The sequence below is a fragment of the Taudactylus pleione genome, unplaced genomic scaffold, assembly GCF_031769625.1.
Source record: "Taudactylus pleione unplaced genomic scaffold, aTauple2 ptg001222l, whole genome shotgun sequence".
Classification (NCBI taxonomy): domain Eukaryota; kingdom Metazoa; phylum Chordata; class Amphibia; order Anura; family Myobatrachidae; genus Taudactylus; species Taudactylus pleione.
In genome coordinates, this window is record NW_028285622.1 from 61,440 (window position 1) to 348,314 (window position 286,875).

Here is a 286,875-nt window from a genome sequence, read left to right on the forward strand (position 1 = left end):
TGATCCCATACCTACCATTCTGCGTCAGATCACTTACCTATCATTGTGTGTCTGATCACTTACCTACCATTCTGCGTCAGATCACTTACCTATCATTGTGTGTCTGATCACTTACCTAGACTTGTGTATCTGATCACTTACCTATCATTGTGCGTCTCTTTACTTACCTATCATTGTGCGTCTCTTTACTTACCTATCATTGTGCGTCTGATCACTTACCTATCATTGTGCTTCTGATCACTTACCTATCATTGTGTATCTGATCACTTACCTATCATTGTGTCTCTGATCACTTACCTATCATTGTGTGTCTGATCACTTACCTAGACTTGTGCGTCTGATCACTTACCTATCATTGTGCGTCTGATCACTTACCTATCATTGTGCGTCTGATCACTTACCTATCATTGTGCGTCTGATCACTTACCTATCATTGTGCGTCTGATCACTTACCTATCATTGTGCGTCTGATCACTTATCTACCATTGTGTGTCTGATCACTTACCTATCATTGTGTGTCTGATCCCTTACCTATCATTGTGTATCTGATCCCTTACCTATCATTGTGTATCTGATCCCTTACCTATCATTGTGTCTCTGATCCCTTACCTATCATTGTGTGTCTGATCACTTACCTATCATTGTGTGTCTGATCACTTACCTATCATTGTGTATCTGATCACTTACCTATCATTCTGTATCCGATCACTTACCTATCATTTTGTATAGCATTGTGTATCTGATCACTTACCTATCATTGTGTATATCCTTGTGTGTCTCATCACTTACCTATCATTGTGTCTCTGATCCCTTACCTACCATTGTGTATCTGATCCTTACCTATCATTGTGTATCTGATCCCTTACCTATCATTGTGCCTCTGATCACTTATCTATCATTGTGCCTCTGATCACTTACCTATCATTGTGCGTCTGATCTCTTACCTATCATTGTGCGTCTGATCACTTACCTACCATTGTGCGTCTGATCACTTACCTATCATTCTGCGTCTGATCACTTATCTATCATTGTGTATCTGATCCCTTACCTAGACTTGTGTATCTGATCACTTACCTATCATTGTGCGTCTGATCACTTACCTATCATTGTGTGTCTGATCCATAACCTATCATTCTGCGTCTGATCACTTACCTATCATTGTGTGTCTGATCACTTACCTATCATTGTGTATATCATTGTGTATCTGATCCCTTACTTAGACTTGAGTATCTGATCACTTACCTATCATTGTGTGTCTGATCACTTACCTATCATTGTGCGTCTGATCACTTACCTATCATTGTGCGTCTGATCACTTACCTATCATTGTGCCTCTGATCACTTATCTATCATTGTGTGTCTGATCTCTTATCTATCATTGTGCGCCTCATCACTTACCTATCATTTTGTCTGATCACATACCTATCATTGTGTCTGATCACTTACCTATCATTGTGTATCTGATCACTTACCTATCATTGTGCCTGTGATCCCTTACCTATCCTTGTGTATCTGATCACTTACCTATCATTGTGTATCTGATCACTTACCTATCATTGTGCGTCTGATCACTTACCTACCATTGTGCATCTGATCACTTACCTATCATTGTGTCTCTGATCCCATACCAATCATTGTGTTTCTGATCCCTTACCTATCATTGTGTCTCTGATCACATACCTATCATTGTGCGTCTGATCACTTACCAATCATTGTGCATCTGATCACTTACCTATCATTGTGTCTCTGATCCCTTACCTATCATTGTGCGTCTGATCACTTACCTATCATTCTGCGTCTGATCACTTACCTATCATTGTGCGTCTGATCACTTACCTATCATTCTGCGTCTGATCACTTACCTATCATTGTGCGTCTGATCACTTACCTATCATTGTGCGTCTGATCACTTACCTATCATTCTGCGTCTGATCACTTACCTACCATTGTGCGTCTGATCACTTACCTATCATTGTGCGTCTGATCCCTTACCTATCATTCTGCGTCTGATCACTTACCTATCATTGTGTGTCTGATCACTTACCTATCATTGTGTGTCTGATCACTTACCTAGACTTGTGTATCTGATCACTTACCTATCATTGTGCGTCTCATCACTTAAATATCATTGTGCGTCTGATCACTTACCTATCAATGTGCTTCTGATCACTTACCTATCATTGTGTATCTGATCACTTACCTATCATTGTGCGTCTGATCACTTACCTATCCTTGTGCGTCTGATCACTTACCTATCATTGTGCGTCTGATCACTTATTTATCCTTGTGTCTCTGATCACTTACCTATCATTGTGTATCTGATCACTTACCTATCATTGTGCGTCTGATCACTTACCTATCATTGTGCGTCTGATCACTTACCTATCATTCTGCGTCTGATCACTTACCTATCATTGTGTGTCTGATCACTTACCTATCATTGTGTGTCTGAGCCCTTACCTATCATTCTGCGTCTGATCACTTACCTATCATTGTGTGTCTGATCACTTACCTATCATTGTGTGTCTGATCACTTACCTAGACTTGTGTATCTGATCACTTACCTATCATTGTGCATCTGATCACTTACCTATCATTGTGCTTCTGATCACTTACCTATCATTGTGTCTGATCACTTACTTAGACTTGTGTATCTGATTACTTACCTATCATTGTGCGTCTCATCACTTACCTATCATTGTGCGTCTGATCACTTACCCATCAATGTGCTTCTGATCACTTACCTATCATTGTGTATCTGATCACTTACCTATCCTTGTGCGTCTGATCACTTACCTATCCTTGTGTCTCTGATCACTTACCTATCATTGTGTATCTGATCACTTACCTCGACTTGCGTATCTGATCACTTACCTCGACTTGCGTATCTGATCACTTACCTCGACTTGCGTGTCTGATCACTTACATCGACTTGCGTGTCTGATCACTTACCTATCCTTGTGTATATCATTGTGTGTCTGATCACTTACCTATCCTTGTGCGTCTGATCACTTACCTATCATTGTGTATCTGATCACTTACCTATCCTTGTGTATATCATTGTGTGTCTGATCACTTACCTATCCTTGTGTAAATCATTGTGTGTCTGATCCCTTACCTATCATTGTGTGTCTGATCCCTTACCTATCATTGTGTATCTGATCACATACCTATCATTGTGCATCTGATCACTTACCTATCATTGTGGATCTGATCCCTTACCTATCATTGTGTGTCTGATCACTTACCTATCATTGTGTGTCTGATCACTTACCTATCATTGTGCGTCTGATCACTTACCTATCATTGTGTCTCTGATCACTTACCTCGAATTGTGTATCTGATCCCTTACCTATCATTGTGCGTCTGATCCCTTACCTATCATTCTGTGTCTGATCACTTACCTATCATTGTGAATCTGATCACTTACCTCGAATTGTGTATCTGATCCCTTACCTATCATTGTGCGTCTGATCACTTACCTATCATTGTGATTCTGATCCCTTACCTACCATTGTGCGTCTGATCCCTTACCTATCATTGTGTGTCTGATCACTTACCTATCATTGTGTGTCTGATCCCTCACCTATCATTCTGCTTCTGATCGCTTACCTATCCTTGTGTCTCTGATCACTTACCTATCATTGTGTCTCTGATCACTTACCTATCATTGTGTATCTGATCACTTACCTATCATTGTGCATCTGATCACTTACCTCGAATTGTGTATCTGATCCCTTACCTATCATTGTGGGTCTGATCCCTTACCTATCATTGTGTGTCTGATCACTTACCTATCATTGTGTGTCTGATCACTTACCTATCATTGTGCGTCTGATCACTTACCTATCATTGTGTCTCTGATCACTTACCTCGAATTGTGTATCTGATCCCTTACCTATCATTCTGTGTCTGATCACTTACCTATCATTGTGTATCTGATCACTTACCTCGAATTGTGTATCTGATCCCTTACCTATCATTGTGCGTCTGATCCCTTACCTACCATTGTGCGTCTGATCCCTTACCTATCATTGTGTGTCTGATCACTTACCTATCATTGTGTGTCTGATCACTTACCTATCCTTGTGTATATCATTGTGTGTCTGATTCCTTACCTATCATTGTGTATCTGATCACTTACCTATCATTGTGCGTCTGATCACTTACCTATCATTGTGTGTCTGATCCCTTACCTATCATTGTGTATCTGATCACTTACCTATCATTGTGCGTCTGATCACTTACCTATCATTGTGTATCTGATCACTTACCTATCATTGTGCGTCTGATCACTTACCTATCATTGTGCGTCTGATCACTTATTTATCCTTGTGTCTCTGATCACTTACCTATCATTGTGTATCTGATCACTTACCTATCATTGTGCGTCTGATCACTTACCTATCATTGTGCGTCTGATCACTTACCTATCATTCTGCGTCTGATCACTTACCTATCATTGTGTGTCTGATCACTTACCTATCATTGTATGTCTGAGCCCTTACCTATCATTCTGCGTCTGATTACTTACCTATCATTGTGTGTCTGATCACTTACCTAGACTTGTGTATCTGATCACTTACCTATCATTGTGCATCTGATCACTTACCTATCATTGTGCTTCTGATCACTTACCTATCATTGTGTCTGATCACTTACTTAGACTTGTGTATCTGATTACTTACCTATCATTGTGCGTCTCATCACTTACCTATCATTGTGCGTCTGATCACTTACCCATCAATGTGCTTCTGATCACTTACCTATCATTGTGTATCTGATCACTTACCTATCCTTGTGCGTCTGATCACTTACCTATCCTTGTGTCTCTGATCACTTACCTATCATTGTGTATCTGATCACTTACCTCGACTTGCGTATCTGATCACATACCTCGACTTGCGTATCTGATCACTTACCTCGACTTGCGTGTCTGATCACTTACCTCGACTTGCGTATCTGATCACTTACCTATCATTGTGCGTCTGATCACTTACCTAGCCTTGTGTCTCTGATCACTTACCTATCCTTGTGTATATCATTGTGTGTCTGATCACTTACCTATCCTTGTGCGTCTGATCACTTACCTATCATTGTGTATCTGATCACTTACCTATCCTTGTGTATATCATTGTGTGTCTGATCACTTACCTATCCTTGTGTAAATCATTGTGTGTCTGATCCCTTACCTATCATTGTGTGTCTGATCCCTTACCTATCATTGTGTATCTGATCACTTACCTATCATTGTGCATCTGATCACTTACCTATCATTGTGGATCTGATCCCTTACCTATCATTGTGTGTCTGATCACTTACCTATCATTGTGTGTCTGATCACTTACCTATCATTGTGCGTCTGATCACTTACCTATCATTGTGTCTCTGATCACTTACCTCGAATTGTGTATCTGATCCCTTACCTATCATTGTGCGTCTGATCCCTTACCTATCATTCTGTGTCTGATCACTTACCTATCATTGTGAATCTGATCACTTACCTCGAATTGTGTATCTGATCCCTTACCTATCCTTGTGTCTCTGATCACTTACCTATCATTGTGTCTCTGATCACTTACCTATCATTGTGTATCTGATCACTTACCTATCATTGTGCATCTGATCACTTACCTCGAATTGTGTATCTGATCCCTTACCTATCATTGTGGGTCTGATCCCTTACCTATCATTGTGTGTCTGATCACTTACCTATCATTGTGTGTCTGATCACTTACCTATCATTGTGCGTCTGATCACTTACCTATCATTGTGTCTCTGATCACTTACCTCGAATTGTGTATCTGATCCCTTACCTATCATTCTGTGTCTGATCACTTACCTATCATTGTGTATCTGATCACTTACCTCGAATTGTGTATCTGATCCCTTACCTATCATTGTGCGTCTGATCCCTTACCTACCATTGTGCGTCTGATCCCTTACCTATCATTGTGTGTCTGATCACTTACCTATCATTGTGTGTCTGATCACTTACCTATCCTTGTGTATATCATTGTGTGTCTGATCCCTTACCTATCATTGTGTATCTGATCACTTACCTATCATTGTGCGTCTGATCACTTACCTTTCATTGTGTATCTGATCACTTACCTATGATTGTGTCTCTGATCACTTACCTCGACTTATGTATCTGATCACTTTCCTCGACTTGCGTATCTGAGCACTTACCTCGATTTGCGTATTGATCACTTACCTCGACTTGCGTATCTGATCACTTACCTATCATTGTGTGTCTGATCCCTTACCTATCATTCTTTGTCTGATCACTTACCTATCCTTTTGTCTCTGATCACTTACCTATCATTGTGTGTCTGATCCCTTACCTATCTTTCTTTGTCTGATCGCTTACCTATCCTTGTGTCTCTGATCACTTACCTATCATTGTGTCTCTGATCACTTACCTATCATTCTGCGTCTGATCACTTACCTATCATTCTGCGTCTGATCACTTACCTATCATTGTGTGTCTGATCACTTACCTATCATTGTGTGTCTGATCACTTATCTACCATTGTGTGTCTGATCCCTTACCTATCATTGTGTCTCTGATCCCTTACCTATCATTGTGTGTCTGATCACTTACCTATCATTGTGTGTCTGATCACTTACCTATCATTGTGTGTCTGATCACTTACCTATCATTCTGTATCCGATCACTTACCTATCATTTTGTATATCATTGTGTATCTGATCACTTACCTATCATTTTTTATATCCTTGTGCGTCTCATCACTTACCTATCATTGTGTCTCTGATCCCTTACCTATCAGTGTGTATCTGATCACTTACCTATCATTGTGTCTCTGATCACTTACCTATCATTGTGAGTCTGATCCCTTACCTATCATTGTGTATCTGATCACTTACCTACCATTGTGTGTCTGATCCCTTACCTATCATTGTGAGTCTGATCCCTTACCTATCATTGTGTATCTGATCCCTTACCTATCATTGTGTCTCTGATCCCTTACCTATCATTGTGTGTCTGATCACTTACCTATCATTGTGTGTCTGATCACTTACCTATAATTGTGTGTCTGATCACTTACCTATCATTCTGTATCCGATCACTTACCTATCATTTTGTATATCATTGTGTATCTGATCACTTACCTATCATTGTTTATATCCTTGTGCGTCTCATCACTTACCTATCATTGTGTCTCTGATCCCTTACCTATCAGTGTGTATCTGATAACTTACCTATCATTGTGTCTCTGATCACTTATCTATCATTGTGTATCTGATCCCTTACCTAGACTTGTGTATCTGATCACTTACCTATCATTGTGTATCTGATCACTTACCTATCATTGTGTATCTGAACCCTTACCTAGACTTGTGTATGTGATCACTTACCTATCATTGTGTATCTGATCACTTACCTATCATTGTGCGTCTGATCACTTACCTATCATTGTGCGTCTGATCACTTACCTATCATTGTGTATATCATTGTGTATCTGATCCCTTACCTAGACTTGTGTATCTGATCTCTTACCTATCATTGTGCATCTGATCACTTACCTATCATTGTGCGTCTGATCACTTACCTATCATTATGTGTCTGATCACTTACCTATCATTGTGTGTCTGATCCATTACCTACCATTCTGCGTCTGATCACTTACCTATCATTGTGTATCTGATCCCTTACCTATCATTGTGTATCTGATCCCTTACCTATCATTGTGTATCTGATCCCTTACGTATCATTGTGTATCTGATCCCTTACCTATCATTGTGCCTCTGATCACTTACCTATCATTGTGCGTCTGATCACTTATCTATCATTGTGTCTCTGATCACTTACCTACCATTGTGTCTCTGATCCCTTACCTATCATTGTGTGTCTGATCACTTACCTATCATTGTGTGTCTGATCACTTACCTATCATTGTGTGTCTGATCACTTACCTATCATTCTGTATCCGATCACTTACCTATCATTTTGTATATCATTGTGTATCTGATCACTTACCTATCATTGTTTATATCCTTGTGCGTCTCATCACTTACCTATCATTGTGTCTGATCACTTACCTATCATTGTGTATCTGATCACTTACCTATCATTGTGCCTGTGATCCCTTACCTATCCTTGTGTATCTGATCACTTACCTACCATTGTGCGTATGATCCCTTACCTGTCATTGTGTGTCTGATCACTTACCTATCATTGTGTATATCATTGTGTATCTGATCACTTACCTATCATTGTGTGTCTGATCACTTACCTACCATTGTGTGTCGGATTACTTACTGATCATTGTGTCTCTGATCACTTACCTATCATTGTGTCTCTGATCACTTACCTATCATTGTGTCTCTGATCACTTACCTATCATTGTGTCTCTGATCACTTACCTATCATTGTGTCTCTGATCACTTACCTATCATTGTGCGCCTGATCACTTAACTATCATTGTGCGTCTGATCACTTACCTTTCATTGTGTCTCTCATCACTTACCTATCATTGTGTGTCTGATCACTTACCTATCATTGTGCATCTGATCCCTTACCTAGACTTGTGTATCTGATCACTTACCTATCATTGTGTATCTGATCACTTACCTATCATTGTGCGTCTGATCACTTACCTATCATTGTGCGTCTGATCACTTACCTATCATTGTGTGTCTGATCCATTACCTACCATTCTGCGTCTGATCACTTACCTATCATTGTGTATCTGATCCCTTACCTATCATTGTGTATCTGATCCCTTACCTATCATTGTGTATCTGATCCCTTACCTATCATTGTGCGCCTCATCACTTACCTATCATTGTGTCTCTGATCACTTATCTATCATTGTGTCTCTGATCACTTATCTATCATTGTGCGCCTCATCACTTATCTATCATTGTGCGCCTCATCACTTACCTATCATTGTGTCTGATCACTTACCTTTCATTGTGTATCTGATCACTTACCTATCATTGTGCCTGTGATCCCTTACCTATCCTTGTGTATCTGATCACTTACCTATCATTGTGCGTATGATCCCTTACCTGTCATTGTGTGTCTGATCACTTACCTATCATTGTGTATATCATTGTGTATCTGATCACTTACCTATCATTGTGTGTCTGATCACTTACCTACCATTGTGTGTCTGATTACTTACTGATCATTGTGTGTCTGATCACTTACCTGTCATTGTGCATCTGATCACTTACCTATCATTGTGCATTTGATCACTTACCTGTCATTGTGTCTGATCACTTACCTATCATTGTGTATCTGATCATTTACCTATCATTGTGTATCTGATCACTTACCTATCATTGTGTCACTGATCACTTACCTATCATTGTGTCTCTGATCACTTATCTATCATTGTGTATCTGATCACTTATCTATCATTGTGTATCTGATCACTTACCTATCATTGTGTGTCTGACCACTTACCTATCATTGTGCGTCTGATCACTTACCTATCATTGTGCGTCTGATCACTTACCTATCATTGTGCGTCTGATCACTTACCTATCATTGTGTCTCTGATCACTTACCTATTATTGTGCGTCTGATCACTTACCTATCATTGTGCGTCTGATCACTTACCTATCATTGTGCGTCTGATCATTTACCTATCATTGTGTCTCTGATCACTTACCTATCATTGTGTCTCTGATCCCATACCTATCATTGTGTATCTGATCATTTACCTATCATTGTGTCTCTGATCACTTACCTATCATTGTGTCTCTGATCCCTTACCTATCATTGTGTCGATGATCACTTACCTATCATTGTTTCTCTGATCACTTACCTATCATTGGGTCTCTGATCACTTACCTACCATAGTGTCTCTGATCACTTACCTACCATAGTGTCTCTGATCACTTACCTACCATTGTGCGTCTGATCACTTACCTATCATTGTGCGTCTGATCACTTACTTATCATTTTGCGTCTGATCACTTACCTATCATTGTGCGTCTGATCACTTACCTATCATTGTGCGTCTGATCACTTACCTATCATTGTGTCTCTGATCACTTACCTCAACTTATGTATCTGATCACTTACCTCGACTTGCGTATCTGATCACTTACCTCGATTTGCGTATTGATCACTTACCTCGAATTGTGTGTCTGATCACTTACCTATCCTTGTGTCTCTGATCACTTACCTATCATTGTGTCTCTGATCCCTTACCTATCAGTCTGCGTCTGATCACTTACCTATCATTGTGCGTCTGATCCCTTACCTACCATTCTGCGTCTGATCACTTACCTATCATTGTGCGTCTGATCACTTACCTACCATTCTGCGTCTGATCACTTACCTATCATTGTGCGTCTGATCACTTACCTACCATTCTGCGTCTGATCACTTACCTATCATTGTGTGTCTGATCATTTACCTATCATTGTGTATATCATTGCGTATCTGATCACTTACCTATCATTGTGTCTCTGATCACTTACCTATCATTGTGTCTCTGATCACTTACCTATCATTGTGTCTCTGATCACTTACCTATCATTATGCGTCTGATCATTTACCTATCATTGAGTATCTGATTACTTACCTATCATTCTGTATCCGATCACTTACCTATCATTTTGTATATCCTTGTGCGTCTCATCACTTACCTATCATTGTGTCTCTTATCACTTATCTATCATTGTGTCTCTGATACTTATCTATCATTGTGTCTCTGATCACTTATCTATCATTGTGTCTCTGAACCCTTACCTATCATTGTGCGTCTGATGACTTACCTCTCATTGTGTCTCTGATGACTTACCTCTCATTGTGTCTCTGATCACTTACCTATCATTGTGTCTGATCACTTACCTATCATTGTGTATCTGATCACTTACCTCGAATTGTGTATCTGATCCCTTACCTATCATTCTGCGTCTGATCCCTTACCTATCATTGTGTATCTGATCACTTACCTATCATTGTGTCTCTGATCACTTACCTACCATTGTGTGTCTGATCACTTACCTATCATTGTGCATCTGATCACTTACCTATTATTCTGCGTCTGATCACTTACCTATCATTGTGTCTCTGATCACTTACCTACCATTGTGCGTCTGATCACTTATCTACCATTGTGCGTCTGATCACTTACGTATCATTGTGTCTCTGATCACTTACCTGTCATTGTGCGTCTGATCACTTACCTGTCATTGTGCGTCTGATCACATACCTGTCATTGTGCGTCTGATCACTTACCTCTCATTGTGTCTCTGATCACTTACCTATCATTGTGTCTGATCACTTACCTATCATTGTGTCTGATCACTTACCTATCATTGTGCCTCTGATCTCTTACCTATCATTGGGTCTCTGATCACTTACCTATCATTGTGTGTCTGATCACTTATCTATCATTGTGTGTCTGATCACTTACCTATCTTTGTGCGTCTGATCACTTACCTATTATTCTGCGTCTGATCACTTACCTATCATTGTGTGTCTGAACACTTATCTATCATTGTGCGTCTGATCACTTACGTATCATTGTGTCTCTGATCACTTACCTAGACTTGTGTATCTGATTACTTACCTATCATTGTGTATCTGATCACTTACCTATCATTGTGCGTCTGATCACTTACCTATCATTGTGCGTCTGATCACTTACCTACCATTGTGCGTCTGATCACTTACCTATCATTGTGTCTCTGATCCCATACCTATCATTGTGGCTCTGATCCCTTTCCTATCATTGTGGCTCTGATCACTTACCTATCATTGTGCGTCTGATCACTTACCTATCATTGTGCATCTGATCACTTACCTATCATTGTGTCTCTGATCCCATACCTATCATTGTGCGTCTGATCACTTGCCTATCATTGTGATTCTGATCACTTACCTATCTTTGTGCGTCTGATCACTTACCTATCATTGTGTATCTGATCACTTACCTATCATTCTCCGTCTGATAACTTACCTATCATTGTGCATCTGATCACTTACCTATCATTCTGCGTCTGATTACTTACCTATCATTGTGTGTCTCATCACTTACCTATCATTGTATGTCTGATCACTTACCTAGACTTGTGCATCTGATCACTTACCTATCATTGTGCGTCTGATCACTTACCTATCATTGTGCTTCTGATCACTTACCTATCATTGTGTGTCTGATCCCTTACCTAGACTTGTGTATCTGATCCCTTACCTATCATTGTGTCTCTGATCAATTACCTATCATTGTGTGTCTGATCACTTACCTATCATTGTGTCTGATCCCTTACCTATCATTGTGTATCTGATCACTTACCTATCATTGTGCATATAATTGTGTATCTGATCACTTACCTATCATTGTGTCTCTGATCACTTACCTATCATTGTGTATATAATTGTGTATCTGATCAATTACCTATCATTGTGTCTCTGATCACTTACCTATCATTGTGTATATCACTGTGTATCTGATCACTTACCTGTCATTGTGTATCTGATCACTTACCTATCATTGTGTATATCATTGTGTGTCTGATCCCTTACCTATCATTGTGTATCTGATAACTTATCTACCATTGTGCGTCTGATCACTTACGTATCATTGTGTCTCTGATCACTTACCTACCATTGTGCGTCTGATCACTTATCTACCATTGTGCATCTGATCACTTATCTACCATTGTGCGTCTGATCACTTACCTGTCATTGTGCGTCTGATCACTTACCTGTCATTGTGCGTCTGATCACATACCTGTCATTGTGCGTCTGATCACTTACCTCTCATTGTGTCTCTGATCACTTACCTATCATTGTGTCTGATCACTTACCTATCATTGTGTCTGATCACTTACCTATCATTGTGCCTCTGATCTCTTACCTATCATTGGGTCTCTGATCACTTACCTATCATTGTGTATCTGATAACTTATCTACCATTGTGCGTCTGATCACTTACCTATCATTGTCCATCTGATCACTTACCTATCATTCTGCGTCTGATCACTTACCTATCATTGTGTCTCTGATCACTTACCTATCATTGTGTCTCTGATCACTTACCTACCATTGTGCGTCTGATCACATATCTACCATTGTGCGTCTGATCACTTACGTATCATTGTGTCTCTGATCACTTACCGACCATTGTGCGTCTGATCACTTACCTACCATTGTGCGTCTGATAACTTATCTACCATTGTGCGTCTGATCACTTACCTATCATTGTCCATCTGATCACTTACCTATCATTCTGCGTCTGATCACTTACCTATCATTGTGTCTCTGATCACTTACCTATCATTGTGTCTCTGATCACTTACCTACCATTGTGCGTCTGATCACTTATCTACCATTGTGCGTCTGATCACTTACCTGTCATTGTGCGTCTCATCACATACCTATCATTGTGCGTCTGATCCCTTACCTATCATTGTGTCTCTGATCCCTTACCTATCATTGTGTCTCTGATCCCATACCTATCATTGTGTCTCTGATCCCTTACCTATCATTGTGTCTCTGATCACTTACCTGTCATTGTGCGTCTGATCTCATACCTGTCATTGTGTGTCTGATCACTTACCTCTCATTGTGTCTCTGATCACTTACCTATCATTGTGTCTGATCACTTACCTATCATTGTGTGTCTGATCACTTATCTATCATTGTGTGTCTGATCACTTACCTATCTTTGTGCGTCTGATAACTTACCTATCATTGTGCATCTGATCACTTGCCTATCATTGTGATTCTGATCACTTACCTATCATTGTGCGTCTGATCATTTACCTATCATTGTGTCGATGATCACTTACCTATCATTGTGTCTCTGATCCCTTACCTATCATTGTGCGTCTGATCCCTTACCTATCATTGTGCGTCTAATCACTTACCTATCATTGTGTGTCTGATCACTTACCTATCATTGTGTCTCTGATCACTTACCTATCATTGTGTATCTGATCACTTACCTATCATTGTGTGTCTCATCACTTACCTATCATTGTGTATATCATTGTGTATCTGATCACTTACCTATCATTGTGTGTCTGATCACTTACCTATCATTGTGTCTGATCACTTACCTATCTCTGTGTGTCTGATCCCTTACCTATCATTGTGTATCTGATCACTTACCTATCATTGTGCATATAATTGTGTATCTGATCACTTACCTATCATAGTGTCTCTGATCACTTACCTATCATTGTGTATATAATTGTGTATCTGATCACTTACCTATCATTGTGTCTCTGATCACTTACCTATCATTGTGTATATCATTGTGTATCTGATCACTTACCTATCATTGTGTATCTGATCACTTACCTATCATTGTGTATATCATTGTGTATCTGATCACTTACCTATCATTGTGTCTCTGATCACTTACCTATCATTGTGTATATCATTGTGTATCTGATCACTTACCTATCATTGTGCGTCTGATCACTGACCTATCATTGTGCGTCTGATCTCATACCTGTCATTGTGTGTCTGATCACTTACCTCTCATTGTGTCTCTGATCACTTACCTATCATTGTGTCTGATCACTTACCTATCATTGTGTGTCTGATCACTTATCTATCATTGTGTGTCTGATCACTTACCTATCATTGTGCGTCTGATCACTGACCTATCATTGTGCGTCTGATCACTTACCTATCATTGTGGGTCTGATCACTTACCTATCATTGTGCATCTGATCACTTACCTATCATTGTGTCTCTGATCACTTACCTATCATTGTGTCTCTGATCACTTACCTCGACTTATGTATCTGATCACTTACCTCGACTTGCGTATCTGATCACTTACCTCGATTTGCGTATTGATCAATTACCTCGACTTGTGTGTCTGATCACTTACCTATCCTTGTGTGTCTGATCACTTACCTATCATTGTGTATCTGATCACTTACCTATCATTGTGTATCTGATCACTTACCTATCATTGTGTATCTGATCACTTACCTATCATTGTGTGTCTCATCACCTACCTATCATTGTGTGTCTCATCACTTACCTATCATTGTGTGTCTGATCACTTACCTAGACTTGTGTATCTGATCACTTACCTATCATTCTGTGTCTGATCACTTACCTATCATTGTGCGTCTGATCACTTACCTATCATTGTGCGTCTGATCACTTACCTATCATTGTGCGTCTGATCCCTTACCTACCATTCTTCGTCTGATCACTTACCTATCATTGTGTGTCTGATCCCTTACCTACCATTCTGCGTCTGATCACTTACCTATCATTGTGTATCTGATCACTTACCTCGACTTGCGTGTCTGATCACTTACCTCGACTTGCGTGTCTGATCACTTACCTCGACTTGCGTGTCTGATCACTTACCTCGACTTGCGTATCTGATCACTTACCTATCCTTGTGTCTCTGATCACTTACCTATCATTGTGTGTCTGATCACTTACCTATCATTGTGTATCTGATCACTTACCTCGAATTGTGTATCTGATCCCTTACCTATCATTCTGCGTCTGATCACTTACCTATCATTGTGTATCTGATCACTTACCTTGAATTGTGTATCTGATCCCTTACCTATCATTGTGCGTCTGATCCCTTACCTATCATTCTGCGTCTGATCAATTACCTATCATTGTGTGTCTGATCACTTACCTATCATTGTGCGTCTGGTCCCTTACCTACCATTCTGCGTCTGATCACTTACCTTTCATTGTGTGTCTGATCACTTACCTATCATTGTGTGTCTGATCACTTACCTATCCTTGTGTATATCATTGTGTGTCTGATCCCTTACCTATCATTGTGTGTCTGATCCCTTACCTATCATTGTGTATCTGATCACTTACCTATCATTGTGCGTCTGATCACTTACCTATCATTGTGTATCTGATCACTTACCTCGAATTGTGTATCTGATCCCTTACCTATCATTGTGCGTGTGATCACTTACCTATCATTCTGCGTCTTATCACTTACCTATCATTGTGCGTCTGATCCCTTACCTACCATTCTGCATCTGATCCCTTACCTACCATTCTGCGTCAGCTCACTTACCTATCATTGTGTGTCTGATCACTTACCTAGACTTGTGTATCTGATCACTTACCTATCATTGTGCGTCTCATCACTTACCTATCATTGTGCGTCTGCTCACTTACCTATCATTTTGTCTGATCATTTACCTATCATTGTGTATCTGATCACTTACCTACCATTGTGTGTCTGATCACTTATCTATCATTGTGCGTCTGATCACTTACGTATCATTGTGTCTCTGATCACTTACCTAGACTTGTGTATCTGATTACTTACCTATCATTGTGTATCTGATCACTTACCTATCATTGTGTCTCTGATCACTTACCTACCATTGTGTGTCTGATCACTTATCTATCATTGTGCGTCTGATCACTTACGTATCATTGTGTCTCTGATCACTTACCTAGACTTGTGTATCTGATTACTTACCTATCATTGTGTATCTGATCACTTACCTATCATTGTGTGTCTGATTACTTACCTAGACATGTGTATCTGATCACTTACCTATCATTCTGTGTCTGATCACTTACCTATCATTGTGCGTCTGATCACTTACTTATCATTGTGCGTCTGATCACTTACCTATCATTGTGCGTCTGATCACTTACCTATCATTGTGTGTCTGATCATTTACCTATCATTGTGTATCTGATCACTTACCTATCATTGTGTCTCTGATCACTTACCTATCATTGTGTATCTGATCACTTACCTATCATTGTGTCTCTGATCACTTACCTATCATTGTGTCTCTGATCACTTACCTATCATTCTGTATCCGTTCACTTACCTATCATTTTGTATATTATTGTGTATCTGATCACTTACCTATCATTGTGTAAATCCTTGTGCGTCTCATCACTTACCTATCATTGTGTATCTGATCACTTACCTATCATTGTGTCTGATCATTTACCTATCATTGTGTGTCTGATCACTTACCTATCATTGTGTCTGATCACTTACCTATCATCCTGTGTCTGATCACTTACCTATCATTCTGTGTCTGATCACTTACCTATCATTGTGCTTCTGATCACTTAACTATCATTGTGCGTCTGATCACTTACCTATCATTGTGCGTCTGATCACTTACCTATCATTGTGTCTGATCACTTACCTATCATTGTGTCTGATCACTTACCTATCATTGTGCATCTGATCACTTACCTATCATTGTGTATCTGATCACTTACCTATCATTGTGTCTCTGATCACTTACCTCGACTTATGTATCTGATCACTTACCTCGACTTGCGTATCTGATCACTTACCTCGATTTGCGTATTGATCACTTACCTCGACTTGTGTGTCTGATCACTTACCTCTACTTGTGTGTCTGATCACTTACCTATCATTGTGTCTCTGATCACTTACCTATCATTGTGCGTCTGATCCCTTTCCTACCATTCTTCGTCTGATCACTTACCTATCATTGTGCGTCTGATCACTTACCTACCATTCTGCATCTGATCACTTACCTATCATTGTGTGTCTGATCATTTACCTATCATTGTGTATCTGATCACTTACCTATCATTGTGTCTCTGATCACTTACCTATCATTGTGTATCTGATCACTTACCTCGACTTGCGTGTCTGATCACTTACCTTGACTTGCGTGTCTGATCACTTACCTCGACTTGCGTGTCTGATCACTTACCTCGACTTGCGTATTTGATCACTTACCTATCCTTGTGTCTCTGATCACTTACCTATCATTGTGTGTCTGATCACTTACCTCGACTTGCGTGTCTGATCACTTTCCTATCATTGTGTATCTGATCACTTACCTCGACTTGCGTATCTGATCACTTACCTCGACTTGCGTATCTGATCACTTAACTATCATTGTGCGTCTGATCCCTTACCTATCATTCTGCGTCTGATCACTTACCTATCATTGTGCGTCTGATCACTTACCTAGACTTGTGCGTCTGATCACTTACCTATCATTGTGGGTCTGATCCCTTACCTATCATTGTGTGTCTGATCACTTACCTATCATTCTGTGTCTGATCACTTACCTATCATTGTGTGTCTGATCACTTACCTATCCTTGTGTATATCATTGTGTGTCTGATCACTTACCTATAATTGTGTGTCTGATCCCTTACCTATCATTGTGCATCTGATCACTTACCTAGACTTGTGTATCTGATCACTTACCTATCATTGTGCGTCTGATCCCTTACCTATCATTCTGCGTCTGATCACTTACCTATCATTCTGCGTCTGATCCCTTACCTATCATTGTGTGTCTGATCACTTACCTATCATTGTGCGTCAGGTCCCTTACCTACCATTCTGCGTCTGATCACTTACCTATCATTGTGTGTCTGATCACTTACCTATCATTGTGTGTCTGATCACTTACCTATCATTGTGTGTCTGATCACTTACCTATCCTTGTGTATATCATTGTGTGTCTGATCCCTTACCTATCATTGTGTATCTGATCACTTACCTATCATTGTGCATCTGATCACTTACCTATCATTGTGTATCTGATCACTTACCTCGAATTGTGTATCTGATCCCTTACCTATCATTGTGCGTCTGATCACTTACCTATCATTGTGCGTCTGATCCCTTACCTATCATTCTGCATCTGATCACTTACCTACCATTCTGCGTCTGATCACTTACCTACCATTCTGCGTCTGATCACTTACCTATCATTGTGTATCTGATCACTAACCTCGACTTGCGTGTCTGATCACTTACCTCGACTTGCGTGTCTGATCACTTACCTCGACTTGCGTGTCTGATCACTTACCTCGACTTGCATATCTGATCACTTACCTGTCCTTGTGTGTCTGCTCACTTACCGATCATTGTGTGTCTGATCACTTACCTCGACTTGCGTGTCTGATCACTTACCTTGACTTGCGTATCTGATCACTTACCTATCATTGTGTATCTGATCACTTACCTCGACTTGCGTATCTGATCACTTACCTCGACTTGCGTATCTGATCACTTACCTATCATTGTGCGTCTGATCCCTTACCTATCATTCTGCGTCTGATCACTTACCTATCATTCTGCGTCTGATCACTTACCTATCATTGTGTGTCTGATTACTTACCTATCATTGTGTATCTGATCACTTACCTCGAATTGTGTATCTGATCCCTTACCTATCATTCTGCGTCTGATCACTTACCTATCATTGTGTGTCTGATTACTTACCTAGACTTGTGTATCTGATCACTTACCTATCATTGTGTGTCTCATCACTTACCTCTCATTGTGTGTCTCATCACTTACCTATCATTGTGTGTCTCATCACTTACCTATCATTGTGTGTCTGATCACTTACCTAGACTTGTGTATCTGATCACTTACCTATCATTCTGTGTCTGATCACTTACCTATCATTGTGCGTCTGATCACTTACCTATCATTGTGCATCTGATCACTTACCTATCATTGTGCATCTGATCACTTACCTATCATTGTGTGTCTGATCACTTACCTAGACTTGTGTATCTGATCACTTACCTATCATTGTGCGTCTGCTCACTTACCTATCATTTTGTCTGATCATTTACCTATCATTGTGTATCTGATCACTTACCTATCATTGTGTCTCTGATCACTTACCTACCATTGTGTATCTGATTACCTACCTATCATTTTGTCTGATCATTTACCTATCATTGTGCGTCTGATCACTTACGTATCATTGTGTCTCTGATCACTTACCTAGACTTGTGTATCTGATTACTTACCTATCATTGTGTACCTGATCACTTACCTATCATTGTGTATCTGATCACTTACCTATCATTGTGTATCTGATCACTTACCTATCATTGTGTGTCTGATTACTTACCTAGACTTGTGTATCTGATCACTTACCTATCATTGTGTGTCTCATCACTTACCTATCATTGTGTGTCTGATCACTTACCTAGACTTGTGTATCTGATCACTTACCTATCATTCTGTGTCTGATCACTTACCTATCATTGTGCGTCTGATCACTTACCTATCATTGTGCATCTGATCACTTACCTATCATTGTGCATCTGATCACTTACCTATCATTGTGTGTCTGATCACTTACCTAGACTTGTGTATCTGATCACTTACCTATCATTGTGCGTCTGCTCACTTACCTATCATTTTGTCTGATCATTTACCTATCATTGTGTATCTGATCACTTACCTATCATTGTGTCTCTGATCACTTACCTACCATTGTGTATCTGATTACCTACCTATCATTTTGTCTGATCATTTACCTATCATTGTGCGTCTGATCACTTACGTATCATTGTGTCTCTGATCACTTACCTAGACTTGTGTATCTGATTACTTACCTATCATTGTGTACCTGATCACTTACCTATCATTGTGTATCTGATCACTTACCTATCATTGTGTATCTGATCACTTACCTATCATTGTGTGTCTGATTACTTACCTAGACTTGTGTATCTGATCACTTACCTATCATTGTGTGTCTCATCACTTACCTATCATTGTGCGTCTGATCACTTACCTATCATTGTGCGTCTGATCCCTTACCTATCATTGTGCGTCTGATCCCTTACCTACCATTCTTCGTCTGATCACTTACCTATCATTGTGTGTCTGATCCCTTACCTACCATTCTGCGTCTGATCACTTACCTACCATTCTGCGTCTGATCACTTACCTATCATTGTGTATCTGATCACTAACCTCGACTTGCGTGTCTGATCACTTACCTCGACTTGCGTGTCTGATCACTTACCTCGACTTGCGTGTCTGATCACTTACCTCGACTTGCATATCTGATCACTTACCTGTCCTTGTGTGTCTGATCACTTACCGATCATTGTGTGTCTGATCACTTACCTCGACTTGCGTGTCTGATCACTTACCTTGACTTGCGTATCTGATCACTTACCTATCATTGTGTATCTGATCACTTACCTCGACTTGCGTATCTGATCACTTACCTCGACTTGCGTATCTGATCACTTACCTATCATTGTGCGTCTGATCCCTTACCTATCATTCTGCATCTGATCACTTACCTATCATTCTGCGTCTGATCACTTACCTATCATTGTGTGTCTGATTACTTACCTATCATTGTGTATCTGATCACTTACCTCGAATTGTGTATCTGATCCCTTACCTATCATTCTGCGTCTGATCACTTACCTATCATTGTGTGTCTGATTACTTACCTAGACTTGTGTATCTGATCACTTACCTATCATTGTGTGTCTCATCACTTACCTCTCATTGTGTGTCTCATCACTTACCTATCATTGTGTGTCTCATCACTTACCTATCATTGTGTGTCTGATCACTTACCTAGACTTGTGTATCTGATCACTTACCTATCATTCTGTGTCTGATCACTTACCTCTCATTGTGTGTCTGAACACTTATCTATCATTGTGCGTCTGATCACTTACGTATCATTGTGTCTCTGATCACTTACCTAGACTTGTGTATCTGATTACTTACCTATCATTGTGTATCTGATCACTTACCTATCATTGTGCATCTGATCACTTACCTATCATTGTGCGTCTGATCACTTACCTACCATTGTGCGTCTGATCACTTACCTATCATTGTGTCTCTGATCCCATACCTATCATTGTGTCTCTGATCCCTTTCCTATCATTGTGGCTCTGATCACTTACCTATCATTGTGCGTCTGATCACTTACCTATCATTGTGCATCTGATCACTTACCTATCATTGTGTCTCTGATCACTTACCTGTCATTGTGCGTCTGATCTCATACCGGTCATTGTGCGTCTGATCACTTACCTCTCATTGTGTCTCTGATCACTTACCTATCATTGTGTCTGATCACTTACCTATCATTGTGTCTGATCACTTACCTATCATTGTGTCTCTGATCACTTACCTATCATTGTGTCTTTGATCCCATACCTATCATTGTGCGTCTGATCACTTGCCTATCATTGTGATTCTGATCACTTACCTATCATTGTGCGTCTGATCACTTACCTATCATTGTGTATCTGATCACTTACCTATCATTCTCCGTCTGATAACTTACCTATCATTGTGCATCTGATCACTTACCTATCATTCTGCGTCTGATTACTTACCTATCATTGTGTGTCTCATCACTTACCTATCATTGTATGTCTGATCACTTACCTAGACTTGTGCATCTGATCACTTACCTATCATTGTGCGTCTGATCACTTACCTATCATTGTGCTTCTGATCACTTACCTATCATTGTGTCTGATCCCTTACCTAGACTTGTGTATCTGATCCCTTACCTGTCATTGTGTCTCTGATCAATTACCTATCATTGTGTCTGATCCCTTACCTATCATTGTGTATCTGATCACTTACCTATCATTGTGCATATAATTGTGTATCTGATCACTTACCTATCATTGTGTCTCTGATCACTTACCTATCATTGTGTATATAATTGTGTATCTGATCAATTACCTATCATTGTGTCTCTGATCACTTACCTATCATTGTGTATATCATTGTGTATCTGATCACTTACCTATCATTGTGTATCTGATCACTTACCTATCATTGTGTATATCATTGTGTGTCTGATCCCTTACCTATCATTGTGTATCTGATCACTTACCTATCATTGTGTATCTGATCACTTACCTGTCATTGTGCGTCTCATCACATACCTATCATTGTGCGTCTGATCCCTTACCTATCATTGTGTCTCTGATCCCTTACCTATCATTGTGTCTCTGATCCCATACCTCTCATTGTGTCTCTGATCACTTACCTATCATTGTGTCTGATCACTTACCTATCATTGTGTCTGATCACTTACCTATCATTGTGTCTCTGATCACTTACCTATCATTGTGTCTCTGATCCCTTACCTATCATTGTGCGTCTGATCCCTTACCTATCATTGTGCGTCTAATCACTTACCTATCATTGTGTGTCTGATCACTTACCTATCATTGTGTCTCTGATCACTTACCTATCATTGTGTATCTGATCACTTACCTATCATTGTGTGTCTCATCACTTACCTATCATTGTGTATATCATTGTGTATCTGATCACTTACCTATCATTGTGTGTCTGATCACTTACCTATCATTGTGTCTGATCACTTACCTATCTCTGTGTGTCTGATCCCTTACCTATCATTGTGTATCTGATCACTTACCTATCATTGTGCATATAATTGTGTATCTGATCACTTACCTATCATAGTGTCTCTGATCACTTACCTATCATTGTGTATATAATTGTGTATCTGATCACTTACCTATCATTGTGTCTCTGATCACTTACCTATCATTGTGTATATCATTGTGTATCTGATCACTTACCTATCATTGTGTATCTGATCACTTACCTATCATTGTGTATATCATTGTGTATCTGATCACTTACCTATCATTCTGTATCTGATCACTTACCTATCATTGTGCGTCTGATCACTGACCTATCATTGTGCGTCTGATCACTTACCTATCATTGTGCGTCTGATCACTTACCTATCATTGTGTCTGATCACTTACCTGTCATTGTGCGTCTCATCACTTACCTGTCATTGTGCGTCTCATCACTTACCTATCATTGTGCGTCTGATCCATTACCTATCATTGTGTCTCTGATCCCTTACCTATCATTGTGCGTCTGATCCCATACCTATCATTGTGCGTCTGATCACTTACCTATCATTGTGCGTCTGATCACTTACCTATCATTGTGTCGATGATCACTTACCTATCATTGTGTCTCTGATCACTTACCTATCATTGTGTCTCTGATCACTTACCTACCATTCTGCGTCTGATCACTTACCTATCATTGTGTATCTGATCACTAACCTCGACTTGCGTGTCTGATCACTTACCTCGACTTGCGTGTCTGATCACTTACCTCGACTTGCGTGTCTGATCACTTACCTCGACTTGCATATCTGATCACTTACCTGTCCTTGTGTGTCTGATCACTTACCGATCATTGTGTGTCTGATCACTTACCTCGACTTGCGTGTCTGATCACTTACCTTGACTTGCGTATCTGATCACTTACCTATCATTGTGTATCTGATCACTTACCTCGACTTGCGTATCTGATCACTTACCTCGACTTGCGTATCTGATCACTTACCTATCATTGTGCGTCTGATCCCTTACCTATCATTCTGCATCTGATCACTTACCTATCATTCTGCGTCTGATCACTTACCTATCATTGTGTGTCTGATTACTTACCTATCATTGTGTATCTGATCACTTACCTCGAATTGTGTATCTGATCCCTTACCTATCATTCTGCGTCTGATCACTTACCTATCATTGTGTGTCTGATTACTTACCTAGACTTGTGTATCTGATCACTTACCTATCATTGTGTGTCTCATCACTTACCTCTCATTGTGTGTCTCATCACTTACCTATCATTGTGTGTCTCATCACTTACCTATCATTGTGTGTCTGATCACTTACCTAGACTTGTGTATCTGATCACTTACCTATCATTCTGTGTCTGATCACTTACCTCTCATTGTGTGTCTGAACACTTATCTATCATTGTGCGTCTGATCACTTACGTATCATTGTGTCTCTGATCACTTACCTAGACTTGTGTATCTGATTACTTACCTATCATTGTGTATCTGATCACTTACCTATCATTGTGCATCTGATCACTTACCTATCATTGTGCGTCTGATCACTTACCTACCATTGTGCGTCTGATCACTTACCTATCATTGTGTCTCTGATCCCATACCTATCATTGTGTCTCTGATCCCTTTCCTATCATTGTGGCTCTGATCACTTACCTATCATTGTGCGTCTGATCACTTACCTATCATTGTGCATCTGATCACTTACCTATCATTGTGTCTCTGATCAATTACCTGTCATTGTGCGTCTGATCTCATACCTGTCATTGTGCGTCTGATCACTTACCTCTCATTGTGTCTCTGATCACTTACCTATCATTGTGTCTGATCACTTACCTATCATTGTGTCTGATCACTTACCTATCATTGTGTCTCTGATCACTTACCTATCATTGTGTCTTTGATCCCATACCTATCATTGTGCGTCTGATCACTTGCCTATCATTGTGATTCTGATCACTTACCTATCATTGTGCGTCTGATCACTTACCTATCATTGTGTATCTGATCACTTACCTATCATTCTCCGTCTGATAACTTACCTATCATTGTGCATCTGATCACTTACCTATCATTCTGCGTCTGATTACTTACCTATCATTGTGTGTCTCATCACTTACCTATCATTGTATGTCTGATCACTTACCTAGACTTGTGCATCTGATCACTTACCTATCATTGTGCGTCTGATCACTTACCTATCATTGTGCTTCTGATCACTTACCTATCATTGTGTCTGATCCCTTACCTAGACTTGTGTATCTGATCCCTTACCTGTCATTGTGTCTCTGATCAATTACCTATCATTGTGTCTGATCCCTTACCTATCATTGTGTATCTGATCACTTACCTATCATTGTGCATATAATTGTGTATCTGATCACTTACCTATCATTGTGTCTCTGATCACTTACCTATCATTGTGTATATAATTGTGTATCTGATCAATTACCTATCATTGTGTCTCTGATCACTTACCTATCATTGTGTATATCATTGTGTATCTGATCACTTACCTATCATTGTGTATCTGATCACTTACCTATCATTGTGTATATCATTGTGTGTCTGATCCCTTACCTATCATTGTGTATCTGATCACTTACCTATCATTGTGTATCTGATCACTTACCTGTCATTGTGCGTCTCATCACATACCTATCATTGTGCGTCTGATCCCTTACCTATCATTGTGTCTCTGATCCCTTACCTATCATTGTGTCTCTGATCCCATACCTCTCATTGTGTCTCTGATCACTTACCTATCATTGTGTCTGATCACTTACCTATCATTGTGTCTGATCACTTACCTATCATTGTGTCTCTGATCACTTACCTATCATTGTGTCTCTGATCCCTTACCTATCATTGTGCGTCTGATCCCTTACCTATCATTGTGCGTCTAATCACTTACCTATCATTGTGTGTCTGATCACTTACCTATCATTGTGTCTCTGATCACTTACCTATCATTGTGTATCTGATCACTTACCTATCATTGTGTGTCTCATCACTTACCTATCATTGTGTATATCATTGTGTATCTGATCACTTACCTATCATTGTGTGTCTGATCACTTACCTATCATTGTGTCTGATCACTTACCTATCTCTGTGTGTCTGATCCCTTACCTATCATTGTGTATCTGATCACTTACCTATCATTGTGCATATAATTGTGTATCTGATCACTTACCTATCATAGTGTCTCTGATCACTTACCTATCATTGTGTATATAATTGTGTATCTGATCACTTACCTATCATTGTGTATCTGATCACTTACCTATCATTGTGTATATCATTGTGTATCTGATCACTTACCTATCATTCTGTATCTGATCACTTACCTATCATTGTGCGTCTGATCACTGACCTATCATTGTGCGTCTGATCACTTACCTATCATTGTGCGTCTGATCACTTACCTATCATTGTGTCTGATCACTTACCTGTCATTGTGCGTCTCATCACTTACCTGTCATTGTGCGTCTCATCACTTACCTATCATTGTGCGTCTGATCCATTACCTATCATTGTGTCTCTGATCCCTTACCTATCATTGTGCGTCTGATCCCATACCTATCATTGTGCGTCTGATCACTTACCTATCATTGTGCGTCTGATCACTTACCTATCATTGTGTCGATGATCACTTACCTATCATTGTGTCTCTGATCACTTACCTATCATTGTGTCTCTGATCACTTACCTATCATTGTGTCTCTGATCCCTTACCTATCATTGTGTCTCTGATCCCTTACCTATCATTGTGCGTCTGATCCCTTACCTATCATTGTGCGTCTGATCCCTTACCTATCATTGTGTCTCTGATCACTTACCTATCATTGTGCGTCTGATCACTTACCTATCATTGTGGGTCTTATCACTTACCTATCATTGTGCATCTGATCACTTACCTATCATTGTGCATCTGATAACTTACCTATCATTGTGTCTCTGATCACTTACCTATCATTGTGTCTCTGATCACTTACCTCGACTTATGTATCTGATCACTTACCTCGACTTGCGTATCTGATCACTTACCTATCATTGTGTATCTGATCACTTACCTATCATTGTGTATCTGATCACTTACCTATCATTGTGTGTCTCATCACCTACCTATCATTGTGTGTCTCATCACTTACCTATCATTGTGTGTCTGATCACTTACCTAGACTTGTGTATCTGATCACTTACCTATCATTCTGTGTCTGATCACTTACCTATCATTGTGCATCTGATCACTTACCTATCATTGTGCGTCTGATCACTTACCTCTCATTGTGCGTCTGATCCCTTACCTACCATTCTTCGTCTGATCACTTACCTATCATTGTGTGTCTGATCCCTTACCTACCATTCTGCGTCTGATCACTTACCTATCATTGTGTATCTGATCACTTACCTCGACTTGCGTGTCTGATCTCTTACCTCGACTTGCGTGTCTGATCACTTACCTCGACTTGCGTGTCTGATCACTTACCTCGACTTGCGTATCTGATCACTTACCTATCCTTGTGTCTCTGATCACTTACCTATCATTGTGTGTCTGATCACTTACCTCGACTTGTGCGTCTGATCACTTACCTATCATTGTGGGTCTGATCCCTTACCTATCATTGTGTGTCTGATCACTTACCTATCATTCTGTGTCTGATCACTTACATATCCTTGTTTATATCATTGTGTGTCTGATCACTTACCTATCATTGTGTGTCTGATCCCTTACCTATCATTGTGTATCTGATCACTTACCTATCATTGTGTGTCTCATCACCTACCTATCATTGTGTGTCTCATCACTTACCTATCATTGTGTGTCTGATCACTTACCTAGACTTGTGTATCTGATCACTTACCTATCATTGTGTGTCTCATCACTTACCTCGAATTGTGTATCTGATCCCTTACCTATCATTCTGCGTCTGATCACTTACCTATCATTGTGTATCTGATCACTTACCTCGAATTGTGTATCTGATCCCTTACCTATCATTCTGCGTCTGATCCCTTACCTATCATTCTGCGTCTGATCACTTACCTATCATTGTGTGTCTGATCACTTACCTATCATTGTGCGTCTGGTCCCTTACCTACCATTCTGCGTCTGATCACTTACCTTTCATTGTGTGTCTGATCACTTACCTATCATTGTGTGTCTGATCACTTACCTATCATTGTGTGTCTGATCACTTACCTATCCTTGTGTATATCATTGTGTGTCTGATCCCTTACCTATCATTGTGTGTCTGATCCCTTACCTATCATTGTGTATCTGATCACTTACCTATCATTGTGCGTCTGATCACTTACCTATCATTGTGTATCTGATCACTTACCTCGAATTGTGTATCTGATCCCTTACCTATCATTGTGCGTGTGATCACTTACCTATCATTCTGCGTCTTATCACTTACCTATCATTGTGCGTCTGATCCCTTACCTACCATTCTGCGTCAGCTCACTTACCTATCATTGTGCGTCTGATCACTTACCTAGACTTGTGTATCTGATCACTTACCTATCATTGTGCGTCTCATCACTTACCTATCATTGTGCGTCTGCTCACTTACCTATCATTTTGTCTGATCATTTACCTATCATTGTGTATCTGATCACTTACCTATCATTGTGTCTCTGATCACTTACCTACCATTGTGTATCTGATCACTTACCTATCATTGTGTATCTGATCACTTACGTATCATTGTGTGTCTGAATACTTACCTAGACATGTGTATCTGATCACTTACCTATCATTGTGTGTCTGATCACTTACATATCCTTGTTTATATCATTGTGTGTCTGATCACTTACCTATCATTGTGTGTCTGATCCCTTACCTATCATTGTGTATCTGATCACTTACCTATCATTGTGTGTCTCATCACCTACCTATCATTGTGTGTCTCATCACTTACCTATCATTGTGTGTCTGATCACTTACCTAGACTTGTGTATCTGATCACTTACCTATCATTGTGTGTCTCATCACTTACCTCGAATTGTGTATCTGATCCCTTACCTATCATTCTGCGTCTGATCACTTACCTATCATTGTGTATCTGATCACTTACCTCGAATTGTGTATCTGATCCCTTACCTATCATTCTGCGTCTGATCCCTTACCTATCATTCTGCGTCTGATCACTTACCTATCATTGTGTGTCTGATCACTTACCTATCATTGTGCGTCTGGTCCCTTACCTACCATTCTGCGTCTGATCACTTACCTTTCATTGTGTGTCTGATCACTTACCTATCATTGTGTGTCTGATCACTTACCTATCATTGTGTGTCTGATCACTTACCTATCCTTGTGTATATCATTGTGTGTCTGATCCCTTACCTATCATTGTGTGTCTGATCCCTTACCTATCATTGTGTATCTGATCACTTACCTATCATTGTGCGTCTGATCACTTACCTATCATTGTGTATCTGATCACTTACCTCGAATTGTGTATCTGATCCCTTACCTATCATTGTGCGTGTGATCACTTACCTATCATTCTGCGTCTTATCACTTACCTATCATTGTGTGTCTGATCCCTTACCTACCATTCTGCGTCAGCTCACTTACCTATCATTGTGCGTCTGATCACTTACCTAGACTTGTGTATCTGATCACTTACCTATCATTGTGCGTCTCATCACTTACCTATCATTGTGCGTCTGCTCACTTACCTATCATTTTGTCTGATCATTTACCTATCATTGTGTATCTGATCACTTACCTATCATTGTGTCTCTGATCACTTACCTACCATTGTGTATCTGATCACTTACCTATCATTGTGTATCTGATCACTTACCTATCATTGTGTGTCTGAATACTTACCTAGACATGTGTATCTGATCACTTACCTATCATTGTGTGTCTCATCACTTACCTATCATTGTGTGTCTCATCACTTACCTATCATTGTGTGTCTGATCACTTACCTAGACTTGTGTATCTGATCACTTACCTATCATTCTGTGTCTGATCACTTACCTATCATTGTGCGTCTGATCACTTACCTATCATTGTGCGTCTGATCACTTACCTATCATTGTGCGTCTGATCACTTACCTATCATTGTGTGTCTGATCATTTACCTATCATTGTGTATCTGATCACTTACCTATCATTGTGTCTCTGATCACTTACCTATCATTGTGTATCTGATCACTTACCTATCATTGTGTCTCTGATCACTTACCTATCATTCTGTGTCTGATCACTTACATATCCTTGTTTATATCATTGTGTGTCTGATCACTTACCTATCATTGTGTGTCTGATCCCTTACCTATCATTGTGTATCTGATCACTTACCTATCATTGTGTGTCTCATCACCTACCTATCATTGTGTGTCTCATCACTTACCTATCATTGTGTGTCTGATCACTTACCTAGACTTGTGTATCTGATCACTTACCTATCATTGTGTGTCTCATCACTTACCTCGAATTGTGTATCTGATCCCTTACCTATCATTCTGCGTCTGATCACTTACCTATCATTGTGTATCTGATCACTTACCTCGAATTGTGTATCTGATCCCTTACCTATCATTCTGCGTCTGATCCCTTACCTATCATTGTGCGTCTGATCACTTACCTATCATTGTGTGTCTGATCACTTACCTATCATTGTGCGTCTGGTCCCTTACCTACCATTCTGCGTCTGATCACTTACCTTTCATTGTGTGTCTGATCACTTACCTATCATTGTGTGTCTGATCACTTACCTATCATTGTGTGTCTGATCACTTACCTATCCTTGTGTATATCATTGTGTGTCTGATCCCTTACCTATCATTGTGTGTCTGATCCCTTACCTATCATTGTGTATCTGATCACTTACCTATCATTGTGCGTCTGATCACTTACCTATCATTGTGTATCTGATCACTTACCTCGAATTGTGTATCTGATCCCTTACCTATCATTGTGCGTGTGATCACTTACCTATCATTCTGCGTCTTATCACTTACCTATCATTGTGCGTCTGATCCCTTACCTACCATTCTGCGTCAGCTCACTTACCTATCATTGTGCGTCTGATCACTTACCTAGACTTGTGTATCTGATCACTTACCTATCATTGTGCGTCTCATCACTTACCTATCATTGTGCGTCTGCTCACTTACCTATCATTTTGTCTGATCATTTACCTATCATTGTGTATCTGATCACTTACCTATCATTGTGTCTCTGATCACTTACCTACCATTGTGTATCTGATCACTTACCTATCATTGTGTATCTGATCACTTACCTATCATTGTGTGTCTGAATACTTACCTAGACATGTGTATCTGATCACTTACCTATCATTGTGTGTCTCATCACTTACCTATCATTGTGTGTCTCATCACTTACCTATCATTGTGTGTCTGATCACTTACCTAGACTTGTGTATCTGATCACTTACCTATCATTCTGTGTCTGATCACTTACCTATCATTGTGCGTCTGATCACTTACCTATCATTGTGCGTCTGATCACTTACCTATCATTGTGCGTCTGATCACTTACCTATCATTGTGTGTCTGATCATTTACCTATCATTGTGTATCTGATCACTTACCTATCATTGTGTCTCTGATCACTTACCTATCATTGTGTCTCTGATCACTTACCTATCATTGTGTCTCTGATCACTTACCTATCATTGTGTCTCTGATCACTTACCTATCATTCTGTATCCGTTCACTTACCTATCATTTTGTATATTATTGTGTATCTGATCACTTACCTATCATTGTGTAAATCCTTGTGCGTCTCATCACTTACCTATCATTGTGTATCTGATCACTTACCTATCGTGTCTCTGATCACTTATCTATCATTGTGTCTCTGATACTTATCTATCATTGTGTCTCTGATCACTTACCTATCACTGTGTGTCTGATCCCTTACCTATCATTGTGTATCTGATCACTTACCTATCATTGTGTATATAATTGTGTATCTGATCACTTACCTATCATTGTGTATATCATTGTGCATCTGATCACTTACCTATCATTGTGTATCTGATCACTTACCTATCATTGTGTCTGATCATTTACCTATCATTGTGTGTCTGATAACTTACCTATCATTGTGTCTGATCACTTACCTATCATCCTGTGTCTGATCACTTACCTATCATTCTGTGTCTGATCACTTACCTATCATTGTGCTTCTGATCACTTAACTATCATTGTGCGTCTGATCACTTACCTATCATTGTGCGTCTGATCACTTACCTATCATTGTGTCTGATCACTTACCTATCATTGTGTCTGATCACTTACCTATCATTGTGCATCTGATCACTTACCTATCATTGTGTATCTGATCATTTACCTATCATTGTGTCTCTGATCACTTACCTCGACTTATGTATCTGATCCCTTACCTCGACTTGCGTATCTGATCACTTTCCTCGATTTGCGTAGTGATCACTTACCTCGACTTGTGTGTCTGATCACTTACCTCTACTTGTGTGTCTGATCACTTACCTATCATTGTGTCTCTGATCACTTACCTATCGTTGTGCGTCTGATCACTTTCCTACCATTCTTCGTCTGATCACTTACCTATCATTGTGCGTCTGATCACTTACCTACCATTCTGCGTCTGATCACTTACCTATCATTGTGTGTCTGATCATTTACCTATCATTGTGTATCTGATCACTTACCTATCATTGTGTCTCTGATCACTTACCTATCATTGTGTATCTGATCACTTACCTCGACTTGCGTGTCTGGTCACTTACCTCGACTTGCGTGTCTGATCACTTACCTCGACTTGCGTGTCTGATCACTTACCTCGACTTGCGTATCTGATCACTTACCTATCCTTGTGTCTCTGATCACTTACCTATCATTGTGTGTCTGATCACTTACCTCGACTTGCGTGTCTGATCACTTTCCTATCATTGTGTATCTGATCACTTACCTCGACTTGCGTATCTGATCACTTACCTCGACTTGCGTATCTGATCACTTAACTATCATTGTGCGTCTGATCCCTTACCTATCATTCTGCGTCTGATCAATTACCTATCATTGTGCGTCTGATCACTTACCTAGACTTGTGCGTCTGATCACTTACCTATCATTGTGGGTCTGATCCCTTACCTATCATTGTGTGTCTGATCACTTACCTATCATTCTGTGTCTGATCACTTACCTATCATTGTGTGTCTGATCACTTACCTATCCTTGTGTATATCATTGTGTGTCTGATCACTTACCTATAATTGTGTGTCTGATCCCTTACCTATCATTCTGCGTCTGATCACTTACCTATCATTGTGTATCTGATCACTTACCTCGAATTGTGTATCTGATCCGTTACCTATCATTGTGCGTCTGATCCCTTACCTATCATTCTGCGTCTGATCCCTTACCTATCATTGTGTGTCTGATCACTTACCTATCCTTGTGTATATCATTGTGTGTCTGATCCCTTACCTATCATTGTGTATCTGATCACTTACCTATCATTGTGCATCTGATCCCTTACCTACCATTCTGCGTCAGATCACTTACCTATCATTGTGTGTCTGATCACTTACCTAGACTTGTGTATCTGATCACTTACCTATCATTGTGCGTCTGCTCACTTACCTATCATTTTGTCTGATCATTTACCTATCATTGTGTATCTGATCACTTACCTATCATTGTGTCTCTGATCACTTACCTACCATTGTGTATCTGATTACCTACCTATCATTTTGTCTGATCATTTACCTATCATTGTGCGTCTGATCACTTACGTATCATTGTGTCTCTGATCACTTACCTAGACTTGTGTATCTGATTACTTACCTATCATTGTGTACCTGATCACTTACCTATCATTGTGTATCTGATCACTTACCTATCATTGTGTGTCTGATTACTTACCTAGACTTGTGTATCTGATCACTTACCTATCATTGTGTGTCTCATCACTTACCTATCATTGTGTGTCTCATCACTTACCTATCATTGTGCGTCTGATCCCTTACCTATCATTGTGCGTCTGATCCCTTACCTACCATTCTTCGTCTGATCACTTACCTATCATTGTGTGTCTGATCCCTTACCTACCATTCTGCGTCTGATCAGTTACCTACCATTCTGCGTCTGATCACTTACCTATCATTGTGTATCTGATCACTAACCTCGACTTGCGTGTCTGATCACTTACCTCGACTTGCGTGTCTGATCACTTACCTCGACTTGCGTGTCTGATCACTTACCTCGACTTGCATATCTGATCACTTACCTGTCCTTGTGTGTCTGATCACTTACCGATCATTGTGTGTCTGATCACTTACCTCGACTTGCGTGTCTGATCACTTACCTTGACTTGCGTATCTGATCACTTACCTATCATTGTGTATCTGATCACTTACCTCGACTTGCGTATCTGATCACTTACCTCGACTTGCGTATCTGATCACTTGCCTATCATTGTGAGTCTGATCCCTTACCTATCATTCTGCGTCTGATCACTTACCTATCATTCTGCGTCTGATCACTTACCTATCATTGTGTGTCTGATTACTTACCTATCATTGTGTATCTGATCACTTACCTCGAATTGTGTATCTGATCCCTTACCTATCATTCTGCGTCTGATCACTTACCTATCATTGTGTGTCTGATTACTTACCTAGACTTGTGTATCTGATCACTTACCTATCATTGTGTGTCTCATCACTTACCTCTCATTGTGTGTCTCATCACTTACCTATCATTGTGTGTCTCATCACTTACCTATCATTGTGTGTCTGATCACTTACCTAGACTTGTGTATCTGATCACTTACCTATCATTCTGTGTCTGATCACTTACCTATCATTGTGCGTCTGATCACTTACCTATCATTGTGCGTCTGATCACTTACGTATCATTGTGTCTCTGATCACTTACCTAGACTTGTGTATCTGATTACTTACCTATCATTGTGTATCTGATCACTTACCTATCATTGTGCGTCTGATCACTTACCTATCATTGTGCGTCTGATCACTTACCTACCATTGTGCGTCTGATCACTTACCTATCATTGTGTCTCTGATCCCATACCTATCATTGTGTCTCTGATCCCTTTCCTATCATTGTGGCTCTGATCACTTACCTATCATTGTGCGTCTGATCACTTACCTATCATTGTGCATCTGATCACTTACCTATCATTGTGTCTCTGATCCCATACCTATCATTGTGCGTCTGATCACTTGCCTATCATTGTGATTCTGATCACTTACCTATCATTGTGCGTCTGATCACTTACCTATCATTGTGTATCTGATCACTTACCTATCATTCTGCGTCTGATTACTTACCTATCATTGTGTGTCTCATCACTTACCTATCATTGTATGTCTGATCACTTACCTAGACTTGTGCATCTGATCACTTACCTATCATTGTGCGTCTGATCACTTACCTATCATTGTGCTTCTGATCACTTACCTATCATTGTGTGTCTGATCCCTTACCTAGACTTGTGTATCTGATCCCTTACCTATCATTGTGTCTCTGATCAATTACCTATCATTGTGTGTCAGATCACTTACCTATCATTGTGTCTGATCCCTTACCTATCATTGTGTATCTGATCACTTACCTATCATTGTGCATATAATTGTGTATCTGATCACTTACCTATCATTGTGTCTCTGATCACTTACCTATCATTGTGTATATCATTGTGTATCTGATCACTTACCTATCATTGTGTATCTGATCACTTACCTATCATTGTGTATATCATTGTGTGTCTGATCCCTTACCTATCATTGTGTATCTGATCACTTACCTATCATTGTGTATCTGATCACTTACCTGTCATTGTGCGTCTCATCACATACCTATCATTGTGCGTCTGATCCCTTACCTATCATTGTGTCTCTGATCCCTTACCTATCATTGTGTCTCTGATCCCATACCTATCATTGTGTCTCTGATCCCTTACCTATCATTGTGTCTCTGATCACTTACCTGTCATTGTGCGTCTGATCTCATACCTGTCATTGTGCGTCTGATCACTTACCTCTCATTGTGTCTCTGATCACTTACCTATCATTGTGTCTGATCACTTACCTATCATTGTGTCTGATCACTTACCTATCATTGTGTCTCTGATCACTTACCTATCATTGTGTCTCTGATCCCTTACCTATCATTGTGCGTCTGATCCCTTACCTATCATTGTGCGTCTAATCACTTACCTATCATTGTGTGTCTGATCACTTACCTATCATTGTGTCTCTGATCACTTACCTATCATTGTGTATCTGATCACTTACCTATCATTGTGTGTCTCATCACTTACCTATCATTGTGTATATCATTGTGTATCTGATCACTTACCTATCTCTGTGTGTCTGATCCCTTACCTATCATTGTGTATCTGATCACTTACCTATCATTGTGTATCTGATCACTTACCTATCATTGTGTGTCTCATCACTTACCTATCATTGTGTATATCATTGTGTATCTGATCACTTACCTATCTCTGTGTGTCTGATCCCTTACCTATCATTGTGTATCTGATCACTTACCTATCATTGTGCATATAATTGTGTATCTGATCACTTACCTATCATTGTGTCTCTGATCACTTACCTATCATTGTGTATCTGATCACTTACCTATCATTGTGTATCTGATCACTTACCTATCATTGTGTATATCATTGTGTATCTGATCACTTACCTATCATTCTGTATCTGATCCATTACCTATCATTGTGTCTCTGATCCCTTACCTATCATTGTGTCTCTGATCCCATACCTATCATTGTGCGTCTGATCCCATACCTATCATTGTGCGTCTGATCACTTACCTATCATTGTGCGTCTGATCACTTACCTATCATTGTGTGTCTGATCACTTACCTGTCATTGTGCGTCTCATCACTTACCTATCATTGTGCGTCTGATCCCTTACCTATCATTGTGTCTCTGATCCCTTACCTATCATTGTGTCTCTGATCCCATACCTATCATTGTGCGTCTGATCCCATACCTATCATTGTGCGTCTGATCACTTACCTATCATTGTGCGTCTGATCATTTACCTATCATTGTGTCGATGATCACTTACCTATCATTGTGTCTCTGATCACTTACCTATCATTGTGTCTCTGATCACTTACCTATCATTGTGTCTCTGATCCCTTACCTATCATTGTGTCTCTGATCCCTTACCTATCATTGTGCGTCTGATCCCTTACCTATCATTGTGTCTCTGATCACTTACCTATCATTGTGCGTCTGATCACTTACCTATCATTGTGGGTCTGATCACTTACCTATCATTGTGCATCTGATCACTTACCTATCATTGTGCATCTGATAACTTACCTATCATTGTGTCTCTGATCACTTACCTATCATTGTGTCTCTGATCACTTACCTCGACTTATGTATCTGATCACTTACCTCGACTTGCGTATCTGATCACTTACCTCGATTTGCGTATTGATCAATTACCTCGACTTGTGTGTCTGATCACTTACCTATCCTTGTGTCTCTGATCACTTACCTATCATTGTGTATCTGATCACTTACCTATCATTGTGTATCTGATCACTTACCTATCATTGTGTATCTGATCACTTACCTATCATTGTGTGTCTCATCACCTACCTATCATTGTGTGTCTCATCACTTACCTAGACTTGTGTATCTGATCACTTACCTATCATTCTGTGTCTGATCACTTACCTATCATTGTGCATCTGATCACTTACCTATCATTGTGCGTCTGATCACTTACCTCTCATTGTGCGTCTGATCCCTTACCTACCATTCTTCGTCTGATCACTTACCTATCATTGTGTGTCTGATCCCTTACCTACCATTCTGCGTCTGATCACTTACCTATCATTGTGTATCTGATCACTTACCTCGACTTGCGTGTCTGATCACTTACCTCGACTTGCGTGTCTGATCACTTACCTCGACTTGCGTGTCTGATCACTTACCTCGACTTGCGTATCTGATCACTTACCTATCCTTGTGTCTCTGATCACTTACCTATCATTGTGTGTCTGATCACTTACCTCGACTTGTGCGTCTGATCCCTTACCTATCATTGTGTGTCTGATCACTTACCTATCATTCTGTGTCTGATCACTTACATATCCTTGTTTATATCATTGTGTGTCTGATCACTTACCTATCATTGTGTGTCTGATCCCTTACCTATCATTGTGTATCTGATCACTTACCTATCATTGTGTGTCTCATCACCTACCTATCATTGTGTGTCTCATCACTTACCTATCATTGTGTGTCTGATCACTTACCTAGACTTGTGTATCTGATCACTTACCTATCATTGTGTGTCTCATCACTTACCTCGAATTGTGTATCTGATCCCTTACCTATCATTCTGCGTCTGATCACTTACCTATCATTGTGTATCTGATCACTTACCTCGAATTGTGTATCTGATCCCTTACCTATCATTCTGCGTCTGATCACTTACCTATCATTGTGTATCTGATCACTTACCTTGAATTGTGTATCTGATCCCTTACCTATCATTGTGCGTCTGATCCCTTACCTATCATTCTGCGTCTGATCACTTACCTATCATTGTGCGTCTGGTCCCTTACCTACCATTCTGCGTCTGATCACTTACCTTTCATTGTGTGTCTGATCACTTACCTATCATTGTGCGTCTGATCACTTACCTACCATTCTGCGTCTGATCACTTACCTATCATTGTGCGTCTGATCACTTACCTATCATTGTGCGTCTGATCACTTACCTATCATTGTGTGTCTGATCACTTACCTATCCTTGTGTATATCATTGTGTGTCTGATCCCTTACCTATCATTGTGTGTCTGATCCCTTACCTATCATTGTGTATCTGATCACTTACCTATCATTGTGCGTCTGATCACTTACCTATCATTGTGTATCTGATCACTTACCTCGAATTGTGTATCTGATCCCTTACCTATCATTGTGCGTGTGATCACTTACCTATCATTCTGCGTCTTATCACTTACCTATCATTGTGCGTCTGATCCCTTACCTACCATTCTGCGTCTGATCCCTTACCTACCATTCTGCGTCAGCTCACTTACCTATCATTGTGTGTCTGATCACTTACCTAGACTTGTGTATCTGATCACTTACCTATCATTGTGCGTCTCATCACTTACCTATCATTGTGCGTCTGCTCACTTACCTATCATTTTGTCTGATCATTTACCTATCATTGTGTATCTGATCACTTACCTATCATTGTGTCTCTGATCACTTACCTACCATTGTGTGTCTGATCACTTATCTATCATTGTGCGTCTGATCACTTACGTATCATTGTGTCTCTGATCACTTACCTAGACTTGTGTATCTGATTACTTACCTATCATTGTGTATCTGATCACTTACCTATCATTGTGTATCTGATCACTTACCTATCATTGTGTGTCTGATTACTTACCTAGACATGTGTATCTGATCACTTACCTATCATTGTGTGTCTCATCACTTACCTATCATTGTGCGTCTGATCACTTACCTATCATTGTGCGTCTGATCACTTACCTATCATTGTGCGTCTGATCACTTACCTATCATTGTGTGTCTGATCATTTACCTATCATTGTGTATCTGATCACTTACCTATCATTGTGTCTCTGATCACTTACCTATCATTGTGTATCTGATCACTTACCTATCATTGTGTCTCTGATCACTTACCTATCATTGTGTCTCTGACCACTTACCTATCATTCTGTATCCGTTCACTTACCTATCATTTTGTATATTATTGTGTATCTGATCACTTACCTATCATTGTGTAAATCCTTGTGCGTCTCATCACTTACCTATCATTGTGTATCTGATCACTTACCTATCATTGTGTCTCTGATCACTTATCTATCATTGTGTCTCTGATACTTATCTATCATTGTGTCTCTGATCACTTACCTATCACTGTGTGTCTGATCCCTTACCTATCATTGTGTATCTGATCACTTACCTATCATTGTGTATATAATTGTGTATCTGATCACTTACCTATCATTGTGTATCTGATCACTTACCTATCATTGTGTCTGATCATTTACCTATCATTGTGTGTCTGATCACTTACCTATCATTGTGTCTGATCACTTACCTATCATCCTGTGTCTGATCACTTACCTATCATTCTGTGTCTGATCACTTACCTATCATTGTGCTTCTGATCACTTAACTATCATTGTGCGTCTGATCACTTACCTATCATTGTGCGTCTGATCACTTACCTATCATTGTGTCTGATCACTTACGTATCATTGTGTCTGATCACTTACCTATCATTGTGCATCTGATCACTTACCTATCATTGTGTATCTGATCACTTACCTATCATTGTGTCTCTGATCACTTACCTCGACTTATGTATCTGATCACTTACCTCGACTTGCGTATCTGATCACTTACCTCGATTTGCGTATTGATCACTTACCTCGACTTGTGTGTCTGATCACTTACCTCTACTTGTGTGTCTGATCACTTACCTATCATTGTGTCTCTGATCACTTACCTATCATTGTGCGTCTGATCCCTTTCCTACCATTCTTCGTCTGATCACTTACCTATCATTGTGCGTCTGATCACTTACCTACCATTCTGCGTCTGATCACTTACCTATCATTGTGTGTCTGATCATTTACCTATCATTGTGTATCTGATCACTTACCTATCATTGTGTCTCTGATCACTTACCTATCATTGTGTATCTGATCACTTACCTCGACTTGCGTGTCTGATCACTTACCTCGACTTGCGTGTCTGATCACTTACCTCGACTTGCGTATCTGATCACTTACCTATCCTTGTGTCTCTGATCACTTACCTATCATTGTGTGTCTGATCACTTACCTCGACTTGCGTGTCTGATCACTTTCCTATCATTGTGTATCTGATCACTTACCTCGACTTGCGTATCTGATCACTTACCTCGACTTGCGTATCTGATCACTTAACTATCATTGTGCGTCTGATCCCTTACCTATCATTCTGCGTCTGATCACTTACCTATCATTGTGCGTCTGATCACTTACCTAGACTTGTGCGTCTGATCACTTACCTATCATTGTGGGTCTGATCCCTTACCTATCATTGTGTGTCTGATCACTTACCTATCATTCTGTGTCTGATCACTTACCTATCATTGTGTGTCTGATCACTTACCTATCATTGTGCATCTGATCACTTACCTAGACTTGTGTATCTGATCACTTACCTCGAATTGTGTATCTGATACCTTACCTATCATTCTGCGTCTGATCACTTACCTATCATTGTGTATCTGATCACTTACCTCGAATTGTGTATCTGATCCCTTACCTATCATTGTGCGTCTGATCCCTTACCTATCATTCTGCGTCTGATCCCTTACCTACCATTCTGCGTCTGATCACTTACCTATCATTGTGTGTCTGATCACTTACCTATAATTGTGTGTCTGATCCCTTACCTATCATTGTGCATCTGATCACTTACCTAGACTTGTGTATCTGATCACTTACCTATCATTGTGTGTCTCATCACTTACCTCGAATTGTGTATCTGATACCTTACCTATCATTCTGCGTCTGATCACTTACCTATCATTGTGTATCTGATCACTTACCTCGAATTGTGTATCTGATCCCTTACCTATCATTGTGCGTCTGATCCCTTACCTATCATTCTGCGTCTGATCCCTTACCTATCATTGTGTGTCTGATCACTTACCTATCATTGTGCGTCAGGTCCCTTACCTACCATTCTGCGTCTGATCACTTACCTATCATTGTGTGTCTGATCACTTACCTATCATTGTGTGTCTGATCACTTACCTATCATTGTGTGTCTGATCACTTACCTATCCTTGTGTATATCATTGTGTGTCTGATCCCTTACCTATCATTGTGTATCTGATCACTTACCTATCATTGTGCATCTGATCACTTACCTATCATTGTGTATCTGATCACTTACCTCGAATTGTGTATCTGATCCCTTACCTATCATTGTGCGTCTGATCACTTACCTATCATTGTGCGTCTGATCCCTTACCTATCATTCTGCATCTGATCACTTACCTATCATTGTGCATCTGATCCCTTACCTACCATTCTGCGTCAGATCACTTACCTATCATTGTGTGTCTGATCACTTACCTAGACTTGTGTATCTGATCACTTACCTATCATTGTGCGTCTGCTCACTTACCTATCATTTTGTCTGATCATTTACCTATCATTGTGTATCTGATCACTTACCTATCATTGTGTCTCTGATCACTTACCTACCATTGTGTATCTGATTACCTACCTATCATTTTGTCTGATCATTTACCTATCATTGTGCGTCTGATCACTTACGTATCATTGTGTCTCTGATCACTTACCTAGACTTGTGTATCTGATTACTTACCTATCATTGTGTACCTGATCACTTACCTATCATTGTGTATCTGATCACTTACCTATCATTGTGTGTCTGATTACTTACCTAGACCTGTGTATCTGATCACTTACCTATCATTGTGCGTCTGATCACTTACCTATCATTGTGCGTCTGATCCCTTACCTATCATTGTGCGTCTGATCCCTTACCTACCATTCTTCGTCTGATCACTTACCTATCATTGTGTGTCTGATCCCTTACCTACCATTCTGCGTCTGATCACTTACCTACCATTCTGCGTCTGATCACTTACCTATCATTGTGTATCTGATCACTAACCTCGACTTGCGTGTCTGATCACTTACCTCGACTTGCGTGACTGATCACTTACCTCGACTTGCGTGTCTGATCACTTACCTCGACTTGCATATCTGATCACTTACCTGTCCTTGTGTGTCTGATCACTTACCGATCATTGTGTGTCTGATCACTTACCTCGACTTGCGTGTCTGATCACTTACCTTGACTTGCGTATCTGATCACTTACCTATCATTGTGTATCTGATCACTTACCTCGACTTGCGTATCTGATCACTTACCTCGACTTGCGTATCTGATCCCTTACCTATCATTCTGCGTCTGATCACTTACCTATCATTCTGCGTCTGATCACTTACCTATCATTGTGTGTCTGATTACTTACCTATCATTGTGTATCTGATCACTTACCTCGAATTGTGTATCTGATCCCTTACCTATCATTCTGCGTCTGATCACTTACCTATCATTGTGTGTCTGATTACTTACCTAGACTTGTGTATCTGATCACTTACCTCTCATTGTGTGTCTCATCACTTACCTATCATTGTGTGTCTCATCACTTACCTATCATTGTGTGTCTGATCACTTACCTAGACTTGTGTATCTGATCACTTACCTATCATTCTGTGTCTGATCACTTACCTATCATTGTGCATCTGATCACTTACCTATCATTGTGCATCTGATCACTTACCTATCATTGTGTATCTGATCACTTACCTATCATTGTGTGTCTGAACACTTATCTATCATTGTGCGTCTGATCACTTACCTACCATTGTGCGTCTGATCACTTACCTATCATTGTGTCTCTGATCCCATACCTATCATTGTGTCTCTGATCCCTTTCCTATCATTGTGGCTCTGATCACTTACCTATCATTGTGCGTCTGATCACTTACCTATCATTGTGCATCTGATCACTTACCTATCATTGTGTCTCTGATCCCATACCTATCATTGTGCGTCTGATCACTTGCCTATCATTGTGATTCTGATCACTTACCTATCATTGTGTATCTGATCACTTACCTATCATTCTGCGTCTGATCACTTACCTATCATTGTGTCTCTGATCACTTACCTATCATTGTGTCTCTGATCACTTACCTACCATTGTGCGTCTGATCACTTATCTACCATTGTGCGTCTGATCACTTACGTATCATTGTGTCTCTGATCACTTACCTCCCATTGTGCGTCTGATCACTTACCTCCCATTGTGCGTCTGATAACTTATCTACCATTGTGCGTCTGATCACTTACCTATCATTGTCCATCTGATCACTTACCTATCATTCTGCGTCTGATCACTTACCTATCATTGTGTCTCTGATCACTTACCTATCATTGTGTCTCTGATCACTTACCTACCATTGTGCGTCTGATCACTTATCTACCATTGTGCGTCTGATCACTTACGTATCATTGTGTCTCTGATCACTTACCTGTCATTGTGCGTCTGATCACTTACCTGTCATTGTGCGTCTGATCACTTACCTGTCATTGTGCGTCTGATCACTTACCTATCATTGTGCGTCTGATCACTTACCTATCATTGTGTATCTGATCACTTACCTGTCATTGTGCGTCTCATCACTTACCTATCATTGTGCGTCTGATCCCTTACCTATCATTGTGTCTCTGATCCCATACCTATCATTGTGTCTCTGATCCCTTACCTATCATTGTGTCTCTGATCACTTACCTGTCATTGTGCGTCTGATCTCATACCTGTCATTGTGCGTCTGATCACTTACCTCTCATTGTGTCTCTGATCACTTACCTATCATTGTGTCTGATCACTTACCTATCATTGTGTCTCTGATCACTTACCTATCATTGTGTGTCTGATCACTTATCTATCATTGTGCGTCTGATCACTTACCTATCTTTGTGCGTCTGATCACTTACCTATCATTGTGCATCTGATCACTTACCTACCATTGTGTCTCTGATCCCTTACCTATCATTGTGCGTCTGATCACTTGCCTATCATTGTGATTCTGATCACTTACCTATCATTGTGTCTCTGATCCCTTACCTATCATTGTGCGTCTGATCCCTTACCTATCCTTCTGCGTCTGATCACTTACCTATCATTGTGTGTCTGATCACTTACCTATCATTCTGTGTCTGATCACTTACCTATCATTCTGTGTCTGATCACTTACCTATCCTTGTTTATATCATTGTGTGTCTGATCACTTACCTATCATTGTGTGTCTGATCCCTTACCTATCATTGTGCATCTGATCACTTACCTATCATTCTGCGTCTGATCCCTTACCTATCATTGTGTGTCTGATCACTTACCTATCATTGTGCGTCAGGTCCCTTACCTACCATTCTGCGTCTGATCACTTACCTATCATTGTGTGTCTGATCACTTACCTATCATTGTGTGTCTGATCACTTACCTATCCTTGTGTATATCATTGTGTGTCTGATCCCTTACCTATCATTGTGTATCTGATCACTTACCTATCATTGTGCGTCTGATCACTTACCTAGACTTGTGCGTCTGATCACTTACCTATCATTGTGGGTCTGATCCCTTACCTATCCTTGTGTCTCTGATCACTTACCTATCATTGTGTCTCTGATCACTTACCTATCATTCTGTATCCGTTCACTTACCTATCATTGTGTATATAATTGTGTATCTGATCAATTACCTATCATTGTGTATATCATTGTGTATCTGATCACTTACCTATCATTGTGTATCTGATCACTTACCTATCATTCTGCGTCTGATCACTTACCTATCATTGTGTATCTGATCACTTACCTTGAATTGTGTATCTGATCACTTACCTATCATTGTGCGTATGATCACTTACCTATCCTTCTGCGCCTGATCACTTACCTATCATTCTGCGTCTGATCACTTACCTATCATTGTGTGTCTGATCACTTACCTATCATTGTGTGTCTGATCACTTACCTATCATTGTGTGTCTGATCACTTACCTATCATTGTGTTTCTGATCACTTACCTATCATTGTGCGTATGATCACTTACCTATCCTTCTGCGTCTGATCACTTACCTATCCTTCTGCGTCTGATCACTTACCTATCATTGTGTGTCTGATCACTTACCTATCCTTGTGTCTCTGATCACTTACCTATCATTGTGTCTCTGATCCCTTACCTATCCTTGTGTCTCTGATCACTTACCTATCATTGTGCGTCTGATCACTTACCTATCATTGTGTCTCTAATCCCTAACCTATCATTCTGCGTCTGATCACTTACCTATCATTGTGTCTGATCACTTACCTATCATTGTGCGTCTGATCCCTTACCTACCATTCTGCGTCTGATCACTTACCTATCCTTGTGTATCTGATCACTTACCTATCATTGTGTATCTGATCACTTACCTCGACTTGCGTATCTGATCACTTACCTCGACTTGCGTGTCTGATCACTTACCTCGACTTGCGTATCTGATCACTTACCTATCATTGTGCGTCTGATCCCTTACCTATCATTGTGCGTCTGATCCCTTACCTATCATTCTGCGTCTGATCACTTACCTATCATTGTGCGTTTGATCACTTACCTACCATTCTGCGTCTGATCCCTTACCTATCATTCTGCGTCTGATCACTTACCTATCATTGTGTGTCTGATCACTTACCTATCCTTGTGTATATCATTGTGTGTCTGATCACTTACCTATCCTTGTGTTTATCATTGTGTGTCTGATCACTTACCTATCATTGTGGGTCTGATCCCTTACCTATCCTTGTGTATCTGATCACTTACCTATCATTGTGTATCTGATCACTTACCTCGACTTGCGTATCTGATCACTTACCTCGACTTGCGTGTCTGATCACTTACCTCGACTTGCGTATCTGATCACTTACCTATCATTGTGCGTCTGATCCCTTACCTATCATTGTACGTCTGATCACTTACCTATCATTGTGCATCTGATCACTTACCTATCATTGTGTGTCTGATCACTTACCTATCATTGTGTGTCTGATCACTTACCTATCATTGTGTGTCTAATCACTTACCTATCCTTGTGTATATCATTGTGTGTCTGATCCCTTACCTATCATTGTGCATCTGATCACTTACCTATCATTGTGGGTCTGATCCCTTACCTATCATTGTGTGTCTGATCACTTACCTAGACTTGTGTATCTGATCACTTACCTATCATTTTGCGTCTGATCACTTACCTATCATTGTGCTTCTGATCACTTACCTATCATTGTGCTTCTGATCACTTACCTATCTTTGTGTGTCTGATCATATACCTAGACTTGTGTATCTGATCACTTACCTATCATTGTGCGTCTGATCACTTACCTATCATTGTGTATCTGATCACTTACCTATCATTGTGTGTCTGATCACTGACCTAGACTTGTGTATCTGATCACTTACCTATCATTGTGCGTCTGATCACTTACCTATCACTGTGCTTCTGATCACTTACCTATCATTGTGTATCTGATCACTTACCTATCATTGTGTGTCTGATCACTTACCTAGACTGGTGTATCTGATCACTTACCTGTCATTCTGTGTCTGATCACTTACCTATCATTGGGTGTCTGATCACTTACCTATCATTGTGTATCTGGTCCCTTAACTATCATTGTGTATATCATTGTGTATCTGATCACTTACCTATCACTGTGTGTCTGATCACTTACCTATCATTGTGCTTCTGATCACTTACCTATCATTGTGTATCTGATCACTTACCTATCATTGTGCGTATGATCACTTACCTATCCTTCTGCGCCTGATCACTTACCTATCATTCTGCGTCTGATCACTTTCCTATCATTGTGTCTCTGATCACTTACCTATCATTCTGCGTCTGATCACTTACCTATCATTGTGTCTCTAATCACTTACCTATCATTCTGCGTCTGATCACTTACCTACCATTGTGCGTCTGATCCCTTACCTATCATTGTGCGTCTGATCTCTTACCTATCATTGTGCGTCTGATCACTTACCTATCATTCTGCGTCTGATCACTTACCTATCATTGTGTGTCTGATCACTTACCTATCATTGTGTGTCTGATCACTTACCTATCATTGTATGTCTGATCACTTACCTATCATTGTGTTTCTGATCACTTACCTATCATTGTGCGTATGATCACTTACCTATCCTTCTGCGTCTGATCACTTACCTATCCTTCTGCGTCTGATCACTTACCTATCATTGTGTGTCTGATCACTTACCTATCCTTGTGTCTCTGATCACTTACCTATCATTGTGTCTCTGATCCCTTACCTATCCTTGTGTCTCTGATCACTTACCTATCATTGTGCGTCTGATCACTTACCTATCATTGTGTCTCTAATCCCTTACCTATCATTCTGCGTCTGATCACTTACCTATCATTGTGTCTGATCACTTACCTATCATTGTGCGTCTGATCCCTTACCTACCATTCTGCGTCTGATCACTTACCTATCCTTGTGTATCTGATCACTTACCTATCATTGTGTATCTGATCACTTACCTCGACTTGCGTATCTGATCACTTACCTCGACTTGCGTGTCTGATCACTTACCTCGACTTGCGTATCTGATCACTTACCTATCATTGTGCGTCTTATCCCTTACCTATCATTGTGCGTCTGATCACTTACCTATCATTGTGCGTTTGATCACTTACCTGCCATTCTGCGTCTGATCCCTTACCTATCATTCTGCGTCTGATCACTTACCTATCATTGTGTGTCTGATCACTTACCTATCCTTGTGTATATCATTGTGTGTCTGATCACTTACCTATCCTTGTGTATATCATTGTGTGTCTGATCACTTACCTATCATTGTGGGTCTGATCCCTTACCTATCCTTGTGTATCTGATCACTTACCTCGACTTGCGTATCTGATCACTTACCTCGACTTGCGTATCTGATCACTTACCTATCATTGTGCGTCTGATCCCTTACCTATCATTGTACGTCTGATCACTTACCTATCATTGTGTGTCTGATCACTTACCTATCATTGTGTGTCTGATCACTTACCTATCATTGTGTGTCTAATCACTTACCTATCCTTGTGTATATCATTGTGTGTCTGATCCTTTACCTATCATTGTGCATCTGATCACTTACCTATCATTGTGGGTCTGATCCCTTACCTATCATTGTGTGTCTGATCACTTACCTATCATTGTGTGTCTGATCACTTACCTATCCTTGTGTATATCATTGTGTGTCTGATCACTTAACTATCCTTGTGTATATCATTGTGTGTCTGATCCCTTACCTATCATTGTGCGTCTGATCACTTACCTATCATTGTGGGTCTGATCCCTTACCTATCATTGTGTGTCTGATCACTTACCTATCATTGTGTGTCTGATCACTTACCTATCATTGTGTGTCTGATCACTTACCTATCATTGTGTGTCTGATCACTTACCTATCCTTGTGTCTCTGATCACTTACCTATCATTGTGTCTCTGATCCCTTACCTATCCTTGTGTCTCTGATCATTTACCTATCATTGTGCGTCTGATCACTTACCTATCATTGTGTCTCTGAACCCTTACCTATCATTCTGCGTCTGATCACTTACCTATCATTGTGTCTGATCACTTACCTATCATTGTGCGTCTGATCCCTTACCTATCCTTGTGTATATCGTTGTGTGTCTGATCCCTTACCTATCATTGTGCGTCTGATCACTTACCTATCCTTGTGTATCTGATCACTTACCTATCATTGTGTATCTGATCACTTACCTCGACTTGCGTATCTGATCACTTAGCTCGACTTGCGTGTCTGATCACTTACCTCGACTTGCGTATCTGATCACTTACCTATCATTGTGCGTCTGATCCCTTACCTATCATTGTGCGTCTGATCCCTTACCTATCATTCTGCGTCTGATCACTTACCTATCATTGTGTCTGATCACTTACCTATCATTGTGCGTCTGATCCCTTACCTATCATTCTGCGTCTGATCACTTACCTATCATTGTGCGTTTGATCACTTACCTACCATTCTGAGTCTGATCCCTTACCTATCATTCTGCGTCTGATCACTTACCTATCATTGTGTATCTGATCACTTACCTATCCTTGTGTATCTGATCACTTACCTCGACTTGCGTATCATATCACTTACCTCGACTTGCGTGTCTGATTACTTACCTCGACTTGCGTATCTGATAACTTACCTATCATTGTGCGTCTGATCCCTTACCTATCATTGTACGTCTGATCACTTACCTATCATTGTGCGTCTGATCCCTTAAATATCATTCTGCGTCTGATCACTTACCTATCATTGTGCGTTTGATCACTTACCTACCATTCTGCATCTGATCCCTTACCTATCATTCTGCGTTTGATCACTTACCTATCATTGTGCGTTTGATCACTTACCTACCATTCTGCATCTGATCCCTTACCTATCATTCAGCGTTTGATCACATACCTATCATTGTGTGTCTGATCACTTACCTATCATTGTGTGTCTGATCACTTACCTATCCTAGTGTATATCATTGTGTGTCTGATCACTTACCTATCCTTGTGTATATCATTGTGTGTCTGATCCCTTACCTATCATTATGCGTCTCATCACTTACCTATCCTTGTGTATCTGATCACTTACCTATCATTGTGTATCTGATCACTTACCTATCCTAGTGTATATCATTGTGTGTCTGATCACTTACCTATCCTTGTGTATATCATTGTGTGTCTGATCCCTTACCTATCATTGTGCGTCTGATCCCTTACCTATCCTTGTGTATCTGATCACTTACCTATCATTGTGTATCTGATCACTTACCTATCATTGTGTATATCATTGTGTATCTGATCACTTACCTATCATTGTGTGTCTGATCCCTTACCTATCATTGTGTATCTGATCACTTACCTATCATTGTGCGTCTGATCACTTACCTACCATTGTGCGTCTGATCCCTTACCTATAATTGTGTGTCTGATCACTTACCTATCATTGTGTATATCATTGTGTGTCTGATCCCTTACCTATCATTGTGCGTCTCATCACTTACCTATCCTTGTGTATCTGATCACTTACCTATCATTGTGTATCTGATCACTTACCTATCTTTGTGTATATCATTGTGTGTCTGATCACTTACCTATCATTGTGTATATCATTGTGTATCTGATCACTTACCTATCATTGTGTGTCTGATCACCTACCTACCATTTTGTGTCTGATTACTTACCGATCATTGTGTGTCTGATCACTTACCGATCATTGTGTGTCTGATCACTTACCTATCATTGTGTGTCTGATCACTTACCTATCATTGTGTGTCTGATCACTTACCTATCATTGTGTGTCTGATCACTTACCTACCATTGTGCGTCTGATCACTTACCTATAATTGTGTATCTGATCCCTTACCTATCATTGTGTATCTGATCCCTTACCTGTCATTGTGTGTCTGGTCACTTACCTATCATTGTGTATATCATTGTGTATCTGATCACTTACCTATCATTGTGTGTCTGATCACTTACCTATCATTGTATGTCTGATCACTTATCTACCATTGTGTGTCTGATCACTTACCTACCATTGTGTGTCTGATCCCTTACCTATCATTGTGTGTCTGATCACTTACCTATCATTGTGTATCTGATCCCTTACCTATCATTGTGTATCTGATCCCTTACCTGTCATTGTGTGTCTGGTCACTTACCTATCATTGTGTATATCATTGTGTATCTGATCACTTACCTATCATTGTGTGTCTGATCACTTACCTATCGATGTGTGTCTGATCACGTACCTATCATTGTGCGTCTGATCGCTTACCTATCATTGTGCGTCTGATCGCTTACCTATCATTGTGCGTCTGATCGCTTACCTATCATTGTGTGTCTGATCACTTACCTATCATTGTGTGTCTGATCCATTACCTACCATTCTGCGTCTGATCACTTACCAATCATTGTGTATCTGATCCCTTACCTATCATTGTGTATCTGATCCCTTACCTATCATTGTGTATCTGATCCCTTACCTATCATTGTGTATCTGATCCCTTACCTATCATTGTGCCTCTGATCACTTATCTATCATTGTGTCTCTGATCACTTACCTATCCTTGTGTATATCATTGTGTGTCTGATCCCTTACCTATCATTGTGTGTCTGATCCCTTACCTATCATTGTGTGTCTGATCACTTACCTATACTTGTGTATCTGATCACTTACCTATCATTGTGTGTCTGATCACTTACCTATCATTGTGTGTCTGATCCCTTACCTATCATTGTGTATCTGATCACTTACCTATCATTTTGTGTCTGATCCCTTACCTATCATTGTGTGTCTGATCCCTTACCTATCATTGTGTATCTGATCACTTAGCTATCATTGTGCGTCTGATCACTTACCTATCATTGTGTATCTGATCACTTACCTCGAATTGTGTATCTGATCCCTTACCTATCATTGTGCGTCTGATCACTTACCTATCATTGTGCGTCTGATCCCTTACCTATCATTCTGCATCTGATCATTTACCTTTCATTGTGTGTCTGATCACTTACCTATCATTGTGTGTCTGATCACTTACCTACCATTCTGTGTCTGATCACTTACCTATCATTGTGCGTCTGATCACTTACCTAGACTTGTGTGTCTGATCACCTACCTATCATTGTGTATATCATTGTGTGTCTGATCACTTACCTATCCTTCTGTCTCTGATCACTTACCTCGACTTGCGTATCTGATCACTTACCTCGATTTGCATATCTGATCACTTACCTCGACTTGCGTGTCTCATCACTTACCTCGACTTGCGTGTCTCATCACTTACCTATCATTGTGTATCTGATCACTTACCTCGACTTGCGTATCTGATCACTTACCTCGACTTGCGTGTCTGATCACTTACCTCGACCTGCGTATCTGATCACTTACCTATCATTCTACGTCTGATCACTTCCCTAGACTAGTGCGTCTGATCACTTACCTATCATTGTGGGTCTGATCCCTTACCTATCCTTGTGTATCTGATCACTTACCTATCATTGTGCGTCTGATCACTTACCTATCCTTGTGTATATCATTGTGTGTCTGATCACTTACCTATCCTTGTGTATATCATTGTGTTTCTGATCCCTTACCTATCATTGTGTATCTGATTACTTACCTATCATTGTGTGTCTGATCACTTACCTATCATTGTGTATCTGATCACTTACCTATCACTGTGTATATCATTGTGTATCTGATCACTTACCTATCATTGTGTGTCTGATCCCTCACCTATCATTGTGTGTCTGATTACTTACCGATCATTGTGTGTCTGATCACTTACCTATCATTGTGTGTCTGATCACTTACCTATCATTGTGTGTCTGATCACTTACCTACCATTGTGCATCTGATCACTTACCTATATTTGTGTATCTGATCCCTTACCTATCATTGTGTATCTGATCCCTTACCTGTCATTGTGTGTCTGGTCACTTACCTATCATTGTGTATATCATTGTGTATCTGATCACTTACCTATCATTGTGTCTCTTATCACTTACCTATCCTTGTGTATATCATTGTGTGTCTGATCCCTTACCTATCATTGTGTGTCTGATCCCTTACCTATCATTGTGTGTCTGATCACTTACCTATCATTGTGTATCTGATCACTTACCTATCATTGTGCGTCTGATCACTTACCTAGACTTGTGTGTCTGTTCACTTACCTATCATTGTGTGTCTCATCACTTACCTATCATTGTGTTTATCATTGTGCGTCTGACCACTTACCTATCATTGTGTCTCTAATCCATTACCTATCCTTGTGTCTCTGATCACTTACCTATCATTGTGTGTCTGATCCCTTACCTATCATTGTGTGTCTGATCCCTTACCTATCATTGTGTGTCTGATCCCTTACCTATCATTGTGTGTCTGATCACTTACCTATCATTGTGTGTCTGATCACTTACCTATCATTGTGTATCTGATCACTTACCTATCATTGTGTGTCTGATCCCTTACCTATCATTGTGTGTCTGATCCCTTACCTATCATTGTGTATCTGATCACTTAGCTATCATTGTGCGTCTGATCACTTACCTATCCTTGTGTGTCTGATCACTTACCTATACTTGTGTGTCTGATCACTTACCTATCATTGTGTCTCTGATCCCATACCTATCATTGTGTGTCTGATCCCTTACCTATCATTGTGTATCTGATCACTTACCTATCATTGTGTGTCTGATCCCTTACCTATCATTGTGTGTCTGATCCCTTACCTATCATTGGTGCGTCTGATCACTTACCTATCATTGTGTATCTGATCACTTACCTCAAATTGTGTATCTGATCATTTACCTATCATTGTGCGTCTGATCACTTACCTATCATTGTGCGTCTGATCACTTACCTATCATTGTGCGTCTGATCACTTACCTAGACTTGTGTGTCTGATCACTTACCTATCATTGTGTGTCTCATCACTTACCTATCATTCTGTTTATCATTGTGCGTCTGAAGACTTACCTATCATTGTGTCTCTAATCCATTACCTATCCTTGTGTCTCTGATCACTTACCTATCATTGTGTGTCTGATCCCTTACCTATCATTGTGTGCCTGATCCCTTACCTATCATTCTGTGTCTGATCACTTACCTATCATTGTGTGTCTGATCACTTACCTATCATTGTGTGTCTGATCACTTACCTATCATTGTGTGTCTGATCACTTACCTATCATTGTGGGTTTGATCCCTTACCTATCATTGTGTCTCTGATCACTTACCTATCATTTTGGGTTTGATCCCTTACCTACCATTGTGTGTCTGATCACTTACCTATCCTTCTGTCTCTGATCACTTACCTCGACTTGCGTATCTGATCACTTACCTCGATTTGCATATCTCATCACTTACCTATCATTGTGTATCTGATCACTTACCTAGACTTGTGTATCTGATCACTTACCTATCATTGTGCGTCTCATCACTTACCTATCATTGTGCTTCTGATCACTTACCTATCATTGTGTATCTGATCACTTACTTATCATTGTGTCTCTGATCACTTACCTATCATTGGGTGTCTGATCACTTACCTAGACTTGTGTATCTGATCACTTACCTACCATTCTGCGTCTGATCAGTTACCTATCATTGTGCGTCTGATCACTTACCTAGACTTGTGCGTCTGATCACTTACCTATCATTGTGTGTCTGATCCCTTACCTATCATTGTGTGTCTGATCCCTTACCTATCATTGGTGCGTCTGATCACTTACCTATCATTGTGTATCTGATCACTTACCTCAAATTGTGTATCTGATCATTTACCTATCATTGTGTGTCTGATCACTTACCTATCCTTGTGTATATCATTGTGCGTCTGATCACTTACCTATCATTGTGTCTCTAATCCATTACCTATCATAGTGTATCTGATCTCTTACCTATCATTGTGCGTCTGATCACTTACCTATCATTGTGCGTCTGATCCCTTACCTATCATTCTGCGTCTGATCACTTACCTAGACTTGTGTGTCTGATCACTTACCTAGACTTGTGTGTCTGATCACTTACCTAGACTTGTGCGTCTGATCCCTTACCTACCATTGTGGGTCTGATCACTTACCTATCATTGTGTGTCTGATCACTTACCTATCCTAGTGTCTCTGATCACTTAGCTATCATTGTGCGTCTGATCCCTTACCTATCATTCTGCGTCTGATCACTTACCTATCATTGTGTGTCTGATCACTTACCTATCATTGTGTCTCTGATCACATACCTATCATTGTGCGTCTGATCCCTTACCCATCATTGTGCGTTTGATCACTTACCTATCATTGTGTCTCTGATCACTTACCTATCATTGTGGGTTTGATCCCTTACCTACCATTGTGTCTCTGATCACTTATCTCGACTTGCGTATCTGATCACTTACCTCGATTTGCATATCTGACCACTTACCTCGACTTGCGTGTCTGATCACTTACCTCGACTTGCGTGTCTGATCACTTACCTATCATTGTGCGTCTGATCACTTACCTATCATTGTGCGTCTGATCACTTACCTAGACTTGTGCGTCTAATCACTTACCTATCATTGTGGGTTTGATCCCTTACCTACCATTGTGTGTCTGATCACTTACCTATCCTTGTGTATCTGATCACTTACCTCGACTTGCGTATCTGATCACTTACCTAGACTTGTGCGTCTAATCACTTACCTATCATTGTGGGTTTGATCCCTTACCTATCATTATGTATCTGATCACTTACCTCGACTTGCGTATCTGATCACTTACCTCGACTTGCGTATCTGATCACTTACCTATCATTGTGCGTCTGATCCCTTACCTACCATTCTGCGTCTGATCACTTACCTATCATTGTGCGTCTGATCACTTTCCTAGACTAGTCCGTCTGATCACTTACCTATCATTGTGTGTCTGATCACTTACCTATCATTCTGTATCTGATCCCTTACCTATCATTGTGTATCTGATCACTTACCTATCATTGTGTATCTGATCACTTACCTATCCTTGTGCATCTGATCCCTTACCTATCATTGTGCGTATGATCCCTTACCTATCCTTCTGCGTCTGATCACTTACCTATCATTGTGTGTCTGATCACTTACCTATCATTGTGTGTCTGATCACTTACCTATCATTGTATTTCTGATCCATTACCTATCATTGTGTCTCTGATCACTTACCTATCATTGTGTGTCTGATCCCTTACCTATCATTCTGTGTCTGATCCCTTACCTATCATTCTGTGTCTGATCACATACCTATCATTGTGTGTCTGATCACATACCTACCATTGTGGGTCTGATCACTTACCTATCATTGTGTGTCTGATCACTTACCTCTCCTTGTGTCTCTCATCACTTACCTATCATTCTGCGTCTGATCACTTACCTATCATTGTGTCTCTGATCACTTACCTATCATTGTGTGTCTGATCACTTACCTATCGTGTGTCTGATCACTTACCTATCATTGTGCGTCTGATCACTTACCTATCATTGTGCGTCTGATCACTTACCTATCATTGTGCGTCTGATCACTTACCTATCCTTGTGTCTCTGATCACTTACCTTTCATTTTGTATCTGATCACTTACCTCGACTTACGTATCTATTCACTTACCTCGATTTGCATATCTGATCACTTACCTCGACTTGCGTGTCTGATCACTTACCTCGACTTGCGTATCTGATCACTTACCTATCATTGTGTATCAGATCACTTACCTCGACTTGGGTATCTGATCACTTACCTCGTCTTGCGTATCTGATCACTTACCTATCATTCTGCGTCCGATCACTTACCTAGACTAGTGCGTCTGATCACTTAACTATCATTGTGTGTCTGATTACTTACCTATCATTGTGTGTCTGATCACTTACCTATCCTTGTTTATATCATTGTGTGTCTGATCCCTTACCTATCATTGTGTGTCTGATCCCTTACCTATCATTGTGTATCTGATCACTTACCTATCATTGTGTATCTGATCACTTACCTCGATTTGCATATCTGATCACTTACCTCGACTTGCGTGTCTGATCACTTACCTCGACTTGCGTATCTCATCACTTACCTATCATTGTGCGTCTGATCACTTACCTATCATTGTGTGTCTGATCACTTACTTAGACTTCTGCGTCTGATCACTTACCTATCATTGTGGGTTTGATCCCTTACCTACCATTGTGTGTCTGATCACTTACCTATCCTTGTGTCTCTGATCACTTACCTCGACTTGCGTATCTGATAACTTACCTCGACTTGTGTATCTGATCACTTACCTATCATTGTGCGTCTGATCCCTTACCTATCATTCTGCGTCTGATCACTTACCTAGACTAGTGCGTCTGATCACTTACCTATCATTGTGTGTCTGATCACTTACCTATCATTCTGTATCTGATCCCTTACCTATCATTGTGTATCTGATCACTTACCTATCATTGTGTATCTGATTACTTACCTATCATTGTGTATCTGATCACTTACCTATCCTTGTGCATCTGATCCCTTACCTATCATTGTGCGTATTATCACTTACCTACCCTTCTGCGTCTGATCACTTACCTATCATTGTGTGTCTCATCACTTACCTATCATTGTGTGTCTGATTACTTACCTATCATTGTGTGTCTGATCACTTACCTATCATTGTGTGTCTGATCACTTACCTATCATTGTGTCTCTGATCATTTACCTATCATTGTGCGTCTGATCACTTACCTATCATTGTGCGTCTGATCACTTACCTAGCATTGTGGGTTTGATCCCTTACCTACCATTGTGTGTCTGATCACTTACCTATCCTTGTGTCTCTGATCACTTACCTATCATTATGTATCTGATCACTTACCTCGACTTGCGTATCTGATCACTTACCTCGACTTGCGTATCTGATCACTTACCTATCATTGTGCGTCTGATCCCTTACCTACCATTCTGCGTCTGATCACTTACCTATCATTGTGCGTCTGATCACTTACCGAGACTAGTGCGTCTGATCACTTACCTATCATTGTGTGTCTGATCACTTACCTATCATTCTGTATCTGATCCCTTACCTATCATTGTGTATCTGATCACTTACCTATCATTGTGCATCTGATCACTTACCTATCATTGTGTATCTGATCACTTACCTATCCTTGTGCATCTGATCCCTTACCTATCATTGTGCGTATGATCCCTTACCTATCATTGTGCGTATGATCCCTTACCTATCCTTCTGCGTCTGATCACTTACCTATCATTGTGTGTCTCATCACTTACCTATCATTGTGTGTCTGATCACTTACCTATCATTGTGTGTCTGATCACTTACCTATCATTGTGTCTCTGATCCATTACCTATCATTGTGTCTCTGATCACTTACCTATCATTGTGTGTCTGATCCCTTACCTATCATTGTGTCTCTGATCACTTACCTATCATTGTGTGTCTGATCACTTACCTATCATTGTGTGTCTGATCACTTACCTATCATTGTGCGTCTGATCACTTACCTATCATTGTGCGTCTGATCACTTACCTATCATTGTGTCTCTGATCACTTACCTTTCATTTTGTATCTGATCACTTACCTCGACTTACGTATCTGATCACTTACCTCGATTTGCATATCTGATCACTTACCTCGAATTGCGTGTCTGATCACTTACCTCGACTTGCGTATCTGATCACTTACCTATCATTGTGTATCAGATCACTTACCTCGACTTGGGTATCTGATCACTTACCTCGACTTGCGTGTCTGATCACTTACCTCGTCTTGCGTATCTGATCACTTACCTATCATTCTGCGTCCGATCACTTACCTAGACTAGTGCGTCTGATCACTTAACTATCATTGTGTGTCTGATTACTTACCTATCATTGTGTGTCTGATCACTTACCTATCCTTGTTTATATCATTGTGTGTCTGATCCCTTACCTATCATTGTGTGTCTGATCCCTTACCTATCATTGTGTATCTGATCACTTACCTATCATTGTGTATCTGATCACTTACCTCGATTTGCATATCTGATCACTTACCTCGACTTGCGTGTCTGATCACTTACCTCGACTTGCGTATCTCATCACTTACCTATCATTGTGCGTCTGATCACTTACCTATCATTGTGTGTCTGATCACTTACTTAGACTTCTGCGTCTGATCACTTACCTATCATTGTGGGTTTGATCCCTTACCTACCATTGTGTGTCTGATCACTTACCTATCCTTGTGTCTCTGATCACTTACCTCGACTTGCGTATCTGATAACTTACCTCGACTTGCGTATCTGATCACTTACCTATCATTCTGCGTCCGATCACTTACCTAGACTAGTGCGTCTGATCACTTAACTATCATTGTGTGTCTGATTACTTACCTATCATTGTGTGTCTGATCACTTACCTATCCTTGTTTATATCATTGTGTGTCTGATCCCTTACCTATCATTGTGTGTCTGATCCCTTACCTATCATTGTGTATCTGATCACTTACCTATCATTGTGTATCTGGTCACTTACCTCGATTTGCATATCTGATCACTTACCTCGACTTGCGTGTCTGAACACTTACCTATCATTGTGCGTCTGATCACTTACCTATCATTGTGTGTCTGATCACTTACTTAGACTTCTGCGTCTGATCACTTACCTATCATTGTGGGTTTGATCCCTTACCTACCATTGCGTGTCTGATCACTTACCTATCCTTGTGTCTCTGATCACTTACCTATCATTGTGTATCTGATCACTTACCTCGACTGGCGTATCTGATCACTTACCTCGACTTGCGTATCTGATTACTTACCTATCATTGAGTGTCTGATCACTTACCTATCCTTGTTTATATCATTGTGTGTCTGATCCCTTACCTATCATTGTGTGTCTGATCCCTTAACTATCATTGTGTATCTGATCACTTACCTATCATTGTGCGTCTGATCACTTACCTATCATTGTGTATCTGATCACTTGCCTATCATTGTGTATCTGATCACTTACCTATCATTGTGCGTCTGATCACTTACCTATCATTCTGCGTCTGATCACTTACCTATCATTGTGCGTCTGATCACTTACCTATCATTGTGGGTCTGATCACTTACCTCGAATTGTGTATCTGATCACTTACCTCGACTTGTGTATCTGATCACTTACCTCGAGATTCGTTTCTGATCACTTACCTCGACTTGCGTTTCTGATCACTTACCTCGACTTGTGTATCTGATCACTTACCTCGACTTGTGTATCTGATCACTTATCTATCATTGTGTGTCTGATCAATTACCTATCATTGTGTGTCTGATCCCTTACCTATCATTGTGTATCTGATCACTTAGCTATCATTGTGCGTCTGATCCCTTACCTATCATTGTGTATCTGATCACTTACCTCGAATTGTGTATCTGATCCCTTACCTATCATTGTGCGTCTGATCACTTACCTATCATTGAGCATCTGATCCCTTACCTATCATTCTGCGTCTGATCACTTACCTATCATTGTGTGTCTGATCACTTACCTATCATTGTGTGTCTGATCACTTACTTATCCTTGTGTCTCTGATCACTTACCTTTCATTGTGTATCTGATCACTTACCTCGACTTGCGTATCTGATCACTTACCTCGACTTGCGTGTCTGATCACTTACCTCGACTTGCGTATCTGATCACTTACCTCGAATTGCGTGTCTGATCACTTAACTATCATTGTGTCTCTGATCACTTACCTCGACTTGCGTATCTGATCACTTACCTCGACTTGCGTGTCTGATCACTTTCCTATCATTGTGCGTCTGATCCCTTACCTATCATTCTGCGTCTGATCACTTACATATCACTGTGCGTCTGATCACTTACCTAGACTTGTGCGTCTGATCACTTACCTATCATTGTGTGTCTGATCCCATACCTATCATTGTGTATCTGATCACTTACCTCGACTTGTGTATCTGATCTCTTACCTCGAGTTGCGTTTCTGATCACTTACCTCGACTTGCATTTCTGATCACTTACCTCGACTTGCGTATCTGATCACTTACCTATCATTGTGTGTCTGATCACTTACCTATCATTGTCCGTCTGATCACTTACCTATCATTGTCCGTCTGATAACTTAACTATCATTGTGCGTCTGATCACTTACCTATCATTGTGCGTCTGATCACTTACCTAGACTTGTGCGTCTGATCACTTACCTATCATTGTGTATCTGATCACTTACCTCGAATTGTGTATCTGATCACTTACCTATCATTGTGTATCTGATCACTTACCTCGAATTGTGTATCTGATCACTTACCTTGACTTGTGTATCTGATCACTTACCTCGAGTTTCGTTTCTGATCACTTACCTCGACTTGTGTATCTGATCACTTACCTATCATTGTGCATCTGATCACTTACCTATCATTGTGCGTCTGATCACTTACCTATCATTGTGTGTCTCATCACTTACCTATCCTTGTGTATATCATTGTGCGTCTGATCACTTACCTATCATTGTGTCTCTAATCCATTACCTATCATTGTGTCTCTGATCACTTACCTATCATTGTGTGTCTGATCCCTTACCTATCATTCTGTGTCTGATCACTTACCTATCATTCTGTGTCTGATCACTTACCTATCATTGTGTCTCTAATCCATTACCTATCATTGTGTCTCTGATCACTTACCTATCATTGTGTGTCTGATCCCTTACCTATCATTCTGTCTCTGATCACTTACCTATCATTGTGTGTCTGATCACTTACCTACCATTGTGGGTCTGATCACTTACCTATCATTGTGTGTCTGATCACTTACCTATCCTAGTGTCTCTGATCACTTAGCTATCATTGTGTCTCTGATCCCTTACCTATCATTCTGCGTCTGATCACTTACCTATCATTGTGTGTCTGATCACTTACCTTTCATTATGCCTCTGATCCCTTACCTATCATTGTGCGTCTGATCCCTTACCTATCATTGTGGGTTTGATCCCTTACCTACCATTGTGTGTCTGATCACTTACCTATCCTTCTGTCTCTGATCACTTACCTCGACTTGCGTATCTGATCACTTACATCGAGTTGCATATCTGATCACTTACCTCAACTTGCGTGTCTGATCACTTACCTCGACTTGCGTATCTCATCACTTACCTATCATTGTGCGTCTGATCACTTACCTATCATTGTGCGTCTGATCACTTGCCTAGACTTCTGCGTCTGATCACTTACCTATCATTGTGGGTTTGATCCCTTACCTACCATTGTGTGTCTGATCACTTACCTATCATTGTGTGTCTGATCACTTACCTATCATTTTGTCTCTGATCACTTACCTATCATTGTGCATCTGATCCCTTACCTACCATTCTGCGTCTCATCACTTACCTATCATTGTGTATCTGATCACTTACCTCGACTTGCGTATCTGATCACTTACCTCGACTTGCGTATCTGATCACTTACCTATCATTGTGCGTCTGATCCCTTACCTATCATTCTGCGTCTGATCACTTACCTATCATTGCGCGTCTGATCACTTACCTAGACTAGTGCGTCTGATCACTTACCTATCATTGTGCGTCTGATCACTTACCTATCATTGTGTGTCTGATCACTTACCTATCCTTGTGTGTCTGATCACTTACCTATCCTTGTGTCTCTGATCACTTACCTCGACTTGCGTATCTGAACACTTACCTCGATTTGCATATCTGATCACTTACCTCGACTTGCGTGTCTGATCACTTACCTCGACTTGCGTATCTGATCACTTACCTATCATTGTGTATCTGATCACTTACCTCGACTTGCGTATCTGATCACTTACCTCGACTTGCGTGTCTGATCACTTACCTCGACTTGCGTATCTGATCACTTACCTATCATTCTACGTCTGATCACTTACCTAGACTAGTGCGTCTGATCACTTACCTATCATTGTATGTCTGATCCCTTACCTATCCTTGTGTATCTGGTCACTTACCTATCATTGTGCATCTGATCACTTACCTATCCTTGTTTATATCATTGTGTGTCTGATCCCTTACCTATCATTGTGTGTCTGATCTCTTTCCTATCATTGTGTATCTGATCACTTACCTATCATTGTGTATATCATTGTGTATCTGATCACTTACCTATCATTGTGTGTCTGATCACTTACCTATCATTGTGTCTCTGATCACTTACCTATCATTGTGTGTCTGATCACTTACCTATCATTGTGTCTCTGATCACTTACATATCATTATGCCTCTGATCCCTTACCTATCATTGTGCGTCTGATCACTTACCTATCATTGTGGGTTTGATCTCTTACCTATCATTGTGTCTCTGATCACTTACCTATCATTGTGGGTTTGATCCCTTACCTACCATTGTGTGTCTGATCACTTACCTATCCTTCTGTCTCTGATCACTTACCTCGACTTGCGTATCTGATCACTTACCTCGATTTGCATATCTGATCACTTACCTCGACTTGCGTGTGTGATCACTTACCTCGACTTGCGTATCTCATCACTTACCTATCATTGTGCGTCTGATCACTTACCTAGACTTCTGCGTCTGATCACTTACCTATCATTGTGCGTCTGATCACTTACCTAGACTAGTGCGTCTGATCACTTACCTATCATTGTGTGTCTGATCACTTACCTATCATTCTGTATCTGATCCCTTACCTATCATTGGGTATCTGATCACTTACCTATCATTGTGTATCTGATCACTTACCTATCCTTGTGCATCTGATCCCTTACCTATCATTGTGCGTATGATCACTTACCTATTCTTCTGCGTCTGATCACTTACCTATCATTGTGTGTCTCATCACTTACCTATCATTGTGTGTCTGATCACTTACCTATCCTTGTTTATATCATTGTGTGTCTGATCCCTTACCTATCATTGTGTGTCTGATCCCTTACCTATCATTGTGTATCTGATCACTTACCTATCATTGTGTATCTGATCACTTACCTATCATTGTGCATCTGATCACTTACCTATCATTCTGCGTCTGATCACTTACCTATCATTGTGGGTCTGATCCCTTACCTACCATTGTGTGTCTAATCACTTTCTTATCCTTGTGTCTCTGATCACTTACCTCGACTTGCGTATCTGATCACTTACCTCGTCTTGCGTGTCTGATCACTTACCTCGACTTGCGTATCTGATCACTTACCTCGACTTGCGTGTCTGATCACTTACCTATCATTGTGTCTCTGATCACTTACCTCGACTTGCGTATCTGATCACTTACCTCGACTTGCGTGTCTGATCACTTACCTATCATTGTGCGTCTGATCCCTTACCTATCGTTCTGCGTCTGATCACTTACCTATCATTGTGCGTCTGATCACTTACCTAGACTTGTGCGTCTGATAACTTACCTATCATTGTGTGTCAGATCCCTTACCTATCATTGTGTATCTGATCACTTACCTCGACTTGTGTATCTGATCACTTATCTATCATTGTGTATCTGATCACTTACCTATCCTTGTGTCTCTGATCACTTACCTCCACTTGTGTATCTGATCACTTACCTCGAGTTGTGTTTCTGATCACTTACCTCGACTTGCATTTCTGATCACTTACCTCGACTTGCGTATCTGATCACTTACCTATCATTGTGTATCTGATCACTTATCTATCATTGTGTGTCTGATCAATTACCTATCATTGTGTGTCTGATCACTTACCTATCATTGTGTATCTGATCACTTACCTATCATTCTGCGTATCTAATCACTTACCTATCATTGTGCGTCTGATCACTTACCTATCATTGTGCGTCTGATCACTTACCTAGACTTGTGGGTCTGATCACTTACCTATCATTGTGGGTCTGATCACTTACCTATCATTGTGTATCTGATCACTTACCTCGAATTGTGTATCTGATCACTTATCTATCATTGTGTCTCTGATCACTTACCTCGACTTGTGTATCTGATCACTTACCTCGAGTTTCGTTTCTGATCACTTACCTCGACTTGTGTATCTGATCACTTACCTCGACTTGTGTATCTGATCACTTATCTATCATTGTGTGTCTGATCAATTACCTATCATTGTGTGTCTGATCACTTATCTATCATTGTGTTTCTGATCACTTACCTCGACTTGCGTTTCTGATCACTTACCCCGACTTGTGTATCTGATCACTTAACTCGACTTGTGCATCTGATCACTTACCTATCATTGTGCGTCTGATCACTTACCTATCATTCTGCGTCTGATCACTTACCTATCATTGTGGGTCTGATCCCTTACCTACCATTGTGTGTCTGATCACTTACCTATCAGTGTGTGTCTGATCACTTACCTAGACTAGTGTGTCTGATCACATCTATCATTGTGTATCTGATCACTTACCTATCATTCTGTATCTGATCACTTACCTATCATTGTGTGTCTGATCACTTACCTCGACTTGTGTCTCTGATCACTTACCTATCATTGTGTATCTGATCACTTACCTCGACTTGCGTATCTGATCACTTACCTCGATTTGCATATCTGATCACTTATCTATCATTGAGTGTCTGATCACTTATCTATCATTGTGTATCTGATAACTTACCTCGACTTGTATATCTGATCACTTACCTTGACTTGTGTATCTGATCACTTACCTATCATTCTGTATCTGATCACTTACCTATCATTGTGTGTCTGATCACTTACCTCGACTTGTGTATCTGATCACTTATCTATCATTCTGTATCTGATCACTTACCTATCATTCTGTATCTGATCACTTACCTATCATTGTGTGTCTGATCACTTACCTCGAATTGTGTATGTGATCACTTACCTCGACTTGTGTATCTGATCACTTATCTATCATTGTGTCTGATCACTTACCTATCATTGTCTCTGATCACTTACCTATCATTGTGTCTCTGATCACTTACCTCGACTTGTGTATCTGATCACTTACCTATCATTGTGTCTCTGATCACATACCTCGACTTGTGTATCTGATCACTTATCTATCATTCTGTGTCTGATCACTTACCTATCATTCTGTATCTGATCACTTTCCTCGACTTGTATATCTGAACACTTACCTCGACTTGCGTATCTGATCACTTACCTCGACTTGCGTATCTGATCACTTACCTCGACTTGTGTATCTGATCACTTATCTATCATTCTGTGTCTGATCACTTACCTATCATTCTGTATCTGATCACTTTCCTCGACTTGTATATCTGAACACTTACCTCGACTTGCGTATCTGATCACTTACCTCGACTTGGTATCTGATCAATTACCTATCATTGTGTATCTGATCACTTACCTATCATTGTGTATCTGATCACTTACCTATCATTGTGTATCTGATCACTTACCTATCATTCTGTATCTGATCACTTACCTCGACTTGTATATCTGAACACTTATCTATCATTCTGTGTCTGATCACTTACCCATCAGTGTGTGTCTGATCACTTACCTCGACTTGGTATCTGATCAATTACCTATCATTCTGTATCTGATCACTTACCTCGACTTGTGTATCTGATCACTTTTCTATCATTCTGTGTCTGATCACTTACCCATCAGTGTGCGTCTGATCACTTACCTCGACTTGGTATCTGATCAATTACCTATCATTGTGTATCTGATCACTTACCTATCATTGTGTATCTGATCACTTACCTCGACTTGCGTATCTGATCACTTACCTATCATTCTACGTCTGATCACTTACCTAGACTAGTGCGTCTGATCACTTACCTATCATTGTGGGTCTGATCCCTTACCTATCCTTGTGTATCTGGTCAAATACCTTTCATTGTGTGTCTGATCACTTACCTATCATTCTGTGTCTGATTACTTACCTATCATTGTGTGTCTGATCACTTACCTATCCTTGTTTATATCATTGTGTGTCTGATCCCTTACCTATCATTCTGCGTCTGATCACTTACCTATCATTCTGCGTCTGATCACTTACCTAGACTTGTGCGTCTGATCACTTACCTCGACTTGTGCGTCTGATCACTTACCTCGACTTGTGTATCTGATCACTTATCTATCATTGTGTCTCTGATCACTTATCTATCATTGTGTCTCTGATCACTTACCTATCCTTGTGTCTCTGATCACTTACCTCGAGTTTCGTTTCTGATCACTTACCTCGACTTGCGTTTCTGATCACTTACCTCGACTTGTGTATCTGATCACTTAACTCGACTTGTGTATCTGATCCCTTACCTATCATTCTGCGTCTGATCACTTACCTATCATTGTGTGTCTGATCACTTACCTAGACTTGTGTATCTGATCACTTACCTATCATTGTGCGTCTGATCACTTACCTACCATTCTGCGTCTGATCACTTACCTATCATTGTGCATCTGATCACTTACCTATCATTGTGCGTCTGATCACTTACCTAGACTTGTGCGTCTGATCACTTACCTATCATTGTGTGTCTCATCACTTACCTATCATTGTGTGTCTGATTACTTACCTATCATTGTGTGTCTGATCACTTACCTATCCTTGTGTATATCATTGTGCATCTGATCACTTACCTATCATTGTGTCTCTAATCCATTACCTATCATTGTGTCTCTGATAACTTACCTATCATTGTGTGTCTGATCACTTACCTATCCTAGTGTCTCTGATCACTTAGCTATCATTGTGTCTCTGATCCCTTACCTATCATTGTGTGTCTGATCACTTACCTATCCTTGTGTATATCATTGTGCGTCTGATCACTTACCTATCATTGTGTCTCTAATCCATTACCTATCATTGTGTCTCTGATAACTTACCTATCATTGTGTGTCTGATCACTTACCTATCATTGTGTGTCTGATCACTTACCTATCCTAGTGTCTCTGATCACTTAGCTATCATTGTGTCTCTGATCCCTTACCTATCATTCTGCGTCTGATCACTTACCTATCATTCTGCGTCTGATCCCTTACCTATCATTGTGGGTTTGATCCCTTACCTATCATTGTGCCTCTGATCACTTACCTATCATTGTGGGTTTGATCCCTTACCTACCATTGTGTGTTTGATCACTTACCTATCCTTCTGTCTCTGATCACTTACCTCGACTTGCGTATCTGACCACTTACCTATCATTGTGCGTCTGATCCCTTGCCTATCATTCTGCGTCTGATCACTTACCTATCATTGTGCGTCTGATCACTTACCTAGACTAGTGCGTCTGATCACTTACCTATCATTGTGTATCTGATCACTTACCTATCATTGTGTATCTGATCACTTACCTATCATTGTGTATCTGATCACTTACCTATCCTTGTGCATCTGATCCCTTACCTATCATTGTGCGTATGATCACTTACCTATCCTTCTGCGTCTGATCACTTACCTATCATTGTGTATCTCATCACTTACCTATCATTGTGTGTCTGATTACTTACCTATCATTGTGTGTCTGATCACTTACCTATCATTTTGTCTCTGATCCATTACCTATCATTGTGTCTCTGATCACTTACCTATCATTGTGTGTCTGATCCCTTACCTATCATTCTGTGTCTGATCACTTACCTACCATTGTGGGTCTGATCACTTACCTATCATTGTGTATCTGATCACTTACCTCGACTTGCGTATCTGATCACTTACCTCGACTTGCGTATCTGATCACTTACCTATCATTGTGCGTCTGATCCCTTGCCTATCATTCTGCGTCTGATCACTTACCTATCATTGTGCGTCTGATCACTTACCTAGACTAGTGCGTCTGATCACTTACCTATCATTGTGTGTCTGATCACTTACCTATCATTGTGTGTCTGATCACTTACCTATCATTGTGCGTCTGATCACTTACCTAGACTAGTGCGTCTGATCACTTACCTAGACTAGTGCGTCTGATCACTTACCTATCATTCTGTATCCGATCCCTTACCTATCATTGTGTATCTGATCACTTACCTATCATTGTGTATCTGATCACTTACCTATCCTTGTGCATCTGATCCCTTACCTATCATTGTGCGTATGATCACTTACCTATCCTTCTGCATCTGATCACTTACCTATCATTGTGTGTCTCATCACTTACCTATCATTGTGTGTCTGATTACTTACCTATCATTCTGCATCTGATCACTTACCTATCATTGTGTCTCTGATCACTTACCTATCATTGTGCGTCTGATCCCTTACCTACCATTCTGCGTCTCATCACTTACCTATCATTGTGCGTCTGATCACTTACCTATCATTGTGTGTCTGATCACTTACCTATCCTTGTGTCTCTGATCACTTACCTATCATTGTGTATCTGATCACTTACTTCGACTTGCGTATCCGATCACTTACCTCGATTTGCATATATGATCACTTACCTCGACTTGCATGTCTGATCACTTACCTCGACTTGCGTATCTGATCACTTACCTATCATTGTGTATCTGATCACTTACCTCGACTTACGTATCTGATCACTTACCTCGACTTGTGTGTCTGATCACTTACCTCGACTTGCGTGTCTGATCACTTACCTATCATTCTACGTCTGATCACTTACCTAGACTAGTGCGTCTGATCACTTACCTATCATTGTGGGTCTGATCCCTTACCTATCCTTGTGTATCTGGTCACTTACCTATCATTGTGTGTCTGATCACTTACCTATCATTGTGTGTCTGATTACTTACCTATCATTGTGTGTCTGATCACTTACCTATCCTTGTTTATATCATTGTGTATCTGATCACTTATGTATCATTCTGCGTCTGATCCCTTACCTATCATTGTGTCTCTGATCACTTACCTATCATTGTGTCTCTGATCACTTACCTATCATTGTGCGTCTGATCCCTTACCTACCATTCTGCGTCTCATCACTTACCTATCATTGTGCGTCTGATCACTTACCTATCCTTGTGTCTCTGATCACTTACCTATCATTGTGTATCTGATCACTTACCTCGACTTGCATATCTGATCATTTACCTCGACTTGCGTGTCTGATCACTTACCTATCATTGTGCGTCTGATCACTTACCTATCATTCTGCGTCTGATCACTTACCTATCATTGTGGGTCTGATCCCTTACCTACCATTGTGTGTCTGATCACTTACCTATCAGTGTGTGTCTGATCACTTACCTAGACTAGTGTGTCTGATCACATCTATCATTGTGTATCTGATCACTTACCTATCATTCTGTATCTGATCACTTACCTATCATTGTGTGTCTGATCACTTACCTATCATTGTGTATCTGATCACTTACCTATCATTGTGTATCTGATCACTTACCTATCCTTGTGTCTCTGATCACTTACCTCGACTTGTGTATCTGATCACTTACCTCGACTTGTGTATCTGATCTCTTAACTCGACTTGTGTATCTGATCACTTATCCATCATTGTGTGTCTGATCAATTACCTATCATTGTGTATCTGATCACTTACCTAGACTTGTGTATCTGATCACTTACCTCGACTTGTGTATCTGATCACTTACCTATCATTGTGTATCTGATCACTTACCTATCCTTGTGTCTCTGATCACTTACCTCGACTTGTGTATCTGATCACTTACCTCGACTTGTGTATCTGATCTCTTAACTCGACTTGTGTATCTGATCACTTATCTATCATTGTGTATCTGATCAATTACCTATCATTGTGTGTCTGATCCCTTACCTATCATTGTGTGTCTGATCCCTTACCTATCATTGAGCGTCTGATCCCTTAGCTATCATTCTGCTTCTGATCACTTACCTATCATTGTGCTTCTGATCACTTACCTAGACTTGTGCGTCTGATCACTTACCTATCATTGTGTGTCTGATCACTTACCTATCATTGTGTGTCTGATTACTTACCTATCATTGTGTGTCTGATCACTTACCTATCCTTGTGTATATCATTGTGCGTCTGATCACTTACCTATCATTGTGTCTCTAATCCATTACCTATCATTGTGTCTCTGATCACTTACCTATCATTGTGTGTCTGATCCCTTACCTATCATTCTGTGTCTGATCACTTACCTACCATTATGGGTCTGATCACTTACCTATCATTGTGTGTCTGATCACTTCCCTATCCTAGTGTCTCTGATCACTTAGCTATCCTAGTGTCTCTGATCCCTTACCTATCATTCTGCGTCTGATCACTTACCTATCATTGTGTGTCTGATCACTTACCTATCATTGTGTCTCTGATCACTTACCTATCATTATGCCTCTGATCCCTTACCTATCATTGTGCGTCTGATCACTTACCTATCATTGTGGGTTTGATCCTTTACCTATCATTGTGTCTCTGATCACTTACCTATCATTGTGGGTTTGATCCCTTACCTACCATTGTGTGTCTGATCACTTACCTATCCTTCTGTCTCTGATCACTTACCTCGACTTGCGTATCTGATCACTTACCTTTATTTGCATATCTGATAACTTACCTCGACTTGCGTGTCTGAACACTTACCTATCATTGTGCGTCTGATCACTTACCTATCATTGTGCGTCTGATCACTTACCTATCATTGTGGGTTTGATCCCTTACCTACCATTGCGTGTCTGATCACTTACCTATCATTGTGTGTATGATCACTTACCTATCATTGTGTCTCTGATCACTTACCTATCATTGTGTCTCTGATCCATTACCTATCATTGTGTCTCTGATCACTTACCTATCATTGTGTGTATGATCCCTTACCTATCATTCTGTGTCTGATCACTTACCTATCATTGTATGTCTGATCACTTACCTACCATTGTTGGTCTGATCACTTACCTATCATTGTGTGTCTGATCACTTACCTATCATTGTGTCTCTGATCCCTTACCTATCATTGTGCGTCTGATCACTTACCTATCATTGTGTGTCTGATCACTTACCTATCATTGTGCGTCTGATCCCTTACCTACCATTCTGCGTCTGATCCCTTACCTACCATTCTGCGTCTCATCACTTACCTATCATTGTGCGTCTGATCACTTACCTATCATTGTGTGTCTGATCACTTACCTATCCTTGTGTCTCTGATCACTTACATATCATTGTGTATCTGATCACTTACCTCGACTTGCGTATCTGATCACTTACCTCGATTTGCATATCTGATCACTTACCTCGACTTGCATGTCTGATCACTTACCTCGACTTGCGTATCTGATCACTTACCTATCATTGTGTATCTGATCACTTACCTCGACTTGCGTATCTGATCACTTACCTCGACTTGCGTGTCTGATCACTTACCTCGACTTGCGTATCTGATCACTTACCTATCATTCTACGTCTGATCACTTACCTAGACTAGTGCGTCTGATCACTTACCTATCATTGTGGGTCTGATCCCTTACCTATCCTTGTGTATCTGGTCACTTACCTATCATTGTGTGTCTGATCACTTACCTATCATTGTGTGTCTGATTACTTACCTATCATTGTGTGTCTGATCACTTACCTATCCTTGTTTATATCATTGTGTGTCTGATCCCTTACCTATCATTGTGTGTCTGATCCCTTACCTATCATTGTGTATCTGATCACTTACCTATCATTGTGTATCTGATCACTTACCTATCATTGTGCATCTGATCACTTACCTATCATTCTGCGTCTGATCACTTACCTATCATTCTGGGTCTGATCCCTTACCTACCATTGTGTGTCTAATCACTTTCTTATCCTTGTGTCTCTGATCACTTACCTCGACTTGCGTATCTGATCACTTACCTCGTCTTGCGTGTCTGATCACTTACCTCGACTTGCGTATCTGATCACTTACCTCGACTTGCGTGTCTGATCACTTACCTATCATTGTGTCTCTGATCACTTACCTCGACTTGCGTATCTGATCACTTACCTCGACTTGCGTGTCTGATCACTTACCTATCATTGTGCGTCTGATCCCTTACCTATCGTTCTGCGTCTGATCACTTACCTATCATTGTGCGTCTGATCACTTACCTAGACTTGTGCGTCTGATAACTTACCTATCATTGTGTGTCAGATCCCTTACCTATCATTGTGTATCTGATCACTTACCTCGACTTGTGTATCTGATCACTTATCTATCATTGTGTATCTGATCACTTACCTATCCTTGTGTCTCTGATCACTTACCTCCACTTGTGTATCTGATCACTTACCTCGAGTTGTGTTTCTGATCACTTACCTCGACTTGCATTTCTGATCACTTACCTCGACTTGCGTATCTGATCACTTACCTATCATTGTGTATCTGATCACTTATCTATCATTGTGTGTCTGATCAATTACCTATCATTGTGTGTCTGATCACTTACCTATCATTGTGTATCTGATCACTTACCTATCATTCTGCGTATCTAATCACTTACCTATCATTGTGCGTCTGATCACTTACCTATCATTGTGCGTCTGATCACTTACCTAGACTTGTGGGTCTGATCACTTACCTATCATTGTGGGTCTGATCACTTACCTATCATTGTGTATCTGATCACTTACCTCGACTTGCGTATCTGATCACTTACCTCGATTTGCATATCTGATCACTTACCTCGACTTGCATGTCTGATCACTTACCTCGACTTGCGTATCTGATCACTTACCTATCATTGTGTATCTGATCACTTACCTCGACTTGCGTATCTGATCACTTACCTCGACTTGCGTGTCTGATCACTTACCTCGACTTGCGTATCTGATCACTTACCTATCATTCTACGTCTGATCACTTACCTAGACTAGTGCGTCTGATCACTTACCTATCATTGTGGGTCTGATCCCTTACCTATCCTTGTGTATCTGGTCACTTACCTATCATTGTGTGTCTGATCACTTACCTATCATTGTGTGTCTGATTACTTACCTATCATTGTGTGTCTGATCACTTACCTATCCTTGTTTATATCATTGTGTGTCTGATCCCTTACCTATCATTGTGTGTCTGATCCCTTACCTATCATTGTGTATCTGATCACTTACCTATCATTGTGTATCTGATCACTTACCTATCATTGTGCATCTGATCACTTACCTATCATTCTGCGTCTGATCACTTACCTATCATTCTGGGTCTGATCCCTTACCTACCATTGTGTGTCTAATCACTTTCTTATCCTTGTGTCTCTGATCACTTACCTCGACTTGCGTATCTGATCACTTACCTCGTCTTGCGTGTCTGATCACTTACCTCGACTTGCGTATCTGATCACTTACCTCGACTTGCGTGTCTGATCACTTACCTATCATTGTGTCTCTGATCACTTACCTCGACTTGCGTATCTGATCACTTACCTCGACTTGCGTGTCTGATCACTTACCTATCATTGTGCGTCTGATCCCTTACCTATCGTTCTGCGTCTGATCACTTACCTATCATTGTGCGTCTGATCACTTACCTAGACTTGTGCGTCTGATAACTTACCTATCATTGTGTGTCAGATCCCTTACCTATCATTGTGTATCTGATCACTTACCTCGACTTGTGTATCTGATCACTTATCTATCATTGTGTATCTGATCACTTACCTATCCTTGTGTCTCTGATCACTTACCTCCACTTGTGTATCTGATCACTTACCTCGAGTTGTGTTTCTGATCACTTACCTCGACTTGCATTTCTGATCACTTACCTCGACTTGCGTATCTGATCACTTACCTATCATTGTGTATCTGATCACTTATCTATCATTGTGTGTCTGATCAATTACCTATCATTGTGTGTCTGATCACTTACCTATCATTGTGTATCTGATCACTTACCTATCATTCTGCGTATCTAATCACTTACCTATCATTGTGCGTCTGATCACTTACCTATCATTGTGCGTCTGATCACTTACCTAGACTTGTGGGTCTGATCACTTACCTATCATTGTGGGTCTGATCACTTACCTATCATTGTGTATCTGATCACTTACCTCGAATTGTGTATCTGATCACTTATCTATCATTGTGTCTCTGATCACTTACCTCGACTTGTGTATCTGATCACTTACCTCGAGTTTCGTTTCTGATCACTTACCTCGACTTGCGTTTCTGATCACTTACCTCGACTTGTGTATCTGATCACTTAACTCGACTTGTGTATCTGATCACTTATCTATCATTGTGTGTCTGATCAATTACCTATCATTGTGTGTCTGATCACTTATCTATCATTGTGTTTCTGATCACTTACCTCGACTTGCGTTTCTGATCACTTACCCCGACTTGTGTATCTGATCACTTAACTCGACTTGTGCATCTGATCACTTACCTATCATTGTGCGTCTGATCACTTACCTATCATTCTGCGTCTGATCACTTACCTATCATTGTGGGTCTGATCCCTTACCTACCATTGTGTGTCTGATCACTTACCTATCAGTGTGTGTCTGATCACTTACCTAGACTAGTGTGTCTGATCACATCTATCATTGTGTATCTGATCACTTACCTATCATTCTGTATCTGATCACTTACCTATCATTGTGTGTCTGATCACTTACCTCGACTTGTGTCTCTGATCACTTACCTATCATTGTGTATCTGATCACTTACCTCGACTTGCGTATCTGATCACTTACCTCGATTTGCATATCTGATCACTTATCTATCATTGAGTGTCTGATCACTTATCTATCATTGTGTATCTGATCACTTACCTCGACTTGTATATCTGATCACTTACCTTGACTTGTGTATCTGATCACTTACCTATCATTCTGTATCTGATCACTTACCTATCATTGTGTGTCTGATCACTTACCTCGACTTGTGTATCTGATCACTTATCTATCATTCTGTATCTGATCACTTACCTATCATTCTGTATCTGATCACTTACCTATCATTGTGTGTCTGATCACTTACCTCGAATTGTGTATGTGATCACTTACCTCGACTTGTGTATCTGATCACTTATCTATCATTGTGTCTGATCACTTACCTATCATTGTCTCTGATCACTTACCTATCATTGTGTCTCTGATCACTTACCTCGACTTGTGTATCTGATCACTTACCTATCATTGTGTCTGATCACTTACCTATCATTGTGTCTCTGATCACATACCTCGACTTGTGTATCTGATCACTTATCTATCATTCTGTGTCTGATCACTTACCTATCATTCTGTATCTGATCACTTTCCTCGACTTGTATATCTGAACACTTACCTCGACTTGCGTATCTGATCACTTACCTCGACTTGCGTATCTGATCACTTACCTCGACTTGTGTATCTGATCACTTATCTATCATTCTGTGTCTGATCACTTACCTCGACTTGGTATCTGATCAATTACCTATCATTGTGTATCTGATCACTTACCTATCATTGTGTATCTGATCACTTACCTATCATTGTGTATCTGATCACTTACCTATCATTCTGTATCTGATCACTTACCTCGACTTGTATATCTGAACACTTATCTATCATTCTGTGTCTGATCACTTACCCATCAGTGTGTGTCTGATCACTTACCTCGACTTGGTATCTGATCAATTACCTATCATTCTGTATCTGATCACTTACCTCGACTTGTGTATCTGATCACTTTTCTATCATTCTGTGTCTGATCACTTACCCATCAGTGTGCGTCTGATCACTTACCTCGACTTGGTATCTGATCAATTACCTATCATTGTGTATCTGATCACTTACCTATCATTGTGTATCTGATCACTTACCTATAAATGATACAGTTGTTGTTGGTACCTTTATACCATTTAGTATTTGGAAGATTAATACATAAGATCTTGCAGCTGGAAGTCAGATACTCTGATTCATAGATAACCCGATTGTTAGCACATAGCTCTCGAAGATGAGTGATCTGAGCATGCGCTACCCCACCTGCGCGGCAGACCATGTCCCGCGACCCACCTGTGTTCCTCCCCCAGCTTACCTGGGCGATTGGCGGGCTCTCTCCTCCGGTCACAGCTGGTCGCTGGGGCGCCTGGTCTGTGACCCCAGGCAGCTGTGCTGTAAACTGAGATGCTGGCCGGGGTCATGGTGCAGGAGCCCCGGTGACCAGCTGACCGGAGCCGAGAGCTCGCCGTTCGCCAGACCCCCGGCTGCAGGTAAATGTCTGAGGGCTTTTTTACAGTAATTAGCTTGTGCTCTATTTAGACCACACAGCTGATCACAGGGGGCCGGCTCCAGGGTCTCTGCTTTGCCTGTCAGAGCGGAGCAGGAGTCGGGGGCATTGGGGGGGAACCCTGGGAAGGCGATGGCCAGATGTCAATGTTATAGCGGCGCTCCCACCCATTATTTTCTCACCATTCCCCCTTAGTACATTTCAGGCAGATCGCATTTACCATTACAAGTATAGGAACTGCGATCAGCTTGCTGAAGAAATGAGAATTAAAGGGCTCACAGTCGTTCTTCACGAAAACTACTCCAACAGCCCTTAATACATCTCATTGAAACTAACATAATGTAAAAGCAAAAATTGCTAAATAGAGATGAATTAGCTTTTCAGTGGGACTAACCCCAGTATACATCAATGTTATTCACAGACTGTGATACTTTCTTGTTTAGTGTAACATGTATTTGTGCATAGATTTGTAATATTTACTGTATGTGAATTAATCCTAATGTATGTACAGTAACAGCTGACGGGTCTTTCAAGCAATGTGATTTATTGTAACTGTATTTTAAGCTCCATATCTTCATCCTGTAATATAAACACCGCAACAAATGGTGCATTTACTTATCTGCACATAACTGGAAATTACTAGTATACCTACTGTTCCAATCTACTAGTAATTGTGTTATTATGCACCTTTAGGGTTTATGGATACATTTTCCTGGTGGATATTAATAACACCCTTTATACATACCATGACATTTTAGTTGTTTTTCCCATGTAAGCCCATTATCACACAGATGCTTGGGTGGAGGCACTATAATATTGTCGCCCTTGGGTGGAGGCACTATAATATTGTCGCCCTTGGGTGGAGGCACTATAATATTGTCGCCCTTGGGTGGAGGCACTATAATATTGTCACCGTTGAGGGGAGGCACTATAATATTGTCGCCCTTGGAGGGAGGAACTATAATATTGTCACTGTTGGGTGGGGGCACTATAATATTGTCACCGTTGGGTGGAGGCACTATAATATTGTCACCGTTGGGTGGAGGCACTATAATATTGTCACCGTTGGGTGGAAGTACTATAATATTGTCACCGTTGGGGGGAGGCACTATAATATTGTCACCGTTGGGTGAAAGCGCTATAATATTGTCACCGTTTTGCAAAACTTTTCAGGATTGGGATAACTAGGATCCCTCTCCAGCAATGGCCGCTTGCACATGCGTGTGTTCATACATGCCTGGCCGGGTCCAGAACCAGGAAGTACAGTTGCATCAGCGATCACTTCACCTCTAACACATGGCAGGGAACAGCTCCTATCGGGGCCCCTATCCACGGAAGTGATTATTAATACATTCCGACATTACTATCTTATTGCTGCAATAATAAATGATAATTATTATACCTAATTCCCAATAATATATACTCCCCTCTGTGTCATTGTATCCATTATACATGTGCTGTGGTAATGCCCTGAATGACCGTGCCCACACGCTAGCGAGCGATGCATCAGCGAGATGGGCAGCATACTACATACACCTTGCACCAAGTGTGCCGTGAGAGGGGGATACGTATAGAAAACGCTCTGACGCAGATTTGTGTGTTAGTAGTAGGTGAACTATAAACATAAGGAACGTCGTTGGGTGCTGCCCTGAACCTCTGACACTTTATTGGGTGATTCACGTAAACTTCTATCTCATCCCGCACAGAACAAGCTCCTCTGACGCGTCAGCTTCCGATGTGCTGAGAACAACACAAAATAAAGGGCAGGACTATGGACTCTCTGCATCCAAAGGCGCAGCATCGGCCTAAACATGCTCAGAATGGCCATCAAACTCTTCTGCCAGGGCCAGGAAATCTGCTTCAGAAGACGCAGACCCTGACCTCTGCACGCCTGCAAAACGGGGGCGAGAGGCCGCAGCTGTGTGAATCAGGTTCACGGTCACTTGTTAATTGTAAACATGGGATTGGTAGTAAATAAGTATTGGTTATCCTGTAATATAATGCACGGGGGGTTCAGGATTGGTTATGATACTGATACGCCAGGGGCACAACCTAAGGAGGCGCCAACCAGCGGGGGCGCAGTCACAGGCCTCATACACTGTTCCACTAAGCAGTGGCGTCAAGAGGCGGGGTGCGGGGGGGGGTCAGGCCGCACCCGGGTGTCACCGTCAGAGGGGGTGACACCAAAAAGCCGGCTCTTCTGCAGTGACAAGAGCCGGGTGCCCCCCCAGAGTGAGGATGAGGTCACGCCCCCCTTATTAAGCCCACACCCCCTTTTCAGCTGGGCGCGCCTCCAGCGTGGGAATATACAGGGTGCGCACCGGGTGACCTGGTGACGCCTCTGCCACCAAGCTAGAGATCCGAAAACTCTACTGTTACCAACTGAACTCATAAGAAATACTTATTTCCTGCAGGGTTACGCAGGATTCTCAGCGTAGAAAGATGGCGTTCTCACTGGCGCTATAACTTCCAGGTCATGCTATTTACAGAGCATATTGGATTCAGTCTCATTTTCTGGACTTTCTTCTCATTGTGGGTCCAGGGATAAGAGGAGCGTAATTAGTAGAGATGAGCGGTTTCGGATCTAAGAGATCCGAACCCACCCGAACTAAGGGGATCAGAGTCGGATCCAAGCAGGCTCGGATGTTCCCGCCTTACTCGGATCTCTGACATCGAGGCAAAGCCATAGAGACGAAATCTCGCGGCTCACGAGTTTTCGTCTCTATATATAAGGGACGCGTCGGGCGTTGTTTCACAACGGCTATGGAGACTGAACAGGGAGGGTGGGTAGTGTAGGGCTGGGGAGAGGTGCTGTGCTGTGTCCTGTGCTGGTGCTGATCCATCTGGGCTGGTGCTGATCCATCTGGGCTGGTGCTGTGCTGTCTGCTGTGTCCCTCTAGGCTGTTGCTGATCCATATGGGCTGGTGCTGTGCTGTCTGCTGTGTCCTGGGCTGGTGCTGATCCATCTGGGCTGGTGCTGTGCTGTCTGCTGTGTCCCTATAGGCTGTTGCTGATCCATCTGGGCTGGTGCTGTGCTGTCTGCTGTGTCCTGGGCTGGTGCTGTCTGCTGTGTCCTGGGCTGTTGCTGATCCATCTGGGCTGGTGCTGGTGCTGTGTCCCTCTAGGCTGGTGCTGATCCATCTGGGCTGGTGCTGTGCTGTCTGCTGTGTCCTGGGCTGGTGCTGTGCTGTCTGTTGTGTTCCTCTGGGCTGTTGCTGATCCATCTGGGCTGGTGCTGTGCTGTCTGCTGTGTTCCTCTGGGCTGTTGCTGATCCATCTGGGCTGGTGCTGTGCTCTGCTGTGTCCTGGGCTGGTGCTGTGCTGTCTGCTGCGTCCATCTGGGCTGGTGCTGATCCATCTGGGCTGGTGCTGTGCTCTGCTGCGTCCATCTGGGCTGGTGCTGATCCATCTGGGCTGGTGCTGTGCTCTGCTGCGTCCATCTGGGCAGCGTGCTGTTCTGTCTGCTGTGTCCTGGGCTGGTGCTGATCCATCTGGTCTGGTGCTGTGCTGTCTGCTGTGTTGATCTGGGCCCAAGTTCTGGACCCCCCAAAAATATATATATTTATATATATTGTCAATTTATTTTCTGTGTGTGTGTTAGGCTTAGCCGCACAACATACAGCAAGTTGCAACCTTTTGCTGCCCAACTCCAGTCGCTATCAATCTGTGCTCTGGGCCCAAAGTTCTGGAGCTGAAATTTAAAAAAAAAAAACTAATTATTTTTGTTTAATAAATAATGTGTCTGTGCGTGTTAGGCTTAGCCGCACAAGATCTAGAAAGTCGGCAACGCAACCTAGTGCTGCCCGACTCCCGTCGTCATCAATCTGTGCTCTGGGCCCAAAATTCTGGAGCTGAAAAAAAATAAAAAAAACTTCTTTTTTTGTCTAATAACTGTCTGTGCGTCTGTGCATGTTAGGCTTAGCCGCACAAGATCTAGCAAGTCGGCAACGCAACTGCTTCAAGACCGCAGAAAATATGGAGGGCTGCACATGACAGGAGAGCAAAGCCAAGAACCACATGTTGTAGCTGCCGCCAGCAGTACAAGGCCATCAACTTCCTCATCCTCTATGAAGGCCCATGCCCCGGGGCTTAAGTCACGCCATCGATATGGTAAAGCTACTGTTACCGAAGTTGAGAAAAAAAAAATTAAAGGAAATTTGCCTTTAGATAAACAAAAAATTGACAATATGCCATTCACTACACGAAGTGGCAAGGAAATTATAAGGCCTTGGCCTTTCTTTAGGAAGACTGCTGGTTCGGATTCGGATAGCCCTTTGGAAAAACCAACTGTGTTCCCTGAGAAATCGAAATCACAAATCCCTGAGGAGAGTGCAAGTGTGTCCGTGGTTGCCATTGGTGAGCCCGACCTAAATACTAGTGTACTGGAGGATCCTCCAAGTTCCAACATTTGTGTGCCCTCCATAAATGTGGGGAAGGGCAGTCAACATCTTGCAGACATAGTCATCGAGGATGCTTCTGTGGAATTGCACATGGAGGAGGAGGATATTTTGGTAGTTGAAGGTGCTAAGGATGATGATGATGAGGATGTTGATGATGAAGATGTTGGTGATGAGGATGTTGATACTGAGGATGTCCTTTGTATAAGTAAGGCAACAGCTGTTGCCCATGGTTTGAACAAGCCAAAGCCCATTATTGTCATGCCGGGACAAAAGACAAAAAAATCTACTTCTCACGTGTGGAATTATTTCCACCCTGATCCGGACAACAGTTGCCAAGCAAGAGTGAGTAGAGGGAGGGACCTAAACCACCTAGGAACCTCCTCCTTGTTACGTCACTTGGAGCGCATTCATCAAATATCAAAGTGTATGTCGCCAAGTTCCAAAACTCAAAATGTAACAAGTCCAATATTACCTACCTGCTCCCTCTCTGTGAGATCCAAACGCCTTCGATCTCCAACACCAACACCTGCATCATCAACATCCTCATTCGTCATTGGGAGTAGTCCTGCTGCATCCAATGTTGGTATTCGAAGCATGATTGACTCCTCTCATAGCCGTGATTCCTCAGAAGGATCCTTGATGACTATGCCTTTTGTTGCTGTTGCTGTGAGTGGATCTTCATCCCAGAAGGGGACCAGGAGGAAGACTACTTGTAGCGTATCCTCCAAAAAACAATTAACTGTTAAACAATCGTTTGCAAGGGCAAACAAGTATGACAGCAATCACCCATTTGCACAGCAGATTACTGACGCCATAACAGCTATTCTGGTATTAGATGTGCGTCCAGTATCCGCCATTACTGCAGTGGGTTTTCAACAGTTAATTAAGGTCCTGTGTCCTCGCTACCAGATCCCTTCTAGATTCCACTTCGCTTTAACAGAAATTCCAAGTCTGTACAAGGACATTAAAAAAAACCTTATTAATGTCCTCATAAATGCCATTGTACCCACTGTCCATTTGACCACTGATATGTGGACAAGTGGGACAGGGCAAACTAAGGATTACATGACTGTGACAGCCCACTGGGTAGGTGTATTACCTATAACAGCAACAGCAGCAGCAACATCTACCAAAAGACAGCTGATACAGAGGCAGGCTACTCTTTGTATAACTGGTTTCACTAAGAGGCATACCGCAGAGAACCTCTTCGAAACACTCAGGGAAATCATTGCTAAATGGCTTACCCCACTTGGACTTTCCTCAGGATTTGTGATTTCAGACAATGTCACCAATATTGTGAGAGCATTACATGTGGGTGAATTCCAACACGTCCCATGATTTTGCTCACACAATTAATTTGGTGGTGCAACGTTTTTTAAAAACTGACACGAATGCTCTTGGTGGCCCGCAAAATATCAGGACATTTTAGACATTTGGCAACCGTTTGTCGAAGATTGCATGACCAGCAGGTACTGTTAAATTAGCCCTGCCATCAGCTGAAGCAAGAGATAGTAACTCGGTGGAATTCTACCCTCTATATGCTTCAGCAGATGGAGGAACAGCAAAAGGCCATCCAGGGCTATACAACGGCCTATGACATAGGCCGTGGAGGGGGAATGCACCTTACTCAAGCGCATTATAGAATAATTTCCGTGTTGTGCAAGGTTCTCAAACCCTTTGAACTTGCCACACGTGAAGTTAGTTCAGATGCTCCCAGCTTGAGTCAGGTCATTCCCTTCATCAGACTTATGCAAAAACAGCTGGAGAAACTGAAGGAAGTGTTGAAATGGAGCGATTGCACAAAGTATGTTGGACTGGTGGATCAAGCCCTTGATTCACTTCACCAGGATCCAAGAGTCATTAATCTATTGAAATCTGAAAAATATATTTTGGCCACCATTCTGGATCCTAGGTTTAAGTCCTACCTTGTGAGTTTTTTTCCAACAGACCGAAATCTAAAACTATGCAAAGAGCTGTTGATAAAAAAATTGTCCAGCTGCAGCCGCATGTGAAATACCATCATCTCCTCCTTCAGTTTCTGCAGCTGCCAGGAAAAAACAACATTTTCCTTACAGAATGCCTGCTGGTCATGCAGATCGTTCACCAAAAAAATCACATCTGGTCAGGCCTGAGAAAACTGCCGACTAGTGACATGTCTTCTACCGTGACTATGTGTGATGCGGTCTCCATTCACAGAATGGTGGAGGACTATTTCAGAGATGACATCCTAATAGGCATGTCAGACAGTCCCTTTCAGTACTGGCAGGAAAAAGAGGAAATTTGGAGTCCCATACACAAACTGGATTTGCATTACTTAAGTTGCCCACCCTCCAGTGTGTAGTCTGAAAGAGTTTTCAGTGCAGCTGGCAACCTTGTCAGTGATCGGCGTAGGAGGTTCCTTCCTCAAAATGTGGAAAAGATGATGTTCATTAAAATGAATTACAAATTCCACGAGGAAGACCTCTACCAACAATTACATGAAAAAATTACAGAGGCGCCTATGGTGGATTCCAGCGGGGACAAATTAATATTGTGTGAAGGAGAGGATGTACACACTGATGGGGATGACAAGGATGAGGATGACGACAACTTGTAATGTAAAGCCAGTTTGTGCATGGGATCATTTTCATTTCCATGTCCAATGCACATTGGCAGCTTGTTTTATGGGGGTCCAAACAAACCAATCATATCAGCCACAATTGGCAGTCCTTGTTGCTGAAATGATTGGTTTGCTAAACTGTCCTGTTTCGTATACAACATAATGGTGGGTGGGAGGGCCCAAGGACTATTCCATCTTGCACCTTTTTCCATTCCATTATGTGCGGGTTGGCGCATTGCTGCCTGACATTTTAAATTAATGTTATGGTTGGTTTAGAAGCCAATGATTTATTTTTAAATTAATTTATTATCAATTTTAAAGCCAGGGGCTGTACCAATGAATTTCTTTTTAATAATTATTCAGCCAGGGGCTGCACCTAATGAATTGTTTTTTAATTAATTTATTATCAATTTTACAGCCAGGGTCTGCACCCAAATGAATTGTTTTTTAATTAATTTATTTTCAATTTTACAGCCAGGGGCTGTACCAATGAATTTCTTTTTATTAATTATTCAGCCAGGGGCTGTACTCAATGAATTGTTTTTTAATTCATTTATTATCAATTTAACAGCCAGAGGCTGTACCAATGAATTGCTTTTTAATAATTATTCAGACAGGGGCTGCACCCAATGAATTGCTTTTTAATTAATTTATTATCAATTTAGCAGCCAGAGGCTGTACCAATGAATTGCTTTTTATTAATTATTCAGCCATGGGCTGCACCCAATGAATTGTTTTTTTTAGTGAATTTATTATAAATTTTACAGCCAGGGGCTGCACACAATGAATTGTTTTTAATTAATTTATTATCAATTTAACAGCCAGGGACTGCACCAATGAATTATTTTTATAAATTATTCAGCCAGGGGCTGCACCCAATAAATTGTTTTTTAATTAATTTATCAATTTTACAGCCAGGGGCTGCACAAATGAATTTCTTTTTATTAATTATTCAGCCATGGCCTGCACCCAATGAATTGTTTTTTAATTCATTTATTATCAATTTTACAGCCAGGGGCTGCACCAATGAATTGTTTTTTAATTCAATTTATTATCAATTTTACAGCCAGGGGCTGCACCAACTATCACTTCTTCAATCCTCAAGGGTATCCCAACCATCATCTTTGCACAATCCTTAACTCTATTAATAATTATATCAATCAGTACGGCATGGCAGCTGCGATGTCATTGGCCATCTGACAACACAACATCCCAAATTTATACTCGCTTGCACTTTTGCGCCACTTTTTGTGCTATGAGAATGGTCTCTTGTGTTAATCATGCAGCAGAGTACGGGAATTACATCACCAAATCAGCCAAACTTCCATGCAGTGAGTATTGTATTTAATCAATGATCACCATACAGGTACAATGCAGTACAGGTACAGGGCAGTACAGGTGCAGGTACAGTGCAGTACAGGTGCAGGGTAGTAGAGGTACAAGGCAGTACAGGTGCAGGACAGTACAGGTAATACAGCTGGACACCTTCTGCACACTATTCCGGCTTCCTCGCTGGGCAGATATTTCCCTCTATGGATAGCAAGTTCTCATACTGACAGCGCGTACATGGTATATACAGCATGCTGGATGCAGTCCTTGCAGGAGTCTTACTAATAACATAGTTATAGCTCTCTGTGCATCTAAACATACCAACTCTACATCTATCTGACACTAAGCACAGCAGTTATACCTCTATCTAACAGGTTCTCAAACTCGGTCCTCAGGACCCCAAACAGTGCATGTTTTCCAGGTCTCCTCACAGAATTGCAAATGAAATAATTAGCTCCACCTGTAGATCTTTTAAAATGTGTCAGTGAGTAATGAATACACCTGTGCACCTGCTGGGTGACCTGGAAAACGTGACCTGTTTGGGGTCCTGAGGACCAAGTTTGAGAACCACTGCTCTATCTGATACGAAGCACAGCAGTTATACGTCTATCTGACACTAAGTCCAGCAGTTATACCTCTATCTGAGACTAAGCCCAGCAGTTATACCTCTATCTGAGACTAAGCCCAGCAGTTATACCTCTATCTGCAACTAAGCCCAGCAGTTATACCTCTATCTGCTACTAAGCCCAGCAGCTTTACATCTATCTCACAAAAAGCCCAGCAGTTATACCTCTATCTGCTACTAAACCCAGCAGTTATACCTCTATCTGATACTAAGCCCAGCAGTTATACCTCTATGGTGCATACACACGATCAGATTTTTTCTTCAGATATGGACGATAACGATTTAAAAATCGTTCAGTCGTTCATATCTGATGGAAAATCGTTCATATCTGACATGCCTGAACGATGGACGATCAACGATGCGCGTTCCCGTTTGTCAGATAACGATATCTGACATCTGATGGGTTTGCAGTCAGACTTGGACGATTCCATTCATTTTAATGCTGTCAAAAATCGTTCAATCGTTCAAATCGTTCAAAACTTTGGTCAAATCGTCCAAATCGTTCAAATCGTTTAATCGTTCAGTCGTTCATCTGACAAATCTGACAAGTCTGACAAATCTGACCGTGTGTACGCTCCATATCTGATACTAAGCACAGCAGTTATACCTCTATCTGCTACTAAGCCCAGCAGTTATACCTCTAACTGATACTAAGCCCAGCAGTTATACCTCTATCTGCTACTAAACCAGCAGTTATACCTCTATCTGCTACTAAACCAGCAGTTATACCTCTATCTGCTACTAAGCCCAGCAGTTATACCTCTATCTGATACTGAGCCCAGCAGTTATACCGCTATCTGATACTGAGCCCAGCAGTTATACCTCTATCTGATACTGAGCCCAGCAGTTATACCTCTATCTGATACTGAGCACAGCAGTTATACCTCTATCTGATACTGAGCCCAGCAGTTATACCTCTATCTGATACTGAGCCCAGCAGTTATACCTCTATCTGATACTAAGCCCAGCAGTTATACCTCTATCTGATACCGAGCCCAGCAGTTATACCTCTATCTGATACTAAGCCCAGCAGTTATACCTCTATCTGATACCGAGCCCAGCAGTTATACGTCATTCTGACAGTAAGCACAGCAATTATACAATGGACACTAAGCACAAAAGTTATACATCTGATGCTAAGCACAGCAGTTATACGTCTATCTGATGCTGTCTCTGAGTACAGGGTGACATGTATGTCTGTGCGTTCATATTCATGGTGTTTACTCCTGGAATGAAGAACATATAGAATTATATAGATTATTCCGCACCACATAAATACTGCAGCCAGGCTGAGGGGCTCTGTGTGGCTGTTACCTGTGTGTCGCTCTGATGTATTCTCTTTCTTTCCATAGGTAGACCAGCGAACAAAGGTCCCTTACAGCCAGGGAGGAAATGCTTGCACCTCTCCTCGGTGTGGCGGCTGGTCCTGTGGTCCCCGATATCGCTCGTTGTTTCTGATACCTCCACCTGTGGCAATGACAGAATCCTATACTGTGTCTGTGTGAGGTAACAATGCAAGGAAAGTATACTGCAAATTTATACACATCTGAATCTAAGTACAGAAGCTATATATTTATCTGATTCTAAGCACTGAAGCTATCAGTCTATCTGACACTAAGCACAGCATCTATATGTTTATCTGAACTGATTACAGCAGACATATGTCTATCTCAGTCTAAGCACAGCAGTTATACGTCTATCTCAGTCTAAGCACAGCAGTTATACATCTATCTCAGTCTAAGCACAGCAGTTATACATCTATCTCAGTCTAAGCACAGCAGCTATACGTCTATCTCAGTCTAAGCACAGCAGCTGTATATCTATCTCAGTCTAAGCACAGCAGCTATACGTCTATCTCAGTCTAAGCACAGCAGCTGTACATCTATCTCAGTCTAAGCACAGCAGCTATACATCTATCTCAGTCTAAGCACAGCAGCTATACGTCTATCTCAGTCTAAGCACAGCAGCTATACGTCTATCTCAGTCTAAGCACAGCAGCTATACATCTATCTCAGTCTAAGCACAGCAGTTATACGTCTATCTCAGTCTAAGCACAGCAGCTATACGTCTCTCTCAGTCTAAGCACAGCAGTTATACGTCTCTCTCAGTCTAAGCACAGCAGCTATACGTCTATCTGGCACTAAGCACAGCAGTTATACGTCTCTCTCAGTCTAAGCACAGCAGTTATACGTCTCTCTCAGTCTAAGCACAGCAGCTATACGTCTATCTCAGTCTAAGCACAGCAGCTGTACATCTATCTCAGTCTAAGCACAGCAGCTATACGTCTATCTCAGTCTAAGCACAGCAGCTGTATATCTATCTCAGTCTAAGCACAGCAGCTGTACGTCTATCTCAGTCTAAGCACAGCAGCTGTACGTCTATCTCAGTCTAAGCACAGCAGTTATACATCTGTCTCAGTCTAAGCACAGCAGCTGTATATCTATCTCAGTCTAAGCACAGCAGCTGTACGTCTATCTCAGTCTAAGCACAGCAGCTGTACGTCTATCTCAGTCTAAGCACAGCAGTTATACGTCTATCTCAGTCTAAGCACAGCAGTTATACGTCTGTCTCAGTCTAAGCACAGCAGTTATACGTCTATCTCAGTCTAAGCACAGCAGTTATACGTCTATCTCAGTCTAAGCACAGCAGCTATACGTCTGTCTCAGTCTAAGCACAGCAGCTATACGTCCATCTGGCACTAAGCACAGCAGCTGTACGTCTATCTCAGTCTAAGCACAGCAGTTATACGTCTCTCTCAGTCTAAGCACAGCAGTTATACGTCTATCTCAGTCTAAGTACAGCAGTTATACGTCTATCTCAGTCTAAGCACAGCAGCTATACGTCTATCTGGCACTAAGTACAGCAGTTATACGTCTATCTCAGTCTAAGCACAGCAGTTATACGTCTATCTCAGTCTAAGCACAGCAGCTATACGTCTATCTGGCACTAAGCACAGCAGCTATACGTCTATCTCAGTCTAAGCACAGCAGCTATACGTCTATCTGGCACTAAGTACAGCAGTTATACGTCTATCTCAGTCTAAGCACAGCTGCTATACGTCTATCTGGCACTAAGTACAGCAGTTATAAGGGGTGGGTATCAGACCACTCTACGTTGCTATTGGGATTGGATTTAGGTGGATCGAGAAGTCAGAGATTCTGGAAACTACATCCCTCATGGCTGTCATAGATGGGGGCAGGGTCTGAGCTTGAAGCCTTATGGACGACTATTTTGGTGATAACCTCTGGGATTCATTTAATGCTTTTTTGAGAGGGACTTTGTTGATAAGGGTGGCTGAAATGAAAATATACTATAGAGACAAGGAGGTTGAGGTGAAATCCATTTGTAGAAACTCTGAACTCCAGTTTCTACAGGTCGGAATTGATGCCTCTCGTATTAAATTGTTAGCTGCTCAGGAGGCATGGACTGCCCACTTATTAGACAGGACTAATCGTCAGCTTCAATTTTGTGCTAATTCCCATTATGTACATGCTGATAGACCGGGTAGCTACCTAGCCAGATTGGTCCAATCTGCCCGTCCTACCAATACTATTTCGTAGATTGTTGGATGGGTTGTCTCTGTGGCCACAGCCATCTCTGATATAGCAGGTGTCTATCATTTTATAAAGATGTCTATAGGTCTCATTTGTCGAGTGACTTGGTGGGTAGACAGTACGTGCATATATTACATTATATCTCTTGGGTTGACACGCCTCTCTCCAGAGGCTAGAGCCTTTCATTATTAGATGTAGATGGGGCCATTAGTTCTTTTCCCAGGGGTAAAACGCCGGGTACGGACGGCATCCCAGTTGAGGTCTATAAAAAACATGCCAGTGTATTTGTCCCTAAATTATTTGAGCTTAATAATAATTTGTTTGAACTGAGCTCCCTCTCACCGTCCATGTCCGAAGCACTAATTATAGTTTTAGTAAAACCAGATAAAGACCCCAGGCTACCGGACTCTTATCATCCTACATCTCTAATACCTAAGGATGTGAATATTTTGGCAAAAGTCCGGTCTTTAAGATTAAATCAGGTTATTACCTCCGTGGTCCACTCGACAGGCTTTATGCCGGGTAAGTCTACTTCTATAAATGTGAGGCGTTTGTATACCCATGTTCAGGCCTCTCATGGGTAAGAGTCCTCATCAGTCATTGTGTCTCTGGACGCTGCTAAGGCTTGTGACTCTGTGGAGTGGCCGTTCCTGTCGGAGGTCATGAATTGTATGGGATTTGGTCCTGTTTATTTACGGAGGGTTTAGCTGGTACATTACAGGCCTTCTGTTAAAGAGTTTATTTCCTCACCATTTTTACTAGAGAGGGGCACAAGGCAGGGTTGCCCACTGTCCCCGGCATTCTTTGTGTGGCAATTGAGCCCCTTGCATGTATTTTGAGGTCACACCCTAAGATCGGGGGTTTTCTATTGGGCACCAGAACAGACACTGTGGCTTTATACGCCGATTTACTTTTTAGTGGCCATGCCTATAGCTCTTGAGGTTATTAATGAGTTTGGTGTTTACTCAGAGTTAAAAATTATCCCCCTTAGAGGACACGCTCCTGTATCTTCTCCCATATCTCTCCCCCTGAGATGGGTATCCCAGTTTAAATATTTGGGCATTTGCATTACCATCTCCCCACAGGCTTAATGTAGACCCCCCCACAGGCTTAAGCTTAACGTAGACCCCCTCTTTGTTTATTTAAAATACAAAATGAAAACCTGGAATAAACTGCCCCTTACGGTTACAGGCAGGATTAACCTGATTAAGATATATATATATATATTTCAGCAGTCCCCAGTGTTTATTCCTGCCTCATTATTTCGTAAATTGGACCGTACGCTATCTTCCCTGATATGGGTGAATAGATGTTCTCGTGTCAGACTAAAACATTGACGAGACCTAAGTCCACTGGTGGGTTGGCGCTCCCCAATTTTTGTCTATATTACTACGCGGCACAACTGGCACATGTGAGGTCTTGGCTCCAGGATGATTAACCTGATGCCTTGCACTCACTGTTGGGGTCCCAGTCTTCTCCTGGTCATACGCCCTTAGAGGCCTTGTTCAGTGATAGAATTAATAGACCCCTTCCCCAGATATAGATCCAGGCTGTTAAGATTTGGAGGGCAGCCTCCGTTATCACAAAATTTACTGGGCTGGATCCTAGGACTTGTAGACTTCAAGGGCACTGCCTGAATGGAGATCACTTCAAATTAGATAAGTGTGGGGCCCTAGGGGTATTCGCTCTCTAGGACATTTGTCTGACAATTCTACACGTAAAATCTTTTCTCTATTACAGGAGGAGTTTTCATTGGCCTCCACAGGAACAATACACACTACATTATCCTCCTCAGGTATAACACACACTACATTGTCCTCCTCAGGAATAACAACCACTACATTATCCTCCTCAGGAATAACACACACTACATTATCCTCCTCAGGAATAACACACACTACATTATCCTCTTCAGGAATAACACCCTGCATTATCCTCCTCAGGAATAACACACACTACATTATCCTCCTCAGGAATAACACACACTACATTATCCTCTTCAGGAATAACACACACTACATTATCCTCCTCAGGAATAACACACACTACATTATCCTCCTCAGGAATAACACACACTACATTATCCTCCTCAGGAATAACACACACTACATTATCCTCCTCAGGAATAACACACACTACATTATCCTCCTCAGGTATAGCACACACTACATTATCCTCCTAGGGAATAATACACACTACATTATCCTCCTCAGGAATAACACCCTACATTATCCTCCTCAGGAATAACACACACTACATTAACCTCCTCAGGAATAACACACACTACATTATCCTCCTCAGGAATAACACACACTACATTATCCTCCTCAGGAATAACATACACTACATTGTCCTCCTCAGGAATAAAACACACTACATTATCCTCCTCAGGAATAACACCCTGCATTATCCTCCTCAGTAATAACACACACTACATTATCCTCTTCAGAAATAACACACACTACATTATCCTCCTCAGGAATTACACACACTACATTATCCTCCTCAGGAATAACACACACTACATTATCCTCCTCAGGAATTACACACACTACATTATCCTCCTCAGGAATTACACACACTACATTATCCTCCTCAAGAAGAACACGCACTACATTATCCTCCTCAGGTATAACACACCCTACATTATCCTCCTCAGGAATAACACACACTACATTGTCCTCCTCAGGAATAACACACACTACATTATCCTCCTCAGGAATAACACACACTACATTATCCTCCTCAGGAATTACACACACTACATTATCCTCCTCAGGAATAACACACACTACATTATCCTCCTCAGGAATAACACACACTACATTATCCTCTTCAGGTATAACACACACTACATTATCCTCCTCAGGAATAACACACCCTACATTATCCTCCTCAGGAATAACACACACCACATTATCGTCCTCAGGTATAACACACACTACATTATCCTCCTCAGGAATAACACACACTACATTATCCTCCTCAGGAATAACACACACTACATTATCCTCCTCAGGAATAACACACACTACATTATCCTCCTCAGGTATAACACACACTACATTATCCTCCTCAGGAATAACACACACTACATTATCCTCCTCAGGAATAACACACACTACATTATCCTCCTCAGGAATAACACACACTACATTATCCTCTTCAGGTATAACACACACTACATTATCCTCCTCAGGAATAACACACACTACATTATCCTCCTCAGGTATAACACACACTACATTATCCTCCTCAGGTATAACACACACTACATTATCCTCCTCAGGTATAACACACACTACATTATCCTCCTCAGGAATAACACACACTACATTATCCTCCTAGGGAATAACACACACTACATTATCCTCCTCAGTAATAACACACACTACATTATCCTCCTCAGGAATAACACACACTACATTATCCTCCTCAGGAATAACACACACTACATTATCCTCCTCAGGAATAACACACACTACATTATCCTCCTCAGGAATAACACACACTACATTATCCTCCTCAGGAATAACACACACCACATTATCCTCCTCAGGAATAACACACACTACATTATCCTCCTCAGGAATAACACACACCACATTATCCTCCTCAGGAATAACACACGCTACATTATCCTCCTCAGGAATAACACACACTACATTATCCTCCTCAGGAATAACACACACTACAGTACTAGTGCGCTGAGCTGACTGCCGCCGCACACTTGACAACCACTCGCGGCACACTGGTGTGTCACTGCACAGTGGTTGAAAAATGCTGGTGTAATTGATGTCCTAATTGAATATACTTGTTAGTATACTGTTTTCTTAATACTGTACTGAACATAATTATCTCCACTCTATAGTATGTGGTGAATTTTGTTTAGCTGGGTCATTATCCAATAGCAGAACGTTAATACATGGTAAATGTGTGTTGCCTGTATGTGTACCACTTTCATTTTCTGTCCCTATACTCACCACGCTACTTTCTTTGTAGTTGTACTGCATTTTGTTTTTGTTTTTCTGTTGGTATTTAGAAATTTCAATAAATACAGCAGTTATACATCTATCTGAAGCTAAGCACTGTAGTTATACATTATCTGAAGCTAAGCACTGTAGTTATACATTATCTGAAGCTAAGCACTGTAGTTATACATTATCTGAAGCTAAGCACTGTAGTTATACATTATCTGAAGCTAAGCACTGTAGTTATACATCTTTCTGAAGTTAAGCACAGCACATATCTGTCTATCTGAAGCTAAGCACTGTAGTTATACATCTGAAGCTAAGCACAGCACATATCTGTCTATCTGAAGCTAAGCACTGTAGTTATACATCTGAAGCTAAGCACAGCACATATCTGTCTATCTGAAGCTAAGCACTGTAGTTATACATCTGAAGCTAAGCACAGCACATATCTGTCTATCTGAAGCTAAGCACTGTAGTTATACATCTGAAGCTAAGCACAGCACATATCTGTCTATCTGAAGCTAAGCACTGTAGTTATACATCTTTCTGAAGCTAAGCACTGTAGTTATACATCTATCTGAAGCTAAGCACTGTAGTTATACATCTATCTGAAGCTAAGCACTGTAGTTATACATTATCTGAAGCTAAGCACTGTAGTTATACATCTATCTGAAGCTAAGCACTGTAGTTATACATCTATCTGAAGCTAAGCACTGTAGTTATACATCTATCTGAAGCTAAGCACTGTAGTTATACATTATCTGAAGCTAAGCACTGTAGTTATACATCTATCTGAAGCTAAGCACTGTAGTTATACATCTATCTGAAGCTAAGCACTGTAGTTATACATCTATCTGAAGCTAAGCACAGCGCTTATCTGTCTATCTGAAGCTAAGCACTGTAGTTATACATTATCTGAAGCTAAGCACTAGACATCCTTCTGAAGCTGCGATATCACGGCATAGGATGACAGGTGTGTCTGTGCAGTTACGTCCCTGACGCCTCCTCCTGGCGGCGGTCAGCAGACTGATGAGCGCTCTGGGTTGTATATTTCGCCTGTTACCTCTGTGTCACTCTCCTGTGTTCTGTCTCTGTTTTCAGCCCTGTGTGAGCAAAGACGACTATACAATCCAGGGGAGGGCTTCCTACGGGGCTTGTCCTCTCTGCGATGGTGGCGACAGTGCCCTCTGCCATCCCCCAGTGTCTCCGAGTCCTCCACCTGTGTAATACACAAAATATATTTTTAGTATTATTTGGGATAAAATAAAACCACATTAAGGGGCATAATATTTAATTGCTGGCGAGAATAGTACAAATCCCGCCCCTGCCAGGAGTTTAGGTGCGTGTTTTTCTATTTCACCTTCTGCAGCGCTGTCTTCTGCATCCATCGTTGGGGGCCGGGTCCCCTGTAGCAGGGTGCGTGTGTCAGCGTGTGTCAGTGTTTGTAAGTGTGTATGAGTGTTGTGTGTGCTCACTCCCAGTGTCAGTGTGCCCCCCGTAATGGGCGCTGGGAGAACTACATCTCCCAGCAGCCCTTGGAGCCGCCTAGCAGCCCCCTCCCCAGTGTAGAAATGGAGGGGAGGCCACCGGGAGCTGCAAAGACCATCGGAGACCCCCCGGCAGGTAAGTGTAGATTTTATTTTTTATGCGGAGCGGGGTATTCAGAGCTGAAAACCACGCAACAACTTTTTTTTAGTGGATACCGAGGGTATGGGTGGCGCACATACCCGCAGTAATCCAAAATTGGGTGCAAGGGGCACAAGGCTTTTTCCTTGCTAAACCTCGTGCTCAATTGAATATGCCCCTAATTCCACGACATAGCCATGCTGGGCGCACACAGGCCTGGCTCAGAGATGGATAATGTCGCCACGGGCGCAGCAGCTCTCACAATAGCAGAAGGAAATATGCAAATGCTAATCTCAGCCTTCCCTTAGGCAGGATGGTGCAATGGAGGGTACGAGCGCTGAGACGCCCGCTGTCAGGCTGCCAGGTCTGGGCAAAGCGCACCAACATTGACGCATTAATCGCACCTTCAATATTTGCGGCAGCCTAAGGTTTACTCTATCTACTGTACTGAAATTCAACTAACCATGGCCTCTGAAGAGGTGTCTTTGCAGTAGGGAACGTTCCCAGACACTCCCATAACACGCCCAGGATACTCCCATTACACGCCCAGGACACTCCCATTACACGCCCAGGACACTCCCATTACACGCCCAGGACACTCCCATTACACGCCCAGGACACTCCCATTACACGCCCAGGACACTCCCATTACACGCCCAGGACACTCCCATTACACGCCCAGTACACTCCCATTACACGCCCAGTACACTCCCATTACACCCCCAGGACTCTCCCATAACAGGCCCAGGACACTCCCATAACACCCCCAGGACTCTCCCATAACACCCCCAGGACTCTCCCATAACACCCCCAGGACTCTCCCATAACACCCCCAGGACTCTCCCATAACACCCCCAGGACTCTCCCATAACACGCCCAGGACTCTCCCATAACAGGCCCAGGACTCTCCCATAACAGGCCCAGGACTCTCCCATAACAGGCCCAGGGCGCTCCCATAACAGGCCCAGGGCGCTCCCATAACACCCCCAGGGCGCTCCCATAACACCCCCAGGGCGCTCCCATAACACCCCCAGGGCGCTCCCATAACACCCCCAGGGCGCTCCCATAACACCCCCAGGGCGCTCCCATAACACCCCGCTCCCATAACAGGCCCAGGACGCTCCCATTACACGCCCAGGACGCTCCCATTACACGCCCATGCCTCTCTCATAACACACCCAGGACGCTCCCATAACACACCCAGGACTCTCCCATAACACACCCAGGACACTCCCATAACACGCCCAGTACACTCCCATTACACGCCCAGGTCTCTCCCATAACACCCCCAGGACTCTCCCATAACAGGCCCAGGACTCTCCCATAACAGGCCCAGGACTCTCCCATTACATGCCCAGGACACTCCCATAACACCCCCAGGACTCTCCCATAACACCCCCAGGACTCTCCCATAACAGGCCCAGGACTCTCCCATAACAGGCCCAGGACTCTCCCATAACAGGCCCAGGACTCTCCCATAACAGGCCCAGGACTCTCCCATAACAGGCCCAGGACTCTCCCATAACAGGCCCAGGACTCTCCCATAACAGGCCCAGGACTCTCCCATAACAGGCCCAGGACTCTCCCATAACAGGCCCAGGACTCTCCCATAACAGGCCCAGGAGTCTCCCATAACACCCCCAGGAGTCTCCCATAACACCCCCAGGGCGCTCCCATAACACCCCCAGGGCACTCCCATAACACCCCCAGGGCGCTCCCATAACACCCCCAGGGCGCTCCCATAACACCCCGCTCCCATAACAGGCCCAGGACGCTCCCATAACAGGCCCAGGACTCTCCCATAACAGGCCCAGGACGCTCCCATAACAGGCCCAGGACGCTCCCATAACAGGCCCAGGACTCTCCCATAACAGGCCCAGGACTCTCCCATAACAGGCCCAGGACTCTCCCATAACAGGCCCAGGACTCTCCCATAACAGGCCCAGGACTCTCCCATAACAGGCCCAGGACTCTCCCATAACAGGCCCAGGACTCTCCCATAACAGGCCCAGGACTCTCCCATAACAGGCCCAGGACACTCCCATAACAGGCCCAGGACACTCCCATAACACCCCCAGGGCACTCCCATAACACCCCCAGGGCGCTCCCATAACACCCCCAGGGCGCTCCCATAACACCCCCAGGGCACTCCCATACCAACAAAACCTAATCAGATCTGGTGGCACTGAACAAACGATGCACTTCACATATATTAATTAGAATCACACCCAGATTGCAGGAATTAAATAAGAGCTATCTGTAACCTCCAAACATGAACCATAAATATACTTAAAACTAAATTGCTCTATACCAAATAAGAATTAATGATCAAACCGAGAAGTCTGGTTTATACATAGACAAATTTAATCTAAAAATATTGACAGGTTACAAACACATAATATATACATACATACATACATACATACACACATACACACATACATACATACATACATACATACATACACATATATATACATACACACACTGGTGGCCAAAATTGCGGACACTTCTTGAAATTTGAATGTTTATAAAACCTGTTTCACGTCATGCAGTGCAATGATTCATATATCACATGAAAGGAAATTTAATGCGGAATTCAACACAATAAACAGAGATTAAATATTTGCATTACAAGGGAAGTTATGCTACTTTCAGTCAGACAAAGAAGCACAAATGCGTGAGATTCAAGAAACGGATTGTAGTAACAGCTACTACCAGCCAATCGGAATCGTCGTTCTGAGGACCAATCAGCTGTGGTTTATGAGCGGGTGCGAGGTCATGTACAGAGGTGGGAAAGGTCAGTCTGGCTGTTTCATGTTGCAGAATAAAGTTGGTTACTGAAGTGTAATTATGGTTGGATGTTTGTGTGTATTTAGTGCTAACGAAGGTGTAACAAATAAATACACTAATGTCGTCCAGGCAAAGTGGTGATTGGTCACCCAGGAAGAGATCCAGGATTGTGGCGTTACGTGAAAATGGTCTTTCATATGCAGCAATTGCGAGAGAAGTTGGTGGGAATGTAACAACATCAGGAATACGAAAGTTTTGTTTACGCCATCAGGAAACACAATCTATACACAACAAAGAAGGAAAAGGCCGGAAAAAGTGCATAACAGCTGTGGATGATAGAAGAATAAAACGAATTTGCGTCAGGGACAGATGGATGTCATCTGCGGCCATTAGCAGTGATCTGTGTGCACCTGGTGTTTTTGTCAGTGCAAGAACGGTACGGAGAAGACTAACGGAGGGTGGCCTAAAAGGTAGGATTCCCCGAAAAAAGCCATTGCTGAATAAAAAGCAGCGGCAGAAACGAATACAGTGGGCAAAAGAACACATTGTATGGACAGAAGGTCAGTGGAAACAAGTGATATGGAGTGACGAAACTAAGATATCCATATTTGGTAGTGATGAGAGAAAATATCGGAGACGTCGCATCGGGGAAGAGGTACATCCAGATTGCATTCCAAGCAACAACAAAGAATCCTACAAGTGTTATGATCTGGGCATGTATAACAGCAGATGCTGTAGGCCGCCTTTATGTCGTAGATGGCACACTGATACCATCCTACAAGTGTTATGATCTGGGCCTGTATGACAGCAGATGCTGTAGGCCGCCGTTATGTCATAGATGGCACACTGATACCATCCTACAAGTGTTATGATCTGGGCATGTATGACAGCAGATGCTGTAGGCCGCCGTTATGTCATAGATGGCACACTGACACCATCCTACTAGTGTTATGATCTGGGCATGTATGACAGCAGATGCTGTAGGCCGCCTTTATGTCATAGATGGCACACTGACACCATCCTACAAGTGTTATGATCTGGGCATGTATGACAGCAGATGCTGTAGGCCGCCTTTATGGCATAGATGGCACACTGATACCATCCTACAAGTGTTATGATCTGGGCATGTATGACAGCAGATGCTGTAGGCTGCCGTTATGTCATAGATGGCACACTGATACCATCCTACAAGTGTTATGCTCTGGGCATGTATGACAGCAGATGCTGTAGGCCGCCTTTATGTCATAGATGGGGCACTGATACCATCCTACAAGTGTTATGATCTGGGCATGTATGACAGCAGATGCTGTAGGCCGCCTTTATGTCATAGATGGCACACTGATACCATCCTACAAGTGTTATGATCTGGGCATGTATGACAGCAGATGCTGTAGGCCGCCTTTATGTCGTAGATGGCACACTGATACCATCCTACAAGTGTTATGATCTGGGCATGTATGACAGCAGATGCTGTAGGCTGCCTTTATGTCATAGATGGCACACTGATACCATCCTACAAGTGTTATGATCTGGGCATGTATGACAGCAGATGCCGTAGGCCGCCTTTATGTCATAGATGGCACACTGATACCATCCTACAAGTGTTATGATCTGGGCAAAACTTCTACCTTCTATCAGGGATCTATGTCCAGATAATGCCCCATTTTTTCCAGCTGGATTCAGCTCCCTGCCACACTGCATGGACATACAAACAGTGGTTCACGGAGAATGACATACAGGTGCTGGGATGGCCAGGAAACAGCCCAGACCTGAACCCCATAGAACATTAGTGGTTCTGTTTGAAAAAACTGGTACATCTGAGGCGTCCATCCAATAAAAGACAATTAATTGAGGCTATAATTGTCTCATGGCACCACATAATAAAGAAGGAAGAGCTCCAAACACTGGTTGGCTCAATGCCACATCGCTGTGCTGCTGTCTTGAAAAATAAAGGATACCCAACGAAATACTGATAGGACAGTAACATTATAAGTACACAGGGATTTTCACCCTAAGTGTTGTTTTCACTGCATAACTTCCCTTGTAATGCAAATATTTGACCTCTGTTTATTGTGTTGAATTCAGCATTAAATTTCATTTCATTTGATATATGAATTGTTGCACTGCGTGAAGTGTAACAGTTTTTATAAGCATTCAAAGTTGAAAAACATTCAAATTTCAAAAAGTGTCCGCAATTTTGGCCACCACTGTAAGACAGAAAAAGATTCTCTCTTCATCATACAAATATATAGATGGACTACGCTTTACTGCATTAGTCCCAGCATAACTGGTGATCCCTTATATGAAAAATCTCTCTGTGGGGAGAAGAAAGGAAACACTTGCTCTGCAGGGCCGCAACTAGGGGGGGGCTAGAGGTGCACGTGCACCGGGTGCCGGAATGCAGGGGGTGAATAAGGGATGACTCACGGTGGCTTGGGGGCTGCAGAGTCAGAAAACGGGTATCCAAAAATGGCCGCCGCCAAGGAGGAGACAGATGCTAGAGGGCCTTACTGGACCTCTAGTGTCTGTTTCCTCCTTGGCGGCGGCCATTTTTTGATGCTCATTTTCAGCAGATTCCATGCGGACTCTGCAGAAAACGGCCATCTAAAAATGGCCGCCGCCAAGGAGGAGACAGACACTAGAGGTCCTACTGGACCTCTAGTGTCTGTTAGGCCAGCGCAAGTGCCGGGAGAAGATGCTGAAAGCTGCATCTTCTCCCGTGAAACCCCCTGGCAATGAGCATGTAACCCCTGGCAATGAGCATAAACCCCATGGCAACGAGCATAAACCCCATGGCAACGAGCATGTAACCCCTGGCAACGAGCATAAACCCCATAGCATTGAGCATAAACCCCATAGCAACGAGCATGAATCCCCCTGGCAACGAGTATGAAACCCAGGTAATTAGAAGCCTTACTGTGGCGCATAAAATGGTGTCGGGTAAAAATGCAAGTGGCACTTTGGTAATAGGCATTACAGTGTGTGGCATAATGTGTAATGGGCATTATTGTGTGTGGAATAATGTAAGTCACTATACCAGGGACATTTGACTAGTGCACTCCCTTATGGAGGAGCAAGGACAAAATACAGGTACGGGAAGGGAGGGGGCGCAAAATTGCTACCTTGCACCAGGTGACAGATATCCTAGTTTCGGCCCTGTGCTCTGTTTATTTCCAGTGATTGCAGGATGCCTGCTAATGTATGTCCAATTTAGAACAATGTGTCAGATCCTCTCCTGTATGTTAAATTCATAACAGCCACATCAATACAACAGACGGATAATAGACACGCTGTTACGATTAGGGTGCTGTTTTAAGGGAGTATATTCCCTCCTCCTCACTCTGAGATTCCGGAGTCAGAGCCACTGGCTGTGCACAAGCCCAGCGCCATTCAAATACAGGTAAGTCAATCCCAAACTGGAAAAGCACCAAAGGTAATTACTGCAGGAGTTTACAGTAATAGGGGCTTGGGGGAGTAGATCTCAACCCTGGGTCTCTCAATCATAGCGTGCAGTATGACTTAGCGGATAGTGCTATAGTAAAGTGACAGGCAGGGAGTTAATCTTGAGTAGCTGAGTTTACCTTACACGCCCATAATAGGCCCGCGACATGCCCATAACAGGCCCGCGACTTCTGTTGGGCTAATGTGAGGATCCTGTAAGGCTAATGCGAGGATCCCATAGAGCTAATGTGAGGATCCATAGGGCTAATATGAGGATCCTGTAGGGCTAATGTGAGTATATGTAGGGCTAATGTGAGGATGACATAGGGCTAATGTGAGGATGTCATAGGGCTAATGTGAGGATGTCATAGGGTTAATGTCAGAATCCTTAGGGCTAAAATGAGGATCCCGTAGGGCTAATGTGAGGATACGTAGGGCTAATGTGAGTATATGTAGGGCTAATGTGAGGATATGTAGGGCTAATGTGAGAATATGTAGGGCTAATGTGAGAATATGTAGGGCTAATGTTAGGATCTGTAGGGCTAATGTGAGGATATGTAGAACTAATGTGAGTATATGTAGGGCTAATGTGAGGATATGTAGGGCTAATGTGAGTAAATATAGGGCTAATGTGTGTATATGTAGGGCTAATGTGAGGATATGTAGGGCTAATGTGTGTATATGTAGGGCTAATGTGAGTATATGTAGGGCTAATGTGTGTATATGTAGGGCTAATGTGAGTATATGTAGGGCTAATGTGAGTAAATATAGGGCTAATGTGTGTATATGTAGGGCTAATGTGAGTATATGTAGGGCTAATGTGAGTATATGTAGGGCTAATGTGAGTAAATATAGGGCTAATGTGTGTATATGTAGGGCTAATGTGAGTATATGTAGGGCTAATGTGTGTATATGTAGGGCTAATGTGAGTATATGTAGGGCTAATGTGAGTAAATATAGGGCTAATGTGTGTATATGTAGGGCTAATGTGAGTATATGTAGGGCTAATGTGAGTATATGTAGGGCTAATGTGAGTAAATATAGGGCTAATGTGAGTATATGTAGGGCTAATGTGAGTATATGTAGGGCTAATGTGTGTATATGTAGGGCTAATGTGAGTATATGTAGGGCTAATGTGAGTAAATATAAGGCTAATGTGTGTATATGTAGGGCTAATGTGAGTATATGTAGGGCTAATGTGTGTATATGTAGGGTTAATGTGAGGATCTATAGGGCTAATGTGAGTATATGTAGGGCTAATGTGTGTATACATAGGGCTAATGTGAGTACAGTATATGTAGGGCTAATGTGAGGATCTATAGGGCTAATGTGAGGATCTATAGGGCTAATGTGAGGATCTGTCGCATACTGTAATTTCATCAGCAGAAAAAAGTGGATTGTGTCTGCACACTACCAATAATGTTATGGTTCACTCGCAAATAAAGCCCCAATTTTTTATAGATTGATTACGTTTTAATCATGGGAGAGCTGCCCTTTAACAACCAAGAAGTACTGAGTTATAACAAGAGAAAGAGAACCAGGGGTTGTATTCTCAAGGGCGCACAAAAGTACAGTAAAATTTTACTTTTATTGTTATTAATATAAAATACTCCCAATATTTGGGAAATAGACAGTGAAATATATGGATAAAGCAATAAAAAATAATAAACAAATGTGTAAGTGTATAAAAAACAAAAAATAAGTGTGATTACAAAAAATGAATATAAGGTTAAAAAGCAAAATCCACTAATGAGTCTCTACTGATCTGAACAACTGTCAATTAATCAGAAAAAATATATATATGAAAGTGTCTGGGAAATGATAATCTCTTCTTATAATAGTGTCTGTTACTGGCTAATTACCACATCTCTTAATTCATCATAGAGTATATAGAAATCACTTATTGACACTAATCATCATTATACCATAACTCAGAAAAAATCCTCCAATATATGATTAGTGCCGGCACAAGCAACCATCAAATAGTGGAAAATTAATAATGAATTAAATCTTGTTATCAAAGTGATATATTCCAGATTTATAGACACATTTATGACATTTATCATTGAATAGTCATTTAGTCATAGGTGCTTTAAATTGTTCTAAAATTATTGGACTGCCTAAAATCCACTGCAGTGATAGTTAAATACATTTGATATTTATTGATTAAATGGAGTGCTTTCCCCTATATTTAATAATAATAGTATGTTAATAGCTGTAGATAGTACTTAATTCACCATAGGTATTTGCACTATGATAGTGTGTAATTGATGGCAATGTTTGTATCACCACACTGTAACATTCATTTTAGGCAGTTGGACAGTAACATAAATTGTTACATCGTATCAGATTATATAAGTCCTTGCCTGAATGATTACAGCGGTCTTAATGAGGTGCCAGGATATCAGATATAATATACTCCCACTTTCACTTACTGAGAGCCAAATATCACTTAACTATTCTTTAACATAACCTCATAACAGCTATGCTGTGTATAAAATTCTGCAAGAAATAATTGTTTTGTAGTTATTTAATCACTGCCCCAATCTAGTATTCACACAATAAACCTGTTCACTATACGTTAATGTTGTTATCCCCATACTAGACTTCCATAGTAAGTATACACACTGTAAACTAATCACTGCAGGTAATGTGGAACTTATACATTAACATTTCATATGTAACTCTCAATTGAGCATGTTCGTAATGGGCCATATTCCCGCACCAACTAAATTCATCATAGACAGTTAACTTGTTCATTATAACGGACATTTGTTAGTGGACATGCTGAACGCCGACGTGCGCGTTTCACTGCATGACCAGCTTTTTCAAGGCCTTGAAAAAGCTGGTCATGCAGTGAAACGCGCACGTTTAATGAACAAGTTAACTGTCTATGATGAATTTAGTTGGTGCGGGAATATGGCCCATTACGAACATGCTCAATTGAGAGTTACATATGAAATGTTAATGTATAAGTTCCACATTACCTGCAGTGATTAGTTTACAGTGTGTATACTTACTATGGAAGTCTAGTATGGGGATAACAACATTAACGTATAGTGAACAGGTTTATTGTGTGAATACTAGATTGGGGCAGTGACTAAATAACTACAAAACAATTATTTCTTGCAGAATTTTATACACAGCATAGCTGTTATGAGGTTATGTTAAAGAATAGTTAAGTGATATTTGGCTCTCAGTAAGTGAAAGTGGGAGTATATTATATCTGATATCCTGGCACCTCATTAAGACCGCTGTAATCATTCAGGCAAGGACTTATATAATCTGATACGATGTAACAATTTATGTTACTGTCCAACTGCCTAAAATGAATGTTACAGTGTGGTGATACAAACATTGCCATCAATTACACACTATCATAGTGCAAATACCTATGGTGAATTAAGTACTATCTACAGCTATTAACATACTATTATTATTAAATATAGGGGAAAGCACTCCATTTAATCAATAAATATCAAATGTATTTAACTATCACTGCAGTGGATTTTAGGCAGTCCAATAATTTTAGAACAATTTAAAGCACCTATGACTAAATGACTATTCAATGATAAATGTCATAAATGTGTCTATAAATCTGGAATATATCACTTTGATAACAAGATTTAATTCATTATTAATTTTCCACTATTTGATGGTTGCTTGTGCCGGCACTAATCATATATTGGAGGATTTTTTCTGAGTTATGGTATAATGATGATTAGTGTCAATAAGTGATTTCTATATACTCTATGATGAATTAAGAGATGTGGTAATTAGCCAGTAACAGACACTATTATAAGAAGAGATTATCATTTCCCAGACACTTTCATATATATATTTTTTCTGATTAATTGACAGTTGTTCAGATCAGTAGAGACTCATTAGTGGATTTTGCTTTTTAACCTTATATTCATTTTTTGTAATCACACTTATTTTTTGTTTTTTATACACTTACACATTTGTTTATTATTTTTTATTGCTTTATCCATATATTTCACTGTCTATTTCCCAAATATTGGGAGTATTTTATAGTAATACCAATAAAAGTAAAATTTTACTGTACTTTTGTGCGCCCTTGAGCATACTGTAATTTGCCTGGGGTTCCGTAAATGTACAAATACACTTGTGCACATGTGCAGATATTTGCGGCATATTTCAAGCTGTGTCTGACCAATATTCAGGCCCTATAAGTTTATCTGAATCTACCATATAGCAGTAAACACCTGTCCAGAACACTGCATGGACACATCTCTGTGAAGCTAATCAATGACACCATACATTGATCTGAAAATAAGCACTGCTTTTTTACGTCTATCTGAAGTTAAGCATTGCAGTTATATGGTTTTCTCAAGGTAAGCACTGAAGCTATACATTTATCTGAAGCTAAACACAGCAGTTATACGTCTATCTGAAGCTAAACACAGCAGTTATACGTCTATCAGAAGCTAAGCACAGCAGTTATACGTCTATCAGAAGCTAAGCACAGCAGTTATACGTCATTCTGAAGCTAAGCACAGCAGTTATACGTCTATCTGAAGCTAAACACAGCAGTTATACGTCTATCTGAAGCTAAACACAGCAGTTATACGTCTATCAGAAGCTAAGCACAGCAGTTATACGTCATTCTGAAGCTAAGCACAGCAGTTATACGTCTATCTGAAGCTAAACACAGAAGTAATATGTCTATCAGAAGCTAAGCACAGCAGTTATACGTCTATCAGAAGCTAAGCACAGCAGTTATACGTCATTCTGAAGCTAAGCACAGCAGTTATACGTCTATCTGAAGCTAAACACAGCAGTTATACGTCTATCTGAAGCTAAACACAGCAGTTATACGTCTATCAGAAGCTAAGCACAGCAGTTATACGTCATTCTGAAGCTAAGCACAGCAGTTATACGTCTATCTGAAGCTAAACACAGCAGTTATACGTCTATCTGAAGCTAAACACAGCAGTTATACGTCTATCAGAAGCTAAACACAGCAGTTATACATCATTCTGAAGCTAAGCACAGCAGTTATACGTCTATCTGTAGATAAGCACAGTAGTTAAACATCTATCTGTAGTTAAGCACAGCAGTTATACGTCTATCTGAAGCTAAACACAGCAGTTATACGTCTATCTGAAGCTAAACACAGCAGTTATACGTCTATCAGAAGCTAAGCACAGCAGTTATACGTCTATCTGAAGCTAAACACAGCAGTTATACGTCTATCAGAAGCTAAGCACAGCAGCCATATCACGGCATAGGGCGACAGCTATGTGAGCAAAGTTACGTCTATGATGTCTACTCCTGACTGATGTCACCAGAATGATAAGCGCTGTAGGTTAGTACATACTGGCTATTACCTCTGTGTCTTTCTCATGTATTCTGTCTCTGTTTTCAGCCTTGGCTCGGCCAAGAGGACTAAACAATCCAGGGGAGGGCTTCCTAAGGGGCCAGTCCTCTCTGCGATGGTAGCCCCGCGGACCCCTGTGATCCCTCATTGTCTCTGAGTCCTCTACCTGTGTGAAAGACAAAATGTTTTATATTTATATATATATATATATATATATATATATACACATATACATACACACACATATACATATACATACATACATACACATACACACACATATATAATTTAGAATAAAATAAAACCCCCACATGGCCACATACAGTACACCGTACAATGCGACAAGTGCACATCTGAGGTATCCGACAAATCATACATAAGTGAAGTGAAACATAAGTTGTCCAGCCCTGAGGTATGAGGTCCACTTTGATGGGGGATTGCACATTAGGGAAAGGTTGAGGTACCCAGCAGTGCCTATAATAATAATTGTACAATTAGTTAGCGTGGGAGACAGTAATGGGGCCGTATGTTATGTGCAGCAGATAATACAGTTATTGTATAATTAGTTAGCTTGGGAGACAGTAATGGGCCCGTATGTTATGTGCAGCAGATAATAGAGTTATTGTATAATTAGTTAGCATGGGAGACAGTAATGAGCCCGTATGTTATGTGCAGCAGATAATAAAGTTATTGTATAATTAGTTAGCATGGGAGACAGTAATGAGCCCGTATGTTATGTGCAGCAGATAATAAAGTTATTGTATATATAGTTAACATACGGGCAAATTACTGTCTCCCAAGCTATGTGCAGCAGATAATAAAGTTAATGTATAATTAGTTAGCTTGGGAGACAGTACTGGGCCCGTATGTTATGTGCAGCAGATAATACAGTTATTGTATAATTAGTTAGCTTGGGAGACAGTAATGGGCCCGTATGTTATGTGCAGCAGATAATAAATTTATTGTATATATAGTTAGCTTGGGAGACAGTAATGTGCCCGTATGTTATGTGCAGCAGATAATAAAGTTATTGTATAATTAGTTAGCGTGGGAGACAGTAATGGGCCCGGTAGTTATGTGCAGCAGATAATAAAGTTATTGTATTATTAGTTAGCGTGGGAGACAGTAATGGGCCCGTATGTTATGTACAGCAGATAATAAAGTTATTGTATAATTAGTTAGCGTGGGAGACAGTAATGGGACCCGTATGTTATGTGCAGCAGATAATAAAGTTATTGTATAATTAGTTAGCGTGGGAGACAGTAGTGAAACCGAAAGATTGCATAAGAAAAGAGGTGTGTTAAACCTCTAGGATGGGGGCCGGCATGTATGCAAATTACTGTTTAGAGTTAGCCTATCGTTAGCAGGGGCGGGTTTTCAATAGAGACATTATATAAGGGGCTAGAAGTGAGGGCCAAAGCCTCTTGGTTCCAGATTGCCCACCCTCCCTTCAGTTTGCAATTATTGGCAGGTTGTTGTAGTTAATTATGTAGTGGCGGGAAAGAACGGCAGTTCACCAGTCCAGGTGCAATTATGATTTAAGGGCGCTCCCTTCGTTGACTGGTAGTTGGCTGTACCAACCTAACGGGGGGCAGTATCATCACCTAAACGGGTGGGTAGTCAAGTTAGAGGGTGAGCGTTACCTTTTGTGTTTGACATGGTTTACATGGTTATGTGTATGCACTCTGGGCGATCTACGCCTGCTATGTCTTTTGTTGTTTGTGTGTGGGCATAGCAGATCTGGCTGATTTCTGGCCGTCCTTTCTTTGCCACCATACATCCTTAATTAATTTAAGAATTAATAAATAATATTAATTTCTCCAATAAATCGCCATCAAGTTATCTGCCAAATCCACGTCTCAGTGTCTTTATTTTATGTTAGTATGATAAGTGGTTTGCACACATGACAACACCTCATCCGATAGAAGGTTTAATGGGCCCGTATGTTATGTGCAGCAGATAATAAAGTTATTGTATAATTAGTTAGCGTGGGAGACAGTAATGGGACCAGTATGTTATCTGCAGCAGATAATAAAGTTATTGTATAATTATTTAGCTTGGGAGACAGTACTGGGCCCGTATGTTATCTGCAGCAGATAATAAAGTTATTGTATAATTATTTAGCTTGGGAGACAGTAATGGTCCCGTATGTTATGTGCAGCAGATAATAAAGTTATTGTATAATTATTTAGCTTGGGAGACAGTAATGGGCCCGTATGTTATGTGCAGCAGATAATAAAGTTATTGTATAATTAGTTAGCTTGGGAGACAGTACTGGGCCCGTATGTTATGTGCAGCAGATAATAAAGATATTGTATAATTAGTTAGTGTGGGAGACAGTAATGGGACCTGTCTGTTATGTGCAGCAGATGATAAAGTTATTGTATAATTAGTTAGCGTGGGAGACAGTAATGGGCCCGTATGTTATGTGCAGCAGATAATAAAGTTATTGTATAATTAGTTAGTGTGGGAGACAGTAATGTGCCCGTATGTTATGTGCAGCAGATAATAAAGTTATTGTATAATTAGTTAGCTTGGGAGACAGTAATGGGGCCGTATGTTATGTGCAGCAGATAATAAAGATATTGTATAATTATTTAGCTTGGGAGACAGTAATGGGCCCGTATGTTATGTGCAGCAGATAATAAAGTTATTGTATAATTAGTTAGCTTGGGAGACAGTACTGGGCCCGTATGTTATGTGCAGCAGATAATAAAGATATTGTATAATTAGTTAGTGTGGGAGACAGTAATGGGACCTGTCTGTTATGTGCAGCAGATAATAAAGTTATTGTATAATTAGTTAGCTTGGGAGACAGTACTGGGCCCGTATGTTATGTGCAGCAGATAATAAAGAAATTGTATAATTAGTTAGCTTGGGAGACAGTAATGGGGCCGTATGTTATGTGCAGCAGATAATAAAGTTATTGTATAATTAGGTAGCTTGGGAGACAGTAATGGGCCCGTGTGTTATGTGCAGCAGATAATAAAGTTATTGTATAATTAGTTAGCGTGGGAGACAGTAATGGGACCCGTATGTTATGTGCAGAAGATAATAAAGTTATTGTATAATTAGAGAGTGTGGGAGACAGTAATGGGCCCGTATGTTATGTGCAGCATATAATAAAGTTATTGTATAATTAGTTAGCTTGGGAGACAGTAATGGGCCCGTATGTTATGTGCAGCAGATAATAAAGTTATTGTATAATTAGTTTGTGTGGGAGAGAGTAATGGGCCCGTATGTTATGTGCAGCGGATAATACAGTTATTGTATAATTAGTTAGCGTGGGAGACAGTAATGGACCCGTATGTTATGTGCAGCGGATAATAAAGTTATTGTATAATTAGTTAGTGTGGGAGACAGTAATGGGCCCGTATGTTATGTGCAGCAGATAATAAAGTTATTGTATAATTAGTTAGTGTGGGAGACAGTAATGGGCCCGTATGTTATGTGCAGCAGATAATAAAGTTATTGTATAATTAGTTAGTGTGGGAGACAGTAATGGGCCCGAATGTTATGTGCAGCAGATAATAAAGTTATTGTATAATTAGTTAGCTTGGGAGACAGTAATGGGCCCGTATGTTATGTGCAGCAGATAATAAAGTTATTGTATAATTAGGTAGCTTGGGAGACAGTAATGGGCCCGTGTGTTATGTGCAGCAGATAATAAAGTTATTGTATAATTAGTCAGCGTGGGAGACAGTACTGGCACCGTATGTTATGTGCAGCAGATATTAAAGTTATTGTATAATTAGTTAGTGTGGGAGACAGTAATGGGGCCGTATGTTATGTGCAGCAGATAATAAAGTTATTGTATAATTAGTTAGCATGGGAGACAGTAATGGGCCCGTATGTTATGTGCTGAAGATAATAAAGTTATTGTATAATTAGTTAGCTTGGGAGACAGTAATGGGCCTGTATGTTATGTGCAGCATATAATAAAGTTATTGTATAATTAGTTAGTGTGGGAGACAGTAATGGGACCGTATGTTATGTGCAGCAGATAATAAAGTTATTGTATAATTAGTTAGTGTGGGAGACAGTAATGGGGCCGTATGTTATGTGCAGCAGATAATAAAGTTATTGTATAATTAGTTAGCTTGGGAGACAGTAATGGGCCCGTATGTTATGTGCAGCGGATAATAAAGTTATTGTATAATTAGTTAGTGTGGGAGACAGTAATGGGCCCGTATGTTATGTGCAGCAGATAATAAAGTTATAGTATAATTATTTAGCTTGGGAGACAGTAATGGGCCCGTATGTTATGTGCAGCAGATAATAAAGTTATTGTATAATTAGTTAGCGTGGGAGACAGTAATGGGCCCGTATGTTATGTGCAGCAGATAATAAAGTTATTGTATAATTAGTTAGCTTGGGAGACAGTAATGGGCCCGTATGTTATGTGCAGCAGATAATAAAGTTATTGTATAATTAGTTAGCTTGGGAGACAGTAATGGACCCGTATGTTATGTGCAGCAGATAATAAAGTTATTGTATAATTAGTTAGCTTGGGAGACAGTAATGGGCCCGTATGTTATGTGCAGCAGATAATAAAGTTATTGTATAATTAGTTAGTGTGGGAGACAGTAATGGACCCGTATGTTATGTGCAGCAGATAATAAAGTTATTGTATAATTAGTTAGTGTGGGAGACAGTAATGGGGCCGTATGTTATGTGCAGCAGATAATAAAGATATTGTATAATTATTTAGCTTGGGAGACAGTAATGGGCCCGTATGTTATGTGCAGCAGATAATAAAGTTATTGTATAATTAGATAGCTTGGGAGACAGTACTGGGCCCGTATGTTATGTGCAGCAGATAATAAAGTTATTGTATAATTAGTTAGTGTGGGAGACAGTAATGGGCCCGTATGTTATGTGCAGCAGATATTAAAGTTATTGTATAATTAGTTAGTGTGGGAGACAGTAATGGGGCCGTATGTTATGTGCAGCAGATAATAAAGTTATTGTATAATTATTTAGCTTGGGAGACAGTAAAGGACCCGTATGTTATGTGCAGCAGATAATAAAGTTATTGTATAATTAGGTAATTTGGGAGACAGTAATGGGACCTGTCTGTTATGTGCAGCAGATAATAAAGATATTGTATAATTATTTAGTGTGGGAGACAGTAATGGGACCTGTCTGTTATGTGCAGCAGATAATAAAGATATTGTATAATTAGTTAGTGTGGGAGACAGTAATGGGCCCGTATGTTATGTGCAGCAGATAATAAAGTTATTGTATAATTATTTAGCTTGGGAGACAGTAATGGGCCCGTAGTTTATGTGCAGCAGATAATAAAGTTATTGTATAATTAGTTAGCTTGGGAGACAGTAATGGGCCCGTATGTTATGTGCAGCAGATAATAAAGTTATTGTATAATTAGTTAGCTTGGGAGACAGTAATGGGCCCGTATGTTATGTGCAGCAGATAATAAAGTTATTGTATAATTAGTTAGCTTTGGAGACAGTAATGGGCCCGTATGTTATGTGCAGCAGATAATAAAGTTATTGTATAATTAGTTAGCTTGGGAGACAGTACTGGGCCCGTATGTTATGTGCAGCAGATAATAAAGTTATTGTATAATTAGGTAGTTTGGGAGACAGTAATGGGGCCGTATGTTATGTGCAGCAGATAATAAAGTTATTGTATAATTATTTAGCTTGGGAGACAGTAAAGGACCCGTATGTTATGTGCAGCAGATAATAAAGTTATTGTATAATTAGTTAGCTTGGGAGACAGTACTGGGCCCGTATGTTATGTGCAGCAGATAATAAAGATATTGTATAATTAGTTAGTGTGGGAGACAGTAATGGGACCTGTCTGTTATGTGCAGCAGATAATAAAGATATTGTATAATTATTTAGTGTGGGAGACAGTAATGGGACCTGTCTGTTATGTGCAGCAGATAATAAAGATATTGTATAATTAGTTAGTGTGGGAGACAGTAATGGGCCCGTATGTTATGTGCAGCAGATAATAAAGTTATTGTATAATTATTTAGCTTGGGAGACAGTAATGGGCCCGTAGTTTATGTGCAGCAGATAATAAAGTTATTGTATAATTAGTTAGCTTGGGAGACAGTAATGGGCCCGTATGTTATGTGCAGCAGATAATAAAGTTATTGTATAATTAGTTAGCTTTGGAGACAGTAATGGGCCCGTATGTTATGTGCAGCAGATAATAAAGTTATTGTATAATTAGTTAGCTTGGGAGACAGTACTGGGCCCGTATGTTGTGCAGCAGGTAATAAAATTATTGTATAATTTGTTAGCTTGGGAGACAGTAATGGGCCCGTATGTTATGTGCAGGAGATAATAAAGTTATTGTATAATTAGTTAGTGTGGGAGACAGTAATGGGCCCGTATGTTATGTGCAGCAGATAATAAAGTTATTGTATAATTAGTTAGAGTGGGAGACAGTACTGGGCCCGTATGTTATGTGCAGCAGATAATAAAGAAATTGTATAATTAGTTAGCGTGGGAGACAGTAATGGACCCGTATGTTATGTGCAGCAGATAATAAAGTTATTGTATAATTAGGTAGCTTGGGAGACAGTAATGGGCCCGTGTGTTATGTGCAGCAGATAATAAAGTTATTGTATAATTAGGTAGTTTGGGAGACAGTAATGGGACCCGTATGTTATGTGCAGAAGATAATAAAGTTATTGTATAATTAGAGAGTGTGGGAGACAGTAATGGGCCCGTATGTTATGTGCAGCATATAATAAAGTTATTGTATAATTAGTTAGTGTGGGAGACAGTAATGGGACCCGTGTGTTATGTGCAGCAGATAATAAAGTTATTGTATAATTAGTTAGCTTGGGAGACAGTAATGGGCCCGTATGTTATGTGCAGCAGATAATAAAGTTATTGTATAATTAGTTAGTGTGGGAGAGAGTAATGGGCCCGTATGTTATGTGCAGCGGATAATACAGTTATTGTATAATTAGTTAGCGTGGGAGACAGTAATGGACCCGTATGTTATGTGCAGCAGATAATAAAGTTATTGTATAATTAGTTAGTGTGGGAGACAGTAATGGGCCCGTATGTTATGTGCAGCAGATAATAAAGTTATTGTATAATTAGTTAGTGTGGGAGACAGTAATGGGCCCGTATGTTATGTGCAGCAGATAATAAAGTTATTGTATAATTAGTTAGTGTGGGAGACAGTAATGGGCCCGAATGTTATGTGCAGCAGATAATAAAGTTATTGTATAATTAGTTAGCTTGGGAGACAGTAATGGGCCCGTATGTTATGTGCAGCAGATAATAAAGTTATTGTATAATTATTTAGCTTGGGAGACAGTAATGGGCCCGTATGTTATGTGCAGCAGATAATAAAGTTATTGTATAATTAGTTAGCTTGGGAGACAGTAATGGGCCCGTATGTTATGTGCAGCAGATAATACAGTTATTGTATAATTAGTTAGCGTGGGAGACAGTAATGGGCCCGTATGTTATGTGCAGCAGATAATAAAGTTATTGTATAATTAGGTAACTTGGGAGACAGTAATGGGGCCGTATGTTATGTGTAGCAGATAATAAAGTTATTGTATAATTATTTAGCTTGGGAGACAGTAATGGGCCCGTATGTTATGTGCAGCAGATAATAAAGTTATTGTATAATTAGTTAGTGTTGGATACAGTAATGGGCCCGTATGTTATGTGCAGCAGATAATAAAGTTATTGTATAATTAGTTAGCTTGGGAGACAGTAATGGGCCCGTATGTTATGTGCAGCAGATAATAAAGTTATTGTATAATTAGTTAGCGTGGGAGACAGTAATGGGCCCGTATGTTATGTGCAGCAGATAATAAAGTTATTGTATAATTAGTTAGCGTGGGAGACAGTAACGGGCCCGTATGTTATGTGCAGCAGATAATAAAGTTATTGTATAATTAGGTAGCTTGGGAGACAGTAATGGGCCCGTATGTAATGTGCAGCAGATAATAAAGTTATTGTATAATTAGTTAGCATGGGAGACAGTAATGGGCCCGTATGTTATGTGCAGCAGATAATAAAGTTATTGTATAATTAGTTAGCATGGGAGACAGTAATGGGCCCGTATGTTATGTGCAGCAGATAATAAAGTTAGTGTATAATTAGTTAGCTTGGGAGACAGTAATGGGTCTGTATGTTATGTGCAGCAGATTATAAAGTTAGTGTATAATTAGTTAGCATGGGAGACAGTAATGGGCCCGTATGTTATGTGCAGCAGATAATAAAGTTATTGTATAATTAGTTAGCTTGGGAGACAGTAATGGGTCCGTATGTTATGTGCAGCAGATAATAAAGATATTGTATAATTATTTAGCTTGGGAGACAGTAATGTGCCCGTATGTTATGTGCAGCAGATAATAAAGTTATTGTATAATTAGATAGCTTGGGAGACAGTACTGGGCCCGTATGTTATGTGCAGCAGATAATAAAGTTATTGTATAATTAGTTAGTGTGGGAGACAGTAATGGGGCCGTATGTTATGTGCAGCAGATAATAAAGTTATTGTATAATTATTTAGCTTGGGAGACAGTAAAGGACCCGTATGTTATGTGCAGCAGATAATAAAGTTATTGTATAATTAGTTAGCTTGGGAGACAGTACTGGGCCCGTATGTTATGTGCAGCAGATAATAAAGATATTGTATAATTAGTTAGTGTGGGAGACAGTAATGGGACCTGTCTGTTATGTGCAGCAGATAATAAAGATATTGTATAATTATTTAGTGTGGGAGACAGTAATGGGACCTGTCTGTTATGTGCAGCAGATAATAAAGATATTGTATAATTAGTTAGTGTGGGAGACAGTAATGGGCCCGTATGTTATGTGCAGCAGATAATAAAGTTATTGTATAATTATTTAGCTTGGGAGACAGTAATGGGCCCGTAGTTTATGTGCAGCAGATAATAAAGTTATTGTATAATTAGTTAGCTTGTTAGACAGTAATGGGCCCGTATGTTATGTGCAGCAGATAATAAAGTTATTGTATAATTAGTTAGCTTTGGAGACAGTAATGGGCCCGTATGTTATGTGCAGCAGATAATAAAGTTATTGTATAATTAGTTAGCTTGGGAGACAGTACTGGGCCCGTATGTTGTGCAGCAGGTAATAAAATTATTGTATAATTTGTTAGCTTGGGAGACAGTAATGGGCCCGTATGTTATGTGCAGGAGATAATAAAGTTATTGTATAATTAGTTAGTGTGGGAGACAGTAATGGGCCCGAATGTTATGTGCAGCAGATAATAAAGTTATTGTATAATTAGTTAGAGTGGGAGACAGTACTGGGCCCGTATGTTATGTGCAGCAGATAATAAAGAAATTGTATAATTATTTAGCGTGGGAGACAGTAATGGACCCGTATGTTATGTGCAGCAGATAATAAAGTTATTGTATAATTAGGTAGCTTGGGAGACAGTAATGGGACCCGTGTGTTATGTGCAGCAGATAATAAAGTTATTGTATAATTAGTTAGTGTGGGAGACAGTAATGGGGCCGTATGTTATGTGCAGCAGATAATAAAGTTATTGTATAATTAGTTAGCTTGGGAGACAGTAATGGGCCCGTATGTTATGTGCAGCAGATAATAAAGTTATTGTATAATTAGTTAGTGTGGGAGAGAGTAATGGGCCCGTATGTTATGTGCAGCGGATAATACAGTTATTGTATAATTAGTTAGCGTGGGAGACAGTAATGGACCCGTATGTTATGTGCAGCGGATAATAAAGTTATTGTATAATTAGTTAGTGTGGGAGACAGTAATGGGCCCGTATGTTATGTGCAGCAGATAATAAAGTTATTGTATAATTAGTTAGTGTGGGAGACAGTAATGGGCCCGAATGTTATGTGCAGCAGATAATAAAGTTATTGTATAATTAGTTAGCTTGGGAGACAGTAATGGGCCCGTATGTTATGTGCAGCAGATAATAAAGTTATTGTATAATTATTTAGCTTGGGAGACAGTAATGGGCCCGTATGTTATGTGCAGCAGATAATAAAGTTATTGTATAATTAGTTAGCTTGGGAGACAGTAATGGGCCCGTATGTTATGTGCAGCAGATAATACAGTTATTGTATAATTAGTTAGCGTGGGAGACAGTAATGGGCCCGTATGTTATGTGCAGCAGATAATAAAGTTATTGTATAATTAGGTAACTTGGGAGACAGTAATGGGGCCGTATGTTATGTGTAGCAGATAATAAAGTTATTGTATAATTATTTAGCTTGGGAGACAGTAATGGGCCCGTATGTTATGTGCAGCAGATAATAAAGTTATTGTATAATTAGTTAGTGTGGGAGACAGTAATGGGCCCGTATGTTATGTGCAGCAGATAATAAAGTTATTGTATAATTAGTTAGCTTGGGAGACAGTAATGGGCCCGTATGTTATGTGCAGCAGATAATAAAGTTATTGTATAATTAGGTAGCTTGGGAGACAGTAATGGGCCCGTATGTAATGTGCCGCAGATAATAAAGTTATTGTATAATTAGTTAGCATGGGAGACAGTAATGGGCCCGTATGTTATGTGCAGCAGATAATAAAGTTATTGTATAATTAGTTAGTGTGGGAGACAGTAATGGGCCCGTATGTTATGTGCAGCAGATAATAAAGTTATTGTATAATTAGTTAGCTTGGGAGACAGTAATGGGTCCGTATGTTATGTGCAGCAGATAATAAAGTTAGTGTATAATTAGTTAGCATGGGAGACAGTAATGGGCCCGTATGTTATGTGCAGCAGATAATAAAGTTATTGTATAATTAGTTAGCTTGGGAGACAGTAATGGGTCCGTATGTTATGTGCAGCAGATAATAAAGTTAGTGTATAATTAGTTAGCATGGGAGACAGTAATGGGCCCATATGTTATGTGCAGCAGATAATAAAGTTATTGTATAATTAGTTAGCTTGGGAGACAGTAATGGACCCGTATGTTATGTGCAGCAGATAATAAAGTTATTGTATAATTAGTTAGCTTGGGAGACAGTAATGGGCCCGTATGTTATGTGCAGCAGATAATAAAGTTATTGTATAATAAGTTAGCGTGGGAGACAGTAATGGGCCCGTATGTTATGTGCAGCGGAAAATACAGTTATTGTATAATTAGTTAGCGTGGGAGACAGTAATGAGGCCGTAAGTTATGTGCTGCAGAAAATACAGTTATTGTATAATTAGTTAGCTTGGGAGACAGTAATGGACCCGTATGTTATGTGCAGCAGATAATAAAGTTATAGTATAATTAGTTAGCTTGGGAGACAGTAATGGGACCGTATGTTATGTGCAGCAGATAATAAAGTTATTGTATAATTAGTGTGGGAGATAGTAATGGTCCATTATGTTATGTGCAGCAGATAATAAAGTTATTGTATAATTAGTTAGCGTGGGAGACAGTACTGGGACCCGTATGTTTTGTACAGAAGATAATAAAGTTATTGTATAATTAGTTAGCGTGGGAGACAGTAATGGGCCCGTATGTTATGTGCAGCAGATAATAAAGTTATTGTATAATTAGTTAGCGTGGGAGACAGTAATGGGCCCGTATGTTATGTGCAGCAGATAATAAAGTTATTGTATAATTAGTTAGCTTGGGAGACAGTAACGGGCCCGTATGTTATGTGCAGAAGATAATAAAGTTATTGTATAATTAGAGAGTGTGGGAGACAGTAATGGGCCCGTATGTTATATGCAGCAGATAATAAAGTTATTGTATAATTAGTTAGTGTGAGAGACAGTACTGGGACCCATATGTTATGTGCAGAAGATAATAAAGTTATTGTATAATTAGAGAGTGTGGGAGACAGTAATGGGACCCGTATGTTATGTACAGCTGATAATAAAGTTATTGTATAATTAGTTAGTGTGGGAGACAGTAATGGGCCCGTATGTTATATGCAGCAGATAATAAAGTTATAGTATAATTAGTTAGAGTGGGAGACAGTAATGGGCCCGTACGTTATATGCAGCAGATAATAAAGTTGTTGTATATATAGTTAGCTTGGGAGACAGTAATGGGCCCGTATGTTATGTGCAGCAGATAATAAAGTTATTGTATATACAGTTAGTTTGGGAGACAGTAATGGACCCGTATGTTATGTGCAGCAGATAATGAAGTTATTGTATAATTAGTTAGCTTGGGAGACAGTAATGGGACCGTATGTTATGTGCAGCAGATAATAAAGTTATTGTATATACAGTTAGTTTGGGAGACAGTAATGGACCCGTATGTTATGTGCAGCAGATAATAAAGTTATTGTATAATTAGTTAGCTTGGGAGACAGTAATGGGACCGTATGTTATGTGCAGCAGATAATAAAGTTATTGTATAATTAGTTAGCTTGGGAGACAGTAATGGGACCCATATGTTATGTGCAGCTGATAATAAAGTTATTGTATAATTAGTTAGTGTGGGAGACAGTAATGGGCCCGTATGTTATGTGCAGCAGATAATAAAGTTATTGTATAATTAGTTAGTGTGGGAGACAGTAATGGGCCCGTATGTTATGTGCAGCAGATAATAAAGTTATTGTATAATTAGGTAGCTTGGGAGACAGTAATGGGGCCGTATGTTATGTGCAGCAGATAATAAAGTTATTGTATATATAGTTAGCTTGGGAGACAGTAATGGGACCCGTATGTTATGTACAGCTGATGATAAAGTTATTGTATAATTAGTTAGCTTGGGAGACAGTAATGGACCCGTATGTTATGTGCAGCAGATAATAAAGTTATTGTATAATTAGTTAGTGTGTGAGACAGTAATGGGCCCGTATGTTATGTGCAGCAGATAATAAAGTTATTGTATAATTAGTTAGCTTGGGAGACAGTAACGGGCCCGTATGTTATGTGCAGCAGATAATAAAGTTATTGTATAATTAGTTAGCTTGGGAGACAGTAACGGGCTCGTCTGTTATGTGCAGGAGATAATAAAGTTATTGTATAATTAGTTAGCTTGGGAGACAGTAATGGGCCCGTATGTTATGTGCAGCAGATAATAAAGTTATTGTATAATTAGTTAGCATGGGAGACAGTACTCGGCCCGTAGGTTATTTGCAGCTGATAATACAGTTCTTGTATAAGTAGTTAGTGTGGGAGACAGTAATGGGCCTGTATGTTATGTGCTGCAGATAATACAGTTATTGTATAATTAGTTAGCTTGGGAGACAGTAATGGGCCCGTATGTTATGTGCAGCAGATAATAAAGTTATTGTATAATTAGTTAGCATGGGAGACAGTAATGGGCCCGTATGTTATTTGCAGCAGATAATAAAGTTATTGTATAATTAGTTAGCTTGGGAGACAGTAATTGGCCCGTATGTTATGTGCAGCAGATAATAAAGTTATTGTATATATAGTTAGCTTGGGAGACAGTAATGGGCCGTATGTTATGTGCAGCAGATAATAAAGTTAGTGTATAATTAGTTAGCTTGGGAGACATTAATGGGCCGTATGTTATGTGCAGCAGATAATAAAGTTATTGTATAATTAGTTAGCTTGGGAGACAGTAATGGGCCCGTATATTATGTGCAGCAGATAATAAAGTTATTATATATATAGTTAGCTTGGGAGACAGTATTGGGACCCGTATGTTATGTACAGCTGATAAAGTTATTGTATAATTAGTTAGCTTGGGAGACAGTAATGGGACCCGTATGTTATGTGCAGCAGATAATAAAGTTATTGTATAATTAGTTAGCTTGGGAGACAGTAATGGACCCGTATGTTATGTGCAGGAGATAATAAAGTTATTGTTTAAGTAGTTAGCTTGGGAGACAGTAACGGGCCCGTATGTTATGTGCAGCAGATAATAAAGTTATTGTATAATTAGTTAGCTTGGGAGACAGTAATGGGCCGTATGTTATGTGCAGGAGATAATAAAGTTATTGTATAATTAGGTAGTTTGGGAGACAGTAATGGGCCCATATGTTATGTGCAGGAGATAATAAAGTTATTGTTTAAGTAGTTAGCTTGGGAGACAGTAATGGGCCCGTATGTTATGTGCAGCAGATAATAAAGTTATTGTATAATTAGTTAGTGTGGGAGACAGTAATGGGCCCGTATGTTATGTGCAGCAGATAATAAAGTTATTGTATAATTAGTTAGCTTGGGAGACAGTAATGGGCCCGTATGTTATGTGCAGCAGATAATAAAGTTATTGTATAATTAGTTAGCATGGGAGACAGTACTCGGCCCGTAGGTTATTTGCAGCTGATAATACAGTTCTTGTATAAGTAGTTAGCTTGGGAGACAGTAATGGGCCGTATGTTATGTGCAGCAGATAATAAAGTTATTGTATAAGTAGTTAGCTTGGGAGACATTAATGGGCCGTATGTTATGTGCAGCAGATAATAAAGTTATTGTATAAGTAGTTAGCTTGGGAGACAGTAATGGGCCCGTATATTATGTGCAGCAGATAATAAAGTTATTGTATAATTAGTTAGCTTGGGAGACAGTAATGGGGCCGTATGTTATGTGCAGCAGATAATAAAGTTATTATATATATAGTTAGCTTGGGAGACAGTATTGGGACCCGTATGTTATGTACAGCTGATAATAAAGTTATTGTATAATTAGTTAGCTTGGCAGACAGTAATGGGACCCGTATATTATGTGCAGCAGATAATAAAGTTATTGTATAATTAGTTAGTGTGGGAGACAGTAATGGGGCCGTATGTTATGTGCAGCAGATAATAAAGTTATTATATATACAGTTAGCTTGGGAGACAGTATTGGGACCCGTATGTTATGTACAGCTGATAATAAAGTTATTGTATAATTAGTTAGCTTGGCAGACAGTAATGGGACCCGTATGTTATGTGCAGCAGATAATAAAGTTAATGTATAATTAGTTAGTTTGGGAGACAGTAATGGGACCGTATGTTATGTGCAGCAGATAATAAAGTTATTGTATAAGTTGTTAGCTTGGGAGACAGTAATGGGCCCGTATGTTATGTGCAGCAGATATTAAAGTTATTGTATAATTAGTTAGCTTGGGAGACAGTAATGGGCCCGTATGTTATGTGCAGCAGATAATAAAGTTAATGTATAATTAGTTAGTGTGTTAGACAGTACTGGACCCGTATGTTATGTGTAGCAGATAATAAAGTTATTGTATAATTAGTTAGTTTGGGAGACAGTAATGGGACCGTATGTTATGTGCAGCAGATAATAAAGTTATTGTATAATTAGTTAGTGTGGGAGACAGTAATGGGCCCGTATGTTATGTGCAGCAGATAATAAAGAAATTGTATAATTAGTAGAGATGAGCGGTTCGGATTTTGTGGAATCCGAACCGCTCCGAACATTGGGGATCCGAGTCCACCCGATCCCTGTTCGGGTGTTCACCGCCTGACTCGGATCCCCGTTCGGGGCCGAACGGCGGCCGCCTGATGTCGGATTCTCACTAGAGAATCCGACATCAGGGCTCCTATTCTGTAGGGCAGAGCGCTGTGATAGCGGTCTGCCCTACACAGACACAAACACACAGCCGCCAGCGGCAGCTGTGTGTTTGTCACAGCAGCCAATGAGAGTCACACAGACTCTCATTGACTGCTGCACGGAGGGAGCCGGCTGGAGCTCTCACATAAGCTCCGTCTTCCGGCTCCCTCCGCAGTGTGTGACAGGCTCAGCAGAGCGGACGGCGCGGGAGCGGGGAATCAGGAACGTTTTTTTTTTTTTTTTTTACTTGTGAAAGTTGTGCAAGGGCCGGGGGCGCTACAGGGGGGGTCTACTACTGAGGGGGTCTGCTACTGGGGGGGGGCTGCTACTGGGGGGCTATACTACTGGGAGGGTCTGCTACTGGGGGGGGCTATACAACTGGGGGGGTCAGCTACTGAGGGGGGTCTGCTACTGGGCGTCCATACTACTGAGGGGCCTGCTATTGGGGGGGCTATACTACTGGGGGGGTCTGCTACTGGGGGGGCCATACTACTGAGGGGCCTGCTACTGGGGGGGCCATACTACTGTGGGGGCTTACTACTGGGGGGGGGCTTACTACTACTGGGGGGGCCATACAACAGGGGGGGCCATACAACAGGGGGGCTACTACTGGGGCAGCCTACTACTGAGGGGGTCCTGTTACTGGGGAAGCCTAGTACTGGGGGGGGCACACTACTGGGGGGGCCATACTACTGGGGGGGCTGCTAATGGGGGGCATACTACTGGGGGGGCCTGCGAATGGGGGGCATACTACTGGGTGGCATGCTACTGGGGGGGCCTGCTAATGGGGGGCATACTACTGGGGGGCACTGCATAGGGGGCCCTACTACTAAGGGGACTGCATAGGGGGCACCACTGCTGGGGGCATTGTGTAAGGGACACCGCTACTGTGGGCATTGTGTAAAAGGGGTACTACTGTGGGCATTGTGTAAAAGGGGCACTACTGTGTGTCGTAACATAAATAAGAGACACTACTTTATGGTGTAATGTGAATCAGGTCCTATGTGCGGTGTAATGTGAATAAGATTGTGCACTGTGACTCCTTGGGCCGTAGCCCACTTTGTAAACAAGTACTGTAACTCTGCTGGCCGTACCCACTGGGTGGGTGCACTACTTTTCATTTCTGCCACTGCTGTGTGGCAATGTGTCATAGATGTGCTTTATACTGTGGTGTCTGTGCCGCTGCTCTGTCGCTTAGTAACCAGTCAGCTCACTGCAACCTTTGGCCAATAATGTTGAAAACAATATTATAAGCTGTGATATGGTCTAAATTGACTGGAAATTAATGTTATTGAGGTTAATAATACTCTAGGAAGAAAAAAAAAGACCAATTTATGTGATTTTAGCTTTTTTTGTCAATTTTTGTAAAAAAAATCCAAATTCAAATCCAAATCCAAAGCCAGTCACCGCAGTTTGGCAAATCCAAACCCAAATCCAAAGCCGGATGACGAATTAGAACCAAATCCGGCAAAAATGGTCCGGCGCACATCCCTAATAATTAGTTAGCTTGGGAGACAGTACTGGGCCCGTATGTTATGTGCAGCAGATAATAAAGTTATTGTATAATTAGTTAGCTTGGGAGACAGTAATGGGCCCGTATGTTATGTGCAGCAGATAATAAAGTTATTGTATAATTAGTTAGCTTGGGAGACAGTAACGGGCCCGTCTGTTATGTGCAGCAGATAATAAAGTTATTGTATAAGTAGTTAGCGTGGGAGACAGTAATGGGACCAGTATGTTATGTGCAGCAGATAATAAATTTATTGTATAATTAGTTAGCTTGGGAGACAGTAATGGGCCCGTATGTTATGTGCAGCAGATAATAAAGTTATTGTATAATTAGTTAGTGTGGGAGACAGTAATGGGCCCGTATGTTATGTACAGCTGATAATAAAGTTATTGTATAATTAGTTAGTGTGGGAGACAGTAATGGGCCCGTATGTTATGTGCAGCAGATAATAAAGTTATTGTATAATTAGTTAGTGTGGGAGACAGTAATGGGCCTGTATGTTATGTGCAGCAGATAATAAAGTTATTGTATAATTAGGTAGCTTGGGAGACAGTAATGGGGCCGTATGTTATGTGCAGCCGATAATAAAGTTATTGTATATATAGTTAGCTTGGGAGACAGTAATGGGACCCGTATGTTATGTACAGCTGATAATAAAGTTATTGTATAATTAGTTAGCTTGGGAGACAGTAATGGACCCGTATGCTATGTGCAGCAGATAATAAAGTTATTGTATAATTAGTTAGTGTGTGAGACAGTAATGGGCCCGTATGTTATGTGCAGCAGATAATAAAGTTATTGTATAATTAGTTAGCTTGGGAGACAGTAATGGGCCTGTATGTTATGTGCAGCAGATAATAAAGTTATTGTATAATTAGTTAGCTTGGGAGACAGTAACGGGCCCGTATGTTATGTGCAGCAGATAATAAAGTTATTGTATAATTAGTTAGTATGGGAGACAGTACTCGGCCCGTAGGTTATTTGCAGCAGATAATACAGTTCTTGTATAAGTAGTTAGCTTGGGAGACAGTAATTGGCCCGTATGTTATGTGCAGCAGATAATAAAGTTATTGTATATATAGTTAGCTTGGGAGACAGTAATGGGACCCGTATGTTATGTGCAGCAGATAATAAAGTTATTGTATAATTAGGTAGTTTGGGAGACATTAATGGGCCCATATGTTATGTGCAGCAGATATTAAAGTTATTGTATAATTAGTTAGATTGGGAGACAGTAATGGGACCGTATGTTATGTGCAGCAGATAATAAAGTTATTGTATAACTAGTTAGTGTGTTAGACAGTACTGGACCCGTATGTTATGTGCAGCAGATAATAAAGTTATTGTATATTTAGTTAGCTTGGGAGACAGTAATGGGACCCGTATGTTATGTGCAGCAGATAATAAAGTTATTGTATAATTAGTTAGTTTGGGAGACAGTAAAGGGTCCGTATGTTTTGTGCAGCAGCTAATAAAATTATTGTATAATTAGTTAGCTTGGGAGACAGTACTGGGCCCGTATGTTATGTGCAGCAGATAATAAAGTTAATGTATAATTAGTTAGCTTGGGAGACAGTAATGGACCCGTATGTTATGTGCAGCAGATAATAAAGTTATTGTATAAGTAGTTAGCTTGGGAGACAGTAATTGGCACGTATGTTATGTGCAGCAGATAATAAAGTTATTGTATATATAGTTAGCTTGGGAGACAGTAATGGGCCGTATGTTATGTGCAGCAGATAATAAAGTTATTGTATAATTAGTTAGCGTGGGAGACAGTAATGGGCCCATATGTTATGTGCAGCAGATAATAAAGTTATTGTATAATTAGTTAGTGTGGGAGACAGTAATGGGCCCGTATATTATGTGCAGCAGATAATAAAGTTATTGTATAATTAGTTAGTGTGTGAGACAGTAATGGGCCCGTATGTTATGTGCAGCAGATAATAAAGTTATTGTATAATTAGTTAGCTTGGGAGACAGTAACGGGCCCGTATGTTATGTGCAGCAGATAATAAAGTTATTGTATAATTAGTTAGCTTGGGAGACAGTAACGGGCCCGTCTGTTATGTGCAGGAGATAATAAAGTTATTGTATAATTAGTTAGCTTGGGAGACAGTAATGGGCCCGTATGTTATGTGCAGCAGATAATAAAGTTATTGTATAATTAGTTAGCATGGGAGACAGTACTCGGCCCGTAGGTTATTTGCAGCTGATAATACAGTTCTTGTATAATTAGTTAGCTTGGGAGACAGTAATGGGCCTGTATGTTATGTGCTGCAGATAATACAGTTATTGTATAATTAGTTAGCTTGGGAGACAGTAATGGGCCCGTATGTTATGTGCAGCAGATAATAAAGTTATTGTATAATTAGTTAGCATGGGAGACAGTAATGGGCCCGTATGTTATTTGCAGCAGATAATAAAGTTATTGTATAATTAGTTAGCTTGGGAGACAGTAATTGGCCCGTATGTTATGTGCAGCAGATAATAAAGTTATTGTATATATAGTTAGCTTGGGAGACAGTAATGGGCCGTATGTTATGTGCAGCAGATAATAAAGTTAGTGTATAATTAGTTAGCTTGGGAGACATTAATGGGCCGTATGTTATGTGCAGCAGATAATAAAGTTATTGTATAATTAGTTAGTGTGGGAGACAGTAATGGGCCCGTATATTATGTGCAGCAGATAATAAAGTTATTGTATAATTAGTTAGCTTGGGAGACAGTAATGGGGCCGTATGTTATGTGCAGCAGATAATAAAGTTATTATATATATAGTTAGCTTGGGAGACAGTATTGGGACCCGTATGTTATGTACAGCTGATAATAAAGTTATTGTATAATTAGTTAGCTTGGGAGACAGTAATGGGACCCGTATGTTATGTGCAGCAGATAATAAAGTTATTGTATAATTAGTTAGCTTGGGAGACAGTAATAGACCCGTATGTTATGTGCAGGAGATAATAAAGTTATTGTTTAAGTAGTTAGCTTGGGAGACAGTAACGGGCCCGAATGTTATGTGCAGCAGATAATAAAGTTATTGTATAATTAGTTAGCTTGGGAGACAGTAATGGACCCGTATGTTATGTGCAGCAGATAATAAAGTTATTGTATAATTAGTTAGCTTGGGAGACAGTAATGGGCCGTATGTTATGTGCAGCAGATAATAAAGTTATTGTATAATTAGGTAGTTTGGGAGACAGTAATGGGCCCATATGTTATGTGCAGCAGATATTAAAGTTATTGTATAATTAGTTAGTTTGGGAGACAGTAATGGGACCGTATGTTATGTGCAGCAGATAATAAAGTTAATGTATAATTAGTTAGTGTGTTAGACAGTACTGGACCCGTATGTTATGTGCAGCAGATAATAAAGTTATTGTATAATTAGTTAGCTTGGGAGACAGTAATGGGCCCGTATGTTATGTGCAGCAGATAATAAAGTTATTGTATAATTAGTTAGCATGGGAGACAGTACTCGGCCCGTAGGTTATTTGCAGCTGATAATACAGTTCTTGTATAAGTAGTTAGCTTGGGAGACAGTAATGGGCCGTATGTTATGTGCAGCAGATAATAAAGTTATTGTATAAGTAGTTAGCTTGGGAGACAGTATTGGGACCCGTATGTTATGTACAGCTGATAATAAAGTTATTGTATAATTAGTTAGCTTGGCAGACAGTAATGGGACCCGTATATTATGTGCAGCAGATAATAAAGTTATTGTATAATTAGTTAGTGTGGGAGACAGTAATGGGGCCGTATGTTATGTGCAGCAGATAATAAAGTTATTGTATAATTAGTTAGCTTGGGAGACAGTAATGGGACCCGTATGTTATGTGCAGCAGATAATAAAGTTATTGTATAATTAGTTAGCTTGGGAGACAGTAATAGACCCGTATGTTATGTGCAGGAGATAATAAAGTTATTGTTTAAGTAGTTAGCTTGGGAGACAGTAATGGGCCCGTATGTTATGTGCAGCAGATAATAAAGTTATTGTATAATTAGTTAGCTTGGGAGACAGTAATGGACCCGTATGTTATGTGCAGCAGATAATAAAGTTATTGTATAATTAGGTAGTTTGGGAGACAGTAATGGGCCCATATGTTATGTGCAGCAGATAATAAAGTTAATGTATAATTAGTTAGTGTGTTAGACAGTACTGGACCCGTATGTTATGTCTAGCAGATAATAAAGTTATTGTATAATTAGTTAGTTTGGGAGACAGTAATGGGACCGTATGTTATGTGCAGCAGATAATAAAGTTATTGTATAATTAGTTAGTGTGGGAGACAGTAATGGGCCCGTATGTTATGTGCAGCAGATAATAAAGAAATTGTATAATTAGTAGAGATGAGCGGTTCGGATTTTGTGGAATCCGAACCGCTCCGAACATTGGGGATCCGAGTCCACCCGATCCCTGTTCGGGTGTTCACCGCCTGACTCGGATCCCCGTTCGGGGCCGAACGGCGGCCGCCTGATGTCGGATTCTCACTAGAGAATCCGACATCAGGGCTCCTATTCTGTAGGGCAGAGCGCAGTGATAGCGGTCTGCCCTACACAGACACAAACACACAGCCGCCAGCGGCAGCTGTGTGTTTGTCACAGCAGCCAATGAGAGTCACACAGACTCTCATTGACTGCTGCACGGAGGGAGCCGGCTGGAGCTCACACATAAGCTCCGTCTTCCGGCTCCCTCCGCAGTGTGTGACAGGCTCAGCAGAGCGGACGGCGTGGGAGCGGGGAATCAGGAACGTTTTTTTTTTTTTTTTTTTACTTGTGAAAGTTGTGCAAGGGCCGGGGGCGCTACAGGGGGGGGTCTACTACTGAGGGGGTCTGCTACTGGGGGGGGGCTGCTACTGGGGGGCTATACTACTGGGAGGGTCTGCTACTGGGGGGGGCTATACAACTGGGGGGGTCAGCTACTGAGGGGGGTCTGCTACTGGGCATCCATACTACTGAGGGGCCTGCTATTGGGGGGGCTATACTACTGGGGGGGTCTGCTACTGGGGGGGCCATACTACTGAGGGGCCTGCTACTGGGGGGGCCATACTACTGTGGGGGCTTACTACTGGGGGGGGGCTTACTACTACTGGGGGGGCCATACAACAGGGGGGGCCATACAACAGGGGGGCTACTACTGGGGCAGCCTACTACTGAAGGGGTCCTGTTACTGGGGAAGCCTAGTACTGGGGGGGGCACACTACTGGGGGGGCCATACTACTGGGGGGGCTGCTAATGGGGGGCATACTACTGGGGGGGCCTGCGAATGGGGGGCATACTACTGGGGGGCATGCTACTGGGGGGGCCTGCTAATGGGGGGCATACTACTGGGGGGCACTGCATAGGGGGCCCTACTACTAAGGGGACTGCATAGGGGGCACCACTGCTGGGGGCATTGTGTAAGGGACACCGCTACTGTGGGCATTGTGTAAAAGGGGTACTACTGTGGGCATTGTGTAAAAGGGGCACTACTGTGTGTCGTAACATAAATAAGAGACACTACTTTATGGTGTAATGTGAATCAGGTCCTATGTGCGGTGTAATGTGAATAAGATTGTGCACTGACACTCCTTGGGCCGTAGCCCACTTTGTAAACAAGTACTGTAACTCTGCTGGCCGTACCCACTGGGTGGGTGCACTACTTTTCATTTCTGACACTGCTGTGTGGCAATGTGTCATAGATGTGCTTTATACTGTGGTGTCTGTGCCGCTGCTCTGTCGCTTAGTAACCAGTCAGCTCACTGCAACCTTTGGCCAATAATGTTGAAAACAATATTATAAGCTGTGATATGGTCTAAATTGACTGGAAATTAATGTTATTGAGGTTAATAATACTCTAGGAAGAAAAAAAAAGACCAATTTATGTGATTTTAGCTTTTTTTGTCAATTTTTGTAAAAAAAATCCAAATCCAAATCCAAAGCCAGTCACCGCAGTTTGGCAAATCCAAACCCAAATCCAAAGCCGGATGACGAATTAGAACCAAATCCGGCAAAAATGGTCCGGCGCACATCCCTAATAATTAGTTAGCTTGGGAGACAGTACTGGGCCCGTATGTTATGTGCAGCAGATAATTAAGTTATTGTATAATTAGTTAGCTTGGGAGACAGTAATGGGCCCGTATGTTATGTGCAGCAGATAATAAAGTTATTGTATAATTAGTTAGCTTGGGAGACAGTAACGGACCCGTATGTTATGTGCAGCAGATAATAAAGTTATTGTATAATTAGTTAGCTTGGGAGACAGTAACGGGCCCGTCTGTTATGTGCAGCAGATAATAAAGTTATTGTATAAGTAGTTAGCGTGGGAGACAGTAATGGGACCAGTATGTTATGTGCAGCAGATAATAAAGTTATTGTATAATTAGTTAGCTTGGGAGACAGTAATGGGCCCGTATGTTATGTGCAGCAGATAATAAAGTTATTGTATAATTAGTTAGTGTGGGAGACAGTAATGGGCCCGTATGTTATGTGCAGCAGATAATAAAGTTATTGTATAATTAGTTAGTGTGGGAGACAGTAATGGGCCCGTATGTTATGTGCAGCAGATAATAAAGTTATTGTATAATTAGGTAGCTTGGGAGACAGTAATGGGGCCGTATGTTATGTGCAGCCGATAATAAAGTTATTGTATATATAGTTAGCTTGGGAGACAGTAATGGGACCCGTATGTTATGTACAGCTGATAATAAAGTTATTGTATAATTAGTTAGCTTGGGAGACAGTAATGGACCCGTATGCTATGTGCAGCAGATAATAAAGTTATTGTATAATTAGTTAGTGTGTGAGACAGTAATGGGCCCGTATGTTATGTGCAGCAGATAATAAAGTTATTGTATAATTAGTTAGCTTGGGAGACAGTAATGGGCCTGTATGTTATGTGCAGCAGATAATAAAGTTATTGTATAATTAGTTAGCTTGGGAGACAGTAACGGGCCCGTATGTTATGTGCAGCAGATAATAAAGTTATTGTATAATTAGTTAGCATGGGAGACAGTACTCGGCCCGTAGGTTATTTGCAGCAGATAATAAAGTTATTGTATAATTAGTTAGCATGGGAGACAGTACTCGGCCCGTAGGTTATTTGCAGCAGATAATACAGTTCTTGTATAAGTAGTTAGCTTGGGAGACAGTAATTGGCCCGTATGTTATGTGCAGCAGATAATAAAGTTATTGTATATATAGTTAGCTTGGGAGACAGTAATGGGACCCGTATGTTATGTGCAGCAGATAATAAAGTTATTGTATAATTAGGTAGTTTGGGAGACATTAATGGGCCCATATGTTATGTGCAGCAGATATTAAAGTTATTGTATAATTAGTTAGATTGGGAGACAGTAATGGGACCGTATGTTATGTGCAGCAGATAATAAAGTTATTGTATAACTAGTTAGTGTGTTAGACAGTACTGGACCCGTATGTTATGTGCAGCAGATAATAAAGTTATTGTATATTTAGTTAGCTTGGGAGACAGTAATGGGACCCGTATGTTATGTGCAGCAGATAATAAAGTTATTGTATAATTAGTTAGTTTGGGAGACAGTAAAGGGTCCGTATGTTTTGTGCAGCAGCTAATAAAATTATTGTATAATTAGTTAGCTTGGGAGACAGTAATGGACCCGTATGTTATGTGCAGCAGATAATAAAGTTAATGTATAATTAGTTAGCTTGGGAGACAGTAATGGACCCGTATGTTATGTGCAGCAGATAATAAAGTTATTGTATAATTAGTTAGCTTGGGAGACAGTAATTGGCCCGTATGTTATGTGCAGCAGATAATAAAGTTATTGTATATATAGTTAGCTTGGGAGACAGTAATGGGCCGTATGTTATGTGCAGCAGATAATAAAGTTATTGTATAATTAGTTAGCGTGGGAGACAGTAATGGGCCCATATGTTATGTGCAGCAGATAATAAAGTTATTGTATAATTAGTTAGTGTGGGAGACAGTAATGGGCCCGTATATTATGTGCAGCAGATAATAAAGTTATTGTATAATTAGTTAGCTTGGGAGACAGTAATGGGGCCGTATGTTATGTGCAGCAGATAATAAAGTTATTGTATATATAGTTAGCTTGGGAGACAGTATTGGGACCCGTATGTTATGTACAGCTGATAATAAAGTTATTGTATAATTAGTTAGCTTGGGAGACAGTAATGGGACCCGTATGTTATGTGCAGCAGATAATAAAGTTATTGTATAATTAGGTAGTTTGGGAGACATTAATGGGCCCATATGTTATGTGCTGCAGATATTAAAGTTATTGTATAATTAGTTAGTTTGGGAGACAGTAATGGGACCGTATGTTATGTGCAGCAGATAATAAAGTTATTGTATAATTAGTTAGTGTGTTAGACAGTACTGGACCCGTATGTTATGTGTAGCAGATAATAAAGTTATTGTATATTTAGTTAGCTTGGGAGACAGTGATGGGACCCGTATGTTATGTGCAGCAGATAATACAGTTATTGTATTATTAGTTAGCTTGGGAGACAGTAATGGGCCCGTATGTTATGTGCAGCAGATAATAAAGTTATTGTATATATAGTTAGCTTGGGAGACAGTAATGGGCCCGTATGTTATGTGCAGCAGATAATAAAGTTATTGTATAATTAGTTAGTTTGGGAGACAGTAATGGGACCGTATGTTATGTGCAGCAGATAATAAAGTTATTGTATAATTAGTTAGTGTGGGAGACAGTAATGGGCCCGTATGTTATGTGCAGCAGATAATAAAGTTATTGTATAATTAGGTAGCTTGGGAGACAGTAATGGGGCCGTATGTTATGTGCAGCAGATAATAAAGTTATTGTATATATAGTTAGCTTGGGAGACAGTATTGGGACCCGTATGTTATGTACAGCTGATAATAAAGTTATTGTATAATTAGTTAGCTTGGGAGACAGTAATGGGACCCGTATGTTATGTGCAGCAGATAATAAAGTTATTGTATAATTAGGTAGTTTGGGAGACATTAATGGGCCCATATGTTATGTGCTGCAGATATTAAAGTTATTGTATAATTAGTTAGTTTGGGAGACAGTAATGGGACCGTATGTTATGTGCAGCAGATAATAAAGTTATTGTATAATTAGTTAGTGTGTTAGACAGTACTGGACCCGTATGTTATGTGTAGCAGATAATAAAGTTATTGTATATTTAGTTAGCTTGGGAGACAGTAATGGGACCCGTATGTTATGTGCAGCAGATAATACAGTTATTGTATTATTAGTTAGCTTGGGAGACAGTAATGGGCCCGTATGTTATGTGCAGCAGATAATAAAGTTATTGTATATATAGTTAGCTTGGGAGACAGTAATGGGCCCGTATGTTATGTGCAGCAGATAATAAAGTTATTGTATAATTAGTTAGTTTGGGAGACAGTAATGGGACCGTATGTTATGTGCAGCAGATAATAAAGTTATTGTATAATTAGTTAGTGTGGGAGACAGTAATGGGCCCGTATGTTATGTGCAGCAGATAATAAAGTTATTGTATAATTAGGTAGCTTGGGAGACAGTAATGGGGCCGTATGTTATGTGCAGCAGATAATAAAGTTATTGTATATATAGTTAGCTTGGGAGACAGTAATGGGACCCGTATGTTATGTACAGCTGATAATAAAGTTATTGTATAATTAGGTAGCTTGGGAGACAGTAATGGACCCGTATGTTATGTGCAGCAGATAATAAAGTTATTGTATAATTAGTTAGTGTGTGAGACAGTAATGGGCCCGTATGTTATGTGCAGCAGATAATAAAGTTATTGTATAATTAGTTAGCATGGGAGACAGTAATGGGCCGTATGTTATGTGCAGCAGATAGTAAAGTTATTGTATAAGTAGTTAGCTTGGGAGACATTAATGGGCCGTATGTTATGTGCAGCAGATAATAAAGTTATTGTATAAGTAGATAGCTTGGGAGACAGTAATGGGCCCGTATATTATGTGCAGCAGATAATAAAGTTATTGTATAATTAGTTAGCTTGGGAGACAGTAATGGGGCCGTATGTTATGTGCAGCAGATAATAAAGTTATTATATATATAATTAGCTTGGGAGACAGTATTGGGACTCGTATGTTATGTACAGCTGATAATAAAGTTATTGTATAATTAGTTAGCTTGGCAGACAGTAATGGGACCCGTATATTATGTGCAGCAGATAATAAAGTTATTGTATAATTAGTTAGTGTGGGAGACAGTAATGGGGCCGTATGTTATGTGCAGCAGATAATAAAGTTATTATATATACAGTTAGCTTGGGAGACAGTATTGGGACCCGTATGTTATGTACAGCTGATAATAAAGTTATTGTATAATTAGTTAGCTTGGCAGACAGTAATGGGACCCGTATGTTATGTGCAGCAGATAATAAAGTTAATGTATAATTAGTTAGTTTGGGAGACAGTAATGGGACCGTATGTTATGTGCAGCAGATAATAAAGTTATTGTATAAGTTGTTAGCTTGGGAGACAGTAATGGGACCCGTATGTTATGTGCAGCAGATATTAAAGTTATTGTATAATTAGTTAGCTTGGGAGACAGTAATGGGCCCGTATGTTATGTGCAGCAGATAACAAAATTAATGTATAATTAGTTAGTGTGTTAGACAGTACTGGACCCGTATGTTATGTGTAGCAGATAATAAAGTTATTGTATAATTAGTTAGTTTGGGAGACAGTAATGGGACCGTATGTTATGTGCAGCAGATAATAAAGTTATTGTATAATTAGTTAGTGTGGGAGACAGTAATGGGCCCGTATGTTATGTGCAGCAGATAATAAAGAAATTGTATAATTAGTAGAGATGAGCGGTTCGGATTTTGTGGAATCCGAAACGCTCCGAACATTGGGGATCCGAGTCCACCCGATCCCTGTTCGGGTGTTCACCGCCTGACTCGGATCCCCGTTCGGGGCCGAACGGCGGCCGCCTGATGTCGGATTCTCACTAGAGAATCCGACATCAGGGCTCCTATTCTGTAGGGCAGAGCGCTGTGATAGCGGTCTGCCCTACACAGACACAAACACACAGCCGCCAGCGGCAGCTGTGTGTTTGTCACAGCAGCCAATGAGAGTCACACAGACTCTCATTGACTGCTGCACGGAGGGAGCCGGCTGGAGCTCTCACATAAGCTCCGTCTTCCGGCTCCCTCCGCAGTGTGTGACAGGCTCAGCATAGCGGACGGCGCGGGAGCGGGGAATCAGGAACGTTTTTTTTTTTTTTTTTACTTGTGAAAGTTGTGCAAGGGCCGGGGGCGCTACAGGGGGGGGTCTACTACTGAGGGGGTCTGCTACTGGGCGGGGGCTGCTACTGGGGGGCTATACTACTGGGAGGGTCTGCTACTGGGGGGGGCTATACAACTGGGGGGGTCAGCTACTGAGGGGGGTCTGCTACTGGGCATCCATACTACTGAGGGGCCTGCTATTGGGGGGGCTATACTACTGGGGGGGTCTGCTACTGGGGGGGCCATACTACTGAGGGGCCTGCTACTGGGGGGGCCATACTACTGTGGGGGCTTACTACTGGGGGGGGGGGGCTTACTACTACTGGGGGGGCCATACAACAGGGGGGGCCATACAACAGGGGGGCTACTACTGGGGCAGCCTACTACTGAGGGGGTCCTGCTACTGGGGAAGCCTACTACTGGGGGGGCATACTACTGGGGGGGCCATACTACTGGGGGGGCTGCTAATGGGGGGCATACTACTGGGGGGGCCTGCTAATGGGGGGCATACTACTGGGTGGCATGCTACTGGGGGGGCCTGCTAATGGGGGGCATACTACTGGGGGCACTGCATAGGGGACCCTACTACTAAGGGGACTGCATAGGGGGCACCACTGCTGGGGGCATTGTGTAAGGGACACCGCTACTGTGGGCATTGTGTAAAAGGGGTACTACTGTGGGCATTGTGTAAAAGGGGCACTACTGTGTGTCGTAACATAAATAAGAGACACTACTTTATGGTGTAATGTGAATCAGGTCCTATGTGCGGTGTAATGTGAATAAGATTGTGCACTGTGACTCCTTGGGCCGTAGCCCACTTTGTAAACAAGTACTGTAACTCTGCTGGCCGTACCCACTGGGTGGGTGCACTACTTTTCATTTCTGCCACTGCTGTGTGGCAATGTGTCATAGATGTGCTTTATACTGTGGTGTCTGTGCCGCTGCTCTGTCGCTTAGTAACCAGTCAGCTCACTGCAACCTTTGGCCAATAATGTTGAAAACAATATTATAAGCTGTGATATGGTCTAAATTGACTGGAAATTAATGTTATTGAGGTTAATAATACTCTAGGAAGAAAAAAAAAGACCAATTTATGTGATTTTAGCTTTTTTTGTCAATCTTTGTAAAAAAAATCCAAATTCAAATCCAAATCCAAAGCCAGTCACCGCAGTTTGGCAAATCCAAACCCAAATCCAAAGCCGGATGACGAATTAGAACCAAATCCGGCAAAAATGGTCCGGCGCACATCCCTAATAATTAGTTAGCTTGGGAGACAGTACTGGGCCCGTATGTTATGTGCAGCAGATAATAAAGTTATTGTATAATTAGTTAGCTTGGGAGACAGTAATGGGCCCGTATGTTATGTGCAGCAGATAATAAAGTTATTGTATAATTAGTTAGCTTGGGAGACAGTAACGGACCCGTATGTTATGTGCAGCAGATAATAAAGTTATTGTATAATTAGTTAGCGTGGGAGACAGTAATGGGACCAGTATGTTATGTGCAGCAGATAATAAAGTTATTGTATAATTAGTTAGCTTGGGAGACAGTAATGGGCCCGTATGTTATGTGCAGCAGATAATAAAGTTATTGTATAATTAGTTAGTGTGGGAGACAGTAATGGGCCCGTATGTTATGTGCAGCAGATAATAAAGTTATTGTATAATTAGTTAGTGTGGGAGACAGTAATGGGCCCGTATGTTATGTGCAGCAGATAATAAAGTTATTGCATAATTAGTTAGCTTGGGAGACAGTAATGGGACCCATATGTTATGTACAGCAGATAATAAAGTTATTGTATAATTAGTTAGCTTGGGAGACAGTAATGGGGCCGTATGTTATGTGCAGCAGATAATAAAGTTATTGTATAATTAGTTAGTGTGGGAGACAGTAATGTGCCCGTATGTTATGTGCAGCAGATAATAAAGTTATTGTATATATAGTTAGCTTAGGAGACAGTAATGGGACCCGTATGTTATGTACAGCTGATAATAAAGTTATTGTATAATTAGTTAGCTTGGGAGACAGTAATGGGACCCATATGTTATGTGCAGCTGATAATAAAGTTATTGTATAATTAGTTAGTGTGGGAGACAGTAATGGGCCCGTATGTTATGTGCAGCAGATAATAAAGTTATTGTATAATTAGTTAGCGTGGGAGACAGTAATGGGCCCGTATATTATGTGCAGCAGATAATAAAGTTATTGTATAATTAGTTAGCTTGGGAGACAGTAATGGGGCCGTATGTTATGTGCAGCAGATAATAAAGTTATTGTATATATAGTTAGCTTGGGAGACAGTATTGGGACCCGTATGTTATGTACAGCTGATAATAAAGTTATTGTATAATTAGTTAGCTTGGGAGACAGTAATGGGACCCGTATGTTATGTGCAGCAGATAATAAAGTTATTGTATAATTAGGTAGTTTGGGAGACATTAATGGGCCCATATGTTATGTGCTGCAGATATTAAAGTTATTGTATAATTAGTTAGTTTGGGAGACAGTAATGGGACCGTATGTTATGTGCAGCAGATAATAAAGTTATTGTATAATTAGTTAGTGTGTTAGACAGTACTGGACCCGTATGTTATGTGTAGCAGATAATAAAGTTATTGTATATTTAGTTAGCTTGCGAGACAGTAATGGGGCCGTATGTTATGTGCAGCAGATAATACAGTTATTGTATTATTAGTTAGCTTGGGAGACAGTAATGGGCCCGTATGTTATGTGCAGCAGATAATAAAGTTATTGTATATATAGTTAGCTTGGGAGACAGTAATGGGACCGTATGTTATGTGCAGCAGATAATAAAGTTATTGTATAATTAGTTAGTGTGGGAGACAGTAATGGGCCCGTATGTTATGTGCAGCAGATAATAAAGTTATTGTATAATTAGGTAGCTTGGGAGACAGTAATGGGGCCGTATGTTATGTGCAGCAGATAATAAAGTTATTGTATATATAGTTAGCTTGGGAGACAGTAATGGGACCCGTATGTTATGTACAGCTGATAATAAAGTTATTGTATAATTAGGTAGCTTGGGAGACAGTAATGGACCCGTATGTTATGTGCAGCATATAATAAAGTTATTGTATAATTAGTTAGTGTGTGAGACAGTAATGGGCCCGTATGTTATGTGCAGCAGATAATAAAGTTATTGTATAATTAGTTAGCTTGGGAGACAGTAACGGGCCCGTCTGTTATGTGCAGCAGATAATAAAGTTATTGTATAATTAGTTAGCTTGGGAGACAGTAATGGACCCGTATGTTATGTGCAGCAGATAATAAAGTTATTGTATAATTAGTTAGCATGGGAGACAGTACTCGGCCCGTAGGTTATTTGCAGCTGATAATACAGTTCTTGTATAAGTAGTTAGCTTGGGAGACAGTAATTGGCCCGTATGTTATGTGCAGCAGATAATAAAGTTATTGTATATATAGTTAGCTTGGGAGACAGTAATGGGCCCGTATGTTATGTGCAGCAGATAATAAAGTTAGTGTATAATTAGTTAGCTTGGGAGACATTAATGGGCCGTATGTTATGTGCAGCAGATAATAAAGTTATTGTATAATTAGTTAGCGTGGGAGACAGTAATGGGCCCGTATATTATGTGCAGCAGATAATAAAGTTATTGTATAATTAGTTAGCTTGGGAGACAGTAATGGGGCCGTATGTTATGTGCAGCAGATAATAAAGTTATTGTATATATAGTTAGCTTGGGAGACAGTATTGGGACCCGTATGTTATGTGCAGCAGATAATACAGTTATTGTATTATTAGTTAGCTTGGGAGACAGTAATGGGCCCGTATGTTATGTGCAGCAGATAATAAAGTTATTGTATATATAGTTAGCTTGGGAGACAGTAATGGACCCGTATGTTATGTACAGCAGATAATAAAGTAATTGTATAATTAGGTAGTTTGGGAGACAGTAATGGGTCCGTATGTTATGTGCAGCAGATATTAAAGTTATTGTATAATTAGTTAGTTTGGGAGACAGTAATGGGACCGTATGTTATGTGCAGCAGATAATAAAGTTAATGTATAATTAGTTAGTGTGTTAGACAGTACTGGACCCGTATGTTATGTGCAGCAGATAATAAAGTTATTGTATATATAGTTAGCTTGGGAGACAGTAATGGGCCCGTATGTTATGTGCAGCAGATAATAAAGTTATTGTATAATTAGTTAGTTTGGGAGACAGTAATGGGACCGTATGTTATGTGCAGCAGATAATAAAGTTATTGTATAATTAGTTAGTGTGGGAGACAGTAATGGGCCCGTATGTTATGTGCAGCAGATAATAAAGTTATTGTATAATTAGGTAGCTTGGGAGACAGTAATGGGGCCGTATGTTATGTGCAGCAGATAATAAAGTTATTGTATATATAGTTAGCTTGGGAGACAGTAATGGGACCCGTATGTTATGTACAGCTGATAATAAAGTTATTGTATAATTAGGTAGCTTGGGAGACAGTAATGGACCAGTATGTTATGTGCAGCAGATAATAAAGTTATTGTATAATTAGTTAGTGTGTGAGACAGTAATGGGCCCGTATGTTATGTGCAGCAGATAATAAAGTTATTGTATAATTAGTTAGCTTGGGAGACAGTAACGGGCCCGTCTGTTATGTGCAGGAGATAATAAAGTTATTGTTTAAGTAGTTAGCTTGGGAGACAGTAATGGACCCGTATGTTATGTGCAGCAGATAATAAAGTTATTGTATAATTAGTTAGCTTGGGAGACAGTAATGGACCCGTATGTTATGTGCAGCAGATAATAAAGTTATTGTATAATTAGTTAGCATGGGAGACAGTACTCGGCCCGTAGGTTATTTGCAGCTGATAATACAGTTCTTGTATAAGTAGTTAGCTTGGGAGACAGTAATTGGCCCGTATGTTATGTGCAGCAGATAATAAAGTTATTGTATATATAGTTAGCTTGGGAGACAGTAATGGGCCCGTATGTTATGTGCAGCAGATAATAAAGTTAGTGTATAATTAGTTAGCTTGGGAGACATTAATGGGCCGTATGTTATGTGCAGCAGATAATAAAGTTAGTGTATAATTAGTTAGCTTGGGAGACAGTAATGGGCCCGTATGTTATGTGCAGCAGATAATAAAGTTAGTGTATAATTAGGTAGCTTGGGAGACAGTAATGGGACCCGTATGTTATGTGCAGCAGATAATAAAGTTATTGTATAATTAGTTAGCGTGGGAGACAGTAATGGGCCCGTATATTATGTGCAGCAGATAATAAAGTTATTGTATAATTAGTTAGCTTGGGAGACAGTAATGGGGCCGTATGTTATGTGCAGCAGATAATAAAGTTATTGTATATATAGTTAGCTTGGGAGACAGTATTGGGACCCGTATGTTATGTGCAGCAGATAATACAGTTATTGTATTATTAGTTAGCTTGGGAGACAGTAATGGGCCCGTATGTTATGTGCAGCAGATAATAAAGTTATTGTATATATAGTTAGCTTGGGAGACAGTAATGGACCCGTATGTTATGTGCAGCAGATAATAAAGTTATTGTATAATTAGGTAGTTTGGGAGACAGTAATGGGTCCGTATGTTATGTGCAGCAGATATTAAAGTTATTGTATAATTAGTTAGTTTGGGAGACAGTAATGGGACCGTATGTTATGTGCAGCAGATAATAAAGTTATTGTATAATTAGTTAGTGTGGGAGACAGTAATGGGCCCGTATGTTATGTGCAGCAGATAATAAAGAAATTGTATAATTAGTAGAGATGAGCGGTTCGGATTTTGTGGAATCCGAACCGCTCCGAACATTGGGGATCCGAGTCCACCCGATCCCTGTTCGGGTGTTCACCGCCTGACTCGAATCCCCGTTCGGGGCCGAACGGCGGCCGCCTGATGTCGGATTCTCACTAGAGAATCCGACATCAGGGCTCCTATTCTGTAGGGCAGAGCGCTGTGATAGCGGTCTGCCCTACACAGACACAAACACACAGCCGCCAGCGGCAGCTGTGTGTTTGTCACAGCAGCCAATGAGAGTCACACAGACTCTCATTGACTGCTGCACGGAGGGAGCCGGCTGGAGCTCACACATAAGCTCCGTCTTCCGGCTCCCTCCGCAGTGTGTGACAGGCTCAGCAGAGCGGACGGCGTGGGAGCGGGGAATCAGGAACGTTTTTTGTTTTTTTTTTTACTTGTGAAAGTTGTGCAAGGGCCGGGGGCGCTACAGGGGGGTCTACTACTGAGGGGGTCTGCTACTGGGGGGGGCTATACTACTGGGGGGGTCTGCTACTGGGGGGGGGCTATACAACTGGGGGGGTCTGCTACTGAGGGGGGTCTTCTACTGGGCGTCCATACTACTGAGGGGCCTGCTATTGGGGGGGCTATACTACTGGGGGGGTCTGCTACTGGGGGGGCCATACTACTGAGGGGCCTGCTACTGGGGGGGCCATACTACTGTGGGGGCTTACTACTGGGGGGGGGCTTACTACTACTGGGGGGGCCATACAACAGGGGGGGCCATACAACAGGGGGGCTACTACTGGGGCAGCCTACTACTGAGGGGGTCCTGCTACTGGGGAAGCCTACTACTGGGGGGGGCATACTACTGGGGGGGCCATACTACTGGGGGGGCTGCTAATGGGGGGCATACTACTGGGGGGGCCTGCTAATGGGGGGCATACTACTGGGTGGCATGCTACTGGGGGGGCCTGCTAATGGGGGGCATACTACTGGGGGCACTGCATAGGGGACCCTACTACTAAGGGGACTGCATAGGGGGCACCACTGCTGGGGGCATTGTGTAAGGGACACCGCTACTGTGGGCATTGTGTAAAAGGGGTACTACTGTGGGCATTGTGTAAAAGGGGCACTACTGTGTGTCGTAACATAAATAAGAGACACTACTTTATGGTGTAATGTGAATCAGGTCCTATGTGCGGTGTAATGTGAATAAGATTGTGCACTGTGACTCCTTGGGCCGTAGCCCACTTTGTAAACAAGTACTGTAACTCTGCTGGCCGTACCCACTGGGTGGGTGCACTACTTTTCATTTCTGCCACTGCTGTGTGGCAATGTGTCATAGATGTGCTTTATACTGTGGTGTCTGTGCCGCTGCTCTGTCGCTTAGTAACCAGTCAGCTCACTGCAACCTTTGGCCAATAATGTTGAAAACAATATTATAAGCTGTGATATGGTCTAAATTGACTGGAAATTAATGTTATTGAGGTTAATAATACTCTAGGAAGAAAAAAAAGACCAATTTATGTGATTTTAGCTTTTTTTGTCAATCTTTGTAAAAAAAATCCAAATTCAAATCCAAATCCAAAGCCAGTCACCGCAGTTTGGCAAATCCAAACCCAAATCCAAAGCCGGATGACGAATTAGAACCAAATCCGGCAAAAATGGTCCGGCGCACATCCCTAATAATTAGTTAGCTTGGGAGACAGTACTGGGCCCGTATGTTATGTGCAGCAGATAATAAAGTTATTGTATAATTAGTTAGCTTGGGAGACAGTAATGGGCCCGTATGTTATGTGCAGCAGATAATAAAGTTATTGTATAATTAGTTAGCTTGGGAGACAGTAACGGACCCGTATGTTATGTGCAGCAGATAATAAAGTTATTGTATAATTAGTTAGCTTGGGAGACAGTAACGGGCCCGTCTGTTATGTGCAGCAGATAATAAAGTTATTGTATAAGTAGTTAGCTTGGGAGACAGTAATGGGCCCGTATGTTATGTGCAGCAGATAATAATGTTATTGTATAATTAGTTAGTGTGGGAGACAGTAATGGGCCCGTATGTTATGTGCAGCAGATAATAAAGTTATTGTATAATTAGTTAGTGTGGGAGACAGTAATGGGCCCGTATGTTATGTGCAGCAGATAATAAAGTTATTGCATAATTAGTTAGCTTGGGAGACAGTAATGGGACCCATATGTTATGTGCAGCAGATAATAAAGTTATTGTATAATTAGTTAGCTTGGGAGACAGTAATGGGGCCGTATGTTATGTGCAGCAGATAATAAAGTTATTGTATAATTAGTTAGTGTGGGAGACAGTAATGTGCCCGTATGTTATGTGCAGCAGATAATAAAGTTATTGTATATATAGTTAGCTTAGGAGACAGTAATGGGACCCGTATGTTATGTACAGCTGATAATAAAGTTATTGTATAATTAGTTAGCTTGGGAGACAGTAATGGGACCCATATGTTATGTGCAGCTGATAATAAAGTTATTGTATAATTAGTTAGTGTGGGAGACAGTAATGGGCCCGTATGTTATGTGCAGCAGATAATAAAGTTATTGTATAATTAGTTAGCTTGGGAGACAGTAACGGACCCGTATGTTATGTGCAGCAGATAATAAAGTTATTGTATAATTAGTTAGCTTGGGAGACAGTAACGGGCCCCTCTGTTATGTGCAGCAGATAATAAAGTTATTGTATAAGTAGTTAGCTTGGGAGACAGTAATGGACCCGTATGTTATGTGCAGCAGATAATAAAGTTATTGTATAATTAGTTAGCTTGGGAGACAGTAATGGACCCGTATGTTATGTGCAGCAGATAATAAAGTTATTGTATAATTAGTTAGCATGGGAGACAGTACTCGGCCCGTAGGTTATTTGCAGCTGATAATACAGTTCTTGTATAAGTAGTTAGCTTGGGAGACAGTAATTGGCCCGTATGTTATGTGCAGCAGATAATAAAGTTATTGTATATATAGTTAGCTTGGGAGACAGTAATGGGCCCGTATGTTATGTGCAGCAGATAATAAAGTTAGTGTATAATTAGTTAGCTTGGGAGACATTAATGGGCCGTATGTTATGTGCAGCAGATAATAAAGTTATTGTATAATTAGTTAGCGTGGGAGACAGTAATGGGCCCGTATATTATGTGCAGCAGATAATAAAGTTATTGTATAATTAGTTAGCTTGGGAGACAGTAATGGGGCCGTATGTTATGTGCAGCAGATAATAAAGTTATTGTATATATAGTTAGCTTGGGAGACAGTATTGGGACCCGTATGTTATGTGCAGCAGATAATACAGTTATTGTATTATTAGTTAGCTTGGGAGACAGTAATGGGCCCGTATGTTATGTGCAGCAGATAATAAAGTTATTGTATATATAGTTAGCTTGGGAGACAGTAATGGACCCGTATGTTATGTACAGCAGATAATAAAGTAATTGTATAATTAGTTAGCTTGGGAGACAGTAATGGGACCCGTATGTTATGTGCAGCAGATAATAAAGTTAATGTATAATTAGTTAGTGTGTTAGACAGTACTGGACCCGTATGTTATGTGCAGCAGATAATAAAGTTATTGTATAATTAGTTAGTGTGGGAGACAGTAATGGGCCCGTATGTTATGTGCAGCAGATAATAAAGAAATTGTATAATTAGTAGAGATGAGCGGTTCGGATTTTGTGGAATCCGAACCGCTCCGAACATTGGGGATCCGAGTCCACCCGATCCCTGTTCGGGTGTTCACCGCCTGACTCGAATCCCCGTTCGGGGCCGAACGGCGGCCGCCTGATGTCGGATTCTCACTAGAGAATCCGACATCAGGGCTCCTATTCTGTAGGGCAGAGCGCTGTGATAGCGGTCTGCCCTACACAGACACAAACACACAGCCGCCAGCGGCAGCTGTGTGTTTGTCACAGCAGCCAATGAGAGTCACACAGACTCTCATTGACTGCTGCACGGAGGGAGCCGGCTGGAGCTCTCACATAAGCTCCGTCTTCCGGCTCCCTCCGCAGTGTGTGACAGGCTCAGCAGAGCGGACGGCGCGGGAGCGGGGAATCAGGAACGTTTTTTTTTTTTTTTTTTACTTGTGAAAGTTGTGCAAGGGCCGGGGGCGCTACAGGGGGGGGTCTACTACTGAGGGGGTCTGCTACTGGGGGGGGGCTGCTACTGGGGGGGGCTATACTACTGGGGGGGTCTGCTACTGGGGGGGGCTATACAACTGGGGGGGTCTGCTACTGAGGGGGGTCTTCTACTGGGCGTCCATACTACTGAGGGGCCTGCTATTGGGGGGGCTATACTACTGGGGGGGTCTGCTACTGGGGGGGCCATACTACTGAGGGGCCTGCTACTGGGGGGGCCATACTACTGTGGGGGCTTACTACTGGGGGGGGGCTTACTACTACTGGGGGGGCCATACAACAGGGGGGGCCATACAACAGGGGGGCTACTACTGGGGCAGCCTACTACTGAGGGGGTCCTGCTACTGGGGAAGCCTACTACTGGGGGGGGCATACTACTGGGGGGGCCATACTACTGGGGGGGCTGCTAATGGGGGGCATACTACTGGGGGGGCCTGCTAATGGGGGGCATACTACTGGGTGGCATGCTACTGGGGGGGCCTGCTAATGGGGGGCATACTACTGGGGGCACTGCATAGGGGACCCTACTACTAAGGGGACTGCATAGGGGGCACCACTGCTGGGGGCATTGTGTAAGGGACACCGCTACTGTGGGCATTGTGTAAAAGGGGTACTACTGTGGGCATTGTGTAAAAGGGGCACTACTGTGTGTCGTAACATAAATAAGAGACACTACTTTATGGTGTAATGTGAATCAGGTCCTATGTGCGGTGTAATGTGAATAAGATTGTGCACTGTGACTCCTTGGGCCGTAGCCCACTTTGTAAACAAGTACTGTAACTCTGCTGGCCGTACCCACTGGGTGGGTGCACTACTTTTCATTTCTGCCACTGCTGTGTGGCAATGTGTCATAGATGTGCTTTATACTGTGGTGTCTGTGCCGCTGCTCTGTCGCTTAGTAACCAGTCAGCTCACTGCAACCTTTGGCCAATAATGTTGAAAACAATATTATAAGCTGTGATATGGTCTAAATTGACTGGAAATTAATGTTATTGAGGTTAATAATACTCTAGGAAGAAAAAAAAGACCAATTTATGTGATTTTAGCTTTTTTTGTCAATCTTTGTAAAAAAAATCCAAATTCAAATCCAAATCCAAAGCCAGTCACCGCAGTTTGGCAAATCCAAACCCAAATCCAAAGCCAGATGACGAATTAGAACCAAATCCGGCAAAAATGGTCCGGCGCACATCCCTAATAATTAGTTAGCTTGGGAGACAGTACTGGGCCCGTATGTTATGTGCAGCAGATAATAAAGTTATTGTATAATTAGTTAGCTTGGGGGACAGTAACGGACCCGTATGTTATGTGCAGCAGATAATAAAGTTATTGTATAATTAGTTAGCTTGGGAGACAGTAACGGGCCCGTCTGTTATGTGCAGCAGATAATAAAGTTATTGTATAAGTAGTTAGCGTGGGAGACAGTAATGGGACCAGTATGTTATGTGCAGCAGATAATAAAGTTATTGTATAATTAGTTAGCTTGGGAGACAGTAATGGGCCCGTATGTTATGTGCAGCAGATAATAAAGTTATTGTATAATTAGTTAGTGTGGGAGACAGTAATGGGCCCGTATGTTATGTGCAGCAGATAATAAAGTTATTGTATAATTAGTTAGTGTGGGAGACAGTAATGGGCCCGTATGTTATGTGCAGCAGATAATAAAGTTATTGTATAATTAGGTAGCTTGGGAGACAGTAATGGGGCCGTATGTTATGTGCAGCCGATAATAAAGTTATTGTATATATAGTTAGCTTGGGAGACAGTAATGGGACCCGTATGTTATGTGCAGCAGATAATAAAGTTATTGTATAATTAGTTAGCATGTGAGACAGTACTCGGCCCGTAGGTTATTTGCAGCAGATAATAAAGTTATTGTATAATTAGTTAGCATGGGAGACAGTACTCGGCCCGTAGGTTATTTGCAGCAGATAATACAGTTCTTGTATAAGTAGTTAGCTTGGGAGACAGTAATTGGCCCGTATGTTATGTGCAGCAGATAATAAAGTTATTGTATATATAGTTAGCTTGGGAGACAGTAATGGGACCCGTATGTTATGTGCAGCAGATAATAAAGTTATTGTATAATTAGGTAGTTTGGGAGACATTAATGGGCCCATATGTTATGTGCAGCAGATATTAAAGTTATTGTATAATTAGTTAGATTGGGAGACAGTAATGGGACCGTATGTTATGTGCAGCAGATAATAAAGTTATTGTATAACTAGTTAGTGTGTTAGACAGTACTGGACCTGTATGTTATGTGCAGCAGATAATAAAGTTATTGTATATTTAGTTAGCTTGGGAGACAGTAATGGGGACCCGTATGTTATGTGCAGCAGATAATAAAGTTATTGTATAATTAGTTAGTTTGGGAGACAGTAAAGGGTCCGTATGTTTTGTGCAGCAGCTAATAAAATTATTGTATAATTAGTTAGCTTGGGAGACAGTAATGGACCCGTATGTTATGTGCAGCAGATAATAAAGTTATTGTATAATTAGTTAGCTTGGGAGACAGTAATTGGCCCGTATGTTATGTGCAGCAGATAATAAAGTTATTGTATATATAGTTAGCTTGGGAGACAGTAATGGGCCGTATGTTATGTGCAGCAGATAATAAAGTTATTGTATAATTAGTTAGCGTGGGAGACAGTAATGGGCCCGTATGTTATGTACAGCAGATAATAAAGTTATTGTATAATTAGTTAGTGTGGGAGACAGTAATGGGACCTGTCTGTTATGTGCAGCAGATAATAAAGTTATTGTATAATTAGTTAGCTTGGGAGACAGTAATGGGGCCGTATGTTATGTGCAGCAGATAATAAAGTTATTGTATATATAGTTAGCTTGGGAGACAGTATTGGGACCCGTATGTTATGTACAGCTGATAATAAAGTTATTGTATAATTAGTTAGCTTGGGAGACAGTAATGGGACCCGTATGTTATGTGCAGCAGATAATAAAGTTATTGTATAATTAGGTAGTTTGGGAGACATTAATGGGCCCATATGTTATGTGCTGCAGATATTAAAGTTATTGTATAATTAGTTAGTTTGGGAGACAGTAATGGGACCGTATGTTATGTGCAGCAGATAATAAAGTTATTGTATAATTAGTTAGTGTGTTAGACAGTACTGGACCCGTATGTTATGTGTAGCAGATAATAAAGTTATTGTATATTTAGTTAGCTTGGGAGACAGTAATGGGACCCGTATGTTATGTGCAGCAGATAATACAGTTATTGTATTATTAGTTAGCTTGGGAGACAGTAATGGGCCCGTATGTTATGTGCAGCAGATAATAAAGTTATTGTATATATAGTTAGCTTGGGAGACAGTAATGGGCCCGTATGTTATGTGCAGCAGATAATAAAGTTATTGTATAATTATTTAGTTTGGGAGACAGTAATGGGACCGTATGTTATGTGCAGCAGATAATAAAGTTATTGTATAATTAGTTAGTGTGGGAGACAGTAATGGGCCCGTATGTTATGTGCAGCAGATAATAAAGTTATTGTATAATTAGTTAGCTTGGGAGACAGTAATTGGCCCGTATGTTATGTGCAGCAGATAATAAAGTTATTGTATATATAGTTAGCTTGGGAGACAGTAATGGGCCGTATGTTATGTGCAGCAGATAATAAAGTTATTGTATAATTAGTTAGCGTGGGAGACAGTAATGGGCCCATATGTTATGTGCAGCAGATAATAAAGTTATTGTATAATTAGTTAGTGTGGGAGACAGTAATGGGCCCGTATGTTATGTGCAGCAGATAATAAAGTTATTGTATAATTAGTTAGTGTGGGAGACAGTAATGGACCCGTATGTTATGTGCAGCAGATAATAAAGTTATTGTATAATTAGTTAGCATGGGAGACAGTACTCGGCCCGTAGGTTATTTGCAGCTGATAATACAGTTCTTGTATAAGTAGTTAGCTTGGGAGACAGTAATTGGCCCGTATGTTATGTGCAGCAGATAATAAAGTTATTGTATATATAGTTAGCTTGGGAGACAGTAATGGGCCCGTATGTTATGTGCAGCAGATAATAAAGTTATTGTATAATTAGTTAGCTTGGGAGACAGTAATGGGGCCGTATGTTATGTGCAGCAGATAATAAAGTTATTGTATATATAGTTAGCTTGGGAGACAGTATTGGGACCCGTATGTTATGTGCAGCAGATAATACAGTTATTGTATTATTAGTTAGCTTGGGAGACAGTAATGGGCCCGTATGTTATGTGCAGCAGATAATAAAGTTATTGTATATATAGTTAGCTTGGGAGACAGTAATGGACCCGTATGTTATGTACAGCAGATAATAAAGTAATTGTATAATTAGTTAGCTTGGGAGACAGTAATGGGACCCGTATGTTATGTGCAGCAGATAATAAAGTTATTGTATAATTAGGTAGTTTGGGAGACAGTAATGGGTCCGTATGTTATGTGCAGCAGATATTAAAGTTATTGTATAATTAGTTAGTTTGGGAGACAGTAATGGGACCGTATGTTATGTGCAGCAGATAATAAAGTTAATGTATAATTAGTTAGTGTGTTAGACAGTACTGGACCCGTATGTTATGTACAGCAGATAATAAAGTAATTGTATAATTAGTAGAGATGAGCGGTTCGGATTTTGTGGAATCCGAACCGCTCCGAACATTGGGGATCCGAGTCCACCCGATCCCTGTTCGGGTGTTCACCGCCTGACTCGAATCCCCGTTCGGGGCCGAACGGCGGCCGCCTGATGTCGGATTCTCACTAGAGAATCCGACATCAGGGCTCCTATTCTGTAGGGCAGAGCGCTGTGATAGCGGTCTGCCCTACACAGACACAAACACACAGCCGCCAGCGGCAGCTGTGTGTTTGTCACAGCAGCCAATGAGAGTCACACAGACTCTCATTGACTGCTGCACGGAGGGAGCCGGCTGGAGCTCACACATAAGCTCCGTCTTCCGGCTCCCTCCGCAGTGTGTGACAGGCTCAGCAGAGCGGACGGCGTGGGAGCGGGGAATCAGGAACGTTTTTTGGTTTTTTTTTTACTTGTGAAAGTTGTGCAAGGGCCGGGGGCGCTACAGGGGGGTCTACTACTGAGGGGGTCTGCTACTGGGGGGGGGCTGCTACTGGGGGGGGCTATACTACTGGGGGGGTCTGCTACTGGGGGGGGCTATACAACTGGGGGGGTCTGCTACTGAGGGGGGTCTTCTACTGGGCGTCCATACTACTGAGGGGCCTGCTATTGGGGGGGCTATACTACTGGGGGGGTCTGCTACTGGGGGGGCCATACTACTGAGGGGCCTGCTACTGGGGGGGCCATACTACTGTGGGGGCTTACTACTGGGGGGGGGCTTACTACTACTGGGGGGGCCATACAACAGGGGGGGGCCATACAACAGGGGGGCTACTACTGGGGCAGCCTACTACTGAGGGGGTCCTGCTACTGGGGAAGCCTACTACTGGGGGGGGCATACTACTGGGGGGGCCATACTACTGGGGGGGCTGCTAATGGGGGGCATACTACTGGGGGGGCCTGCTAATGGGGGGCATACTACTGGGTGGCATGCTACTGGGGGGGCCTGCTAATGGGGGGCATACTACTGGGGGCACTGCATAGGGGACCCTACTACTAAGGGGACTGCATAGGGGGCACCACTGCTGGGGGCATTGTGTAAGGGACACCGCTACTGTGGGCATTGTGTAAAAGGGGTACTACTGTGGGCATTGTGTAAAAGGGGCACTACTGTGTGTCGTAACATAAATAAGAGACACTACTTTATGGTGTAATGTGAATCAGGTCCTATGTGCGGTGTAATGTGAATAAGATTGTGCACTGTGACTCCTTGGGCCGTAGCCCACTTTGTAAACAAGTACTGTAACTCTGCTGGCCGTACCCACTGGGTGGGTGCACTACTTTTCATTTCTGCCACTGCTGTGTGGCAATGTGTCATAGATGTGCTTTATACTGTGGTGTCTGTGCCGCTGCTCTGTCGCTTAGTAACCAGTCAGCTCACTGCAACCTTTGGCCAATAATGTTGAAAACAATATTATAAGCTGTGATATGGTCTAAATTGACTGGAAATTAATGTTATTGAGGTTAATAATACTCTAGGAAGAAAAAAAAGACCAATTTATGTGATTTTAGCTTTTTTTGTCAATCTTTGTAAAAAAAATCCAAATTCAAATCCAAATCCAAAGCCAGTCACCGCAGTTTGGCAAATCCAAACCCAAATCCAAAGCCGGATGACGAATTAGAACCAAATCCGGCAAAAATGGTCCGGCGCACATCCCTAATAATTAGTTAGCTTGGGAGACAGTACTGGGCCCGTATGTTATGTGCAGCAGATAATTAAGTTATTGTATAATTAGTTAGCTTGGGAGACAGTAATGGGCCCGTATGTTATGTGCAGCAGATAATAAAGTTATTGTATAATTAGTTAGCTTGGGAGACAGTAACGGGCCCGTCTGTTATGTGCAGCAGATAATAAAGTTATTGTATAAGTAGTTAGCGTGGGAGACAGTAATGGGACCAGTATGTTATGTGCAGCAGATAATAAAGTTATTGTATAATTAGTTAGCTTGGGAGACAGTAATGGGCCCGTATGTTATGTGCAGCAGATAATAATGTTATTGTATAATTAGTTAGTGTGGGAGACAGTAATGGGCCCGTATGTTATGTGCAGCAGATAATAAAGTTATTGTATAATTAGTTAGTGTGGGAGACAGTAATGGGCCCGTATGTTATGTGCAGCAGATAATAAAGTTATTGCATAATTAGTTAGCTTGGGAGACAGTAATGGGACCCATATGTTATGTGCAGCAGATAATAAAGTTATTGTATAATTAGTTAGCTTGGGAGACAGTAATGGGGCCGTATGTTATGTGCAGCAGATAATAAAGTTATTGTATAATTAGTTAGTGTGGGAGACAGTAATGTGCCCGTATGTTATGTGCAGCAGATAATAAAGTTATTGTATATATAGTTAGCTTAGGAGACAGTAATGGGACCCGTATGTTATGTACAGCTGATAATAAAGTTATTGTATAATTAGTTAGCTTGGGAGACAGTAATGGGACCCATATGTTATGTGCAGCTGATAATAAAGTTATTGTATAATTAGTTAGTGTGGGAGACAGTAATGGGCCCGTATGTTATGTGCAGCAGATAATAAAGTTATTGTATAATTAGTTAGCTTGGGAGACAGTAACGGACCCGTATGTTATGTGCAGCAGATAATAAAGTTATTGTATAATTAGTTAGCTTGGGAGACAGTAACGGGCCGTATGTTATGTGCAGCAGATAATAAAGTTATTGTATAATTAGTTAGTGTGGGAGACAGTAACGGACCCGTCTGTTATGTGCAGCAGATAATAAAGTTATTGTATAAGTAGTTAGCGTGGGAGACAGTAATGGGACCAGTATGTTATGTGCAGCAGATAATAAAGTTATTGTATAATTAGTTAGCTTGGGAGACAGTAATGGGGCCGTATGTTATGTGCAGCAGATAATAAAGTTATTGTATATATAGTTAGCTTGGGAGACAGTAATGGGACCCGTATGTTAGGTACAGCTGATAATAAAGTTATTGTATAATTAGTTAGTGTGGGAGACAGTAATGGGCCCGTATGTTATGTGCAGCAGATAATAAAGTTATTGTATAATTAGTTAGCATGGGAGACAGTAATGGGACCGTATGTTATGTGCAGCAGATAATAAAGTTATTGTATAATTAGGTAGCTTGGGAGACAGTAATGGGGCCGTATGTTATGTGCAGCAGATAATAAAGTTATTGTATATATAGTTAGCTTGGGAGACAGTAATGGGACCCGTATGTTATGTACAGCTGATTATAAAGTTATTGTATAATTAGTTAGCTTGGGAGACAGTAATGGACCCGTATGTTATGTGCAGCAGATAATAAAGTTATTGTATAATTAGTTAGTGTGTGAGACAGTAATGGGCCCGTATGTTATGTGCAGCAGATAATAAAGTTATTGTATAATTAGTTAGCTTGGGAGACAGTAACGGGCCCGTCTGTTATGTGCAGCAGATAATAAAGTTATTGTATAAGTAGTTAGCTTGGGAGACAGTAATGGACCCGTATGTTATGTGCAGCAGATAATAAAATTATTGTATAATTAGTTAGCTTGGGAGACAGTAATGGACCCGTATGTTATGTGCAGCAGATAATAAAGTTATTGTATAATTAGTTAGTATGGGAGACAGTACTCGGCCCGTAGGTTATTTGCAGCAGATAATAAAGTTATTGTATAATTAGTTAGTGTGGGAGACAGTTATTGGCCCGTATGTTATGTGCAGCAGATAATAAAGTTATTGTATATATAGTTAGCTTGGGAGACAGTAATGGGCCGTATGTTATGTGCAGCAGATAATAAAGTTAGTGTATAATTAGTTAGCTTGGGAGACATTAATGGGCCCGTATGTTATGTACAGCTGATAATAAAGTTATTGTATAATTAGTTAGTGTGGGAGACAGTAATGGGCCCGTATGTTATGTGCAGCAGATAATAAAGAAATTGTATAATTAGAAGAGATGAGCGGTTCGGATTTTGTTTAATCCGAACCGCTCCGAGCATTGGGGATCCGAGTCCACCCGATCCCTGTTCGGGTGTTCACCGCCTGACTCGGATCGCCGTTCGGGGCCGAACGGCGGCCGCCTGATGTCGGATTCTCACTAGAGAATCCGACATCAGGGCTCCTATTGTGTAGGGCAGAGCACTGTGATAGCGGTCTGCCCTACACAGACACAAACACACAGCCGCCAGCGGCAGCTGTGTGTTTGTCACAGCAGCCAATGAGAGTCACACAGACTCTCATTGACTGCTGCACGGAGGGAGCCGGCTGGAGCTCACACATAAGCTCCGTCTTCCGGCTCCCTCCGCAGTGTGTGACAGGCTCAGCAGAGCGGACGGCGCGGGAGCGGGGAATCAGGAACGTTTTTTTTTTTTTTTTTGCTTGTGGAAGTTGTGCAAGGGCCGGGGCGCTACTGGGGGGGTCTGCTACTGAGGGGGCTGCTACTGGGGGGGCTATACTACTGGGGGGGTCTGCTACTGGGGGGGGCTATACAACTGGGGGGGTCTGCTACTGGGGGGTCTGCTACTGAGGGGGGTCTGCTACTGTGCGTCCATACTACTGAGGGGCCTGCTATTGGGGGGGGGCTATACTACTGGGGGGGCCATACTACTGAGGGGCCTGCTACTGGGGGGGCCATACTACTGAGGGGGCTTACTACTGGGGGGGCTTACTATTACTGGGGGGGCCATACAACAGGGGGGGCCATACTACAGGGGGGCTACTACTGGGGCAGCCTACTACTGAGGGGGTCCTGCTACTGGGGAAGCCTACTACTGGGGGGGGCATACTACTGGGGGGGCCATACTACTGGGGGGGCTGCTAATGGGTGGCATACTACTGGGAGGGCCTGCTAATGGGGGGCATACTACTGGGTGGCATGCTAATGGGGGGCATGCTACTGGGGGGGCCTGCTAATGGGGGGCATACTACTGGGGGCACTGCATAGGGGACCCTACTACTAAGGGGACTGCATAGGGGGCACCACTGCTGGGGGCATTGTGTAAGGGACACCGCTACTGTGGGCATTGTGTAAAAGGGGTACTACTGTGGGCATTGTGTAAAAGGGGCACTACTGTGTGTCGTAACATAAATAAGAGACACTACTTTATGGTGTAATGTGAATCAGGTCCTATGTGCGGTGTAATGTGAATAAGATTGTGCACTGTGACTCCTTGGGCCGTAGCCCACTTTGTAAACAAGTACTGTAACTCTGCTGGCCGTACCCACTGGGTGGGTGCACTACTTTTCATTTCTGACACTGCTGTGTGGCAATGTGTCATAGATGTGCTTTATACTGTGGTGTCTGTGCCGCTGCTCTGTCGCTTAGTAACCAGTCAGCTCACTGCAACCTTTGGACAATAATGTTGAAAACAATATTATAAGCTGTGATATGGTCTAAATTGACTGGAAATTAATGTTATTGAGGTTAATAATACTCTAGGAAGAAAAAAAAGACCAATTTATGTGATTTTAGCTTTTTTTGTCAATTTTTGTAAAAAAAATCCAAATTCAAATCCAAATCCAAAGCCAGTCACCGCAGTTTGGCAAATCCAAACCCAAATCCAAAGCCGGATGACGAATTAGAATCAAATCCGGCAAAAATGGTCCGGCGCACATCCCTAATAATTAGTTAGCTTGGGAGACAGTACTGGGCCCGTATGTTATGTGCAGCAGATAATTAAGTTATTGTATAATTAGTTAGCTTGGGAGACAGTAACGGGCCCGTCTGTTATGTGCAGCAGATAATAAAGTTATTGTATAATTAGATAGCTTGGGAGACAGTAATGGACCCGTATGTTATGTGCAGCAGATAATAAAGTTATTGTATAATTAGTTAGCTTGGGAGACAGTAATGGGACCCGTATGTTATGTGCAGCTGATAATAAAGTTATTGTATAAGTAGTTAGCGTGGGAGACAGTAATGGGACCAGTATGTTATGTGCAGCAGATAATAAAGTTATTGTATAATTAGTTAGCTTGGGAGACAGTAATGGGCCGTATGTTATGTGCAGCAGATAATAAAGTTAGTGTATAATTAGTTAGCTTGGGAGACAGTAATGGGCCCGTATGTTATGTGCAGCAGATAATAAAGTTATTGTATAATTAGTTAGTGTGGGAGACAGTAATGGGCCCGTATGTTATGTGCAGCAGATAATAAAGTTATTGCATAATTAGGTTGCTTGGGAGACAGTAATGGGGCCGTATGTTATGTGCAGCAGATAATAAAGTTATTGTATATATAGTTAGCTTGGGAGACAGTACTGGGCCCGTATGTTATGTGCAGCAGATAATAAAGTTATTGTATAATTAGTTAGCGTGGGAGACAGTAATGGGACCAGTATGTTATGTGCAGCAGATAATAAAGTTATTGTATAATTAGTTAGCGTGGGAGACAGTAATGGGACCGTATGTTATGTGCAGCAGATAATAAAGTTATAGTATAATTAGTTAGAGTGGGAGACAGTAATGGGCCCGTATGTTATGTGCAGCAGATAATAAAGTTATTGTATAATTAGATAGTGTGGGAGACAGTAATGGGCCCGTATGTTATGTGCAGCAGATAATAAAGTTATAGTATAATTAGTTAGCTTGGGAGACAGTAATGGAACCGTATGTTATGTGCAGCAGATAATAAAGTTATTGTATAATTAGTTAGTGTGGGAGACAGTAATGGGCCCGTATGTTATGTGCAGCAGATAATAAAGTTATTGTATAATTAGGTAGCTTGGGAGACAGTAATGGAACCGTATGTTATGTGCAGCAGATAATAAAGTTATTGTATAATTAGTTAGCTTGGGAGACAGTAATGGACCCGTATGCTATGTGCAGCAGATAATAAATTTATTGTATAATTAGTTAGTGTGTGAGACAGTAATGGGCCCGTATGTTATGTGCAGCAGATAATAAAGTTATTGTATAATTAGTTAGCTTGGGAGACAGTAATGGACCTGTATGTTATGTACAGCTGATAATAAAGTTATTGTATAATTAGTTAGCTTGGGAGACAGTAATGGACCCGTATGTTATGTGCAGCAGATAATAAAGTTATTGTATAATTAGTTAGCTTGGGAGACAGTAATGGACCCGTATGTTATGTGCAGCAGATAATAAAGTTATTGTATAATTAGTTAGCATGGGAGACAGTACTCGGCCCGTAGGTTATTTGCAGCAGATAATACAGTTCTTGTATAATTAGTTAGCTTGGGAGACAGTAATGGGGCCGTATGTTATGTGCAGCAGATAATAAAGTTATTGTATATATAGTTAGCTTGGGAGACAGTATTGGGACCCGTATGTTATGTACAGCTGATAATAAAGTTATTGTATAATTAGTTAGCTTGGGAGACAGTAATGGGACCCGTATGTTATGTGCAGCAGATAATAAAGTTATTGTATATATAGTTAGCTTGGGAGACAGTATTGGGACCCGTATGTTATGTACAGCTGATAATAAAGTTATTGTATAATTAGTTAGCTTGGGAGACAGTAATGGGCCCGTATATTATGTGCAGCAGATAATAAAGTTATTGTATAATTAGTTAGTGTGGGAGACAGTAATGGGGCCGTATGTTATGTGCAGCAGATAATAAAGTTATTGTATAATTAGTTAGTGTGGGAGACAGTAATGGGCCCATATGCTATGTGCAGCAGATAATAAAGTTATTGTATAATTAGTTAGCTTGGGAGACAGTAACGGGCCCGTATGTTATGTGCAGCAGATAATAAAGTTATTGTATAATTAGGTAGCTTGGGAGACAGTAATGGACCCATATGCTATGTGCAGCAGATAATAAAGTTATTGTATAATTAGTTAGCTTGGGAGACAGTAACGGGCCCGTATGTTATGTGCAGCAGATAATAAAGTTATTGTATAATTAGTTAGCTTGGGAGACAGTACTCGGCCCGTAGGTTATGTGCAGCAGATAATAAAGTTATTGTATAATTAGTTAGCTTGGGAGACAGTAATTGGCCCGTATGTTATGTGCAGCAGATAATAAAGTTATTGTATATATAGTTAGCTTGGGAGACAGTAATGGGACCGTATGTTATGTGCAGCAGATAATAAAGTTAGTGTATAATTAGTTAGCTTGGGAGACAGTACTCGGCCCGTAGGTTATGTGCAGCAGATAATACAGTTCTTGTATAATTAGAAGAGATGAGCGGTTCGGATTTTGTGGAATCCGAACCGCTCCGAACATTGGGGATCCGAGTCCACCCGATCCCTGTTCGGGTGTTCACCGCCTGACTCGGATCCCCGTTCGGGGCCGAACGGCGGCCGCCTGATGTCGGATTCTCCATACTACTGAGGGGCCTGCCTCTGGGGGGGGGCTATACTACTGGGGGGTCTGCTACTGAGGGGGGTCTGCTACTGGGCGTCCATACTACTGAGGGGCCTGCTATTGGGGGGGGCTATACTACTGGGGGGGGTCTGCTACTGGGGGGGCCATACTACTGAGGGGCCTGCTACTGGGGGGGCCATACTACTGTGGGGGCTTACTACTGGGGGGGGCTTACTACTACTGGGGGGGCCATACAACAGGGGGGCCATACTACAGGGGGGCTACTACTGGGGCAGCCTACTACTGAGGGGGTCCTGCTACTGGGGAAGCCTACTACTGTGGGGGGCATACTACTGGGGGGGCCATACTACTGGGGGGGCTGCTAATGGGGGGCATACTACTGGGGGGGCCTGCTAATGGGAGGCATACTACTGGGTGGCATGCTAATGGGGGGCATGCTACTGGGGGGGCCTGCTAATGGGGGGCATACTACTGGGGGCACTGCATAGGGGACCCTACTACTAAGGGGACTGCATAGGGGGCACCACTGCTGGGGGCATTGTGTAAGGGACACCGCTACTGTGGGCATTGTGTAAAAGGGGTACTACTGTGGGCATTGTGTAAAAGGGGCACTACTGTGTGTCGTAACATAAATAAGAGACACTACTTTATGGTGTAATGTGAATCAGGTCCTATGTGCGGTGTAATGTGAATAAGATTGTGCACTGTGACTCCTTGGGCCGTAGCCCACTTTGTAAACAAGTACTGTAACTCTGCTGGCCGTACCCACTGGGTGGGTGCACTACTTTTCATTTCTGACACTGCTGTGTGGCAATGTGTCATAGATGTGCTTTATACTGTGGTGTCTGTGCCGCTGCTCTGTCGCTTAGTAACCAGTCAGCTCACTGCAACCTTTGGCCAATAATGTTGAAAACAATATTATAAGCTGTGATATGGTCTAAATTGACTGGAAATTAATGTTATTGAGGTTAATAATACTCTAGGAAGAAAAAAAAGACCAATTTATGTGATTTTAGCTTTTTTTGTCAATTTTTGTAAAAAAAATCCAAATCCAAACCCAAATCCAAAGCCGGATGACGAATTAGAACCAAATCCGGCAAAAATGGTCCGGCGCACATCCCTAATAATTAGTTAGCTTGGGAGACAGTACTGGGCCCGTATGTTATGTGCAGCAGATAATAAAGTTATTGTATAATTAGTTAGCTTGGGAGACAGTAATGGGTCCGTATGTTATGTGCAGCAGATAATAAAGTTATTGTATAATTAGTTAGCTTGGGAGACAGTAATGGGTCCGTATGTTATGTGCAGCAGATAATAAAATTATTGTATAATTAGTTAGTGTGGGAGACAGTAATGGACCCGTATGTTATGTGCAGCAGATAATAAAGTTATTGTATAATTAGTTAGTGTGGGAGACAGTAATGGGCCCGTATGTTATGTGCAGCAGATAATAAAGTTATTGTATAATTAGGTAGCTTGGGAGACAGTAATGGGGCCGTATGTTATGTGCAGCAGATAATAAAGTTATTGTATATATAGTTAGCTTGGGAGACAGTAATGGGACCCGTATGTTATGTACAGCTGATAATAAAGTTATTGTATAATTAGTTAGCTTGGGAGACAGTAATGGACCCGTATGCTATGTGCAGCAGATAATAAAGGTATTGTATAATTAGTTAGCTTGGGAGACAGTAACGGGCCGGTCTGTTATGTGCAGCAGATAATAAAGTTATTGCATAATTAGTTAGCTTGGGAGACAGTAATGTGCCCGTATGTTATGTGCAGCAGATAATAAAGTTATTGTATAATTAGTTAGCTTGGGAGACAGTAATGGGCCCGTATGTTATGTGCAGCAGATAATAAAGTTATTGTATAATTAGTTAGTGTGGGAGACAGTAATGGGCCCGTATGTTATGTGCAGCAGATAATAAAGTTATTGTATAATTAGTTAGCTTGGGAGACAGTAATGGGCCCGTATGTTATGTGCAGCAGATAATAAAGTTATTGTATATATAGTTAGCTTGGGAGACAGTATTGGGACCCGTATGTTATGTACAGCTGATAATAAAGTTATTGTATAATTAGTTAGCTTGGGAGACAGTAATGGGACCCGTATGTTATGTGCAGCAGATAATAAAGTTATTGTATAATTAGTTAGTGTGGGAGACAGTAATGGGCCCGTATGTTATGTGCAGCAGATAATAAAGTTATTGTATAATTAGTAGGGGTGAGCGGGTTCGGATTTCTGAAATCCGAACCCCCCCGAGCCCCCCCGATCCGAGTCCGATCCGAGTCAGGCTCGACTTTTCCCGCCTGACTCGGATCTGAAATCGAGGCAAAACGTCATCATCCCGCCTTCCGAGTCTCGCGGGTTTTGGATCCTATATAAGGTACCCGCGTCGGCGCCATTTTCTCACTCGGCTGTGGACAGTGAAGAGGGAGGGTGGGAGTTAGGGCTGTGTAGTGTAGTGTAGTGTAGTGCTGCTGTTGTCCACTACTTCAAAGTCCATAGGGGCTGGCTGTGTTGTGCTGTGCTGCTGTTGTTAATAGGGGCTGTGTCCACTACTTCAAAGTCCATAGGGGCTGGCTGGACTGTGTTGTGCAGTCAGTTCTCCATAGGGGCTGTGTCCACTCCAAAGTCCTGTGCAGTGTCCCAGTCCTAAAGGAGTGCTGTAGTGTTGTCCAGGGGGTGCTCTGTCCATCAGGGGTGCTCCCCCCAAGTGCTAAAAAAATAATATATTTTCTGTGTTTGTGAATTGTGTGCGCAGTAGCCGCACGTGCATCAACAAAGTAGTGCCAAGCGTGCGCCTGTATCATAAGTAAAGGGCCGGCTGGCTTGACCGTTAAAGGGTGCTGTAACCCCCGAAAGTACACTCCAGTCCAAAACAAAAAAAAATTATTTTCTGTGTTTGTGAATTGTGTGCGCAGTAGCCGCACGTGCATCAACAAAGTAGTGCCAAGCGTGCGCCTGTGTCATAAGTAAAGGGCCGGCTGGCTTGACCGTTAAGGGTGCTGTAACCCCCGAAAGTACACTCCAGTCCAAACCAAAAAAAAAATTATTTTCTGTGTTTGTGAATTGTGTGCGCAGTAGCCGCACGTGCATCAACAAAGTAGTGCCAAGCGTGCGCCTGTGTCATAAGTAAAGGGCCGGCTGGCTTGACCGTTAAGGGTGCTGTAACCCCCGAAAGTACACTCCAGTCCAAACCAAAAAAAAAATTATTTTCTGTGTTTAGCCGCACGTATATATCAAATCGATATAACATAAATGGAGGACCAAACTTTCTCCGATAAAAATAAAATAGAGAAAGATCAAGAACCACTTCCTCCTAGTGCTGAAGCTGCTGCCACTAGTCATGACATAGACGATAACATGCCATCAACGTCGTCTGCCAAGGCCGATGCCCAATGTCATAGTAGAGGGCACATACAATCCCAAATGGCAAAGTTCAGGAAAATGACCTTGAAAAAGACATTTAAATCAGCTGAAGAGAAACGTAAACTTGCCAATATGCCATTTACGACACGGAGTGGCAAGGAACGGCTAAGGTCGATCCCTAGTATGTTCATGACTAGTGGTTCAGCTTCACATGACGATGGAAGCCCTCCTCCCACTAAAAAAATCAAAAGAGTTAAGCTGGCAAAAGCACAGCGAAGAACTGTGCTTTCTAAGAAGATATCACAAATCCCCAAGGAGAGTCCAAGTGTGGTGGTGGTTGCGATGCCTGACCTTCCCAGCACTGGACGGGAAGAGGTGGCTCTTTCCACCATTTGCACGCCTCCTGCAAGTGCTGAAAGGAGCACCCACAGTCCACTTGCTGATATGCAAATTGAAGATGTCACTGTTGAAGTACAACAGGATGAGGATACTGGTGTAGCTGGCGCTGAGGAGGAAGTTGGCGAGGAGGATTCTGATGGTGATGTGGTTTGTTTAAATCAGGCTCCGGGGGAGACAGTTGTTGTCCGTGGGATGAAAAAGCCCATCACGGTCATGCCTGGGCAGAAGACCAAACATTCCACCTCTTTGGTCTGGCAATATTTCTATCCAAATCCGGACAACAACTGTCTTGCCATATGTACCATATGTAAAGGTGAAATAAGTAGGGGTAGGGACGTCAACCACCTAGGAACATCCTCCCTTATACGGCACCTGCAGCGCGTTCATAAAAAGTTACTGTCAAGTTCAGAAACTTTGGCTAAGACCGTAAGCAGTCCAGGGACACCTAAATCCCGTTGTCATGTTGTATCCAAGCGCCTGCAAACCACACCGTCAACTCCCTCCTCGTCAATTTCCTCCTTAGTCAGGATCGGAAGTAGTCCTGCAGGCCATGTCACTGGCATGACTGACTCTCCTATCCGGGATTCCTCTGGAGGATCCTGCATTGCTACGCCTACTGCTGCCGCTGCTGCTGTTGCTGCTGCTGGGAGTCGTTCATCATCCCAGAGAGGAAGTAGGAACACCACTACTTTTACTAAACAATTGACCCTCCAACAGTCCTTAGCGAGGAGGATGAAGTACGACAGCAGTCATCCTGAAGCAAAACGTATAACTGAGGCCTTGACTGCTATGTTGGTGTTAGACGTGCGTCCGGTATCCGCCATTAGTGCAGTGGGATTTAGACAATTGATGGAGGTAGTGTGTCCCCGGTTCCAAATCCCGTCTAGATTCCACTTCACTAGGCAGGCGATACCGAGACTGTACAGAAACGTCAGAAAAAGTGTCCTCAGTGTCCTGAAAAATGCCGTTGTACACAATGTCCACTTAACCACGGACATGTGGACAAGTGGAACAGGGCAGACTAAGGACTATATGACTGTGACAGCCCACTGGGTAGATGTATCACCTTACGCAGCAACAGCAGCAGCGTCACCAGTAGCAGCATCTCAGAAACGCCAGCTCGTTACAAGGCAGGCTATGCTGTGTATCACCGGTTTCAGTAAGAGGCACACCGCCGACAACCTCTTAGAGAAACTGAGGGAAATCATCGCCCAGTGGCTTACCCCACTTAGACTCTCCTGGGGATTTGTGATATCTGACAACGCCACCAATATTGTGCGGGCATTACATCTGGGCAAATTCCAGCACGTCCCATGTTTTGCTCACACAATAAACTTGGTGGTGCAGAATTTTCTGAAAAGCGACAGGGGCGTGCAGGAGACGCTTTGGGTGGCCCGAAAAATTTCTGGCCACTTTCGCCATTCAGCGACTGCGTGCCGAAGACTGGAGCGCCAGCAAACACTCTTGAACCTGCCCCGCCATCACCTGAAGCAAGAGGTTGTGACGCGGTGGAACTCAACCCTCTATATGCTTCAGAGGATGGAGGAGCAGCAAAAGGCCATACAAGCCTATACATCCACCTATGACATAGGCAAAGGAGGGGGTATGCACCTGACTCAAGCGCAGTGGAGAATGATTTCCGTGTTGTGCAAGGTTCTCCAGCCCTTCGAACTTGCCACACGTGAAGTCAGTTCAGACACAGCCAGCTTGAGTCAGGTCATTCCCCTCATCAGGCTTTTGCAGAAGCAGCTGGAGAAAGTGAAGGAGGAGCTAAGACGGAGCGATTCCGCTCGGCATGTGGGACTTGTGGATGAAGCCCTTCATTCGCTTTGCCAGGATTCCAGGGTGGTCAATCTGTTGAAATCAGACCACTACATTTTGGCCACCGTGCTTGATCCTAGGTTTAAAGCCTATGTGGTGTCTCTCTTTCCGGCCGACACAAGCCTGCAGAGGTGCAAAGACCTGCTGGTGAACACACTGTCAGCTGAAGCGGAACGTGACACGTCAACGGCTCCTTCTTCATTTTCTCCCGCAACTGGGGCTGCCAGGAAAAAACTTAGGTATCCTAAGCAACCCGCTGGCGGTGATGCAGGGCAGGCAGGACCAAGTTTGGACATCTGGTCCGGACTGAAGGACCTGGCAACAATTTCTGACATGTCTACTGTCACTGCATATGATACTGTCACCATTGACAGAATGGTGGAGGATTACATCGGTGACAGCATCCAAGTAGGCATGTCAGACAGTCCATACCTGTACTGGCAGGAAAAAGAGGCAATTTGGAGGCCCCTGTACAAGCTGGCTCTATTTTACCTGAGTTGCCCCCCCTCCAGTGTGTACTCCGAAAGAGTGTTTAGTGCAGCCGGGAACCTTGTCAGCGAAAGGCGTAGGAGGTTGCTTCCACAGAATGTGGAGAAGATGATGTTCATCAAAATGAATTATCAGCTCTTCCAGGGAGACCAGCCTCCAGAAGGTACAGAGGGACCTGTGGTGGTGGATTCAAGTGGGGACGAGTTAATACTTTGTGAGGATGAGGATGTACACACTGAAGAGGGTGAGGAATCGGTGGATGAGGAGGATGAGGATGACATCTTGCCTCCGTAGAGCCAGTTTGTGCAGGGACACATTAATTGCCAGCTTGTTTTGTGGGGGCCCAAACGAACCAATCATTTCAGCCACAGTTGTGTGGCAGACCCTGGCGCTGAAATGATTGATTTGTTAAAGTGTGCATGTCCTGTTTATACAACATAAGGGTGGGTGGGAGGGCCCAAGGACAATTCCATCTTGCACTTCTTTTTTTTCTTTGCATTATGTACAGTTTGGGGCCTAGTTTTTCTAACTGCCATCCTGTCTGCCACTGCAGTGTCACTCCTAGATGGGTCACGTGTTTGTGCCGCCCACTCGTGTCGCTTAGCATAGTCATCCAGCTACCTCGGTGCAACCTTTTGGACATGAAAACACTATTGTGAGGTGTGAGGTGTTCAGAATAGACTGGAAATGAGTGGAAATTAAGGTTATTGAGGTTAATAATAGCATAGGAGCAGAGAAACCAACAAATTCTGTGATTTTAGCTGTTTTTATGCTTTTTAAAAAAAAAATACAGATCCAAAACACAAAACCCAGAACCCAAAACACGGAAGGGTGGTTTTGTCAAAACCAATCCAGATCCAAAACACGAAGAAAGATCCAGATCCAAAACCAAAACACGAAAAGTGGCCGGTGCACACCCCTAATAATTAGTTAGTGTTGGAGACAGTAATGGGCCCGTATGTTATGTGCAGCGGATAATAAAGTTATTGTATAATTAGTTAGCTTGGGAGACAGTAACGGGCCCGTCTGTTATGTGCAGCAGATAATAAAGTTATTGTATAAGTTGTTAGCTTGGGAGACAGTAATGGACCCGTATGTTATGTGCAGCAGATAATAAAGTTATTGTATAATTAGTTAGCTTGGGAGACAGTAACGGGCCCGTATGTTATGTGCAGCAGATAATAAAGTTATTGTATATATAGTTAGCTTGGGAGACAGTAACGGGCCCGTATGTTATGTGCAGCAGATAATAAAGTTATTGTATAATTAGTTAGCTTGGGAGACAGTAACGGGCCCGTATGTTATGTGCAGCAGATAATAAAGTTATTGTATAATTAGTTAGCTTGGGAGACAGTAATGGACCCGTATGTTATGTGCAGCAGATAATACAGTTCTTGTATAAGTAGTTAGCTTGGGAGACAGTAATGGGCCCGTATGTTATGTGCAGCAGATAATAAAGTTATTGTATATTTAGTTAGCTTGGGAGACAGTAATGGGCCGTATGTTATGTGCAGCAGATAATAAAGTTAGTGTATAATTAGTTAGCTTGGGAGACATTAATGGGCCGTATGTTATGTGCAGCAGATAATAAAGTTATTGTATAATTAGTTAGCTTGGGAAACAGTAATGGGCCCGTATGTTATGTGCAGCAGATAATAAAGTTATTGTATAATTAGTTAGTGTGGGAGACAGTAATGGGCCCGTATGTTATGTGCAGCAGATAATAAAGTTATTGTATAATTAGAGAGTGTGGGAGACAGTAATGGGGCCGAATGTTATGTGCAGCAGATAATAAAGTTATTGTATATATAGTTAGCTTGGGAGACAGTAATGGGACCCGTATGTTATGTACAGCTGATAATAAAGTTATTGTATAATTAGTTAGCTTGGGAGACAGTAATGGACCCGTATGCTCTGTGCAGCAGATAATAAATTTATTGTATAATTAGCGTGGGAGACAGTAAAGGGCCCGTATGTTATGTGCAGCAGATAATAAAGTTATTGTATAATTAGTTAGCTTGGGAGACAGTAATGGGCCCGTATGTTATGTGCAGCAGATAATACAGTTATTATATAATTAGTTAGTGTGGGAGACAGTAATGGGCCCGTATGTTATGTGCAGCAGATAATAAAGTTATTGTATAATTAGTTAGCTTGGGAGACAGTAATTGGCCCGTAAATTATGTGCAGCAGATAATAAAGTTATTGTATATATAGTTAGCTTGGGAGACAGTAATGGGCCCGTATGTTATGTGCAGCAGATAATACAGTTATTATATAATTAGTTAGTGTGGGAGACAGTAATGGGCCCGTATGTTATGTGCAGCAGATAATAAAGTTATTGTATAATTAGTTAGTGTGGGAGACATTAATGGGCCTTATGTTATGTGCAGCAGATAATAAAGTTATTGTATAATTAGTTAGCGTGGGAGACAGTAATGGGACCAGTATGTTATGTGCAGCAGATAATAAAGTTATTGTATAATTAGTTAGCTTGGGAGACAGTAATGGGACCCGTATGTTATGTGCAGCAGATAATAAAGTTATTGTATAATTAGTTAGTGTGGGAGACAGTAATGGGCCCGTATGTTATGTGCAGCAGATAATAAAGTTATTGTATAATTAGTTAGCGTGGGAGACAGTAATGGGACCAGTATGTTATGTGCAGCAGATAATAAAGTTATTGTATATATAGTTAGCTTGGGAGACAGTAATGGGCCCGTATGTTATGTGCAGCAGATAATAAAGTTATTGTATAATTAGTTAGTGTGGGAGACAGTAATGGGACCTGTATGTTATGTGCAGCAGATAATAAAGTTATTGTATAATTAGTTAGCTTGGGAGACAGTAATTGGCCCGTATGTTATGTGCAGCAGATAATAAAGTTATTGTATAATTAGTTAGCTTGGGAGACAGTAATGGGACCAGTATGTTATGTGCAGCAGATAATAAAGTTATTGTATATATAGTTAGCTTGGGAGACAGTAATGGGCCCGTATGTTATGTGCAGCAGATAATAAAGTTATTGTATAATTAGTTAGTGTGGGAGACAGTAATGGGACCTGTATGTTATGTGCAGCAGATAATAAAGTTATTGTATAATTAGTTAGCTTGGGAGACAGTAATTGGCCCGTATGTTATGTGCAGCAGATAATAAAGTTATTGTATAATTAGTTAGCGTGGGAGACAGTATTGGGACCAGTATGTTATGTGCAGCAGATAATAAAGTTATTGTATAATTAGTTAGTGTGGGAGACAGTAATGGGACCTGTATGTTATGTGCAGCAGATAATAAAGTTATTGTATAATTAGTTAGCTTGGGAGACAGTAATTGGCCCGTATGTTATGTGCAGCAGATAATAAAGTTATTGTATAATTAGTTAGCTTGGGAGACAGTAATGGGTCTCATGGACGGGGTAATCAAAATAAAATATCTGCTTCATGACGCAGGGTTTTATACGCTGGTCACATAGGAGAACAGATGGTTCCGGGTGGTTTGATATTAGAAGTATTGCCCTATTAAATGTCTTGCTTAAACACATCGGGAAGAGACTACCTTTGCCTCTTAGTAAATAAGCCCCCGTGACTTCAAACATGGGGGAGGAATCATGAAGGTATGGGGCTCTGTTGCCGGATCTCGGGCCGGTGTCTTGCACTGACCGACGCTCTGCACCAAAAGGGCCACCACAGCATTTAGCATTTTACATGTTTATATAAGGTTTCCAATGCAGACACAATGCCGCGGGTGTGCTCGGCGCTCACATCTGCACCAGGCGGCTACTTTGGGAAGTAGAAAAACGTACCGTAGTTTTTTTAAACAAAATGTTTCTATGATTTAATCTTTATCCGACATTGTTTATTTCTTCTTTGCTTTCATTTAATTTCAGTGCACACGGAGGCATTACAATGCGCAAATCCCAATAATAACTGGGAAAATACGGAAGTTCCACATATTGTGAAGACAGACAGACGCTTGTATAGCATAGAATTACCTGTGGATGGAAGTAATAATCGCCCTTATTCTTCTTCTTCCATTCTCTTCTCTTTTCTCCTCTTCTTCGTTTTTTTAAATGCTTTTGGCGTTTACTTTGTTTTTCAGCATCTTCTGTATCCTGCACATAATATAATGGTAGACGAAATCTGTATAGGATTGAGGATAGATAAGATTGATGGTTTCTGCAAGGTGTTTTTGTATATGACAGCCTGGTTGGCTGAGTGAAGGGTTTGTGTCAGGTGGCCAGATCATCCTATAGGCAGAGGGATAGGAGGAGTTAAATGGAGGATATATAAGGAAGGGTTAGAGGGCAGCTCAGCCTCTTTTGCAGTGGAATTTCGGAACCCACCATCCCACCCACATTTAAGTTGTGTTCACTAATCTGCTTTTTTCCAATTTAGGTGAGGCACAGCATGGCGGGAGTTCGCTGCAACTCAGTGGCTTTAGGTGGCGTAAGACAACTTTGTGGGGGCACTGTCCCTCATTGCCCCTGGCGAATTTGTCCTTCTCTTTGCGGGGGGACCCGGGTGCTGTTTTAGTGCGAAAGCACCTCGGATTGGCCCAGGAGGGAAGTGAGACTCTCGCATCGTTAGTACGTCTTGAAGGGGGGTCGTTTAGTCGTCCTCCGAGTATTGAGCAAGGTGAAAGCTAGAACTGAGTTGCAGCGTCTCTTGGCCACCCTGGTTAGGTTGATTGAATTTAATTTATAAATAAAAAGCTGTGACCTTTTTTAGCCAAGCTCTGGTGTCCGTGTCTTTATTTATTTGTAACTTAAGTTAAGTAAGCTAATCAGGTGTTAAAGTATTGTAAAGCAGTAAACCAATACAGATCTTATACATCACTATAGACTAGAGATCAGTAGTGTGATTACACTGGGTGCAGGGTATAATAACTGGTGCCAGTCTCCTCTCCCCTGCACATAATATAATACATCACTATAGACTAGAGATCAGTAGTGTGATTACACTGGGTGCAGAGTATAATAACTGGTGCCAGTCTCCTCTCCCCTGCACATAATATAATACATCACTATAGACTAGAGATCAGTAGTGTGATTACACTGGGTGCAGAGTATAATAACTGGTGCCAGTCTCCTCTCCCCTGCACATAATATAATACATCACTATAGACTAGAGATCAGTAGTGTGATTACACTGGGTGCAGGGTATAATAACTGGTGCCAGTCTCCCCTCCCCTGCACATAATATAATACATCACTATAGACTAGAGATCAGTAGTGTGATTACACTGGGTGCAGAGTATAATAACTGGTGCCAGTCTCCTCTCCCCTGCACATAATATAATACATCACTATAGACTAGAGATCAGTAGTGTGATTACACTGGGTGCAGAGTATAATAACTGGTGCCAGTCTCCTCTCCCCTGCACATAATATAATACATCACTATAGACTAGAGATCAGTAGTGTGATTACACTGGGTGCAGGGTATAATAACTGGTGCCAGTCTCCTCTCCCCTGCACATAATATAATACATCACTAGTATAGACTAGAGATCAGTAGTGTGATTACACTGGGTGCAGAGTATAATAACTGGTGCCAGTCTCCTCTCCCCTGCACATAATATAATACATCACTATAGACTAGAGATCAGTAGTGTGATTACACTGGGTGCAGAGTATAATAACTGGTGCCAGTCTCCTCTCCCCTGCACATAATATAATACATCACTATAGACTAGAGATCAGTAGTGTGATTACACTGGGTGCAGAGTATAATAACTGGTGCCAGTCTCCTCTCCCCTGCACATAATATAATACATCACTATAGACTAGAGATCAGTAGTGTGATTACACTGGGTGCAGAGTATATATAACTGGTGCCAGTCTCCTCTCCCCTGCACATAATATAATACATCACTATAGACTAGAGATCAGTAGTGTGATTACACTGGGTGCAGAGTATAATAACTGGTGCCAGTCTCCTCTCCCCTGGGAGAGTTATCATTCTTTACTAATCATATATGGCCCTCCAACCAATCAGCTCCTGTCATGTGTGTGTAAAATGACAGTTACAGTAGCAGCTGATTGGTTGGAGCACCATTTACGATTAGTGACGACTGATAACTAGAATATCATTCGTAGATAAATCTGGGCCAAAGCTCTTATCTGTCATTTTTCAAAAACAGCCTGTAAAGTAACTGATAGGAGCTGATTGGTTGGTACTTTATTTCCATCCACTTTTTGTCTCTCCAAACTTTAATAAATATCCCCCAAAGTAATACAGTAGTTTCTAGAAGGAGGTGATATGGAAATCCAGAATACTCAGTAGGACCAGGAGCACAGCCTGAGCCGCGAAGGACCAGTATCAGGGGCGGCCACTAGGGCGAATGGGTCCCCCGTCCACTAGAGAGAGACTCCAATAGCTGCAGGATTGGAGGAAGGAAAGAGAGAGAGAGAGAGAGAGAGAGACAGGGAGAGAGAGACAGGGAGAGGGACAGGGAAGGGGAGAGAGAAAGGGAGAGAGAAAGGGAGAGAGAAAGGGAGAGGGGGAGAGGCAGAGGGGGAGGGAGAGTGAGTACTAAGTACTAGCCCCATTACACTGCTAATCCTGTCATGCCCAAAGTGCAATGTGGTCCCATACCCTAGTATGGGGACCTCCTTATTTCCTAATTCATTAAACTCCAAAAATACATATTTTTGGGAATTTGATTGGGGGATGTGTCTGAGACCCGGGCTGTGAAGAGGGATCCATTTGGATCCTTCCGCCTGACTTTGGGCTCTTTATGTGCATGCATTAACCCACGTTCACACATGCACTCTAGCACCGCCTGTCAGGCTCGTCTGAAAGTAGTGATGGTCGGGATTGCTGGGACAGCATATCTATGGAGGACAGCTTTCTCTGGAGACAGCAGATCTTTAGAGGACATCTTTCTCCGGAGACAGCAGATCTTTAGAGGACATCTTTCTCCAGAGACAGCAGATCTTTAGAGGACATCTTTCTCCAGAGACAGCAGATCTTTAGAGGACAGCTTTCTCCAGAGACAGCAGATCTTTAGAGGACAGCTTTCTCCAGAGACAGCAGTTCTTTAGAGGACAGCTTTCTCTGGAGACAGCAGATCTTTAGAGGACAGCTTTCTCTGGAGACAGCAGATCTTTAGAGGACATCTTTCTCCAGAGACAGCAGATCTTTAGAGGACATCTTTCTGCGGAGACAGCAGATCTTTAGAGGACATCTTTCTCCAGAGACAGCAGATCTTTAGAGGACATCTTTCTCCAGAGACAGTTGATCTTTAGAGGACAGCTTTCTCCGGAGACAGCAGATCTTTAGAGGACAGCTTTCTCCGGGGACAGCAGATCTTTAGAGGACAGCTTTCTCCGGGGACAGCAGATCTTTAGAGGACAGCTTTCTCCGGGGACAGTAGATCTTTAGAGGACAGCTTTCTCCGGTGACAGCAGATCTTTAGAGGACATCTTTCTCCAGAGACAGCAGATCTTTAGAGGACAGCCTTCTCCGGGGACAGCAGATCTTTAGAGGACAGCTTTCTCCGGGGACAGCAGATCTTTAGAGGACAGCTTTTTCTGGGGACAGCAGATCTTTAGAAGACAGCTTTCTCTGGGGACAGCAGATCTTTAGAGGACAGCTTTCTCTGGGGACAGCAGATCTTTAGAAGACAGCTTTCTCTGGGGACAGCAGATCTTTAGAGGACAGCTTTCTCTGGGGACAGCAGATCTTTAGAAGACAGCTTTCTCTGGGGACAGCTTTCTCCACAACAGAGCAATGCTGATTTGCTTTGGTGTTTTAGTATCAACCCCTGCTACTTGCAGTGAGTTTGATACTAAATTAGCACTGCCATCAGAAGGCGGCAGATGTTATTTTGTTGCTCAGTGAAAGTATCTCAGCATTATCACAGGTAAGAGTGGACATTTCAGTCAACAGAATCCAACAGCTGAAATCGTTCCCACCAAGTCTGACCACATCTGATGCAACCAGGGAGGGAGCAGAGTTCATGACACTGTATGTTTACTTCTTATTTCCTCCCCATTAATCTACACTTCAGACACGGAATTCGCACTATATACACGCAAGCAACAGGTCATTTGTCCTTTCCGGTTTGTTTACTGTGAGGGAACCAGATGTCTGCCAGGGACTAGCTGGATGTGATCAGTGTGAAGCTTTCTAGGGAAATTGAGAGAAATTAATTCATTTGCAGTTAAGTTCCGTTACGGAATGTAGGAATTTCCCAGAGGGCTTGCGGAACCCACAGACATATTTAGACAACAGGCTCAGAAATAACAGAACTTTACCATATAGCATTTTGCAGTTACACTATAAGACACCAGTAGCAGTACCCTCTCCTTCTCGGTGGCACATTCCTACGGGTTCACTGTGTTCATAGTGTGCCGGACCTCGGATAAGTGAGGACCAGCAAGAGCTGAGATGTTCCACAGAAGCCCATTAAGATGGGTAACTCCGGCCACACAGAGACATGTATGGTCCAATGGTACGGTGTTAGGCCTATGGTGCCTTCATATACCATAGAGACATGTATGGTGCAATGGTACGGTGTGAGGCCTATGGTGCCTTCATATACCATAGAGACATGTATGGTGCAATGGTACAGTGTTAGGCCTATGGTGCCTTCATATACCATAGAGACATGTATGGTCCAATGGTATGGTGTTAGGCCTATGGTGCCTTCATATACCATAGAGACATGTATGGTGCAATGGTACGGTGTTAGGCCTATGGTGTCTTCATATACCATCGAGACATGTATGGTGCAATGATACAGTGTGAGGCCTATGGTGCCTTCATATACCATAGAGACATGTATGGTGCAATGGTACAGTGTGAGGCCTATGGTGCCTTCATATACCACAGAGACATGTATGGTCCAATGGTACGGTGTGAGGCCTATGGTGCCTTCATATACCACAGAGACATGTATGGTGCAATGGTACGGTGGCCTGTGGTGCCTTCATATACCATAGAGACATGTATGGTCCAATGGTACGGTGGCCTATGGTGCCTTCATATACCATAGAGACATGTATGGTGCAATGGTACGGTGTGAGGCCTATGGTGCCTTCATATACCACAGAGACATGTATGGTCCAATGGTACGGTGTGAGGCCTATGGTGCCTTCATATACCACAGAGACATGTATGGTGCAATGGTACGGTGGCCTGTGGTGCCTTCATATACCATAGAGACATGTATGGTCCAATGGTACGGTGGCCTATGGTGCCTTCATATACCATAGAGACATGTATGGTGCAATGGTACGGTGTGAGGCCTATGGTGCCTTCATATACCACAGAGACATGTATGGTGCAATGGTACGGTGGCCTATGGTGCCTTCATATACCACAGAGACATGTATGGTCCAATGGTACGGTGGCCTATGGTGCCTTCATATACCATAGAGACATGTATGGTGCAATGGTACGGTGTGAGGCCTATGGTGCCTTCATATACCACAGAGACATGTATGGTCCAATGGTACGGTGGCCTATGGTGCCTTCATATACCATAGAGACATGTATGGTGCAATGGTACGGTGTGAGGCCTATTGTGCACTCACATACAATAGCAGAGTTCTAGCACCATGGATGAAGCAGCTGGTGGAACTGCAGTAAAATATCACCTTACAGCGAGTCCGTTACATGTGACATACAGTGACACCTCAAATACACACAGTACCACGGTAATTCACCAAATTAATATGCTCCCAAACCTTTACGAGGAACTAAACATTTCTAATCACTTACTTTATTATATTTCCGTTAGGGACAGTCCCCTCACAGTAGAAGTGTTGGTGGGTATCCATAGGGAGATCTGTTGGAACCCATCTCACCTATGGTACACAGAGCAACACTGCAACCCTACCAATATATTGTACAGCTTGTTAATTCTCTTCCATGCTGTCCCAAAATATGCCACCCACTCCTCACTGCCCCACCCCTCGCTATCAACCACCCCTCACTACCACACATCCTTCACTATCACCCCTCTCTGCCCCCCACCCCTCGCTGCCAGCCACCCCTCGCTATCCCCACCTATCACTACCACACCCCTTGCTACCACCCACCCCTCATTGCCACACAACCCCTCGCTGCCACACACCCCTCGCTGCCACCCCTCACTGCCACCCACCCCTCACTGCCACCCTTCACTACCACACACCTATCACTACCACCCACCCATCGCTACCACCCACCCCCTCACTACCACACGCCCCTCACTACCACCCACCCCTCACTATCCCCACCCATCGCTACCACACACCCCTCACTGCCACCCACCCCTCACTGCCAACCTTCACTACCACACACCTATCACTACCACCCCTCGCTACCACCCACCCCTCACTGCCACCCACCGCTCACTGCCACCTATCACTACCACACACCCCTCGCTACCACACACCCCTCGCTACCACACACCCCTCGCTACCACCCACCCCTCGCTACCAGGACTGCAGCTTTGATAGTAACATATCTTTTTAAGCCTAATATATGTGATATTCCTGCCCCCAGTGTAGTTCCCCAGTAGGCAGACAGTGTGCCCTGGGCCGGCACCCCCAGTACCCAGCACTCATGACATCACACAGCAGGCAGCGCGGGAGCTGTGGAGGAGTGGGAAGGTGGCTGCCTTGCAGTGGAGCGCCTAGAGAGAAGGAGGAGGTGGAGGGCATTTCCTGGTTGGCAAACAATCTGCCCCCTCGGTCTTGTGCCTTTGTCTGTGGCACCAGTCGTACACCCCATGTTATGAACCTGTCCCAGTGCAAACACCTAATATTCTTTCCAATTTTAGCAGGATAGCCCGACCGTAGGACCAGGGGACAGGTGAGTGTACAGGAAGCGGATATTGGGAGGTGAGTACACAGTCCTAGTTATCCCCATGTTAGACGTGGCGGCATACTCCTGCTTACTATTCCATCCATGATAGGTTATCCCGCTGCCCCGACATTCCATGCCATTATCCTGCCAGACTATCCCACTGTCCCACCAGTCTGTGCCATTATCCCGCCAAACTACCCCGCTGTTCCACCAGTGTGTGCCGTTATCCCACCATACTACCCCGCTGTCCCACCAGTCTGTGCCGTTATCCCACCATACTATCCCGCTGTCCCACCAGTCTGTGCCGTTATCCCACCATACTATCCCGCTGTCCCGCCAGTCTGTGCCGTTATTCCACCATACTATCCAGCTGTCCAACCAGTCTGTGCCATTATCCCACCATACTATCCCGCTGTCCCACCAGTCTGTGCCGTTATCCCACCATACTACCCCGCTGTCCCACCAGTCTGTGCCGTTATCCCACCATACTATCCCGCTGTCCCACCAGTCTGTGCCGTTATCCCACAAAACTATCCCGCTGTCCCACCAGTCTGTGCCGTTATCCCATCATACTATCCCGCTGTCCCACCAGTCTGTGCTGTTATCCCACCATACTATCCCACTGTCCCATTCGTCTGTGCCGTTATCCCACCATACTACCCCGCTGTCCCACCAGTCTGTGCTGTTATCCCACCATACTATCCCACCATACTATCCCACTGCCCACCCGTCTGTTCTGTTATCCCACCATACTACCCCACTGTCCCTCCAGTCTGTGCCGTTATCCCACCATACTACCCCACTGTCCCACCAGTCTGTGCCATTATCCCACCATGCTACCCCGCTGTCCCACCAGTCTGTGCTGTTATCCCACCATACGATCCCGCTGTCCCACCAGTCTGTGCTGTTATCCCACCATACAATCCCACTGTCCCACTAGTCTGTGCCGTTATCCCACCATACTATCCCGCTGTCCCACCAGTCTGTGCCGTTATCCCACCATACTATCCCGCTGTCCCACCTGTCTGTGCCTTTATCCCACCATACTATCCCGCTGTCCCACCAGTCTGTGCCGTTATCCCACCATACTATCCCACTGTCCCACCAGTCTGTGCCGTTATCCCACCATACTATCCCGCTGTCCCACCAGTCTGTGCCGTTATCCCACCATACTATCCCGCTGTCCCACCAGTCTGTGCCTTTATCCCACCATACTATCCCGCTGTCCCACCAGTCTGTGCCGTTATCCCACCATACTATCCCGCTGTCCCACCAGTCTGTGCCGTTATCCCACCAAACTATCCCGCTGTCCCACCAGTCTGTGCCGTTATCCCACCATACTACCCCGCTGTCCCACCAGTCTGTGCTGTTATCCCACCATACTATCCCACCATACTATCCCACTGCCCACCCATCTGTGCCATTATCCCACCATACTATTCCACTGTCCCACCAGTCTGTGCTGTTATCCCACCATACTATCCCGCTGTCCCACCAGTCTGTGCCATTATTCCACCATACTATTCCACTGTCCCACCAGTCTGTGCCATTATCCCACCATACTATCCCGTTGTCCCACCAGTCTGTGCCATTATCCCACCATACTATCCCGTTGTCAAACCAGTCTGTGCTGTTATCCCACCATACTACCCCGTTGTCCGACCAGTCTGTGCTGTTATCCCACCATACAATCCCGCTGTCCTACCAGTCTGTGCCGTTATCCCACCATACTACCCCGCTGTCCCACCAGTCTGTGCCATTATCCCACCATGCTACCGCGCTGTCCCACCAGTCTGTGCTGTTATCCCACCATACTATCCCGCTGTCCCACCAGTCTGTGCTGTTATCCCACCATACTATCCCGCTGTCCCACCAGTCTGTGCTGTTATCCCACCATACTATCCCACTGTCCCACTAGTCTGTGCCGTTATCCCACCATACTATCCCGTTGTCCCACCAGTCTGTGCCATTATCCCACCATACTATCCCGCTGTCCCACCAGTCTGTGCCATTATCCCACCATACTATCCCGCTGTCCCACCAGTCTGTGCCATTATCCCACCATACTATCCCGTTGTCCCACCAGTCTGTGCAGTTATCCCACCATACTATCCCACTGTCCCACCAGTCTGTGCCGTTATCCCACCATACTACCCCGCTGTCCCACCAGTCTGTGCCGTTATCCCACCATACTACCCCACTGTCCCCAGTCAGTGCCGTTATCCCACCATACTTCTCCACTATCCTACCAGTCCGTGCCACTATCCCACCATACTACCCCGCTGTCCCACCAGTCTGTGCTGTTATCCCACCATACTATCCCGCTGTCCCACCAGTCAGTGCCATTATTCCACCATACTATCCCACCATACTATTCCACTGTCCCACAAGTCTGTGCTGTTATCCCACCATACTATCCCACCATACTATCCCGCTGTCCCACCAGTCTGTGCCATTATACCATCATACTATCCCACCATAATATCCCACTGTCCCACCAGTCTGTGCCATTATCCCACCATACTATCCCGCTGTCCCACCAGTCTGTGCCGTTATCCCATCATACTATCCCACCATACTACCCCACTGTCCCACCAGTCTGTGCCATTATCCCACAATACTATCCCACCATACTACCCCGCTGTCCCACCAGTCTGTGCCATTATCCCACCATACTACCCCGCTGTTCCACCAGTCTGTGCTGTTATCCCACCATACTACCCCGCTGTCCCACCATTCTGTGCCGTTATCCCACCATACTATCCCACTGTCCCACCATACTATCCCGCTGTCCCACCAGTCTGTGTTGTTATCCCATCATACTACCACGCTGTCCCACCATACTATCCCGCTGTCCCACCAGTCTGTGCCATTATCCCACCATACTACCCCGCTGTCCCACCAGTCTGTGCCGTTATCCCACCATACTACCCCGCTGTCCTACCAGTCTGTGCCGTTATCCTCCATCAAATTGCTAGGTACCACATGCCATTGGTTTACCTGGCAATTTAAAGTTTGGGATGAGCGGAATGTTGGAGGAAGTCAGAGCTTTAGAACTGACAGGTTTACTTGGAAGACTTGGGACACCCCAATGTGATCCGCACCTCATTTTGTGTGCCAGGAGGTTCAGCTGTCCCAATTCCCTCTGGCTCAGTAATTTGATACGTGATTCTGATTATTATTAAATTCCACTTACTCGTTGAACTCGTATAGGTCCATAAATGCCGGGGCGAAACGGCTTCTTTGTAGGCTTAATAGCCACAGCAGCCTAGAACAGACATTAGGGAGAGATATCAGTGGGTATAAGAGTACTTTTATTATCCCTCTATATACTAATGAATGGTGTAGTATTAATCTGCAGCAATATTCTCCCCTATAGTTACACAATATCAATCTGCTGCACCTACAGCCAGCAAGAAAATGTATAGTTCAAAATTTCCATACTAACTACAATTGTATCACTGGTCGTCGTACCCCCAGTAATTCTCCATCTCACAGAAGTGAAAGCTGCACAATGTGTCCCTTTATCAGCATAGAGGGGATGTAGCCAGGAATCCGCCGGTCTAAATGCCGACCGCTGGCTTCTAGACTGTCAAATCCCGGCAAGGTACTGACAGGCGTCGAAATCCCGATGCCTGTCTTTAGACCTACGCCATGAGCCCAACGCCCGGCATACCGGATGAAGGTAAGCTGGGCGCGAACAGCCACGGTGGGGGGGGGGCATAGGTTTTAGGGCTCCCAGAGGGACTTAGGGTTAGGCATCCCCCCAGGAGGGTTAGGTTTAGGCTAGGGGAAGGAGGGAGGTTAGGGTTAGGCACCCCTCAGGAGACTTTGGTTTAGTCTGCGGGGACAGGGGTTTAGGTTTGGGCACTTAGAGGGGGGGTTAGGTACCTGGGGGGGAGGTTAGGGTTAGGCACCCCTAAGGGAGGTTAGGGTTAGGGGGCCGGTTATAATACATACTACACCCTTATAGAACAAGACATTATTTCCGCAAGCGCAGAGCCCGTTTATCAGGAATCAGACAGGTGTGAACCCTCCTGTAATACAGGGACTTGTAACCTCTCCATTACAATTGTAATATTTCCGTGTAAAGCAGGGTTCCTCCCCGCCAGCGCATGCACATTTATTATTGTGTCCCCCGACCCCTCGTTATAAAGAAAGTGCTACCCAGTCTTACCCTCTTTCCTCGCTGGAGAGATGATGTGGAGCGGGACAATGTGTTTTCATCCTGTAACAGCAGTATCAGGAATCACTTATAATAATCATTACTCATTCAGATAAAGGAACTCGCTGGCACCAGGTTCACGTGGCTAAAATGGCCACCACAGCATGTTTAAATGTATTTATATTTAAGACGTGTGTAAATGCACTTTTTGTATATTACTGTATAAGGAATGACCGGCCTCTGTGACTGCAGGAAATTAGATGCGGATTGCCCTTTCCTAGCAGGAGGTCTGATGAATGGAGAGACCAGTTGTGGTCAGTGCAGTCCAGGTGAGGCCTGGACGGAAGCTTTCTGTGTGACGGTGTGAAGAACGTCAGATGGCCCCTGACGCCGGGGCGTATCTATAATGGATGCAGGGTGTGCGGGGAGCACGGGACCGCACACCCTGCACCCATAATATTACTTACCTCTCCAGAGTCCTACATCGGTGCGGGGGTCCGGAACTGTAAAACGTCTGGAAAATGTCCGCCACAGCGTTTTCCCGTTGTTTGCGCATGCGCAATACAGGGAAAATGGCTTCCGCGGCCATTTTCCCGGTGACCTGTGCAGACACTATAGACTCTGGGTACACTCTTGTGCCCAGAGTCTATAACTCCGGTGCTGGCGCGCACAGCTCAGTGCACTGACGGCCGCCGGGCGGAGAGGAGGGGGCCCGTGTCGGAGACTGCACACGGGCCCCCTCCTCTCTAGAAACGCCCCTGCCTGAGGATGTCACTTGTGTGTCTGAGCTTTTGGGGAACAAACAGTTTGTTTTCCATGATTTCCTGAATATTGCAGGAAGACGAATGCTGGTTATTCTACATAGATATTGTGAATGGAATGGGTATGTAATGGCGGCTGTCGGGGTGCCTCCTGTCAGAATACAGATGCCCAATGGTTGGTATCCTGACGGGTCGGGGAAGCATACTTACCCTTCCCTCTTCTCCCCCTTATGCTGCATACACACAGTACAATTTTCCTGAACAATATGAATGATAATGATAATGTTCAATGATAAATCATTCATGTCGTTAATTTTAATGCAGTGAACAATCGACCAACGATGTGCCTTCCTGCATGAACGATAACGATATCTTTGAAGTCATTGGTGGTTGTTGGTGGTACAGATCGTACCGTGTGTATGCAGCTTAAGCCTAACCCTCCCATCCCGCACCCTAACCATCCCATCCCGCACCCTAACTCTAAAGGTGCGTATCCACTAAGCAAGATTTGCAGGTGATTGAACGATAACATCGTTATCGTTCAATCGCGTGCAGATCGTGCATGCATCGGGCACATTTATGTTAGAAACGACCAGCGATGCGCACGTCCGCTGGTCATTTTCGACGTCTATCATCGCCCGTACATGCTGACTATCACCTGACTATCAGGTGCACGGGGATGATGGACGCGCCTACACTGAACGACTGATTATAATGTCGTAATCGTGCTCATGTTTCTCTGTTTAGTAGTGGATACGCACCTTAACCCTCCCCATTAGTGCCTAAGCCTAATGGTGCATACACACGGTCAGATAATGGTGCATACACACGGTCAGATAATGCGGTGCACACACACGGTCAGATAATGGTGCACACACACACACGGTCAGATAATGGTGCATACACACGGTCAGATAATGGTGCATACACACGTCAGATAATGGCGCATACACACACACACGGTCAGATAATGGTGCATACACGGTCAGATTATGGCGCATACACACGGTCAGATTATGGCGCATACACACGGTCAGATAATGGCGCATACACACGGTCAGATAATGGCGCATACACACGGTCAGATAATGGTGCATACACACAGTCAGATAATGGTGCATACACACGGTCAGATAATGGTGCAGACACACGGTCAGATAATGGTGCATACACACGGTCAGATAATGGTGCATACACACGTCAGATAATGGCGCATACACACACACACGGTCAGATAATGGTGCATACACGGTCAGATAATGGTGCATACACACGTCAGATAATGGCGCATACACACGGTCAGATAATGGCGCATACACACGGTCAGATAATGGCGCATACACACGGTCAGATAATGGCGCATACACACGGTCAGATAATGGCGCAGACACACGGTCAGATAATGGTGCAGACACACGGTCAGATAATGGTGCAGACACACGGTCAGATAATGGCGCATACACACGGTCAGATAATGGTGCATACACACGGTCAGATAATGGTGCAGACACACGGTCAGATAATGGTGCATACACGGTCAGATAATGGCGCATACACACGGTCAGATAATGGCGCATACACACGGTCAGATAATGGCGCATACACACGGTCAGATAATGGCGCATACACACGGTCAGATAATGGTGCAGACACACGGTCAGATAATGGCGCAAACACACGGTCAGATAATGGCGCATACACACGGTCAGATAATGGCGCATACACACGGTCAGATAATGGCGCATACACACGGTCAGATAATGGCGCATACACACGGTCAGATAATGGCGCATACACACGGTCAGATAATGGCGCATACACACGGTCAGATAATGGCGCATACACACGGTCAGATAATGGCGCATACACACGGTCAGATAATGGCGCATACACACGGTCAGATTATGGCGCATACACACGGTCAGATTATGGCGCATACACACGGTCAGATAATGGCGCTTACACACGGTCAGATTATGGCGCATACACACGGTCAGATAATGGCGCATACACACGGTCAGATAATGGCGCATACACACGGTCAGATAATGGCGCATACACACGGTCAGATAATGGCGCATACACACGGTCAGATAATGGCGCATACACATGATCAGATTTGTTGACAGATATGAACGATAACTATTTTAAAAATCATTTAATCGTTCATATCTGACATGTGAGCCTGCAACGATTAACGATATCTGATGTGTTTGTTGTTAGATTTAGATGAACTCATTCATTTTAATACTGTCTGAAATCGTTCATCTGACAGATCTGACCGTGTGAATGCACCATAAGTCTCCCCCCCCTCATGCCTGAACCTAACCCTCCCCCCTTAGTGCCCTACCCTAACCCACCCCCCATGGGCAAACACAGGATTTTTAAGGGGGGGGGGTGTGTTTCTAATATATATACACACACGTACATTACACACACATTTACATTACACACACACTTACTATGCAGCAGGTGTTGGAGATGGAGACGGGTCCAGGCACCATGTCGATGAGCCAAATGATGCATTTCTAATTATATTGCATCATATTGGCTCCACCTCCTCCCCATTGACCCACAAATCGCAGCATTTTGCAGTGAGGGGACGGGGCTTAACATGGTGGTGCCAGCTCTACCTTCTGTCAAGGGGGATTTCTGAGAACCTTTGTGCATTAATGCCCCCAGGGGTACCTCACCTTAACCTCAGCTGACTGGCCAGACACTCCTGATTCCCCTGGGACCTCTCAGCTGACTGGACAGAGACTCCTGATTCCCCAGGGACCTCTCAGCTGACTGGACAGAGACTCCTGATTCCCCAGGGACCTCTCAGCTGACTGGACAGAGACTGCTGATTCCCCGGGGACCTCTCAGCTGACTGGACAGAGACTCCTGATTTCCTGGGGACCTCTCAGCTGACTGGCCAGAGACTCCTGATTCCCCGGGGACCTCTCAGCTGACTGGCCAGAGACTCCTGATTCCCCGGGGACCTCTCAGCTGACTGGCCAGAGACTCCTGATTCCCCGGGGACCTCTCAGCTGACTGGCCAGAGAGTCCTGATTCCCCAGGGACCTCTCAGCTGACTGGCCAGAGAGTCCTGATTCCCCAGGGACCTCTCAGCTGACTGGCCAGAGAGTCCTGATTCCCCAGGGACCTCTCAGCTGACTGGCCAGAGAGTCCTGATTCGCTGAGGACCTCTCAGCTGACTGGCCAGAGACTCCATGAACCTGTGGTATATGTGATTATGGGCCCTATTTATCATTTATCACAGCAATAACAAATCAGTGATGGCCGGGATGTACCAAACTACACATCCACCGTGATAGCAGCCCCTGACGCTGCCGTGTGTACAAGAGGATTTCTGATTATATCACTTTCTGTTTCGGGCACCCGGTGGTCTGCTGACCACACGTGTGAGAGATTGTCTATCCCAGTACCAGTGGCGAAACTAAAGAGTGGTGGGCCCAGGTGCAAGAATATGCTTTGGGCACCCCTATGCAATGCCCCCAGTAGTGGTCCACCTATGCAGTGCCCATAGTAGTAGCCCCCCCTATGCATTGCCCCCAGTAGTAATCCCCTCCAGTAGTGGTCCCCCTATGCAGTGCCCCCAGTAGTAATCCCCTCCAGTAGTAGTTCCCCTATTCAGTGCCCCCAGTAGTAGTCCTCCCTATACAGTGCTTCCAGAAGGGGCCACCCTCCCATATAGTGCCCCCAGTAGTGGACACCCTCCCATACAGTGCCCCCAGTAGTAGTCCCCCCATGCAGTGCCCCCAGTAGTAGTCCTCCCATGCAGTGCCCCAGTAGTAATCCCCTCTATGCTGCATTGCCCCAAGTATTAGTCCTCCTATACAGTGCCCCCAGTAGTGGCCACCCTCCCATACAGTGCCCCCAGTAGTAGTCCCCCCTATGCATTGCCCCCAGTAGTAATGCCCCCTATGCTGTATTGCCCCAGTAGTAGTCCCCCTATACAGTGCCCCCAGTAGGGGCCACCCTCCCATACAGTGCCCCTAGTAGTAGTCCCCCCCATACAGTGCCCCCAGTAGTAGTCCCCCCCATGCAGTGCCCCCGTAGTAATCCCCATGTTGCATTGCCCCCAGTAGTAGTCCCCCCTATGCTGCTTTGCCCCAAGTAGTAGTACTCCTATACTGTGCCCCCAGTCGTAGTCCTCCCTATAAAGTGCCCAAAGTAGTAGTCCTCCCAATACAGTGCCCCCAGTAGTAGTCCTCCCTATACAGTGCCCCCAGTAGTAGTCCTCCCAATAAAGTGCCCCCAGTAGTAGTCCTCCCTATACAGTGCCCCCAGTAGCGGCCACCCCACCATACAGTGCCCCCAGTGGTAGTCATCCTATGCATTGCCCCAGTAGTAATCCCCCCAGCAGTAGTCATCCTATACAGTCCCCCCAGTAGTAGTCCTCCCTATACAGTGCCCCCAGTAGTAGTGCTCCCTATACAGTGCCCCCAGTAGTAGTCCTCCCTATACAGTTCCCCCAGTAGCGGCCAGCCCCCCATACAGTGCCCCCAGTAGTAGTCCCCCTATTTATTACCCCCAGTAGTAATTCCCCCAGTAGTAGTCCTCCTATACAGTGCCCCAAGTAGTATTCCTCCCTATACAGTGCCGCCAGTAGTGGCCACCCCCCCATACAGTGCCCCCAGTAGTAGTCCTCCCTATACAGTGCACCCAGTAGTAATCCTCCCTATACAGTGCCCCCAGAAGTAATCCTCCCTATACAGTGCCCCCCAGTAGTAGTCCTCCCTATACAGTGCCCCCAGTAGTGGCCACCCCCCCATACAGTGCCCCCCAGTAGTAGTCCTCCCTGTACAGTGCCCCCAGTAGTGGCCACCCCCACATACAGTGCCCCCAGTAGTAGTCCTCCCTATACAGTGCACACAGTAGCGGCCACCCCCCCATACAGTGACCCTAGTAGTAGTCCCTCCTATGCATTGCCCCCAGTAGTAATCCCCCCCCAGTAGAAGTCCCCCTATACAGTGCCCCTAGTAGTAGTCCCCCAATGCTGCATTGCCCCCAGTAGTAGTCTCCCCTATACAGTGCCCCCAGTAGTAGTCCCCCCTATACAGTGCCCCCAATAGCGGCCCCCTAAACAGTGCCCCCAAGTAGCGGCCACCCCTATACAGTGCCCCTAGTAGCGGCCACCCCCGTATACAGGTCCCCCTCTCCCTATGCTGTGCCAGGCTTACACAGAGAGGGAAAAAAAAAAACACAACTTACCTGAATCTCCGCTCCTGACGCGACAGCCAATGTCCGCTCCTCCTGCCCCGCACTATAGGAGAGACGTCGTAACGTCTCTCCCATCACCCGCTGCGAGGGGAGCCGGAAGGTGGAGCTCATGAGTGATCTCCAGCCGGCTCCCTCCGTGGATGCAGCGCCAATGAGAGTCTGTGGAGGAGATAGGGGAGACCAGGAGATAGGGGAGAGGAGATGTCGGGGATAAAAGAAGATGAAGCTGCAATTGAGAATGATAACAAACAAGAACATGTACAGGCCCAAACAGCGCCCACTGCCCTGCGGTGCCCTGTGCACATGTCACACCACCCTAGTCACAGCCCTGTGCATAGTGTTGTTGTTACCTGTGCCCACCTGTTCTGCACCATTGCTGTCTGACCACGTCATGCAGTATGCTGGCGCTGTATGTGTAAATGTTATTTATTAATAATAAAAATATTAATTATATTAAATATATTATAATGTTTTAACAATGGTTTAATATTACCTTGGCATGTCTAGCTCCTTGCTGTATAATAATAATAACAATAATAACAAGTTACCTTCATCAGCAAGGACGTATAGCAACCAACACAACCGGGTGGTTTCCTCTTGTTCGCATCCTGCAACATACAATGGAGTATATCAGAATATTGTCATTATCTCTATAAAACCTGACAAGGGAAGAGACAGCTGTAGGAAGTGATGCAGAGGATGCAATACCAAAGTAAGAGAAGGTCAATATCACTAGTACTCCCATAGTATCACTAGTACTCCCAATAGTATGAGAAGGTCAGTATCACTAGTACTCCCAATGGTATGAGAAGGTCAGTATCCCTAGTACTCCCAATAGTATGAAAAGGTCAGTATCACTAGTACTCCCAATGGTATGAGAAGGTCAGTATCACTAGTACTCCCATAATATCACTAGTACTCCCAATAGTATGAGAAGGTCAGTATCACTAGTACTCCCAATAGTATGAGAAGGTCAGTATCACTAGTACTCCCAATGGTATGAGAAGGTCACTATCACTAGTACTCCCAATAGTATGAGAAGGTCACTATCACTAGTACTCCCAATAGTATGAGAAGGTCACTATCACTAGTACTCCCAATAGTATGAGACGGACAATATCACTAGTACTCCCAATAGTATGAGACGGACAATATCACTAGTACTCCCAATAGTAGGAGAAGGTCATTATCACTAGTACTCCCAATAGTATGAGAAGGTCACTATCACTAGTACTCCCAATAGTATGAGAAGGTCACTATCACTAGTACTCCCAATAGTATGAGAAGGTCAGTATCACTAATACTCCCAATAGTATGAGAAGGTCAGTATCACTAGTACTCCCAATAGTATGAGATGGACAATATCACTAGTACTCCCAATAGTATGAGAAGGTCAGTATCACTAATACTCCCGAAGTATCACTAGTACTCCCAATAGTATGAGACGGACAATATCACTAGTACTCCCAATAGTATGAGAAGGTCAGTATCACTAGTACTCCCAATAGTATGAGAAGGACAATATCACTAGTACTCCCATAGTATGAGAAGGTCAGTATTACTAGTACTCCCAATAGTATGAGAAGGTCAGTATCACTAGTACTCCCAATAGTATAAGAAGGTCAGTATCACTAGTACTCCCAATAGTATAAGAAGGTCAGTATCACTAGTACTCCCAACAGAATGAGAAGGTCAGTATCACTAGTACTCCCAATAGTGTGAGAAGGTCAGAATCACTAGTACTCCCAATAGTATGAGAAGGTCAGTATCACTAGTACTCCCAATAGTAAGAGAAGGTCAATATCACTAGTACTCCCAATAGTATGAGAAGGACAATATCACTAGTACTCCCATAGTATGAGAAGGTCAGTATCACTAGTACTCCCCATTAGTATGAGAAGGTCAGTATCACTAGTACTCCTAATAGTATGAGAAGGTCAGTATCACTAGTACTCCCAATAGTATGAGAAGGTCAGTATCACTAGTACTCCCAATAGTATGAGAAGGTCAGTATCACTAGTACTCCCAACAGAATGAGAAGGTCAGTATCACTAGTACTCCCAATAGTATGAGAAGGTGAGTATCACTAGTACTCCCAATAGTATAAGAAGGTCAGTATCACTAGTACTCCCAATAGTATGAGAAGGTCAGTATCACTAGTACTCCCAACAGAATGAGAAGGTCAGTATCACTAGTACTCCCAATAGTATGAGAAGGTCAGTATCACTAGTACTCCCAATAGTATGAGAAGGTCAGGATCACTAGTACTCCCAATAGGATGAGAAGGTCAGGATCACTAGTACTCCCAATAGTAGGAGAAGGTCAGGATCACTAGTACTCCCAATAGTAGGAGAAGGTCAGGATCACTAGTACTCCCAATAGTAGGAGAAGGTCAGGATCACTAGTACTCCCAATAGAAGAAAAATGTCAGTATCACTAGTACTCCCATTAGCAGGAGAAGGTCAGTATCACTAGTACTCCCAATAGTAGGAGAAGGTCAGTATCACTAGTACTCCCAATAGTATGAGGTGGTCAGTATCACTAGTACTCCCAATAGTATGAGGTGGTCAGTATCACTAGTACTCCCAATAGTATGAGGTGGTCAGTATCACTAGTACTCCCAATAGTAAGAGAAGGTCAGTATCACTAGTACTCCCAATAGTATGAGAAGGTCAGGATCACTAGTACTCCCAATAGTATGAGAAGGTGAGGATCACTAGTACTCCCAATAGTATGAGAAGGTGAGGATCACTAGTACTCGCAATATTAGGAGAAGGTCAGGATCACTAGTACTCCCAATAGTAGGAGAAGGTCAGGATCACTAGAACTCCCAATAGTAGGAGAAGGTCAGTATCACTAGTACTCCCAATAGTATGAGGTGGTCAGTATCACTAGTACTCCCAACAGAATGAGAAGGTCAGTATCACTAGTACTCCCAATAGTATGAGAAGGTGAGTATCACTAGTACTCCCAATAGTATAAGAAGGTCAGTATCACTAGTACTCCCAATAGTATGAGAAGGTCAGTATCACTAGTACTCCCAACAGAATGAGAAGGTCAGTATCACTAGTACTCCCAATAGTATGAGAAGGTCAGTATCACTAGTACTCCCAATAGTATGAGAAGGTCAGGATCACTAGTACTCCCAATAGGATGAGAAGGTCAGGATCACTAGTACTCCCAATAGTAGGAGAAGGTCAGGATCACTAGTACTCCCAATAGTAGGAGAAGGTCAGGATCACTAGTACTCCCAATAGAAGAAAAATGTCAGTATCACTAGTACTCCCATTAGCAGGAGAAGGTCAGTATCACTAGTACTCCCAATAGTAGGAGAAGGTCAGTATCACTAGTACTCCCAATAGTATGAGGTGGTCAGTATCACTAGTACTCCCAATAGTATGAGGTGGTCAGTATCACTAGTACTCCCAATAGTATGAGGTGGTCAGTATCACTAGTACTCCCAATAGTAAGAGAAGGTCAGTATCACTAGTACTCCCAATAGTATGAGAAGGTCAGGATCACTAGTACTCCCAATAGTATAAGAAGGTGAGGATCACTAGTACTCCCAATAGTATGAGAAGGTGAGGATCACTAGTACTCGCAATATTAGGAGAAGGTCAGGATCACTAGTACTCCCAATAGTAGGAGAAGGTCAGGATCACTAGAACTCCCAATAGTAGGAGAAGGTCAGTATCACTAGTACTCCCAATAGTATGAGGTGGTCAGTATCACTAGTACTCCCAATAGTATGAGGTGGTCAGTATCACTAGTACTCCCAATAGTATGAGGTGGTCAGTATCACTAGTGCTCCCAATAGTATGAGAAGGTCAGTATCACTAGTGCTCCCAATAGTATGAGAAGGTCAGTATCACTAGTACTCCCAATAGTATGAGAAGGTCAGTATCACTAGTACTCCCAATAGTAGGAGAAGGTCAGTATCACTAGTACTCCCAATAGTGTGAGACGGACAATATCATTAATACTCCCAACAATATGAGAAGAGTAATATCACTAATACTCCCAATAGTATGAGACGGACAATAATCACTAATACTCCCAATAGTATGAGAAGGTCAGTATCACTAGTACTCCCAATAGTATGAGAAGGTCAGTATCACTAGTACTCCCAATAGTATGAGAAGGTCAGTATCACTAGTACTCCCAATAGTATGAGAAGGTCAGTATCACTAATACTCCCAATAGTAGGAGAAGGTCAGTATCACTAGTACTCCCAATAGTAGGAAGTATCACTACTACTCCCAATAGTATGAGGTGGTCAGTATCACTAGTACTCCCAATAGTATGAGGTGGTCAGTATCACTAGTACTCCCAATAGTATGAGAAGGTCAGTATCACTAGTGCTCCCAATAGTAGGAGAAGGTCAGTATCACTAGTACTCCCAATAGTAGGAGAAGGTCAGTATCACTAGTACTCCCAATAGTATGAGAAGGTCAGTATCACTAGTACTCCCAATAGTATGAGACAGACAATATCATTAATACTCCCAACAATATGAGAAGAGTAATATCACTAATACTCCCAATAGTATGAGACGGACAATAATCACTAATACTCCCAATAGTATGAGAAGGGTAATATCACTAATACTCCCAATAGTATGAGATGGACAATAATCACTAATACTCCCAATAGTATGAGAAGGTCAGTATCACTAGTACTCCCAATAGTATGAGAAGGTCAGTATCACTAGTACTCCCAATAGTATGAGAAGGTCAGTATCACTAGTACTCCCAATAGTATGAGAAGGTCAGTATCACTAATACTCCCAATAGTAGGAGAAGGTCAGTATCACTAGTACTCCCAATAGTAGGAAGTATCACTACTACTCCCAATAGTAGGAGAAGGTCAGTATCACTAGTACTCCCAATAGTAGGAGAAGGTCAGTATCACTAGTACTCCCAATAGTAGGAGAAGGTCAGTATCACTAGTACTCCCAATAGTAGGAGATGGTCAGTATCACTAGTACTCCCAATAGTAGGAGAAGGTCAGTATCACTAGTACTCCCAATAGTATGAGGTGGTCAGTATCACTAGTACTCCCAATAGTATGAGACGGACAATATCATTAATACTCTCAACAATATGAGAAGGGTAATATCACTAATACTCCCAATAGTATGAGACGGACAATACTCACTAATACTCCCAATAGTATGAGAAGGGTAATATCACTAATACTCCCAATAGTATGAGACGGACAATAATCTCTAATACTCCCAATAGTATGAGAAGGTCAGTATCACTAGTACTCCCAATAGTATGAGGTGGTCAGTATCACTAGTACTCCCAATAGTAGGAGATGGTCAGAATCACTAGTACTCCCAATAGTAGGAGAAGGTCAGTATCACTAGTACTCCCAATAGTAGGAGAAGGTCAGTATCACTAGTACTCCCAATAGTATGAGAAGGTCAGTATCATTTGTACTCCCAATAGTATGAGAAGGTCAGTATCACTAGTACTCCCAATAGTAGGAGAAGGTCAGTATCACTAGTACTCCCAATAGTAGGAGAAGGTCAGTATCACTAGTACTCCCAATAGTATGAGAAGGTCAGTATCACTAGTACTCCCAATAGTATGAGAAGGTCAGTATCACTAGTACTCCCAATAGTATGAGAAGGTCATTATCACTAGTACTCCCAATAGTATTAGAAGGTCAGTATCACTAGTACTCCCAATAGTAGGAGAAGGTCAGGATCACTAGTACTCCCAATAGTAGGAGAAGGTCAGGATCACTAGTACTCCCAATAGAAGAAAAATGTCAGTATCACTAGTACTCCCATTAGCAGGAGAAGGTCAGTATCACTAGTACTCCCAATAGTAGGAGAAGGTCAGTATCACTAGTACTCCCAATAGTATGAGGTGGTCAGTATCACTAGTACTCCCAATAGTATGAGGTGGTCAGTATCACTAGTACTCCCAATAGTATGAGGTGGTCAGTATCACTAGTACTCCCAATAGTAAGAGAAGGTCAGTATCACTAGTACTCCCAATAGTATGAGAAGGTCAGGATCACTAGTACTCCCAATAGTATGAGAAGGTGAGGATCACTAGTACTCCCAATAGTATGAGAAGGTGAGGATCACTAGTACTCGCAATATTAGGAGAAGGTCAGGATCACTAGTACTCCCAATAGTAGGAGAAGGTCAGGATCACTAGAACTCCCAATAGTAGGAGAAGGTCAGTATCACTAGTACTCCCAATAGTATGAGGTGGTCAGTATCACTAGTACTCCCAATAGTATGAGGTGGTCAGTATCACTAGTACTCCCAATAGTATGAGGTGGTCAGTATCACTAGTGCTCCCAATAGTATGAGAAGGTCAGTATCACTAGTGCTCCCAATAGTATGAGAAGGTCAGTATCACTAGTACTCCCAATAGTATGAGAAGGTCAGTATCACTAGTACTCCCAATAGTAGGAGAAGGTCAGTATCACTAGTACTCCCAATAGTGTGAGACGGACAATATCATTAATACTCCCAACAATATGAGAAGAGTAATATCACTAATACTCCCAATAGTATGAGACGGACAATAATCACTAATACTCCCAATAGTATGAGAAGGTCAGTATCACTAGTACTCCCAATAGTATGAGAAGGTCAGTATCACTAGTACTCCCAATAGTATGAGAAGGTCAGTATCACTAGTACTCCCAATAGTATGAGAAGGTCAGTATCACTAATACTCCCAATAGTAGGAGAAGGTCAGTATCACTAGTACTCCCAATAGTAGGAAGTATCACTACTACTCCCAATAGTATGAGGTGGTCAGTATCACTAGTACTCCCAATAGTATGAGGTGGTCAGTATCACTAGTACTCCCAATAGTATGAGAAGGTCAGTATCACTAGTGCTCCCAATAGTAGGAGAAGGTCAGTATCACTAGTACTCCCAATAGTAGGAGAAGGTCAGTATCACTAGTACTCCCAATAGTATGAGAAGGTCAGTATCACTAGTACTCCCAATAGTATGAGACAGACAATATCATTAATACTCCCAACAATATGAGAAGAGTAATATCACTAATACTCCCAATAGTATGAGACAGACAATAATCACTAATACTCCCAATAGTATGAGAAGGGTAATATCACTAATACTCCCAATAGTATGAGACGGACAATAATCACTAATACTCCCAATAGTATGAGAAGGTCAGTATCACTAGTACTCCCAATAGTATGAGAAGGTCAGTATCACTAGTACTCCCAATAGTATGAGAAGGTCAGTATCACTAGTACTCCCAATAGTATGAGAAGGTCAGTATCACTAATACTCCCAATAGTAGGAGAAGGTCAGTATCACTAGTACTCCCAATAGTAGGAAGTATCACTACTACTCCCAATAGTAGGAGAAGGTCAGTATCACTAGTACTCCCAATAGTAGGAGAAGGTCAGTATCACTAGTACTCCCAATAGTAGGAGATGGTCAGTATCACTAGTACTCCCAATAGTAGGAGAAGGTCAGTATCACTAGTACTCCCAATAGTATGAGGTGGTCAGTATCACTAGTACTCCCAATAGTATGAGAAGGTCAGTATCATTTGTACTCCCAATAGTAGGAGAAGGTCAGTATCACTAGTACTCCCAATAGTATGAGGTGGTCAGTATCACTAGTACTCCCAATAGTATGAGAAGGTCAGTATCATTTGTACTCCCAATAGTATGAGAAGGTCAGTATCACTAGTACTCCCAATAGTAGGAGAAGGTCAGTATCACTAGTACTCCCAATAGTAGGAGAAGGTCAGTATCACTAGTACTCCCAATAGTATGAGAAGGTCAGTATCACTAGTACTCCCAATAGTATGAGAAGGTCAGTATCACTAGTACTCCCAATAGTATGAGAAGGTCAGTATCACTAGTACTCCCAATAGTATTAGAAGGTCAGTATCACTAGTACTCCCAATAGTATGAGCAGGTCAGTATCACTAGTACTCCCAATAGTATGAGACGGACAATATCATTAATACTCCCAACAATATGAGAAGGGTAATATCACTAGTACTCCCAATAGTATGAGAAGGACAATATCACTAGTCGTGGTTGGAGGCCGGACACACGTGGGTAAAATGGTGCCACGGCACTGAAGAAGTTTATCCCTGTGCTGCTGTCCCATATTTGAAATGTATAGGTGCCAGGCGCATATTGTATATGTATAGCCGGCGCTAGGCGCCGAGCATTTCAAATGCAAAATATTAATTTAAGTTGCTTGATGTGCCCTGGAACGCTTCTGGCGGCTGTACTGAGTTTTAACCCACGATGCACCGGACTGTATGAGTGCTGCAGCCCTGGACCATCTCCGGCGGCTGAGGCAAGGAAGGATGTTAACCCCCGGTGCGTTTCACCAGGGGGGGGCTAGGTGTAAGGAGCTGGGTGGGTATGATTTCCGGCGGTTGGGATACCGCTGGTCAGAATACAGACAGCAGCATCCCGACAGTGATACATAAGTATAGTACCACTAACCCTTACCCCTATCCCAACCCTCCCTCCCTTAGTGCCTAACCCTAACCTCCTCCTCCCCGCAGCCTAAACATTAGCCTCTCTCTAGTGCCTGACCCTCCCTCTAGTGCCTGACCCTAACCCCTAAACCTAACCCTCCCCTAACCCCCCAATACCTTCAGAGTGCCGGTCATTGGGGTACTTAGAGCCAGGATCCCGATGCCGATAGTTACACTGTCGGCAACCCGCACGCTGGGATGCAGACTACATCCCGTAAGGAGCCGCTAAGTGCTCCCAGCTGGGGACCTGTTGCCTTGCTCCCAGTGCCCCAGCTCCACAGGGCTGGATGCATACACACCAGGGGAAAGGGAGAGCCCGCTCCGTCGACCCCAGCACTGAGGGCGATAGGAAGCTGCTGCCGGCTCCCTGTGGCACTAGTTAACCCCCCAGTGTGCTGCACTGGGGGGGATTGTGCTCTGACCGCTGGGGGCCTGGAGCTTAGCTCCCGGCACCCCAGCACTCCAAAGCTGATTGGCCACACACACACTGGGGAAAGGGAGAGCCCGTTCCCCAGACCCCCAGTGCTTAGGGTCAACAGCAGCCGAGTGCTGCAGGAAGGACTGGCAGCATTGATTTGAGCTGTTAGCCCCTGGTGCTCTGCTCCGGGAGGGAGGGAGGGAGGGGGTGGAGAGCCCCAGCAGTCTCTGACTGCAGGGCTAGGGTACCTCGGCACAGTAGCTCCTGGTGCCACCAGCAATTAACTAGTTAAAGCCCCGGCACTGAGTGCTGTGTACACAGTATGAACAATAAAGTGAAAAATAAAAATATATAAATGTATTTATAAAAAGGTATAAGCAGCGCTGATCCGGGACAGCGGCTCCCGAGTTGCAGTATGTAGAGGCTGTTGCAGGGCACAGGCTCAGTGTATATATAATATATATAAGTCTTAGTAACAGAATGACTCTACTCAAAAAATTCACCATCTGCCCTCAAACATTAACTCCACCTCTCAGCCCAAGCTGTGAAGTCACTTTAAAGTTTTAAAGTTAAAATGCACTTACCATTGGTCCTTGGAGGTCCAGGGGGATCCGGAGCTCTCTGTGGGCTGCTGGCCCTCAGCCTCCATCCCAGGGAAATGAAATACCTTCCTCTGCAGCCTCATGCATGAGAAGGTAGAGGGAAGGCTGCATAAAATAGCCAGCTAAGTGGTTTCAGGGAGCTATAAAATGCTTCTGCTCTGTGGCCAGGAATCCGTGCCCAGGGACCCTGCTTGCCCAGCTCTGGAGCTCAGATTCAGGCTAGAGGTGGCAGGCTTGGTCCCTTAGCAGATTACTGGAAGTACGTTTTGGAGGGAATACTTTTTCATCCCAGACATGACAGAGCTGAGGGCATCTGTGAGCCCTGCAGGTGGGCTCAGGTACAGGGGAGTGCCCACTCCCCACTGTCCATTAGGGACAATGTTAAAGGTGAGCATGCCTCGGGCATGCAAGGCACATGCACTTAATTGGACTGGGTAAAAACCACAGGGCGGACTTAACCCATGGGTGACATAAAAGCAGGTCTGCAAACCTGGTTTAGTGTATATTTTCTTGAACATCTAGGATTGTAATGCTGTCTGACATCTGTATGCGGTATACAATCGGGAAGCTGACCCCCTTAAAGCTGAGAGGAAGAGTCTTTTTTAAGACTATTGGAGCAATAAACATCTTTACCTTTACAAACAACTGCACCTGATTCCTGGGACAACAGAATCTCGCCATACGCTCTTTTGTTCTCCGGCTATTCTGGATTGAGCCCAGCGTCTCCAAGCTCAAGCCCTTTACCAGCTACCGTGCAAAGCCTGGTCCATTGTGAGGGATGAAGAGGAATCAGCCGACACCAATCAGGAGGTGTGGCTGCAGGTTATCTATGCATACACAGCAGCAAGCGGCTCCAGGCCGGTAGAAGGACCTGGTGGTGGTTACATGCCCACGGCACAGTGGGTGGAGTCAGTAACAGGCGGTTACTGATGGTAAGAGGGAATCCCTAATACACCAAGATCCAGTAGGTTCAAAAGTAATGTGATCGCGAGGCGACGTCATATGGGCACAATGTATATAATAACACGGAAAAAGGAAATCTTCATAAAAACAAATGCAATGCCGGTAACATTAGATATTCATATGACACATACTCGCAGACAATCTGGCTTCCTTCTTTCGGAAGGGGACAGCCAGGTCGGCAGACCAGAGGGGGCGTGACATGAACTTAAGGGGGGGACCTGAGGCATGACTGCTCGATTACCTCATCGCGACCTCGCCCCTGCTACGCAATGCATTGTGCAGCTGATGACTGACACCTCAAGAGCCAGTGAGTATAAAACTAATCTGTGATCAGGTGGCGAGCTAAGGTCCTCCGGTCACAATAGTACTCCCACAAGAATGAGAAGGACAAAATTAGTAACCCACAGAAGGATGATATAACTAATCCATACAAGGAGGAGAATGATTTTATATCTAGTAATCCATACAAGGACGAGAAGGGTGATATCACTAGTAATCCATACAAGGACGAGAAGGGTGATATCACTAGTAATCCATACAAGGACGAGAAGGCTGATATCACTAGCATTCCATACAAGGAGGAGAATGATTTTATATCTAGTAATCCATACAAGGACGAGAAGGGTGATATCACTAGTATTACATACAAGGACGAGAAGGCTGATATCACTAGTATTCCATACAAGGACGAGAAGGGTGATATCACTAGTATTCCATACAAGGACGAGAAGGGTGATATCACTAGTATTACATACAAGGACGAGAAGGCTGATATCACTAGTATTACATACAAGGACGAGAAGGGTGATATCACTAGTATTCCATACAAGGACGAGAAGGGTGATATCACTAGTATTCCATACAAGGACGAGAAAGCTGATATCACTAGTATTCTATACAAGGATGAGAAAGATGATATCACTAGTAATCTATACAAGGGCAAGAAGAATATCACTAGTATTCCATACAAGGATGAGAAGGATGATAATATTAGCATTCCATACAAGCAAAACAAAGCCGATATCACTAGTATTCCATATAGGACGATATTACCAGCAGTCCGTACAAGGACGAGAAGGATGATATCACTATTCCATACAAGGACTAGAAGGATGATATCACTAGTAATCCATACAAGGACTAGAAGGATGATATCATTAGTATACCATACAAGGACGATATCACTAGTATTCCATACAAGGACGAGAAAGATGATATCACTAGTATTCCATACAAGGACGAGAAAGATGTTATCACTAGTATTCCATACAAGGACGAGAAAGATGATATCACTAGTATTCCATACAAGGACAAGAAGAATGATATCACTAGTAATCTATACAAGGACAAGAAGGATGATATCACAAGTATTCCGTACAAGGATGAGAAGGATAATATCACTAGTATTCCATACAAGGACGAGACAGATGATATCACTAGTAATCTATACAAGGACAAGTAGGATGATATCACTAGTATTTCATACAAGGACGAGAAGGATGATATCACTAGTATTCTATACAAGGATGAGAGGGATGATATCACTAGTATGCCATACAAGGACAATATCACTAGTATTCCATACAAGGATGAAAAGGATGATATCACTAGTATTCTATACAAGGACAAGAAGGATGATATCACTAGTATTCCGTACAAGGATGAGAAGGATAATATCACTAGTATTCCATACAAGGACGAGACAGATGATATCACTAGTAATCTATACAAGGACAAGTAGGATGATATCACTAGTATTCCATACAAGGACGAGATGGATGATATCACTATTATTCCATTCAAGGATGAGAAAAATTATATCACTAGTAATCCATATCCGTCCTTGTATGGAATACTAATGATATCATCCTCCTTGCATACATTACTAGTGATATCATCCTTCTTGTCCTTGTGTACAAGGATGATATAACTAGCATTCCATACAAGGACAAGAAGGATGATATCACTAGTATTCCATACAAGGACGAGAAGGATGATATCACTATTATTCCATTCAAGGATGAGAAAAATTATATATCACTAGTATTCCATACAAGGACAAAAAAGACAATATCACTAGTATTCCATACTAGGACAATATCACTAGTGATCTATACAAAGAAAACAAAGCCCATTTCACTAGTAATCCATACAAGGACGTTATCACTAGTAATCTAAACAAGGGCGATATCACTAGTAATTCACACAAGGGCGAGAAGGACAATATCACGAATATTCCATACAAGGACGAGAAGAATGAGATCACTAGCAATCTATACAAGGATGAAAAGGACGATATCACTACTAATCCATACAAGGATGAAAAGGACGATATCACTAATAATCCATACAAGGACAAGAAGAATGATATCACTACTAATCCATACAAGAATGAAAAGGACAATATCACTAATAATCCATACAAGAATGAAAAGGACGATATCACTAGTAACCCATACAAGGATGAAAAGGACGATATCACTAATAATCCATACAAGAATGAAAAGGACGATATCACTAATAATCCATACAAGGACAAGAAGAATATCATCACTACTAATCCATACAAGAATGAAAAGGACGATATCACTAATAATCCATACAAGAATGAAAAGGACGATATCACTAGTAACCCATACAAGGAGGAAAAGGACGATATCACTACTAATCCATACAAGGATGAAAAGGACGATATCACTAATAATCCATACAAGAATGAAAAGGACGATATCACTAATAATCCATACAAGGACAAGAAGAATATCATCACTACTAATCCATACAAGAATGAAAAGGACGATATCACTAATAATCCATACAAGAATGAAAAGGACGATATCACTAGTAACCCATACAAGGAGGAAAAGGACGATATCACTACTAATCCATACAAGGATGAAAAGGACGATATCACTAATAATCCATACAAGGATGAAAAGGACGATATCACTAATAATCCATACAAGAATGAAAAGGACGATATCACTACTAATCCATACAAGGATTAAAAGGACGATATCACTAATAATCCATACAAGAATGAAAAGGACGATATCACTAATAATCCATACAAGAATGAAAAGGACGATATCACTACTAATCCATACAAGGATTAAAAGGACGATATCACTAATAATCCATACAAGAATGAAAAGGACGATATCACTACTAATCCATACAAGAATGAAAAGGACTATATCACTTGTAATCCATACAAGGACGAGAAGAATGATATCACTATAATCCATACAAGGACGATGTGGCCATGGTCCTGTCAACATTGACCAGGTGGTCACTTAGCATGTCAGCACTGATGTAATTTTCAGCTACATAACAAGGGACGGACTGGACCATCAGGAGCACTGGAGATTTCCCACTGGGACAGCTAAGATCCCCCCCGCCCCGTCTCAGGACATGTGCCAACACGGCATGGCAGTCAGAGCATGATCTGCGTCTAACACTGGCCACGATGTCTATATGGAAGGAGGGGGTGGGCCAAGTGAGGACACAGAGGAGCCATTTTAAGAGCAGGCAGACTGGTCCAGGAGGACGATCGCCGGGGGACACTAATGTCCTTTTTAGCTCTCAGCCACGGTCAGCACAACCAGGTGCAGACTATAGTGTCCCACAGTGAGCAGGATAGTATGCTATGAGCTGTGAGGGGGAGAGGCAGTGTGATACTGTATGTGAGGGAAGGCAGAAAACTATGAGGGAGGGGCAGTGATCTGTGAGTGAGGGCAGTGTTAGGAGAGCAGTGTTTGGGGTGAGGGGGGCAGTGTTAGGAGAGCAGTGTATGGGGTGAGAGGGGCAGTGGTAGGAGAGCAGTGTATGTGGTGAGAGGGGCAGTGTTAGTAGAGCAGTGTATGTGGTGAGGGTGGGCAGTGTTAGGAGAGCAGTGTTTGGGGTGAGAGGGGCAGTGTTAGGAGAGCAGTGTATGTGGTGAGGGTGGGCAGTGTTAGGAGAGCAGTGTTTGGGGTGAGGGGGGCAGTGTTAGAGCAGTGTATGGGGTGAGAGGGGCAGTATTAGGAGAGCAGTGTATGTGGTGAGGGGGGGCAGTGTTAGCAGAGCAGTGTATGGGGTGAGGGGGCAGTGGTAGGAGAGCAGTGTATGTGGTGAGAGGGGCAGTGTTAGGAGAGCAGTGTTTGGGGTGAGAGGGGCAGTGTTAGGAGAGCAGTGTTTGGGGTGAGGGGGCAGTGTTAGGAGAGCAGTGTTTGGGGTGAGGGGGCAGTGGTAGGACAGCAGTGTATGTGGTGAGGGGGGCAGTGTTAGGAGAGCACTGTTTGGGGTGAGGGGGGCAGTGTTAGGAGAGCAGTGTTTGGGGTGAGGGGGGCAGTGTTAGGAGAGCAGTGTATGTGGTGAGTGAGGGCAGTGTTAGGAGAGCAGTGTTTGGGGTGAGGGGGGGCAGTGTTAGGAAAGCAGTGTTTGGGGTGAGGGGGGGCAGTGTTAGGAGAGCAGTGTTTGGGGTGAGGGGGGCAGTGTTAGGAGAGCAGTGTTTGGGGTGAGGGGGCAGTGTTAGGAGAGCAGTGTTTGGGGTGAGGGGGCAGTGGTAGGAGAGCAGTGTATGTGGTGAGGGGGGCAGTGTTAGGAGAGCAGTGTTTGGGGTGAGGGGGGCAGTGTTAGGAGAGCAGTGTTTGGGGTGAGGGGGGCAGTGTTAGGAGAGCAGTGTATGTGGTGAGTGAGGGCAGTGTTAGGAGAGCAGTGTTTGGGGTGAGGGGGGGCAGTGTTAGGAAAGCAGTGTTTGGGGTGAGGGGGGGCAGTGTTAGGAGAGCAGTGTTTGGGGTGAGGGGGGCAGTGTTAGGAGAGCAGTGTTTGGGGTGAGGGAGGCAGTGTTAGGAGAGCAGTGTTTGGGGTGAGGGGGGCAGTGTTAGGAGAGCAGTGTTTGGGGTGAGGGGGGCAGTGTTAGGAGAGCAGTGTTTGGGGTGAGGGGGGCAGTGTTAGGAGAGCAGTGTTTGGGGTGAGGGGGGCAGTGTTAGGAGAGCAGTGTATGTGGTGAGTGAGGGCAGTGTTAGGGGAGCAGTGTATGTGGTGAGAGGGGCAGTGTTAGCAGAGCAGTGTTTGGGGTGAGGGGGGCAGTGTTAGCAGAGCAGTGTTTGGGGTGAGGGGGGCAGTGTTAGGAGAGCAGTGTGTGTGTTGAGGGGGGCAGTGTTAGGAGAGCAGTGTATGTGGTGATGGGGGGCAGTGTATGTGGTGAGGGGGGGAGCAGTGTATGTGGCGAGGGTAGGGCAGTGTATGTGGTGAGGGGGGGCAGTGTATGTGGTGAGGGGGGGAGCAGTGTATGTGGTGAGGGGGGGAGCAGTGTATGTGTTGAGGGGGGGAGCAGTGTATGTGGTGAGGGGGGGAGCAGTGTATGTGGTGAGGGGGGGCAGTGTATGTGGTGAGGGGGGGGCAGTGTATGTGGTGAGGGGGGGAGCAGTGTATGTGGTGAGGGGGGGAGCAGTGTATGTGGTGAGGGGGGGAGCAGTGTATGTGTGTGTGAGGGGGAGCAGTGTATGTGGTGAGGGGGGAGCAGTGTATGTGGTGAGGGGGGGAGCAGTGTATGTGATGAGGGGGGGCAGTGTATGTGGTGAGGGGGGGAGCAGTGTATGTGGTGAGGGGGGAGCAGTGTATGTGGTGAGGGGGGGGAGCAGTGTATGTGGTGAGGGGGGGGAGCAGTGTATGTGGTGAGGGGGGGCAGTGTATGTGGTGAGGGGGGGCAGTGTATGTGGTGAGGGGGGGGCAGTGTATGTGGTGAGGGGGGGGCAGTGTATGTGGTGAGGGGGGGGCAGTGTATGTGGTGAGGGGGGGGAGCAGTGTATGTGGTGAGGGGGGGAGCAGTGTAGGTGGTGAGGGGGGGGGAGCAGTGTATGTGGTGAGGGGGGATCAGTGGATGTGGTGAGGGGGGGAGCAGTGTATGTGGTGAGGGGGTAGGCAGTGTATGTGGTGAGGGGGGGAGCAGTGTATTTGGGGAGGGGGGGAGCAGTGAAAGTGGTGAGGGGGGGAGCAGTGTATGTGGTGAGGGGGGGGAGCAGTGTATGTGGTGAGGGGGGGCAGTGTATGTGGTGAGGGGGGAGCAGTGTATGTGGTGAGGGGGGGCAGTGTATGTGGTGAGGGGGGGAGCAGTGTATGTGGTGAGGGGGGGAGCAGTGTATGTGGTGAGGGGGGGAGCAGTGTATGTGGTGAGGGGGGAGCAGTGTATGTGGTGAGGGGGGAGCAGTGTATGTGGTGAGGGGGGAGCAGTGTATGTGGTGAGGGGGGGAGCAGTGTATGTGATGAGGGGGGGAGCAGTGTATGTGGTGAGGGGGGGAGCAGTGTATGTGGTGAGGGGGGAGCAGTGTATGTGGTGAGGGGGGGGAGCAGTGTATGTGGTGAGGGGGGGGAGCAGTGTATGTGGTGAGGGGGGGGAGCAGTGTATGTGGTGAGGGGGGGGCAGTGTATGTGGTGAGGGGGGGGCAGTGTATGTGGTGAGGGGGGGGCAGTGTATGTGGTGAGGGGGGGGCAGTGTATGTGGTGAGGGGGGGGCAGTGTATGTGGTGAGGGGGGGGGAGCAGTGTATGTGGTGAGGGGGGGAGCAGTGTAGGTGGTGAGGGGGGGGGAGCAGTGTATGTGGTGAGGGGGGATCAGTGGATGTGGTGAGGGGGGGAGCAGTGTATGTGGTGAGGGGGTAGGCAGTGTATGTGGTGAGGGGGGGAGCAGTGTATTTGGGGAGGGGGGGCAGTGTATGTGGTGAGGGGGGGAGCAGTGAAAGTGGTGAGGGGGGGAGCAGTGTATGTGGTGAGGGGGGGAGCAGTGTATGTGGTGAGGGGGGGCAGTGTATGTGGTGAGGGGGGGGAGCAGTGTAAGTGGTGAGGGGGGGTAGCAGTGTATGTGGTGAGGGGGGGGCAGTGTAGGTGGTGAGGGGGGGGAGCAGTGTAGGTGGTGAGGGGGGGAGCAGTGTATGTGGTGAGGGGGGGGAGCAGTGTATGTGGTGAGGGGGGGGAGCAGGGTAAGTGGTGAGGGGGGGTAGCAGTGTATGTGGTGAGGGGGGGCAGTGTAGGTGGTGAGGGGGGGGAGCAGGGTAAGTGGTGAGGGGGGGGTAGCAGTGTATGTGGTGAGGGGGGGCAGTGTAGGTGGTGAGGGGGGGGAGCAGTGTAGGTGGTGAGGGGGGGGAGCAGTGTATGTGGTGAGGGGGGGGAGCAGTGTATGTGGTGAGGGGGGGAGCAGTGTATGTGGTGAGGGGGGGGCAGTGTATGTGGTGAGGGGGGGCAGTGTATGTGGTGAGGGGGGGCAGTGTATGTGGTGAGGGGGGGCAGTGTATGTGGTGAGGGGGGGGCAGTGTATGTGGTGAGGGGGGGCAGTGTATGTGGTGAGGGGGGGGAGCAGTGTAAGTGGTGAGGGGGGGTAGCAGTGTATGTGGTGAGGGGGGGCAGTGTATGTGGTGAGGGGGGGGAGCAGTGTAGGTGGTGAGGGGGGGGAGCAGTGTATGTGGTGAGGGGGAGCAGTGTATGTGGTGAGGGGGGCAGTGTATGTGGTGAGGGGGGGGAGCAGTGTATTTGGGGAGGGGGGGCAGTGTATGTGGTGAGGGGGGGGAGCAGTGAAAGTGGTGAGGGGGGGGAGCAGTGTATGTGGTGAGGGGGGGAGCAGTGTATGTGGTGAGGGGGGGAGCAGTGTATGTGGTGAGGGGGGGAGCAGTGTATGTGGTGAGGGGGAGTAGTGTATGTGGTGAGGGGGGGAGCAGTGTATGTGGTGAGGGGGAGCAGTGTATGTGGTGAGGGGGGGAGCAGTGTATGTGGTGAGGGGGGGGAGCAGTGTATGTGGTGAGGGGGGGGAGCAGTGTATGTGGTGAGGGGGGGGCAGTGTATGTGGTGAGGGGGGGAGCAGTGTATGTGGTGAGGTGGGGAGTAGTGTATGTGGTGAGGGGGGGAGCAGTGTATGTGGTGAGGGGGGGAGCAGTGTATGTGGTGAGGGGGGCAGTGTATGTGGTGAGGGGGGGGAGCAGTGTATGTGGTGAGGGGGAGCAGTGTATGTGGTGAGGGGGGGAGCAGTGTATGTGGTGAGGGGGGGCAGTGTATGTGGTGAGGTGGGGAGTAGTGTATGTGGTGAGGGGGGGGCAGTGTGAGGTAGAATAGAAAAGTTTTGCCACAATTCCTGTAACATCTGTGATAGATTAGCAATACGGCTGCTGGGGGCTAATACCATCTCCAGGTGCCGTTAGCTGCCAGGGCCAAGCTCCAGGTCAGTACATCTAACAATGAGGCAGCTGCTGCTATTATCTCTTTTGGAATTGGAGGGTCTGTGGCAGAGATACCTGCTGTGCCCTATAATGAGCAGTAACATGGCATATAATGTAGAAACAACAATAGAGACAGGGCTGTAACTAGGGTGGTGTGACATGTGCCATGGCAGAGGGCATGGCAGGGCAGGGCCGTAACTAGGGAATAATAGCATATTACCATCACACACCATAGTTTTCATGCTGATGACACAAGATGGAGTCGCTCAATATTAATTTTAAGATCTGGTCTCAGTCAATCATCCGGCTTCAACAGCCGTAACTAGGGTGGTGCCACATGTGGCATGGCACAGGGCATCGCAGGGCAGGGCCATAACTAGGGTGGTGTGACGTGGCATGGCACAGGGCAGGGCCTTAACTAGAGTGGTGCGATATGTGGCATGGCACAGGGCATCGCAGGGCAGGGGGCGCTGTTTGGTGGCACCTGTCAATTTTTGGCGCTCTACCCCATATGTACAAAGCAGCAGAATGCGATGCCTTCAGATGGCATTACCCATTAGACTACATATAATATAATAATTTCTGAGCTGATATAAGTGCATATGAGGAGCAAGCAAAATAAACATAAAGTAGAGTGTACAAGAAAATAAAGAAACTTTGTTAGGCGATGTCTTATTGTTTATATAATTGTGAATTATTTTATGTATAATATTTCATCACAAGAAGTATTAATCCTCTTTAAGCACGGGGAACAGAAGGAGTAACTATTTCACGTATAATAACCTCACGTGTCTCTCTGGTTCATGGGATACAAATATTCTATACAATGTTACAATTTTGAGTCTCTTTTTGTGGCTGTTTTCTTGTAACTGTTAATTCCAGCACAATATTGATATTCTAGCAGCATTTACAGTATTATCTGAGCCACAAATCAGATTCCTCGCCTAACTCCAGTGTATAATAACTACAGCAGAAATATCTTCCCATAGCGCTTTATATATCATTTTATTTCTTCAAGCAAAGATATAATTTTTAAAAAATTGGGTAATTAAGATGTGTACATATAGTAAAAAATGGTACTTTACAAGTACAGGCTGGTAGAGATGGCTCTACCAGCCTGAGGAAGCAGACAGAAGTTCTGTGAAATGCGTTGCTTGATATTATGTCCAGTACTCTCCACTTCTTCTCAATTTAATTTTATTTAAAAACATATTTATATTTTATTCATAAGTTTTTAATATATTTGATGTGTTTTAATGGTCACTTATTACTTGTAAAGTACCATTTTTTACTACATGTACACATCTTAATTATTCAATTTTTTTTTAAAGAATATCTTTGTTTGAAGAAGTAAAATTATACATTTTATATGTATTATATATTTTTCAAATATTAATATGAGCCTTTTTTACCCTGATTGGGGGAAACCGACGACATCAGGGTCTATACAAATGAAGGTCCAAATCTCATATGAAACACTATACTAGATATTAAGATAAACCATCTGTGATAACATCTGCAATCGGCAACCACCCTAGGACCACGGTGACTATTAGATCCAACGCGATACACTCACTTGAATAGGGCGAGTGTGATTCTTCTCTTGGATTCATTGTTGCAGGATCACACTATATATTGTTTTTCCTTTTTTATATGAGGGGACTATCAGGTAGTTACTACGTGTTGGGGATATTTGTGAAACATCAGAACAGTCTGTGATCTCTACCCCACAAACGTTTCCCCTTTCATCACCACTCACCCTCTTATCCCGTTGTATCGTGATTTGGGAAATCGATGAGAAGACCCCAGGACGCCGGGTGATTTTGGGTTTGGTTTTGATGCCGCCCTCAGCTGCCGGCCTCTTGCTCCTCTCGTCCAGAACGCTTGCCTGAAAGAGACCTGACCTTCCTTAGTACTGGGGAACAATATGGGACAAACATCACAGAGATCCAGCGCTAATCCGATAAGTATCATGTGATCACCTGCGGCAAATGTGAGATAGACCAACACTAAAGTCTCAGTAACGAGACATATTTCACTGCGCTGGTGAGTAGGGTCCTTTAAAAGTGTACGGGTGGGATGCAGCATGGGGAGAAATGCGGTCACACCCCGATAATGCGTGTGTGTGATCGCATTTATCATATAAATACAAAATGGAGTGGTTCACAAGCGCTGTTTAGGATCGGGTTTATGTATAGGACCCTCGATTTCCTCTGTGATAGGTTTCTATATACTTCAAAAGATCAGAGAAGTAGTGATTTAATAGCATATTCGGTTCCTTTTTCTTAAAAAATCTGTCTATTTCCCAACTCACCGCAAATCAATGGGATATGGACATCAAAAGGTATCTTTACTTTTCTCTATGTGTCCTCAATGTGCCATAGTACCCCCAATGGTAAATAACTCACCGGCTATTAACCTGCTACATGCACATAAATGGTTTCTTTTTCCATCTGGATACACCGGTCACTATTAAGTACTTTCAACTATTTTCCAGAGAAAACCAGGACTGAATCATGTTCAAATGGAAATGGAAAGGAGTTCCTTGGTATTCCAAAAATATTTATTTACATATAAAAAAAGATATATAAAAGAAATTAAACAATAAAAATATCCCCCCATAAAATTTATGGTTTGTTCTCCTCTATTCCACTATGACTGAGAACACATTCCTCTCACCACTCCCCTGTATCTGTATGTTTATGAGGTTTGGTGTCCTTTTTGAGTTGGTATTGAGCTCCCATTAAGGGGCGCATGTTATTTTTACCCTATCACTGTTTTGTAGCATTTATCACATACACTGCATTCCGGGGCTTGGATACAGTGGGTAACACAATCTTCAGACGGCGTTACCCTACCAAACACCCCCCCCCCGGCAAGCGGCATGTGGGTCATAGACCCGGAAGTCCCTCATTTGCTAAGGACCGTCCTTACAGAGAGAGCAAATGACCGTCTTTACCAAGAGGAGCAAAGGACCGCCCTTACCGAGAGGAGCAAAGGACCGCCCTTACCGAGAGGAGCAAAGGACCGTCCTTACCAAGAGGAGCAAAGGACCGTCCTTACCAAGAGGAGCAAAGGACCGTCCTTACCAAGAGGAGCAAAGGACCGTCCTTACCGAGAGGAGCAAAGCACCGTCCTTACCGAAAGGAGCAAAGCACCGTCCTTACCGAGAGGAGCAAAGGACCGCCCTTACCGAGAGGAGCAAAGGACCGCCCTTACCGAGAGGAGCAAAGTACCTTCCTTAACGAGAGGAGCAAAGTACCTTCCTTAACGAGAGGAGCAAAGGACCACCCTTACCGAGAGGAGCAAAGTACCATCCTTACCGAGAGGAGCAAAGGAACGCCCTTACCGAGAGGAGCAAAGTACCCTCCTTACCGAGAGGAGCAAAGGACCGCCCTTACCGAGAGGAGCAAAGGATCGCCCTTACCGAGAGGAGCAAAGGATCGCCCTTACCGAGAGGAGCAAAGGACCTCCCTTACCGAGAGGAGCAAAGGACCGTCCTTACCGAGAGAGCAAAGCACCGTCCTTACCGAGAGAGCAAAGGACCGTCCCAAGAGTAATATCCTTTTTCTAACTTCTTCATGCATACCGGATAATGAACGCCAGCGTGCACGGGAAGGGTGGTGAGATGCATCGTATCCCCAATGTGATGCATCATATGTCGCACCCCTACATCTTCTTTGTGTCACTAGTTACATGGAGGCTTCTCATACCCAAAGCAAAGGAAATGCAAAGACTAGGATTTGTATACTGTGGTGCACAGAGAGAGACATTAATAAAATATAACATTTATTACATATATTAAAATACCATTAATTAGAATGACTGTGAAATAATACTAAGAAGTGCGAATAAAGATAGAAATGAAAGGAGCCCATTTGCCTTAACGCGTTTCTCCTGGACTTTTGCTCCCAGTTTCTTCGTTAAACGCATGGGCTCCTCCGATTTCTGCTGCTAAACTAAAGACGGGCGGTTTTGCTGCTGATTACATCCCGTCATTCCGATTACTACCGATACTTAGGAGGAATTCAGTTGTGACGCTCTGCTGTTTAAATAGCTGAATCGCGGCTGCCGGCCACCGAGCTAACCCACTGAGCTTTGGCGCTTGTATGCGGGAGTTTCAAACGGAGATCACTCAGCCGATAATCCACCAAGGTAAAAGTGAGGCCGGGCATCTAAAGAAGCTGATTCAGGCTGAGGTGACCCCCGAGACCAGAGGGGGGATTACACCACGGCACCCTCACATTAATCCACATACTCCGATAGCTCCTCGCTCCCCTGTGCCGTACATACAGCGCATTATAGGAATTATATTTACTACCTGGACTGATACATGTCAGAAATGTTACACTGAAGAGACTATCGCCATCACCCTGTCTGTTTACCAGCATCTTTTATATTGTTACAGTATACAAATCAGTGATCGGTGAGTGATAAATATGTGAGTCCCACTTTAAAAAAATGGGATCCTACCTGACCATTTCTGGGACTCATCATAAGTTATGCTTTAGAGCTCCCCTAATGCCTTACAAATGATGCCACACAGCCATGCCCTTTAGTACCCCTATGCATTGCCCCCAGTAGTAGTCCCCCTATGCATTGCCCCCAGTAGTAATCCTCCCCCTATGCATTGCCCCCAGTAGTAATCCCCCTATGCATTGCCCCCAGTAGTAGTCCCCCTATGCAGTGCCCCCAGTAGTAGTCCCCCTATGCAGTGCCCCCAGTAGTAGTCCCCCTATGCATTGCCCCCAGTAGTAGTCCCCCTATGCATTGCCCCCAGTAGTAGTCCCCCTATGCATTGCCCCCAGTAGTAGTCCCCCTATGCATTGCCCCCAGTAGTAGTCCCCCTATGCATTGCCCCCAGTAGTAGTCCCCCTATGCATTGCCCCCAGTAGTAGTCCCCCTATGCATTGCCCCCAGTAGTTGTCCCCCTATGCATTGGCCCCAGTAGTAGTCCCCCTATGCATTGCCCCCAGTAGTAGTCCCCCTATGCATTGCCCCCAGTAGTAATCCCCCTATGCATTGCCCCCAGTAGTAGTCCCCCTATGCAGTGCCCCCAGTAGTAGTCCCCCTATGCAGTGCCCCCAGTAGTAGTCCCCCTATGCAGTGCCCCCAGTAGTAGTCCCCCTATGCATTGCCCCCAGTAGTAGTCCCCCTATGCATTGCCCCCAGTAGTAGTCCCCCTATGCATTGCCCCCAGTAGTAATCCCCCTATGCATTGCCCCCAGTAGTAGTCCCCCTATGCAGTGCCCCCAGTAGTAGTCCCCCTATGCAGTGCCCCCAGTAGTAGTCCCCCTATGCAGTGCCCCCAGTAGTAGTCCCCCTATGCATTGCCCCCAGTAGTAGTCCCCCTATGCATTGCCCCCAGTAGTAGTCCCCCTATGCATTGCCCCCAGTAGTAGTCCCCCTATGCATTGCCCCCAGTAGTAGTCCCCCTATGCATTGCCCCCAGTAGTAGTCCCCCTATGCATTGCCCCCAGTAGTAGTCCCCCTATGCATTGCCCCCAGTAGTAGTCCCCCTATGCATTGCCCCCAGTAGTTGTCCCCCTATGCATTGGCCCCAGTAGTAGTCCCCCTATGCATTGCCCCCAGTAGTAGTCCCCCTATGCATTGCCCCCAGTAGTAGTCCCCCTATGCATTGGCCCCAGTAGTAATCCCCCTATGCATTGCCCCCAGTAGTAGTCCCCCTATGCATTGCCCCCAGTAGTAGTCCCCCTATGCATTGGCCCCAGTAGTAATCCCCCTATGCATTGCCCCCAGTAGTTGTCCCCCTATGCATTGGCCCCAGTAGTAATCACCCCTATGCATTGCCACTAGTAGTAATCACCCCTATGCATTGCCCCCAGTAGTTGTCCCCCTATGCATTGGCCCCAGTAGTAATCACCCCTATGCATTGGCCCCAGTAGTAGTCCCCCTATGCATTGCCACTAGTAGTAGTCCCCCTATGCAGTGCCCCCAGTAGTAGTCCCCCTATGCATTGCCCCCAGTAGTCCCCCTATGCATTGCACCCAGTAGTAATCCCCCTATGCATTACCCCTGGTAGTCCCCCTATGCATAGCCCCCAGTAGTAATCCTCCCCCTATGCATTGCCCCCAGTAGTAATCCCCCTATGCATTACCCCTGGTAGTCCCCCTATGCATTGCCCCCAGTAGTAATCCTCCCCCTATGCAGTGCCCCCAATAGTTTACCTTCTATGCATTGCCCCCAGTATTGGTCCACCTGTTTGCCCTTTAGTGACATAGGCCTAATGCCCAGGTCACACACCTTCAATTGGGCCTAATGCCCCCTATGAAGCCCAGGCCTTGTGCCCACCTATACACCTACAGGCATATTGCCTGAATTTATCCCACGGGCCTAGTGCCCGACAACCCCGGTGGTCTAGGGAGGGGTTAAATAATGGTGGCCCAAGGCCGCCTACCCGTACGCGCCTACCCATACGGTGGAAGAGTCCTCAGCTTCATTCTTCTGCCACTGGCCCATCTTGGCCAGCAGTGCCTCCTCTTCCTATCTTCCTCCTTGATCACGCCGCCTTCTGGCCTCTTGCGCGGCCGCCGGAAATGTTGCCGCACCGGTCTTCTCTTCAGGAGGTCTTCACTCTTCCCATCCGTCACCGGACTGAAGTTTCCCACTCAACGGCGTCTAATTCAAAATGCCGCGAGTGGGCGGGGCTATGAAGCGGCGAGGCGCTATTGGCTTGCCGTGTCTGCCTCCTATTGGCTGCTGGACCGCGAGCCGTGTTTGGGTCGTGGCCAGTGCCAAACAACGCCATGTCTTGGCTTCCGGGCAGCGAGCACCGCTTAGCTTGTGCCTGGAGCTAAGCTTTTCCCACCATCACTTTACCGCCAACACCGGTAGAAGGGACCAGGCAGTCCCTTCACCAGGCACCCGCCGCGATGGCTTACCCGGCACTAGGAACAAACACACTGTACCAGCGCCGGGCACGGATGCTGGGATCAGACACTTGATCCCAGCAGGGCTTTCCACAGCAGCAGCCAATGAGAGTCTCTAACAGACAGCGCAGTGTCTTTCTCAGGGGGACGCGATGTGCTGCAGCCAGCTGTCAGGGATTGGCCACAGCACAGCGCGTCCCCAGGGACCCGGCTTCTTTTTAAAAGTGAGTCCCCACTACTCAGCACGTATTTGCGAACAGTGCCCATTAGCCTCATTGGTGTTCTTCATGGTTACATTTACTGTCTATCCGAATATTGTGGTTTAATAAATTGTATTTGTCTACTAGCGCTACACTCTTTTCCTTTCATTGATACATTTGTTTAGTGCATTGCATTTCCCTCTCAGTGTAGCAGCTCAGTAGCCAAATACAGTCCTCACAGACTACACTGCGCACCTGTCCTCTATTTATTATTTATTTACAGTTTCTTATATAGCGCAGCATATTCCGTTGCGCTTTACAATTGTAAACATTAATAGAACAAAACTGGGTAATAACAGACAGATATATAGGTAGGAAGGCCCTGCTCGCAAACTTACAATTTCTCTATCGTAACAAAATATTAGCGTTCAATGGCGGTCATCCTAGGCCCCTCAATCAGGGGCTCCCTTACTCACAGTTTTTGAGCTTACGCCGGATTATTAGTGACGAAGGTGATTTAAATGTCCAATTGGACATAATGGTTCAGAAATGTCTTCTTAGAGGTTATCCTGTGAATGAGCTTCTCAGTCAAAGGAGCAAAGTTTTGGGTCTAAATAGAGATGAGTCTTTGTCCTCTTGTAAACCTAAAGTAAAGAGACCAGTGATCCCATGGGCCAACCACTTTCATTCCTCCAGTGATGTGGTACGTAAACGCTGTAATCAGTACTGGACCGATTGTGACAAGTGATCCGAAATTAAAGTCCCCCGAGGACTTTCGCATAATGCCTTGTTACACCAGAGGTAGGAACCTCCGGGATTTGCTAGTTAAATCTGATGTGACAGATCCTAAGAATGTGCCGACTGGCTTTCTGCCCAACAAGAAAACCTGCTGCTTTAGGTGCCCTAACTGCACGACTTGCACTTATGGGGTCAGGGGCAATTCCTTTAGACATCCCACTACGGGTAAACCCATTATGATCAAACATTTTGTTACATGTAGTTCCAAGTTTGTCATCTATATGATTAATTGCCCTTGTAGTAAGAATTATATTGGCAAAACGGAACACCCGTCTAAGGAGTGGATGCTGCTGCATCGCAGCGCCATCAGGATAGCCCGGTTGAAAAGGTTTAGCGATCAGCCAGTCGCTTGGCATTTTTTAGATGCCCATCACAGTCTGGTGTCCTTACGTTACCGCATTACTGACCATGTCCCTGCATGGATCAGGAGAGGAGACAGATCGTGTAAGTTACTTCAATTAGAATCCAAATGGATCTTCCGTTTATCAACCCTGTCTCCTGTAGGGTTAAATGAATTGTTGGGATTACATTTGCATTTTTGTAAAGATCGGCAACTATTTGATGTTGAGGAAATGTAGCTTTTTAGGGCTGTATTTCACATTTATTGAGGATGTGTTATGTGTTATGCATTCCTTACATGTTCCGGTGATGACATCACATCATGTGTTATTATGTTGCTTTGTCTGTTTCAAATGTATCTGATTGCGACATACTGTATCATTTCCAGCTCTGGTTTCATTTATATGCAGGGGTATACTGCTATATTCCAATTATGCCTTTTTTGTAGTGATTTATGAGTTTGGGTATTTTTGCACTATTGATTAACACTGTCAATCTGAGTTGTACACAGACTTCCGGTGATGTCACGTGGTGTTTTGTGTATATATAAGATGTGTCTGTATTTGTTTCCCTATTCTGACGAAAGAATCAATAAACATTCTGAAACGTTGACTTATTATTACTGGGTCTGATGAAGTTTTGTGAAAGCCGTCTGAGTGCCGATTCATCCTGCTACATTACATTGGTGCGAACGTCGAGATCGGGCACACGAGAGGAGGGCAACGGACGCGGCTGTTTGTTTACAGCAGGGGAGTGCCGGCCATTGGACAGAAAATATATATATATATACACACACACACACACACACATATGTACACACAGTCGGGTGCATAAATATTGGGACAGTGACAGAATTTTCAGATTTTGGCCTCTATTCACCACCACAATGGCTTTGAAATGAAACAAACAAGATGTGCTTTACCTGCAGACTTTCAGATTTAATTTGAGGGTAATTACATCCAAATCAGGTGAACGGTGTAGGAATTACAACGGTTTCTATATGTGCCTCCCACTTTTTAAGGGGCCAAAAGTAATGGGACTATCAACTCAAAAGCTATTTCATGGACAGGTGTGAGCTATTCCCTCGTTACTTCATTATCAATTAAGCAGGTAAAAGGTCTGGAGTTGATTCTAGGTGTGACATTTGCATTTGGAATCAGTTGCTGTTGACTCTCAATATGAGATCCAAAGAGCTGTCACTATCAGTGAAGCCATCATTAGGCTGAAAAATCAAAACAAACCTATCAGAGAGATAGCAAAAACATTAGGTGTGGCCAAATCAACTGTTTGGAACATTCTTAAAAAGATAGAACGCACCGGAGAGCTCAGCAACACCAAAAGACCCGGAAGAACACGGAAAACAACTGTGGTGGATGACAGAAGAATTATTTCCCTGGTGAAGAAAAACCCCTTCACAACAGTTGGCCAAATCAAGAACACTCTCCAGGAGGTAGGTGTATATGTGTCAGTCAACAGTCAAGAGAAGACTTCACAATAGTGAATATAGAGGGTTCACCACAAGATGTAAACCATTGGTGGGCCACAAAAACAGGAAGACCAGATTAGAGTTTACCAAACAACATCTAAAAAAGCCATTACAGTTCTGTAACAACATCCTATGGACAGATGAGACAAAGATCAACTTGTACCAGAGTGATGGGAAGAGTATGGAGAAGGAAAGGAACTGCTCATGATCCAAAACATACCACCTCATCAGTGAAGCATGGTGGTGGTAGTGTCATGGCATGGGCATGTATGGCTGCCAATGGAACTGGTTCCCTTGTATTTATTGATGATGTGACTGCTGACAAAAGCAGCAGAATGAATTCTGAAGTGTTTCGGGCAATATTATATGCTCATATTCAGTCAAATGCTTCAGAACTCATTGGATGGCGCTTCACAGTGCAGATGGACAATGACCCGAAGCATACTGCAAAAGCAACCAAAGAGTTTTTTTAAGGCTAAAAAGTGGAATGTTATGCAATGGCCAAGTCAATCCCCTGACCTGAATCAGCTTGAGCATGCATTTCACTTGCTGAAGACAAAACTGAAGGGAAAATGCCCCAAGAACAAGCAGGAACTGAAGACATTTGCAGTAGAGGCCTGGCAGAGCATCACCAGGGATGAAACCCAGCGTCTGGTGATGTCTATGCGTTCCAGACTTCGGGCTGTAATTGCCTGCAAAGGATTTGCAACAAAGTATTAAAAAGTGAAAGTTAGATTTAGGATTGTGTAGTTTGTCCCATTACTTTTGGCCCCTTAAAAAGTGGGAGGCACATATAGATACCGTTGTAATTCCTACACCGTTCACCTGATTTGGATGTAATTACCCTCAAATTAAATCTGAAAGTCTGCAGGTAAAGCACATCTTGTTTGTTTCATTTCAAAGCCATTGTGGTGGTGAATAGAGGCCAAAATCTGAAACTTCTGTCAATGTCCCAATATTTATGCACCTGACTATATATATATATATATATATATATATATATATAATATGTTTTTATAGCTCCACCCCCAGTAGATCCACCCACAGTTCCTGAACCTATTTTTCCAGAAATATAGCCCTGCACATAGCACTTTAATGACAATAAAATCCTGGAAGTACATTACTGGCATGGTAGTGATCCTTTTGAGGTGTGACAAAGAGGGAGATTACTCTCTGTAATATTAGCAATGTTAGTCGTGGACACACAATATCCTGCCTAAACCCTTGAGGACATTACCTAATATACTGTATAATCAAAGGATTTTTGGATGGTGGCTTCATTATTACCATTCATTTTGATAACATTGTCATGCAGTGGATGTAACATCACACTGTATAAATCCCTGGGGATGTCTGTTACTCCCACCCTCATCTGATAATACAGTAGAAACTCCTCAGTAGAAACTCCTCAGTAGAAACTCCTCAGTAGAAACTCCTGAATAAAATATATGATAGAGACACTTATAGCGGCATTTCTGCACACAGGAATTTCTCATCACAATTTCTATCTTTATTTACACTTCTTAGTATTATTTCACAGTCATTTTAATTAATGGTATTTTAATATATGTAATAAATGTTATATTTTATTAATGTCTCTCTCTGTGCACCACAGTATACAAATCCTAGTCTTGAATTTATTTTTGCAAATAAATTGTTTGTCAAGTGGTAGCACACCCAGCCTTGTACACGGAATTTATATCCTATAGGATAGCAGTAGGGGTACGTGATATAATCATTATCCTGTGCCGTTAGTTTCTTTTCTTGTACGGATACCCAAAGTAACCAATCATTGACATAGTATTGCTCCACAAGTCAATGGGGGGGTATGATGCCCATTAGCTTGTTTGGGTTTTCCCCATAGGAGTAGTAGTTCCACTGTGAAAAGAAAGTAGAAGCTGACAACCCCAATAGGTCAGTAACAAAATAGACCTTGAGGTGTCCGATGTTAAGGGGCAAAGTCTTTGAAAGTGTATCCGGCCGTTAAGGAAATGCGCTGTCTCACTTTCAGGTAGCCGGCTGCTGTGGTAGTGTATACTGACTGACGATCCAGCTGAGCATAGGGGTTGTCTGGCTGTTCAGGTGTTTGCGGATTCAATTAGGTGGCAAAACGGTGAGTGATGAATGGAGGTTCCATAATCCATCAACGCGTTTCGCTCTCTCTGGAAAGTTCCCAGCCCAGGAGAAGAAAACGCTTTCATGTCAATATGTACTTTTCTTGAATGGGATCTAAGGGATCTGCAGAACATTGCACTGTACCGTCTACCCCCTGACAGATACATAGTGATATATTCTGCAGATTATTACATTATTGATCTCTCTAGAGATCTGCAGAACATTTATTTATTTTATTTATTACCAGTTATTTATATAGCGCACACATATTCCGCAGCGCTTTACAGAGAGAATATTTTGGCCATTCACATCTGTCCCTGCCCCAGTGGAGCTTACAATCTATATTCCCTAACACATGCTCACACACATACACACTTATGGTCAATTTTGAGGGTAGCCAATTAACCTACCAGTATATTTTTGGAGTGTGGGAGGAAACCGGAGTACCCGGAGGAAACCCACGCAAGCACAGGGAGAATATACAAACTCCACACAGTTAGGACCATGGTGGGAATTGAACCCATGACCTCATTGCTGTGAGGCAGTAACGCTAACCATTACACCGTCTGCACCGTACTATCTACCCCTGATACATAGTGATATATTCTGCAGATTACTACATTATTGATCTCTCTAGAGATCTGCAGAACATTGCACTGTACCATCTACCCCTGATACATAGTGATATATTCTGCAGATTATTACATTATTGATCTCTCTAGAGATCTGAAGAATGTTGCACTGTACCATCTACCCCCCTAACACAGCGCCACTAGTGCGCCGCGGGCAGTTAAGTGTGATGCGGCACGGTCAGAGCCGCCGGTCAGATTAAAGTACTCTGGATCGGGCATAGCTGCCACTGAGCTCTTGTGGGAAGCTCAGGCACACCCGTGCCGTGACCTGTGTAGATGCAGCGGTGTGACATCACAGGTCATGTATGCCACATTGCCAGCCAGCCCACCCCGCCAGCCTGCCTGCACACCCGCCTGTCTGCTGCCAGCTCTGCACTGTGTCAGCCGATGAGGGACAGGTAGGTGCAAAAACAAATGACATTTATTTTATTTATGTGGGAGCCAATGTGAATGGTTGTTTTTGTGGGGAGCAATGTGTTTGTTCTCTGTGAGGGCCAGCCAAAGGTTTTATTTTTTGAGGGGAGCAATATGGTTTATATTATTCTGTGGGGGCCAATGTAGGTTTGTTTTATTTCTCTGGGGCCAATGTATGTGTGTGTTATTCCTGCGGAGGCCAATGTATGTGTGTGTTATTCCTGCGGAGGCCAATGTATGTGTGTGTTATTCCTGAGGAGGCCAATGTATGTGTGTGTTATTCCTGAGGAGGCCAATGTATGTGTGTGTTATTCCTGCGGAGGCCAATGTATGTGTGTGTTATTCCTGCGGAGGCCAATGTATGTGTGTTATTCCTGCGGAGGCCAATGTATGTGTGTGTTATTCCTGCGGAGGCCAATGTATGTGTGTTTTATTCCTGCGGAGGCCAATGTATGTGTGTGTTATTCCTGAGGAGGCCAATGTATGTGTGTGTTATTCCTGAGGAGGCCAATGTATGTGTGTTTTATTACTGAGAAGGCCAATGTATGTGTGTTTTATTCCTGCGGAGGCCAATGTATGTGTGTGTTATTCCTGAGGAGGCCAATGTATGTGTGTTTTATTACTGAGAAGGCCAATGTATGTGTGTTTTATTCCTGCGGAGGCCAATGTATGTGTGTGTTATTCCTGAGGAGGCCAATGTATGTGTGTTTTATTCCTGCGGAGGCCAATGTATGTGTGTTTTATTCCTGCGGAGGCCAATGTGTGTGTGTTATTCCTGAGGAGGCCAATGTATGTGTGTGTTATTCCTGAGGAGGCCAATGTATGTGTGTGTTATTCCTGCGGAGGCCAATGTATGTGTGTTATTCCTGCGGAGGCCAATGTATGTGTGTGTTATTCCTGCGGAGGCCAATGTATGTGTGTTTTATTCCTGTGGAGGCCAATGTATGTGTGTTTTATTCCTGCGGAGGCCAATGTATGTGTGTGTTATTCCTGAGGAGGCCAATATATGTGTGTGTTATTCCTGAGGAGGCCAATGTATGTGTGTGTTATTCCTGCGGAGGCCAATGTATCTGTGTTATTCCTGCGGAGGCCAATGTATGTGTGTTATTCCTGCGGAGGCCAATGTATGTGTGTGTTATTCCTGTAGAGGTCAATGTATGTGTGTGTTATTCCTGAGGAGGCCAATGTATGTGTGTTTTATTCCTGCGGAGGATAATGTGTGTGTTTTGTTATTGTGGGAACCAATGTAGTGTGTGTTATTCCTGTGGGGGCCAATGTATGGTGTTTTTTCATAGGTCGTGCTTGCCGCGTTGCCGGATAGTGTGCCTTGGCAATTTTAAAATCTTGCATAGCGTGCCTCCAGGTGAAAAAAGTTGAAAATCACTGCCCTAACACATACAGTCAGGTGCATAAATATTGGGACATTGACAGAATTTTCATATTTTGGCCTCTATTCGCCACCACAATGGCTTTGAAATACAGCCTGAAGTCTGGAACGCATAGACATCACCAGACGCTGGGTTTCATCCCTGGTGATGCTCTGCCAGGCCTCTACTGCAAATGTCTTCAGTTCCTGCTTGTTCTTGGGGCATTTTCCCTTCAGTTTTGTCTTCATCAAGTGAAATGCATGCTCAATCGGATTCAGGTCAGGGGATTGACTTGGCCATTGCATAACATTCCATCCACTTTTTAGCCTTAAAAAACTCTTTGGTTGCTTTTGCAGTATGCTTCGGGTCATTGTCCATCTGAACTGTGAAGTGCCGTCCAATGAGTTCTGAAGCCTTTGACTGAATATGAGCATATAGTATTGCCCGAAACACTTCAGAATTCATTCTGCTGCTTTTGGCAGCAGTCACATCATCAATAAATACAAGGGAACCAGTTCCATTGGCAGCCATACATGCCCACGCCATGACACTACCACCACCATGCTTCACTGATGAGGTGGTATGTTTTGGATCATGAGCAGTTCCTTTCCTTCTCCATACTCTTCTCTTCCCATCACTCTGGTACAAGTTGATCTTTGTCTCATCTGTCCATAGGATGTTGTTCCACAACTGTAATGGCTTTTTTAGATGTTGTTTGGCAAACTCTAATCTGGTATTCCTGTTTTTGTGGCTCACCAATGGTTTACATCTTGTAATGAACTCTCTATATTCACTCTTGTGAAGTCTTCTCTTGATTGTTGACTTTGACACATATACACCTACCTCCTGGAGAGTGTTCTTGATTTACCAACTGTTGTGAAGGGGTTTTTCTTCACCAGGGAAATAATTCTTCTGTCATCCACCACAGTTGTTTCCCGTGGTCTTCCGGTTGTTTTGGTGTTGCTGAGCTCTCCGGTGCGTTCTTTCTTTTTAAGAATGTTCCAAACAGTTGATTTGGCCACACCTAATGTTTTTGCTATCTCTCTGATGGGTTTGTTTTGATCTTTCAGCCTAATGATGGCTTCACTGATAGTGACAGCTCTTTGGATCTCATATTAAGAGTCGACAGCAACTGATTCCAAATGCAAATGTCACACCTAGAATCAACTCCAGACCTTTTACCTGCTTAATTGATAATGAATAACGAGGGAATAGCCCACACCTGTCCATGAAATAGCTTTTGAGTTGATAGTCCCATTACTTTTGGCCCCTTAAAAAGTGGGAGGCACATATAGAAACCGTTGTAATTCCTACACCGTTCACCTGATTTGGATGTAATTATCCTCAAATTAAATCTGAAAGTCTGCAGGTAAATCACATCTTGTTTGTTTCATTTCAAAGCCATTGTGGTGGTGAATAGAGGCCAAAATATGAAAATTCTGTCACTGTCCCAATATTTATGCACCTGACTGTACATACATTAGTGATATATTCTGCAGATTATTACATTACTGACCTCTTTAGGGATCTGCAGAACATTGCACTGCTCCATCTACCTCCTGACAGATACATAGTGATATATTCTGCAGAATTACTACTTTACTGATCTCACTGCAGAACATTGCTCTGTTCCAATTACCCCTGACAGATAGATCTTGATATATTCTGAAGATTATTATTATATTATTTACCTCTTTAGGGCATACTTACCTATATTTGACAAAGCATGCCAGGGAGATTGCTGGACTCTTCAGAGAGTCAGTGAGATTACTATTATTTTGGGGTGTCTCAATGACAATCATGGAGAGTTGGCCAGTATGCTTTAGGGATCTGCAGAACATTGCTCTGATCCATCTACCTCTTGACAAATAATTTACATTGTGACATATGCTGCAGATTATTACGGATCTAACTAGAAACCAGCAGAACATTGCTCTGTTCCAACTACTCCCTCACAGATACATAGTGATATATTCTGCAGATTATTACATTACTGTCCTCTCTAGGGATCTGCAGAACATTGCTCTATTCTATCTACCCCCTGACAGAACATAGTGATATATTTTGTAAAGAATTTTAATAAATTCAAACAAATAATCAAAACTGTTTTTTATTTTAACACTGCTCTGCCTGAACATCGGCTGTTACTGAGAGGACCCTTCCTTAAATGATAGAAACATGGATCCCAGCCACTGCCCAGCTCCACTCTAATCAGAGTCACAGAAAAGTCTGTCTCTCTTACATGACCAGTCTCTAACTCAGTACAGTACTTCTCTCTCCCACACACACAACACTCTCCCTCACACTCTGTCTCTCTCTCTCCCTCACACTCTCTGTCTCTCTCTCTCCTCACACTCTCTGTCTCTCTCTCTCCCACACACACAACACTCTCCCTCACACTCTGTCTCTCTCTCTCCCTCACACTCTCTGTCTCTCTCTCTCCCTCACACTCTCTGTCTCTCTCTCTCCTCACACTCTCTGTCTCTCTCTCTCCCACACACACAACACTCTCCCTCACACTCTGTCTCTCTCTCTCCCTCACACTCTCTGTCTCTCTCTCTCCTCACACTCTCTGTCTCTCTCTCTCCCTCACACTCTCTGTCTCTCTCTCTCCCTCACACTCTCTGTCTCTCTCTCTCCCTCACACTCTCTGTCTCTCTCTCTCCCTCACACTCTTTGTCTCTCTCTCTCCCTCACACTCTCTGTCTCTCTCTCTCCCTCACACTCTCTGTCTCTCTCTCTCCCTCACACTCTCTGTCTCTCTCTCTCCCTCACACTCTCTGTCTCTCTCTCTCCCTCACACTCTCTGTCTCTCTCTCTCCCTCACACTCTCTGTCTCTCTCTCTCCCTCACACTCTCTGTCTCTCTCTCTCCCTCACACTCTCTGTCTCTCTCTCTCCCTCACACTCTCTGTCTCTCTCTCTCCTCACACTCTCTGTCTCTCTCTCTCCTCACACTCTCTGTCTCTCTCTCCCTCACACTCTTTGTCTCTCTCTCTCCCTCACACTCTCTGTCTCTCTCTCTCCCTCACACTCTCTGTCTCTCTCTCTCCCTCACACTCTCTGTCTCTCTCTCTCCCTCACACTCTCTGTCTCTCTCTCTCCCTCACACTCTGTCTCGCTCTCTCCCTCACACTCTCTGTCTCTCTCTCTCCCTCACACTCTGTCTCTCTCTCTCCCTCACACTCTCTGTCTCTCTCTCTCCTCACACTCTTTGTCTCTCTCTCTCCCTCACACTCTCTGTCTCTCTCTCCCTCACACTCTCTGTCTCTCTCTCTCCCTCACACTCTCTGTCTCTCTCTCTCCCTCACACTCTCTGTCTCTCTCTCTCCCTCACACTCTCTGTCTCTCTCTCTCTCACACACTCGCTGTCTCTCTCTCTCTCACACACTCTCTGTCTCTCTCTCTCTCACACACTCGCTGTCTCTCTCTCTCCCTCACACTCTCTCTCTCTCTCTCCCTCACACTCTCTGTCTCTCTCTCTCCCTCACACTCTCTGTCTCTCTCTCTCCCTCACACTCTGTGTCTCTCTCTCTCCCTCACACTCTCTGTCTCTCTCTCTCCCTCACACTCTCTGTCTCTCTCTCTCCCTCACACTCTCTGTCTCTCTCTCTCCCTCACACTCTCTGTCTCTCTCTCTCCCACTCTCTGTCTCTCTCTCTCCCTCACACTCTGTCTCTCTCCCTCATACACACACACTCTCTCTCTTCCCATCTCCTCCGCTCCCCTCTCTCCTACATCTGGTAAGACACCTAGGTTACCTTGTCCTTGGAGTCTGCTCTGGGCTCAGCCTGGTTTCTGTGAGTAGCAGCTGTCACCAGGACGCACCCCAATAGCAGCAGGAACCTCATGACTGGGAGACACCCGAGATCCCACTAGATTAATAAAAGGAAAGGACTTTCCTATCACCCAAATCCCAGCCAGCCCTCCCCCTCTTCCTGCAGGGCACAAACTCCCCCGTCCCTTCCCCCTTCTACTAGTTGTGCAATAAGACAGCTGTATGGTTGGGATGGGGAGGATATGGGGGGGACCAGCACTGGTGGTCCCGGTATAATGGGCAGGAGTTTCTAAGTCCCCGTTATAGTGACAGAGTAACTCTAAACCAATGCCCAGAGATCTGGAAGATATAACAGTCCCTGAAAATCTCTTTATTACAAAATAAAATTGTCTCCTCTCATTGTAATTCGAGTTATAATCTATATAAATAATCACTTATGTCCTGTCTCCATCATGTGCAGGGGAGCCTGAGAGCCAAGGGGACAGGGGAGTCTATTTACTAAGCCTTGGATGGGGATAAAGTGGATGAAGGTCAAGTATCGGCCAATCAGCTCTTAACTGTCATTTTTCAAACACAGCCTGTCACATGGCAGGAGCTGATTGGCTGGTACTTTATTTCCATTCACTTTATCTCCATCCGAGGCTCAGTAAATAGACCCCTGACGGGAAAGCGGTAAGTAAGCGTCAATACGCGACGAGCCAGGGGAACGGCTGTAAGATGCAGCGCCCTGGGTAAGTGTAGGGGGAGTCAGACACCCTTTACCCCGACAAATGAGGACTGTGTCTAAAGTTTAACCCACCACAAGCTCACTGCCAGCTCCAATAGTGAATGGCTGCGTCCTTAATCCACTATACTCAGCCAATCACATGTGTTATCCTATGAACCAGCCAATCACATTGCTAGAAGGCTCCTGTCAGTGGCTGAGCAGATAATGATGCTCCTCTCTGACTTTTTATTGCAATTAACATTTATTTTAAAAATATGTAATGGGAACATACTGTATATTATACTGAGATTACAGCCATTGCTCTGGAAGGGAATACTGGTGCTTGTGGTTTGTCAAGCAATAGCATGCTGTACAAGTCAGAGAGTGTCAGTGAATGCTGGAACATGTAGTTCCACAATAGCAGGGAGGGGTGAGACTGCAAAAACACATCTGTTCCTGTGACGTCCAGCAACCAGCTGCTTCCACTGAGTTAGGGGATACTTTGGACATGAAGGGGTTGAGCTCATTTCTTAAAGTCCCACATAGTGCACTGAATGGAACAGACCCCATGGGATGGGTACGGGATGCCACCACTAAGGATCTCGGCAGTCAGAATCCCGACGCTGGCATCCCGACACCTGCAGGTAAGTATCCTAACCCTACCCATAAACTTATCCCTTCCTCCCCGCAGCCTAAACCTAACCCCCTAACCTAAACCTAACCCCCACCCCCCGCAGCCTAAACCTAACCCCCGCCCCCCACAGCCTAAACCTAACGCCCGCCTCCCCGCAGCCTAAACCCAAGCCTCGCCCCCCGTAGCCTAAACCAAACACCCGCCCCCTGCAGCCTAAACCTAACCCATTCCCCCTGCAGCCTAAACCTAACCCATGCCCCCTGCAGCCTAAACCAAACACCCGCCCCCTGCAGCCTAAACCAAACACCCACCCTCTGCAGCCTAAACCTAACCCCCCGCAGCCTAAACCCACGCCCCCTGCAGCCTAAACCTAACCCCCACAGCCAAAACCCAACCCCCCGCAGCCTAAACCTAACCCCCGCCCCCTGCAGCCTAAACCTACCCCATGCCCCCTGCAGCCTAAACCAAAAACCCGCCCCCTGCAGCCTAAACCAAACACCTGCCACCTGCAGCCTAAACCTAACCCATGCCCCCTGCAGCCTAAACCTAATGCCCGCAGCCTAAACCCAACCCCCTGCAGCCTAAACCTAACCCACGCCCCCTGCAGCCTAAACCTAACCCCTGCAGCCTAAACCCAACCCCCCGCAGCCTAAACCTAACCCCCTCCCCCCGCAGCCTAAACCTAACCCCCACCCCCGCAGCCTAAACCTAACCCCCACCCCCGCAGCCTAAACCTAACCCCCGCCCCCCGCAGCCTAAACCTAACCCCCACCCCCTGCAGCCTAAACCTAACCCCCGCCCCCCGCAGCCTAAACCTAACCCCCACCCCCTGCAGCCTAAACTAATCTAGCACTCCATGTATCTGGGAATACGATGTATATGGATGTGTAGAACGTGTTGGTGCTTTAGAGATCATGAAGACTTTGGGCCTGATTCAGAGCCGTTCGCTATTTGCGGTCGTTCGTTCAAAAACATTGGGTGGCTATTCAAATGATCCGTTCGCAAATTGCAGTCTGTTCACACCTCTAAGTCTGAACGAGCGAGCAAAACATATGCTCGTTTATTTGTTAAAAACGCCCCCTGGCCACTCGCACCATACGTCATGTCCGCTATTTATTAGATTAATCGAGTACATCGACCAGCGTATGAACTGCTCGCTATTCTTGTGGTTGGTTTTTGCTACCACAATCTTGCGAGCAGTTCTGGCTATAAAATAACCCAGTGACGTGGTCAATGACGCTGCTGTATTAATTATGCACACCCATAAAACGCCCGTTTTGACCTTTAAGCACGCCTGCGTTCTGATCTCCACTCCCCGTTTTCAAGCACCTTCCCCTGTTACCACCCACATACGCCTCATTCTGTCACTCAAAATAGCAGGCATTCGCTATATTGCGAGCACATGAATTTCGGCCGCACTGACTGGTTCGCGCATGCGTATAACGATCCGTACGCATGCGCAGATGTGCGAACATCGCTCGGAATGAGCGTACTGCCGCTAGCGAGTGGCTCTGAATGAGGGCCTTTATTTACAATGGACACTCACCGCTGATGTAGACGCCTGTAAGTAAAATGGGCGCACATTCCTGAGAAGTAACGCACACGGAAAAATAGCGCGTATGCTGAATGCTAAGTATCACAACGCGCACATCGCCAGCACATGAGCCTCATTATCAGTACTCGCACTTACCCAATAAAACCGACCTCTTAACCGCTGTGTATATCCTTACCTTCCGCATTCAGGTAAACGCGCCCTTAAAGTATGGGGCCACAATGACGCCATTTCCGGAGGGGGGAATTAAATGAACATTTCGGTACCTATGACTCAATTCATACAGGAATTTTTTTTATTTAAACATTTTTTTTATTTATTCAAAGTCAAATGAGACAATCATGAAGCAATAGACAAAGCAGTTACACGTGAGAAGAATACATGTATGTCACATAAAGTTACACGTGAGAAGAATACATGTATGTCACATAAAGTTACACGTGAGAAGAATACATGTATGTCACATAAAGTTACACGTGAGAAGAATACATGTATGTCACATAAAGTTACACGTGAGAAGAATACATGTATGTCACATACAGTTACATTGTAGTTGGGAATGCCAGGATGGCGGCACTGGTAGGCAGCGGTGGCGGCACTGGTAGGCAGAGGTGGTGGCACTGGTAGGTAGCAATATCAGCACTGGTGGCACTGGTAGGCAGCGGTGGCGTTACTGGTAGGCAGAGGTGGTGGCACTGGTAGGCAGCGGTGGCGGCACTAGTGGGCAGTGGTGGCACTGGTAGGCAGAGGTGGTGGCACTGGTAGGTAGCAATATCAGCACTAGTGTGCAGTGGTGGCAGCACTGGTGGGCAAAGGTGGCAGCACTGGTGGGCAAAGGTGGCAGCACTGGTGGGCAGAGGTGGAACCACTGGTGGGCAGTGGAGAATCAACCAATGCTATTGGAAAAATACAACCAACACCCAGTAATATAAATGTATTGAATATAAGAGGAGAAGAGACAGGGTTCACAGTGTAAATAACAGAAGAAAGAGAAACACGGCATTAGATACAATGTACACTAATAATGAAAGAAAAGCTACACAAAAGAATAAATACTGAAAAACAATATTGTGCTCCCACAAATTACAGTCATTGAGAGAGAAAATAAAACAGAACAGAAATGGCGCCAGTCTCCATCCCCCTCTCACAAAGCTAACCGTGCCCAGGAGCAGGGCGAATCTAGCGTACATGAATGAGACCCGATTCTTAGGGGACTTGTCTACAAAGATACCAAGTTGTTGTTTCAAATCATTTCAATGTACAGTACACAGCCCACTTTTACTAAAAGCAAATAATTCACATTTCTTTATCGATCAAAATATAAGACTTGTAGTAACAGAATTTTAATGTACCAAGAAAAGGAGCCGCTGTGCAAGGCTTCAAAATGGCTTTCTTGGCAACAGTCAACATAAACTGCGTAAGGCCGGGTACAACCTACAGCGTCGGGCAATTCTGAGGACGGTCAGGACAAATTCCCTTCGTCCCAGACATCCGTGATTGTCCGTACATACTGTGCAAATCAGTGCGTACCCAGCCTAAGGGGATAAATACAATATTTCCAGCTCCGAGATCCCAATGTACAAAGTTACAACAAAGCATCGCTATAGGGTGACAGGCAGCCGGAGGTGAGTAATGGAAATCAGGAACAAATGTACTTTATCCCAGAATTTACGCACTTTTCTACTCTCCCAAAATTTATGAAATATCCAGCAACTGGGTGTCTGCACTTTAAACAAGATCCCGTCTGGCCAACACCATGTGTCTCCTCCGTCCCCGAGATATAAAGCCTCTATGCATGGCTGAGACATGTAGTTCTTGGAGCGAAGCTCAGTGCAAAATGTTCATAGTTTTTTCTAAATGTTGAGTCAGGTGAGGAGTTAAAACATTGCCCAAATCACATTGTCATTCAGAGGATAACCGGCTCTAAGGCATATCAGCTGACTGGCATAGTAAATCAGGAGACAAATAATGAGTTTTATCAGGATTAGTAACCAGACCCTGCATTATAGTCATCAATTCATCTGTAACAGAGGCGGGGAGAGACCGGGTGCAATGCCTGGCTTGTAGGTACATGGAGAACTGTGTGCGCAGAAGGTGGTACAGTACAGTACAGTAAATGTTTCCGCAACTCTGAAAATCACATCGACTCTCCCCCAAGATTTATTTATTTATTAACGGTTTCTTATATAGCGCAGGATATTCCGTTGCACTTTACAATTGTAAACATTAATAGAACAAAACTGGATAATAACAGACAGATATATAGGTAGGAAGGCCCTGCTCGCAAGCTTACAATCTATAGGGAAATAGGCATTGATACACAAGGATAGGTGCTATATATTGCATTTTGGTCCAGCCAGAATGGAGAGTTTCTTGGTTGGCTGCATGATCCAGTCACACAGGAATGTCGGCCAAATGTCATGAGGATGTGAGAGAAAGACAATGTGTGAGATTGTGTGTGGACTGTAAAAGGGGATGTAATAAGACATGGAAGCTATGAAGGTTATGTGGGAGGTTCTGGAATCTGATAAGCTTGCCTGAAGAGGTGAGTTTTCAGGGAACGCTTGAAGGATTGGAGACTAGAGGAAAGTCTTATTGTGCAAGGTAGGTTATTCCATAGAGTGGGTGCAGTGTGAAGAAAGTCCTGTAACCGTGAATGGGAGCAAGTAATGCATGGAGATGAGAGACGTAGATCTTGTGCTGAGCGGAGAGGTCGGGTTGGGAGATATTTTGAGATGAGTGAAGAGATGTATGTTGGTGTCGTTTGGTTAATAGCCTTATGTGTAAGTGAAAGTATTTTGTATTGAATACGGTAGAAAACCGGCAACCAATGGAGGGACTGACAGAGCGGGGTAGCAGAAGAAGAACGTTTGCCAAGGAAGATCAGCCTCGCAGCTGCATTCATAATGGATTGTAATGGTGATAGCCTGTTTTTGGGAAGACCAATGAGGAGGCCGAATCAGAAAAACGAACAGTAAAAGAGCGATCAGATAGGTAGGAAGAAAACCTAGAAAGAGCTGTGTCCTTAAGACCTAGGGATTGTAGTGTTTGTATGAGAAGAGAGTGGTCAACAGTGTCAAAAGCAGCAGAGAGATCTAGAAGAATTAGGAGTGAATAATGGCCTTTAGCCTTTAAGATCAAACACATCCCGAATGGCTGAGAGACCTTTATGCCTCCACACGTAAGATGCCCATCCACTACTAGATCATCGTAATCGTGCCATAGTCTCCCTAGGGAAGCAGTGCCTACACTGTACGATTAATCATTCAGTGCAGGCACGTCAATCATCCATGAAAATGGCCAATCTGTCGATATCGGCAGATTGGCCGGCATGTTCGGGCGATGATAGATGTCGGAAACGAGCAGCGGGAGCGCGCATCGCTGGTCGCTTCCGACATTTGGATGCCAGATTTGTACACGACTTGTGCACAATTACCGAGCGATTGCACGATTACGATGTCGTAATCGTGCAATCACTCAGTGTAATCGCCTGGTGGATGGGCGCCTTAAGAGGTAACTGTTCTCCAGGCCCGCTGTAGACACTGCAATGCCCCAAACTGTGACAAATGGTGTCCATAAAAAATTTCTGGTAAAGAGTTTATTGATCACCAACCAGGAGCGGTAAGTATCAAACAACAGGACACTAGACAATACGGGACGTCAGATATACAGCTGGTATACAGGAAGATGGACAAGGGCAGCTGGTGAATAAGGGGAAAGAGCTCAATCAGGCAGCCTGTCTGTATAAATCTCCCTGTTCCGTGGTCAGTCCATAATGAATCAAAGGAAACTGCTCCAGTAAAAGTCTGAAGATCAGGAACCCCCCCCCCCTCCCCCCCGCACCCTCCCTGTGCCCTAGGAAGACACAATTAGGCAGCACAGACGGAGTAATGGTCAGCATTACTGCCTCACAGCACTGAGGTTGTTTGTTCGATTCCCGCTATGTGGAGTTTGTATATTCTCCCTGTGCTTGCGTGGGTTTCCTCTGAGTGCTCCGGTTTCCTCCAACACTCTAAAAATATACTGGTAGTTTAATTGGCCCCACTGGCCAGAGGCTGGCCATACAGGGTCGATGGCGGCGTGGCACTGAAGCAGTTAACTCCGCGTGCTGCAGCTCCATTTTAAAATAGAATAGGCGCTAGGCTCTCTGTTTTAAAATGTATTAACGGTGCCGAGTGTTTTAAAAAATAATTTTTTAATGTTGACTCTGCCGCTGCCGGACCCTCTCCGGTAATATTCTGTGGTAACCCATGGAGGGAGGGTCTAGATGGAAGGAGCCACTGAGTGCTCCATGCTGGGGAGGGGAGCTTAGCTCCCAGCACACCAGCTACACAGCGGGCTGTGGGGCTGGTAGGTGACCGTCGGGGATCAGGAGCAATGCTCCTGGCGGCTCCAGGATGGCAGGAAGCTGCTGCAGCCGGGACAAGTTTCCCAGACTGCAGGGCTAAGTGCCGCACATATGGGGGAGCGGGCTAGCCGGCTTCCAGTGCAGCCCTAGTTAACCGGCTGAGAGCTTGGCGACCAGTGCCTCCAGCAATACAGTGCAGCGTGGCCGGCAGTTAACCTTCGGTGCGCTGTACTGAGGGGAGGACTGTGAGGTCGGGAGTACAGACTCCTGGTACCCCAGAGCGGCAAGAGGAGAGCCTGGCTGGTGCAAGTACGCTGGGGACAGGGAGAGCAGGTACTGGAACCACCAGCGGTAAAATGGTCAAAAGCCCAACGCTGATCGCTGGGCACAGAAAAAAAGTGTAAAATATTTAAATAAAGTATAAAATAAATATATAAAATGTATTTAAAATGGTATGTGCAGCACTGAGCAAGGACAGCAGGTCCTGGGCTGCAGTGTGCAACAGCCTGATGCTGGGCACAGGCTCAGTATTATATATATATATATATATATATATTAGGGATGTGCAGGCTCGGTTCTACTCGGTTCCGTTCGGTTCTTTTTACCGAATCTTATTGGCTATCCAAAACTCGTGACAGCTGAAACCCAATAAGATCCGGTAAAAAGAACCGAACGGAACCGAGTAGAACCGAGCCTGCACATCCCTAATATATATATATATACATACATACATACATACACACACACATACATATACACACATACAGTATTTCCAATGTGCTTGTATGTATTTTAAATGTATATATTAAAATGTACAGTGCACTTACCTGGGATTTCTCTGGAAGACCAGTTGATCCAGAGTCCTCAGTGGGTCGCTGGATCCTGCAGCCCCTTCCAGCAAAATAAACTGCTCCCCTATGAAAGTGGTATAAGAAAGTGCATAGGAAGCTGGCCAGCTCAGCCAGCTAATTATTTTCAGGGAGCTCCAAAGAGCTTCCCCTCCATGGCCAGGAAACCCTGCCCGGGGACCTTGCTTGCCCACCTGTGGAGCTCAGATTGAGGCAGAGGTGGCTGGCTTGGTAACTTAGCAGATTTCAGGAAGTACGTTTCGTAGGACAACTTCCCCCAACCTTAGACGAGCCAACTCCTGAGTGGTGACTAAAACACCAGGTGGGCTCAGGAACAGGGGAGTGACCACTCCCCACTGTCCATAGGGTACAATGTTAAACATGCACTTAAGTTGATTGGTTGAAAACCACAGGGCGGACTTACCCCCAGTGGTAATGTGTATTAGAGTGGCATAATACAGTCGAAGGCCTGCATGCCTGGTTGAGTGTGTGTCTTTTTGGACAACAAGAACTGCTGTAACATCTGTATTCTGTACCCCTTTAAAGGGGAAGGGTCTTTTTAAGACTATTGAGCAATAAACATCTTTGCCTTTAACACGACTGCATCTGAGTCCTGCGACAACAGATTTGCGCCAAACACTATGCTGTTCTCTGGCTGTTCTGAATTGAGCCCAGTGTCTCCAAACTCAACCCCTCTGCCAGCTACCATGCAGAGCCTGGTCCATTGTGGGTATCAGCCAACACCAATCAGGAGGTATGGGCGCAGCTCATCAACGCAAAACCAGTAGTAAGTGGTTCCAAGCCCATTGAAGGGCCTGGTGGTGGCAGCTACTTTAAATGCCCACTGCGCAGTGGGCGGAGTCAGTAACAGGCTGATACCCCTAGATCCAGTGGGGATCAAACCCAATCTGTGATCAAGTGGCAAGTGAGCTCATCTGGTCACAGCCCCCAACAAAAATGAACCCTATTGTGTATGTGTGTGTGTACATGTGGTAGGGGATATAGAGTGTAAGCTCCCCTGGGACAGGCACTGATGTGAATGGCCAAATATTCTGCGGAATATGTGTGCGCTATAAAAATAACTGGTAATAATTAATACATAAATAATTTGGAGATCTTAGGCTTCTTCCAATGCCAAAGGAACATAGTACATCATACAACATCTGAATAGTATATGAAATTTTGGGGAAAATCACGTTTTTCTGCCCCAATAGGGACAAAGGTAAGACCAAGTATCTAGCAATTTAACAGTCTTATAAAAAATAGGTATTATTGCAAACACGCCCTTAAAGAATGGGGCCACAATGAAGCCATTTCCGGAAGGGGGAATTGAATGGACATATTGCTACATATGACACAATTCATATAGTACTTTATACTTAAGTCTGTGTCTGGACAATCGTTGGCAAGAAACTGGCCAGCGTCAATGTAAGTCCAAGGGGGAAATTTATTACATGTTGGGCTTAAAATCCCAACAAATGCACTGAGAAACCTTAATTTAGAACAGAAATTGCCATCCCGGCTTTTCCTCATTAATAGGATACAAACCGCCAGATTTAGTAAGAGGAGAGATTGATGACACCCTCTGCAAACCCACCGCAAGTAATGCCCTCAAATAGGAGTTGCCTCTGACAGGGTTGTGTAATACACCGCACGGATCCCTAGGATCTCTGCAGCCTTCTCTAGATAAAAACAAACTTACCGGTCATCGCTCGTGGCAATATAACAAGGGGACATTATGCCAAACAACCTTCGCCCAGCCAGCGTGGTGATGGAATCCCTAGGGAACGTGGGCCGATCCAGCATGGTGCTGATAACAATAGGAGTATTCGCCAATCCCCTTGGGCAGTGGGTGTGGCATTATTACATTTTGTATAAAAAATAAAATAAAATATTGTTCTGTACTTTCCCTACCATGCCCAATTTAAATGTCTACAAAGGCATGGTGGCACTTGGAGAACCACAACTGTCAGCATGGCGTGGCATACAGGGACTGCTGTGACCTGCAATGTACCTGGAAATAAATGACAGGACACACATAATGAAAAAATACATATTAAATAAAATCTCTCCCCACACACCCTCGTTCACCTCTTTAGTACATGAGCTTTGGGTTTGGGTCCTCTTCATACCATATAGGCTTCCCTGTGATGCTGGGGAAAAAAACAAACCACACTGACGACAACAGAGAGTTCACGTCCGGACGCTGCCATATAAAAGCTTTGATACGCTCTGATTGGCTGGAGCAGGAAACAGCCATGCTATGACCAATCAAAGCTTTCCAATGCATTCCCAAGGCAGTGGCCGGGAGGGGGGAAAACTTCAAAGCCGCTAGAAACCAGGTAGAGAGAACGTCTTCTTCACAATGCTAACGGTCTATATACACACAATGGGCGGAATTCAATTGATTTCGCGGCCCGCATCTCCCGTCTAAAGTGACAGGAGATCGCGGGCCGCTATTCAATTGTGCCAGCTTTTCACGCTGATCGCACCCAAAGTGGTCGGGTTTAGCCGTGTAAAACGGCTAACCCCGACCAAAGTGCTGGGCGCGATCGCGAAAAGTGCCGTTTGGGTGCCCAAACAGGACACTTTTCGCCGATTTCACCCCTCTGGGGCTACGAGCTAAAATTGAGCACTAGCAGCTGATCGCACCCGACAGGAGCAACAATAGAATAGCTCCGTCGGGTGCGAAGGGGGGGAATAATCAATTGAATTCCGCCCAATGTTTCCCATCATATTTACAAAAGAACCTGCAATATTATTATTATTATTATGTTTAGTGTATAAGGTGTCACCGGGGTTCCGTAGTGCCATAGCGGAATAAAACAGACAATAAGATACATAAGTGCAGACTGATCAGCGCTGGCCCCACCTTTATTCACAGTACGCCGGCGTGTAAGGCGCCTGCTCTCCACCCACTCACCCTGACCCCGGGGCGCGCTGGAGGGAGGGGAGAGCTTACCCAATGTAATCAGTTCTGTCCGCCCCCGAGACTGATACAACAACGCATAAATACAATGGGACATATTCACCAGGACACAAGTCCACCACGTTGCATTCTGGGAAATAAATGCAGATGATCTTCCTCTGTGTTTAAAGTTGGCTGCATTTATGCAAGCGGACCACCCAGGGGCGTAACTTAGTATGTGAAGGCCCCATAGCAAAGGTGTGTAAGGGTCCCTGTGTACCATTCAATGGTGACAAATGCAGGGGCGCCGAGAGGGGGGGGGGGGAGCGGGTACAGATTACCCGGGCCCGGGCTTCCTGAGGGGCCCGGCGGGGGCCCGGCACCACTCCCCCTCCCTCACAGCAGCCCAGCACACAGCGTGTGCTGAGCTGCAGTGGAGACTGCTCGTGGCTGTCTCCTATGCCTGTGGGGGTGGAGCGATCACACTGAGCGCGCGCTCCCCCTGGCTTTGAGCAGGGCTGAGGGGGCACAGAGCGCCCCCCTCACCAGCATTTCTGGGTTTTTTCCGGAAAGGGGGCGTGACCACGCTTCCCGCGATTAGGCCACGCCACCTATTACCTGGGCCCGCCGCAGCTCTCAGCGGGCCTGGACAAATGTATATAACACAGGTAACTATGAGAAGGAAGATGGGCCCCCCCTAAGCTCTGGGCCCCATAGCAGCTGTGCCCCTTGCACCTATGGTAGTAATGCCCATGCGTGTAAGTGTTATACTCTGTAAGATTATTAGCTCAGGTGCCCGGCGTTGCCCAGGTTTAACTCTACAAGTTGTTCCGTTATCAATGAGTCGGATGTAACTGTCAACATTTAAAAAATATTTAGCAGCTCTTCGTACACGCCCATGAGATGGCTGCCCTGTGTCGTTTTTGTTTTTGGGGTGTCGCCACTCTGACCAATTGCCACCCTTCTGTGAAGTTTTCATCCAAATCCATCCAGTGGAAGTCCCAGAGCAGGCTCCCCGGGTCACAGTTCTGCCCAGTGTGCACCAACACACTGGCCGGAATCCAACGGGACCAACGGGACTAAAACCTGGCCGGAATCCAACGGGACCACCTCGCATTGGTGTCATCCCAATCAGTGCAGGGGTGTCCGAATGCACACCCGGACAGACGAACACACAGACCAATGAATTTTAGGGGTGTAGTTATGAGACCAGCGGCCGGCAGTCTCAATCCCGACAGAGAAATCCCAGCAAGGGATTTAACATAGGTGTCAAAATACCAACGCCTGTGTTAATCCTGATGCCGGAAAGCCGCGGACGCTGGACCGATCGTCCTCTCTGCCAGTTAAAAATGCACTTAGCCCGGGGATGTGGGGGGGGGGTTAGATTTAGCGACCCTTGGGGGGGGGATTTAGGGTTAGGTTACCCCCCCAGGGAAGGTTAGGGTTTTGGGAAGGGGGGGTTAGGTTCAGGCACCCCTAAGGGACGGTTAGGATTAGGGGGGTGGAGAGGAGGGGGGTTAGGGTACTTACCTCCAGGTGTCGGGATTTTGACCCGCGGGTAGCTGCTGTCGGTATTTCATCCAGCGGCTAAACAGCTGCCGGCATTACATACGGATTCCGAAATGTTATATATATATATTGTGACACAGTTAGGTTAGGGGGTCCCTCTCCTGGGTAGAGGACTCCTTCCTTACACACACAGCAGCTGGGAAACAGTACGCCAGACTGGATTCAAGTACAAGCTGGTCGGCGCCAGTCTTTATTGTGCAATGTCAGAAACAACATAAAGAAAACATAAATATAAATCCTAGCCCTGTCGGGGCACTAACTTCACAGGTGGTTCCCTCACTACCAGAACCTGGCAGGGCCTAATGCCCTCACCAGCAACAAAAGCACAGCACAGTACTCACAGATAGGTATCCAAGTGTCTCTGAGCAAACTCCCTGTCTGCTCTCCCAGGTGAGACAATCAGCCCTCAACACACTAGGCTTATATTGGCCACTCTCAGGTGGGAACCCTATCAAGCCTGTTACCAGGCTGCGAGAACCAAAACCTGGAGTGGCCGTGGGTGGAGCCCTCCCTCTCCTCTCACCCACAACCCCCAGGTCCCAAACCGGCTTTTCAAAAAGCCGAGACTCAAGCCTGTTACACTGCAGACTTTCTCCTCTGGGTTTTAAACACATAGGACAGGAATCTGGGATAAATGTACCTGTCACAGACCACTTTACCAGTGATCCTATCACAATATATATAAGATTGTCTTTTGGAAAGCTTACAGTATTATATGCCTTGTACTGCTGTACATTATGTATATTACACTTAACATTTAAAACATATTTCCTGTCTGCTCTGAGAAGCTCCTTAGCTTGTGCTGGTGAGAGGGATTGCTGGGACTTGTCAGCTATTGAATGCTGGTCTGCAAAGTATTTAACCCTTTCAGTGCTAGTATAATAAGTGTTAACCCTTAACTACCAGAGATCATACAGAGTACTGAGAGTGTGCATTGGTAAGTGTGAGCTGCTAGATTCGGGAGGGGGGGGGGGATCAGATAATCAGTGAGGTATATTATATTCTTAGGGTCTGAATCAGATATGGGGCTGAATTAAATTAGCCGCGATAAGCTGAGCTGCGATGTTTTCGCCGCCTTTGCCCGTTTTTAGCCAAATCCTTTTCCCTGCGCGCTCCCGCTGATCTCCATATTCAGTTCCAAAAAGACGCGGAAATTCAGACAGGCGAAATCGTCGGAAAACGAAACTGGCGAAAAATCACTAAGATTTGGGGGAAATCAGTCTGTACCTCAGGAAAAGCGGCACTAACATTATAAATCAACACAGAAGTGTCCTAATAGCCCCAATAAGAGGGTTGTGTGTCCTTAAAGGGTCAGAACTGGCCGTTATATCGTTAGTGCTGAGAAATGTTACGATTTAGAAAGGAATTTATTTTGGGAAAAATAAATATGGAGGTCACATTTGGGGTTCATGAAAATGGGCACTAGCATATTTATATGTCGCTGAAAGGGAAGATTTAAAAAAAATTGGAAAAAATACACCTGCTGCAGCCTCCAAAAACACCCGTCCCAATCATATAGCCCCCCATAGTACCAAGCCCCCCACAATTTCCCCATTTTCCAACACTTTTTTCATTTTCGCCCCAAAAATGTTTAAAGTTTTTTTGACTGATTAGTCGTTAGGGGGTGTCCAAAAGGGAAGCGCCTGCACAATACCGTATAACGATTATGCTAATAATACAGCGGGAGACATCTGTAGGAAACAGACCCCTCCTGCTGTTGGAATCTGCGATCGCACTGCTGCGTCCACAGTCGCTGCCTCTGATCACTATCGGTCACGATGGGTAAGCCGAAGCTTAGTCAGCCTGGCCGGCTCCGGGCGGGGTGTGAGGCCGGGAGATCTGTGTTGTATGACCCAGCGCTCAGTGGTTGGGGAAAGGTGGTACTGATCCCCCCAGAACCCTGATGAATTGATCGGCAGACAGCAGGATACAGATACAGGGGTCTATGTACTAAGCAGTGATAAGTGACAGAGTGAAAAGTGATAAGTCTGTGATAAGGTACCAGCCAATCAGCTCCCAACTGTCATTCATCAAACACAGCCTGTGAGATGACAGTTGGGAGCTGATTGGCTGGTACCTTATCACAGACTTATCACTTTTCACTGCTTAGTACATAGACCCCATAATCCCCCTGACACTCTATAGAAGGACGTTCCTATCACAGATACGTTATACAGCACCTATCACAGCGCCGGCTCCATTCACGCTTATGGGGTCCCCTGTTCTCATTACTTTACCTGTATATATATTACAGTATATATATATATATATATATATATATATGAATTAGATCATTCAGACAAATACCCATCGTGTTGACATTAATTTAGTTTATCCATGGAGCCGATGCACGTGGCGACACTAATGATGACGGTTACGGCGGCCGGCGTAAGATCAGTAGGCGGCGCAGGTTTCTGTTTGCAGATGTATACGATATGATCCCCGCATTAACTATGGAATCCCGCATTAGCAAAAGGTAGTAAGTCTGACTTCCGCTGCTGCTCGCTACTACCGCCGCTGTGCGCGCGACCGAGGATCAGCCCCTATGTGTCCTCTCACACAGAGTGCAGTACCTGAGGCACACCCACTCTAACACTGGGGAACATACAAACTCCACACAGATGGGGTCCTGGTCAGGAATCAAACTCATGACCCCAGTGCTGTGATACTGCAATGCTACCTACCATACAGCTCCCCTAACCATAGCACATAACATTATTCCTCTTCACTGCTTCTATTAGGGGCCCATGCACCTCTCCCGGTAACTAGTACACAGCATAACCCCTAGGCCACAGCGGCTTTTGGGCACCATCTTCAGATGGCGTAAGCTGCGGGGGCAAAACGCTGCAATGCATCGGACTCCGGAGCTTGGGAGGTCTGACAGCATGGCGTCCATTATAGAAATGGAGGGACGACAGCAGATATTGGAGATACATTGGCCATACTTGCCTACTTTTGAAAAAGCATTTCAGGGAGATTGTGAAAGCAGCACCTATGAGCGCGGCGGTAAAGTGGGCGTGTCCTGCTACATCTGAGAGGCGTGTCATACATATGATGGGCGTGTACTGCTACATCTGAGGGGCGTGTCATAAAATTGATTTACATCCACATTTAAGAACCCCAAAGCAGTCAGTAACATCTACTTGTTGATGAAAATATACTGATACTTCTCAGAAAATACATGTAACCATAGGGATCATTGTGCCTTATACCCAATGTAGGGAAATTATACTAATGATCCCATTTGAATGTATATATCTCTGCTTTTTCTTTTATATAACAGTCATAATGGGGGTAAGGTGAAATGAGGGAGATTGGCAGACTCTTCAGGGAGACAGGGAGATTGCTGCTATTTCAGGGAGTCTCCCTGACAATGAGGGAGAGTTGGCAAGTATGACATTGGGGCGATAGTTATATCTGTTGCAAATACTTCATGATAAATAGGCCCCTTATTCATTTGAATGCGCCTCAGATACTATGCTTTCTGTAGGTTCAGAATCTTCCTTTTGCTGTAGTTACTTTATCTGCCTCTCTGCGACCAGCATCTCGTTCCGCGTCACTCTCTCATTCATGGTAACATCATTATTTTCATTTATTCCGTTATCGTGAATATAAATATCATGTGGATATAATTTTATCCTAATGGAAACCAGTTTGTTTCATGGTGAGTGCACTTTATTTTGTACCATTGGTTGTAAAACCGCTGTGTATATACAGAACACGTCAGATGTATTATGTCATGCAGTGTACATACAGAACACGTCAGATGTATCATGCCATGCTGCGTATATACAGAACACGTCAGATGTATCATGTCATGCTGTGTACATACAGAACACGTCAGATGTATCATGTCATGCTGTGTATATACAGAACACGTCAGATGTATTATGTCATGCTGTGTACATACAGAACACGTCAGATGTATCATGTCATGCTGTGTACATACAGAACACGTCAGATGCATCATGTCATGCTGTGTACATACAGAACACGTCAGATGCATCATGTCATGCTGTGTACATACAGAACACGTCAGATGTATCATGTCATGCTGTGTACATACAGAACACGTCAGATGTATCATGTCATGCTGTGTATATACAGAACACGTCAGATGTATCATGTCATGCTGTGTATATACAGAACACGTCAGATGTATCATGTCATGCTGTGTATATACAGAACACGTCAGATGTATCATGTCATGCTGTGTATATACAGAACACGTCAGATGTATCATGTCATGCTGTGTACATACAGAACACGTCAGATGTATCATGTCATGCTGTGTATATACAGAACACGTCAGATGTATCATGTCATGCTGTGTACATACAGAACACATCAGATGTATCATGTCATGCTGTGTATATACAGAACACATCAGATGTATCATGTCATGCTGTGTACATACAGAACACATCAGATGTATCATGTCATGCTGTGTACATACAGAACACGTCAGATGTATCATGTCATGCTGTGTACATACAGAACACGTCAGATGTATCATGTCATGCTGTGTATATACAGAACACGTCAGATGTATCATGTCATGCTGCGTATATACAGAACACGTCAGATGTATCATGTCATGCTGCGTACATACAGAACACATCAGATGTATCATGTCATGCTGCGTATATACAGAACACATCAGATGTATCATGTCATGCTGTGTATATACAGAACACGTCAGATGTATCATGTCATGCTGTGTATATACAGAACACGTCAGATGTATCATGTCATGCTGTGTATATACAGAACACGTCAGATGTATCATGTCATGCTGTGTATATACAGAACACGTCAGATGTATCATGTCATGCTGTGTACATACAGAACACATCAGATGTATCATGTCATGCTGTATATATACAGAACACATCAGATGTATCATGTCATGCTGCGTATATACAGAACACGTCAGATGTATCATGTCATGCTGTGTACATACAGAACACGTCAGATGTATCATGTCATGCTGCGTATATACAGAACACATCAGATGTATCATGTCATGCTGTGTATATACAGAACACGTCAGATGTATCATGTCATGCTGTGTACATACAGAACACGTCAGATGTATCATGTCATGCTGCGTATATACAGAACACATCAGATGTATCATGTCATGCTGCGTATATACAGAACACATCAGATGTATCATGTCATGCTGCGTATATACAGAACACATCAGATGTATCATGTCATGCTGTGTACATACAGAACACATCAGATGTATCATGTCATGCTGTGTATATACAGAACACGTCAGATGTATCATGTCATGCTGTGTACATACAGAACACGTCAGATGTATCATGTCATGCTGTGTACATACAGAACACGTCAGATGTATCATGTCATGCTGCGTACATACAGAACACATCAGATGTATCATGTCATGCTGCGTATATACAGAACACATCAGATGTATCATGTCATGCTGTGTATATACAGAACACGTCAGATGTATCATGTCATGCTGTGTATATACAGAACACGTCAGATGTATCATGTCATGCTGTGTATATACAGAACACGTCAGATGTATCATGTCATGCTGTGTATATACAGAACACGTCAGATGTATCATGTCATGCTGTGTATATACAGAACACGTCAGATGTATCATGTCATGCTGTGTACATACAGAACACATCAGATGTATCATGTCATGCTGTATATATACAGAACACATCAGATGTATCATGTCATGCTGCGTATATACAGAACACATCAGATGTATCATGTCATGCTGTGTACATACAGAACACATCAGATGTATCATGTCATGCTGTATATATACAGAACACATCAGATGTATCATGTCATGCTGCGTATATACAGAACACATCAGATGTATCATGTCATGCTGTGTATATACAGAACACATCAGATGTATCATGTCATGCTGTGTATATACAGAACACATCAGATGTATCATGTCATGCTGTGTATATACAGAACACGTCAGATGTATCATGTCATGCTGTGTACATACAGAACACGTCAGATGTATCATGTCATGCTGTGTATATACAGAACACGTCAGATGTATCATGTCATGCTGTGTACATACAGAACACATCAGATGTATCATGTCATGCTGCGTATATACAGAACACATCAGATGTATCATGTCATGCTGTGTATATACAGAACACGTCAGATGTATCATGTCATGCTGTGTATATACAGAACACGTCAGATGTATCATGTCATGCTGTGTATATACAGAACACGTCAGATGTATCATGTCATGCTGTGTATATACAGAACACGTCAGATGTATCATGTCATGCTGTGTACATACAGAACACATCAGATGTATCATGTCATGCTGTATATATACAGAACACATCAGATGTATCATGTCATGCTGTGTACATACAGAACACGTCAGATGTATCATGTCATGCTGTGTACATACAGAACACATCAGATGTATCATGTCATGCTGTGTACATACAGAACACGTCAGATGTATCATGTCATGCTGTGTACATACAGAACACGTCAGATGTATCATGTCATGCTGCGTATATACAGAACACGTCAGATGTATCATGTCATGCTGCGTATATACAGAACACATCAGATGTATCATGTCATGCAATGTTTACATGTATACGTTGTTTTTCTAACTTATGTTGAAGAGCAACCACAATGTATAAGGTTCTGTAGTCGGATGTGGCAATGAAGCTAATTGGCAATCAGGAATGTACTTCCTCCCACTCAAAGCAACTTATCTCACTCTAACGTCATTACCCTGAGGACGCCGACGTCATTCTGCCAAACGCGGAGCAGCAGCTAAAGTCAGGGAACTTTTTTTTAACTTTGCAATCCTAATTTTTTTATTACTTCCAACTGGTTGTATCTACATTTAAACTATGTATAGTAGCAGATTACTATAATTTACGTGAGCATTGAAATATCTTAAATGCTTTTAACAACAAATTAATGTGTGCGTCCTCTATTTGTGCTGACATTATGAGCGAGGGGTTAAGGATCTAAGGGGGAGATTTAATAAATATAAAAGCTGGAAAATGTGATATTTATGTTTTCTCCATATTTAAGTGCAGTGAAAAGTACGGAGAAATCACTGATGTCACAGACTCTCTCCCCCATATAATCTAATGGGGGTTTTCTCCTGGAGCTATTTATATAAACTGGAGAAGTGATATTTATCTCTTTTTTTACTTATTACCATCTCCAGATGGTGATAAGTAGCTTTTCCCATATATACATATATAAAGAAATATATACACGCAAATAGCGAGCGCCTCTGAATCAGGCCCTGAGTGCATATTTCTAATTTTTATATAAAATCTGTTTTCATCTCATCATACATAAGCGCATTTTCCAATCAAAGTTTATCGCACAGTGTACATTATGGGCGGGATGTAATAGGAGTTAAACTGTTGGTAAACTCGCACCTGGTCATGTGACTTTCATTACAAGATGCGCGTTGCACAGAGACATGCACAGATCAGTGAGATCCGCGAAGGCTTCTGTGTGAGTTGTGCAGGCTCGGATTGGTTCAGATTTTCCCGCCAAATTTGGATTTTTTTTTTTCCCTCCAAATTTCAGGTCTTAGAAAGAGGCTAAACGTAATCTTTCATGGGCTATTTGTCAATGAATGATGATGTTTGTCCATGAAAGATTACGTTTAGCCTCTTTCTAAGACCTGAAATTAGGCGGGAAAAAAGTTCCAAATTTGGCGGAAAAATCCAAACCGATCCGAGCCTGCATCTCTAGAAAAAGATAGTAAAATTTTTAAAAAATAAATAAATAAGGTGGGGTCCCTCCCTAAAAGCGCAACCATCACCAGGCTTTTTTAATCCGGTCCTGCTTGTGAAAATATGGGGAAAAGACATAGGAGTCCCCCATATTTTCATTAACTAGCACCAGGTTGCAATGCTGCAGGCGTCGGACCTGCTTCATGGGCCCCCGGCCAAACCATTCACACCCTACTTTAGTCAGCTAAGGGTTCCCCCTCTCCAGGGTACCCAAGGCCTGGGCTGATAGCCAGGGGCTATCCCCGGCACCCCAGATTTACACATACATATATGAACCCGAGGGTATATGTGGGCATTATACAAAGGTGCAGCAGTATAGTGCTGGACATTTGGTGTTTTTTGATCAGAGATGTGTGGAAAAGGAGCCTGCCATACGCCTGCCATACGCCTGCCATACGCCTGCCATACACCTGCCATACACTTTATACTCCATAGTTTTGACTATAACAGGATTAGATTAATCTAAAGATGATATTTATTATATTTTCTTAAATTTTTTCTTACAATTTTTATAGTGAAAACTCTGGAGTATACTGAAGTATGACGGGAAAGGCTCTGCCTCACCTGACCGCACATCACTGGCAGAGGCGGGACGCCCAGGAGATGGAGCATACCCAAGTATGACGGGAAAGGCTCTGCCTCACCTGACCGCACATCACTGGTAGAGGCAGGACGCCCAGGAGATGGAGTATACCCAAGTATGACGGGAAAGGCTCAGCCACACCTGACCGCACATCACTGGTAGAGGCAGGACGCCCAGGAGATGGAGTATACCCAAGTATGACGGGAAAGGCTCTGCCTCACCTGACCGCACATCACTGGTAGAGGCAGGACGCCCAGGAGATGGAGTATACCCAAGTATGACGGGAAAAGCTCTGCCTCACCTGACCGCACATCACTGGCAGAGGCGGGACGCCCAGGAGATGGAGTATACCCAAGTATGACGGGAAAAGCTCTGCCTCACCTGACCGCACATCACTGGCAGAGGCGGGACGCCCAGGAGATGGAGTATACCCAAGTATGACGGGAAAAGCTCTGCCTCACCTGACCGCACATCACTGGCAGAGGCAGGACGCCCAGGAGATGGAGTATACCCAAGTATGACGGGAAAAGCTCTGCCTCACCTGACCGCACATCACTGGCAGAGGCGGGACGCCCAGGAGATGGAGTATACCCAAGTATGACGGGAAAGGCTCTGCCTCACCTGACCGCACATCACTGGTAGAGGCAGGACGCCCAGGAGATGGAGTATACCCAAGTATGACGGGAAAGGCTCAGCCACACCTGACCGCACATCACTGGTAGAGGCAGGACGCCCAGGAGATGGAGTATACCCAAGTATGACGGGAAAGGCTCTGCCTCACCTGACCGCACATCACTGGCAGAGGCGGGACGCCCAGGAGATGGAGTATACCCAAGTATGACGGGAAAGGCTCTGCCTCACCTGACCGCACATCACTGGTAGAGGCAGGACACCCAGGAGATGGAGTATACCCAAGTATGACGGGAAAGGCTCAGCCACACCTGACCGCACATCACTGGTAGAGGCAGGACGCCCAGGAGATGGAGTATACCCAAGTATGACGGGAAAGGCTCTGCCTCACCTGACCGCACATCACTGGTAGAGGCAGGACGCCCAGGAGATGGAGTATACCCAAGTATGACGGGAAAAGCTCTGCCTCACCTGACCGCACATCACTGGCAGAGGCGGGACGCCCAGGAGATGGAGTATACCCAAGTATGACGGGAAAAGCTCTGCCTCACCTGACCGCACATCACTGGCAGAGGCGGGACGCCCAGGAGATGGAGTATACCCAAGTATGACGGGAAAAGCTCTGCCTCACCTGACCGCACATCACTGGCAGAGGCGGGACGCCCAGGAGATGGAGTATACCCAAGAATGACGGGAAAGGCTCTGCCTCACCTCACCGCACATCACTGCTGTTTAGATTTCCTTAACGCTGTACAAGACCCCTCTTTTTATTACATATTTGCATCCGTTTGGAGACTCACCCCCTCTTTATAAAGCTGCAAATGGTATACAACCCCTCTAACAGCGTGCCTATCAGATGACATGTTTAGAAATCCTCCATACTCTATAAAGCACAACTCATACTTGCCTACTCTCCAAGGACTGTCGGGAGCCTCCCGAAAATCGGGTGCCGCTCCCGACACCCCGCAAGACTAGGCAAGTCCCCCGGAAAGCCCCGCTAACCCCCGTTCCAGCTGCAAAATTGGGCGGTTCGGGGGTGTGACGACGCGATTCGCGCTGAATCGCGTCATCGTAGCCCCGCCCCTTGCCTTATAATGCCAGTAATATTGGCATTATAAGGCGGGGGGCGGGGCCACTATGACGCGATCGCGTCGGCACGCCCCCGTTCCGCCTATTCGACCCGCCTCCATCCTCCCTGCTGGACGGACCTGCCAGCCCCCTCCCGGATTCCCCTGCCGAAATGTCGGCAAGTATGGCACAACTGTGACTGTAATGTATGTGTCAGGTGGAAGAACCCCCACATCATCCCCGGAGTGACACATTTCTTTATAATAACAGCCATAGTGTGAGGCCTGAGAATATTTCTTCTGTGGGGGAACACAAAGAGAGAGGTATAGCTGCGATACTCCGAGAGGTGGTCACCATGGACTAGTAGTGTATAGTATACAAGAAGAGGTGTATAGTAGGCACAAATGCTGAATATACAGCTCAGTACACAAAGTGTGGGATTTTGGTAGCGTGCAACAACGTACACAGATATATTTGCACTGTTAGTACAGTGTGTAGAGTGCAAGAAGGTGTATGGAGGTGTAGGCACTATGGGAACGGAGCGTAGTATACAATGAGAGACAGGGATGTGCAGGCACTATGGGAACGGAGCGTAGTATACAATGAGAGACAGGGATGTGCAGGCGCTATGGGAACAGAGCGTAGTATACAATGAGAGACAGGGATGTGCAGGCACTATGGGAACAGAGCGTAGTATACAATGAGAGACAGGGATGTGTAGGAACAGAGCGTAGTATACAATGAGAGACAGGGATGTGTAGGCACTATGGGAACAGAGCGTAGTATACAATGAGAGACAGGGATGTGTAGGCACTATGGGAACAGAGCGTAGTATACAATGAGAGACAGGGATGTGTAGGAACAGAGCGTAGTATACAATGAGAGACAGGGATGTGTAGGCACTATGGGAACAGAGCGTAGTATACAATGAGAGACAGGGATGTGTAGGCGCTATGGGAACAGAGCGTAGTATACAATGAGAGACAGGGATGTGTAGGAACAGAACGTAGTATACAATGAGAGACAGGGATCTGCAGGCACTATGGGAACAGAGCGTAGTATACAATGAGAGACAGGGATGTGTAGGCACTATGGGAACAGAGCGTAGTATACAATGAGAGACAGGGATGTGTAGGAACAGAGCGTAGTATACAATGAGAGACAGGGATGTGTAGGCACTATGGGAACAGAGCGTAGAATACAATGAGAGACAGGGATGTGCAGGCACTATGGGAACAGAGCGTAGTATACAATGAGAGACAGGGATGTGTAGGAACAGAGCGTAGTATACAATGAGAGACAGGGATGTGCAGGCGCTATGGGAACAGAGCGTAGTATACAATGAGAGACAGGGATGTGTAGACACTATGGGAACAGAGCGTAGTATACAATGAGAGACAGGGATGTGTAGGCGCTATGGGAACAGAGCGTAGTATACAATGAGAGACAGGGATGTGTAGGTGCTATGGGAACAGAGCGTAGTATACAATGAGAGACAGGGATGTGCAGGCACTATGGGAACAGAGCGTAGTATACAATGAGAGACAGGGATGTGCAGGCACTATGGGAACAGAGCGTAGTATACAATGAGAGACAGGGATGTGCAGGCACTATGGGAACAGAACGTAGTATACAATGAGAGACAGGGATGTGTAGACACTATGGGAACAGAGCGTAGTGTACAAAGAGAGACAGGGATGTGTAGGCACTATGGGAACAGAGCGTAGTATACAATGAGAGACAGGGATGTGTAGGAACAGAACGTTGTATACAATGAGAGACAGGGATCTGCAGGCACTATGGGAACAGAGCGTAGTATACAATGAGAGACAGGGATGTGTAGGCACTATGGGAACAGAGCGTAGTATACAATGAGAGACAGGGATGTGCAGGCACTATGGGAACAGAGCGTAGTATACAATGAGAGACAGGGATGTGTAGGAACAGAGCGTAGTATACAATGAGAGACAGGGATGTGTAGGCACTATGGGAACAGAGCGTAGTATACAATGAGAGACAGGGATGTGCAGGCGCTATGGGAACAGAGCGTAGTATACAATGAGAGACAGGGATGTGCAGGCGCTATGGGAACAGAGCGTAGTATACAATGAGAGACAGGGATGTGCAGGCGCTATGGGAACAGAGCGTAGTATACAATGAGAGACAGGGATGTGTAGGCGCTATGGGAACAGAGCGTAGTATACAATGAGAGACAGGGATGTGTAGGCGCTATGGGAACAGAGCGTAGTATACAATGAGAGACAGGGATGTGTAGGCACTATGGGAACAGAGCGTAGTATACAATGAGAGACAGGGATGTGTAGGCGCTATGGGAACAGAGCGTAGTATACAATGAGAGACAGGGATGTGTAGGCACTATGGGAACAGAGCGTAGTATACAATGAGAGACAGGGATGTGTAGGCACTATGGGAACAGAGTGTAGTGTACAAAGAGAGACAGGGATGTGTAGGCACTATGGGAACAGAGCGTAGTATACAATGAGAGACAGGGATGTGTAGACACTATGGGAACAGAGCGTAGTATACAATGAGAGACAGGGATGTGTAGGCGCTATGGGAACAGAGCGTAGTATACAATGAGAGACAGGGATGTGCAGGCGCTATGGGAACAGAGCGTAGTATACAATGAGAGACAGGGATGTGCAGGCACTATGGGAACAGAGCGTAGTATACAATGAGAGACAGGGATGTGCAGGCACTATGGGAACAGAGCGTAGTATACAATGAGAGACAGGCATGTGCAGGCACTATGGGAACAGAGCGTAGTGTACAATGAGAGACAGGGATGTGTAGGAACAGAGCGTAGTATACAATGAGAGACAGGGATGTGTAGGCGCTATGGGAACAGAGCGTAGTATACAATGAGAGACAGGGATGTGTAGGCACTATGGGAACAGAGCGTAGTATACAATGAGAGACAGGGATGTGTAGGCACTATGGGAACAGAGAGTAGTGTACAATGAGAGACAGGGATGTGTAGGCACTATGGGAACAGAACGTAGTATACAATGAGAGACAGGGATGTGCAGGCACTATGGGAACAGAGCATAGTATACAATGAGAGACAGGGATGTGCAGGTGCTATGGGAACAGAGCGTAGTATACAATGAGAGACAGGGATGTGCAGGCACTATGGGAACAGAGCGTAGTATACAATGAGAGACAGGGATGTGTAGGCGCTATGGGAACAGAGCGTAGTATACAATGAGAGACAGGGATGTGTAGGCACTATGGGAACAGAGCGTAGTATACAATGAGAGACAGGGATGTGTAGGCACTATGGGAACAGAGCGTAGTATACAATGAGAGACAGGGATGTGTAGGCACTATGGGAACAGAGCGTAGTATACAATGAGAGACAGGGATGTGTAGGCACTATGGGAACAGAACGTAGTATACAATGAGAGACAGGGATGTGTAGGCACTATGGGAACAGAGCGTAGTATACAATGAGAGACAGGGATGTGTAGGCGCTATGGGAACAGAGCGTAGTATACAATGAGAGACAGGGATGTGTAGGAACAGAACGTTGTATACAATGAGAGACAGGGATCTGCAGGCACTATGGGAACAGAGCGTAGTATACAATGAGAGACAGGGATGTGTAGGCACTATGGGAACAGAGCGTAGTATACAATGAGAGACAGGGATGTGCAGGCACTATGGGAACAGAGCGTAGTATACAATGAGAGACAGGGATGTGTAGGAACAGAGCGTAGTATACAATGAGAGACAGGGATGTGTAGGCGCTATGGGAACAGAGCGTAGTATACAATGAGAGACAGGGATGTGTAGGCGCTATGGGAACAGAGCGTAGTATACAATGAGAGACAGGGATGTGTAGGCACTATGGGAACAGAGCGTAGTATACAATGAGAGACAGGGATGTGTAGGCGCTATGGGAACAGAGCGTAGTATACAATGAGAGACAGGGATGTGTAGGCACTATGGGAACAGAGCGTAGTATACAATGAGAGACAGGGATGTGTAGGCACTATGGGAACAGAGTGTAGTGTACAAAGAGAGACAGGGATGTGTAGGCACTATGGGAACAGAGCGTAGTATACAATGAGAGACAGGGATGTGTAGACACTATGGGAACAGAGCATAGTATACAATGAGAGACAGGGATGTGTAGGCGCTATGGGAACAGAGCGTAGTATACAATGAGAGACAGGGATGTGTAGGCACTATGGGAACAGAGCGTAGTATACAATGAGAGACAGGGATGTGTAGGCGCTATGGGAACGGAGCGTAGTATACGAGAGACAGGGATGTGTAGGCACTATGGGAACAGAGCGTAGTATACAATGAGAGACAGGGATGTGTAGGCACTATGGGAACAGAACGTAGTATACAATGAGAGACAGGGATGTGTAGGTACTATGGGAACAGAACGTAGTATACAATGAGAGACAGGGATCTGCAGGCACTATGGGAACAGAGCGTAGTGTACAATGAGAGACAGGGATGTGTAGGCACTATGGGAACAGAGCGTAGTATACAATGAGAGACAGGGATGTGTAGGCACTATGGGAACAGAGCGTAGTATACAATGAGAGACAGGGATGTGTAGGCACTATGGGAACAGAGCGTAGTATACAATGAGAGACAGGGATGTGTAGGCACTATGGGAACAGAGCGTAGTATACAATGAGAGACAGGCATGTGCAGGCACTATGGGAACAGAGCGTAGTGTACAATGAGAGACAGGGATGTGTAGGCACTATGGGAACAGAGCGTAGTATACAATGAGAGACAGGGATGTGTAGGCACTATGGGAACAGAGCGGAGTATACAATGAGAGACAGGGATGTGTAGGCACTATGGGAACAGAGCGTAGTATGCAATGAGAGACAGGGATGTGTAGGCACTATGGGAACAGAGAGTAGTGTACAATGAGAGACAGGGATGTGTAGGCACTATGGGAACAGAACGTAGTATACAATGAGAGACAGGGATGTGTAGGCACTATGGGAACAGAGCATAGTATACAATGAGAGACAGGGATGTGTAGGAACAGAGCGTAGTATACAATGAGAGACAGGGATGTGTAGGCACTATGGGAACAGAGCGTAGTATACAATGAGAGACAGGGATGTGCAGGCACTATGGGAACAGAGCGTAGTATACAATGAGAGACAGGGATGTGCAGGCACTATGGGAACAGAGCGTAGTATACAATGAGAGACAGGGATGTGCAGGCACTATGGGAACAGAGCGTAGTATACAATGAGAGACAGGGATGTGGAGGCACTATGGGAACAGAGCGTAGTATACAATGAGAGACAGGGATGTGCAGGCACTATGGGAACAGAGCGTAGTATACAATGAGAGACAGGGATGTGTAGGCGCTATGGGAACAGAGCGTAGTATACAATGAGAGACAGGGATGTGTAGGCACTATGGGAACAGAGCGTAGTATACAATGAGAGACAGGGATGTGTAGGCACTATGGGAACAGAGCGTAGTATACAATGAGAGACAGGGATGTGTAGGCACTATGGGAACAGAGCGTAGTATACAATGAGAGACAGGGATGTGTAGGCACTATGGGAACAGAACGTAGTATACAATGAGAGACAGGGATGTGTAGGTACTATGGGAACAGAGCGTAGTATACAATGAGAGACAGGGATGTGTAGGAACAGAACGTAGTATACAATGAGAGACAGGGATCTGCAGGCATTATGGGAACAGAGCGTAGTATACAATAAGAGACAGGGATGTGCAGGCACTATGGGAACAGAGCGTAGTGTACAATGAGAGACAGGGATGTGTAGGAACAGAGCGTAGTATACAATGAGAGACAGGGATGTGTAGGCACTATGGGAACAGAGCGTAGTATACAATGAGAGACAGGGATGTGTAGGCACTATGGGAACAGAGCGTAGTATACAATGAGAGACAGGGATGTGCAGGCACTATGGGAACAGAGCGTAGTATACAATGAGAGACAGGGATGTGCAGGCACTATGGGAACAGAGCGTAGTGTACAATGAGAGACAGGGATGTGTAGGAACAGAGCGTAGTATACAATGAGAGACAGGGATGTGTAGGCGCTATGGGAACAGAGCGTAGTATACAATGAGAGACAGGGATGTGTAGGTACTATGGGAACAGAGCGTAGTATACAATGAGAGACAGGGATGTGTAGGAACAGAACGTAGTATACAATGAGAGACAGGGATCTGCAGGCACTATGGGAACAGAGCGTAGTATACAATGAGAGACAGGGATGTGTAGGCACTATGGGAACAGAGCGTAGTATACAATGAGAGACAGGGATGTGTAGGCACTATGGGAACAGAGCGTAGTATACAATGAGAGACAGGGATGTGTAGGAACAGAGCGTAGTATACAATGAGAGACAGGGATGTGTAGGCACTATGGGAACAGAGCGTAGTATACAATGAGAGACAGGGATCTGCAGGCACTATGGGAACAAAGCGTAGTATACAATAAGAGACAGGGATGTGTAGGCACTATGGGAACAGAGCGTAGTATACAATGAGAGACAGGGATGTGCAGGCACTATGGGAACAGAGCGTAGTATACAATGAGAGACAGGGATGTGTAGGAACAGAGCGTAGTATACAATGAGAGACAGGGATGTGCAGGCGCTATGGGAACAGAGCGTAGTATACAATGAGAGACAGGGATGTGTAGGAACAGAGCGTAGTATACAATGAGAGACAGGGATGTGTAGGCGCTATGGGAACAGAGCGTAGTATACAATGAGAGACAGGGATGTGTAGGCGCTATGGGAACAGAGCGTAGTATACAATGAGAGACAGGGATGTGGAGGCACTATGGGAACAGAGCGTAGTATACAATGAGAGACAGGGATGTGCAGGCGCTATGGGAACAGAGCGTAGTATACAATGAGAGACAGGGATGTGCAGGTGCTATGGGAACAGAACGTAGTATACAATGAGAGACAGGGATGTGCAGGCACTATGGGAACAGAGCGTAGTATACAATGAGAGACAGGGATGTGTAGGAACAGAGCGTAGTATACAATGAGAGACAGGGATGTGCAGGCGCTATGGGAACAGAGCGTAGTATACAATGAGAGACAGGGATGTGTAGGCGCTATGGGAACAGAGCGTAGTATACAATGAGAGACAGGGATGTGTAGGAACAGAGCGTAGTATACAATGAGAGACAGGGATGTGTAGGCGCTATGGGAACAGAGCGTAGTATACAATGAGAGACAGGGATGTGTAGGCGCTATGGGAACAGAGCGTAGTATACAATGAGAGACAGGGATGTGTAGGCGCTATGGGAACAGAGCGTAGTATACAATGAGAGACTGGGATGTGCAGGCGCTATGGGAACAGAGCGTAGTATACAATGAGAGACAGGGATGTGCAGGCACTATGGGAACAGAGCGTAGTATACAATGAGAGACAGGGATGTGCAGGCACTATGGGAACAGAGCGTAGTATACAATGAGAGACAGGGATGTGCAGGCACTATGGGAACAGAGCATAGTGTACAATGAGAGACAGGGATGTGTAGGCACTATTGGAACAGAGCGTAGTATACAATGAGAGACAGGGATGTGTAGGCACTATGGGAACAGAGCGTAGTATACAATGAGAGACAGGGATGTGTAGGCACTATGGGAACAGAGCGTAGTATACAATGAGAGACAGGGATGTGCAGGCACTATGGGAACAGAGCGTAGTATGCAATGAGAGACAGGGATGTGTAGGCACTATGGGAACAGAGCGTAGTATACAATGAGAGACAGGGATGTGTAGGCGCTATGGGAACAGAGCGTAGTATACAATGAGAGACAGGGATGTGTAGACACTATGGGAACAGAGCGTAGTATACAATGAGAGACAGGGATGTGCAGGTGCTATGGGAACAGAACGTAGTATACAATGAGAGACAGGGATGTGCAGGCACTATGGGAACAGAGCATAGTATACAATGAGAGACAGGGATGTGTAGGCACTATGGGAACAGAGCGTAGTATACAATGAGAGACAGGGATGTGTAGACACTATGGGAACAGAGCGTAGTATACAATGAGAGACAGGGATGTGTAGGCGCTATGGGAACAGAGCGTAGTATACAATGAGAGACAGGGATGTGCAGGCGCTATGGGAACAGAGCGTAGTATACAATGAGAGACAGGGATGTGCAGGCGCTATGGGAACAGAGCGTAGTATACAATGAGAGACAGATGAGAGACAGGGATGTGTAGGAACAGAGCGTAGTATACAATGAGAGACAGGGATGTGTAGGAACAGAGCGTAGTATACAATGAGAGACAGGGATGTGTAGGCACTATGGGAACAGAGCGTAGTATACAATGAGAGACAGGGATGTGTAGACACTATGGGAACAGAGCGTAGTATACAATGAGAGACAGGGATGTGTAGACACTATGGGAACAGAGCGTAGTATACAATGAGAGACAGGGATGTGTAGGCACTATGGGAACAGAGCGTAGTATACAATGAGAGACAGGGATGTGTAGGCACTATGGGAACAGAGCGTAGTGTACAATGAGAGACAGGGATGTGCAGGCGCTATGGGAACAGAGCGTAGTATACAATGAGAGACAGGGATGTGTAGGCACTATGGGAACAGAGCGTAGTATACAATGAGAGACAGGGATGTGCAGGCACTATGGGAACAGAACGTAGTATACAATGAGAGACAGATGAGAGACAGGGATGTGTAGGAACAGAGCGTAGTATACAATGAGAGACAGGGATGTGTAGGAACAGAGCGTAGTATACAATGAGAGACAGGGATGTGTAGGCACTATGGGAACAGAGCGTAGTATACAATGAGAGACAGGGATGTGTAGACACTATGGGAACAGAGCGTAGTATACAATGAGAGACAGGGATGTGTAGACACTATGGGAACAGAGCGTAGTATACAATGAGAGACAGGGATGTGTAGGCACTATGGGAACAGAGCGTAGTATACAATGAGAGACACGGATGTGTAGGCACTATGGGAACAGAGCGTAGTGTACAATGAGAGACAGGGATGTGCAGGCGCTATGGGAACAGAGCGTAGTATACAATGAGAGACAGGGATGTATAGGCACTATGGGAACAGAGCGTAGTATACAATGAGAGACAGGGATGTGTAGGCACTATGGGAACAGAGCGTAGTGTACAATGAGAGACAGGGATGTGTAGGCACTATGGGAACAGAACGTAGAATACAATGAGAGACAGGGATGTGTAGGCACTATGGGAACAGAGCGTAGTGTACAATGAGAGACAGGGATGTGTAGGTACTATGGGAACAGAGCGTAGTATACAATGAGAGACAGATGAGAGACAGGGATGTGTAGGAACAGAGCGTAGTATACAATGAGAGACAGGGATGTGTAGGAACAGAGCGTAGTATACAATGAGAGACAGGGATGTGTAGGCACTATGGGAACAGAGCGTAGTATACAATGAGAGACAGGGATGTGTAGGCACTATGGGAACAGAGCGTAGTATACAATGAGAGACAGGGATGTGCAGGCGCTATGGGAACAGAGCGTAGTATACAATGAGAGACAGGGATGTGTAGGCACTATGGGAACAGAGCGTAGTGTAAAATGAGAGACAGGGATGTGTAGGTACTATGGGAACAGAGCGTAGTATACAATGAGAGACAGATGAGAGACAGGGATGTGTAGGAACAGAGCGTAGTATACAATGAGAGACAGGGATGTGTAGGCACTATGGGAACAGAGCGTAGTATACAATGAGAGACAGGGATGTGTAGGAACAGAGCGTAGTATACAATGAGAGACAGGGATGTGTAGGCACTATGGGAACAGAGCGTAGTATACAATGAGAGACAGGGATGTGTAGGCGCTATGGGAACAGAGCGTAGTATACAATGAGAGACAGGGATGTGTAGGCACTATGGGAACAGAGCGTAGTATACAATGAGAGACAGGGATGTGTAGGCACTATGGGAACAGAGCGTAGTATACAATGAGAGACAGGGATGTGTAGGCGCTATGGGAACAGAGCGTAGTATACAATGAGAGACAGGGATGTGTAGGAACAGAACGTAGTATACAATGAGAGACAGGGATCTGCAGGCACTATGGGAACAGAGCGTAGTATACAATGAGAGACAGGGATGTGTAGGCACTATGGGAACAGAGCGTAGTATACAATGAGAGACAGGGATGTGTAGGAACAGAGCGTAGTATACAATGAGAGACAGGGATGTGTAGGCACTATGGGAACAGAGCGTAGAATACAATGAGAGACAGGGATGTGCAGGCACTATGGGAACAGAGCGTAGTATACAATGAGAGACAGGGATGTGTAGGAACAGAGCGTAGTATACAATGAGAGACAGGGATGTGCAGGCGCTATGGGAACAGAGCGTAGTATACAATGAGAGACAGGGATGTGTAGACACTATGGGAACAGAGCGTAGTATACAATGAGAGACAGGGATGTGTAGGCGCTATGGGAACAGAGCGTAGTATACAATGAGAGACAGGGATGTGTAGGTGCTATGGGAACAGAGCGTAGTATACAATGAGAGACAGGGATGTGCAGGCACTATGGGAACAGAGCGTAGTATACAATGAGAGACAGGGATGTGCAGGCACTATGGGAACAGAGCGTAGCATACAATGAGAGACAGGGATGTGCAGGCACTATGGGAACAGAACGTAGTATACAATGAGAGACAGGGATGTGTAGACACTATGGGAACAGAGCGTAGTATACAATGAGAGACAGGGATGTGTAGGAACAGAACGTTGTATACAATGAGAGACAGGGATCTGCAGGCACTATGGGAACAGAGCGTAGTATACAATGAGAGACAGGGATGTGTAGGCACTATGGGAACAGAGCGTAGTATACAATGAGAGACAGGGATGTGTAGGCACTATGGGAACAGAGCGTAGTATACAATGAGAGACAGGGATGTGCAGGCACTATGGGAACAGAGCGTAGTATACAATGAGAGACAGGGATGTGTAGGAACAGAGCGTAGTATACAATGAGAGACAGGGATGTGTAGGCACTATGGGAACAGAGCGTAGTATACAATGAGAGACAGGGATGTGCAGGCGCTATGGGAACAGAGCGTAGTATACAATGAGAGACAGGGATGTGTAGGCGCTATGGGAACAGAGCGTAGTATACAATGAGAGACAGGGATGTGTAGGCGCTATGGGAACAGAGCGTAGTATACAATGAGAGACAGGGATGTGTAGGCGCTATGGGAACAGAGCGTAGTATACAATGAGAGACAGGGATGTGTAGGCACTATGGGAACAGAGCGTAGTATACAATGAGAGACAGGGATGTGTAGGCGCTATGGGAACAGAGCGTAGTATACAATGAGAGACAGGGATGTGTAGGCACTATGGGAACAGAGCGTAGTATACAATGAGAGACAGGGATGTGTAGGCACTATGGGAACAGAGTGTAGTGTACAAAGAGAGACAGGGATGTGTAGGCACTATGGGAACAGAGCGTAGTATACAATGAGAGACAGGGATGTGTAGACACTATGGGAACAGAGCATAGTATACAATGAGAGACAGGGATGTGTAGGCACTATGGGAACAGAGCGTAGAATACAATGAGAGACAGGGATGTGTAGGCACTATGGGAACAGAGCGTAGTATACAATGAGAGACAGGGATGTGTAGGCGCTATGGGAACGGAGCGTAGTATACGAGAGACAGGGATGTGTAGGCACTATGGGAACAGAGCGTAGTATACAATGAGAGACATGGATGTGTAGGCACTATGGGAACAGAACGTAGTATACAATGAGAGACAGGGATGTGTAGGTACTATGGGAACAGAACGTAGTATACAATGAGAGACAGGGATCTGCAGGCACTATGGGAACAGAGCGTAGTATACAATGAGAGACAGGCATGTGCAGGCACTATGGGAACAGAGCGTAGTGTACAATGAGAGACAGGGATGTGTAGGAACAGAGCGTAGTATACAATGAGAGACAGGGATGTGTAGGCGCTATGGGAACAGAGCGTAGTATACAATGAGAGACAGGGATGTGTAGGCACTATGGGAACAGAGCGTAGTATACAATGAGAGACAGGGATGTGTAGGCACTATGGGAACAGAGCGTAGTATGCAATGAGAGACAGGGATGTGTAGGCACTATGGGAACAGAGAGTAGTGTACAATGAGAGACAGGGATGTGTAGGCACTATGGGAACAGAACGTAGTATACAATGAGAGACAGGGATGTGCAGGCACTATGGGAACAGAGCATAGTATACAATGAGAGACAGGGATGTGTAGGCACTATGGGAACAGAACGTAGTATACAATGAGAGACAGGGATGTGGAGGCACTATGGGAACAGAGCGTAGTATACAATGAGAGACAGGGATGTGCAGGCACTATGGGAACAGAGCGTAGTATACAATGAGAGACAGGGATGTGTAGGCGCTATGGGAACAGAGCGTAGTATACAATGAGAGACAGGGATGTGTAGGCACTATGGGAACAGAGCGTAGTATACAATGAGAGACAGGGATGTGTAGGCACTATGGGAACAGAGCGTAGTATACAATGAGAGACAGGGATGTGTAGGCACTATGGGAACAGAACGTAGTATACAATGAGAGACAGGGATGTGTATGTACTATGGGAACAGAGCGTAGTATACAATGAGAGACAGGGATGTGTAGGAACAGAACGTAGTATACAATGAGAGACAGGGATCTGCAGGCATTATGGGAACAGAGCGTAGTATACAATGAGAGACAGGGATGTGCAGGCACTATGGGAACAGAGCGTAGTGTACAATGAGAGACAGGGATGTGTAGGAACAGAGCGTAGTATACAATGAGAGACAGGGATGTGTAGGCACTATGGGAACAAAGCATAGTATACAATGAGAGACAGGGATGTGCAGGCACTATGGGAACAGAGCGTAGTATACAATGAGAGACAGGGATGTGTAGGCACTATGGGAACAGAGCGTAGTATACAATGAGAGACAGAGATGTGTAGGCACTATGGGAACAGAGCGTAGTATACAATGAGAGACAGGGATGTGCAGGCACTATGGGAACAGAGCGTAGTGTACAATGAGAGACAGGGATGTGTAGGAACAGAGCGTAGTATACAATGAGAGACAGGGATGTGTAGGCGCTATGGGAACAGAGCGTAGTATACAATGAGAGACAGGGATCTGCAGGCACTATGGGAACAGAGCGTAGTATACAATGAGAGACAGGGATGTGTAGACACTATGGGAACAGAGCGTAGTATACAATGAGAGACAGGGATGTGTAGGCACTATGGGAACAGAGCGTAGTATACAATGAGAGACAGGGATGTGTAGGCACTATGGGAACAGAGCGTAGTATACAATGAGAGACAGGGATGTGTAGGCACTATGGGAACAGAGCGTAGTATACAATGAGAGACAGGGATGTGTAGGAACAGAGCGTAGTATACAATGAGAGACAGGGATGTGTAGGCACTATGGGAACAGAGCGTAGTATACAATGAGAGACAGGGATCTGCAGGCACTATGGGAACAAAGCGTAGTATACAATAAGAGACAGGGATGTGTAGGCACTATGGGAACAGAGCGTAGTATACAATGAGAGACAGGGATGTGCAGGCACTATGGGAACAGAGCGTAGTATACAATGAGAGACAGGGATGTGTAGGAACAGAGCGTAGTATACAATGAGAGACAGGGATGTGCAGGCGCTATGGGAACAGAGCGTAGTATACAATGAGAGACAGGGATGTGTAGGAACAGAGCGTAGTATACAATGAGAGACAGGGATGTGTAGGCGCTATGGGAACAGAGCGTAGTATACAATGAGAGACAGGGATGTGTAGGCGCTATGGGAACAGAGCGTAGTATACAATGAGAGACAGGGATGTGGAGGCGCTATGGGAACAGAGCGTAGTATACAATGAGAGACAGGGATGTGCAGGCGCTATGGGAACAGAGCGTAGTATACAATGAGAGACAGGGATGTGCAGGTGCTATGGGAACAGAACGTAGTATACAATGAGAGACAGGGATGTGCAGGCACTATGGGAACAGAGCGTAGTATACAATGAGAGACAGGGATGTGTAGGAACAGAGCGTAGTATACAATGAGAGACAGGGATGTGCAGGCGCTATGGGAACAGAGCGTAGTATACAATGAGAGACAGGGATGTGTAGGCGCTATGGGAACAGAGCGTAGTATACAATGAGAGACAGGGATGTGTAGGAACAGAGCGTAGTATACAATGAGAGACAGGGATGTGTAGGCGCTATGGGAACAGAGCGTAGTATACAATGAGAGACAGGGATGTGTAGGCGCTATGGGAACAGAGCGTAGTATACAATGAGAGACAGGGATGTGTAGGCGCTATGGGAACAGAGCGTAGTATACAATGAGAGACAGGGATGTGCAGGCGCTATGGGAACAGAGCGTAGTATACAATGAGAGACAGGGATGTGCAGGCACTATGGGAACAGAGCGTAGTATACAATGAGAGACAGGGATGTGCAGGCGCTATGGGAACAGAGCGTAGTATACAATGAGAGACAGGGATGTGCAGGCGCTATGGGAACAGAGCGTAGTATACAATGAGAGACAGGGATGTGTAGGCACTATGGGAACAGAGCGTAGTATACAATGAGAGACAGGGATGTGTAGGCACTATGGGAACAGAGCGTAGTATACAATGAGAGACAGGGATGTGCAGGCACTATGGGAACAGAGCGTAGTATGCAATGAGAGACAGGGATGTGTAGGCACTATGGGAACAGAGCGTAGTATACAATGAGAGACAGGGATGTGTAGGCGCTATGGGAACAGAGCGTAGTATACAATGAGAGACAGGGATGTGTAGGCGCTATGGGAACAGAGCGTAGTATGCAATGAGAGACAGGGATGTGTAGACACTATGGGAACAGAGCGTAGTATACAATGAGAGACAGGGATGTGTAGGCACTATGGGAACAGAGCGTAGTATACAATGAGAGACAGGGATGTGTAGGCACTATGGGAACAGAGCGTAGTATACAATGAGAGACAGGGATGTGCAGGTGCTATGGGAACAGAACGTAGTATACAATGAGAGACAGGGATGTGCAGGCACTATGGGAACAGAGCATAGTATACAATGAGAGACAGGGATGTGTAGACACTATGGGAACAGAGCGTAGTATACAATGAGAGACAGGGATGTGTAGGCACTATGGGAACAGAGCGTAGTATACAATGAGAGACAGGGATGTGTAGGCACTATGGGAACAGAGCGTAGTATACAATGAGAGACAGGGATGTGCAGGCACTATGGGAACAGAGCGTAGTATGCAATGAGAGACAGGGATGTGTAGGCACTATGGGAACAGAGCGTAGTATACAATGAGAGACAGGGATGTGTAGGCGCTATGGGAACAGAGCGTAGTATACAATGAGAGACAGGGATGTGCAGGCACTATGGGAACAGAGCGTAGTATGCAATGAGAGACAGGGATGTGTAGGCACTATGGGAACAGAGCGTAGTATACAATGAGAGACAGGGATGTGCAGGCACTATGGGAACAGAGCATAGTGTACAATGAGAGACAGGGATGTGTAGGAACAGAGCGTAGTATACAATGAAAGACAGGGAGGTGTAGGTGCTATGGGAACAGAGCGTAGTATACAATGAGAGACGGGGATGTGTAGGCACTATGGGAACAGAGCGTAGTATACAATGAGAGACAGGGATGTGTAGGCGCTATGGGAACAGAGCGTAGTATACAATGAGAGACAGGGATGTGTAGGCACTATGGGAACAGAACGTAGTATACAATGAGAGACAGGGATGTGTAGGCACTATGGGAACAGAGCGTAGTATACAATGAGAGACAGGGATGTGCAGGCTCTGTCAAGGAGACCAAACATCGGAGTTTAATCAACACTGGAAGAAAACTATATTGGAGAGTATAGATCTGGAGCAGGAGCACCTATGTAGAACACAATACATACACTGGAGAGTTGGCACTGAGCAGATTCGTAGAGGTATATTTACTAAAGTGCAGGTTTTTAGCAGTGGAGATGTTGCCCATAGCAACTAATCAGATTTTACTTAACATTTATCTAGCACCTTTTATAAGATAATAGCTAGAATCTTATTGGTTGCTATGGGCAACAGCAAATACACCTCACTATTCTGACCCTCATTACACTAAAGCAGTGTGTAACTATTCACATAGCTAAACCAAGTTCATCTCTTAAGGTGGCCCTACATCTGCAACGGATCTTCGCAATGCAATCGGGAATTTCCGATCGCCCATTGGAAACTTCCAATTGCACACCATCGATGTTCTGCGATCCATCGCCGGATCACAGACATTTGCCATCTTTTTTTTTTTAATAATAGTTTTTATCGAAAGTTTAATACAAAGAAATGTGGATACAGAAGGAAAAAGAGGGTAACAGAGGGAAGCCAGACACATTGCATATCACAATGTAAATCAATCGATCGTGGTCAATTTACATATAATACTTAAACATTTTAGAAAAAAAAAGATGTTTTATAAAACACTTCACAACAAATATAGACAAGATACTAAATAATCAGTTAATGGAACTACCCTGAATCTGCGGGAGGTGAACAGAGAACACCGACATCAAGCGGAACACTATAAATGGTGGAATGGCCTCGTTTTTCCCTATATTCTCCCCATTTAAACCATTTCATATGGATGGAATTGACGGAGGAGGAGGAGTATTTGGTATCGGTTGTTTCAAAAACAAAATGCTTATGGATCTTGTGTTCTAGGATTGTGATGTTGGGGAGAGAGTCTTACACCCCTGAGCAATTGTAACAATCAACACATGACCCATAATATATCTCTCGCCACGTGATGATTCCCCAGGATGACATTTGCCATGTTAAACGTCGGCGATTTGACGATCCTGATAATTTTTTGATCGCGATTGTCAAAAGCCAACATGTTGGATTTCTGCGATGCCGGGTTGCAGCATTGCGGGATCGCAGCAATCCATCACAGATGGATGGGGCCCATTAGTCCACAGACGTTGAGAAGGATTGTCTATATAATACAAATGTGGTTCTGCAGAGTAGATCACTATACATGAGGTAACTAAATAAAATAAGAGAACATTGGGGGAGATGTACGAAGCCCAGAAACGGTATCAACGCACGTTATTATCGGCGCTGCTATCTATAAGATAGCAGCGCTGACGGCAGGGCCAAGTACGAACAGTCATAACGCATGACCGTTCGGCCGGCTGTAGCTGTCGTTATCGACAGCTACAGCCTGGCGCTAGCCTATACCCACAGCAGGGACAGCGCTGTCCCTGCTGCGGTGGCTGCCAGCTCCAGGGCTCCACGCGGGGATCTCGCGATACTTGTGAGATCCCGCGCATGCTCAGTGGAGCCGGCCGGGAGAGAGACACAGCGCATCAGCACTAGGCTGATGCGCTGCTGTCTCTAGCGGGTAGCGCCGGAGGGGGAGTTAACGCTCCCCCTCTCCGGCCGATGAGATGTTTATACATCTCATCGGTAGTGCTTCCTGATTCACCTCGGTAAAGAGGCGAAGCGGGAAGCGTTATAGCGGCACGTTAAGTGCCGCTATAATATATCTACCCCCTTGTGCGGTAAGAAGATACAAGCCTGTAGGGTACAGGAAACTTACGGCCCCGATATATCAGCAATCTGAAAAACACAATTGAGCAATTTGAAGATTTATTGCCGATTTTAGGATTTCCCAATCTAGCAATCTGCGCCCATACACTACAGATCTTTCTCAGTGATTTACAGATCGATTGCAGCAAACACAGATCTGCTAATCTTAAAAGGCTCCATCATTTTATTAATAACAGTCTGCAGATCTGATGATCATGTCCATACACTAACAATCTACAGCCCCAATCCATCTGTGACATCCAACATGTTGGACAATCTGATTAAACAATTCCAATCACTTTTTGGTAGCAATCTGCGATCTGTGAAGCCCATACATTGCAGATTGTTATACACAATCGATTGCTGATGTATGGGGGCCTTTACACAGCCCCTGTCAGCAACACATACACAGATTACAGCAGTTTAATCAAATGGAACATTTAATCCTTTGACCTGTCACATGGTAAAAGGCAGCTAGCATAGGCAACCATACGCAGATCTACACAGAACAGAGTAGGCTTAACTAGCAGAGTGTAAAACATAAGCTTGTCACATAAAATCATTGGCATTACTATATGATACAATAATCGTGTCTGACCTGTGTAGTTTCTCTTCCCTGCCCAGGGTGTATCTCTCTGCCCTGGTGCTTCAGCACTGTCTGGTCGGAGTAATTAGTTGATAGCTACAGCAGCTGCGAGCTGCACCTGAACTTCCTCGTTAGAGCAGCCACACAAGCTCCCTGCCTCAGTGTCTGCACTCCGGATCAAAGGGCCTGATTCAGACCCGGTCGCAAGCGCTGAGCACTTGCAACTTGGTCGATGGTGGCCCACAGCGCATGCGCACGACGGAGCCAGCTCCGTTGTGCGCATGCGCGAGACCCGGCTAGCGATGGGCAATCCGTTGCTCCGGGTCTTGCACCAAAGGGGGCAAGCTGTCAATGTCGAGTGACAGCTCGCCCCCTTCGGTGGGCGGACAGGGGGGGTGGCTGCCCAAACGGAGGCATTTCCATGAGAACCCCTGCCATTTGGGGGTGGCCCCACTGACATCACGAGTGATGTCAGTGGAGAGATTCCGGCTCTGTTAGAGCCGAAATCTCTCTGGGGCTTGCGGCCACGAGACCCTACCACAAGGGTCTCGTCGCAAGCCCGATGGTCTTGACCATCGCGACTATCATCATGGCCGCTCGCAATAGTTGTGAGTGGTCACCCACAGCTATGCGAGTGGCCAAGAGGCCGATCCAAAAAAAAAAAAAGCCCGGCCCTGATTCAGAGCGAGCGCTCTGTCAGAGCGAGTGGCTCTGAATCTGGCCCAAACTTCCATCTAGAATTCCTTGTGCTTCCTGTTGTCTTTAGATCGTGGCCCCTGCAACCTGCTATCCTCTTGCTTCTCATGTTAAGGGCCCCATACATCAGCGATGGATTGCCGCGATCCTGCGATGCTGCAACCCGGCTTCGCATGATCGCAGAAATCCAACATGTTGTATTGTTCTGATTTGACGATCGTCACAGTTGTATGGGCACCTTAAACTGTCCAGGACATTAATGTGCTTCACCAGTGCTCAGCTTTCCAGCTATCCAGGACTTTCCCAGTTATTGCTACCTGCTTCTCATGACTTCTTCCAGGTTAGCTATCTGTGGCACCACACCACGGGCCTGATTCAGAGCCACTCGTAAGCGGCAGCTCGTTCGCTCCGGGCAATGTTTGGCCAAGTGCGAATGCGTACGGATCGTAATACGCATGCGCGAACCAGTCAGTGCGGTCGAAATTCATGTGCTCGCAAAATAGCGAATGCCTGCTATTTTGAGTGACAGGATGAGGCGTTTGTGGGTGGTAACAGGGGAAGGTGCTTGAAAACGGGGAGTGGAAATCCGATCGCAGGCGTGCTTAAAGGTCAAAGCGGGCGTTTTATGGGTGTGCATAATTAAAACAGCAGCGTCATTGACCACGTCACTGTTTTTTTTTTAAGCCAGAACTGCTCGCAAAATTGTGGTAGCAGAAAGCAACCACAAGAATAGCGAGCAGCTCATACCCTGGTCGATGTACTCGATTAATCTAATAAATAGCGGACATGACGTAGGATGTGAGCGGCCAGGGGGCGTAGTTTCTCCAAAAACGACGGCAAGTTTTGTTCGCTCGTTCAGAACAAGAGGCGTCAACAGACCGCAAACAGCGAACAGTTCATTTGAATAGCCACCCCTATTTTCAGGACGAGCGAGCGCTAATTGCGTCCGGCTCTGAATCAGTCCCCACATCTCCTGTGTTACATTTATCTACCACTTGGGGCTTTCTTTATTTTTTCATTTTTTATCAGGTATCCAGACTATCCACCGTATTCAATTAGAAGTGAAAAAGTATCGCCGATTGCGACTTTTCGCCAGGTGGAAACTTTTTTCCGTATTCAATTGCAAACACTTTTCGTGTATGCGAAAACGCAATGCAATGTAATAGGCTAAAAAGATTCGCCTATGAATAGGTGTCGAAAAAAAAATCTATTTTGGGGTGCAAAGGTGGGGAAACCACTCAGCACTCTTGATACAGCCCCCCAAAGGATAACTGCATAAAAAACCTAAAAAAAAAAGTGAGAAACACCCCAAAAAAAATGAAAATGGGGGTGAAAAAGTGCAAAGTTGGGTTACAAACATTTAAACTAGCAAAATAGACTTTTGGGGGGTTTGCAAGTATGGGGGAGGTATTTTTTGGATTGCAGGTGTTTGCTGAAGGTGCAGTTTTCACGATTTTTAAAACTTAACTTTAGCGATTTTAAACCATGCTTGCACCCAATTTCATGTACCCCAAATTTGACAGGACTACTTATTTTCTCCAAAATGCTATTGTTCACCACTTGTGCAAAGACGCTAAATACAGGCAATTGACACTACTTAAGTACCCCAAATAGCTTCATTAGGGCATTTCGAGGACATCTATGTTTATCCCCAATGTTAGTGCATATTTTGGTGGGTGTCAGGCTGATTTCCCCATTTTTGACAGCACTTTTTGCCCGAGTTTTGCTGGGTACTGTTTTCGCGTCCTTTGGGATTGAATACGGCGAATAGCGGAGGTGCGCACTATTAGTTTCTGCAGCTAAAACATTCTAAGTCGGTGAAAAGTATGGCATACAAAAAAGTATTGTAGGTGCAAACCTAATTAAATGCGGCCCTATGTTTATTTAGTGTATATAAAGTATCTGCCTTCCGGGACCTTACCCGCTTGGCAAACTGCACTTACCAATACAATCCGGGACTGTGTTAGTATTGCTATCCAGTGTGTTCGCCACACCTCCTAATTGTCCCGCTTCCAGCAGGACAGTCCCGTTTTTCTGGGACCGTCCCGCTGTCCCACCTGTGGGCCGCAGTGTCCCGGGGTGGGGTGGAAGTTGGGGAGAGCACAAACCACATAGCAGAGCAGCGGGTGTGCAGGAGGAGAACCGATGCCGTGCGCATGCACATGGCATCTGTTCTCATGTGTACGGATGGCCTGGGGGCTGCCCAGTGTCTCAGAGACTGCTGGGCACCCCCCAAAAGTGCTAAGAACGGGGAAACCGTGAGGCTCCGCCCCGGTTTCCATAGGACCCACCCCCTTTTCAGAAGCCACGGCAACTTCAGTGTCCCGCGGTGGGGGGGAAGTTGAGGGATGCATACACCGCTGCTCTGCATAGCAGAGCAAGAATATATGCTGTGCGCCTTCAAATAACGGGGGGCAGCCCAGCATCTCGGAGATGCTGGGCACGTCTCTTAGTGATGCAAACGGGGGCGCGTTGCTAGGCCACGCCCCTTTACGCATAGGCCACGCCCCCTGTCGGGAGCGCACGCTCCTTCGGCACGCATATATCCCGAGTTGCATTCACCACTTGTTGTGAGGTACTGAATGTAAATCTTATTGATTCATCTTAATCAAAGTATTGTTTCCTGCAAGTATGACCACAGGAGAAACCCCCACGTAAATCCTGACACATAGAACTGCTGTGGACACAATATACTCCCAGTGAGCCAGTGTTACGTCTGTGACAGTGTGACTTCAATAAGGGTCTTTAATAACCTGGACACAGTGAGTGGTGCATTCTTCTTTACTGTGACACTGCAGGAAACCAAAGACACAGAATAGATTCATACGCCAACTAATCTACACAAATAATAAGATCCGTTGTGCCTTCCACCAGAATTCATATACAGCAATGGGAACTATATACACCACAAGCCATGTATTACTCCTAGGAGAATTCATGACATACATTATTATCGGATGCAGCCACTAGTCCAACGTCCCGATCAGACGACTCAACCGGATTCCACCGTGATACTATAAAGCCTGACCCCCGTGATACTATAAAGCCTGGGCCACCGTGATACTATAAAGCCTGGGCCACAGTTATACTATAAAGCCTGGGCCACCGTAATACTATAAAGCCTGGGCCACCATTATACTATAAAGCCTGGGCCACCATGATACTATAAAGCCTGGGCCACCGTGATACTATAGAGCCTGCCCACCATTATACTATAAAGCCTGGGCCAACGTGGTACTATAAAGCCTGGCCAACATGATACTATAAAGCCTGGGCCACCATGATACTATAAAGCCTGCCCACCGTTATACTATAAAGCCTGGGCCAACATTATACTATAAAGCCTGGGCCACCGTTATACTATAAAGCCTGGGCCACTGTGGCTGGGTAGGGGTTGTAGAGATCACATCACCCAATCCAGACTCTAGTGCCATAACCAAGAGGGGTCTGATCCATGAGGGCTGAATGAGGGTAGGGGGCTGAACACGACCCCACCACTATAGTAAATGGGCTGATGGCTCGGCCTGGATTGGTTACAGAAAATAATAAAACACAAATATAAAATATATTAGGATGTTCCTAAACTAACTCTTCTCAATATCCCCCAATAAACAAAGCAAACGGTAAGAAAATCCATCAGTAAGGATGAAGCTCATCAGAAAATACACATTAGGGCTGGTGGCTTGTTCATCCCCTTACAGCCCTGGATGTAAAGACGTATGAAGCCAGTGTTAGCCCATGTATTTGTGTAACAGTGCTGCCTCCTATTGGTGTATGTACTACAATGAACAGCTCTAACAAGAGATATTATTATTATCATTATTATTATTATTATCATTTATTTATATGGCGCCACAAGTGTTCTGCAGCACCTTACACAGTACATGAACAAATAAGTAACCAGTGACTTACAATCCAATACAAAACAGGACATGGACATGTATAATAAACATTGCTATATTAGCGACCTTTACGCACACATAAGCAGCCGAGTGTTAGTTGCCCTAGTGGGGAGTAAGAGATAAATTATATTACAGTAGGGAGAAGCACAAGAGGGTAGAGGGCCCTGCTCAAAAGAGTTTACATTCTTTAAGGGAGGGGCAGACGAACAGGAGTGACACAGAATGGGGTGGGCCGGGAGAAAGGAAGATGTAGCAGAAAGTTAGGATGAGAGCTGGAAGGCTGTGATGAAGTAGGGGGTCTTAAGAGCTTGTTTGAAAGATTATAGATAGGTGCAGAGTCTGATGGGGAGAGGGAGGGAGTTCCAAAGGTGAGGAGCAGCACGGGCAAAGTCTTGGAGGTGGGAGTGGGATGAAGTAATCAATTAGCATGAAAGGCGGCGTTTATTAAGTGAACAAATAGAGCGGACAGGAGAGTGAAGGGAGATGAGATCAGAGATGTATATGGGAGAAGATTGGGTGAGGGCTTTATAAGTGAGTGTGAGAACCTTAAATTTGGTTCTGAAAGGGAAGGGGAGCCAGTGGAGGGCTTGTAGGAGAGGGGAGGCAGATGTAGAGCATTTGGAGAGGAAGATGAGCCGAGCAGCAGCATTGAGGCTAGACTGGAGAGGAGAGAGATGGGAGTTGTGGAGGTCAGATAGGAGGGAGTTTTCACACCCTTTTCACATTATTTTAGTTTCACCTGTAGTTATTACAGGGCAATTGGAGTAGAATTAGTAAAATTCTATTCCAACCCCTAATTATCACTTATTTTTAGCAAAGCAGATCGCATTTCCCATAACTGTAATGGGAAATGTGATCTAACCTAAGTTACTAAAAATAAATTGTAAAAAAACACCGGGGGAAGCCCTGTGATAATAACGCCACCTGGAGGTGGCGTTATCGAGGGTCTCCCCCGGTTACCGGGCTCCCACTCTGCTCTAACGGGGAGAGCAGAACCGGGAGCCGGTACCAGTAATCAGCTATGTGGTCTAAGCAGACAGCAAGCTGATTGCTGTAAAAATAAGAAAAAAAAAATTAAACATTTTTTTGTTACTTACCTGAATCCAGGGACCGGTGATCGGGCTTCCGGTGATGGCTCCTCTCCGGTCAGCTGGTCTCCCACAGTGCACTGCTGCCCGGTCATCAGGTGATCGGGTCCCAGAGCAGTATGGGAGATCACCTGATCGGGAAGCCCGGAGAAGATCACCGGAGGACAGGAGGATGCAGGTAAGTGTAATGAAGGGAGGGGGGGGTCGCGGGGGTCCGCGATCGCTGGGGGCGGGGCTTAGTGCCGGGGGCGAGGCTTAGCATCGGTGGGGGGGTAGTAGCGGTGGTCGGTCGGCGAATGCGCGGGCTCTTAGTCGCGGTATTTTTTCCAAAAATACCGCGACTAGAGTGCGGATGGGATCTGCAGGTACAGAGCTTTATCGCAAGCTCTGTCCCTGCAAGGGATTTATAGTAAATCCCTGTGATATTGCCTGAATTCGCAATGCGAATTCACTCGGTAATATCACACTATAATCTGCATTCAATATGCGGATTGTAGTAAATAGAGCCCTAAGTATCCTCTGATACTGTAGTGTCTATGTACTGACGCTCTCCTTACATGGAGGTTATATAAGAGTGCAGTGGTAGTGTAATTACTGGCACTAAGCCTCCTCTGATACTGTAGTGTCTATGTACTGACGCTCTCCTTACATGGAGGTTATATAAGAGTGCAGTGGTAGTGTAATTACTGGCACTAAGCCTCCTCTGATACTGTAGTGTCTATGTACTGACGCTCTCCTTACATGGAGGTTATATAAGAGTGCAGTGGTTGTGTCATTACTGGCACTAAGCATCCTCTGATACGGTAGTGTCTATGTACTGACGCTCTCCTTACATGGAGGTTATATAAGAGTGCAGTGGTAGTGTCATTACTGGCACTAAGCCTCCTCTGATACTGTAGTGTCTATGTACTGGCGCTCTCCTTACATGGAGGTTATATAAGAGTGCAGTGGTTGTGTCATTACTGGCACTAAGCATCCTCTGATACTGTAGTGTCTATGTACTGACGCTCTCCTTACATGGAGGTTATATAAGAGTGCAGTGGTAGTGTCATTACTGGCACTAAGCATCCTCTGATACTGTAGTGTCTATGTACTGACGCTCTTCTTACATGGAGGTTATATAAGAGTGCAGTGGTAGTGTAATTACTGGCACTAAGCATCCTCTGATACTGTAGTGTCTATGTACTGACGCTCTCCTTACATGGAGGTTATATAAGAGTGCAGTGGTTGTGTAATTACTGGCACTGAGCATCCTCTGATACTGTAGTGTCTATGTACTGAGGCTCTCCTTACATGGAGGTTATATAAGAGTGCAGTGGTAGTGTAATTAATGGCACTAAGCCTCCTCTGATACTGTAGTGTCTATGTACTGACGCTCTCCTTACATGGAGGTTATATAAGAGTGCAGTGGTAGTGTCATTACTGGCACTAAGCATCCTCTGATACTGTAGTGTCTATGTACTGACGCTCTCCTTACATGGAGGTTATATAAGAGTGCAGTGGTAGTGTCATTACTGGCACTGAGCATCCTCTGATACTGTAGTGTCTATGTACTGACGCTCTCCTTACATGGAGGTTATATAAGAGTGCAGTGGTAGTGTCATTACTGGCACTAAGCATCCTCTGATACTGTAGTGTCTATGTACTGACGCTCTCCTTACATGGAGGTTATATAAGAGTGCAGTGGTAGTGTAATTACTGGCACTAAGCATCCTCTGATACTGTAGTATCTATGTACTGACGCTCTCCTTACATGGAGGTTATATAAGAGTGCAGTGGTAGTGTCATTACTGGCACTAAGCATCCTCTGATCCTGTAGTGTCTATGTACTGCCGCTCTCCTTACATGGAGGATATATAAGAGTGCAGTGGTAGTGTAATTACTGGCTCTAAGCATCCTCTGATACTGTAGTGTCTATGTACTGACGCTCTCCTTACATGGAGGTTATATAAGAGTGTAGTGGTAGTGTAATTACTGGCTCTAAGCATCCTCTGATACTGTAGTGTCTATGTACTGACGCTCTCCTTACATGGAGGTTATATAAGAGTGCAGTGGTAGTGTCATTACTGGCACTAAGCCTCCTCTGATACTGTAGTGTCTATGTACTGACGCTCTCCTTACATGGAGGTTATATAAGAGTGCAGTGGTTGTGTCATTACTGGCACTAAGCATCCTCTGATACTGTAGTGTCTATGTACTGACGCTCTCCTTACATGGAGGTTATATAAGAGTGCAGTGGTAGTGTCATTACTGGCACTAAGCATCCTCTGATACTGTAGTGTCTATGTACTGACGCTCTTCTTACATGGAGGTTATATAAGAGTGCAGTGGTAGTGTAATTACTGGCACTAAGCATCCTCTGATACTGTAGTGTCTATGTACTGACGCTCTCCTTACATGGAGGTTATATAAGAGTGCAGTGGTTGTGTAATTACTGGCACTGAGCATCCTCTGATACTGTAGTGTCTATGTACTGAGGCTCTCCTTACATGGAGGTTATATAAGAGTGCAGTGGTAGTGTAATTAATGGCACTAAGCCTCCTCTGATACTGTAGTGTCTATGTACTGACGCTCTCCTTACATGGAGGTTATATAAGAGTGCAGTGGTAGTGTCATTACTGGCACTAAGCATCCTCTGATACTGTAGTGTCTATGTACTGACGCTCTCCTTACATGGAGGTTATATAAGAGTGCAGTGGTAGTGTCATTACTGGCACTGAGCATCCTCTGATACTGTAGTGTCTATGTACTGACGCTCTCCTTACATGGAGGTTATATAAGAGTGCAGTGGTAGTGTCATTACTGGCACTAAGCATCCTCTGATACTGTAGTGTCTATGTACTGACGCTCTCCTTACATGGAGGTTATATAAGAGTGCAGTGGTAGTGTAATTACTGGCACTAAGCATCCTCTGATACTGTAGTATCTATGTACTGACGCTCTCCTTACATGGAGGTTATATAAGAGTGCAGTGGTAGTGTCATTACTGGCACTAAGCATCCTCTGATCCTGTAGTGTCTATGTACTGCCGCTCTCCTTACATGGAGGATATATAAGAGTGCAGTGGTAGTGTAATTACTGGCTCTAAGCATCCTCTGATACTGTAGTGTCTATGTACTGACGCTCTCCTTACATGGAGGTTATATAAGAGTGTAGTGGTAGTGTAATTACTGGCTCTAAGCATCCTCTGATACTGTAGTGTCTATGTACTGACGCTCTCCTTACATGGAGGTTATATAAGAGTGCAGTGGTAGTGTAATTACTGGCACTAAGCCTCCTCTGATACTGTAGTGTCTATGTACTGACGCTCTCCTTACATGGAGGTTATATAAGAGTGCAGTGGTAGTGTCATTACTGGCACTGAGCATCCTCTGATACTGTAGTGTCTATGTTCTGACGCTCTCCTTACATGGAGGGTATATAAGAGTGCAGTGGTAGTGTAATTACTGGCACTGAGCATCCTCTGATACTGTAGTGTCTATGTTCTGACGCTCTCCTTACATGGAGGGTATATAAGAGTGCAGTGGTAGTGTAATTACTGGCACTGAGCATCCTCTGATACTGTAGTGTCTATGTTCTGACGCTCTCCTTACATGGAGGTTATATAAGAGTGCAGTGGTAGTGTCATTACTGGCACTAAGCATCCTCTGATACTGTAGTGTCTATGTACTGATGCTCTCCTTACATGGAGGTTATATAAGAGTGCAGTGGTAGTGTCATTACTGGCACTAAGCCTCCTCTGATACTGTAGTGTCTATGTACTGACGCTCTCCTTACATGGAGGTTATATAAGAGTGCAGTGGTAGTGTCATTACTGGCACTAAGCCTCCTCTGATACTGTAGTGTCTATGTACTGACGCTCTCCTTACATGGAGGGTATATAAGAGTGCAGTGGTAGTGTCATTACTGGCACTAAGCCTCCTCTGATACTGTAGTGTCTATGTACTGACGCTCTCCTTACATGGAGGTTATATAAGAGTGCAGTGGTTGTGTAATTACTGGCACTAACCATCCTCTGATACTGTAGTGTCTATGTACTGACGCTCTCCTTACATGGAGGTTATATAAGAGTGCAGTGGTAGTGTCATTACTGGCACTAAGCATCCTCTGATACTGTAGTGTCTATGTTCTGACGCTCTCCTTACATGGAGGGTATATAAGAGTGCAGTGGTAGTGTAATTACTGGCACTGAGCATCCTCTGATACTGTAGTGTCTATGTTCTGACGCTCTCCTTACATGGAGGTTATATAAGAGTGCAGTGGTAGTGTCATTACTGGCACTAAGCATCCTCTGATACTGTAGTGTCTATGTACTGACGCTCTCCTTACATGGAGGATATATAAGAGTGCAGTGGTAGTGTAATTACTGGCACTAAGCCTCCTCTGATACTGTAGTGTCTATGTACTGACTCTCTCCTTACATGGAGGTTATATAAGAGTGCAGTGGTAGTGTCATTACTGGCACTAAGCATCCTCTGATACTGTAGTGTCTATGTACTGACTCGTTCCTTACATGGAGGTTATATAAGAGTGCAGTGGTAGTGTAATTACTGGCACTAAGCCTCCTCTGATACTGTAGTGTCTATGTACTGATGCTCTCCTTTCATGGAGGATATATAAGAGTGCAGTGGTAGTGTAATTACTGGCACTAAGCCTCCTCTGATACTGTAGTGTCTATGTACTGATGCTCTCCTTACATGGATGTTATATAAGAGTGCAGTGGTAGTGTAATTACTGGCACTAAGCAATCTCTGATACTGTAGTGTCTATGTACTGACGCTCTCCTTACATGGAGGTTATATAAGAGTGCAGTGGTAGTGTAATTACTGGCACTAAGCATCCTCTGATACTGTAATGTCTATGTACTGACGCTCTCCTTACATGGAGGGTATATAAGAGTGCAGTGGTAGTGTCATTACTGGCACTAAGCATCCTCTGATACTGTAGTGTCTATGTACTGACGCTCTCCTTACATGGAGGTTATATAAGAGTGCAGTGGTAGTGTAATTACTGGCACTAAGCCTCCTCTGATACTGTAGTGTCTATGTACTGACTCTCTCCTTACATGGAGGTTATATAAGAGTGCAGTGGTAGTGTCATTACTGGCACTAAGCCTCCTCTGATACTGTAGTGTCTATGTACTGACTCGTTCCTTACATGGAGGTTATATAAGAGTGCAGTGGTAGTGTAATTACTGGCACTAAGCCTCCTCTGATACTGTAGTGTCTATGTACTGATGCTCTCCTTTCATGGAGGATATATAAGAGTGCAGTGGTAGTGTAATTACTGGCACTAAGCCTCCTCTGATACTGTAGTGTCTATGTACTGATGCTCTCCTTACATGGATGTTATATAAGAGTGCAGTGGTAGTGTAATTACTGGCACTAAGCAATCTCTGATACTGTAGTGTCTATGTACTGACGCTCTCCTTACATGGAGGTTATATAAGAGTGCAGTGGTAGTGTAATTACTGGCACTAAGCATCCTCTGATACTGTAATGTCTATGTACTGACGCTCTCCTTACATGGAGGGTATATAAGAGTGCAGTGGTAGTGTCATTACTGGCACTAAGCATCCTCTGATACTGTAGTGTCTATGTACTGACGCTCTCCTTACATGGAGGTTATATAAGAGTGCAGTGGTAGTGTCATTACTGGCACTAAGCATCCTCTGATACTGTAGTATCTATGTACTGATGCTCTCCTTACATGGAGGTTATATAAGAGTGCAGTGGTAGTGTCATTACTGGCACTAAGCCTCCTCTGATACTGTAGTGTCTATGTACTGACGCTCTCCTTACATGGAGGTTATATAAGAGTGCAGTGGTAGTGTAATTACTGGCACTAAGCATCCTCTGATACTGTAGTGTCTATGTACTGACGCTCTCCTTACATGGAGGGTATATAAGAGTGCAGTGGTAGTGTAATTACTGGCACTAAGCCTCCTCTGATACTGTAGTGTCTATGTACTGACGCTCTCCTTACATGGAGGATATATAAGAGTGCAGTGGTAGTGTCATTACTGGCACTAAGCCTCCTCTGATACTGTAGTGTCTATGTACTGACGCTCTCTTTACATGGAGGTTATATAAGAGTGCAGTAGTAGTGTCATTACTAGCACTAAGCATCCTCTGATACTGTAGTGTCTATGTACTGACGCTCTCCTTACATGGAGGGTATATAAGAGTGCAGTGGTAGTGTAATTACTGGCACTAAGCCTCCTCAGATACTGTAGTGTCTATGTACTGACGCTCTCCTTACATGGAGGTTATATAAGAGTGCAGTGGTAGTGTCATTACTGGCACTAAGCATCCTCTGATACTGTAGTGTCTATGTACTGACGCTCTCCTTACATGGAGGTTATATAAGAGTGCAGTGGTAGTGTCATTACTGGCACTAAGCATCCTCTGATACTGTAGTGTCTATGTACTGACGCTCTCCTTACATGGAGGTTATATAAGAGTGCAGTGGTAGTGTAATTACTGGTACTGAGCCAACTCTGATACTGTAGTGTCTATGTACTGACGCTCTCCTTACATGGAGGTTATATAAGAGTGCAGTGGTAGTGAAATTACTGGCACTAAGCCTCCTCTGATACTGTAGTGTCTATGTTCTGACGCTCTCCTTACATGGACGTTATATAAGAGTGCAGTGGTAGTGTCATTACTGGCACTAAGCCTCCTCTGATACTGTAGTGTCTATGTACTGACACTCTCCTTACATTGAGGATATATAAGTGTGCAGTGGTAGTGTCATTACTGGCACTGAGCCTCCTCTGATACTGTAGTGTCTATGTACTGACACTCTCCTTACATGGAGGATATATAAGAGTGCAGTGGTAGTGTCATTACTGGCACTGAGCCTCCTCTGATACTGTAGTGTCTATGTACTGGCGCTCTCCTTACATGGAGGTTATATACGAGTGCAGTGGTAGTGTCATTACTGGCACTAAGCCTCCTCTGATACTGTAGTGTCTATGTACTGACACTCTCCTTACATGGAGGATATATAAGAGTGCAGTGGTAGTGTAATTACTGGCACTAAGCATCCTCTGATACTGTAGCTTCTATGTACTGACGCTCTCCTTACATGGAGGTTATATAAGAGTGCAGTGGTAGTGTCATTACTGGCACTAAGCATCCTCTGATACTGTAGTGTCTATGTACTGACTCGTTCCTTACATGGAGGTTATATAAGAGTGCAGTGGTAGTGTAATTACTGGCACTAAGCCTCCTCTGATACTGTAGTGTCTATATACTGACGCTGTCCTTACATGGAGGTTATATAAGAGTGCAGTGGTAGTGTCATTACTGGCACTAAGCATCCTCTGATACTGTAGTGTCTATGTACTGACGCTCTCCTTACATGGAGGTTATATAAGAGTGCAGTGGTAGTGTCATTACTGGCACTAAGCCTCCTCTGATACTGTAGTGTCTATGTACTGACGCTCTCCTTACATGGAGGATATATAAGAGTGCAGTGGTAGTGTCATTACTGGCACTAAGCATCCTCTGATACTGTAGTGTCTATGTACTGACGCTCTCCTTACATGGAGGATATATAAGTGTGCAGTGGTAGTGTAATTACTGGCACTAAGCCTCCTCTGATACTGTAGTGTCTATGTACTGACGCTCTCCTTACATGGAGGTTATATAAGTGAGCAGTGGTAGTGTAATTACTGGCACTAAGCCTCCTCTGATACTGTAGTGTCTATGTACTGACGCTCTCCTTACATGGAGGATATATAAGAGTGCAGTGGTAGTGTAATTACTGGCACTAAGCCTCCACTGATACTGTAGTGTCTATGTACTGACGCTCTCCTTACATGGAGGATATATAAGAGTGCAGTGGTAGTGTAATTACTGGCACTAAGTATCCTCTGATACTGTAGTGTCTATGTACTGACGCTCTCCTTACATGGAGGATATATAAGAGTGCAGTGGTAGTGTAATTACTGGCACTAAGCCTCCACTGATACTGTAGTGTCTATGTACTGACGCTCTCCTTACATGGAGGATATATAAGAGTGCAGTGGTAGTGTAATTACTGGCACTAAGCATCCTCTGATACTGTAGTGTCTATGTACTGACGCTCTCCTTACATGGAGGTTATATAAGAGTGCAGTGGTAGTGTAATTACTGGCACTGAGCCTCCTCTGATACTGTAGTGTCTATGTACTGACGCTCTCCTTACATGGAGGTTATATAAGAGTGCAGTGGTAGTGTAATTACTGGCACTAAGCATCCTCTGATACTGTAGTGTCTATGTACTGACGCTCTCCTTACATGGAGGTTATATAAGAGTGCAGTGGTAGTGTAATTACTGGCACTAAGCCTCCTCTGATACTGTAGTGTCTATGTACTGACGCTCTCCTTACATGGAGGTTATATAAGAGTGCAGTGGTAGTGTCTTTAGTGGCAGTAAGCATCCTCTGATACTGTAGTGTCTATGTACTGACGCTCTCCTTACATGGAGGTTATATAAGAGTGCAGTGGTAGTGTAATTACTGGCACTAAGCATCCTCTGATACTGTAGTGTCTATGTACTGACACTCTCCTTACATGGAGGATATATAAGAGTGCAGTGGTAGTGTAATTACTGGCACTAAGCATCCTCTGATACTGTAGCTTCTATGTACTGACGCTCTCCTTACATGGAGGTTATATAAGAGTGCAGTGGTAGTGTCATTACTGGCACTAAGCATCCTCTGATACTGTAGTGTCTATGTACTGACTCGTTCCTTACATGGAGGTTATATAAGAGTGCAGTGGTAGTGTAATTACTGGCACTAAGCCTCCTCTGATACTGTAGTGTCTATATACTGACGCTGTCCTTACATGGAGGTTATATAAGAGTGCAGTGGTAGTGTCATTACTGGCACTAAGCATCCTCTGATACTGTAGTGTCTATGTACTGACGCTCTCCTTACATGGAGGTTATATAAGAGTGCAGTGGTAGTGTCATTACTGGCACTAAGCCTCCTCTGATACTGTAGTGTCTATGTACTGACGCTCTCCTTACATGGAGGATATATAAGAGTGCAGTGGTAGTGTCATTACTGGCACTAAGCATCCTCTGATACTGTAGTGTCTATGTACTGACGCTCTCCTTACATGGAGGTTATATAAGTGTGCAGTGGTAGTGTAATTACTGGCACTAAGCCTCCTCTGATACTGTAGTGTCTATGTACTGACGCTCTCCTTACATGGAGGTTATATAAGTGAGCAGTGGTAGTGTAATTACTGGCACTAAGCCTCCTCTGATACTGTAGTGTCTATGTACTGACGCTCTCCTTACATGGAGGATATATAAGAGTGCAGTGGTAGTGTAATTACTGGCACTAAGTATCCTCTGATACTGTAGTGTCTATGTACTGACGCTCTCCTTACATGGAGGATATATAAGAGTGCAGTGGTAGTGTAATTACTGGCACTAAGCCTCCACTGATACTGTAGTGTCTATGTACTGACGCTCTCCTTACATGGAGGATATATAAGAGTGCAGTGGTAGTGTAATTACTGGCACTAAGCATCCTCTGATACTGTAGTGTCTATGTACTGACGCTCTCCTTACATGGAGGTTATATAAGAGTGCAGTGGTAGTGTAATTACTGGCACTGAGCCTCCTCTGATACTGTAGTGTCTATGTACTGACGCTCTCCTTACATGGAGGTTATATAAGAGTGCAGTGGTAGTGTAATTACTAGCACTAAGCCTCCTCTGATACTGTAGTGTCTATGTACTGACGCTCTCCTTACATGGAGGTTATATAAGAGTGCAGTGGTAGTGTCTTTAGTGGCAGTAAGCATCCTCTGATACTGTAGTGTCTATGTACTGACGCTCTCCTTACATGGAGGTTATATAAGAGTGCAGTGGTAGTGTCATTACTAGCTCTAAGCATCCTCTGATACTGTAGTGTCTATGTACTGACGCTCTCCTTACATGGAGGTTATATAAGAGTGCAGTGGTAGTGTAATTACTGGCACTAAGCCTCCTCTGATACTGTAGTGTCTATGTACTGACGCTCTCCTTACATGGAGGTTATATAAGAGTGCAGTGGTAGTGTCTTTAGTGGCACTAAGCATCCTCTGATACTGGAGCTTCTATGTACTGACGCTCTCCTTACATGGAGGTTATATAAGAGTGCAGTGGTAGTGTAATTACTGGCACTAATCATCCTCTGATACTGTAGTGTCTATGTACTGACGCTCTCCTTACATGGAGGTTATATAAGAGTGCAGTGGTAGTGTCATTACTGGCACTAAGCCTCCTCTGATACTGTAGTGTCTATGTACTGACACTCTCCTTACATGGAGGTTATATAAGAGTGCAGTGGTAGTGTCATTACTGGCACTAAGCATCCTCTGATACTTTAGTGTCTATATACTGACGCTTTCCTTACATGGAGGATATATAAGAGTGCAGTGGTAGTGTAATTACTGGCACTAAGCCTCCTCTGATACTGTAGTGTCTATGTACTGACATTCTCCTTACATGGAGGTTATATAAGAGTGCAGTGGTAGTGTCATTACTGGCACTAAGCATCCTCTGATACTGTAGTGTCTATGTACTGTCGCTCTCCTTACATGGAGGTTATATAAGAGTGCAGTGGTAGTGTAATTACTGGCACTAAGCCTCCTCTGATACTGTAGTGTCTATGTACTGACACTCTCCTTACATGGAGGTTATATAAGAGTGCAGTGGTAGTGTAATTACTGGCACTAAGCATCCTCTGATACTGTAGTGTCTATGTACTGACGCTCTCCTTACATGGAGGTTATATAAGAGTGCAGTGGTAGTGTCATTACTGGCACTAAGCCTCCTCTGATACTGTAGTGTCTATGTACTGACACTCTCCTTACATGGAGGTTATATAAGAGTGCAGTGGTAGTGTAATTACTAGCACTAAGCATCCTCTGATACTGTAGTGTCTATGTACTGACACTCTCCTTACATGGAGGTTATATAAGAGTGCAGTGGTAGTGTAATTACTAGCACTAAGCATCCTCTGATACTGTAGTGTCTATGTACTGACGCTCTCCTTACATGGAGGTTATATAAGAGTGCAGTGGTAGTGTCATTACTGGCACTAAGCCTCCTCTGATACTATAGCTTCTATGTACTGACTCTCTCCTTACATGGAGGTTATATAAGAGTGCAGTGGTAGTGTCATTACTGGCACTGAGAATCCTCTGATACTGTAGTGTCTATGTACTGACGCTCTCCTTACATGGAGGTTATATAATAGTGCAGTGGTAGTGTAATTACTGGCTCTAAGCATCCTCTGATACTGTAGTGTCTATGTACTGACGCTCTCCTTACATGGAGGTTATATAAGAGTGCAGTGGTAGTGTCATTACTGGCACTGAGCATCCTCTGATACTGTAGTGTCTATGTACTGACGCTCTCCTTACATGGAGGTTATATAAGAGTGCAGTGGTAGAGTAATTACTGGCACTAAGCATCCTCTGATACTGTAGTGTCTATGTACTGACGCTCTCCTTACATGGAGGGTATATAATAGTGCAGTGGTAGTGTAATTACTGGCACTGAGCATCCTCTGATACTGTAGTGTCTATGTACTGACGCTCTCCTTACATGGAGGTTATATAAGAGTGCAGTGGTTGTGTCATTACTGGCACTAAGCATCCTCTGATACTGTAGTGTCTATGTACTGACGCTCTCCTTACATGGAGGTTATATAAGAGTGCAGTGGAAGTGTAATTACTGGCTCTAAGCATCCTCTGATACTGTAGTGTCTATGTACTGATGCTCTCCTTACATGGAGGTTATATAAGAGTGCAGTGGTAGTGTCATTACTGGCACTAAGCATCCTCTGATACTGTAGTGTCTATGTACTGACGCTCTCCTTACATGGAGGTTATATAAGAGTGCAGTGGTAGTGTAATTACTGGCACTAAGCATCCTCTGATACTGTAGTGTCTATGTACTGACGCTCTCCTTACATGGAGGGTATATAAGAGTGCAGTGGTAGTGTAATTACTGGCACTAAGCATCCTCTGATACTGTAGTGTCTATGTACTGACGCTCTCCTTACATGGAGGTTATATAAGAGTGCAGTGGTAGTGTCATTACTGGCACTAAGCCTCCTCTGATACTGTAGTGTCTATGTACTGACGCTCTCCTTACATGGAGGTTATATAAGAGTGCAGTGGTAGTGTAATTACTGGCACTAAGCATCCTCTGATACTGTAGTGTCTATGTACTGACGCTCTCCTTACATGGAGGTTATATAAGAGTGCAGTGGTAGTGTCATTACTGGCACTAAGCATCCTCTGATACTGTAGTGTCTATGTACTGACGCTCTCCTTACATGGAGGATATATAAGAGTGCAGTGGTAGTGTCATTACTGGCACTAAGCCTCCTCTGATACTGTAGTGTCTATGTACTGACGCTCTCCTTACATGGAGGGTATATAAGAGTGCAGTGGTAGTGTCATTACTGGCACTAAGCATCCTCTGATACTGTAGTGTCTATGTACTGACGCTCTCCTTACATGGAGGGTATATAAGAGTGCAGTGGTAGTGTCATTACTGGCTCTAAGCATCCTCTGATACTGTAGCTTCTATGTACTGACGCTCTCCTTACATGGAGGTTATATAAGAGTGCAGTGGTAGTGTAATTACTGGCACTAAGCATCCTCTGATACTGTAGTGTCTATGTACTGACGCTCTCCTTACATGGAGGTTATATAAGAGTGCAGTGGTAGTGTAATTACTGGCACTAAGCCTCCTCTGATACTGTAGTGTCTATGTACTGACGCTCTCCTTACATGGAGGTTATATAAGAGTGCAGTGGTAGTGTAATTACTGGCACTAAGCATCCTCTTATACTGTAGTGTCTATATACTGACGCTCTCCTTACATGGAGGATATATAAGAGTGCAGTGGTAGTGTAATTACTGGCACTAAGCCTCCTCTTATACTGTAGTGTCTATGTACTGACGCTCTCCTTACATGGAGGTTATATAAGAGTGCAGTGGTAGTGTAATTACTGGCACTAAGCCTCCTCTGATACTGTAGTGTCTATGTACTGACGCTCTCCTTACATGGAGGTTATATAAGAGTGCAGTGGTAGTGTAATTACTGGCACTAAGCCTCCTCTGATACTGTAGTGTCTATGTACTGACGCTCTCCTTACATGGAGGATATATAAGAGTGCAGTGGTAGTGTAATTACTGGCACTAAGCATCCTCTGATACTGTAGTGTCTATGTACTGACGCTCTCCTTACATGGAGGTTATATAAGAGTGCAGTGGTAGTGTCATTACTGGCACTAAGCCTCCTCTGATACTGTAGTGTCTATGTACTGACGCTCTCCTTACATGGAGGTTATATAAGAGTGCAGTGGTAGTGTCATTACTGCCACTAAACATCCTCTGATACTGTAGCTTCTATATACTGACGCTCTCATTAAGGTGAAGCTGTCTGTAATAATTCTCCTTCCCCGGCTGTAACCTGTACTCTGGCAGTGAGTGCTCAGGTGAGTGCAGGGAAAGTGCTTTTACTCCCTTCAGAAGGTTCCCTGCAACTACTGACACAGATTGTCAGATACTCCATTCCCACCAGCCAGTCTCCTTCCACTGCCATACCTCTGCCGCCCGCTGCCACATGTCCTCTGCCCACAAGACTTCCACTGCCACCTTGGGCAGCTGCATCTGGGACCACCACTGGCAGGTGAGCTGTGCACTCCACTGACTGGTGAGCTGGGAACTCTGCTGAAAGGTGAGCTGGGAACTCCGCTGACAAGTATGATGGGAACTCCGCTGACAGGTGAGATGGGAACTCCGCTGACAGGTGAGCTGGAAACTCAGCTGACAGGTGAGATGGGAACTCCGCTGACAGGTGTGATGGGAACTCCGCTGACAGGTGAGCTGGAAACTCAGCTGACAGGTGAGATGGGAACTCCACTGACAGGTGTGATGGGAACTCCGCTGACAGGTGTGATGGGAACTCCGCTGACAGGTGTGCTGGGAACTGGCACTAAGCTTCCTCTGATACTGTAGTGTCTATGTACTGACGCTCTCCTTACATGGAGGGTATATAAGAGTGCAGTGGTAGTGTAAGTACTGGCACTGAGCATCCTCTGATACTGTAGTGTCTATGTACTGACGCTCTCCTTACATGGAGGTTATATAAGAGTGCAGTGGTAGTGTAATTACTAGCACTAAGCCTCCTCTGATACTGTAGTGTCTATGTACTGACGCTCTCCTTACATGGAGGTTATATAAGAGTGCAGTGGTAGTGTAGTTACTGGCAGTAAGCATCCTCTGATACTGTAGTGTCTATGTACTGACGCTCTCCTTACATGGAGGTCATATAAGAGTGCAGTGGTAGTGTAATTACTGGCACTAAGCCTCCTCTGATACTGCAGTGTCTATGTACTGACGCTCTCCTTACATGGAGGTCATATAAGAGTGCAGTGGTAGTGTAATTACTGGCACTAAGCCTCCTCTGATACTGTAGTGTCTATGTACTGACGCTCTCCTTACATGGAGGTTATATAAGAGTGCAGTGGTAGTGTCTTTAGTGGCACTAAGCATCCTCTGATACTGGAGCTTCTGACAGGTGTGATGGGAACTCCGCTGACAGGTGTGCTGGGAATTCCGCTGACAGGTGTGATGGGAACTCCGCTGACAGGTGAGCTGGGAACTCCGCTGACAGGTGAGCTGGGAACTCCGCTGACAAGTATGATGGGAACTCCGCTGACAGGTGAGATGGGAACTCCACTGACAGGTGTGATGGGAACTCCGCTGACAGGTGAGCTAGGAACTCCGCTGACAGGTGAGCTGGAAACTCAGCTGACAGGTGAGATGGGAACTCCGCTGACAGGTGTGATGGGAACTCCGCTGACAGGTGTGATGGGAACTCCGCTGACAGGTGTGCTGGGAATTCCGCTGACAGGTGTGATGGGAACTCCGCTGACAGGTGTGCTGGGAACTCCGCTGACAGGTGTGATGGGAACTCCCCTGACAGGTGAGCTGGGAACTCCGCTTACAGGTGAGCTGGGAACTCCGCTGACAAGTATGATGGGAACTCCGCTGGCAGTTGAGATGGGAACTCCGCTGACAGGTGAGCTGGGAACTCCTCTGACAGGTGAGCTGGGAACTCCGCTGACAGGTGTGATGGGAACTCCTCTGACAGGTGAGCTGGGAACTCCGCTGACAGGTGTGATGGGAACTCCTCTGACAGGTGAGCTGGGAACTCCGCTGACAGGTGTGATGGGAACTCCGCTGACAGGTGTGATGGGAACTCCACTGACAGGTGAGATGGGAACTCCGCTGACAGGTGAGCTGGGAACTCCGCTGACAGGTGAGATGGGAACTCCGCTGACAGGTGAGCTGGGAACTCCTCTGACAGGTGTGATGGGAACTCCGCTGACAGGTGAGCTGGGAACTCCGCTGACAGGTGTGATGGGAACTCCGCTGACAGGTGAGATGGGAACTCCGCTGACAGGTGAGCTGGGAACTCCTCTGACAGGTGTGATGGGAACTCCGCTGACAGCCACTGCTGCTCACCAGCTTCACAGCTTCTGCTCCACCCCCTGTGCCCGGTAGCCTATCATAGCTCAGCTGCCATTTAGGACACAGGGGGTGAGCACTCAAGAAAAGGAATCAGCAGACCCCCACTCAGTCTGTTGGCAGCTACTTTTATATCTCTCTCCCAGTCCCTGCTCTTCTTTCCCCTGACAGGAACCCAATCACTCTCAGTTATATTACTCCACCCCTTCTTCTATAGTACATGGGCATCGCACACACTGAGGCACATCCTCACCACAAAAAGAAGTGGCACATATATATAATATATATATATATATATATATATATATATACAGTATATATATATATATATATATATATATTTCACATATGGCATGATTTCATTAGCATTTTACTTCAAAACATATACATAAATAAATTACATATCACTGTGTAGATATTTCCTTTTTAACAATATACAGTATATATAAATATATATATATATATTTTTTTTTTTCATCAATACCCTATTCACTTTAACCCTTTACCAGGGTAACATTATGATATTTTTAAAAATAAGGGGACTGAACGTGTATACTAAATGAGATGAATGTATGCAGTGAGAAGGATGTTGGAAGCCAGCGAGATTGGGAAGATTGTGGGCACTGAGTGGGATATGGGAGCCACATAACTGCTCAGACCTCAGTTACATAGACTGCATGTGTGTATTCCATGAGCACACATATCTGTGAATTAGCTCCACCATTTTGTGAGTGACAGCAATCTCATTCTGTGACAGTGCTGAATCTGCAGTTAACCACAGGGTGTGATGGCATACAATATCTGTATTGCGCAAGGAACTCGTCCATTAAGGCGTCAATCTTAATGATCGTAATTTCATTGCTTTTTGAAGTTTGAGTGTCAGATCTTGTCTAAGCAGCCTTAATGGGACATGTGAAACAGTAAGGTTTTTTAGTCTATGGAATATGTAATATGATCACTATGGCAGTGCAGTATATATAATATGATCACTATGCTGTATATATAATATGATCACTATGGCAGTGCTGTATATATATGATCACTATGCTGTAAATATAATATGATCACTATGGCAGTGCTGTATATATAATATGATCACTATGCTGTAAATATAATATGAATACTATGGCAGTGCAGTATATATAATATGATCACTAGGGCAGTGCAGTATATATAATATGATCACTTTGCTGTGTATATAATATGATCACTATGGCAGTGCTGTATATATAATATGATCACTATGCTGTAAATATAATATGATCACTATGGCAGTGCTGTATATATAATATGATCACTATGCTGTAAATATAATATGATCACTATGGCAGTGCTGTATATATAATATGATGATCACTATGCTGTAAATATAATATGATCACTATGGCAGTGCTGTATATATAATATGATCACTATGCTGTAAATATAATATGATCACTATGGCAGTGCAGTATATATAATATGATCACTATGCTGTAAATATAATATGATCAATATGGCAGTGCAGAATATATAATATGATCACTATGCTGTAAATATAAAATGATCACTATGGCAGTGCAGTATATATAATATGATCACTATGGCAGTGCTATATATATAATATGATCACTATGCTGTAAATATAATATGATCACTATGGCAGTGCTGTATATATAATATGATCACTATGCTGTAAATATAATATGATCACTATGGCAGTGCTGTATATATAATATGATCACTATGCTGTAAATATAATATGATCACTATGGTAGTGCAGTATATATAATATGATCACTATGCTGTAAATATAATATGATCACTATAGCAGTGCTGTAAATATAATATGATCACTATGGCAGTGCTGTATATATAATATGATCACTATTCTGTAAATATAATATGATCACTATGGCAGTGCTGTATATATAATATGATCACTATGCTGTAAATATAATATGATCACTATGGCAGTGCAGTATATATAATATGATCACTATGGCAATGCTATATATATAATATGATCACTATGCTGTAAATATATGATCACTATGGCAGTGCAGTATATATAATACGATCACTATGGCAGTGCAGTATATATAAGATGATCACTATGGCAGTGCTTTTTATATAATATGATCACTATGCTGTAAATATAATATGATCACTATGGCAGTGCAGTATATATAATATGATCACTATGGCAATGCTATATATATAATATGATCACTATGCTGTAAATATATGATCACTATGGCAGTGCAGTATATATAATACGATCACTATGGCAGTGCAGTATATATAAGATGATCACTATGGCAGTGCAGTATATATGTATATATATTAGGGGTGAGCGGGTTCGGATTTCTGAAATCCGAACCCCCCAGAGCCCCCACGATCCGAGTCCGATCCGAATCAGGCTCGACTTTTCCCGCCTGACTCGGATCTGAAATCGAGGCAAAACGTCATCATCCCGCCTTCCGAGTCTCGCGGGTTTTGGATCCTATATAAGGTACCCGCGTCGGCGCCATTTTCTCACTCGGCTGTGGACAGTGAAGAGGGAGGGTGGGAGTTAGGGCTGTGTAGTGTAGTGTAGTGTAGTGCTGCTGTTGTCCACTACTTCAAAGTCCATAGGGGCTGGCTGTGTTGTGCTGTGCTGCTGTTGTTAATAGGGGCTGTGTCCACTACTTCAAAGTCCATAGGGGCTGGCTGGACTGTGTTGTGCAGTCAGTTCTCCATAGGGGCTGTGTCCACTCCAAAGTCCTGTGCAGTGTCCCAGTCCTAAAGGGGTGCTGTAGTGTTGTCCAGGGGGTGCTCTGTCCATCAGGGGTGCTCCCCCCAAGTGCTAAAAAAATAATATATTTTCTGTGTTTGTGAATTGTGTGCGCAGTAGCCGCAC

The 286,875-nt window shown here is 43.5% G+C and overlaps 1 protein-coding gene across 1 annotated transcript; it reads right to left on the reverse strand.

Annotated features, from left to right (window-relative positions):
• Positions 1–85,805: 85,805 nt before the first annotated feature.
• On the reverse strand, positions 85,806–221,979 carry LOC148451007 (uncharacterized). The gene is made up of 10 exons (XM_088462394.1): positions 221,827–221,979; positions 205,585–205,713; positions 185,687–185,746; positions 179,161–179,211; positions 178,180–178,251; positions 168,176–168,295; positions 107,172–107,327; positions 95,024–95,179; positions 87,747–87,899; positions 85,806–87,658 (listed from the first exon to the last, which is right to left on the reverse strand). The coding sequence occupies exons 1-10, from the start codon at positions 221,914–221,916 to the stop codon at positions 87,653–87,655; spliced, it is 993 nt and encodes a 330-aa protein (XP_088318520.1). The 5' UTR covers positions 221,917–221,979; the 3' UTR covers positions 85,806–87,652.
• Positions 221,980–286,875: the final 64,896 nt, after the last annotated feature.

What these genes read in the sequence shown, in the direction of transcription:
- LOC148451007 (XM_088462394.1), bottom strand. Translation starts at nt 221,916, where the DNA reads ATGAGGTTCCTGCTGCTATTGGGGTGCGTCCTGGTGACAGCTGCTACT. An exon ending in CGATACAACGGGATAAGAGG is followed by an intron (nt 185,747 to 205,584) that starts GTGAGTGGTGAT and finishes TGTATGTTGCAG; the next exon opens with GATGCGAACAAGAGGAAACC. An exon ending in CTCTCCAGCGAGGAAAGAGG is followed by an intron (nt 178,252 to 179,160) that starts GTAAGACTGGGT and finishes TGTCTGTTCTAG; the next exon opens with GCTGCTGTGGCTATTAAGCC.